Raw genomic sequence first — 217,681 nt, forward strand, 5'->3', positions numbered from 1 at the left:
TCATTTCATTTGTACATTTCAGTTTTGGTTAGTTAGATCTTCTACAGCAAAATGATATGCAATGAAAATTGTGTCTTATCTTTAATTTTTTTCTCCTATCTTCTGACACTCCTACTGTGCATCCTCCTTTCCCATGCAGCTAAAGGACAGAACAAAAGGTGCAGGAGAAAGCCTTGCTCTCAAAGCTGTAACAACACTTATTAACTGTTAAACATGGAATTAATAACTATTTGTAAAGAACCAAACAACATTTTAATATCCTGAAAGTGAGTGAATGGAAAAAAATAATAAATATATCTAAGGATATCCCAGAACCCATAACTAAGGTGGGGTAGATTCTCAGACACGACAGTAGGAGAAACAAAATTAGAAGTTTCAGACACTCCTACTGAAGGATTTAAGAATTACTGAAGCTCTAAAGGAGAGAAAAATTCAGAGCAAATCAGTTGTTTTTGGTAGAGTAAATCTGGATAAGGGACTATACTACTGAAGGCACTGCCCTTTGCAGAGTTCTTCTATCAAAAGTTGTGTCCACAGAGGCCATCATCTATTTGGTAGTGCTTTGGATCTCACTGCTTCTTCAGTAGGACTGTCAGACATGAAAGTGTAGAAGAATGAAAATGCTGTTTTGCCTTTAGCCTCACATAAGTGTGAGCAGAAGAGCAGCCTTACAAATACCGACAAAGATTTCATGAGATCTCTGTGCCCTATAAATAGCCAGTGACCTGGCTGAATGAACTGTAATTCCTGGAGGACCAGATTTGCCTCTGACCTTGTCTGCTTCTGAAACACACATCTTCATTTTGAATATCAATAATTTAGAAACATCATCCCTATAACTGACTGGCAGTACAAAGGGAATCTGAACAGAGAATTTGCCCCCCTTCTGATATGCATATTTGCTTCCCCATAAAGTTCACATCTTTCTTCTTTACTTTGTTTTAGATTCAGACAAAAGAAAGGCAAAACAATAACATGGGGTCTGTGCAAATGGATCTTTTGGAGGAATGAAGGCTGGGATGGGTCTCAGTCCTGAAGGAGACCTTGTCACTGTGAAAGATGCTGAGTTGTGGCTCACTGACAAGGTCCTCAATTCTGAAATTCTTCAGAGGTGATTCAAAGGAAGGGGATAGTTACCAGACTTAATCACCAGGTAAGGAACATGTAAGATTAATGGTGGAAATATTGGGGAAATAAGGAAGAAGACAAACTCTGCCACTTCAAGGCATCTTTTTGTATATTAACAAGAGTAAATCAGACCCTGTCTGCCTAATTCTAGTATACTATTCAAAGTTGCCACATGTACCTTCAGAATATTCAGCCTAAGGACCTAGGATAGATACAGGACTGGAGAGGCATTGAACATGCTTTGCTTTTTGTAGTCCTTTGCTTATCCCTGTTAAGCCTTTGTCCCTGCTAAAGCATGCTAGAAGAACCTTCCTTTGAAATGGTTTATAAAGGGGGAAGTTCCTCTTCAATAGTTTGGTCTATATCTCAAGAACTTAAAGTTATACTTTTAATTTTGCTACCTTGCTAATGTAATAATACAATATCTGGCAATGCTCAGGTGCAGGAAGGGGCAGGAACTTTCCCCCACTCCTGCCAAAAAAACCCTAGGAATTTGGAATTGCTTTGTTGCTGTTGAATGGGTGGAAAAATCTGTGGCTTTCTATGAAGGAAAGGACTTATACCCCCATAGTTTCAGGTCTGATTCTTCCCCCTACTAGGTGTAGAGAGAAGAAAAAGCCCAAAGCGTGATGATCAGATGTTTAATTCACAAAAAGTTGTTTCTCTGATATACTTTCTAGTCTTTTGTGCAAACAGCACAGTCCTCCTGGATAAAAACCTTGTAGCTCTTTTAAGACTTTACATTTTCTTCATCAATTTGCCTGGGATCCATGAAGTTAAAAAATAAATTCTATATAAATTGTATATGAGTTTGAAACACTAGTAATTGTGCTCTTGGATATGCTCGTTACCTTCTTCCTTTTATATTGGTTCCAGGACCAAAGCCTACACCTGTAGTCACACAAAGTGTAAACCTGGAAACTGCAGCACTGAGATGTCAAGCTTCAGATTGTACTTTCCAGGAAATAGGAGCAACTGTGTCTGTGGCTGTCTCCTTGGCAGATTTCTTGTACATCCTATTATCTAGTTCCATTTCTGGTTTTGCTTGTCGCTAAAGAGCTGTTTGTAGGGGCTGGTTCATGATCAGCCTGCTGTTGGGCTGTTCTGGATGCAATTATTCTTTGATTTACCACTGAACATGTGGACTTTGCTCTTTCTTCTGCATTTTAAAATTAGGCCTTTCCGAAGACTTAGTCATCTTTTTCAGATGAAATAAAAGATGTTTTGTTAAGTTTGATTTAAACAAAGTATTCATAAGGAAGCCATCACACATTATAGAGGACATCCCTTGCAAAATGAGGTTTTGTTAACCATAGATGACACTTAAAGCCTCTCCTGAAAAAACCAAAAGGGACTCTATTTTTTAATAAACAGTTTACCCAGACAAAGGCCTGTTACTGCACCTACTGAAGTGAATGGCAAAGCTTCCATTTTCTCCAATGAAACAGGATCAGACCCTAAATGTCTATAAACATTAGCTTTTGAGATGACAACTCAATTTTGTACTGTAACTGAAAAACTTCAAAGCTATCAAAAAATTGTCTCAGATACATAATACACAGAAAACATCATTTTGAATTGTTCCAGAATTTTTTATACTGAACGTGTAACAGAGCAACTATGATACCTTATGACACTTAAAATATGTTAATATTAACCATCTCCGCTTAGAAATTATTAAAATGATTATTTTTGTATGCTGCTTTAAATTAAATTTCTTCATTTATGGCCAAATAAATATTCAAGCCACACTGTATAAACAGTTCGGTATTTGTTAAATTGATAAACCAGTGACAAATACAAATGTATTCCAATGTATATACATCCATCTACTAACCATTTAACACATATAGTCATTAAACACATACATAAATACATATCACTCTTTTCAGACTAAGGTTTGAATGGAAACAGCTATATTCTAAAGCCTTTAATTTTCTAATGATGTAATGTCGTCATCATGTTAGTAGTGGACAAGTGCTCAGGAGCTAATGCACAGAAATTGAATTATTTCCTAATAGATTTTTTTGGGGGTGTATTTTCCATCTCCCACTGGGAAAATTCACTTTGACTATCTGGATACCATTAGGATTCTGTATACACTCTTTATGGATCATGTCAAGCAAGAGAGTGATTTGAGCCCTTAGGCTTTTTAGAGAGAGGGTAATGATGAGGAATATTGCTAGCAGGTTTGTTGTATGTAAATTTTACCCTTCCAAAGAGATACTGTTATGGCTGTAGGTGAAATGTTTGACCTACTATCTGTATTTCATGTCGTGGTTGTGTACTTTCCTCTCCTGTGCTCATTTGCTCTTTTCCTATGCATATAGAGGCTTATTGGTCTGTGAGCATTTGAGAGCAGGATTCTAGTAAGGTATGTTTTAATTTAATAAAATATCTTATAGGCGAGTGGAAGAAGTGTATTTACAAGTCTACTAATGTGGAAAGAACCAGTTCTGTGGGTTTGTTGGACACTCATCTCTGTTTTACAATCCTGCTCTTGGAATGGCTGAGCTGGGGACAAATATCAGTTATGGGATGAAAAACAATCTGAACAGGAATATGCCATTTTCAAAATAGGTAAAAGTTTAAAGGTTAAATGCAAAAGAAACATGAGAATTGAGTTTAGCACTTAAAACCAGAACTTAATTAACATCCCCACTAGCCAGGGAATTCAGCACAGAAATAGGTTCTAACCAACTTATTAAAAATCTGTTTTCCCTCTGTGCGAAATCTTAGCACTTCTTGGATCACAAAAGGTAACCTCGGAATACAGTGTCCTCAATGCCAGATGTGCCACTGCACTTTATGGGCACAAACACAGAAAATATAGTATCAACTAGATTATGAATAATGTCCCTTATGTGAAACTCCATTTTTTTTTTTTTTTTTTTAAAAAAAGGGTCATATTCCATATATTTATTAGTGACACTGAAAATTCTCTTGGTTATCTAAACTTATTCAGTATCACCCCTGTTGTTGGGAGAATCCTGACAGTAATATATATATATAAGCATTAGATAATAATGGCATTCTCTTATATGTTTAAAAAGAAAGACCCCCCCCATGTTAACATATTATGTAATCACAGCTTTTATTTAAGTGCAATATGGATACTTTCCCTGAAAACAGGTAGCTCAAAGCATATTTATAAACTTAACAGATATAGACTGCAAACAAACTAATGAAATGTATAGGTTTTCCAGAAAAAAATCTGAGAAAACAGGATCATTTTAACAAATCAAAATGTAATTACAACATAGCTTCTCTATCATTTGTGGTATTTATTATCCCAAACATCTTAAAAGCACATACATTTGAAAATCTGTATGTATGTTTTTAAATATCCTATGTCACATATTTCTTATGAAAATACCCACTTACAGTTGGCACAGTATGTATACTTTTTACTGATAGTCAAAACAAATTTTATCTTGCATATGGCACAGAAAATTATTCACACACATCACAAAAGACTTCAGTGAGCAATTCATTGGGCAACAGCAATTTAGTTAGGTTTTAGCTATAATAAAATATGCATATAAAAGGCTTGAAATGAATGTTTAGGTATGGAACAATATAATGTTTTGTAGTAGTTAAACACTGCCATCTGTATCTTTGGGCCACAATTAAAAAAACAAGGGTATGACCATTAAAAGTACATATCCTGAGATTTCTTTCTTTGGGGGCACATAAGGTTAAAAAGGAAAAACTGATCTAGGCATAAACCAGGAACACATGTGGCAATGAGAAAAAACAGCAAATGCAGGGCAGTTAGAGAAAAAACTCTTGAGAGAGAGAGAGAGAGAGAGAGAGAGACCGACCCCAAAGTGACATGGTAAGATGAACAGCAAGGTCTACTGGAAAAAGGAGAAACTGACTAGCTTTGCATTTTTGAGTGTGGTAAAATCTACTCAATCATACTAACAAAGTTAAACCTGTAAACTTTCTTCAGAAGTTTAAAAAGTGGCATTTGAGACTGGAGCATCGGTTGCCTATTATAATGCAAAATAGCATGATTTTATTTACAATCAGCATACATTTCCATTCCTGGAAAAAGCAAAGATAGTCTAAAAAGAAATATGCACAACAGGCTTTGCATTTGTGGCATCAGAGTAAAATATCAAATGCTGCATAAGTCCATGACATCAGAGGTAAGAATAATGAAATGTGTGCATTTACAGTCCACTTATTGACAGTCACCAATTAATGTATTAACAGATGGATCTCTTACACAGGATTAAGCAAAACTAATAGTTCTGCTTGACTATTTTAAGAACAAATTCAGCATTTCAGATTAGTTACTTACGTGTAATGTAAGACAATATGTTAAAATCTCATACTGTGTTTTATTCCTTAATTATTTTAGTTTTTATGCACGTGTTATATAGATGGCATACCACAAAAACATTTAAGCAGTTAAGTTACAAAACAAAATATTTGTGTAATTATCTTCAAGTTGTCAAGGTGCACATTCAAAGGGACAGAAAGATAAAGACATATTACAAATCACAAAGCACTGAATTTTCAAGGGTAAAATCATACCAAAATCTTGATAAATTATCATTGATGTTGTAGGAGAGCAGCTGGTCTGGAAGGCCATTAGAGGTGTCCTGTACTGCTAGCACATGGGCCGCTAGGGTGAAGGGTACATCATTGAGGAGCTCTGACATGAAATGATTGTTTTCCAAATGTTGACTTGTCTCATTTCCCACCTCAGCACCCACTACAGTCAAATGTGAACGTTTTTCTGTATTTGGCTAAAGAAAACAAAGGAACAATAATTTAGACAATACAGATTATGAAGTCTAAGCTTCACACTTGAAAACATTATGACCTATTTATAATATGCAGTAGTGGTGTTTGGTTGGAGTAGACTACAATTGAAATTCTTAATGCATAACATGACAATTCCTTGAGTCAAGCTTAGTTTAGCCAAGGCTGTAAGAATTTTTCTGAATGAATAATGGCAGTTTTTCTGGCCACATAATCCTACTATACAATTGTGAACACTGATTGACAAATATACCAGTATATACTTCTAATTTGAAACTGAAATTGCCCAACTGGTTGGGTGTGCCTGTAATTACCACATAAAGTGATAGTGCATGTAACAAGAAAAAACACAGTTTTTGCACAATGTAACCATCGGAGATTATTGAACAAGCACTGCTAAAAAGAAAAATCTGGGCAGTTTACTTCAAAATCCTGCTATGCAAATTAAATAAATTATATAGTCCATTAGATAGGGTACTGGATTAGGGGAGATTTGAGTCCTGACCTGCTGTGTGACATTGGATAAATCACAATCTCTATCCCAAAGGTTCTCAAACTGTGGTCCACGAGCTCCATTCAGGGGGTCCACGGATAGTTCCCTCTAAGGTGCGCACCTGGGAAGCCGCACATGAGAGAATGAAGGGCCACCCACCTAATTAGGGCAGCTGCGCTGCTGTGGCTCCACTAATTAGGTGCCTGGACCCTGGAGAAGAAGCACTTGTAAGGTGAGGTGGTGGCCTTGGGGGGAATAGGGGGTAGGTGAGAGGGGGGAAGTAGGGTGAGAAGAGGGGGTGGGGGGAATTTAGGACATGCGGGGTTGCGGCGGCCAGAGAAAGAGGTGACTTTTCACAGCTCCAGGGCTGGGGCTGCAGGGGAGAGACAGCCTTCATTCCCAGCCCCAGCTCAGGGGCTGCCATGGTGGGGGGAGAGAGGAAGAGACCTCCTCTCTTTCCCAGCCCCAGCCCCAGCTCTGGGGCTGCTGCGGCGGGGGAGAGAGGGGACATCCACCACATTAGACAGGTAAGACTACTGATATTAAAATATTAGTTGTGTGCTTTTATTTGTAAAACAAAAAAAGTTAATTATTATTAAGCTTTTTTTTAATATAGCGCTTTTATCCAAAACACTTTGCAATAGTGAGCTAACAGTATAAACAACATTTGGAAAGATCATTAAGTGGTCCTCTGAGACCCTCAGCAATTTTCAAGTGGTCCGCAAAAAAAAAAAGTTTGAGAACCACTGCTCTATCCTATAGTTTTGCCATATTTAAAACAGACACTAAACCCTCCTTCCTTTGTAAAGCACTTGAGATCTATGGGTAAAAAATACTCTACAGGAGATAAATATTATATTGCTATTTATATCTTTCAAGCACTGTACACACATTTGTTAATAATTCACAGCATCTCTGCGAGGTAAGTGATTACTGTATCTCCATTCTATAAAAGAGCAAACATACATAGAGATGTTAAGTGACTTGTTCAAATCCAGTTAGTGAATAATGGCAGGGCATGGAACAGAACTCAGAAATTCCCGATTCCCAGCCCTGTGTTTACTCCTTTAAACCACTCTCATATACAAGTAAATGCAAATATAGAAAAACCCAAAGAATATTTTTATTACTAAGCTTCCTTAAATCTCTACTGTAAAATTCTACGATCAGCGTGAACATAAATTTTCAAAAAGTTGGACAAGTTTTTAGATGCATGACTCCCATTAACTTTAAAGGGACTCATAAAGCTAAGATGAGCAATGTTAGATTTCTGTGTCAACTGCACATAACTATAGTTCTTGTGGAGAAGCTAAGGGTTGTGGCTGCTTGGCAGGGGATAGTTTGGGATTTTGGTTCCAGGGAAATCATAAGAGGCAGTTGAGTCTTTTGGCATGGGGAAGCGGAGGGGTAGCATTTTCCCCTTGTGGGCAGGACTGGAGATGTCTTGAAAGCAATCTGATAGCAAATAGATGCCTCTCATCTAGTAATGATGGATAAAGAAACACTAGATAACTGTCTACTAAAATGATCTGCAGTGAAAGAGTTAACATTAACATTTACAATTCATTAGGTTTTAGAGTCATCACACTTCTGAGATTAATAAGGAAATGCTGACCTCTCAGAACTACTGTTTCAGAATAAGGAAGGTAGTACTCCATCATTTACATTTGGTTTGCATTTCGAAGGCTTTCTTTACAATGATAAAGGCTAGAAATTTAAAGCTTAGGATCTACTGCACAAAATCCACAATCACAGAATTCATATGACCACTCACCTTGGGTTTGGAAATTTTACAAGATATCTAATATCCAGGTGAACAAACTTAGTAGCCAGAATAGATACAAAAGATGGTGTTCCACTGTCCATAGGCAATGCCCAGGTGAAAAGAGAACCTCCCACCCAGCTGCTGGGATTCACTCTAGGTGGCTACCTTTGAACTCAGATTGTGGTCTCCCTCTTTCATACCAGCCTCTGGTGTCAAAGCTGAAGGCCCTATCTCCTTGAAAAGAAGGAATATTCTCTCTCTTCATATACATTCTAGAGCCTCCTGTCAACAGAATCTGTGTATGGCTGGGTTTCTCCTAGTCTAACAGATCCTCAGCCAGCCCGTTGCAATATGGGTTTTGTGTGTGTCTGCTACTCAACTCTTCCCTCTGCTTTCTAGATCAGTGGTTCTCAAAACTTTTGTACTGGTGACTCTTTTCACACAGCAAGCCTCTGAGTGTGACCCCTCCCCCCCGCAATAAGTTAAAAACACTTTTTTATATATTTAACACCGTTATAAATGCTGGAGTCAAAGCACGATTTGGGGTGGAGACTGACAGCTCGCAATCCCCCATGTAATAACCTCACAACCTCTTGAGGGGTCCCGACCCCCCAGTTTGAGAACCCATGTTCTAGATGCTACAATGGATGTGCTTCTTTTATTCTTCATCCCATCCCCAGCCTCCCTTTCTGAGTTCTGCATTCTTGTGAGTAGCTCCAGTACTTGCTTGCGCAGTTGCTTATAGTTTTGAAAAGGATTAGCAGAATGAAACAGACAGGGTCCTGGTCAGTTTCTTTACTTTTGCCTCAGGGATCTAAGTGACAGCAGTGAAAATGCATAAAAAAAGAGTAACAATTTCAACTCTGCTGAAGGTTTCCAAAGCTGCAAGGAACAGCTGAGACAATGGAGCTGTATATCTGCAAGCTCAGGAAGACATTCTTGCACTGGTTTATACTCCATTCAAGTTTGGATGGTTATCTTTGCAATTATCAAGGCCAGCAACATTTTTTTTTTATAAAAGGAAACTTAGATTATATGGCAGTTCATCTCACAGGGAAAGCTTCCTACTTGCTGAGAGCAAACAGGAAAGTGGATTTCCAAGCTCTGTATGATAAAAGAATTCAAACTGAAATAAAACTATCCTGCCTATATAGACACTTTCTTTTCTGAGAACTTTGATTATCAGAAGGAAGCAGACTAGTTTAACAATTCAGTTTAATTTAGAAAAGGAGCAATAAAAGACCAGGTATCTGTACCTTTAATTTCTAACATCTAAATAAAAAGGCATGTTTATCTTTAAACTGTACCCTGCACAAGCATCACAGTCACTTTATCTCTCCAGATAACTATCCTATTTGAGCTTTTTTAGAGGTGCTGGTATCTGCTTGCACTACATTAGCCTCATGCTGGCAAGCACAGATCTGAGTCAGAGCACAGTAAATGAAGGTTAGGAAAAGGTAGCATTGTAAGAGTTTGGTTATAGGGGGTCTTCAGATAACATTTTTTTCTCACCTTTCTAAGGAAAAATGAGCCCCCCATTTGCTGTCCTGATCCTATGGCCTACATGATAATTAGAAATCACTAGACTCTTACGTTTGTTTGGAAGACTATACTGTTAAGAACACCTGTTTACATCCTAATTGGCCCACAAAGTGGATGAATTCAATTTACAATGCAAATTAGAACATTATGTGCTGAAATTAGTTTAAAATAAGATGAAAATATACAGGCATGTGGTACACAGAAAGACAATTACATATCCCCTCTTCCATGTAATAAATTTCATGCCTGTGAAAGGTGCAAATTGGTAGCACTGGAAATGTTAGTGCAAGATTTAAAAAAAATAAAAAAGAACTGCCAATTTACTTCAACCAGTGGTTGGATTAGGAGGAAAATAAATTGGCAGTATTTTACTCTTAAACCCCATTTCCACCATACTCCCAATCCCCACAATTTTCATTCACCAAATCCACCTTGTCAGGTATTTCCATATTACATAGATATCTATGCTATTTAACTTAACAAGGGGTTGGGTGTAACTCAGGGAGAACAGGGGTTTAAAAAGCCAGCTCATAAGCAACCAAAGGAGTTAGCAAAACAGGGTAGTTTTGCAGGCAAGTTTAGAGAGGGAGTGTGAGAGACAGATACACCTAATAAACATTCTTTAAGCTTAGGCCAGTAATGGTTCCCCTGCCAAAAAACAACAAAACACACACGGAGCAAATATATACAACAAAAACCACTGCAAGAGTATAAATAATGCAGGAAGAAGTCAAGCAGCAGAATAGCAGCTATCCAGTTTATTACACTGAATGCAGCATGTATGTGGTCAGGTAGCATATAAGTGCATTCAGTGCAAGCAGCTCATGGCCCTCAGAGACACTGTATGGGCCCTTCAGACCAGAGAGGCTGAACTAGAGCAGCTAAGGGAGACAGAAATGTACACAAACAAACTTTCTGGGACACAGCAGAGTGGTCCCACCCCCAATCTGACAGCCTCTGTGCTGCTGGGAAGGATGAAAGTCTCAGGGAAGGAGATTGTCAAACTGGAGCAGAGGAAAACAATCCCATAGTTGGGACCCTCCTTCCAGATGATGTCATGGTATCCTCTCACACTAAGGATACCTCTCTGGGGGGACTGGACCCTTGTTATTAGGAAGAGACAGGTGAAAGTAATGGGGGATTTATTACAGAAATACAGATAGTTGGGTTTGTGATGACTGGGAGAACCACGTAATGAATTACCAAATGGGTGCAAAGGTTGCGGACCTCTCAAGACATCTAGACACTTATGAACAGGTTGAGGAAGAGCCAGTTGCCAGTGACATACAGAAAGATAGGAGAGAGGTACTGAAGGCCAAATTTAGGCTGCTAGGTAAGAGACTATACACTAGGACCTCCATGATATTCTCTGAAATGCTTTCAGTTCCACATGCAAGGCCATTTTCACAGGCAGAACTGCAGAGTGTCAACGCACAGATGAGACAAACGTGTTCAGATGAGGAATTTAGGTTTATTCAACACATTCATAAATGACCTGGAAAAAGCTGAGGGGCAAAGTTTGCACAGAATAAAAAACTACTCAAAATAGTTAAGTCCAAAGCAGGCTTCAAAGAGTTACAAAAAGATCTCACAAAACTGGGTAACTGGGCAACAAAATAGCAGACGAACTTCAATACTGATAAATGGAAAATAATGCACATTGGAAAACATAATCCCAACTACTCATACAAAATGATGGTGTCTAAATTAGTTGTTACTACACAAGAAAGAAATCTTGGAGTTACTGTGAATAGTTCTCTGAAAACATCCACTCAATGTGCAGCAACAGTCAAAAAAGCTTACACAATGTTAGGAACCATTAGGAAAGGGACAAATAATAAGACAGAAAATATCATAATGCACTGTTTTCAGAGTAGCAGCCGTGTTAGTCTGTATACGCAAAAAGAAAAGAAGAACTCCTTTTCATAAAGCACTGTGTAAATCCATAGCATCACAAGGTTCCACGTTTAGGGAGTCTCACTGATTCTATGCCATATTTGCTCATTTTAAACATAAAAAAGATGTTTTCCTTTTACCTACCAGTCCTGTACACTCGAGCTGGAATCAGAGCTAAACTGGGTCCTTTCCCTGTAATGCATAATTGCCAATATGAAGATTCAGGAGGTTTGAAGAAACATTTCATTTGTAAACTCAGCAAATCTGTTATGGAATCAATAAGAAAAAATAAAAATGGAACCTTCCCATGTTACTGTGTTTAGTCACTGTAGATTAGAACCACGATTTAAATTACTCTGAATTAAAATGCAAAAAGGTTAGCCATATACAGGTAAGAGAGGCAATGCAAGGAGGAGTGTGAAAGAGTGATGTCATAAAAGGGAAGAGATGCAACACAAAGTACGAGTGTGTGCTGGGAGAAAAGGTGCAGCAAGTGGCAACATAAAGGGAGTTGGAAGAGAATGACCAACACAGAAAAGTCTTCAATATTACACCAAACAAATTCTATTGCACCTCAACTAACATCTGTTTCACAGATGTTTGAACTGAATAACCTTTGGAGTTAGAATAAATCCTCTACTTGGCATTGACATCTGAACACCAGAGTGTACAATGAGGGAATAGGCATATGATCAAACAAACATTCTTCAAGTAAGAGGAATTGTGGCTTAGTTGGGTCAAGAGATTTGGGTTCTGTTTCTAGTTCCGCCACTGATTTGGCCCTCCCCAATTTAGATAAATATTAAATATGAAAGAAGGTGTGATCAGTTTGTTGGTCAAAATGAGAGGCCTGAAATGTTAGATGCCTAAGACACATAGTGGTTAATTTGATTTCTATTTCATTTTCAATTATTTAGGCAATTAAAAAAAATAGAGGCTTGAGACTATTTAGTACCCAGAAATATGCCAGTTTTATATAACGAGTAGCCACCATGTTCTGATAGATCTAACTGGCTGACTCCTGAACAATTTGGGTTCATGTTGTTGTTTAGTATAAGAACAGCCCATCAAGCAATATTAGATCTTTTTGAAATGTAAGTATATTCAGCATTATCTGATCTCTATTTGGTTATATGGATCAAAATTTTGAGAATTTGAGCTGCATGAGGCCAAAAGAAAGGCAGACGATATCGTAAGATTATTTGATAGGTACTGATAGATACTGTTTTAGGATTCATGCCATCATGTCTGGGATTTACACCAAAAACATTATTAAAAATGGCAACATAAATCCATAATATAACAGACACAAAAGTCTCAGTCCTTGCTGCAACTTAGAGGGAGAGACAAAACCATAAGGCAACCCCCCGTGAGGAATGCTAACAATTAAAATTAAGGGCATAAAAAGAAAACAAAATAAATCCATTCCAAATTAAATTTAAAGATCGGCAGCGGCAGATTCACATGGCTATGCTAGATCCATGGTGGTGCACAGAATGGATCTCCATCTTGCACAATCCCTTGCAAGTCCTCCTTCTGCAAGAATCAGAATAGGAGGATTTAGATTTCTTAAATCCCTCAAAAAATGCATTTGCAAATTTGGTTTACCTCATGCTCTACTTCTTTCCATCTCAACTCTATAAACCTTCTATAAAAGTGTATCTTCTTCTGCATGTTGGACTTGACCTCACCATTGCAGTTGTCTTGTTCTCAACTGATGCAAGACTACAACTTGCCAGGATCATCTAAGTATCACCTTGTTGATGACAAAGTCAAACCAACTAATGTTAAGAATACACCACAACTTCTGACACCAAAAACTGTTCAGTTTCCTCTCCTCTGCTGTTTTTAACAGCCACATTTCTGTTCCATATAACAGAGTTGTCATCACTACGACTTTGAACACTCGTATCTTAGTTGTCACACAGACATGCTGCCACCTGAACAAAGGCCTCTGAAGACGCTGAAACAACACCGACACAAGACTGATCCGACATGTGACTTCTTTGAATCTCCAGCTGTCAACCAACTACTCCTCAGACAGATAAAACTATTTACCCATTCAATATCATTGCTATCTACAGGCAGAGTTTGCAGGTCATTTGTTTCTATTTTATAGGAGGCACGCATAGCGTTTTTTCTATCACCTTTGATCTTAAGTGCCATAGGTTCTGCAGTTTTTTGCAGCTCTTCCAGCATTAGGTGAGGTGGGTCAGTAGTCTCTCCAAGTAAGACAATATCATCTGAATACTCAAGATTCTCTAAAGATGAATATTTAAATGTCACACCTCCTACTTTGGCCTCAGTCAGCTTTGTCATCAGAGAGTTTATTAGAACATTAAATAATGTAGGTCAGAGAAAACATCTCTGGCATATTCCCGATTCTACTGAAAACCAGTCTGTAATACAACTGTTGAACCTCTTTGGCACAGTGAGGGAGTTAATAGGTGAGCCTGCACTCTGATCACTCTGACACCAATTAGTTTCCCCAGAGAAAGCTGACTGGGGTAATGAAAGGTAATTAGCTAATCAGGCTGGTGGGCTTGGTGAGCTAATGAGCCAATTAGCCACTCACCTCAAGACTGATGAAAAGACACAGGAAGGAAGTGCCAAGGGGAAAAGTAACAGGGCTAGCTGAGCCCAGTCTCACAGAGGCTTCAGGGAAGAAAAGACCTCTGCTCCTCTCAGGTCCAGAGAAGAAGGCCTAAAGCACACTTGACTGTAAAATAGTACTGTTGCACAGGACTGTAAACGTGTCGATGGAGGGAACTAAAATAAATAGCATGGTGGATACACTACCAATAGATTCAGAGACAGTTTCTGTGATATGCAGGCAGGTGCTACACCTGCACACACCTAAATGTACCATGGAACATTTTCTCCACTAGGCACATTAAGTTCTCAGGCACCCCATACTAGGGGTAGCAGTATCCACAGTGCTGATTGATGCACTGAGTAAAAAGCGGCCATAAAATCCATAAATGCGATGTTACCTTCCTCCTTTTGCTGCTCTAATCATTTTTCAATAACATTCTGTAAGTGACCAGTGCAGAAACCACACTGGTTAGCTCTCAACCCAAAAACGAGACAGTGTTTCACTTGGTTCAGTAGTATAAACATAAACACCTTCCTTGGGACAGATAGCAACATCATTCACCTATAATTTGAGCATGATGAATGGTCTCCTTAAAAAAAAAAAAAAAAAGGATGATGCATCCCTTTTTCCAATCTTCTGGAATGAGACTGGTTTCTCAAACTTAAGACAACGCTCTGAAGATAGTGAATGAAATCTGGATTTCCAATCTAACAATTCTGATGCAATACTGTCAAGACCAGATGCTTTATCCTTTCATAACTGTTTAGAGGAAAGAATGTTTGTGGTCAATGTCACTGGCCTGTTTTCAGAGGTGTTTGTGGGAGGATGTGTGTTGTGTTTTTTCATGTCAGGAGTTTAGGAGGGAAAACTATGACAGCTACAGAGGCAGCAGTGGTAGTGACCCGAAGAATGGAAGAGACACTGAAGATGACTGGATTGTGGAAGCTATGGGATGTACATTATTCTAGAGCGGGTACCTGACAAATGCTTTTCATCCGAATGAGGTGCCACCTGCTAGAACCGATGGAAGAGAAAATCTGAGGTATGGAGATGCAGCTAGAAATTATAGCTGAATTTAGAAGAAGATTTGAGCAGATGGAAGAAAGGAAAGAGGCAACTGAAGGGAAAACCCAAGATTTGCAGATGCATGCTGGATAAGAAAACTGTGAGGGTAAGACTGCTGGATGAAGAAAATGGTCTATGGAAGCATGTGTCTATAAGAACAAGGCAGAGGAAAAGACCCGCTAGTGAAGGAGAAATAGAGCTGAGGAAGAAATTTGCTGAGTTGCAAAACGAAGGAGAGAGGCAGGCAGTAAGAAAAGATGGGAAGGAAAGAAAGAAGAGAAAAGCAGTGAGTCCTACAAGAAGAGGGAAGAAACAATGGAGATAGGTAGAGTTTGGAAATCCAGGAAGATAGAGGATGACTCACAGAAGATTCTAAGTGAGAACAGAAGACAAGAAGACATGCAGCCAGAAAGAACAGGCCCGAGAATTGCATGAACACGAGGAAGAGATAGGTCTACGTAATTGGGAACTCCCTACTTAGAAGAACAGACAAGCTTGTCACCTGATTTGGAGGATAGAAGTGTGTGTTTTCTTCCAGGAGCTAAGATATGCAATGTGGAGCTGATGCTGAAGAGGATCCTAAGGGGAGCAGGAAAGAATCACTGACTGTTAGTCTCTAAGGTGCCACAAGTACTCCTTTTCTGATTAAGAAAAGGAGTACTTGTGGCACCTTAGAGACTAACCAGTTTATTTGAGCATGAGCTTTCGTGAGCTACAGCTCACTTCATCAGATACATACCGTGGAAACTGCAGCAGACTTTATATATACACAGAGAATATGAAACAATACCTCCTCCCACCCCACTGTCCTGCTGGTAATAGCTTATCTAAAGTAATCGTCAGGTTAGGCCATTTCCAGCACAAATCCAGGTTTTCTCACCCTCCACCCCCTCACACAAATTCACTCTCCTGCTGGTGATAGCCCATCCAAAGTGACAACTCTTTACACAATGTGCATGATAATGAAGTTAGGCCATTTCCTGCACAAATCCAGGTTCTCTCACTCCCTCACCCCCCTCCAAAAACCCACCCCCATACACACACAGACTCACTCTCCTGCTGGTAATAGCTCGTCCAAACTGACCACTCTCCAAGTTTAAATCCAAGTTAAACCAGAACATCTGGGGGGGGGGGGGGGAGGAAAAAACAAGAGGAAATAGGCTACCTTGCATAATGACTTAGCCACTCCCAGTCTCTATTTAAGCCTAAATTAATAGTATCCAATTTGCAAATGAATTCCAATTCAGCAGTTTCTCGCTGGAGTCTGGATTTGAAGTTTTTTTGTTTTAAGATAGCGACCTTCATGTCTGTGATTGCGTGACCAGAGAGATTGAAGTGTTCTCCGACTGGTTTATGAATGTTATAATTCTTGACATCTGATTTGTGTCCATTTATTCTTTTACGTAGAGACTGTCCAGTTTGACCAATGTACATGGCAGAGGGGCATTGCTGACACGTGATGGCATAAATCACATTGGTGGATGTGCAGGTGAACGAGCCTCTGATAGTGTGGCTGATGTTATTAGGCCCTGTGATGGTGTCCCCTGAATAGATATGTGGGCACAATTGGCAACGGGCTTTGTTGCAAGGATAAGTTCCTGGGTTAGTGGTTCTGTTGTGTGGTATGTGGTTGTTGGTGAGTATTTGCTTCAGGTTGCGGGGCTGTCTGTAGGCAAGGACTGGCCTGTCTCCCAAGATTTGTGAGAGCGTTGGGTCATCCTTTAGGATAGGTTGTAGATCCTTAATAATGCGTTGGAGGGGTTTTAGTTGGGGGCTGAAGGTGACGGCTAGTGGCGTTCTGTTATTTTCTTTGTTAGGCCTGTCCTGTAGTAGGTAACTTCTGGGAACTCTTCTGGCTCTATCAATCTGTTTCTTTACTTCCGCAGGTGGGTATTGTAGTTGTAAGAAAGCTTGACAGAGATCTTGTAGGTGTTTGTCTCTGTCTGAGGGGTTGGAGCAAATGCGGTTGTATCGCAGAGCTTGGCTGTAGACGATGGATCGTGTGGTGTGGTCAGGGTGAAAGCTGGAGGCATGCAGGTAGGAATAGCGGTCAGTAGGTTTCCGGTATAGGGTGGTGTTTATGTGACCATTGTTTATTAGCACTGTAGTGTCCAGGAAGTGGATCTCTTGTGTGGACTGGACCAGGCTGAGGTTGATGGTGGGAAGGAAATTGTTGAAATCATGGTGGAATTCCTCAAGGGCTTCTTTTCCATGGGTCCAGATGATGAAGATGTCATCAATATAGCGCAAGTAGAGTAGGGGCTTTAGGGGACGAGAGCTGAGGAAGCGTTGTTCTAAATCAGTCATAAAAATGTTGGCATACTGTGGGGCCATGCGGGTACCCATAGCAGTGCCGCTGATCTGAAGGTATACATTGTCCCCAAATGTGAAATAGTTATGGGTAAGGACAAAGTCACAAAGTTCAGCCACCAGGTTAGCCGTGACATTACCGGGGATAGTGTTCCTGACGGCTTGTAGTCCATCTTTGTGTGGAATGTTGGTGTAGAGGGCTTCTACATCCATAGTGGCCAGGATGGTGTTATCAGGAAGATCACCGATGGATTGAAGTTTCCTCAGGAAGTCAGTGGTGTCTCGAAGGTAGCTGGGAGTGCTGGTAGCGTAGGGCCTGAGGAGGGAGTCTACATAGCCAGACAATCCTGCTGTCAGGGTGCCAATGCCTGAAATGACGGGGCGCCCAGGAGTTCCAGGTTTATGGATCTTGGGTAGTAGATAGAATATCCCAGGTCGGGGTTCCAGGGGTGTGTCTGTGCGGATTTGATCTTGTGCTTTTTCAGGAAGTTTCTTGAGCATATGCTGTAGTTGCTTTTGGTAACTCTCAGTGGGATCATAGGGTAATGGCTTGTAGAAACTCGTGTTGGAGAGCTGCCGAGCAGCCTCTTGTTCATATTCCGACCTATTCATGATGACAACAGCACCTCCTTTGTCAGCCTTTTTGATTATGATGTCAGAGTTGTTTCTGAGGCTGTGGATGGCATTGCGTTCCGCATGGCTGAGGTTATGGGGCAAGTGATGCTGCTTTTCCACAATTTCAGCCCGTGCACGTCGGCGGAAGCACTCTATGTAGAAGTCCAGTCTGCTGTTTCGACCTTCAGGAGGAGTCCACCTAGAATCCTTCTTTCTGTAGTGTTGGTAGGGAGACCTCTGTGGATTAGTATGTTGTTCAGAGGTATTTTGGAAATATTCCTTGAGTCGGAGACGTCGAAAATAGGATTCTAGGTCACCACAGAACTGTATCATGTTCATGGGGGTGGAGGGGCAGAAGGAGAGGCCCCGAGATAGAACAGCTGCTTCTGCTGGGCTGAGAGTATAGTTGGATAGGTTAACAATATTGCTAGGTGGGTTGAGGGAACCATTGCTGTGGCCCCTTGTAGCATGTAGTAGTTTAGAAAGTTTAGTGTCCTTTTTCTTTTGTAGAGAAGCAAAGTGTGCGTTGTAAATGGCTTGTCTAGTTTTAGTAAAATCCAGCCACGAGGAAGTTTGTGTGGAAGGTTGGTTTTTTATGAGAGTATCCAGTTCTGAGAGCTCATTCTTAATCTTTCCCTGTTTGCTGTAGAGGATGTTGATCAGGTGATTCCGCAGTTTCTTTGAGAGCGTGTGGCACAAGCTGTCAGCATAGTCTGTGTGGTATGTAGATTGTAATGGATTTTTTACCTTCAGTCCTTTTGGTACGATGTCCATCTGTTTGCATTTGGAAAGGAAGATGATGTCTGTCTGTATCTGTGCAAGTTTTTTCATGCAGTTGATTACTCTGAAACCTTTTCTGATTGTCCTTCGTGTTTCATGCAGAAACAAATGATCCTGCTAGATTCTTGCTGGGAAGCAACAAGGAAGACTACACCAGGCTGGGGAAGATGCCTAAAGAAATGGAGGCTCAGGTGATCTTCAATGGGATTCTCCCTGTCCCTAGAGGAGAGTGAAGATGAGATAAGACTATAATGATCAATTGGTGGCTCTGGCAATGGTGCTATAAGAAGGGCTTTGGGATGTTTGACCACTGGGAGGCATTCACGGACAGAGGACTGGTGGTGGTGGAGCAGCATTGTATACTAATGACAAGGTAGACAAAAAATAAGAAGTAGTGAAATGGATAAAATGGAATCTGTTTGGGGGAGAATGGTAACAGAGGCTCCACTGAGATAGTGCTTGGGGTCTGCTACAGAACCCCAGGATCCTATTTGGATATGGTTACAGACCTCTTTAATATTTTTTAATTAAATAAATACTACTAGCAGGAAATTGTGTGATTATGGGAGACTTTAACTTCCCAGATATAGATTGGAGGATAAATGCTACTAATAATGGTAGGGGGTCCAGATATCCCTGGATCTGATATTCAATAGATTTCTTGATCAAGTAGTCACCAGACTGACAAGAGGTGATACCCAAGACTTGCCTAAATCAGAAATGGCAAGTAGGGAGAACCTCATAGAAGTATTGGTTGCAGAGGACAACTTTGGTTTGATGATCATGAGTTAACCTCAGTTTTAACTAAATGGAAGGATAAACAAAATAAGTTTGCAACTAGGGACCTTGATTTCAAATAGGGAAACTTAAAAAAATTAAGGGAATTAGTTAGAGAAGCGGACTGGATTGAAGAACGCAAGGATCTGAATGTGGGAGAGGCTTGGTATTATTTTAAGCAAAGTTGCAGAAATTATCTGGAGCCCACACCACAAACAAGGGAGGGGAAAAAACACGTAGAGAAGGATTGAAAACCAAACTGGATGAACAAAAATCTCAAAGAGGTTATTAAGAGAAAGCAGAGAGCTAACAAGGAACGGAAGATGGGATGGATCAATAAGGAAAGAGATCTATTCAATGTCAGAAAGCGTAAGGATAAAATGAGAACTGCCTAAAGCCAAGCAGAGTTGGACCTTGCAAAGGAAATTAAAACCAACAGTAAATGGCTCTGTAGCCATATAAATACAAAGAAAACAAGGAAAGAAGAAGTGGGATCCCTAAGTACCGAGGGTAGGATGGAAATTAAAGATAATCTGGGTATGGCCCAACATCTGTACAACTACTTTGCCTCAGTTTTTAATAAGGAATTTGGGTGCAGTGGCAGGGTGGCTAATGGGAACAAGGATATGGAAGTAGAAATTACCACATCTGAGGCGGAAGCCAAACTCGTATACATCTTAAAGGGAACAACCTGGGGGCTTCGGATAATCTCCAAGAATATTAAGGGAACTTTCACATGAAATTGCAAACCAAATAGCAAGGACTTTTAATGAGTCTGTAATCTTGGGGGTTGTACCCTATTCCTGGAGAATTGCAAATATAGTACTGTAATAAAAATAAAGGGAAGGGTAACCACCTTTCTGCATACAGTGCTATAAAATCCCTCCTGGCCACAGACAAAACCCTTTCACCTGTAAAGGGTTAAGAAGCTAAGATAACCTCGCTGGCACCTGACCAAAATGACCAATGAGGAGACAAGATACTTTCGAAGCTGGGCGGGGGGAGGGGGATTCTTTTGCCTTTTCTTTAATTAAAATTATTCTTTTAAGAACCTGATCGATTTTTCATTGTTCTTAAGATCCGAGGGTTTGGGTCTGTGTTCACCTGTACAAATTGGTGAGGATTTTTATCAAACCTTCTCCAGGAAAGTGGGTGTAGGGCTTGGGGGAATATTTTGGGGGAAGACGTCTCCAATGGGCTCTTTCCCTGTTCTTTGTTTAACACGCTTGGCGGTGGCAGCATAGGGTTCAAGGACAAGGCAAAGTTTGTACCTTGGGGAAGTTTTTAACCTAAGCTAGTAAGAATAAGCTTAGGGGGTCTTTCATGCAGGTCCCCACATCTATACTCTACAGTTCAGAGTGGGGAAGGAACCTTGACAAGTACCAATATTTAAGAAAGAAAAAAAAGTGATCCAGGAAACTACAGGCCTGGTACTTTGACCTCAATTATATGCAAGGTCTTAGAACAAATTTTGAAAGAGAATAATTAAAGACAAGGGTAAATGCTAATTGGGATAAAATACAATATAGTTTTAAAAAATGTAGCTCATGCCAGACCAACCCAATCTCTTTCTTTGAGAAGATAGCAGATTTTCTTGAGAAAGGAAATGCACTAGATCTATTCTATCTAGATTTCAGTAAAGTATTTGATACAGTTCTATATAAGAAGTTACTAGTTGAACTGGAAAAGGTAGGAATTAATGCATGAACTGAAAGGTGGGTAAGGAACTGGTTAAAGGGGAGATTTCAAAAAGTCATACTGAAAGGTGAACTCTCAGGGTGGAGGCAGGTTACCAGTGGAGTTCAAGGATCAGTATTGGGACCAATCTTATTTAACATTTTTATTAATGATTTTGGCACAAAAAGTGCTTAACAAAATGTGTTGATGATACAAAGTTGGAAGATATTGCCAATAAGGAGGACCAGAATATAATACAAGAAAATGCGGACATCCTTGAAATCTGGAGTAATAGAAATGGGAAGGAATTTAATAAAGCAAAGTGCAAAGATTATGCATTTAAGGATTAACAACAAGAATTTTTGCTGTAAGCTGGGGATGTACCAGTTGGAAACAAACGAGGAGGAGAAAGACAGAGCTGTACTGATCGACCACGGGATGACTATAAGCTGCTAAATGTGATGCGACTGTGAAAAAGGCTAATGCAATCCTAGGATGCATTAGGGGAGGTGTTTCCAGTAAAGAAAGTTAAGAGAGGGTTACTCACCTGGTGCAGTAACTGAGGTTCTTCGAGATGGTTGTCCCTGTGGGTGCTCCACTTTCGGTGTTCATGCGCCCTGGCACTTGTAATCAGAGATTTGTAGTAGTAGTAGTGCCCAGTTAGGTCGTGCATGCGCTGCCCCCATCTCGCACTGCCTGAGGTGATTACATAGCACCACGTGGCCAACCACCTCTTGGTTCCTTCTCTATCGCAAAGCTCCCAGCAGAAACTCCAAAGTAGGGGGGAGGAGGGAGGGTAGTGGAGCACCTACCGAGACAACCATCTTGAGGAACCTCAGTAACTGCACCTGGTGACAAGTTTCAGAGTAGCAGCCATGTTAGTCTGTGTTCGCAAAAAGAAAAGAAGTACTTGTGGCACCTTAGAGACTAACAAATTTATTTGAGCATGAGTTTTCGTGAGCTACAGCTCACTTCATTGGATGCATCCGATGAAGTGAGCTGTAGCTCACGAAAACTTATGCTCAAATAAATTTGTTAGTTAGTCTCTAAGGTGCCACAAGTACTCCTTTTCTTTTTGCACCAGGTGAGTAACCCTCTCTTCTTCTTTGAGGAGTGTCCCTGTGGGTGCTCCACTTTAGGTGACTGTATAGCAGTGTCCCTCAGTGGAAGGAGGGATCTTTGGAATTGTATTTGTGGCTGATGATAGGATGGTAAATCCAAATATAGCATCTGAGGATTAATGTTGTTCCAATGCATAATGCTGTGTGAATGTGTGGGCTGACGCTCAGATTGCTGCTTTGCAGATGTCCATAATGTGGACATTGTTGAGGAATGCTAACGAGGCAGGCAGGGCTTCAGTGGAGTGTGCATGTAACTTCATGGGTGTTACAGTTCTTGGTGGTGGTAGTAGAAGTGGATGCATCTGGAGATCCATTTTGACAGCCCCTAGAGATGCTTCACCTTATCAGTGTTCTGTGATGGAGATGAATAATTTTGGTGACTTTTGAAAGGCCTTTTGTGGAGTACCGCTTCTCGTTTATTCCCACGGGGCTCTGGGAAGAATGACAGGAGATGGGTGAGTTGGTTCAGGTGGAATGATGATGGAATCTTTGGTCAGAACTTGGGATGTGGTTTCAAGGTAACTTTGTTTTTGAAAAATGGCACGCATGGTGGATGTACCATGACGGCAGCTAGCTCCCCCACCCATCAGGCAGATGTGATGGTGAGAAGAAAGGCTACCTTCATTGAAAGGTAGAGTAATGAGCATGTCACCAATGGTTCAAACAGTGGTCTGATAAGGCTACACTGGTGTAGGGGGTTGTATTTCTGGGTATATGTTACAAAGGCCCTTAAGAAAACGTGTGGCAACTGGTGAGCAAAAATGGATAACTCACCCACCTTATGATGGAACATTGTGATGGCCGCAAGGTATACTCTAATGGAGCTTGTGGAGAAGCCCGATTTCTTGAGTTCTAATACATAGTGCAGTATGCCAGGTAGGGGAGATGAGACAGCTGTGATTTGTTTATTTTGGCAGCATGAACAAATCATCTTCATTTTTGTAAGTTTGTCGTGCAGTTGGTCTTCGACTAATTAACAGACTGTCTTCTACTTCCTGTAAGCAGGTAATTTCAGCTTCTTGGGGCCTGTCAAGGTTCCTCCCCCACTCTGAACTCTAGGGTACAGATGTGGGGACCTGCATGAAAACCTCCTAAGCTTACTTTTACCAGCTTAGGTTAAAACTTCCCCAAGGTACAAATTAATTTTATCCTTTGTCCTTGGAATAACCACTGCCACCACCAAACTCTAACTGGGTTTACTGGGAAACGTAGTTTGGACACGTCTTTCCCCCCAAAACCCTCCCAACCCTTGCACCCCACTTCCTGGGAAAGGTTTGGTAAAAATCCTCACCAATTTGCATAGGTGACCACAGACCCAAACCCTTGGATCTGAGAACAATGAAAAAGCATTCAGTTTTCTTACAAGAAGACTTTTAATAGAAATAGAGTAAATAGGAGTAAAGGAATCACCCCTGTAAAATCAGGATGGGAGGTACCTTACAGGGTCATTAGATTCACAACATAGAGAATCCCTCTAGGCAAAACCTTAAGTTACAAAAAAGACACACAGACAGAAATAGTCATTCTATTCAGCACAATTCTTTTCTCAGCCATTTAAAGAAATCATAATCTAACGCATACCTAGCTAGATTACTTACTAAAAGTTCTAAGACTCCATTCCTGTTCTATCCCCAGCAAAAGCAGCATGCCAACAGACACAGACCCTTTGTTTCTCTCCCTCCTCCCAGCTTTTGAAAGTATCTTGTCTCCTCATTGGTCATTTTGGTCAGGTGCCAGCGAGGTTGCCTTTAGCTTCTTAACCCTTTAGAGGTGAGAGGATTTTTCCTCTGGCCAGGAGGGATTTTAAAGGGGTTTACCCTTCCCTTTACATTTATGACAGGGCCATGGAGAAGCCATGCTTTGAGATGAAGTCTTGTGAGGTTGGGATGCTGAACCTGATCCGCATCTTGTGAGAGGAGATGAGGCAGAAAAGGGAGAGTGCATGGTGGACACACAGACATATTTAGAAGGTAAGGAAACCATGGTTGCTGGGGCCACGTGGGGGTAATTAGGATGACTGGAATTGTCCATTTTGATTTTGTATATCACTTGTGATAGAAGAGGGGTCAGGGGAAGGCATAGAGCAAAGGTGCATCCCATCTGATGAGAAAGGCACTGCCCAACGATTGTGGACCCAATCCTGCTCTGGAATAGAACTGAGGACATTTGGCGTTTTGTGCCACCACAAAAGGTGTTTATGACTGGAAACCCGCACTGATGGAATATATTCCTTGGTACTCGAGGGTCCATTTCCCACTTGTGGTCCTGGGAAAATTTTCTGCTTAATGCATCTGCAGCAGTGTTCTCGCATCCTAGTAAATATGTGGCTGAGGTGTCGATGTTGTGACTGATGCACCAGGTCCAAAGTAGCATAATCTCTGTGCACAGGGAGTGTGAGTGTGACCCCACCCCTTGTTGGTTTAGATAGAACATTCAGGTGACGTTGTCTGTGAGGATCTTTATGGTTTTTGCTTGATCATTGGTAGAAAAGGGGGGCATGCATTGCAAACTAATAGTTGCTCCAGTAGATTTATATGAAGGAGAGACTGCACCCAGGACCAACGGCTCTGGACAGTATGTGTGTTTAAGTATGTCCCCCAACCTAGTAGGGAAGCATCCATAGTTATCATCATTGTTGGAGGGTTCTGTACAAAGGGAACCCCTGTGTCAAATATATGCAGTAGAGAGGAGAGGGTGGGCGATGAACCATGTTGCGTCAACCAGATTGAGAATCTCTTCCACTTGGCCAGGTAGGTAGCTCTGGTGGAGGGCTTTCAGGAAAGCTCCATCGGGTTCAGCCATTGAGCTTCATGCTGTGAGCTGTAGCGACTCGAGGTCCAGGTGCTGGAGATGCCCCTGATCCTGGGTCAGTAAGTCCAGGAACAGCGGCAAGGTGGCTGGGGCTTCCGTGGGCATTTCCAGGAGCAATGTGTACCAGTGCTGGCGAGGTCAGGCTGAAGCTATCACCGAGGCTTGTTCCCTTTGTATTTGGAACAGTACTTGTCAATGAGCGGAATGGACGGAAACATGTATAGGAAATGGCCTCCCCATGGGAGGAGGAACGCATCTGTGATGGAGCCTGGGCTGTGATTCAGGAAGGAACAAAACTGCTGACACTTCTTGTTGCATCGTGTGGCGAACAGGTCTATCTGGGGAAAGCCTCACAGGTGGAAGTTTGAGTTCACGATCCCCTGGTATAAGGACCGCTCATTGCCGTGGAATGACCTGCTGAGATAGTTCGCCAACTCGTTCTGTACCCCGGGGAGGTACAATGCTTTCGGTGCATTGAATGTTCTACGCAGAAGTCCCACAACATGACAGCTTCCTGGCACAGGGGAGTGGAGCGTGCACCCTCCTGTTTGTTGATTTAGAACATCGCCGTGGTGTTGTCTGTCATTACTGACGCACATTTCCCTGTTTTGTGGGTTCAGAAAGTCTGGCATGCTAGGCGCACTGCTCTGAGCTCCCTGACACTGATGTGGAGAGTGAACTGCTCCCGAGATCAGAGGCCTTGAGTTCTGAGATCTCCCAGATGTGCTCCCCAGCCCAGTGCTGACACATCCATCACTAGCGAGAGAGACCGCTGAGGGCTGGTGAAGGGGACTCCTGCACATAGTACATGAGGGTCAAGACACCACTGGAGGGAGTTGAGGACCTGGCGAGGCAGGGTCACAATCCTGTCCAAGCTGTCCTGGACTGGCTGATACACTGATGCTAGCCACGACTGAAGAGGTAGAAATCTGAGTCTGGCATGCTGCACTACATAGGTACAACCGGCCATGTGTCCTAGAAGTTTCAGGCAATTCCTTGCTGTGGTGGTGGTGGTGAACTGCCTGAGACATCAAATGATGTCATGCTTCTGGGAGATATGCCCTGGCCTGGTTAGAGCACCGCCCCTATAAATTCTATCCACTGAACCATGGACAGTGTAGATTTCGCCACAGTCAGGAGAAGGCCCAGTTTGTTGAACTTCGTTCTTATGAAGTCAACTTGTGCCTCCACTTGAACCCTGGAGCGGCCCTTGATGAGCCAGACGTCCAGGTATGGGAATACCTGTATCTGCCGCCTGCACAGGAACGCAGCCATGACTGCCATGCACTTGGTGAACACTCGAGGTGCTGCTGACAGGCCGAACAGGAGGACTGTGAACTGATAGTGGTTGTTGTTCACCACAAACCTGAGGTACCTTCTGTGGGATGGAATGACTGCAATATGAAAATATGTGTCCTTCAAATTAAGGGCGGCATACCAGTTCCTGGATCCAAGGAAGGGATGATGGAGGCCGAAGATCATGCGGAACTTGAGTTTCTTCATGAACTTGTTGAGCTCCCGCAGGTCTAGGATGGGCCTGAGCCTGCCTTTGGCTTTCGGTATTGGGAAACACCAGGAACAGAAGCCCTTGCCCTTCTGCTCCTGAGGAACCTCTTCCATGGCCCCTAGCGATAGAAGCAAGTGCACCTCCTGTACAAGGAGTTGCTCGTGAGAGGGGTCCCTAAAGAGGGATAGGGAAGGGGGGGTGAAAGGGTGGGACAGACCACAGAATTGGATGGAATATTCTGTCTACCGTGTGGAGCACCCTACGGTCCAATGTGATGCAGGACCAAGCAGGGTAGAAAGGGGATAGTCGGGACAAAAAGGTAAGGCGGCGTGGATCCAGTCCTTGCACTGGTATACTGTCCTCGATCGCACCTTCAAAAGGCCTGTTTCGGGCCCAAAGGTGGTTTGGATTGGCCAGAGCCCTTGCCTGAGGATGGGTGTGGCCTCTTCCTGCAGCTCCTATTCTTCCTCCTGGAACTGTCTTGCTGGTTCTGTTGTTGGTAGAACCATGGCAAAGATTGCGGCCTAAATTGTTTCTCCTGCATGGCGAGGATGTGAAGGCCCAAGGACTTGAGGGTATGAAGCCTTTTGTCTGTCTTTTCGGAAAACAGAGTCACACCCTCAAAGGGAAAGTCCTATATTGTCTGTTGGACCTCATAAAGGAGATCAGGAGCCCCTTCTCATGGCCACTCCCATAGCCATCACCCTCACGGCTGGATCAGCTCCATCCAGAGTAGCCTACAGGGAAGCTCGGAAAATGAGCTTACCCTCCTTGACCAAGGCCGACAATGGCCTGCTGATTTGAAATGTGAAGCTGCAACCCACCTGTAGAATAGGCCTTCCTCCCAAAAAGGAGGAGTCTTTTCGCCTCCCTGTTCTTGGGGGATGGTCCCTGGTAGCCTTGCTGCTCACACTGACTGGCAGTGTCCACGAGAAGGGAATCAGGCGGCAGGTGCGAGTACAGATGCTCATAGCCCCTAGATGGCACAAAATAGCATCTTCTGTTGTGCTTAGCTGTGGGGGGCAACGAAGATGGGGTCTGCCATAAAGTTTTGGTCATGTCCGATATGGTCTTGGTAAGTGGCAGGGCAATGAGTGCAGGTCTGGAGGGGGCGAGGATATCCACCACGGGATCTGTGTCCTCCACTACCTTCTGAATACCCAAGCCTTGGGCAACTCGCCACAGCAACTGCTGCAACACCCTGTTGTCTCCGAGGGCTGGGGCTATAGCAGTGCCCGCCAGCGCCTCATCTGGCGAAGAAGAGGAAGAAGCCCCTGAAAAGGGTGGCTGTTCCATTCTGTCAGCACCCAAGGGGTCCTGCGAATTGTGGGGATCCCGGGCTGGTGACAACCCAAACAGTGCCATGCCCCTTGGTGCTAGGACAGATGACCCCCATGCCGGGGCTGTAGGTGGTGCTGCTGGCGCCACTATGGGCACCGGTGTCACTGTCAGTGAGCAGAACTTTGAGCCACTGCTTCCTCTCTTTCAAAGTTCTGGGGTGAAACCTGCAGCAGATTCTGCTTGGCGCAGACCTCACACTTTTTGAACCCCGGGGACCGTGGCATACCACGGCTCCAGGGAGTTGGGGGGGGCAGAACCCCAACACACTCTAAACTAACTGTAAACTACTACTAACTACAGAACTATAAACAAATGACACAGATAGAGGCTCTTGTGAAAGCAAGAGCTATGGGATGTTCCAGCTAACCGTCACTGGCGGTAAGAAGGAACTGAGGGGTAGCGGGTTGGCAGGGCTTTATATTGAATGCCAGGAAGACACAACACCAGGGAGCGCCCTGGCCGACCAACGGATGCTGCTATGGGAAAAATCTTCTGGCTGCCGTGCGCACATGCACACACGCACACCTGATTGGAACTGACATGAACAAGCACTCGAAGAACAGAATTTTCTATTAGATTTTATTGGTGAATTTATCAACAGCATCCAAGTGTGATATATTGGCATCCAGTGGCTATATCTGTTCAAGAGAATACTGTGTATCAAAAAAATGGTGCTTACTTAACCGCATTGTTCCAACCAATGGCCTATGCCAAGTGGCTTTTAGGAAGGTGAATCACCACCACAAGAGAGCAGATCTGTCCACTTGGAATAACTGGAGTTTCACCCACCCTTTCAATCTATTCTTTTATACCTCTATCCCTCCTTCCTAATCTGTGCTGAAGCTACAACATACCACTAACTGTTGCGGCAGGAAAAGCAGAAAATCTTCTCTGAAACTGTAAATCTATTCTATGTCCAGTTATTGGAAAGGGGAGCTAAAGAGTTATGGATCCAGAATTCTCATCTTCATTCCACTGGACAGTAAAAAGTTCTGTATTTGGACTGTACAGAAAAAGAAGGCTGATTATTTGAGAAAAGAACTATGTAAGTAAAAACAATTTCACAATACAGTAAGAGGAAAATCTTTTAGTTAAAATGATTTAAGATGGGGGTGGAGAAAAAATTAATTTAAAAAAAAAAAAATCAACAAATCCTTTAGCAACTGTACCACGTGGAAAGTCAGCCTAAACTAGAGGTTAGAATTTATGGTTTCAAGAAAAGAACAAAATTTCTCCTGAATGACCTAATCTAGATAGCAAATTATAAACTAATGAACAACATCCATTTGGGTCTCTCACTGTGGAATGTGACTATCAGAAATCGCTCATTACACTGACATCACAGACATATTGGTAAAATTTGTAATATCTCTATCAAGCACAAAGATAAAGTTAGAGGAAACAGGAAAAGTGTCTTGGACTTTTCCAAAGTGCTTATAAGCTTGGAGTGATTTACAGACTATGTTGACTCCTTTGAATCAAGGAAAGGCTTCCTCAAGAGATATTTACTGAACAGTCTATGAACTATGGATGAAAATAAGTTTCCAAGGAAAACTAAATATGTTCAGAAAGGACAAAAAGGAGGAAAAAGCAGCTTAGTTATCTTATGGTGACATCAGAAAAACAACCAATTTTCCAGACCTTCTTTAGATATTTTTTCTATTAGAAAAGAAGATTACCTACTATAACGCCATTTTCCTGACAATACTTCTAGTCAGTCTGGAAACCATTAAATAGTTCTCTGAAGAGGGAACATGAATAGAGAGATGCTTTTCTAAATGTTTTAAGCTAGGATTTCATTTAGCAGTTTTAAATCCAAAATACAAGGGTATAGAGCTGTCATGACATCTGTTGGCTGGTTGCAGGCTTAGACACTTCTGAAATTTGATTATCTGAGCACCTTCAAACCTCAATCCTAAAAGGCTATACCTTAAGGATACCACAAAGATACTCCTTAGAGATTAAGTCTGTGTCACATGAGCTAGTATTGAATAGAGACAACTTGCAAGTACCATCTAAGGACTGGAGTTATAGATTCCTTTATTGATTAGCTGTAAGAGATTAACCCCCACACATTGAGGCTTCTACTTTTTCCAATTCAAGACATACAAAATATTTGCTGAAGTGAAAAGCATTAAGAAAACTGCCAGTTATTATTTCTGAGCAAAGCACATGACTCTACTTTCTTGTAATATTTGAAGGCATTGTTCAGATTTTTCACACATTTTCTTTATAGCTCTCAGTTTTCATTTGCTCATAACTTTCCAGAACTAAACTTTAGGGATGAAATTTTCTAAGCTTGATTTCTGTCTGAAGGTGAATATTTTGGATGTTTGAGCAAACATTTCAGCCATTTTGGAATATGACAAAAGGAAAATTAAACTTTTTGAAATCAATGAGAGTTAGGTGTCTAGATGTTTTTGAAATATCTATAGGCACCTAAATACCTTTGAAAATCTGACCTGTAGTCCATTGCCAAGCATAATTTTGTTGGCAACTGAATTCTACAGACCAATACTATGTTGGGGGTAGGGGTGGGGTGGGTTGGTTTTTTGTTTTGTTTTTGCTCTGCTTGTGAAGGAAGGAGTCATAAAACAACATGGCCTGCCATTACTTTATCAAAAATACACATTATTTCAAACTAATCAGGATGTTTATGAGATAGTGTGAGACTACAACGTTTTGATTATTTTACTTGGCACTAATGCATTTATTTTCAAGACTATTACTATAAAATAATACCAGAGGGGAGATATATAAAAGAGAATTTGAGTATGTGTATGTGTTGGGAGATTTTCATCAGTGAGACCAGAGAGTCAATGCTAAAAAGCTACCACAGAAGAGAAAAATCCATTTTAAATAAGAGTAGAAAAACAACCAAAAAAGCTATCCTTTTAAACTGGTATCAGCAATTCTGTAAAGACCAGTGAGTGCTGTGGCAAGCCATATGTAACAAAAAGCTTACATTTGTCTAGATATAGTCTGTATCCTGCTAAATAGAGACCTGATCTTGCAGCCCTTACTCATGTGCATAATCCCACTGGAGTCAATGAGACAGCAAATGTGAGTAAGGATTGGAGGAATTCTCATTGTGTAAACTGAAAAGGGCACATGCTGCTAGTTAATTGCAAGCATACACAGGGCAACTACTTAGATGAAATAAAACAAAGAATGCTCACACATTGCCAAGTCAACCAGGTAGAAACCTGTTCCATTTCCTCCCTACCCTATGTATAGGTAAACGGAGGGAGAATACAGCATACCTGCAACAGACAGACTCCCAGAAGCCAAACTGTAAGATTAACAATCAACAAACATTTTCAATATAAAGACCGTTGTTCACAGGCTTTACAATTTAGACTTAGGAGCCAAAGGAGTACAAATACGGTGATTTTGGAAATAATTAAGGAACACGGGATTAGAATAAATCAGTTGCTCATCCTATAGGTATCTCTCTCAGCCTACTGGTTCTCTAATTTGAAATGTAGGCTACTGAACCATGGAGAGAGAACAGAAGCACCTTTTCCCCTGTGGCACTGACGTTTATTTTATCCAGAAAATATAAATACAATATTTATTAAACATTAAAATATCTTGCTTTCAATTTCTAATAATGTGGTCATTAAAATAAACCAAAAAGTTACTTGAAAATTACTCCCTCATCTAACAAAGAAGTTTCAGAGTAACAGCCGTGTTAGTCTGTATTCGCAAAAAGAAAAGGAGTACTTGTGGCACCTTAGAGACTAACCAATTTATTTGAGCATAAGCTTTCGTGAGCTACAGCTGAAGTGAGCTGTAGCTCACGAAAGCTCATGCTCAAATAAATTGGTTAGTCTCTAAGGTGCCACAAGTACTCCTTTTCTTCTAACAAAGAAGTGTTAAAGTGTGAAAAGTTCCACACAATACAAAGTCCTTTACAACTCTGACTAGACTCAGAACTTTGACGGTGTTCTTATAAGACTTTTTGACAGACTGTAGACTGATACACAGTCATATCAACTTTTTCTTTTTTCCTGGCAGAGCTGCAGAAACAGCATGTTGGCTGGGCTGGGTTTCTGACAGCAATAGACTGCATACAAGAGTAGAAAACTCATACTCCTGGTTTACCAACACCATATGGATGTTTTGGATTGAAACATGTCAAGTTCTCACTGAATTGCCTTTTCCTTCCTAATGCAGTGGAATGAGCAGTGCTGCTTCCTTCTGCTGCCAGTTGAGGGAAAACTGAAGTAAACATTGTGATTCTGTTGTTCAATTTCTGTTTAGGGTTGTCTTTCAGTCACCATTATATGCAGATGTGTCATATTGCAAAGGTCATTGTAACACGATGTTGTATCATGACATCAGGCTGTGATGACAGTAACAGCATGTATGGTATTTCAAGACAGTTGAAACATTTGGAAAGCCTTGCGGGGACTTTCAAGATTCACTCACAAAATCAGGATGGGTAACAACCTGACTGATCTGTAGCAGGACAGTGAGCCAGCACTACTAGGTTGCATCTCAAAGGTGAGGAATACTACAATCCATATTTTGGAGAAAAAAGAAACTACTGATAATGAGGAATTAATTATATTTGGTGATTAATTTAACTGGAAGTTTCCAAAGAGGTGGCAAAAGGAAGAGAAGATTCTGGATCAAATTTGTAGAATTATACATTATTAATTTGGGTTCTCAATAACTACAAATAAGCATGCACGGTAATTTGCATAGTTATATAACTATTTAGATTCATAGTGGGTCATTTGTGCGGATGCACTTGGGAATGAAGTGGGCAAGATATTTTTGAACCTTTGAATGTAATATTCTAAAACTTTTGTTCATCATTTTTAGCACATCTATTCCCCTGTTCAAATTCAGCCTTCACAATACCTGTTTTGTCAGAGAACTGAATACTCTTTGATGACAGCTACCTATCAGGTTAATTATTACTGTGCGTGTTTAATATATACACATAGAAATATGTTGATAGGCACAGTGTACAAGCCAAAACAATAAAAAAAAAACCACACTTGTCTCCTCTAAGTAGTAGTGCAGTCCAATAGTCTCCTATGGCTCAAATCTATCCCGTCATATCAACTTTGGAGCGGTCTCACAGGTCCAGTGGCATAACCACTGGTGAAGTAATTAGTGTCAGTCTCTCTCTGACATACTTCTCTTTTCCTTTTTATACAGTTTTCAATTTATAAATCACCTAACTAGATAAAGGGCGCTCAAGACCCTTCCAGGAAAGAGTCCAAAAGTTTAACACAGTCTGCAGTCAATCAAATGACTGGAAGCAAAGGATAAACAAGTGAATCTTAAATTTTGATATAAATAATAATAATATTTCACATTTATGCAGAACACAAGAGCTTTGCAAAAAGGAGAATTGTCATTATCTTCATTTTATAGATAGGCAAGTCACTTCACCTCACTAAGGACACAGAGCAGGTCAGTGATGAAACCAAAATACAAACACAGATCTCCTGACTGCCAATCCGGTGCCCTCTCTCTTAGACTATGTTGCTTCCCATAAAATACTTAATGGATGGTAGCATGCTTTACATCACTACATAAGGAGCTTCAGAGAAGGGTTGCTAACTGACTGAGGCAACAGTGTAACATGTGTTGTTACTAGTGAAATAAGCAGTCTAACATCCATGTCAGACTGAAAAAAAATAAATGGTTTTACTTTCCCAAGATCAATTCATTGGTCAGTAGATTTTGTTGATCTTCATAATATGAATGTCCCTCTTTCTTGCATAGTTTGATCAACAGTAAAATAGGTAATAAGGCACATATTTAAATTATAATTAAGATTCATAGTTAATACTACATAGGAACAAACATGAGTTCTTACCTCTCAAAGATATAGTAGAAGACTGGCAGCAGAATGATAGACACACGACTGCATTGGTTTACATTCGCCTCATATTTTGAAAGCTATTCTCACAACCATACAAAAAAAAGACAGCGGAACAAATCCTCAGCTGGTGTAAATCAGCAAGGCTTCATTGAAGACAATGTCAATATGCCAATTTACAGCATCTTATGATCAGGCCCTATAATTTTAAAAAGAAAGCTGTGATTCCAATTCACAACATGATACCATCCAAAGAAAAGTACTAGCTCACTGAGCTGCAGCAGGTAGGCCCAATTCAGCCCATTCTAATAGCAGATGACTTCAGCATGTAGTTTGTGGTGAAAGGAATAACCAAAGAATAGACAATTTGGACCAACATTCTGAAGGACTTTGTAGGTCAAGAGAAGCCCTAAAAGTTAATATGGCATATGACTAGCTAGTAGTGTAACCTAGCCAGAAACAGAATTCCATTATATGCTCAATCATGCTTGTACCAGACAGAATCCAAGCACACTACTTTCTACCATCTTAAGTCAATTAATTGTGTTTGTATGGGTAGTAGCAAAGAAGCCATTACAGTTGTCTACAATGGGGCAAACATTGAAGGACATCAGACAGTAGTCCTCAGATGGTAAACAATGTATTTAAACAGAACAGATGTCTATTATTAAAATGTTACAGCACGTCCAGCCTAGGACTTTCATCTTAAAGTTCTAACCATAGAAATAGGCTGTATAATCATCATCATGTTCCCATTATGCCTCTGGTGTTTAGGGCAGCGACGAAGCTCCTCCACTCCTGTCTGATTCTGGCAAGTCTTTCAATGGTTCCCCAGCTGTGCCCCAGGTTTTTCAGCTCAGTTTCAACATCTCTTTGCCATATTGTTTTCAAGTAGCCTTGTTTTCCCTTTCCTTCAGGTGTCCATTTTACTGCTACTCTGGTGATGGAATCAGTTTCCATCCAAAGCACATGGCCAATCCATCTCCAATGCCTCCTGGCAATGATGGTGCTCATATCTCTTGACTGCACTGTGTTAATAGATCTTGGTTTGAGATTGTTCTGGGCCAAAAGATACGGAGGATTTTTCCTGAGGCAGGTTGTATGGAATGAAGATAGTTTGGACATGTCATACTCTCTTATTCCCCAACATTCTGCACTATAAAGTAATGTTGAAAGTACGTAGCACTGATAAATCTTGAGTTTGGTTTTGTACGTTGATGATTTCCAGACTGTATTTAAGCTCCTGAAGATGTTCCTGGCTTTATTGATTTTGTTCTGGATGTCCTGGCTTGTTCCACTGTCCTGGCTGATGGTGCTGCCCAAATATGTGAATGTTTATATATTGGTGAGAACATAATCCTTTATCCATACTTGTATAATAGAGCTTCCAAAAAAGTAGGCTAAGAATTGAATGGCTGAATCTAGACACCTAGATCCTACAGGCAATAGCTCTTGTTTTTGTCATTAACTCATTAAAAAGATAATCCAGACGGCCAAACTTGGATATATCATTTAGGCAATCTGACAGCCCAGTCTCATTGCTAAAAACAAACAGGAGAGAGAATGATAGCACTGTCCAGCTTCTGAGTTTAAGTCAAACAAATGATTAAAAAGTTGACCAGCTCAAGCAAATGTGAAAGTCTATCAACTTAAACAACATTGCTATTACCCCTAAGATCCAAATAAAATGGACGTTAACAACAAAAATATCACTTTGTCCTTTTTGGGTCTCATGACATCCAGCAGAAACTAAATCTGGTGACTAAGCCAGATAAGCAAGCACTGTTTACAGAAGTCTCAGAATCCTGGAAGATCACAGAGCTGAGCTAAATATGTTTTTTATAATACTGTCTTGTTTTGCAGAAGTTTTCCTAGTGATAGCATATGTTCCCAGAAATGTTGCACATTGCATTACCAGCACTTGACACACAAAACTAGACAGACAGATAGTTTTCCACTTGTTCCAGATCAGAGAGGCTTTTTGTCTCTGCCATTTCCATAGTCTGCTGTACCAAATACTCCAAGGAAGTTCCATTGAGCCATACCGTAGTCTTCCACATGAATTGTGGTACCTAGCCATAATTATGATTATAAGTATCTTACAAAGGTAAATAATTAAAAATGTCTAACACAACATAAATTGGATAACTAGGGATTAAGCAATCCCGAGGGAGTCATTCCCTCCCCCCCCCCATAAAAACGTACAAGAAGCTCTCCAGACACAGGGGAATAGCCACTAAGTATTTGAGGGGAGTATGAGGCCCATGAACGTGGAATCACCAGAACAAACAGTATAAAATTAATAAGCAAAATTCCTTTAAATTACAAACCCAACATAGCTTACTTTTAGTAGTTTCTTTTAATACAATTACTGTTACTACAGCTTCTGCCCATTAAATGTGATGACATCTGTTGGGTAAAGAGGGCATATTGGTCATCAATAAGAAGTGCAATATCAAACAAGACATGAGCAGCTTTACAAGATGACAGTGGGGAGATATGAAGAACCAAAGTTATTACTATAAATATCTCTTTTGTTTCTTGTATCAATTTAACCCCAGGGTGTCCTCAACACCACAGACAGAGAGTAATCTTTATAAATCCTAATTCACAACCGTACCATCTGTTAAATAATATTTTATATCACTCTCCACAAGTATATACTAACAGTTGTCAAAGAGGGGCAAACAATATAATTTTACTACCTTTCCCTGCCAATGGAATGGTGAACTACATGAAATTAAAGGAAAATATTACCAAAGCTTCAAAATACTATTAATGTATCTAAATAGTCTAACAACAATGCTGATGCTAGGATGCATTATAATCTTAATTTTAGAATCCTAATGAAAATAGGTTAAGACTGAATATTGACAAATTGTGTAATAAAAATGCAAAAGCTACAAACTGAAGTACTGTGAAAACTGATAAAACCACGGTATTTCCTATCACTGTAATATTGCAACTAAACTAGAAGCTTCATGTTTCAGAAGCAAAGATTATTTTACGGGTTCAGTCCTGAAAAATTCTGAGAACTCTGGCCCTTATCCAAAGCACAGCATTTAGGAATGTGTTCAACTTGAGGTATGTGAATAGTCCCACTGAAGTGACTTCAGTGAGACTACACAGGATGAATTGGAACCAGAGTGCTCAGTACCTTGCAGGGTCATGTCCGTATACTTGAAATTCCTCTGGCTGCATTTTACATAGTGTTATGCCACTTCAGAATAGTGGAGACTGGAAATTGCTGAAATCTAAACAAGTTTCCTTGTGATATGTTGAAAAGGACAGAAAATAGTTATCAAGATGGTTGTTTTTATTTAGCTCTCACTTATGCACTGTGCAATTAAGTTTTATATTAAGTTAAGCAAGAACTATGTAAAGTGCATATCATTTAACTGACATGATTTAGAAATTTGCAGTGTTGCACCATAGTGTTCCCAGGATCTGACAGAGATGTGGCGGTTAGGTAATATCTTTTGTTGGACCAACCTCTGTTAGTGAGAGAAACAAGATCTGAAGGATAGCTCTGTGGAGCTCGAAAGCTTGTCTCTTTCACCAACAGAAGCTGATCCAATAAAAGATATTACCTCACCCAGCTGGTTTCCCTCATGATTTAGAAAGACACACACAGAGAAACAAATCTAGTAATATCTAAGAGGAGAAGGAAAAGCAAAAAAGACAAAATTAATGGAGAATACTCAGAAGGTATTTGCTTCAAGAACCAAACTTTTCATAGTTTCACGTCTGAATAAGCAAGTTACCTATGGAAAACGACATGAAAATTATTTTTGATCACCATTTTCCCTGTTCCCCAGTTAAAAAGCTCACATATTTTAAATTCTAAATCAGATAGTGTTTAAAAATAAAAGCCAGTTTGCAATGAGAAAATAAGGCTTTGATTCCTTTAAAACAACTGAACACTCCTGGTCAATTATGCACAACAAATATTTGATGCCCATTGTAGTTTAACTGACAAATAGCTTTAAATAAATTGCAATATCTTTGCAGGATATTCTTCGAATTCATGTGCTACTATTAATGCACAAGTAAACCAGTTGTGTAATATTGTGTCTCTCACTAACAACACATTAAGTATATAAGATGGCAATCTGCAGTACAAAGTTAAATACAACAATTGTATAGTTTTTAGGGCTGTCAAGTGATTAAAAACAATCACGATTAATCACACGATTAATTGCGCTGTTAAACAGTAACAGAATACCATTTATTTAAATATTTTTGGATGTTTTTTACATTTTCAAATATATTGATTTCAGTTACAACACAGAATACTAAGTGTATAGTGCGGTTTTTATTTATTGTTTATTATAAACATTTGCACTGTAAAAAACAGTATTTTTCAATTTCTCCATTGCAAGTACTGTAATGCAATCTCTTCATCATGAAAGTTGAATTTACAAATGTAGAATTATGTAAAAAACAACAACTTCCATTCAAAAAGAAAACAACGTAAAACTTTAGAGCCTACAAGTTGACTCAGTCCTACTTCAACCAATCGATCAGACAAACAAAGTTGGTTACATTTACTGGAGATGATGTTGCCCACTTCTTGTTTATAATATCACCTGAAAATGAGACTAGACGTTCACATGGCACTGCTGTAACCGGCGTCACAAGATATGTACGTGCCAAATGCCCTAAAGATTCATATGTCCCTTCATGCTTCAACCACCATTCCAGAAGACATGCGTCCATGCTGATGACAGGTGCTGCTCGATAACATCCAGAGCAGTGTGGCCCGACACATGTTCATTTTCATCATCTGAGTCAGATGCCACCAGCAAAAGGTTGATTTTCTTTTTGGTGGTTCGGGTTCTATACTTTCCGCATCTGAGTATTGCTCTTTTAAGATCTCTGAAAGCATGCTCCATACCTCGTCCTCAGATTTTGGATGGCACTTCAGATTCTTAAACCTTGGGTCAAGTGCTGTAGCTACCTTTAGAAATCTCACATTGGTACCTTTTTTGCATTTTGTCAAATCTGCAGTGAAAATTTTCTTAAAACAAACGTGTGCTGGGTCATCATACGAGATTGCTATAACATGAAATATATGGCAGAATGTAGGTAAAACGGCAGGAGACATACAATTCTCCCTCCAAGGAGTTCAGTCACAAATTTAATTCATGCATTATTTTTTTAGTGAGTGTCATCATCATAGAAGCATGTCCTCTAGAATGGTGGCCAAAGCACGAAGGGGATATGAATGTTTAGCATATCTGACATGTAAATACCTTGCAGTGCCAGCTACAAAAGTGCACTGTGAATGCCTGTTCTCACTTTCAGGCGACATTGTAAATAATAAGCAGGCAGCATTATGTCCGGTAAATGTAAACAAACTTGTTTGTCTTCATGATTGGCTGAACAAGAAGTAGGACTGGGTGAACTTGGAAGCTCTAAAGTTTTACAATTGTTTTGTTTTTGAGTGCAGTTATGTAACAAAAAAAAAAAAATCTACATTTGCAAGTTGCACTTTCATGATAAAAAGATTGCACTACAGTATTTGTATGAGGTGAATTGAAAAATACTATTTCTTTTATAATTTTAGAGTGCATATATTTGTAATAAAAATAATAATATAAAGTGAGCATTATACACTTTGCATTCTATATTGTAATTTAAATCAATATATTTGAAAATGTAGAAAAACATCTAAAAGTATTTAATAACTTTCATTTGGTATTCTATTGCTCAACAGTGTGATTAAAACTGAGATTAATCGACAGCCCTAATAGTTTCATTGTGTTTTTTTTTATATCCTTGTGATTTCTCCTTGAATTACAAACGAAAACACAAACACACACACACACACACACACACACATACCCGCAAGACTGGAATCCCAGTTTACTGATATCTAAAATTATCCATCTTCCTTCCATAGGAATTGAAATGTGTGCATTATTCTTGTGTTTGTTTTAGTATATTGAGGTTTTAAAAACTGTTTGGTGAATGGCCAAATACTCAGTTACATGGGTGCAAATATCTGCATGCGCCTAATTTATGGACACCAATTCCATATCTTAATTTGCATGCATGTAGCCAGTTATGATTTAGGCACCCCCAACATGATGTTTCCACGTGACAAACACTTTGAACATCTCTACGCCTTAATATTTAAAAATAAAATAAAAGATTTACTCCCCAAGTAAAATCCAATATTTAATTCTGGAAACTTCTCCCCTTCTTCCTCTGAACACGTAAAACACTTCGAAACAATGCAAGATCAAAAGTACATTTTACATAGTTTATGAAGAGTTATGTTGTCAGCCATTGTCAAACTTCAGGAAGGTCTGTTTTCTCACATCCCAGCCATAATTTACTGAATCTTCTCTAATGGTGACAACATTGTGCATTTGACCTAGAAACTCAGATACTGTGGTGACTGTTGGCACATAAGTTCCACTTAAACCCTGTTTTGAGGGATCCCTGCAAAAAAGATGAATTTCACCTTTAATATGTGTTGTTCCATTTAGGAACTAAAGTGATGCATAGGTCTCGGGCTGCCCTTCTTCACAGGGATGAATTTCATGCTAAAGGTAATTTTCCCAACATCATGCTCAGATGATTTGCATGACTCTGAGATCAGAATAGAGCCCAACAATGAGGTATATAGAGTCCAACCCCTGTCTAGTAGAAATTATGTTAAAAGATAACAGACATTTCAAATACATACAGTTTTGTACGCTGCTTTTCTTTGTCAGTTGTCACAGAGAATCCTAACCTGAGATGGGACCATTCTATTTGGTTTCATTCTGACCATTGACAAGAGCCGGACTATGTTTTCGTTTAAAGACAACTCCCTCTTCCTCCAATGGCCAAACTAAATAAAAATGTGCACTTAAAATACACAGATAAACTATATACATCACAATAGATCATACAGGTAGCATCTGTAGCATAAAGGGAGATGAAGAACATTCCAATGAGCAAATTGCAGAGAGAATAATCAAGCCAGGGGCAGATGTGTACACTCAGGAAGTAAGATTCCATTGTTTTAATAGAGAGGGAGTAAGAATTCATTGAAAGGTGAACTTGTTACTGTTAAGTTTCTCAATTAATTCCAAAACCACCTCTAGTGACACTTCAATCTGTTACAATTCCTCAGATTTGTCACCTACAAAAGACGGCTCAGGTTTGGAATCTCCCTAACATCCTCAGCCGTGAAGACTGAAGCAAAAAATTCATTTAGTTTCTCTGCTATGACTTTATTGTCTTTAAGTGCTCCTTTTGTATCTCGATCGTCCAGGGGCCCCACTGGTTATTTAGAAGGCTTCCTGCTTCTGATGTACTTAAACATTTTGTTATTACCTTTTGAGATTTTGGTTAGCTGTTCTTCAAACTCCTTTTTGGCTTTTCTTATTACATTTTTACATTTAATTTGGCAGTGTTTATGCTCCTTTCTATTTACCTCACTAGGATTTGACTTCCACTTTTTAAAAGATGCCTTTTTATCTCTCTCTGCTTCTTTTACATGGTTAAGTCACGGTGGCTCTTTTTTAGATCTTTTACTGTGTTTTTTAATTTAACCCTCTATTATGGTGTCTTTGAAAAGTGTCCATGCAGCTTGCAGAGATTTCACTCTAGTCACTGTACCTTTTAATTTCTGCTTTACTAACCTCCTCATTTTTGCATAGTTCTCCTTTCTGAAATTAAATGCCACAGTGTTGGGCTGTTGAGGTGTTCTTCCTACCACAAGAATGTTAAATGTTGCTATATTATGGTCACTATTTCCAAGCGGTCCTGTTATAGTTATCTCTTGGACCAGATCCTGCGCTCTACTCAGGACTAGATCGAGAGTTGCCTCTCCCCTTGTGGGTTCCTGTAACAGCTGCTCCAAGAAGCAGTCTTTTAAAGTATCGAGAAATTTTGTCTCTGCATTTCATCCTGAGGTGAAATCCTTGAAATAATTGAAATCCCCCACTATTACTGAGTTCTTTATTTTGATAGCCTCTCTAATCTCCCTTAGCATTTCATTGTCACTATCACTGTTCTGGTCAGACGGTCGATAATAGATCTCTACTGTTATATTCTTATTAGAGCATGGAATTACTATTCATAGAGACTCTATGGAACATGTGGATTCATTTAAGATTTTTATTTCATTTGAGTCTACATTTTCTTTCGCATATAGTGCCACTCTACCCCCATCTCCGCACGACCTGTTCTGTCTTTCCGATAATATTTTGTATCCCGGAATGACTGTGTCCCATTGATTGTCCTCACTCCACCAGGTTTCTGTGAGCCCTATTATATCAATATCCTACTTTAACACAAGGCACTCTAGTTCACCCATCTTATTATTTAGACTTCTAGCATTTGTGTACAAGCACTTTAAAAACTTGTCACTGTTTATTTGTCTTCCCTTTTCTGATGTGTAAAATTCTTTATGTGAATGTTTCTTGTCTGATCTGGCCCATACTTTATCCTCTTCCATCCTCTCCTCCTGACTAAAACCTAGAGATTCTCTATCAATAGACTCTCCTCTAAGAGAGGTCTCTGGCTGATCCACGTGCGCCTCTGCGGCAATCGGCTTTCCCCCATCTCTTAGTTTAATGCCACACAGAAAGCAGAAGGAGAAATAGTTCCAAGGCTAAACTATATAGCTGTTCCTAAACATTTTATATATGATGGTTAAAAGGAAAAAAACCCATTTCATTGTAAAGGAGTACTTGTGGCACCTTAGAGACTAACCAATTTATTTGAGCATAAGCTTTCGTGAGCTACAGCTCACTTCATTGGATGCATACTGTGGAATCATACTGTGGAATCACAGTATGCATCCAATGAAGTGAGCTGTAGCTCACGAAAGCTTATGCTCAAATAAATTGGTTAGTCTCTAAGGTGCCACAAGTACTCCTTTTCTTTTTGCGAATACAGACTAACACGGCTGTTACTCTGAAACCTGCCATTTCATTGTGGTACTGCATATATTTAAAACTATGGGACTATGCAGAGTAGGTTCATGTTTAGAAAAGCATCATTTATTTTTGAGGGGGAAAATTGAAGTGCTTGTGTGCATACCATGTACAACATTTTTGGGGTGCAAATGCATTAACATGACATATGGATAGGTTCATCTTGTTTATCTGTAATTGCTTCTGTTTCAATGCCTAACTTAACTCGTCATAATTCATTACACCACATATTTTCAACTTGTACCATACCATTACCAGAGAGCCATCTTTAAACTTTCCTAAATTGTTCCCTTTCAAAATCAATACTGGAGTGCATGCTGAACAGAATATTACAGTCTTAGCTAGGTCTCCATCTAATTATTAGTAGTAACATCCTTTTCAAGCTGGAAAACAGGTAAGGGCTGACAATTTATGACCAATCACACAGGATACGAGTCTGTTACAGCTCTTCTCTATAGAGCTCATTTGTTCAGCTTAAACTGTAGATGCTCAGGCTTTCGGTAGGGTAAACCCCTTTGAAATTCCTCCTGGCCAGGGGAAAGCTCCTCTCACCTGTAAAGGGTTAAGAAGCTAAAGGTAACCTCGCTGGCACCTGACCAAAATGACCAATGAGGAGACAAGATACTTTCAAAAGCTGGGAGGAGGGAGAGAAACAAAGGGTCTGTGTCTGTCTGTATGCTGTGCTTGGCCAGGGATAGACCAGGAATGGAGTCTTAGAACTTTTAGTAAGTAATCTAGCTAGGTATGTGTTAGATTATGATTTCTTTAAATGGCTGAGAAAAGAATTGTGCTGAATAGAATAACTATTTCTGTCTGTGTATCTTTTTTGTAACTTAAGGTTTTGCCTAGAGGGGTTCTCTATGTTTTTGAATCTAATTACCCTGTAAGATATCTACCATCCTGATTTTACAGGGGGGATTTCTTCATTTCTATTTACTTCTATTTTCTATTAAAAGTCTTCTTGTAAAAAACTGAATGTTTTTTCATTGTTCTCAGATCCAAGGGTTTGGGTCTGTGGTCACCTATGCAAATTGGTGAGGCTTTTTATCCAACATTTCCCAGGAAAGGGGGGGTGCAAGTGTTGGGAGGATTGTTCATTGTTCTTAAGATCCAAGGGTCTGGGTCTGTAGTCACCTAGGCAAATTGGTGAGGCTTTTTACCAAACCTTGTCCAGGAAGTGGGGTGCAGGGTTTTGGGAAGTATTTTGGGGGGAAAGACGCGTCCAAACAGCTCTTCCCCAGTAACCAGTATTAGTTTGGTGGTGGTAGCGGCCATTCCAAGGACCACGGGTGGAATACTTTGTACCTTGGGGAAGTTTTGACCTAAGCTGGTAAAGATAAGCTTAGGAGGTTTTTCATGCAGGTCCCCACATCTGTACCCTAGAGTTCAGAGTAGGGGAGGAACCTTGACAGAGCTCATTTGTTCAGCTTAAACTGTAGATGCTCAGGTTTTCGGTTCTGGGGGTCTCGATTCAATTCTTAATGTGTTAGCTAAAATGACAACTGACACACTTTCATATTCCACAGCTGACAAAGTTAGTGAGAAAGATCTTCTGATTACTTGCCTACATGTGGCTAAGATTTCAAATTTGATTGACAAAAAAAAAAAACCTGTTAGATTTCTCTGCATTCTTCTTGTTCTTGATTACTGTCCTAGAATTTCTCATTTTTATTTTATTATTTTTGCTTATGTAAACCTTACTTGATCTTAAATATTTTGTTTCGTCTTCACTATTGTATAGATTAAATTTCCAGTGCTACCAACAGTCTGAGACAGAGTCAGAACTATTATGACGTAATAATTTATTTCAAATTCAAGTAAAAATCTTCAATACCTAATACCATGTATAATGTCTAATAGGTTTGAAATAAAAAACTGATCATACCAAGCTGTACTAGATTAGTCCTTCGCTAGTGTTGCCTGCTGTTGCTGTCAAGTGTTCACACTGTGACTGGGTTAATAAAATACATGGTGCTCTGGGTCCATCTTCAAGTCAGTACCATATAACCAGCTAGGGCTGGAAAACATCTACACTTGGGCCATTCACTTATAATGCATAATGTCCTGGAGTGTGCTTTGCTGTATATGTGGGTGCGAGTTTGTTTTGTTAAGTTCGTTTTGAAAAACTCACATTCTATCATTGTGGCATTTAGGACAATGAAAATAATATTTGCATCAAGGGCTACATAATGTGAAAGCTTTGTTAAACCTTTACTTGCACTATCATTTGTTGAGGATTTGGTGGTATTTACATAAACTTTTAGATGTACCACTGATGCAAAACATTCTTCTTTTCTTTCTCACTCAACACTTACGTAGTTTAGCACATTGTCAATCTGTCCACTATCTAGCAGGATGATTTATTTTTTAAATCATTTACCTACCATGTGGAGTCGGGACATCGAAACCATTCAAAAAATGGTTGCTTCAGCCTGGTGAAGCTAGGACCCAGATATTCAATGACAGTTACAAAACAGAGATAAAATTTTATTTTATCACACTTTGCTTTTAAAGACTGAGAAATATTTATTCCTTTAAATTTGCCATGCTTAAGAATAAGTTTTTGGACATAAGGACCAGTACTGACTTTCATTGCTGTGAATTCTAGCATAGCACTTTCTAGGATCTGCAAAGCCGCAGACAACAAAAGACCCTCTCATTGAAAAGTAGGAGTCTTCAGTTACAATGGTGAGCTTGCAGGTGGTCATGGTGTGTGTTATCACTTAGTACAGATGGTCTGGAGAAGTTAACATTCAGGCCAGTCTATTGAGTCAGGAGCTCACAGCTTTTCACTCAGTGTTCAGTGCCTTAGCCTCAGTCTCCCGGGCACTGGAGGGTCATGCCAGGGCATCAATTATTTAGGCACTGTCTACTCCTTTTATCCAAAGTCAATTTTTTTTTGGTGCTAGACCTATCTGTACCTCCATTTTAATGGCTTTGTCAATACCGTCTTCTGCAGCTTTTAGGAGGCAACTTGCTATTGCATCCCCTTTTCACATCTTACGCTATCATACCATGGGATCCGGGTGCTCCCAGAATCACCCTCACTGCCATCTGAGACAGACTCTAAGGTTCATTCAGGATCCCTCGCCCTTGTCAGCCATATATTCGCTACTGTTGGTGTGATGCTGTAAAATTCCTAGTGGTTTCACTTTGGACATTTAGTTCAAGGGATGAATCTACCACATCTCTATGGACCAGTAGGCCCTATTGGTCACCAAAGGCTCAACTCCTTCCGGTCAAGAATACCAGATGATATTTCCTTTAAGTGGGTGAAGGGAGACCACCTCTAACCAGATCTCAGTCTTCAAAATGAACGTTGTCATTCTAACAGAAAACACCTTCTCCTTGACCTTCATTTGATTTGGAAGACTGAGAATACTAGAAAGTTTCAGTTAGCTCAAAGTTACAAACCCTCTGGTGTAGGATTAAGGGAGTTCTTGTCAAATTTGTGGATAGGACAATGGCTGCATGTGTGGAAGTCTTCTGAAATAGGGATTTTGGAGAAAAGAGCTTTCCTTTTTAAAGTTATAGGAAGAACTTTCTTCTCTGGTTTTAGAGAAGAGGATGGTGTGGTGCTGTATGGAATCTGGGGGACACTTGAGGATATTATGAATATCAATATTTTAAAATTGTAATGAGTTATGCCAGATAGGCCATGTAAGGTATCTGCAAAAATGTTATAATTTGCCAGATATGATCATCTCATTTATGTGTTTGTATCACCTTTGTATTATGTGTTAAAGATATGTATCTATGTCTGTATTTCAAACTTGTACTATGCTTCTGGGTGACACCCCCAGATAGTTTGGCCATCAGCTCTGCCTACCCTGCTTGCTGGCCCACTGAGGACCATCAACTATACAACTGACCCATTGAGAGAAGGCAGATACACCTTATGACTCAGCAAGGCATGCAGGGGCATGCCTATGGACAGAACTCTAAGGCTTTACAGCCAGCCATATGTTGGACAGCTTGTGTTTGAAACAAAGGAAGCACAGGCCACATGGCAGAAGACTATAAAAGGCAGCTGCATCTTCTCCATTTTGTCTTCAATCCTGCTTCTTACCTCTTGAGGAACTTTGCTACAAACTGAAGCTCTGAAAAAAGGACTGAATGACCCATCCAAGCTGTGGATGTGTTCCAGAGGGACTTTCGAGCCAGCAAACTCACCAGTACTGCTAGGAACCAGATATATGGACTTTGAAGTTTTTGTATGTATGTGACTGCTTTACCATTTAGCATCTCTCTTCTTGTTCTTTCTTTTTTCTTTATAATAAACCTTTAATTTTAGACACTAAAGAATTGGCTGACAATGTTGCATTTTGGGTAAGATCCAAACCTATAGTGACCTGGTAATGTGGCTGATCCTTTGGGATCAGAAGAACATTTTGTATATGTGAACAGAGTTTAAAATAACTTCTCACCGTAGTGGATCTAGGTGCTGACTGGGAGCCAGAGACTGAAATGCAATGGGGGGTAAAGAGGGCTGTGTGATTTCTTTTTTGCTTCTTGATAACCAGTATGGGAGATCAGAAGTGCAGTTGTGACTGGTTGGGGGAGTTTAACTTCAGTGTTACTTCCAAAACTGGTGGGTATCTGCTTTCCCTTTCGCAGCCTGCCCTTGGCATTTCCAGTGAGGGCTGCCCCAGGCACCCCTGGTCACAGATAGTTCAATGGTTTGGGTGTTAGCCTGGAATTTGGGAGACTCAGGTACAATTCCCTACTTTGGCAATTCATGTGTGACCATGATCAAGTCACTTTCTCTGTGCTTCAGTTCTCCATCTGTAAATTGGACTACTACTACTTTACAACTCCTTTGTGAGGATACAAACATTTCAGATTAAGCAGCACTCAGATGCTATGCTAATGCAGGCTATATAAGAACCTTAGATTGATAGAAAGAAAAGGAGTATTTTCCACTGCATGCATACAATGAAGTGAGCTGTAGCTCACGAAAGCTTATGCTCAAATAAATTTGTTAGTCTCTAAGGTGCCACAAGTACTCCTTTTCTTTTTGTGGATACAGACTAACATGGCTGCTACTCTGAAACCTTAGATTGATAGAGAAAGGCTTGAATGCAACAGCGCTATTACAGTTGTGTTTCTCTACCACACTGACTTTTCTTTGACGCTCAGCAGGACCTCAGTTTATTTAGATTAAAAAATTCAATCACATCTATGCCCTTGTCTGCAAAGCCAGACCAAAATCTACTACCTAATATCCTTAGAGATCTCTGGAATAGCAGCAGTTTATTCAATAATCTTCTGCTAAGAAATGTCACCAAAGACACTTAAGGAAATGTAGTCTCTCTTACCTGAACAGGTTGATTGTATGTAGGTCCTGTCTCAGGAAATGAATTTTTATCTTTAGATGCTCTTCTCTGTTCATTAATTGTATCACCTATCAAAGCAAAAAAAGAAATTTATTTTAGTGTAAGGTTTTCTATTTTCCACACAAACTAGTAAATCAATTTCTGGAGTACTAATCTCTAATTATATGATTCACTGTACAAGGGAGATTTAAGTCTACATATGTTATTTCCACATTTATATTTTCCAGCTTGAATTCAAGGAAAAAACCATATACACATGCATTTTGGGAAGCAGTCCACACAATCATAATTGGTGGTGGTCTGTGAGAAAACACATTAAGATGAGACCCAAATTATGAAAAAATCTAGAACCCTTGTTTTATAGTGTTCTGGGAATATTCCAGCAGAGCCATTCTGGAAAAAGCAAAAATGCTGTCAGCCTTTGAGAGGCAGCAGCAAAGTGAGGATCTGGAGCTCAAGCACATCACATACGCAGTTAAAAAGCATGCACCAGACAGTTGTCTTCAAAAAGATGTGGTGGATGCCACAGATGTAGCAGGCAAAATCATAGTAAAATTCTAAAGACCATGAGCTTGAATTGATCTTGAGTAGCAAAAGTACAAATAATAATTTTAACAAACAATATAAAAGAGTGGTGAGCAGATAATTTGGAAAGGTGCAAAAATTATTGTAGTCAGATTATCCCGTATACTCCCAATTATCCAAATAGCATATGAACATAAGAATAGCCATACTGGCTCAGACCAATGGTATATCTAGCCCTGTATCCTGTCTTTCAACAGTGGCAAGAGACAGATGCTTCAGAAGGAATGAACAAAAAAGGCAATTTATCAAGTGATCTATCCCCTGTAGTCAAGTCCCAGCTGCAAGCAGTTAGAGATTTTGGGGACACCCAGAGCATGGGGTTGCGTCCCTGACCATCTGAGCTAATAACCATTGATGGACCTATCCTGAATGAACTTATCTAATTCTTCTTTTTAAACTCAGTTGTACTTTTGGCCTTCACAACATCTCCTGGAAAGGAGTTCCACAGGTTGATTGTGTATTGTGTGAAGTAGTACTTCCTTATATTTGTTTTAAACCTGCTGCCTATTAATTTCATTGGGTGACTCCTGGTTCACGTGTTACATGAACACTTCCTTATTCACTTTTTCCACACCATTCATGATTTTATAATCTGCCATCATTTCCTCCGTTAGTTGTCTCTTTTCCAAGTTGAAAAGTCGCAGTCTTATTATTCTCTCTTCTTTTGGAAACTGTTCCATTCCCCTATTCATTTTTATTGCCCTTCTCTGTGCTGCTTCCAATTATAATATTTCTATTTAGAGATGTGACAACCAGAACTGCTCAAGGTATTTAAGCTGTGGGCATATCAGGGATTTATATAGTGGCATCATGATATTTTCTGTCTTATTTTCTGTCTTATTATCTGTCCCTTTCCTAATGGCTCCTAACGTTGTGTTAATTTTTTGGACTACCACGGCACATTGAGCAGATGTTTTCATAGATTCATAGATACTAAGGTCAGAAGGGACCATTATGATCATCTAGTCTGACCTCCCGCACAACGCAGGCCACAGAATTTCACCCACCCACTCCTGCGAAAAACCTCTCACCTATGAGCTAGTGAAGTCCTCAGATCATGGTTTAAAGGCTTCAAGGAGCAGAGAATCCTCCAGCAAGTGACCCGTGCCCCATGCTACAGAGGAAGGCGAAAAAATTCCAGGGCCTCTTCTAATCTGCCCTGGAGGAAAATTCCTTCCCGACCCCATATATGGCGATCAGCTAAACCCTGAGCATATGGGCAAGATTCACCAGCCAGATACTACAGAAGATTCTTTCCTGGGTAACTCAGATCCCACCCCATCTAACATCCCATCACAGGCCATTAGGCCTATTTATCATGAATATTTAATTACCAAAACCATGTTATCCCATCATAGCATCTCCTCCATAAACTTATCGAGTTTAATCTTAAATCCAGATAGATCTTTTGCCCCCACTGCTTCCCTTGGAAGGCTATTACAAAACTTCACTCCTCTGACCGTCAGAAACCTTTGTCTAATTTCAAGTCTAAACTTCCTGGTGGCCAGTTTATATCCATTAGTTCTTGTGTCCACATTGGTACTGAGCTTAAATAATTCCTCTCCTTCTCCAGTATTAATCCCTTTGATATATTTATAGAGAGCAATCATATCTCCCCTCAACCTTCTTTTAGTTAGGCTAAACAAGCCAAGCTCCTTGAGTCTCCTTTCATAAGACAAGTTTTCCATTCCCCGGATCATCCTAGTAGCCCTTCTCTGTACCTGTTGCAGTTTGAATTCATCCTTCTTAAACATGGGAGACCAGAACTGCACACAGTATTCCAGGTGAGGTCTCACCAGTGCCTTGTATAACGGTACTAAAACCTCCTTATCCCTCCTGGAAATACCTCTCCTTATGCATCCCAAGACCGCATTAGCTTTTTTCACAGCCAAATCACATTGGCGGCTCATAGTCATCCTATGATCAACCAGTAGTCCAAGGTCCTTCTCCTCCTCCGTTACTTCTAATTGATGCGTCCCCAGTTTATAACTAAAATTCTTGTTATTAATCCCTAAATGCACGACCTTACACTTCTCACTATCAAATTTCATCCTATTACTATTACTCCAGTTTACAAGGTCATCCAGATCCTCCTGTAGGATACCCCTGTCCTCCTCTAAATTGGCAATACCTCCCAGCTTTGTATCATCTGCAAACTTTATTAGCACTGTCATAAATGTAAAGGGAAGGGTAAACCCCTTTAAAATCCCTCCTGGCCAGAGGAAAAATCCTCTCACCTGTAAAGGGTTAAGAAGCTAAAGGTAACCTCGCTGGCACCTGACCAAAATGACCAATGAGGAGACAAGATACTTTCAAAAGCTGGGAGGAGGGAGAGAAACAAAGGGTCTGTGTCTGTTGGCATGCTGCTTTTGCTGGGGATAGAACAGGAATGGAGTCTTAGAACTTTTAGTAAGTAATCTAGCTAGGTATGCGTTAGATTATGATTTCTTTAAATGGCTGAGAAAAGAATTGTGCTGAATAGAATGACTATTTCTGTCTGTGTGTCTTTTTTATAACTTAAGGTTTTGCCTAGAGGGATTCTCTATGTTTTGAATCTAATGACCCTGTAAGGTATCTACCATCCTGATTTTACAGGGGTGATTCCTTTACTTCTATCTACTTCTATTTCTATTAAAAGTCTTCTTGTAAGAAAACTGAATGTTTTTTCATTGTTCTCAGATCCAAGGGTTTGGGTCTGTGGTCACCTATGCAAATTGGTGAGGATTTTTACCAAACTTTTCCCAGGAAGTGGGGTGCAAGGGTTGGGAGGATTTTGGGGGGAAAGACGTGTCCAAACTGCGTTTCCCAGTAAACCCAGTTAGAGTTTGGTGGTGGCAGTGGTTATTCCAAGGACAAAGGATAAAATTAATTTGTACCTTGGGGAAGTTTTTAACCTAAGCTGGTAAAAGTAAGCTTAGGAGGTTTTCATGCAGGTCCCCACATCTGTACCCTAGAGTTCAGAGTGGGGGTGGAACCTTGACAAGCGCACTCCCACTTTTTGTGCCAAGGTCAGTAATAAAAAGGTTAAATAAAATTGGTCCCAAAACCGATCCTTGAGGAACTCCACTGGTAACCTCCCTCCAGCCTGACAGTTCACCTTTCAGTAGGACCCGTTGTAGTCTCCCCTTTAACCAATTCCTTATCCACCTTTCAATTTTCATATTGATCCCCATCTTTTCCAATTTAACTAATAATTCCCCATGTGGCACAGTATCAAACGCCTTACTGAAATCTAGGTAAATTAGATCCACTGTTTCCCTTGTCTAAAAAATCTGTTACTTTCTCAAAGAAGGAGATCAGGTTGGTTTGTCACAATCTACCTTTTGTAAAACCATGTTGTATTTTGTCCCATTTACCACTGACCTCAATGTCCTTACTACTTTCTCCTTCAAAATTTTTTCCAAGACCCTGCATACTACAGATGTCAAATTAACAGGCCTATAGTTACCTGGATCACCTTTTTTCCCTTTCTTAAAGATCAGAACTATGTTAGCAATTCTCCAATCATACGGTACAACCCCTGAGTTTACAAACTCATTAAAAATTATTGCTAATCGGCTTGCAACTTTGGGTGCCAATTCCTTTAATATTCTTGGATGAAGATTATCTGGGCCCCCCGATTTAGTCCCATTAAGCTGTTTGAGTTTTGCTTCTACCTCAGATATGGTAATATCTACCTCTATATCCTCATTCCCATTTGTCATGCTACCATTATCCCTAAGATCCTCTTTAGCCTTAAAGACTGAGGCAAAGTATTTGTTTAGATATTGGGCCATATCAGAGCACTATCCGCAATGACTCCAAGATCTATTTGTTGAGTGGTAACAGCTAATTTAGAGCACATCATTTTGTATGTTTAGTTGGGGATGATGTTTTCCCAATGTGCATTACTTTGCATTTATCAACACTGAATTTCATTTGCCATTTTGTTACCCAGTTTGGTGAGATCCCTTTGTAACTCTTTGCGTGTTGGCTAGTTTTTGGGCTTGTTGTTGTTGCTTTTTTTTTTTTTTTATTGGCTCCCGCCCCTGGCCTGCCCCCAGACCCAGCCAATTGGAAAGCTTGAATGGTGATTGGAATTTGGCTCCAGCTGCTACGTCGCTTGCGTGCCTATGCATGGTAATATGCAGGCGGGGCGATTTGACATGCACGTGGACTCCTGTGCTTTGTTAAAAAATAATTTAAAGATCCTGCCTGGCTCCTGTCACCCCACCAGACAGTGCTGGGGCTGGGGGAGGGTGAGTCAGGCCAGCTGCACCAGGAGTGGGGCAGAGGTAGGTAGGGATGGCTGGGGGTAAGGGGTAGAGCAGGTAACAGGACCGCTGGGGAGCAGAGCTGGGCTGAGCTGCGGAGGACTGGAGCCTGGCTTGGGGGCAGCAGAAGTGGCCAGGGATGGTGGGAAATTGGCAGAGGGATGGGGATTAGCTGGAACACATTGTCACAGATCTGTTACCTAAAAAGAATGGCTCAGGTGTGGGAATTTCCCTCACATCCTATTCAGTGAAGACTGATACAGAGAATTCACTTAGCTTCTCTGCAATGGTCTTGTCTTCCTTGAGTAATCCTTTTGCACCTTGACTGTCCAGTGGTCCCACTAATTGTTTGGAAGTCTTCCTGTTTCTGACGTACAGTACTTATATTTTTATTTTTTTTGCTATTAGATTGCGTGTCTTTTGCTAGTTGCTCCTCAAATTCTTATTTGGCTAACTGTATTTTCACATTTGATTTGCCAGAGTTTATGCTCCTTTATGTCTTCCTCAATAGTATTTGACTTCCAATTTTTAAAGGATGTCTTTTTGTCTCTAACCACCTCTTCTACTCATTTTTGGTCCTCTTACTGTTTTTTTTTTAAATTTGGGAGATATACATATAGTTTGAACCTCTGTTATGGCATTTTTAAAATGCAGTTTGCTGGTATTTCACTATTGTGACTGTTCCCTTTAATTTCCGTTTAACTCGTTTCCTCATTTTTGTGTAGTTCTCCTTTTGAAGTTATAAGCTACTGTATGGGTTTCTTTGGTATCCCCTTCCACCCCCCCATTGAAGTTAAACTTAATTAGCTTATGGGTGCTACTTATGGTTACTTATTACTGCACAGAACATTATTTTAACCAGTTGCTCCTCAACTGAATCACTCCCTTCTTCTTCCAGTGCTTTAGCACAGCTCGTTGAATCAAAAGGTCAGGTCTCTCTAAAACTGCTCACTCTGAAGTTCACATTACTAGAGTTAATAACTTCAGCCCAACGGATGGAGAACTGAGGCACCTTATTATCTTGCCACCATATATGCAGTTTTTCTGGATACTGTAAGGTTAAATTACACCTAAATTATTCCTAAACTGAGTACTGAGTTTTATTGTTACGCTGACCTTCTATCCCAACCCTTTAGAATAGGCAACTGAATCATCTGGGTCTGAACTCAAGGTTTTGTTTGTTTATTTTTTCCATCTCATTCTCAGGAGTTTAGGAAAGTTATTTGTCTGTTGGATAATCACCAATATGGAAAAGAAATTTCTAAGACCCTCACTGATATACAGTCTAAGCATTTGTCTAACCTATGATCAATCTTATTGTCAAGGATCAGTCCTCTAGAAGCATTCTCTGGTTCCTGGGCAGTAAGGACTGAGGCATCTGTTGTAGAAATGTGTAAGGTTATCATATGGACTTCCCCACACACCATTAAGTCTCATCAGCTGGACCTTCTGTCTGTGCAGAATACCCCCTTTGGGCAAAAGGCACTACATGCAACACTTTAAGGTAAGCCCTCTTCACCTACCAATTATCTCTACTTTTTTTTTTCCAGAGGGTTGGAGAGAGGGTTACATGATGACTATTTCTCACTGGCAATATTTTTTTTTAAAAAAATAGCACTCAGGGATCCTCCTCACCTTTGATGAAGGGTGACACTGTTTTGGCCTCTCTACTCTCTCATTCTGCTTTGGCAATACAGTATCTCACAGAAGAGAGGAGGGGCTGATATACTGAGCTCATCATCACAAAAACCCTTTGCCTCGATTCCAGGTAAGGAGGAAAAGTTGATGGGAAGAATGGGACTCAATGCTTTACTCTTACTGTCTTCCAGTAGGAGAAATGACAACAACAGAGTATTATCTGTGAACAATATCCCCTTCTATTTACTTTTTAGTTTTACCATTTTGTGATTCCTCATTTTCTCTAATTTAATTTTGTTTTAAATTAGAGTTCTACAGCCCTATCTTAGTTTACAAGGCACAGATGTTCAGCAAAGAATATAGGTTATCATCATACAACTCTGTGTCACCACAAGACAACAATTTCTACAAAATTCAACAGTACAGATTTTTTGCTTTTTATGAAGTCACTTTCTAGGTGATTAATTCAACTGCAAGACAAATCAACTGGTCAACCGGCAAGATTTCTATTCTACAGAAACTACATTTTTGTATATTATCACCAGCTGAGACAGCATGGACTTTGCCAACTCTGCACTAACTGAATTTAATCCTAATGCAGCAGAAAAACTTACTGTTCACATCTTTTGGATCTCTCTCCCCATCTGTGCGAATTGCTGTCTCCCCCAATATACAATGAGTAATTCTCAAAAATTTCATTTTAAAGTTCAACCTAAAACTGAATCCAAAAAACAATGACATATACACATGGAAAGGCTCTCAAAGCCTCGCTGACATCATATTTATGGATGGCAATATCTGTAAACAAATATACAGTTCAGTTTGTGACTGAACTCTGAAAGTGGGAATTCTGAGGCTCACAATCAGGATATTCCTATCAAAAATTAAATCACTACAGTATACATTTTCATACGGATGGGATGGTACTTTCCTAGTACCATCTGATCAGATCAGAATTCTTGTACCATTGAAGATCAGAATTCTTGGTTTCTATCCTTGGTTTCTATCCTTGGTTCTGTTATGAGTCACTTTGTTACCTAGGCCAATCATTTAACCTCTCTCTGCTGTTTTCTGTAAGTGTGCACAAAAATGAGTTACCTATCAAACAATAATGTTCTAAAAATGTTATATTTATAAAGTATTTTGAAATTTTCATATGAAAGGAGCTACATAAGTGTGAATTATTATGAAGTTAGACATAAATTACAATGCATTTTAAAAACACTTTCCTTGCCTGTGTTACAAATTATGAAGTGCCTAGCTTGTTTGTGGATTAGATAGCATCAAAGAAGCAGAAAAATAAGAAAGAGAAAGGAAAAAAAAACAGCAAGAAGGAACAGCAATGCGTTTAAAGAAAAGACAAACTAAGAGAGGAAGGTTTTTTTTTGTAATTAAAAAAAACACACCCACCACACATACCCCCCCCCCCCCAACTAGACAAGAAAACCTAAAGTCGTGGTTCTCAACCTTTTCCAAATCAGGGCCTCCAGGACCCTTCTTTTAGGAGTATGGGAAGGAAAAGATAGTAGCGACCACCTAACACCTGTTTGTGGTTCTGTAGGTTGACCCATGTTCTGAAAAAAAAAAAAAAAAAAAAAAAAAAAGAAGAAAAGAACAAAAGGGAAAAATGGATGTGAGTGTTGTAAACATTGTACAAAACATGGGAAAGAACATGGACTAATGAAACTAAGAAGGGATACAACTTTGGTAAAATCAGCTATCTATTTAGACACCCTAGCCAGGTCTTTTTTAAAGCTCTCACTGACCACTTGTACATTCATCAGACCAACAAGTTGGGGCGGCTTTGCACCACCACAAGAAGATACTTGCACAGAGCTGCATTTGATTTTGTATTAATAGATTAAAAATTACCTATCATACTTTCATGTAGTTGCTTAACTTTTTCCTTTAGACATTTTAAAATTAACAACATAATGATATATCTGGAAGTAGGAGAAGAATTTACAACAGCATAATTCAATCAAACTGAGGGATGAGAATGAAGAATGAATCTTCTAAATAGTTAGGCAATATTTTTATACGAAATAACTGTATAAAAACTCTCTCTCCACAGTAATTATCAACTTTAATTTGAAAAGAACTCTTCTACCCTACAGCTACCTCCCCATACACACCCCACAAAAAAAATAACCCAATAAGCTTTGGAAAAAGTAATTTAAAAACTGATACAATACAGCCTGTAAACCAGGTTTGTTGTCTACATTTCCCAGGCAAGAATTACTAATACTTGTAGATCAAGAGATTTTGTGTCCCTCCTTACCTATAACTTAATACAATCTCTCTCTAAATAGCAGCCTCTTTCAAAATCATAGGATTGCAGTGGTGAATCCAGAGATCTAAGATTCTAATGGAAGGTTTATGTTGCACCCATTGCAGCATTTGCATTCCATCACGACTTTCTTTGTGGGAATATCAAATGTTACTCCCAGGTTTAGAACCCTAAGGAAAAGCAGATTATTTTTGTCTAACACACAGTATTGAACAATAATCTAATTTACTTCTTCCCCCAATAATAATCTCCTGAAAACTCCTGTATGTCCTAAATGGTATACAGTAACATGAAACCATTACACAATGACTACATATGAAAAAAGGAATTCAGAACCAAAGACAATTTTACTAGACAGAGAGAGGGCATAAATAACCTTTCCACAGTACCAATATATATATATATTTCAACAGCTAACAAACACTAGCCTTGGTCTCCACAATAAAATTAACAGTAGTAATACACTTACTAACTTTAGTGACCTGATGTACTTTAATTCTGGTGATGAAAATAGGGGAAAATAGCCAGTTTTTCACACAAATTAAACGTGTGTGTCCAACCTGTCCTCAGAAACAGTTGAAAACAACATCCAAAACCAACAGAATAGCTAATCTCTGGATCAGACGTCTTTCCTGTGTAACCAGCTCCACACAACGAAAGATTAAAGGGCTACATTTTTTTAAAAGAGCAAATTGGTCAATCATGTGGATTAACTGGGATTAGTGTTATTTTCACTAATTTTGTGCTTTAAAATGGTTTAATATTTCTAGGAACTTCACTTTAAGGCCAGTTTTGTAAAGGAGACTCTGAACTAGGGAACTCCTGATTTACTTTCATCTTCTAACAAACAACATGTAAATAAATTTATATCAATTTAATTTTATAATCTAAGAGTTTAAAAAAAAAACATTTAGTAGAATTAGAGAATATTTCTCACTTTGATACATAAGAAACTTGCTAACTGTTGATTCATTCTTTTTATTTTCTTGTTATACTTTGAAATATAACAGTACGACTTCCTTAGAAAAAACTCTGACATTTAAATATTGGGATTTTACGTAAGTCTTCTTAACAGAATCAAGGAAAATTTATAATAATTTCTCTGAAACTAGACCATTACCATAGAGAAGCTATGATTTAGGCAGAAAATCAAGGTGAATGATCATAATCTTTCATTTAGAAGGCTAGTACACTAAAAATCCATGTATTTATGTGAAATACAGGCACCTTTTCAGCTGTGTAAATATAAAACAAAAATACCACAAAATATGAGTTGTATTTATTCATAGCTTTAGCAACACAGAGTTCATACTACAAAACAAATGCATTTATGGATTGTTTGGATACTGCATAAACAGATATAGCAAAGTTACAACCACCAAAAGCTTTATTACTTGCATCATTTGTGGACAAAATGAAAAACTATCATAACTGCAAATCATCAAACACTTATATTACAATGAAATGTAATGACCACAAAGAACCTGAGTAGAGTCAGTTGAAAATTTTCTGATGGAATGCTTTCAGTCAGAAAATGCCAATTCATCAAAATCAAAACATTGCTGGAATGTGCTGATTTCAATTAAACTTATGAGGAAATCTGCCTAATTTCCTGCCAGTTCACCTATCCTACCTTCCCAGACTGACAAGGCTTCCAAGCTCCTAGCTCCTCAGCAGCACGCTTTGCTGGAAAGCCTGAGCATCCAGGCTCCACAATCCTGGGACGCATGGGAGCCTCCAATTTCCTGGCTCCCAGGCTGTTGGGCAGAATGCCTGGCAGGCTATTGGAGAGTCCAAGTTCCTCTACAAAGTACCTGGCGGGCTGAAACTGAGTAGAAGCTCCTAGGGCTTTCAGACTCCTGGCTGTTTCATAGCCCATCTGATGAGCTAGCAGGGAGACAGGGCTCTTGGGCTCCATGGCTCTTCAGCAGACTGGGTTTACGAGGGCTTCTAGTTCACCAGGATCTGCAGCTCCTCAGCAGCCCAAGCGAGGGCTCCCAAACTCCCTGGCAGCCTGCCTGTGGGCAACCACTAGGCAGGCTCCTGGATGCCAGGCTCTGCTCCTCCCCTCTCCAGACTGCGGTGGTCTTAAGATGACTAGCTGGAAGGATGCTATGGAGCTGGGGCTCCCAGATTCTAGGGGCTGCTTGACAGACTGGCTGGCCAGCTTCATAGGCTCCCAGGCTGGCCAGTTCCCTGGCAGCCCATCTGGTGAAATGCCAGTTAGCCAGGACTCCCTGAGCAGCCCAAGGAGGAAGCCAAAAGATTTCTGTTTTGGTTCTCCCTAAAGATGGAAGGTCCAATTAAAAAAAAAAAAAAAAAAAAGAAGACTTTTCATCACAATTTGGTACAAATGTTTTTTCTCCAAAATATGAGCCTTTTCACAGGATAGAAAGATTGTTTCCCTGTCATCTCTAAGGGTATGTCTACACTACGGAATAAGGTCGAATTTATAGAAGTCGGTTTTTTAGAAATCAGTTTTATATATTCGAGTGTGTGTGTCCCCACAGAAAATGCTCTAAGTGCATTAAGTGCATTAACTTGGCGGAGCGCTTCCACAGTACCGAGGCTAGAGTCGATTCCGGAGCGTTGCACTGTGGGTAGCTATCCCACAGTTCCCGCAGTCTCCGCTGCCCATTGGAATTCTGGGTTGAGATCCCAATGCCTGATGGGGCTAAAACATTGTCGCGGGTGGTTCTGGGTACATATCGTCAGGCCCCCGTTCCCTCTCTCCCTCCGTGAAAGCAAGGGCAGACAATCGTTTCGCGCCTTTTTTCCTGAGTTACCTGTGCAGACGCCATACCACGGCAAGCATGGAGCCCGCTCAGGTAACCGTCACCCTATGACTCCTGGGTGCTGGCAGACGCGGTACGGCATTGCTACACAGTAGCAGCAACCCCTTGCCTTGTGGCAGCAGACAGTACAGTACGACTGGTAGCCGTCATCGTCATGTCTGAGGTGCTCCTGGCCACGTCGGCTGGGAGCGCCTGGACAGACATGGGCGCAGGGACTAAATTTGGAGTGACTTGACCAGGTCACTTTAGTCCTTTCTCTTTAGTCCTGCAGTCAGTCCTATTGAACCGTCTTATGGTGAGCAGGCAGGCGATACAGACTGCTAGCAGTCGTACTGTACCATCTTCTGACAGGCAGGCAAGAGATGAGGATTGCTAGCAGTCGTACTGTACCATCTTCTGCCGAGCAGCCATGAGATGTGGATGGCATGCAGTCCTTCTGCACCGTCTGCTGCCAGCCAAAGATGTAAAAGATAGATGGAGTGGATCAAAACAAGAAATAGACCAGATTTGTTTTGTACTCATTTGCTTCCCCCCTCTCCCCTGTCTAGGGGACTCATTCTTCTAGGTCACACTGCAGTCACTCACAGAGAAGGTGCAGCGAGGTAAATCTAGCCATGTATCAATCAGAGGCCAGGCTAACCTTCTTGTTCCAATAAGAACGATAACTTAGGTGCACCATTTCTTATTGGAACCCTCCGTGAAGTCCTGCCTGAAATACTCCTTGATGTAAAGACACCCCCTTTGTTGATTTTAGCTCCCTGAAGCCAACCCTGTAAGCCGTGTCCTCAGTCGCCCCTCCCGGCATCAGAGCAACGGCAAACAATCGGGCATCTGAGAGTGCTGTCCAGAGCAGTCACAATGGAGCACTCTGATGGGGCTAAAACATTGTCGCGGGTGGTTCTGGGTACGTATCGTCAGGCCCCCGTTCCCTCCCTCCCTCCGTGAAAGCAAGGGCAGACAATCGTTTCGCGCCTTTTTTCCTGAGTTACCTGTGCAGACGCCATACCATGGCAAGCATGGAGCCCGCTCAGGTAACTGTCACCCTATGTCTCCTGGGTACTGGCAGACGTGGTACGGCTTTGCTACACAGTAGCAGCCCATTGCCTTCTGGCAGCAGACGGTGCAATACGACTGGTAGTCGTCCTCGTCGTGTCCGAGGTGCTCCTGGCCACGTCGGCTGGGAGCGCCTGGGCAGACATGGGCGCAGGGACTAAATTTGGAGTGACTTGACCAGGTCATTCTCTTTAGTCCTGCAGTCAGTCCTATTGAACCGTCTTATGGTGAGCGGGCAGGCGATACGGACTGCTAGCAGTCGTACTGTACCATCTTCTGACAGGCAGGCAAGAGATGAGGATGGCTAGCAGTCGTACTGTACCATCTTCTGCCGAGCAGCCATGAGATGTGGATGGCATGCAGTCCTTCTGCACCGTCTGCTGCCAGCCAAAGATGTAAAAGATAGATGGAGTGGGTCAAAACAAGAAATAGACCAGATTTGTTTTGTACTCATTTGCCTCCTCCCCTGTCTAGGGGACTCATTCCTCTAGGTCACACTGCAGTCACTCACAGAGAAGGTGCAGCGAGGTAAATCTAGCCATGTATCAATCAGAGGCCAGGCTAACCTCCTTGTTCCAATAAGAACGATAACTTAGGTGCACCATTTCTTATTGGAACCCTCCGTGAAGTCCTGCCTGAAATACTCCTTGATGTAAAGACACCCCCTTTGTTGATTTTAAGCTCCCTGAAGCCAACCCTGTGAGCCGTGTCGTCAGTCGCCCCTCCCTCCGTCAGAGCAACGGCAGACAATCGTTCCGCGCCTTTTTTCTGTGCGGACGCCATACCAAGGCAAGCATGGAGGCCGCTCAGCTCACTTTGGCAATTAGGAGCACATTAAACACCACACGCATTATCCAGCAGTATATGCAGCACCGGAACCTGGCAATACCGGGCGAGGAGGCGACGTCAGCGCGGTCACGTGAGTGATCAGGACATGGACACAGATTTCTCTGAAAGCATGGGCCCTGCCAATGCATGCATCATGGTGATAATGGGGCAGGTTCATGCTGTGGAACGCCGATTCTGGGCTCGGGAAACAAGCACAGACTGGTGGGACCGCATAGTGTTGCAGGTCTGGGACGATTCCCAGTGGCTGCGAAACTTTCGCATGCGTAAGGGCACTTTCATGGAACTTTGTGACTTGCTTTCCCCTGCCCTGAGGCGCATGAATACCAAGATGAGAGCAGCCCTCACAGTTGAGAAGCGAGTGGCGATAGCCCTGTGGAAGCTTGCAATGCCAGACAGCTACCGGTCAGTTGGGAATCAATTTGGAGTGGGCAAATCTACTGTGGGGGCTGCTGTGATGCAAGTAGCCCACGCAATCAAAGAACTGCTGATATCAAGGGTAGTGACCCTGGGAAATGTGCAGGTCATAGTGGATGGCTTTGCTGCAATGGGATTCCCTAACTGTGGTGGGGCCATAGACGGAACCCATACCCCTATCTTGGCACCGGAGCACCAAGCCGCCGAGTACATAAACCGCAAGGAGTACTTTTCGATAGTGCTGCAAGCTCTGGTGGATCACAAGGGACGTTTCACCAACATCAACGTGGGATGGCCGGGAAAGGTGCATGATGCTCGCATCTTCAGGAACTCTGGTCTGTTTCAAAAGCTGCAGGAAGGGACTTTATTCCCAGACCAGAAAATAACCATGGGGGATGTTGAAATGCCTATAGTTATCCTTGGGGACCCAGCCTACCCCTTAATGCCATGGCTCATGAAGCCGTACACAGGCAGCCTGGACAGTAGTCAGGAGCTGTTCAACTACAGGCTGAGCAAGTGCAGAATGGTGGTAGAATGTGCATGTGGACGTTTAAAGGCGCGCTGGCGAAGTTTACTGACTCGCTTAGACCTCAGCAAAACCAATATTCCCACTGTTATTACTGCTTGCTGTGTGCTCCACAATATCTGTGAGAGTAAGGGGGAGACGTTTATGGCGGGGTGGGAGGTTGAGGCAAATCGCCTGGCTGCTGGTTACGCGCAGCCGGACACCAGGGCGGTTAGAAGAGCACAGGAGGGTGTGGTACGCATCAGAGAAGCTTTGAAAACCAGTTTCATGACTGGCCAGGCTACGGTGTGAAAGTTCTGTTTGTTTCTCCTTGATGAAACCCCCCACCCCTTGGTTCACTCTACTTCCCTGTAAGCTAACCACCCGCCCCTCCTCCCTTCAATCACCGCTTGCAGAGGCAATAAAGTCATTGTTGCTTCACATTCATGCATTCTTTATTCATTCATCACACAAATAGGGGGATGACTACCAAGGTAGCCCAGGAGGGGTGGTGGAGGAGGGAAGGAAAATGCCACACAGCACTTTAAGCACAGCACTTTAAAAGTTTACAACTTTAAAATTTATTGAATGACAGCCTTCTTTTTTTTGGGCAATCCTCTGTGGTGGAGTGGCTGGTTGGCCGGAGGCCCACCCACCGCGTTCTTGGGCGTCTGGGTGTGGAGGCTATGGAACTTGGGGAGGAGGGCGGTTGGTTACAGAGGGGCTGCAGTGGCAGTCTGTGCTCCAGCTGCCTTTGCTGCAGCTCAACCATACACTGGAGCATACTGGTTTGGTCCTGCAGCAGCCTCAGCATTGAATCCTGCCTCCTCTCATCACGCTGCCGCCACATTTGAGCTTCAGCCTGTCTTCAGCCCGCCATTTACTCTCTTCAGCCCGCCACTTACTCTCTTCAGCCTGCCACCTCTCCTCCCGGTCATTTTGTGCTTTCCTGCACTCTGACATTATTTGCCTCCACGCATTCGTCTGTGCTCTGTCAGTGTGGGAGGACAGCATGAGCTCGGAGAACATTTCATCGCGAGTGCGTTTTTTTTACTTTCTAAGCTTCACTAGCCTCTGGGAAGGAGAAGATCCTGTGATCATTGAAACACATGCAGCTGGTGGAGAAAAAAAAAAGGGACAGCGGTATTTAAAAAGACACATTTTATAAAACAGTGGCTACACTCTTTCAGGGTAAACCTTGCTGTTAACATTACATACATAGCACATGTGCTTTCGTTACAAGGTCGCATTTTGCCTCCCCCCACCGCGTGACTACCCCCTCAACCTTCCCCCCTCCCTGTGGCTAACAGCGGGGAACATTTCTGTTTAGCCACAGGCAAACAGCCCAGCAGGAATGGGCTCCTCTGAGTGTCCCCTGAAGAAAAGCACTCTATTTCAACCAGGTGACCATGAATTATATCTCACTCTCCTGAGGATAACACAGAGAGATAAAGAACGGATGTTGTTTGAATGCCAGCAAACATACACTGCAATGCTTTGTTCTACAATGATTCCCGAGTACGTGTTACTGGCCTGGAGTGGTAAAGTGTCCTACCATGAAGGACGCAATAAGGCTGCCCTCCCCAGAAACCTTTTGCAAAGGCTTTAGGACTACATCTAGGAGAACCGCAAATGACAGGGCAAAGTAATCCTTTCACATGCTTGCTTTTAAACCATGTATAGTATTTTAAAAGGTACACTCACCAGAGGTCCCTTCTCCGCCTGCTGGGTCCAGGAGGCAGCCTTGGGTGGGTTCGGGGGGTACTGGCTCCAGGTCCAGGGTGAGAAACAGTTCCTGGCTGTCGGGAAAACCGGTTTCTCAGCTTGCTTGCTGTGAGCTGTCTACAACCTCCTCCTCCTCCTCATCTTCTTCGTCCCCAAAACCTGCTTCCGTATTGCCTCCATCTCCATTGAAGGAGTCAAACAACACGGCTGGGGTAGTGGTGGCTGAACCCCCTAAAATGGCATGCAGCTCATCATAGAAGCGGCATGTTTGGGGCTCTGACCCGGAGCGGCCGTTCACCTCTCTGGTTTTCTGGTAGGCTTGCCTCAGCTCCTTCAGTTTCACGCGGCACTGCTTCGGGTCCCTGTTATGGCCTCTGTCCTTCATGCCCTAGGAGATTTTGACAAAGGTTTTGGCATTTTGAAAACTGGAATGGAGTTCTGATAGCACGGATTCCTCTCCCCAAACAGCGATCAGATCCCGTACCTCCCATTCGGTCCATGCTGGAGCTCTTTTGCGATTCTGGGACTCCATCATGGTCACCTGTGCTGATGAGCTCTGCATGGTCACCTGCAGCTTGCCACGCTGGCCAAACAGGAAATGAGATTCAAAAGTTTGCGGTTCTTTTCCTGTCTACCTGGCCGGTGCATCTGAGTTGAGAGTGCTGTCCAGAGCGGTCACAATGGAGCACTCTGGGATAGCTCCCAGAGGCCAATACCATCGAATTGTGTCCACAGTACCCCAAATTCGAGCCGGCAACGTCGATTTAAGCGCTAATCCACTTGTCAGGGGTGGAGTAAGGAAATCGATTTTAAGAGCCCTTTAAGTTGAAATAATATAATTCTATGGTCAAAATGAGAAACTAAGCAATTTTTCAATAATAGTGGCTGTACCACTTTTGTATTTTTATGTCTGATTTTGTAAGCAAGTAGTTTTTAAGTGAGGTGAAACTTGGGGTATGCAAGAAAAATCAGACTCCTGAAAGGGGAATAGTAGTCTGGAAAGGTTGAGTATCAGAGGGGTAGCCGTGTTAGTCTGGATCTGTAAAAGCGGCAAAGAGTCCTGTGGCACCTTATAGACTAATAGACGTATTGGAGGATAAGCTTTCGTGGGTGAATATCCACTTTGTTGGATGCATGGAAAGGTTGAGTGTCTCTGGATTAGAACATCTAGTTTGTAGTGGAGACTTAATATCAAGTAGAAAGACTGTCTGAGAAGATAGTGACATTGCGCCAGATATTCTTCATAGTTGCATGATGATATAATTATGGCAAGATTATGACACATTTTGTACAAGATGGGTCATATAAGGTGTCAAGGTTCCTTCCTCACTCTGAACTCTAGGGTACAGATGTGGGGACCTGCATGAAAAACCCCCTAAGCTTATTTTTACCAGCTTAGGTTAAAACTTCCCCAAGGTACAAACTATTTTACCTTTTGTCCCTGGACCTTATTGCTGCCACCACCAAGTGTCTAACAAATATAACAGGGAAAGAGCCCACTTGGAAACATCTTTCCCCCAAAATTTCTCCCAAGCCCTACATCCCCTTTCCTGGGGAAGGCTTGATAAAAATCCTCACCAATTTGCATAGGTGAACACAGACCCAAAACCTTGGATCTTAAGAGCAATGAAAAAGCAATCGGGCTTTTAATAGAAGAATTTTAATTGAAGAAAAAGGTAAAAGAATCACCTCTGTAAAATCAGGATGGTAAATACCTTATGGGGTAATCAGATTCAAAACACAGAGAATCCCTCTCGGCTAAACCTTAAATTACAAAAGACACAAAAACAGGAATATACATTCCATTCAGCACAACTTATTTTATCAGCCATTTAAACAAAACAGAATCTAACGCATATCTAACTAGATTGCTTACTGATTTTTTACAGGAGTTCTGACCTGCATTCCTGCTCTGGTCCCGGCAAAAGCAACACACAGACAGAGAGAACCCTTTGTTCCCCCCCGCTCCAGCTTTGAAAGTATCTTGTCTCCTCATTGGTCATTTTGGTCAGGTGCCAGCGAGGTTATCTTAGCTTCTTAACCCTTTACAGATGAAAGGGTTTTTCCTCTGGCCAGGAGGGATTTAAAGGTGTTTAACTTTCCCTTTATATTTATGACATAAGGTATCACTGGAAAAGTTATGATTTGCTGAATATGATTATCTTATTTGTGTGCATGTATCATTTTTGTATCTAAAGTTAAGAATATTGACTATATATCTGTATTTCAAATGTAGTTATACCTAGGTCACATCCACTAGGCAAGATGCTTCTAGTCTAGATAGCTGGTTGAGAAGAGCCTATTCAAGGTAATGGGTCATCAGGGGAAACAACGGGCCTTAGAAGAAGCTTATCCCCCACCTGGTGAGCCTTCCTGAGAACGCTCCAGACAGCCTGTAAGTAATGGCTGCTATGACTTAGTAGGGCGTGCAAGGGCATGTGACCAGACCACATGACACTGATCCCCATTTTGGGTACCTGTATTTTTCCACAAACCAGTCTGGAAACCAAGTTTGAAACAAAGGGTTCCTGCCATATGGAAAAGCTCTATAAGGCAGGGAGTGACATCATCTGGGTTCTTCCTTTCCCCACAACTGAACACCTGACAGAAGCTCCGAAAGAAAAGGACTTGGAATGGGGGTGGGGATCCCAAGCTGCAAAGCAAATGCAGCTTGTGCCTTGATACAAGCAGGCTTGCAGATTCTCATCAGTCAGGGTAAGAAACTGCTAATTCATATCCAATCTTTCTAGTATTATAGGCTTAGTTTGCGGTTTTATTTATTTACTAGGTAATCTGTTTTGATCTGTTTATCACTTATAATCATTTAATCTATCTTTTTGTAGTTAATAAACTTTGTTTTATGTTTTAATCTAACCCAGCTGAAGTGTCTGTGGAAAATCTCAGCTTCATTTAACACAAGTTTATTGTGCATATTCTTCTCCACATTGAGGGAGAGGTGAACTGAGTAATAAATTCATACTGGTTGTGGTTTCCATCAGGGCAGGATAGTACAGCTCTGGGGTCCTAGGCTGGGGGTTATTTTGGCTGTAGTCTCTCTACTGTTGGTTCATGCAATGGCTGGTCAGTGTTATATAACTGTAGCTGGGTGTGTCCCTGCATCTGTGAATGCTGGTGGAAGTGTAGGACCAGGAGTGGTCTATAGCTTGTCACAGCAGCACAGTGCTGAGACGGAGTCCAGGCTGGTGAGTCAGACAGCTCAGTGGTACCCCAGTTCCAGCTGGCATCCCGGGGGGAACCCATCATGGCTATAACAGAGCAATCAAAGGCCATAATGTCGAATGACTCTCCCCTACTGGAATAAGGGGTCTTCTACCACTGAAGCCATTGATTTTGAATGACTCTCTACACAGAAGCTGATGGGCAGAAATGGAGACTGGAACTCTCCCAGAGGAAGCACATGGGCAAAAAGGAGACAAGGTTTGTTTTTTAAAGGAAGAGGTGACTACTGCCACATGAAAGAAGACCAAGCTAAAGAAGACAGGAAGGGCTACATAGCATAAGAATGCTGACCAAACTCAGGATTCTCCGGAGGGTTTGAGATCAGACTTGTGGGGGGCATGGGGAGGTGTGTTCATAATTTGCTGTTTTACAAAGATCTGTAACCCTCTAGTGTGCTTCATGGTTAAGAAATTATTTTGCTAAACTTGGGTTCCTTGTTGTCCCCAAAGGGTTTACCAGAGAGCTCCCTGCTAGCTAGACTCTGAGGAAATTATCTAAGCAACTGAGGGATTGGAAGGGGTGTGGTACTAGTTCCAGAGTGTAAGGCAACAAAACTGTGGGAATCCCACTGCCCAAGAAGGATGTCAGACAGGGGATCTGCACTTGGGAGCGTGCCTGAGAGATCCAGAGCTAGGAACAGTAACCAGTCATTACCCAGACGGGCTTAGAAGCATGTGGGATCCAGCTGTTAATGGACACACAATGGACTGGTATCCATCCATCCAAAGATGGTGACTGGACAGGAGGGTGTGAAAACTGCATATATGGCTTACTGACTCTTGGGAAACAGAGAAGAGAGGACAGATTTAAGGGCAGGGAGGGACTTGTTTGGGGTACTCTGTATCTGTCAGGTGGAAGACCTGCAGGGACTCCTGAATGGAACAGGAGCTGGCTAGGGAGAAACCTCAGATGGGAAAAGTTGTGAAGCCGTGGAAGAAGGGCTAAGACAAGACCCTGTGAGGTTGTTTTAGGTTGCTTTGGTTTGTTTTGATTTTTTGTTTATAAGTTAATACAGAAAACCCTGAGAAAAGGAAATGGAATTGTGCAATTGCTTGGAGCACGATTTCACCTTCCTTGCATGGTAGATCAGCCCACTAGCCTATAGTCTTAGTCACAACCAATTGTGTACTGAAAGAATAAACCATAGACGACGAAGCGGGTATTCACCCACAAAAGCTCATGGTCCAATATGTCTGTTAGTCTATAAGATGCCACAGGCCTCTTTGCTGCTTTTACAGATCCAGACTAACATGGCTACCCCTCTGTAGCTACAAGCAGAGTTCTTTCATTTTTAGGTCATAATACATAGACCTCAGAAGAGCACATCTAACAGAGCTGGTATCTGAAGTAGTGAACCATAGAAGAGAACGCAGAGGACAATCTGGCATACCCCCAACTGACATCTGCCATGTGTGATCAGTTTGAAATTATAACCCAGCACTACCAATCCTCCCAATGAGTCCCTCAGCCCAGAGGTCCAATCAGGGAACAGAATTTCTTTCTCATCTCAACCCACATGACTTAGATATGTCTTACTTGTATTAATCTGTGATCAGGCTGTTCTCATCTAAATTCTGCATCTTAATACAGGGGTGAATATCACACTTCCAACCTGCTCTCCACAAAACTGTACATCATTTGTCAGATCTTCTCTCATCTGCCTCAAGTGGTTACTATTCCCACAAACTCTGACACCTATACTAATGGGTAGATAACACTCAGTGGACCAGAAAAGTCATAGTAGTAGGGATACATTAATACCAGTGCTGTGAGTTTACCCTCTTATATTCCTCTGTTCCCAGAAATCTCCCCTAAATCAGTGTCAAAGCCATGTTGGAACTACACTTATGAGGAAGATAAGACAGGACAGTGCTAAAAACAAAAAAAATTCTTTCATAATAGCATGGTAAAGCATGTCCAAGGAACTGGTATCTTCAGGAACTCCTTGAGGGAAATTCTTTCAATTAACCTGGATTCATGGCTGCTAGCAGCAGAAAGAAGAGCAACATGTAGAGGTCAGCAAGAGAACTGAAGTGGCAGAGCTGGTCTAGGAAGAGTGTAACATTCTAACCTAGGGGTTCTCCAACTTCATTGCTCCAGGACCCCCTTCTGACAATAAAAATTACTACACAACACTGGGAGGATTAAAGTCAGGCAGGTGGTGGGGCTTGGGCTTCAGCCCTGGGCTCCAGCCATTCTAAGCCAGCCTGGCAACCTCTTTAAAATGGGGTTGTGACCCACTTTGGGGTCCCGACCCGCAGTTTGAGAACTGCTGTTCTAACCTATAGAGATCAACAGTGGACCCAGCAAATCTGTCATGCATATAAAGATTGCAGAGTTCAGCATGAGGCATACAGCTCCAAGTTCAGAATAGTTATTAGCTTTGACCATAAATTTTTTTTAAAAAACCAAGACAACCCTTTAAAACATCCAGACAGCACTTTCTGGATTGTGATTTGTGATGCGAATCAAGGTATTTCTATTCTTAGCTCAGACAAACATTGCTGTTTGTATCCCAAGTGATTTAAAAAAAAAAAAAAAGAAAAAGAAAAACAGACTTCCAATATTTTTGTAATTACATATTTTGGGGAAATTGAAACATGTTAATCAATTTCCCAAAATACTGGATTATCAAAAACATTTGTAATAAACTGCTGTCCTGAAAAAGTGTTCAAGATAAACAGACCTCTATAAAAATTATTTTACCATCAAAGCACAACATCTGTGACAACAGCAAATGATCACTAGTAAGCTAAATATATAAACTTTTCATGTTACATCTAATTGTTTTAAGAATTTGTTTATATAGTTTTAGTGAATATTCTGCTTTTCAGAAGTAAATTTATTTTAAAGTATTTAAATTTTTTTCACATACTCTCTCAATTATACTACAGCTGTCTTGCACAGCCCAACTGACCACCTTCCATCATGAAAACAAACTGTACCACAAAATCTGAACTTCTTGATTAAAGAGCAAATGTTTTTCTGAGCCGAGCTAAAACTAGTGCAGCTGCTCTATTTCACTAAGCAAGCACCTCTTCTCCATTCAGCTGTGAAGAATGGCACTGACTGTAAATTGTTCTCCCTGATAGGTTCCACAATAAAAACAAACCACAATACTTTCAATTTTTCAAAGCCATTTTTTTAAAAAGTCTGCAGTACACTGGAAACAAGTGTTTTCTTTTGATTCACAGCCTTTTATTTCTACATAAACGTTCCTGTATGCATGCAAAAACAGGTCCCTGCAGGATACTCATAGTGACCGTTTATATTAACTTACCAGATGTACTAGACAGAAACTATACTGGCTAATTTAAAACAGGCTACTATTTAGCAGCTTAGTCTTTGACTAACTGAAAAGTATGATTGTGTTGGCTTATAGGAGAACTCATGAAAATGTTACAATTAGTATGTAGTATCTCACAAATTTTTTTTCTTTTGCAATTTCTTAATTATTCAGTGTTTTGTCCCAAGCATAGGCTCCAATTCTGTAGAGATTTACACATGTGCTTAACTTCACACATTGTAGAGCAGTCCCACAGAAGTCAATGTGCGGATATGTTTAAATCTTTGCAGGACTGGAGCCATATTTAGTAAAATCTGGAATGAATTACTTTTGTATGTATTTTATTTCATATAAAATAATTTCATTATGACCTGTGGCAGCACTGACGTGCAGATGCATTTACTAATAATGCATCAACAGTAGAACAGAAAGGCATGAAACATAAAAAAAGTCACAATCTACTTGAAAAAATTTTTTCTTAAAACTGATTTCTGCCATTTTAGAGGAATAATGGTTCTTATAGTGGATCTTCATTATCCTATTACCACCTTCTTGTGGAGCAAGGCAGGGATAGCTCAGTTGTTTGAGCACTGGCTTGCTAAACCCAGGGTTGTGAGTTCAATCCTTGAGGGGGCCATTTAGGTATCGGGACAAAAATTGGGGATTAGCCCGCCTTTGAGCAGGGTGTTGGACTAGATGACCTCCTGAGGTCCCTTCCAACCCTGATACTCTATGAATGTATTATCAGGAAATCCTTCACAGCCGGATTAATTTCTATATTCTAAGAACAGTATGAATGGCTATAACAAAATTACAACTAAATATGTAATCAGAGAGAAAAAAATAAATAAAAAGGGTAGTAGCGACCAGAAATATTTTTATGTAGCAGAAACACTTTTCATTTTAACATAGTGGAAAGATTTGTTTTTTTTTCTCTGTAAACTAATATCAACTATAACCCAAAATTTAGAGCCTAGTCCTGCAAGCCACTGAATGCCTTCATCTCCCATAACAGTCTGAGAAAGTGTTAAGTTCCTTGCAGGATGATGCCCATTAAAATTAATTATTTTCTCAGTAATCATATCATTAATTTCTCCCCTTCATCTACCATAATAGTGACATTTGAGATGGATGATGAATACCAGGTTGCTTACACATTGCCTTGGAACGTTAAGTGTGCCATTTTTGGAATTAGACCCTTTTTTCCACTTGACTGCCAAAGTTAGTCTTCTTTTTTCATTCTTGATTTTGCACCCCATTACTGACCAGTATGTTTTAAATTTTGAACTACCATAGTCCTTTAAACAGTCTAAAAGTGAGTTCTGAAGGAACTGAAAGATCAGTACTTAGTTTGCTCAGCAAAGTGATTGGGACAGATAATATGTCAAGAAGCAAGATGTAATTCTATGTACAACGTGAAGACCATTTTGAAACCAATACTTTTAATTTAATTTAACATTTCCGGACTCTTCTGCTGAAGCCACCCTATAAACTGACAATAAGCCCAATCCAACTCCCACTGAAGTAAATGAGAGTCTTTTCATTGATTTCAATAGGAGTTGGATCAGGTCTATTGGCACTATGAGATGATAGTGTCAGATCTGAACCACTTTCCATTCTGCTGTAATATTGATACAATCAAATAAAAACATTTATTCTAAATATTTTACTTTCTTACATAAATCTTTATTATCTGCACATAACTCTCTTGGTAACCATTACAGTCAATTGTGTCAAAGTGGTTTGCCATGCACTAGTACAGATTTCCAAACACAGCCTGCCATGTAAGAAGGAATAAGTACCTTAACTTCAAGAGAGCTGCTTCCTCATGTACCATTGGCTAAATTCAGTCCAACAGCTGCATATTTGTTTTTTTCCGTTTATGCAGCTGAATTTACTGAATAATACATTATCCTCTCACCAACATTTGATATCTATTAACTTTAATGTTCATTTGGAAAATATATATCAAAATATTTTGTCAGAGAAAAAGCTATTATGTATACAAAGAAGTCAATTGGAAAACCTCATTATACATGATAATAGGAATTATTTGCTTAATTTCACTTTTAATCTTAAACTGCTTTGATGTAAAAAACCAAAAACGTTAGAATATATAAACTTTCAATTTCTTTTCACCTATATAACTTAAAACCACAAATTTATTTAAATTAGAAAAAAAAAAAAAAAGCAACATTGCTGCCACACTGAAACCTTATACTCAAAGTTTCAACCTCAATCAACTTTTATGGAAAAGTTCTGAACCCCTGAAAAACAGGATTGACAACAGAAGTGCTGACCTCACGTTAATGACATGAATGGTGTCATTAGGTTGCTCTCAAAACTCTCTTACACAAAATTAAGTTCATGTCTTGAGACAGTTGATTTAAAGCTTTCCTTTAAGAAATTCAAAAAACACTTCTACTGGTTTCACCTTTCTTATGCCTCAGAGCAATCTCAGTATAGAATTTTCATGTTAATTACTGTTATTTTGCACAAGTACTTATGTATGGGAAAGTTTACTTCTAGCAACAAGGGTTAACATTTCAGTTTTACATTTACTGGTTTGTATATTTTATTTATATACCTCAAGTACTGGTGAAGAGAAAAAAATGGTTCTCCCCCAGCACATGTAAAACTCTGATATTTTATTTTTTTGAAAAAGAAGAAAAAAAAAATACAGACTCTATACCAGGAATCTGAAGCCAAGAGAGACAACAAAAGAGGAGTTACATGAACCTGTAATTCACCTTTCAAAGTTTAGGTTGTTAGTATTCTTCTGGTAATTTAATGTAAACTTTTATTCTTTCTGTACAAGCTACCTATTTTACCAAGAATGCACTGTATTTTCAGTTCTGTGTATTAAGAAACCAAACATGAATGATCAGTTGGGATGGAAATATTTCTTTCTGCAGAAGTTTCTCAGTGGAGCAGAGGAGCAGCCTCTGCTTGGCTGCTACTTGACAGAGCCTTGACTCCTCCACTCCCCAAATATGCCCGCCAATGCAGCTTCACCGGCTTTCTATAGAAAGTAATCTGTTTCCAGTATATGACTAGTGCAGATTACTTCCTCTCTTTTAGTGGGGTGGAAGAAGGCAAGAGGGAGAAGGAGAGGAGACAGGGGAAGAACAGAGAGCAGATGACAGGATGAGGAGATCGAGCATCTTCTCTGGTTTAATTTTCTACTTTCTGTATTAAGAAAATTTCCTCTGTAAAGTTTAAAAATATTCATGATGCGTGTTCAACTGTATGTCACCCAATGGATGTCTGTGTAGTTGATTTTCCTCTGAGTCCAGTATCTGGTACAGTAGTTTCCAACTCAGAGGTATTCAAGAAATCACCTCTCTTCTACCCCATCATCACATCAATTGGCTTCCAGCATTAGTTTTTTCTCTTTGCCCATGGCACTGAAAATATCTCTGGAAAAATCATATTTGTCAAGTCTCTGTTTAGGTCTCTTCCCAAATTCTTCCTCAAATCATCCCTTATTTTACAAGTCTCTTGATATTCATATTGTCATTGCTTCCCACGTTGGCTACAAGTAGAAATTCTGCTTAATTCTTCAGACTACCATTGGCCATTTTGTCATTTCTCAGTCTGGCATCTGAGAAAAAAAATTTTTTTCCAAATAGTCCAATACACAATTTTACTAGCAAACCACCATTTAAGACCACTTTCAATCACTGATGGCGCTACTGTCCATGTAAACCTTTTCAAGTGTGATAAAACGAGGTCACTTACTTGTAACCGGAAGTTCTTTGAGATGTGTGGTTCCTATCTGTATTCCAAGGAGGATTGTGTGCATGCACCATGCACCCCGAGTCAGAAGTTTTGACAGTAGTACTGTTGGGCAGTCTGTGCATGCGTCCCTGCATTGCCTCGTGGTTTTGCCTGATACGATAAAGGGTGGGGCGGGCTGCTGGTGTCTCCAGTGTCTTCTCCACCACAGACCTATCAGACCCATAGCAGAGGGGTAGGAGAGTGGGTTTGGAATACAGATAGGGACCACACATCTCAAAGAACTTCCAGTTATAGATAAGTAATTTCATTTTCTTCTTCGAATGATGGTCCCTACTGTAATCCACTGAGGGTGATTAACAAGTAGTACCTATGTAGGAGGAGAGTGCAAGGAGAATGACGGGACTGTGGATTGGAAGACTGCTACTCCGAATGAGGCATCTGTCATGGAATCATGCACTAGGGCATAGTGTGAGGAAAAGATGTGTACTGAACTCCACATGGTCACCTTGCATATGTTTGCAAAGGGCACATTGTGGAGTGCAGCTGTGGAGTGGGCCCAAATCCCAACTGGTGGGGATATTCCCGACAATTGGTAGCAGCACATAATGCATCTTGAGACCCATTTAGTGATCTTCTGGGTAGAAATGGCTTGTCCTCTAATTCTCTCTGCTATGGCTATGAATAGTCTGGGAGATTTCTGGAACAGCTTTGTCCGTTCTAGATAGAAGATCTGCAAACATCTAGCGAGTGAAGTCATCATTCCTCATTAGAGCTGTGAGGCTTGGGGAAGGAGGCAGAATGTATGGAGTGAGGTGGAATGGGGAAACCACCTTTAGTAGGAACTTGGGGTACAGCCATAATGAGACTGTGTCTTTATGAAAGGAGGTGAAAGGGGAATTACTCATCATGATTCCCAGTTCACCAATCCTCCTTACTGATGTAATGGCAACGAGGAAAGCAAATTTCATGGAGAGCAGGGACAGAGAGCAGGAGGCTAGAAGTTCAAATGGAGCGTTTATTAATGAGGTGAGAACTAGGCTGAGGTCTCACTGGGGAGTGGTAGGCTGAATGGGTGGGTATTTCCAGAACGGACAGTCAAGGGGTAGGTAAAAATAAAATGGCCTTCCACTGGAGGGTGGAAAGTGCTAATGGCAACTGCATGCACATTGATGGAGTGGAGGGCAAGTCCTGAATTTCTTTAGATAGAGGAAATAGTCTAAGTGCATGGAGGTTGGGGGAGAAGAGTAGTTCATCGGTCTGACTAGTCAACGACTAGAGTGTCACCCTGCAAGTGAGCCTCAAGTCTTCCCTTGAGCAATACTGGGTGTATTTGGTGTTGGTGTGGGGTGTGAAAAGGTCTCTTATTGGGGTCCCTCATTGACCAAAGATGTCCCCGATTACCATGCCATATAACTCATATTCATGGCAGGTTGCAAAGTTCCTGCTGAAAGGATCAGCAATTACATTCTGTTTCCCCAGTAGGTAGGCTGCTGTCAAAAGGATATGATGTGCAATGCACCATTCCCATAGGCATACTGCTTCTGCACACAGGGCTCGGGACCTCACGTCACCTTTTTTTTGTGTGTGTGTAGTAGACCCTGGTTGTATTGTCTGATATGATGAGGACATGATAGCTATGAATGGCTGGGTAGGAACATGCAGCAAGCTCTGCACACTGACCAGAGTTCCAATATGTTTATGTGCATCCTTGTCTCTTGTGGGGTCCAGGTGCCTTGTATCATGTGGTCTCCCATGTGGGTGCCTTAGCTCACAACAGACACTCCATTATGATCCTCACACTCAGCAAGGATAGAAGGAAGATCATCCCTGATCAGATTTGTAATGGGTCTGTCCGCCATTTTAGTGAAGAGAACTTTTGGCGGGATGCTGAGCAAGATGTGTATAGGTTGGTGCATAAAGGAGTAGACTCTTTATAGTCATAGTTGTAGACAATGCAGGTATAGTTGAGTGAAGGGCATGACACATGTGCATGCCGCCATGTGCCTCAAGAGGGAAAGGCAGGTCCTGGCCGAGACCGAAGGGTGTGGCACTCAAAGTTACTGTTTCTCGCAGTGTCTGGAATCTGTCCCATGTCAAATAAGCTTGAGCAGATGCTTTTTTTGGTCTTGCTTTTTAGGGGAAGGGTTGTTTTTTGTTTTTTTTTTAAATAAAGACTTGCTAGCTAGTAAGTCTGCTGTGAAAAGTGACATTTTGTATATTTGTTAATATCACTTTTCACAGCAGACTTACTCAGTTCTGGAAAGCTGTGGGACAAATTAAGCCCTTGAGGAAAGGTGGGTAGGGGGGGCCATAGGGTGATAGGGGGATAGATGGGAGTCAGGGGAGATGGGAGAGGTGAGCCTAGAGCGAGAGCCTGGGGCCCTGGTGCACAAATGGGGACTGGAGGAGGCAGCGAGGGTTGGGGTGATGTGCAGGGGGTGAGTCCGGAGCCTAGATCCCTGCGGCTGGGGGATGGAGTCTGCTGCCGCACGGCCAGAGTCTGTTGCCCACCATCCCAGGGCTTAAGCTTGAAGCCCGAGCCCCAATGTCCCCAGGTAGGTGAGGAACTCATGCTGCCTGCCTGCTCCTACAGCGTTTGTGGCTCCAGGGAACAGAGACCAGCCCCTGCTGGCGGCCCTGGGGGAGGGTTACTCCTCGCCCCCATATCACCACCCAGGAGGCTGTGGCTGCAAGAAAAGCCCCTGGTGGCTGCATTTGAGAAATGCTGCCTTACGGCATTTTTGAGGAGATTCATAGCTATGTTGATGGTAAACTTGTGGGGCCCTGTAGCATTCTGATGGTGGTGCGTGGAAAAACTCTCTTTGGTGCTGGTGTATGAATGCCCAAAGACCTTAATGTGGTTCTGCAGTCCTTCAGGGAGTATAGAAAATCATCCATCTTCTGGCTGAAGACGTGATTCGTCAAAGGGAAGATCCTCAATTGCGTTCTCCACATCCCTTGGGAAACCCCTGAGGAGTGTAACCAGGATTCCCTACTCAGGACAATTCCTGTTGCCATCAAACGCGAAACCATGTCTACTGAATACACTGCAGCTTGAAGCATGGACCTGGAAAGCAGCGTGCCTTGCTTTAAAACTGCCTGGAACTGGTTGCAGTCTTGAAGCGGTAACTGCTGGCGAACTCAGCCATCTATCCATAGTTGATAAAGTCAAAACTTGGCCATCAAGGATAAGTAGTTGGAGATACGGAACTGGAGTGCGGCAAGGAGAAGACCTTTCTGTCCAAGAGGTCCAGTCTCTTGCCCTCCCTATCTGTCGAGCTGGAGTGCAGGTGTTGCTTGGACAGCTCTGATGCCGCCTGGGCGATTAGTGAGTTGGATGGAGGATGAGAGAATAGAAACTCTGACCCCTGGGGGAAGAGAGGGGAGGAACACGCAGAACCTCTTCTTAGCCCCTTTCGGTGTGGATATGCATATGGCCGAGGTGTGCCATTTAGTGCATGTCAGTTGAAAGATGGCATCATTGATTGGGAGCGTCAACCTCCCTGGTACTGATGTGTGTCGGATGTCAAGTAGCTGGTGTTGACACTTCTGTACCTCTTCTAATGGGATCTCAAGAGTGTTGGTTATTCTCTACAGTAGCTCCTGGAACTGGTGATAGTCATCTGGGGGAGAAGAAAGGGTTGATGAGACATCCATATCTGGGAAAGATGATGGAAGCCTCTCCGGATCAGTCAGAGACGGGCTGATGGGTGAATATCTAATGCTATGTCTGAGCATCTACCTGATGAGGATTGTGGGTGGCGACGTGGGGGACTCCTCCTGAACCAAGCAGGACCATTCCAGAAGTGACTACTGTGGCCACAAGCTCCAGTATGACTAAGCCGGTTGATCCTGCTGTTGTTGAGCATGTGTCCAGGGGGCCGGGTACCAGCTCTGCAGGTAAGGCAAGGTGGGGAACTGTCACAGTGCGGTCGGAACCTTGCAGTAGTTGTGCTTCTGGAATGGGAGCAGTGGGCTGTGTTGAACATTCATGTCATCGAAATCAGAGGAATAAGAGACCTCCATGAATGGTGGAGCCACCGGAATGGGGGGTGGCAGGAACACAGAAGGAGAGGGAGCCCTCTGAGTGGGTGAATGGATTGGGGCTCATGGCGACCTCAGTCCTTACAATGCAAACAGCTTGTGGGGACCCAGAGCAATTCTGAATCTCCCTGGGGTCATTGGTATCTGGTTTGCTAGCAGGATTGGTACTGGTAGAAGCATTTGTCTTGGGACTGACTGTTCACAGTACCCTGGTGAAGCCGAAGTAAGCAGAGTACCAGGATCTGTGTTCAGTACTGATGGATCTGGTGATCGGTGCAGCCTTCTCTCACTCTTGTGGGCCTTGGAACATGTAGTTCCTTCGTGGCTGGAACTTTTGGATGGTGCCAAGTCCTTCTTGGACTTGGAGGAAGACTTACTGCCATGCTTATGCGTATGCTTCCTTGGCCCATGGCTAGGCCCTGGTGCAGGGTCCTTAGCATTGGTACTGGCGGAACCTGATGGAGGCTCTGCGGTAGGAGGACAGCTCTTCACTTGCTCAGGCTAATGTACAGGGGGCGGGTTCCCCGGCCAGGATCTGATGCCAGTCCCATGGCATCCTCCGTGAGGTGCTTCTTGAGACGGAGAGCACAGTTTTCTCATCTATGGGTAGGGAGGGGAGGCAGATACTGCACCTAGACATGATGTGGAATTCCCCCAAGCAGTATAAACACTGCTGGTGCTCGTCGCCAATGGAAAACAAGCAAGGGCAGTGTTTGGAAGGAAAACCGCTGAAGCAGAATCCCAAGCCCTTAATCCTATAAAAACAACTTGAAACTAGAAAATTTAGAACAAAACAATACAATCTTAACTATCAACAATTATAAAAACAGGTTTTCTAAAAGATTTGGAAAATGAGTCACCAAGAACAAGAGGATAGTAGAAGCTGCAACTCAAACCATGCGAAAGTGAGAAGGAACTGGAGACACCTGTGGCCAAAACCACAAGGTAATGCAGGGATGCATGTGCGGACCATCCAACTGTACTACTTTCAAAAGCTCCAGGCTCAGGCACATAACTCTCAGTTGAATGCAATAGGGACCACCACTCAAAGAAGAATCCTTTAATTCATGAACAGTAGAAAAATCTATAAACATGTATACATCTATAATCTAGATTTTGATTTAAAGACTCATCTGATCCGAATTCTCTCTCTCTGTAATCAATGACAATTTTTATACAGGAGGAACTATTCTTTTGGAGATTGGACACTTTTGATTTGAGGGGAAGGAAAAGGTTAAGATATCACTCTATACTTTAATATCATAATAGCTGTGTTTTACTCATATCCCTCTCCCCCTGGAGATTTTGAGTACAAGTGAAGAATCATCACCAGGATGTGAATTGAACAAGCTCCCTTTAGCTTTAAGCATTGCACAGTATTAGGAAATAGCCTTTTCAGATTTTTTTTCCGTTTGATAAGAGTTTCCAATTAACTCACATATGAGATCCAGGCACTAGAGCAATATTAGCAAGAAAAGTCAGGTGACATTCCTTAAAGGCTCAGAAAGGAAGCTTATAAAGAGCATTTAAAATGAGGTCAAGATTCAAAAAATAAATTCTTCATGAAATAACTATCAATGAAAGCAATGTATTTTGCTGACTTGCTTCAGACACAGGGAAGAAATTAATACTGAAAATTGGTAAAGCTCAATATACCTACTGGAACACCAAAATGTATCACACACAATAATCAGATGTGGGGTCTGAAGAAATTTTGTCTTGGATGTCACAAGGACACAAAATACTTTTTCTGAAATCTCATCTATTTCAGATTTATAAGGATTTGTTAACAAAGTACAAGGCACGACATGCTGAACTCTAGATGTTAAGTCAGAAATAAGCAGAGCTGGCAGAAAGTATTTCAACAAGATAAAATGTCTTTGGATTCAACTTCCACTGAGATAAAATACCCAGGCTGAGTCAATTGGATACTCTGATGAGCTTTCATATGAAGTAAATCCTGAAGGAATACCTAACCACTGTAAAGCATTCGTTGTTTATGAGGAAAAATTCTGCTTTTCAGGGTCCCATCCTCTCCTTATTGATGCTATATTACAAAATGGTCTCTGTCATAAATATAAAGGGAAGGATAACCACTTTTCTGTATACAGTGCTATAAAATCCCTCCTGGCCAGAGGCAAAGTCCTTTTACCTGTAAAGGGTTAAGAAGCTCAGATAACCTGGCTGGCACCTGACCGAAAATGACCAATGAGGGGACAAGATACTTTCAAATCTGGAGCGGGGGAAAAGACTTTTGTCTGTCTGTGTGATACCTTTGCTGGGAACATATCAAGGATGCAAGCCCTCCAACTCCTGTAAAGTTAGTAAGTAATCTAGCGAGAAAATGTGTTAGGTTTTCTTTGTTTTGGCTTGTGAAATTCGCTGTGCTGGAGGAAATGTGTATTCCTGTTTTTGTGTCTTTTTGAAACTTAAGATTTTGCCTTGAGGGATTCTCTAGGTTTTGAATCTGACTGCCTGTAAGATTATCTTCCATTCTGATCTTACAGAGTTATTCCCTTATCTTTTTTTGTTCTTCTAATAAAGTTCTGTTTTTTAAGAATCTGATTGGGTTTTTTGGGTGTTAAAAATCCAAGGCTGGTCTGTGCTCATCTTGTTTATTCTCAAGCCTCCACAGGAAAGGGGGGGTAAGGGCTTGGGGGAATATTTTGGGGAAATAGGAACTCCAAGTGGTCCTTTCCCTGTTCTTTGTCTAAATCACTTGGTGGTGGCAGCATACTGTTCAAAGACAAGGTGAAGTTTGTGCCTCAGGAAAGTTTTTAACCTAAGATGGTAAAAATAAACTTAGGGGGCTTTCATGCGGGTCTCCACATCTGTACCCTAGGGTTCAGAGTGAGGAAGGAACCCTATAGTCTCATTTTGATTTTTTTTTTAAAAGGGTCCAGAATTAAAATTTATTGTTAAACATGGTTATTTAAAGCATATGGAAGACTTTTTTCTCAATAATCTGCACTTTGCCTTTTACTCTAATTTGAATACATATAATGCTGGCATCGGTTATTTGACAAAGTACAACAGTCTCACAAATTCAAATGTCAGAATATAATTTTCCATTATAAAAATCCCTTATAACTTTACAAAAATATTTCTATGTTGGACCAATTGAGAGAGGACCATAATTTCATGAGGTGATAGTTTGTCTTAACACTACTGAAGCTAATCATAGAATCATAGAATATCAGGGTTGGAAGGGACCTCAGGAGGTCATCTAGTCCAACCCCCTGCTCAAAGCAGGACCAATCCCCAATTAAATCATCCCAGCCAGGGCTTTGTCAAGCCTGACCTTAAAAACTTCTAAGGAAGGAGATTCCACCACCTCCCTAGGCAACGCATTCCAGTGTTTCACCACCCTGTTAGTGAAAAAGTTTTTCCTAATATCCAACCTAAACCTCCCCCACTGCAACTTGAGACCATTACTCCTTGTCCTGTCCTCTTCCACCACTGAGAATAGTCTAGAACCATCATCTCTGGAACCACCTCTCAGGTAGTTGAAAGCAGCTATCAAATTCCCCCTCATTCTTCTCTTCTGCAGACTAAACAATCCCAGTTCCCTCAGCCTCTCCTCATAAGTCATGTGTTCCAGACCCCTAATCATTTTTGTTGCCCTTCGCTGGACTCTTTCCAATTTATCCACATCCTTCTTGTAGTGTGGGGCCCAAAACTGGACACAGTACTCCAGATGAGGCCTCACCAATGTTGAATAGAGGGGGACGATCACGTCCCTCGATCTGCTCGCTATGCCCCTACTTATAATCCCAAAATGCCATTGGCCTTCTTGGCAACAAGGGCACACTGCTGACTCATATCCAGTTTCTCGTCCACTGTCACCCCTAGGTCCTTTTCCGCAGAACTGCTGCTTAGCCATTCGGTCCCTAGTCTGTAGCTGTGCATTGGGTTCTTCTGTCCTAAGTGCAGGACCCTGCACTTATCCTTATTGAACCTCATCAGATTTCTTTTGGCCCAATCCTCCAATTTGTCTAGGTCCCTCTGTATCCTATCCCTGCCCTCCAGCGTATCTACCACTCCTCCCATCATCCGCAAATTTGCTGAGAGTGCAATCCACACCATCCTCCAGATCATTTATGAAGATATTGAACAAAACCGGCCCCAGGACCGACCCCTGGGGCACTCCACTTGATACCGGCTGCCAACTAGACATGGAGCCATTGATCACTACCCGTTGAGCCCGACAATCTAGCCAACTTTCTACCCACCTTATAGTGCATTCATCCAGCCCGTATTTCTTTAACTTGCTGACAAGAATACTGTGGGAGACCGTGTCAAAAGCTTTGCTAAAGTCAAGATACAATACATCCACTGCTTTCCCTTCATCCACAGAACCAGTAATCTCATCATAATGCAATTAGACTAAAGTAATGACAAATATAGTAAAAAGTTCTGCGATAAGATATTGTGTAATTATCTAAATCCCTACCCCCATCCCCTGGTTTGTTATTAACACCAGTGTATTCAGTGTTGCATGGTTGAAGCCCCAAGTTTACAGCCTAAAGCAATAATCAGTTGGAGACTCAGAGAGAGGCAGTGGTGGGGAAACAGAAAGATGGGGTCCAGTGCAGGTTTTTATTGTGAGTCCTCTGCCCCCAAACATTAGTGAGTATAACACTTTTACACAAACATGCCAATTCAACTGTTCAGTACTTAATAATATTTAATTTTCAAAATGTTAGCATGTGAAACAGTATATGACAACATATAATAAAGTTTTCTACTTTTCTATTTGAATCACCTTTTGCATGCCTTTTGTTCTTCCAGTTTTTTTGTTTGTTTTTTTTAAATACGTACCTCAGATGCAGGAAGCCTGCCAAACAGTCATATTCTGGGGAGCCATGTCAACTGGGGAATTAACACCTTTCTCCCATTCCTCTCTATGTGGGAATCAAACCTATCCAATGAGTTCCCCAGACATTTGGGGCATAGAGGGGGTCCAAATGATCAGACTATGTTTCACAACTCTTTGACTTGATGGGCAATCAACCACCCTACAGTTGTTTAAGTGTTCTCAACCAGGCCTAAGGCAGCTTCCATAGTATGTCTTCACATTGTCTTCATCACAGATTGATGCGTTCATGCATAGCTGTTACTTGCAATTCTGTACATTCTTTCGCCAAATTTCTCTGAGTCTTTATTCAGGAGAAAAGACGTGTGGTCACTTCTAATATGCTCTTGACATGGCACCCAGAGCATATAATTTTGGCAGCTCTGCTGCCCTTATTCATTTGTGCCTCCTCAATATACCTCCCTAGTGTTGTACTGCATGCTAAACTAATATGTAGAGGCTGCTGAAAGAGAATGGTTATTTATCATTAACTGGAGTTGTTAGAAAATAGCCTCTGCATATTCATATTTCTCAACACTTTACCCATTACTTCGGAGTCTTTTGTTAAAACTTGTCAAATCAGTGAAAGGCTCAGAAGGGCATGTTGGGCTATTCCCCTTTTATAGCCTCAGACCTCTCCATGAAGGGATGAAGAGAAAGAGTGAAAGGCCCCAATGGATGCTATTCACAAGAAGATCAGGCCACTTGAAGAACCACCAAGCCAGATATGGAAAAAGCAGGGAGGTTTTTGTAGCTCAATATACAAGTATGTTTGTAAACTTATGAAGATGGAATCTTGACCAGGATATGTTCACAGTATTGGAAAGAGCCAAGCATGCGGTCAGTCACTCAACACTTTCATAACAACAAAAATGAGATTGGGGATAAGGCTTGGGGTAATAAGAGAACAAAATTATAACCTTAGTCCATAGAATCACTCTTTAACTGGCTGCAGGATTCCTTTTAACTAGTAAAACAGTTAGTCAGTGAGCCATCTATGTGTAAGTACTCTAAATCCAAAGGAAGTTATGCAAACACCCACACCCTATTTTAAGGTCACCGAACTTCACATTAAAGGACAGCAAATTCTACCAATGTAATTGAAATTGTAATCTCAATTTTTTAAATTCCATGAACATAACATTATTTAACGAAGTAGAGAACATACCATATATAGCACTACTAGAGTCCATTTAGGATATTTTTAATTGGGGACTTTGTCCTATCAATGATGGGGACCAAAAAAAAAAAAAAAGGAATCAACCTTCAGAAAGGTCATACCCCATCACTCCTACCACTTCTCACTAATCAACTGGCTTTTCCTAAAGGCAGTACTACTTGTCTTTGATGATGGGCACTGTTCGTAACCAAACAAGTCATCTCTTGTGGCTGTTAGTTATCTACTTCTCTGATTACTGTCTTCTCAGTTTCCCCTTCATCTGTCTCTCACTTTCTCTACACCATGGCCAGTTTCTATTACATTCTCTCCCACAATGACAATGCTGCTCCCCATGCTGAAGTCTCATTAGTGCTTTATGTCTCCCACTGTTACTCATCTAATAGCAGTAAAATTACCGAGTTCTCCTAGTATAACTCTAGAAATAGAAGCACTGCATGGCATCTCCCTCTCATTTCACATTATACAAAGTTTTTTTCCCCTGGAGTTGCATGGCTTTTACTTTTATTTCTACAAGTTATTTATTTTTGCAAGTTGTGTGTTGTGCAGTCATTCCTAAGTGGAAAACCTTTGAAGTTAAATATACGAGGTCACTCTCTGCGTTACTCATAAATTATCCTTCCTCCCTTCACACAAGAAGAAAAATGTAATGAGTGGACAAAGTATACAACATTACACTCAACTAAACAAAATGTATCCAACTTAATATTCAAGACTCAAGTCACAAAGGTCCTTTTTTTTGGGTATTGGAGGTCAATCATTTTATACTGTATGTATAATATATATAAATGGAGTAGCTTTTCAAAATCACCTAGACATTTAAAACTTAGGTGCTTTTGAAAATCCCACCCTTTAGTTCTTAACCATCTAAAAACTGACAGTTTCCTTAAATAGCTCTACAGCTTTAAAAGTTGATTTCTGACACAGAAATAGACCGTACTGAGAAGTAACTAAGAAATAGAGAAGTACCTTCAAATGCTTGGCTGAAATAGGTTAGGAGATTTTGAAAACAGAAAAAAACATCCATTTTGTTTATGTTCAATGGATTCTGTATTACTTTTCTCAAACTCAAAAACCACACAACTAAAAACAGGTGCATTGCACATGCACACAATGTAATTTAGCTACTATTTCATTTAATAATTTCCTATTTACAAAAGATCTGGTAAAGAGATGTTCCTACTGCTCTCTGCTCATTAATATGGGGGTGGTGGCGGAGAAGGGAGCAGGGAGTTACGCATTTAAGAACTGTGCAATCAAAGCACAGATAACGTACAACAAAATTACATCAGTTCCAAGGACCGAGCCATCTTCTCTGCTGCGGAAGACCTAAAATATAAAACAGTTATCTGCCTTTGGTAACTGCTATTCTTCGAGATGTGTTGCTCATATCCATTCCATTCTAGGTGTGTGGACGCCCACATGCACAGTTGTCGGAGACTTTTGCCTTAGCGGTATCTGTAGGGTCGGCTGTGGCGCTGCTTTGAGTGCCGCGCTCATGCGTCGGTATATCGGGAGCCGCCGGCCCTATGCCCTCTCAGTTCCTTATTGCTGGCAATTCCAACAGAGGGTAGTGGAATGGACATGAGCAACACATCTCGCAGAACAACAGTTATGAAAGGTAGGTAACTGTTTTTTCTTCAAGTGCTTGCTCATGTCGATTCCATTCTATGTGACTCAAAAGCAGTATCCCTGGAGGTTGGTTCAGAGTTCACAGATGTGCAGCTTGTAACACTGCTCTACCGAAGCCAGCGTTGTCTCGGGCTTGCTGGGTAAGCACATAATGAGATGTGAACATATGGATGGACAACCAGGTGGCAGCCCTGCATATATCAGGAATTGGCACATGGCTTAGGAAGGCTGCCACCGAGGTTTGCGCTCTATTTGAGTGGGCAGCTACAATCGCCGGTGGAGGCACCTTCACCTGATCATAGCAGAATCGGATGCAGGCGGTGACGAAAGTCTCTGGGTGGACACTGGATGACCTTTCATCCTCTTTGCTACCACAACAAACAACTGTGTCAACCTGTGAAATGGGTTGGTCCTCTCAACGTAGAAGGCTAGCGCTTTCCTGACACCAAGGGAGTGCAACATATGTTCCTCCTCAGACTTATGAGGTTCTGGGAAGAAGACTGTGAAGAATATGTCCTGTCTCTTGTGAAATTACGAAACCGCCTTAGGCAGGAAAGCTGGATGCAGCTGCAGCTGGACCTCGTCCGTGAAGAACACTGTATAGGGCAGATCCAATGTAAGTGCCCTAATCTCAGAGACCCTTTGGGCAGAAGTTACTGTCACCACGAACACCACCTTCTAGGAGAGCAGAAGAAGGGAACAGCATGCCAAGGGCTTGAAGGGAGCTTTCATGGCCACTCGAGCACCAGATTCAGGTCCCAGGGAGGGACTGGGTCCCGAACTTAGGGGTAGAGCCGCTCCAGACCTTTTAAGAACCGGACCGTCATGTTCTAAGCGACGACCGACCTGCCCTGGAACAGAGGATGAAAGGTTGACATAGCAGCCAAGTGGACCTTAATTTATGAAACTGACAAGCCTGGAGCTTGAGATGCATAAGGTAGTCCATAAGGTAAGCAAGGCCTGTTCAGGTCTAACTTCTTGGGCTGAGGCCCAACACAAGAATCATTTTCATCTGGCCAGGTAGGTCGCTCCAGTGGAGGGCTTTCTATTACTCAGTAGGACATGCTGGACTTGGGCCGAGTACGCCTGCTCATCAGTAGTTAATCATGGAGCAACAAAACTGTGAGTTGCTGCGCTACCAGACTCGGGTGCAGGAGCCTGCCGTGATTCTGCAACAGGAGATCCAGCCACAAGGGCAGCTGCATTGGGGTCGTCACCAACAGGTCCATCAGCATGCTTAACCAGTGCTGGCGAGGCCAAGGCGACACTATCACGATAACCCTGGCCCTGTCCTGCTTGAACTTCATAAGGACTCTGTGAAGCAATGGCACCGGCAGGAAAGCATACATCAGAACCCCCAACTATGGAAGTAGGAAGGCGTCCACAAGGAGCCCTATTGACTCCCCGAAATGAGCAGAACAGGTGACACTTCCTGTTCTGATGAGACACGAACAAGTCTACCTGGGGAGACACCCACCTTCGGAAGATCTTGTTGACCACCTCGGGGTGGAGTGACCATTCATGGTGAGACAAGAAGGCTCTGCTGAGGCGATTTGCCAATACGTTCCTGATTCCAGGGAGGTGCACTGCTGAGAGATGAATGGCATGCTGCACACAGTAGTCCCAGGGCTGGAGGGCTTCCTGGCAGAGGGCTGATGACCTGGCCCCACACTGTTTGTTGATATAAAATATTGTGGCAGTCACAGGCACCAGCTTCCTCCTGCTCAACACCCCACTCTGCCCCCACCCACCCCATCCCGCCTCTTCCCGCACCGCCCAAGGCCCCACCCCACCTTGCCTCTTCCTGCCCAGTTTCACCCCCTTCCCGAAGTGCACCCCATTCCCGCTCCTCACCCTTCCTCTCAGAGCCTCCTGCACACTGCAAAACAGCTGATTGCGGTGGTCAGGAGGCACTGGGAAGGATGGGGAGGAGTTGACTGCCTGGGCCACTGGCAGGCACTGGTGGGGGGAGGGGAGGAGCTGGTTGCCAGTGGGTGCTAAGCACCCGCTAATTTTTTTCCATGGGTTCTCCAGCCCTGGGGCACCCACAGAGTCAGCGCTTATAGTGCCTTGCAAGTGGGACTGAAAAGGTTCACCTGACAGGCCAGATGAACTGCCCTGAGCTCCCTGAGATTTATGTGGAGGGAGCGGTCGACCTCCGACCAGCGGTCTTGTGTACTGAGCTCGCCCAGGTGGGCTCCCCAGCCCAGGTCCAAGGCATTAGACACCAGAGTTAGCGACGGGGGCAGAGCCATGAAGTGGACTCCCTGCAACACCGATGTGGATCCAACCACCACACCAGTGATGACCGGATGTGGTCTGGCACCTTGACTACCAGTTCCAGGTTGTGCCTGTTGGGGATGTAGACCGACGCCAACCACGCCTGCAGTGGCCAGAAGTTAAGCCGGGCATGCCAGACCATGAAAGTACAGGCAGCGATGTGGTCTAGCAACCTTAGGCAAGTGAGGGTGGTCGTGAGCAGGTGGTCCCTTACACAGGAGATTATGTCCGACATGGCTCGGAAGCAGGCCTCATGAAGGAATGCCCTTGCCCGCCTGGAATTGAAGACCACCCCAATGAACTCTATTCGTTGCACTGGTACGAGGGTAGATTTCTTGTCGTTCACTAACAGGCCCAGGTCACAGCATGTAGCATGCACCAGATCAAGGCTTGGCTACCTGTTCCAACGCGTTCCCCCAACCCCCCCAATAGTCTCTTACCTCAGCTTCACTCCACGCATACCCCTACAACCCTCTTTTCTCCTGCCCTGTCCCTCTCCCTTTCCATTTAGCTGATCCCCTCCTTAAAACCACCTTAAAAAAATTCATTGTGGAACTAACATTTGCTGCTGTTTGCTGGCGTCACATTGTGCACTCTGTGTGTTCTTCACCCTCCCTGTGTCGGTGCTGTCTGCTTAGATTGTAAGCTCTTAGGTGAAAGGACTGTGTACTAGTCTATGTTTGTACAGCGCCTAGAACAATGGGGCCCAGCAAGTCTAAGCCAGCCCTGGTGACCCCATTAAAATGCGGTCCCGACCCACAGTTTGAGAATCGCTGCATTAGAAGATTCAAAACTAGAAAGGAAAAAAAAAAAATCAGATGAATGTATTTCTGTCCCCATTCTTCCCCCACACTACCCGTAACAACAGTGATATAGAAGGCATGGATATCCTGTCTTTTGGCTTGATCCTGTTCCCATTCAACTCATTAACTTTAAAGGTGCAAGATCAGGTCCATTGTAGATGCGGAAAGATAATGCAGCACTATGGAGATATATATATCTTCATCCATCCAAAAGACCTTTAGACAAGATGTCTAGAAAGAGCTGAAAGTGCAAAGCCACCCAAGCACAGGCCATTTGTGTTGGCAACGCTACTTTTGACACTAGATAGTTTCTCTTGTTTGTTTGTCTCATGTGTTTCTGATTCTTCCTCCGGGAAAGTAAAAGGCTTTTACCTTTGTTGTTATATTTCACTGTAGCCCTGGTAACTGCTCTACAAGGTGGTAACCATTCACACGAGCCTTTGACTAGCCTACTTGAGTATTTCAATTTGACTCGAGCAAATAGCACACAGCTGTAAACTGAAATGATCTAAAATGTATGTCATGGGGGCGAAAATATGCGTGAAAATGTATGCCTTTTAAAAATCCTATGGAAAAGATTACAGCCACCAAAAACTTAGAAGAAAGGAAGGTGGAAGTGTTCAGTGTCTCCTTGCTTACTAACTATAAAATGGCACAACTGGGACCCTGTGGTTAGTGTGGAACAGAGATATAGGTTGTTCCATGAATATCCAAGACTAGGATTTCATTCTCTACATTATGTGCCATGACATGCATAATTGGACATGTCTTTTTAACCTCCAGGATTGTCCCTTAAAACTGATACTTGTTTTTTAACGTTGCTGTATCTTTTATTACACAAAATTATTAGGATCAAAGTTTAAACACTGATTTTTACATTTAACACTTTCATCCACAAAACTTCAATTTTTGTGAGACAAGAAGGTTGTTCCTTCTTCAAAGAATGTCATAAATATAAAGGGAAGGGTAAACACCTTTAAAATCCCTCCTGGCCAGAGGAAAAACCCTTTCACCTGTAAAGGGTTAAGAAGCTAGGATAACCTCGCTGGCACCTGACCAAAATGACCAATGAGGAGACAAGATACTTTCAAAAGCTGGAGGGAGGGAGAAACAAACTCTGTCTGTCTGTCTGTGTGATGCTTTTGCCGGGAACAGAACAGGAATGGCGTCTTAGAACTTAGTAAGTAATCTAGCTAGATATGCGTTAAATGGCTGATAAAATAGCTGTGCTGAATGGAATGTATATTCCTGTTTTTGCGTCTTTTTGTAACTTAAGGTTTTGCCTAGAGAGATTCTCTAGGTTTTGAATCTGATTACCCTGTAAAGTATTTACCATCCTGATTTTACAGAGGTGATTCTTTTACTTTTTCTTCTATTAAAATTCTTCTTTTAAGAACCTGATTGCTTTTTTCATTGTTCTTAAGATCCAAGGGTTTGGGTCTGTGTTCACCTATGTGAATTGGTGAGCATTTTAATCAAGCCTTCCCCAGGAAAGGGGATGTAGGGTTTGGGGAAGATTTTGTGGGGGAAAGACGTTTCCAAGCGGGCTCTTTCCCGGTTATATATCTGTTAGATGCTTGGTGGTGGCAGCAATAAAGTCCAAGGGAAAAAGGAAAATAATTTTGTACCTTGGGGAAGTTTTAACCTAAGCTGGTAAAAATAATCTTAGGAGGTTTTCATGCAGGTCCCCACATCTGTACCCTAGAGTTCAGAGTGGGGAAGGAACCTTGACATGGTGGTAGAGCGGTAGGATTAACTTAAAATCATTTTGAGATCAATTTGAGATTTTTTGAACCAGAAGCACAGTTTTTAAAAGGAAATATTTTTTTTTCCCCTTTGGGCTGCTGGAAAGCAGATTTTAAGCTGAAAGCAGTTAGAGGGGTTTTTTCCTCTGCTTTGGGGCCAGAGCAGAGACAAAAGGGAATTGTCTTTCGTGAGCTGGAGTTTTCTCTACCTAAAGGCAGGGTAGTTAACCTCCTGCAGGGAAATTCATAAGTCTTCACAGACCTGAAGAAGTTTTTTTTTTTTTACCTAAGAACAACTAGAGGGGTTTTCTGCCTATTTACCTGGAGACAAAGGTGTTAAGTTTTTTTTTTTTTAAGGATTTTTCTGTAAGCTGACAATCACTATCAGAGAACATAGGTATCCGGACAGCACAGCAAAATTTTACAAGCCAAGTTTTTTTTTTGTTTTCTTCCTAACTCTCGGGTGTAAAGCTAGTTAAAAACAGAGAGGTTAGGAGGACAGACTGCACTGTTCAACAGAAGCTGGAATTAGCCAGATTTGAGGCTGAGGAAAGACAAAAGGAACATGAAAGATGGGCATAATTCAGACAGATGGAGATGGATGCACAAGCGGCCAAAGAAAAAGAAATGGAGGCTGCCCACAGGAGACAAATGGAGGTAAGGGACAAAGAACTGGAGGAGAAGGAAAAAGAGAGGAAGCATGCACTGGAGATGGAGAACGCAAAGGCTCAGCAGAATATACCAAAAAACCCTAGCAATCCTTCTCCAGGTACCACTTCCCATCCCAGAAAGTTCCCCACCTACAAAGCAGCTGCTGATACCGAGGCCTTCTTAGAAAACTTCGAAAGGGCCTGCCTTGGGTACAGCATCTCTACAGACCAGTACATGGTAGAGCTGAGGCTGCAGCTCAGTGGACCCTAAGCTGAGGTAGCAGCTGAAATGCCTAAGGAACACATGAACAAGTATGAATTGTTAAAAACCAAGGCAAGAGTCAGAATGGGGCTAACACTCGAGCATTCCCGTCGGCGGTTCAGAGCCCTAATGTGGAAACCAGACGAGTCATTTACCCAACATGCCTACCACATTGTGAAACATTGGGATGCCTGGATATCAGGAGCAAGTGTTAAATCTCCGGAAGATTTGCCCTTCCTAATGCAAATGGAGCAGTTCTTACAGGGTGTTCCTGAGGAAATAGAAAGGTACATCCTAGATGGGAAGCCCAAAACTGTAATCGAGGCGGGGGAGATTGGAGCCAAATGGGTGGAGGTGACAGAAAAGAAAAAAAACTGGTAGCAGTTGGAATGGAAACCAGAAGGGACAACCTCAGACCACACCCTACTACGGGGGGTAGTTGGGGCCTTGAGCTGCCCCCAAAGGAACCCTCCAGAAACCTTATTGTCCTGCCACACCATTCTTCAGCAACCCACCTCACCCCAGTGACCCGTTAGATGGACGATGTTTTAAATGTAATGAGCCGGGGCATGTTGGGGCTCTTGGGGCATGTTCTTGCCCCAAGAACCCCAACTGATTACAGTTCATTGCACCGGAATCACACCAGAGGTCCTCAGGCCCAGATACCTCCCAGATACCCTCGGAGCAGAGGGAAACTGTGAGTGTGGGTGGAAAGAAGGTCACCGCGTGGAGGGACACCGGAGCACAAGTGTCAGCTATCCATGCTTCCTTAGTGGACCCCAATTTAATCGACCCAGAGATCCAAGTGACGATTCAACCCTTCAAGTCCAACTCTTTCAAATTGCCTACAGCCAAGTTGCCTGTCCAGTATAAGGGCTGGTCAGGAACGTGGACTTTTGCAGTCTATGATGAGTATCCCATCCCCATGCTGTTGAGGGAAGACTTGGCCAATCATGTGAAGCTAGCCAAGAGGGTGGGAATGGTCACCCGCAGCCAGGCTAAACAATCCGGAACAGAGCTAGGCATGAAGGCAACTTCTACCAGGACCTGGTCAGAGGTGATGGACCTGGACCCCAGGCCAATGTCTGCAACAGTAGTAGTGGATCCAATCCCAGAGACCCACACAGAGCCAGTCCCAGAACCGGAACCGGCAGAACAACTAGCACCAGACCCCTTGCCAGCACTGAATCCAGTACTTGCAATCCCAACACCAGAGGGCCCCACCAAACCTGAACCAGCAGCAGCCGATAACCCTACACAAGAGGCTCAGCCGGAGCCTGAACCCCAACATAGTGCCCCAGCGGAGAGAGGTTCACAGTCAACGGAAACAGCCCCATCCCCTACATTGCTTCCAGAGGGACCAAGCATAGGTCCACAATCCAATGAGGAACTGATGTCTCCAGCATCCAGGGAACAGTTCCAGGCCGAACAGAAAGCAGATGAAAGCCTCCAGAGAGCTTGGACGGCGGCACGGAGCAACCCACCGCCTCTCAGCTCTTCTAATTGATCAAGGTTTGTTGTAGAAAGTGGACTTTTATACAAGGAAACTCTTTCTGGTGGACACCGGGAAGAATGGCATCCTCAAAGACAGTTGGTAGTTCCAACTAAGTACTGGGTCAAGCTCTTGAGCTTAGCCCACGATCATCCTAGTGGCCATGCTGGGGTGAACAGGACCAAAGACTGTTTGGGGAGGTCATTCCAGTGGGAGGGAACGGGCAAGGATGTTTCTACCTACGTCCGGTCTTGTGAGGTATGGCAAAGAGTGGGAAAACCCCAAGACCAGGTCAAAGTCCCTCTCCAGCCACTCCCCATCACTGAAGTTCCATTTCAGCGAGTAGCTGTGGATATTCTGGGTCCTTTTCCAAAAAAGACACCCAGAGGAAAGCAGTACATACTGACTCATGGATTTTGCCACCCGATGGCCGGAAGCAGTAGCTCTAAGCAACACCAGGGCTGAAAGTGTGTGCCAGGCACTAACAGACATTTTTGCCAGGGTAACTCTGACATCCTCACAGATGCAGGAGCTAATTTCCTGGCAGGAACTATGGAAAGCCTTTGGGCAGCTCATGGGGTAAATCACTTGGCTGCCACTCCTTACTGCCATCAAACAAATGGCATGGAGAAGTTTAATGGAACTTCGGGGGCTCTGATAAGTAAATTCGTAAATAAGCACCCCAATGACTGGGACCTAGTGTTGCAGCAGTTGTTCTTTGCCTACAGAGCTGTACATGTACCACATCCCAATTTAGGGTTTTCCCCATTTGAACTTGTATATGGCCGTGAGGTTAAGGGGCCATTACAGTTGGTGAAGCAGCAATGGGAGGGGTTTACACCTTCTCCAGGAACTAACATTCTGGACTTTGTAACCAACCTACACAACATCCTCCGAACCTCTCTAGCCCTTGCTAAACAAAACCTACAGGATGCTCAAAAAGAGCAAAAAGCCTGGTATGATAAACATGCCAGAGAGAGTTCCTTCAAAGCAGGGGATCAGGTCACGATCTTAAAGGCGCTCCAGGCCCATAAAATGGAAGCGTCGTGGGAAGGGCCATTCACGGTCCAGGAGCGCCTGGGAGCTGTTAATTATCTCATAGCATTCCCCACCTCCAACCGAAAGCCTAAGGTGTACCATATTAATTCTCTAAAGCCCTTTTATTCCAGAGAATTAAAGGTTTGTCAGTTTACAGCCCACGGAGGAGATGATGCTGAGTGGCCTGAAGGCGTCTACTACGAAGGGAAAAGAGGTGAACCTCTCCATGACCCTTGGGCGTATGCAACGACAGCAGATCCAGGTGCTGTGCACTAGCTATGCGCCAACGTTCTCAGCCAACCCAGGACTGACTGAACGGGCATACCACTCCATTGACACAGGTAATGCTCACCCAAATTAGAGCCCAACCTTACCGGGTGTCTCCTCAAACTAAAACTGCTATAGAATGAGAGATCCAGGATATGTTACAGATGGGTGTAATCCGCCCCTCTGGTAGTGCATGGGCATCTCCAGTGGTTCTAGTTCCCAAACCAGATGAGGAGATATGTTTTTGCATGGACTACCGTAAGCTAAATGCTGTAACTCGCCCAGACAACTATCCAATGCACAGATGAACTATTAGAGAAACTGGGACGGGCCCAGTTCATCTCTACCTTGGACTTAACAAAGGGGTACTGGCAGGTACCGCTAGATGAATCTGCCAAGGAAAGGTCAGCCCTCATCACACGTTGGGCTGTATGAATTTAATGTACTCCCTTTCGGGCTGCGGAATACACCCGCCACATTCCAAAGACTTGTAGATGGTCTCCTAGCGGGATTAGGAGAATATGCAGTCTCCTACCTTGACGATGTGGCCATATTTTCGGATTCCTGGGCAGAACACCTGGAACATCTACAAAAACTCTTCGAGCGCATAAGGGAGGCAGGACTAACTGTTAAGGCTAAGAAGTGTCAAATAGGCCTAAACAGAGTGACTTACCTTGGACATCAGGTGGGTCAAAGAACTATCAACCCCCTACAGGCCAAAGTGGAGGCTATCCAAAAGTGGCCTGTCCCAAAGTCAAAGAAACAGGTTCAATCCTTCTTAAGCTTGGCAGGATATTACAGGCCATTTGTACCGCAATACAGCCAAATTGCCACCCCACTGACAGACCTAACCAAAAAGAAACAGCCAAATGCCGTTCAGTGGACCAAAGAGTGTCAGAAGGTCTTTAACCAGCTTAAAGCAACACTCATGTCTGACCCTATACTAAGGGCCCCAGACTTTGACAAACCGTTCCTAGTAACCACAGATGCATCCGAGCATGCTGTAGAAGCAGTTTTAATGCAGGAAGGACCGGATCAAGAATTCCGCCCTGCAGTGTTTCTCAGCAAGAAGCTGTCTGAGAGGGAAAGCAACTGGTCAGTCAGTGAAAAAGAATGTTACGCCATTGTCTACACTCTGGAAAAGCTTCGCCCATATGTTTGGGGACGGCGTTTCCACCTGCAAACTGACCATGCTGCGCTATGGTGGCTTCATACCGCCACGGGAAATAACAAAAAACTTATTCAGTGGAGGTTAGCTCTCCAAGATTTTGATTTCGACATCCAACACATCTCAGGAACTTCTAACAAAGGGGCTGATGCACTCTCCCATGAAAGTTTCCCAGAATCAACTGGTTAAAATAGTCTTTGAGATGTGGAAAATATTGTTAGTCTTTATATACTTGGTAGTATATTTAGAGGTGCATGTGTCTTATTAACTCTGTTTTCTCCTAGAGCTCCAGGAAGAAATAACAGCCAGCGTTTCACCCAATCTGTGATTTGCGGGGCGTGTCATAAATATAAAGAGAAGGGTAAACACCTTTAAAATCCCTCCTGGCCAGAGGAAAAACCCTTTCACCTGTAAAGGGTTAAGAAGCTAGGATAACCTCACTGGCACCTGACCAAAATGACCAATGAGGAGACAAAATGCTTTCAAAGTTGGAGGGAGGGAGAAACAAACTCTCTCTCTGGCTGTCTGTGTGATGCTTTTGCTGGGAACAGAACAGGAATGGCGTCTTAGAACTTAGTAAGTCATCTAGCTAGATATGCGTTAGATTCCGTTTTCTTTAAATGGCTGATAAAATAGCTGTGCTGAATGGAATGTATATACCTGTTTTTGTGTCTTTTTGTAACTTAAGGTTTTGCCTAGAGGGATTCTCTAGGTTTTGAATCTGATTACCCTGTAAAGTATTTACCATCCTGATTTTACAGAGGTGATTCTTTTACTTTTTCTTCTATTAGAATTCTTCTTTTAAGAAGCTGATTGCTTTTTTCATTGTTCTTAAGATCCAAGGGTTTGGGTCTGTGTTCACCTATGCAAATTGGTGAGCATTTTTATCAAGCCTTTCCCAGGAAAGGGGATGTAGGGTTTGGGGAGGATTTTGGGGAAAGACGTTTCCAAGAGGGCTCTTTCCCGGTTATATATCTGTTAGACACTTGGTGGTGGTAGCAATAAAGTCCAAGGGAAAAAGGAAAATAGTTTTGTATTTTGGGGAAGTTTTAACCTAAGCTGGTAAAAATAAGCTTAGGAGGTTTTCATGCAGGTCCCCACATCTGTACCCTTAACACTTTCATCCACAAAACTTCAATTTTTGTGAGAAGAGAAGGCTTCAAAGAGTTTCCAGAAAGATGTGAATCCGGGAACAAACATTCCTGGAGCATCCAAACTAGCATGAACTCAAGTTCACAAATCAGTTAACTCAAGTTAAAAATCTCTAGCATACACATATCCAAAAAGATTGTACTATCACACAGATGGAAAATCTCCCTTGTTTTCTTTTTAAATGAACAGTCTCATATTTTAAAAAAATTAGACATTTTCTAACTACTTTTTTTCTATATATGCAAATATGTATAATATACTCATCTAACCTCATAACAGCCCACATAGAACACTGGCCAAAATGGAATTAATGCATTGTTATTATGCTTCACTAAGTACTTCACTAAGACATGAGATGTGTTTGTAAATGACTCAGTCAGTCAGTTGCAAAGCAGTATAAACCAACAGTCACCTCTACTGTTGTGTAGGTTTTTAATTCATGGATTATACTCCATGAATTGCTTCAGTTTTGTGATTCTTTGTATAGTCTTCACACTGTAGTTGACAGATGATGTTCCTTTGTTAACTACTTTGCTGTTTCCCATTGTGAGAAATTAATTGACTGTTACTATTCAGGTCTTAACAAATAGCATTTCTCCTGTCCTTTGCTAATTATGCTGTGCCTGCGTTTTACATAACATTTCACACTACATTTATTTTTCCACTTTGTAGTTTAGGGCAGCTTATTTGTAAGAATGTGCATTTGTGCTCATATTGTCTTAACCTAACAGAGCAGATACGATTCTGTTGTTTCCAAGCCAATTATTCACATACATTTAACAAGCATACATGCAGTACTGCATGTTGGTATGAAGCATGAAAAATTAAACTCGGCTGACACTTAAATATGCACAACTTTCTAACTTGTTTTCAAGTGTAAAAACAGGTATTTTAATGCGTACTGCATGTGGGGCCCATTAGTGACATAACTGGGACTAACGCCCATGGGATGATATTTTAATTCATGATATTACTTCAACTAGTTTGGTTAAAAACAAGTTCAATATGATAGGGAGAATAAGTACCAAAATTGTGTTACACATAAAATGGTCATTCAATATCATGGCGTGGGGTGCACAATAAAAATAAATCATTTACAGTTGTTAATTTTTCTGTATATATTCAAGTGATCAACTTCAATGTATTTAATAAAAATATATGAATAAGTCTGGAGTGTATTAATTCTACTTATCTTATTCTCTGTTAATCTTTATATTCATTGTACATTTCTTGTTTTATTAAAAATATGGGGCTGGAGATGAGGTATCTGGAATTGCTGAGACTAGGAAAAAAGTTCTTACAAAAAGTGAGAAGGAAGAAAGAGGGATCCAGGCTTGTTTCCATGGTAAAATGCCAGGAAAAGCAGGGAGGAAAGATTATAATTTGTGGAGGAATACACATAACCGGGAGATGTTGGGGATTGGTACTGCTTTGAGCAGGGGGTTGGACTAGATGACCTCCTAAGGTCCCTTCCAACCCTGATATTCTATGGTTCTGTAAGAGAATATGCTGCTAGCTTGTTGAAAGATGAACTGGAGTCTTGTTTTTTGTTGTTGTTTCACCTGGGTGAGGAAAAGGGGGAGGAGGGAAGGAGGAAGCTCTGACTAGAGTCCTGTGTGGGTGGATATACAAAAGGATTTGTTAACCACAGAAAGGCAAATGAGTGCATATTGGAAGTGTAGATAAAAATAATATGAAACTGATTTAAGCCATTTTATTAACACCACACCTACGTTACATTAAACAAAAGCATGAAAACAAAGTAGGACTCCCCCTGCTAATGGACCAGAAAACCAGGAGATGGTTCTGAAGTACAACCTTCCAAACCGGATAAAGATAATAAAGGAGGCAGAGGTGGCCTGATGATTACATAAATGGCATACAGTTAAGGCTGCCACTGCAATTCCATCCAACAGTGTTCCTTTGAGAGGTAGAGGGAAGATATGGCATAGAGTAATATATGAGCATGGTTAAGTCAGAATGCTGGCAAACATGAACACTCAATACCTCCATTTTTATACATATTCAATTAGAAAAAGACAGACTTTGAACTAAAAATTGCACAATGACTATCTGCTTTGAAAATATTTTTAAAAATTCGAAGAATTTTTTTTACAAACTTATATACAAGGGCATTACAAAGCAAACAACCCAGAAGTGGGGGAGACTATGTACAAGCAGGGAAACTGAGGCACAGCAACGTGCTGACACTGGAAAGATAAGAAACCTTTTCTCACACTGAGAACCTGTGAACATGAATTAGAGTCTCTGTTGTAATGTGTATGGAGAAAAGGCAGCATTAGCATTGTGCAATTTAAATTTAAGGCTTTAGTAACTTAATCTTACAAGAAGTGGAAGGTTGGACATATGACAAGGGAAGAGTATAAAAATATTGCTCGGGCATGTAGGAATGAAATCAGGAGGGCCAAATCGCACCTGGAGCTGCAGCTAGCGAGAGATGTCAAGAGTAACAAGAAGGGTTTCTTCAGGTATGTTGGCAACAAGAAGAAAGCCAAGGAAAGTGTGGGCCCCTTACTGAATGAGGGAGGCAACCTAGTGACAGAGGATGTGGAAAAAGCTAATGTACTCAATGCTTTTTTTGCCTCTGTTTTCACTAACAAGGTCAGCTCCCAGACTGCTACGCTGGGCATCACAAAATGGGGAAGAGATGGCCAGCCCTCTGTGGAGATAGAGGTGGTTAGGGACTATTTAGAAAAGCTGGACGTGCACAAGTCCATGGGGCCGGACGAGTTGCATCCGAGAGTGCTGAAGGAATTGGCGGCTGTGATTGCAGAGCCATTGGCCATTATCTTTGAAAACTCGTGGCGAACCGGGGAAGTCCCGGATGACTGGAAAAAGGCTAATGTAGTGCCAATCTTTAAAAAAGGGAAGAAGGAGGATCCTGGGAACTACAGGCCAGTCAGCCTCACCTCAGTCCCTGGAAAAATCATGGAGCAGGTCCTCAAAGAATCAATCTTGAAGTACTTGCATGAGAGGAAAGTGATCAGGAACAGCCAGCATGGATTCACCAAGGGAAGGTCATGCCTGACTAATCTAATCGCCTTTTATCATGAGATTACTGGTTCTGTGGATGAAGGGAAAGCAGTGGATGTATTGTTTCTTGACTTTAGCAAAGCTTTTGACACGGTCTCCCACAGTATTCTTGTCAGCAAGTTAAGGAAGTATGGGCTGGATGAATGCACTATAGGGTGGGTAGAAAGCTGGCTAGATTGTTGGGCTCAACGGGTAGTGATCAATGGCTCCATGTCTAGTTGGCAGCCGGTGTCAAGTGGAGTGCCCCAGGGGTCGGTCCTGGGGCCGGTTTTGTTCAATATCTTCATAAATGATCTGGAGGATGGTGTGGATTGCACTCTCAGCAAATTTGCGGACGATACTAAACTGGGAGGAGTGGTAGATACGCTGGAGGGGAGGGATAGGATACAGAAGGACCTAGACAAATTGGAGGATTGGGCCAAAAGAAATCTGATGAGGTTCAATAAGGATAAGTGCAGGGTCCTGCACTTAGGACGGAAGAATCCAATGCACCGCTACAGACTAGGGACCGAATGGCTAGGCAGCAGTTCTGCGGAAAAGGACCTAGGGGTGACAGTGGACGAGAAGCTGGATATGAGTCAGCAGTGTGCCTTTGTTGCCAAGAAGGCCAATGGCATTTTGGGATGTATAAGTAGGGGCATAGCGAGCAGATCGAGGGACGTGATCGTCCCTCTCTATTCGACATTGGTGAGGCCTCATCTGGAGTACTGTGTCCAGTTTTGGGCCCCACACTACAAGAAGGATGTGGATAAATTGGAGAGAGTCCAGCGAAGGGCAACAAAAATGATTAGGGGTCTAGAACACATGACTTATGAGGAGAGGCTGAGGGAGCTGGGATTGTTTAGCCTGCAGAAGAGAAGAATGAGGGGGGATTTGATAGCTGCTTTCAACTACCTGAAAGGGGGTTCCAAAGAGGATGGCTCTAGACTGTTCTCAATGGTAGCAGATGACAGAACGAGGAGTAATGGTCTCAAGTTGCAGTGGGGGAGGTTTAGATTGGATATTAGGAAAAACTTTTTCACTAGGAGGGTGGTGAAACACTGGAATGCGTTGCCTAGGGAGGTGGTGGAATCTCCTTCCTTAGAGGTTTTTAAGGTCAGGCTTGACAAAGCCCTGGCTGGGATGATTTAACTGGGAATTGGTCCTGCTTCGAGCAGGGGGTTGGACTAGATGACCTTCAGGGGTCCCTTCCAACCCTGATATTCTATGATTCTATGAATCTGAGACTGAAACTGCTTTAATACCTTAAATCACTTTTAAACTTCAGAAAATATTATCTAAAAATCTTCACAATACAGGAACACAAGGGAAGATGCAAGAAGCAGCAGGTTAAATGTCACCTGAAAGGTGTGTGGGGGGGGGGGGGGGACTCAAAATGCTTTTTTGGCTCCTGTTTATCATATAAAAAACAAACATCTCAGAGGGTTTTCGGCCAAGAGGAGCTACTTTTCATTAGCTCAAAAGGTGCTGCTCCCCCTTTGTCCCTTATGTGATGGATGCTAAAATGGCTTTCTTCTTTTGTTTCTGTTTCCTAAAGTCTATTGTCTCTGTTTCAAGAGTCAGAAAGGCTTCATCCCCGACATGATTGTTAAGCGGTTTTCTCCTCCCTCACTGGTTAGCTTGATAGCTGAGTTTACCTTATATGTAAATGTATTTTTCCACTGTTCTCTGAGGTATTACCTGGCTCCATTTACATTGCAGATACAGGAAAACAGGCACAACATTCTTTTGTTTAGGACAAGCTGAGCTTATGCACTGTTTGCAAGATACCCTTTAAGAACATATTTTCAGCACATCTATAATTCTTCATACACCACCTTTACAAAAATCACACAGTATTAATGACTAATGTATTACTAGTTTGCATGTGATACCTTACACGATCCCTTTGAGATACAGATTATGACAGAATGTATTGGGGCAATGAGTGTGACAGGCCTGATGTGAGTTATGGTATGGTGCAGTAGTCCCTCAGTGCCCAGTGGCTGAGGGCACTGAGGGACTCCCTGTCTCACACTAGCACAACCGGGCCCTGACTTGGCTGGCCTCTAGGCATTATCACTATATAAATGTTAAACAATAATAATAGCAAGTATAGCACTGACTACCATGAGCAATCCTGCTGAAGTGAAGGTCGACAAATAGCTTTTATTACAAACAGGGTTAAGGAGAGGGGAAGAGGAATGCAATTATTGTAATAAAGATTTTGCAACACATTTTCTGAATCTATTTGCTACCTTTAGAAAACTACCATTCAGGCAACGGTCCTGCTTAGGGCTCTAATATAACAATGTCCATTGAGAGAAATAATTCAGGTTGTTACTTTTTACCTCTATTTCTCTCTAATGGACTGTTTCCACCACAGACCATGTTCTCTGTTATAAGACACAAAATCCTGAACAGGTGTTTTACTTAAGTAAGGATTTCAGGACTGGGCTGTCAAAGTAATCCAATGTCAATGCTTCTATTGACTACCCAGCAGGAGTACTCATGTAAGGTGTAATCACTCCTACAGTATGCCCCACACTATTGCATTAAACTGTAATTTATTTGGTCTACTTCTGGGAGTAATTTAATATGCCATCAATTCTGTGGATAGTGATAGTGCCATAATTGAAACTATAAAGAAAAATGGTTATGAACTGGGCAAATGTTTACAAAACTGACACAAAATAAACATCAAGATTTATTGTTTGACCTATGCCATGCAAGGACATTGCATATTCAGTTAAGCTTCTGAACAATGCAAGCTACTTAAAAAATTTCTTAAAGCATGCATCTTTCACATATACTGTTTTATATTTCTTAATGAGCTAACAATTTTGTCAGGTTTTCAAAAACAAAAAAGGAAATCACAATAACTGGTTACTAGAGAGAAGCTGGATAAGGTAGTATCTTCTATTAGACCAACTTCTGTTGGTGAGAGAGACAAGCTTTCGAGCTTACACAGATCTCTTATTCAGGTCTAGATATGCGTGTAATAGCCAGAGAGTTACAGATGGTGAGACCTCTGGGGATGCTGTTTTGCTTCTTCCATTTGCGGAGGAAGTAGATGTTGCTGTTAAGTTTTGCTTCCTTTTTCTTTATGTTGTGGAGTTTCCATTTCAGATGGCAAAGTTTGGATCTTCCACTGTTATATGCAGTATTGTTGTAGCTGTGTTGGTCCTAGGATATTAGAGAGACCAGGTGGGTGAAGTAATATCCGAAGAGCTCTTCTTCAGGTCTAGGCTCTGTGTAAGCTCAAAAGTTTGTCTCTGTCATGAGCAGCAATTGGTCCAATAAAAGATAATACCTTATCCATCTTGTGTCTCTAATATCCTAGGAGCAACATGGCTACAACAATGCATACAATACTATAGAAATGGTGTTTAGATAAACACCATTTCTATATATTGAATGGCGATGATGCAAGGGAAATAAAATTGCCTGAAATTATTTTCAGCTGGCACATGGATGTTCCCCCTCGAAAGATTTATGAACAGAGCTTTCTGAAATCTGGAATTTGAATGCAAGACTGGACTGAAGCCCAGAGATTTATACGGATTCATTAAAGTAGCACATTCCATATATGTCACCTCAAAAGACAAAGTTTTATTTAAGGAATGATAATTATTTTCACTTTATATTAAGAAAAAAACCCCTGTCCAGTGCTGTAGACTCACAAATATTAAAGACAGAAGTCCATATAAATTAGCACATCCCACAGTTGTTCTCACTACCATAATCAAATCAAAATTAACCAGGCAGAATATCAATTAAAAAAATAAAGAATGGCCTGCAAAATAAACACACAGCAGCTCTCATCAGGTTTCCCAAAAAGTCCCCTGTTTACACTGCAACATAAATAATACATTAAAAAACTAAAATGAACATATGAGTTACATCCTTAGACAAAGAAAGCATCTTTCCTGGCATTCAAGGAACATTTACATTAATCTGAGTTTTCTTTTACATTCATTTTCTAATCTACAGCAGTTATGCATTTACTTGTAAGAATTAAATTCTTGCTCAGTTTTCTTTACTGTGTGCTTTAATTTATACTTTTAAATAAATGTGCAAGTTAATAAAGAAGAATGGCAACAAAAAGTGTGTTTTAAACAGGTGTGCACAACTCTTACAGATGACTAAGTGGTTTTGGAATTAATTCTGCATCAGAGTTAAAATTATATTATAGTAGAGCAGAAGCCCTGCTAAAGTGAACATTGAGAGAGTCACTTACTCTTTAAAAGAGGACTATTCTAAGCGCTCTAAAATCCACATGCTGACTTGGATTGTCTTGAAATATGCTGTGCCTCATGGGAGCGCAGGGTAGGGATTAGTGGTCCAAATCTGGGCTCATTTGAGCCAGGAGTTCCCAAAAAGCATTTTACAAAATCACTTGGTTCTTCTGACTTTTTTGTGTATACCTGGTGCTCAAACTATGGCTCTAATCCTCCCAAAACCTCCTCAGGTGCTTAGGACTTATATTCGTTACTGCACAGCACCCATTGCCCCTTTGGGGGAAGGGGCATTACACTGCAGAAGTTATTCATGATTATGTTTAGAACTCCATGTGAGCTTTAGCGAAAGAGAATGAAATACGAATGAGCAGTAAGACTAAGGGGTTATTAACAGTCTATATTTCCTGGTTTTCAGAGGTTTGAGAATAGCTGAATTTGACATTCTAGAGGACCATGAGATACCACGGGGCATCCTTAACTCTGCATTAATGAAGTTTTTTTTGTTTTTAATCATAATTAAATGCCCATAGTTGAATTATTAGCAAATTTGTTAAAAAATTAACACTAAACAAGTTATTTAAAAATCTGCACACAAGTTATTGCTAATTATTCACATTCTAAACCACCTTAATCTACCATATAAGTCAAGGAATTGGACTAGAGGACTCAGGAGGATTTTTCAGCCCCCATATTATTTTATGAAGGAATCAAAACTCTCTCCAGATTCACCACCTCACTATTAGTCATTTGTTCAAACTGTGATACTTTTAAAATCTTGCAACAAAGGGGAAGATCTTGCCCTATTCGGTGCATGGACAGATACTTGCACCTGTACAGAACCCTAATGAAGTCAATGGACTCCACATGAACATAGGGATCCATCTGTGCACAGTCTACTGCAGGATCCTGGTTTAAGTTTCCTCTCTAGTTTTGCCTGCTGCTTCTATTGTAGTGGAACATAAGACACTGAAATACAGTCAGACTAGCAAACTAGATCACAATAGCGTTAGCTTTTACTGAGCCACTGTCCTATATCAACTCCATGAAACCAATGCTGCCATTACACACTCAAAACGTAACTCAAACTTCGTTTCCCTCCCCCCCATATATGCATGGTATTTTGCAATTGTGTGTTTTATTAACAGTAATTCTTAAAATTGCTACTACTAAAATGTACAGAAATAGTAAGGTTCAGTTCCAGGTTATAGCAAAACAGGCAACTAATCCCTCAAGTACAGTGTCTGCATATTCTTAATATTTAAATATTCCAGTAGTGATTCTCTGAGCAGTCTTAATTTCTGCTTTCAATGACATCTTAATCTTTGTCATTTCCATTAAATGTAGATTTTATTGGACCTTTTATGGACGTACACAGGAGAACATTAAAAGGATAAGTGAATTAGAGATTATTTTTTAAAAAATTAACTTAATTCTGTTTTACAAATGACAAGATCTATTATACAAATAAAACACATCAGCTAGTAGCACTCATCTCCTTGCAAGTGTAATTCACTATTATTTTTATTACTGCTGAAGCATGACAGTAAGAGTCTGCCAGCTATACTATACTAGGCACAATAAAGTTAGGTTTCGCATTCCATGTGATAAGGCAAATACTAACGAAGATTATATTCCCAACCTCCATTTCAGTTTATCTACAAACATTAGCAGACTTAAAAGGAAGCAACACTAACATAACCTTAACATATGAAATAAAGATAAGCAAAAACAGCAGCAAAAATGACAGTTATGAAAAAGAAACAAAGGTCTAAGGCTCTTATCTCTCTCACGTACCGAATTCATGCACAGGCATGCGTAACAGTGTTTTAGTAACTGCAGAAAAAACCATTCATTAATTACTATTTTTTAGAAAGGTACATCTCCAATCCAACAATGACTGGATTAGTCATCTTAGTCTTGTTAAAACAACCTGCGTGCTAGTTTTTAATATTACTTACACACACATATATATAGGTACATTAGGGCATCTTAACACTTTCCACTATAAGACCCTGTTTTCACTTGCTTATAAAGCTTAGCCAAATTTCAACTGTTGAGGCTGAAATTTTCCATGCCAGGTGTCTGCCTCAGTAGGAGGGTTTTTTTTTTGAAAGTTTCAGTAAAAACATTTCAGCCGCTTCATAAAATGAGATCTAGAGAGATGCACCGTTTTGCACAAGTTAAAAAATACTTACAAAAAGTTCATTGATGAGCTATAGTGACTCCATGTGCTGAAGCAGGGACTTGAAATTACATAAAGGTGTTCTCTTACCATCAGGGAGCTGCCTTTTGTCATCCCCACGAAAACCTGCTCAAATCTGGCCATGTTATAAACTTATGAAAAATCTCAGTTTGCATATGCTCAGTAGAGATTTGTTAGAGGCTGGCAGCATTACTCTCTAAAGAGTCAATTTGCACTGTGCATACTCCATCCTCACAGGTCTGATCACTGACCAGACCGCACATACACCATTCCCACTGACCAACTGAGCATTCTCTATCCCAATGTTGCAAGGTTCGAGCAAGACTTTTCCCACAGTTTCTCATCCTGGCTGCCAGTGGCACAAAGCACCATCACAGAGACCAGGGAGACCGTCTCTTCTGTACTCTCCATTACCCCACTGCTAACAGCCAGGCAACATGGAGGATAAAGAGGAAGCTGCTTGACTGGAATGAAAAGGGGAAAGGATGTATAGCTACCTGAGAACATTCCTCTCCAAAACCTCAAACTGAACCCAGGATTCATGAGTCCCAACATTCTTCTACAGCAAGGGTGGACAAACTACAGCCCGCAGGCCACATCCGGCCCGCCAGATGTTTTAATTCAGCCCTCGAGCTCCTGCTGGGGAGAGGGGTCTGAAAGTTGCCCAGCTCTGGCGCTCCAGATGGGAAGCAGGGTCTGGGGCCACTCTGCGTGGCTCCCAGAAGCAGCAGCATGTCCTCCCCTCCATCTCCTACGCATAGAGACAGCCAGGGGGCTCCGCTCCACACGCTGCCACCACTCCAAGTGCCACACCCACAGCTCCCATTGGCCGGGAATCACAGCCAATGAAAGCTGCAGGGGCAGCACCTGAGGATGGGGCAGCAGGCAACAGAGCCGCCTGGCTCCACAGGAGCCAGAAGGGGAACAAGCTGCTGCTTCCAGGAGCCGGTTGAGGTAAGCCGCCACACAGAGCCTGCACCCCAACCCCCTGCCCCAGCCCGCATCCCCCTCCTGTCCTCAGAACTCCTTAGTTCCAGCCTGGAGCACCCTCCTGCACCCCAAACCCCTCATCCCCAGCACCCCCATCTGGAGCCCTCATCCCCCTGATTTCTGCTCCACCCCGGAGCCCACACCCCCAGCCAGAGCCCTCTCCCACTCCTGCACCCAAACCCCAATTGTGTGAGCATTCATGGCCCTCCATACAATTTCCATACCCAGATGTGGCCCTCAGGCCAAAAAGTTTGCCCACCGTTGTTCTACAGTCTAATATTTGTGAATCCAACTGGCAAAAATGTTTGTTTTTTTCCTCCCCCTGTAGTGGTTGGTCCACAAACAGGATACATTATTACCACCAGTTACTCAATTAGTTCAAATGGCAGAGCGCAATGCTGTGGATCTAAAGGTCCCCAGCCATGCTAATGACTTATGTAGGAATTAGTATGGTTCCACATCATGGAATTGCTGTTTTTTCAGTTTGCTTTTTTAAAAACTTAGCAAATTATATAAAAAATACATTGTGAATATTAAGGTGAAAAGTCAAACACTCTAAAGGTAAGGAAATGCCAGCAGTGAGGTTGCATCTGTGTACATTTACATATTCATTTTTTCCTCTCTCTCTCACACACACACACACACACACACACACACACACGAAAGTTCAGACACAGAACTTTGTCAATGCATACTTTGTGAAAAGTAGTAACCTCATTTGTATAAAACAACTATGGATAAGAAAAATCAGTTTTAAAATTTAAACTGGATTTTTAAATTTAAATTAAATACAAGTTTATCGTTAAAAATAAAAATATTTAAAATTTGAAACCGACAACTTTAAGGCCTAAAATTATAACCTATTAAAATCATTTAATTTAAATAAAAAATAATATTAAGCAGTACACTTTAGCTTCCAGATATTAAAGAAAGTCAAACCGCTGAACTCATTGAAGTCACTAGCTAAGCACCTGAAACCAGAGTGCCCTGAAGTGCTAAAGCAGCTTTTGACAGTAGCAGTCTCTTCTGCAGGTACAGAGAGAATGTGTTCTTCATTTCAGTTTATTCATCTACTTGAGTTGAATGACTAGTTCAAAGTTAAGAAGCCAACTGGAGTTGAAAAACCAGGAAAGCTAATTCTCCTCATCCAGTCTAGGAATACAAATGAGGTGTGAGAAAATCAGATGTGGAGGTTACTCTTTACTCCTGGGGGAATTCTGCGCTACTGCATGTGCACATAATTAATGAGCTGTGCATATTTTAAAATTTTTGCACAGAAAAAAAGCTTCTGCTGAAATGTTGCTGCAGTTCCACATTTTGACCACCAGAGGGTCCTGTGGAGCAAGAACAGCAGCAGCTCCCAGCAGAAAATAACTTCTGAAGTTCTACCTTTTGCCCACCAGAGGACGCTGTGGTGATAGAAAACAGCAGCAGCTCCCAGCCAGCAAGGGAAGAGAATGAGCCTGCCTTCTTCACAGTCCCTGTCAGGCCAGGTCAGGAGACAGGGGCTATGGGGAGATGGACAGTGTGGGGTACTCGGGGGGGGAGGGAAGGGAGTCAGACAGGGGCTCATAAGGGCTAGTGTGGGAGGACAGACGGGGTAGGGGCTGAATGGGAGTGGAGGCACAAGGCCACAGAGAGGAGGGAGGGGCAGGGCCACTTGGTGACTGGGGAGGGAATGCAGAGCTACATTGGGGCAGGGGAGTGGCTGGGTGGGGACACAGAGATACATGTGGACAGGGAGTGCAGGAACATCTGGGACAGGGGCAGATGTGCTTGACTGAATGGGAGAGGCTAGGGGTCAGCCAGGGCCTGCATGGGGGCCTGCATGGGGGAAGCTCCCTAACAACCCCCTGTGTCCCCCTCCAAAAAAAACCCTGTTTTATACTTCCTCCACCCATACCCAACAACCCTCCAAGTTCACACCCAGGCCCCTTCCCAAGAATTATTTCCCATTCCCTTAGCTCATCCGTTACCCCAGACTCCCCCAAGCCTTTACACTGTTTCTGAAGGGCGTGGGAAATATGGTTCTGTAGTGTAGTTTAAATTAATTATTACTCAGAGTTCTGTATTACTATGCCTAGTAAACAGTCTATTTGTCAAAAAACATTTCCTGAATTTTTTTTTGCTGTCTTTATTGTTACAGGTATACTTGCTGACAGGTATTTTGAAATAAATGACCAAAAATAATTGAAACTGGTGTGATGGAAAGGCAGGACATGGAGCAGGTGGCTAACAGTTCAAGGGCAGTCTGATAAGTATTGAAAGAACAAGATTAAGAGCCCAATGCATTGTTGGTTTCACCACCAGTGGGAAAATTCTAGTAAGGACCTTCAGGAATTTAATCATCATTGGATGAGTAAAACCAGCATACCTTCAACTGGAGGATAGAAGGTGCTGACTGCTGCAAGGTGGACCCGCAGCAACCTTATCAAAACACCTGACATCTTGAAGGTGAGGAGGTAGTCTAAAATAAGAGGAATTCCTGTTGAATGTAGGGATAATTTATTCTATACCATCCATGTTAAGAAACATCTCTATTTGGCCAGATAGCATTTTCTGGTGGAGTTCTTTCTGCTCTGAGTGAGAATAGATTTAGCAGCCTCTGAACAGGAATGCTTTGGGTCTAAAGCCCATCCAAATACCAGGCCATGAGATGAAGAGAGCCTAGATTGGGACGTCTGGTCAGGCTGCTCTCTAGATTTAGTGACTCAAGAAAGGGTTGTATGCTGATGAAGGGTCAGGTTGGCATTCACAGAAAAACTGAAAACCAAAGTCACCTGGGCAGGATGAGACTGACCTGACCTCTGTTGTTCTGAGTCATACATAGAACTTATGGTATCAGTGGGATGGGAGGACTAGCAAGCCTGAAGTAATGTGTCGAGGGCAGCAGAAGGGCATCACCACTGGAGTCCCGGCCCAGAGATACTCTAGAGAAGGACAAGGGAAACATCTTGTTCATCTGGGAAGTGAACTGGTCCCAGGATGTTGTTCACCATTGGCTGAAGCTCTTGTTCAGGACAGAATTGGGTGTCTCGCATCTGTGGAAAAGTGTCTGTTAAGACTGTCTACCAAAGAGTTCTGAACACCTGGTAGGTATGTTGCTGAGAGTGCTGTGTGTTTCTCATGCACCAGTTCCATAAGCTGACTGGTACTGCAGAGAAAGGATTTTGCTCCACCCTGTTTATTTATGGAGAAAACAGACATCGGTTTTATCTAGATATGCAGTGATGTTGTGGTTGTGTCAGTCCTAGGATATGAGAGAGACAAGGTGGGTGAGACAAGACCTTTCACTGGACTAACTTCTGTAGGCGTGACAGAAGATTTCAAGCTTACACAGAGCTCTTCTTCAGGTCTGTGTAAGCTCGAAATTTTCTCTCACACCAACAGAAGTTGGTCCAAAAAAAATATTACCTCTCGCACCATGTGTCTCTAGTATCTGGAAATCGCAGGACTGAATGCATGAAAGGAATGCATTGCTGGCTAAATGGACTGCTCAATTCTAGCAGGCTGATATGCATCCTTGCCTCCCAAGGAGTCCAAGCGCTTTGTGTGGTGTGATTGTCTATGTTGGCTCTCCATCCTAAGAGGGATGCATCCATGATAACAATTGTGTCAGGTGTGGGTGTAAAAGAAAGACTCTCACATGCACTTGTTCTGGGTTCATCCCCCAAAACAAGAGAAGCTGTAACCTTGGTGGGAATTGTTACCCTGGTATTCATGTTTTCTCTGCCTGGTGAGTAAACACCAGAACCAGGCCTGTAGACAGAGGAGGAGCATGGTAAATAGCATTATGTAAGTAGGGGAGGCCATGCAGACTAGTAGGGAAAGACAGACTGGTCTGAGGGTGACTTGTTCAGAGCATGGAATCTTTCCATAGGGAAGTAAAGCCCTTGCTGTGGTTGAGTCTAAAGTCACTCTGATTAGTCTATGCTCTGTGGTCACTGGGAGCTGTGGGTGGCCGTGCCTGTGGATGGTCAATGTAAACAAACTGTCTCGTGGCCCGCCAGCGGATTACCCTGTCTGGCATAAATCAGTGGTGGGCAACCTGTGGCCCATGAGACAATGCAGAATTCTGATTTTCAAATAAAGAAATTAAGTTGATATAAATTGAGGATTGGTCTCTATCCTCTGTTTTTCTTGGGAACTAAGAAACGTGAGGAGTAGAAACCTTCCCCTTGATGTTGAGATGGCACATGCTCTATAGCCCCTCACTGAAGAGTGTCCACCTCCTGATGGAGAACTCCTTGTGACTTGATCATGTAGCCAGAGTGAATGATCTCGAGCACCCACTTGTCTATTATTATTGCCCCCCCCCAGTTGTGAGTGAAGTGAATGAGGCAGACACCAAAAGTTTAGGGGATAATGTAAGATGGCATCACTAGAGGAACACAGTTCTGCAATATCCTATCAAAAGGAACACAGTGAAACCAAGACTTGTTCTTAAAGAGGAACAGTTACAGCAATTGTCATGAAGCAATGTCAGTGGCATCAACTGCAGCCTAAAGAGATGTTTTAGCTACCAATTTGCCTTCGATAAAGACTTGGAATCAGGTGCTGTCCCTCTGAGGGAGCTTGTTCTTAAAGTCCAAGAATGTGAATCAACTGGTGAAATCATACTTTGCTAACAAAGCCTAGTAGTTGGCAATTCAAAACTGACAGTTGGTAGATAAAAAGATATCTTCTTCCCTATGAAGTCCAGCTGTTTAGTACCATTATCAGTGGGTGTTGCCATCGAATGCTGAAACCTAGGACTTCCCAGTGGCTGCCTGCACCATCAGAGAAGTGTATGCTGGATGTGTCAACAGAAACTCCACTCCCTTCGCTGGTAAAAAATAATGCTTATCAGCCCTTTTTGGGGATGCAGGGAGTAGGCCAAACTACCCTGCTTGGTTCCATAATGGCCTCATTCACAGGAAGGACCACCCAACCTGGACCAGAAGGTTGCAGAATGTTCAGGAGCCTAGTCTGACTATCCTGTACCTCCCTGAGTTGGATCTGGAACTCAGTCACCACCCTCTTCAGGAGCTCTTGATACTTCCTGTAGTCATCAGGTTGGGAAGGTGAAGGTGGGGCAACCACCTCATCTGGTGAGGAGGATACATCCATTGGTCCCAGCAGGCCTGGCTCAATTTCTTTTCCCTCATACTTCGATGGAGCTAGTTGGTGTCTGCTAGGAGAGGGTAGGTGGCATTCATGCACAGATCCAGGGTGTCCCAAGTAAGGATCCCATACAATGCCAGTATGAAGGTAGAGGGGAACACGATGGCACTGGGTACCATCGGTTCCCCGGATAGTCATAATAACAGACAACAGACCTTCAGGTGCCTCTGCCTGGGCTGATAACTTTGTGATGGTTATCAGGTAACGTTCTATCTGGAGTCTCTAAATTGGCAGTAGAGAAGGTAGGCTCCCATTCAACCATCAGAGCTGTCGGTACCATAGAACAAATGCTCCAGCTAGATGAAATAGGGGAATACTCCCTCCTATTCAAGGAGGTTTCTTTCTCTGAAATCATGATGTCTCAGTAGGGTTGGACCAAAAATGAGTCTGTGGAAAAGGTACTTGGGGAGATGTAAACTTTCTGTCTTCCCCAGAGCTCAGGGTGTTCCCATGGTCACGACTGATGGTGGTCTTCGGACCACAGGTTGAGAACCACTGTTCTAATAAATAAGAAATGCATCATTCATCTTTTACTAACATGAAAAAAAAAGGTAAAAATTAAGTATCTCAATAAATGTAAGTTAAGCTACATAATTGTTTAAATGAATGTGTATAGATCTAGTGTATTCTCCTGGTTAGTAAGGAGAAACACCAAATTAAACAAAGGCTATAATTAGTTCCAAATCAGCATGTTTTGATGGTTACCAACCAATGAAAAAAAATTAGAAAAAATAGCTAAAGTACAAATGCAAAACAATTAACAATGATTATTTAAATAATGGTTTTCTGCTTGAGGATTTAAATCATGATAGGTTTAAGCTTGACAAAGCCCTGGCTGGGATGATTTAGTTGGGGATTGGTCCTGCTTTGAGCAGGGGGTCGGACTAGATGACCTCCTGAGATCCCTTCCAACCCTGATATTCTATGATTCTATGATTAAAATCAGTTATTTAAATTTCTTTGATTTAAAATCAATCCCGCTGATCTCACCACTGCCTAAAGTAATGTCCTCCTATGTAACCTAGATTATTAATAAAACTAATTGGAAATTTTCAAAAATTTTGAAATTGTGATGAAAAATAGTAGTGTTTCCCATGGAAGTTTTTTGACCAAGAAATGTACATTATCTCTAAATTTTCCATTCTACTACATTTGAAAACAAAAAAATATAACACACACATTTGAGATTAACAATTAAGAGTCAGATAAGGCTGCATTTTACTAAAAATACTTGTGACTAAAAATCATGGACAGGTCACAGGCAGTGAACAAAAATTCAGGGCCCATGACTTGTCCATGACCTGCACTATATACCCTTGACTAAACCTTTGGTGCTCTGAGGCAGGGGGCAGCCTGGTGGCGTGGTGGGTGTCTTGGGGGAAGGGAGGACAGAGCCTCCCGCTGCTGCTGGGATGGAAGTGGGGGCACAGTGTCCTGAGACTCCTGCTGCTGCTGGGTGGTGTAGCAGCCCACGACCACCACTGCTGCTGGGGAAGCTGTCGAGCGGGGGAAGGAGGTGAAGTGACCCGAGACTGCCCCAGCAGCATCCCATGCAACTGACCCAGGAGCTGCCTGAGCCACTCAGGCAGCCACCAGGTCAGCCGCCCGGGCTGCTGCAGAAGTCATGGAATCCGTGACAGACTCACAGCCTTATCACATATGCTAGCATTTATGTACAACTACAAACCATGAAGAAACTGTTAACAATAAACTTACAAAGGTGACAACAGCAGAAAGTTATAATCTCATTACAGCTGAGGCATATCTACTTATTCATATATTCTGCATAAGCCTTACAGTCATCTTGTGAAAACTTCCCAGTCCTGGCACAAAAATCTATTTGGTTATAGAACTGTTGGTCTAATAAGTGGGTTTTTTCTTATCTTTTCAAACACCATTAAACTATAAATGTTTTTGTATATCAGAGATTAATACTGGTGCAAGAATTTTTTGTTTTATTTTCCTTTCTTGGTCACCATTTTCCAAGCAGAAGGTTACCACCTTCTGAGTAGATGTTTGCTCTATCTGACATCAGTTGATGCAAGTCCAGATCCCAAGTGTCTGCTTCTCAGGAGGCACCTTCTCAACTGGCACGCTTCATGACAATAATGTTAATCTAGTAAGAAGTATCCATCCAGACCAACCCAAACTAAGTTTACTGCATCTTTAGGTCTTGAACCTACCAAGCACAAAAGGGATGAATTTGAAAAGTAGTTGAGAGCCACATTGTGTTCAGACATTTATCAATATGGAAAAACATAAGTTCCAAATTGATTGAAGTTTAAATCTGCAGAATAGTTGTAAAAGTGTAAGAGATCAGGTTGTAAGACAGCAACATTCTGAAGTTAAAAGCTAGGGGATGATCAATCAAGTATTTTGTCACTCTTCTTCCTGTATTCAGCTCCAAAAAGCTTATACGATATTTCATAGTAAGGAAATCTTTGGAGAAAGTGGATGAAATCTGAAAAAAATTTTCACTTGAATCTATATAAAATATTTGAAGTCTGATTCTGTTAAATTGGTTAAAAATTTAATTAATTGCTACTAAAAAGATAATGCCATAGATGCCTCCACAGTAACCATGATCCAAATTTGAATGAGTTCCTAATCAAAGAGCATTATCCAAGAATGACTAGTGAAACAGTGTCAGAAACAGATTTTAATAAAGCAAATTACTCTCAGGGTCTTTGTTTTTCAGGAGTAGCTGAACACAAAAATGACAACTAAAAAGATCAAAAGCAGGACCCTTTGCTACCTAAACATGCTTACAACATGACATCACTGAGAATGAAGTGCATTCTGGGATGTAGCCTCAATATTTGAGTATTACAGCACACATCAGAGAATACCATTAAATACCTGGCTTATGAAGCAGGTCTACACATTTCAAAGAAAACTGCATCAATTTAAAGAACAAACAACTAAATAAAGAAAGACTGAAGCAGAGCATTTAAACAATAAGGGTCTGGCCCTCAGTATCAGTGGAGTGGTTTAAAAAAAATAAATAAAAAAATTATAGACCACATTTGACCAAACACATGCTGTACTCTAAAATACAAGAGTACAGAATGTAAATGCTTTGGATAATGACATGGAGAGTATACTTTCAAAGTTTGTGGACGATACCAAATTGGTAGGGTTGCAAACAAACAGTTTGGAGGACAGGTTTAAAATTCAAAATGATTCTGACAAACTGGTGAAGTGGTCTGAAATAAACACAGTGAAATTCAAGAAGGACAATGCAAAGTACTACACTTAGGAAAGAATAATCAATTGCACAAATACAAAATGGGAGACAACTGCATAGAAAGGAGTACTACAGAAAAAAACCCCACCACCCAAACCTATATTAGCAGGAGTATTGTAAACAAGACACGAGAGGTAATTTTATCACTCTCCTCAGCACTGAAAGCCTCAACGGGAGTAGTGTGTCCAGTGCTGGGCACCACACTTTGGGAAAGTGGGACAAATTGGAGAAAGTCCAGAGGAGAGCAACAGATATAATTATAGAAAATATGATCTATGAGGAAAGATTGAAAAAATTGGGTATGTTTAGTGTCAAGAAGAGAAGGCTGAGGAGGGACATGATAAAAGTCTTGAAGTATGTAAAAGGTTGCTATCAATTATTCTCCTTATCCACCGAGGGCAGGACAAGAAGTAATTGCGCTTAAAATTGCAGCAAGGAAGATTTACGTTACACATTAGGAAAAACTTCCTAACTGTAAGGGTAATTAAAGCACTGTAACAAATTACCTAGGAAAGCAGTGGAATCTCTGTCATTGGAGGTTTTTAAGAACAGGTTAGACGAACATCTAGATCAGTCGTTTTCAAAAACTTTCTTTTCCTGGGGATCTGGTTTAAAAAAAAAATTGTTGATGCCTATGACCCAATGGACCTGGGGATGAGGGGTTTGGGGTGTGGGAGAGGCTCAGGGCTGGGGCAGAGGATTGCAGTGCAGGGGTGACGGCTGGGAATGCAGGGTTCAGGGTCTGGGAGGGAGCTCTGGGCTGGGGTGTGGGAGGGGGTCAGGGCTCTGGGTTGGGGCTGGGGATGAGGTGTTTGGGGTGCAGGAAGGGGTTCCAGGTTTTGGGGGGCTCAGGACTAGGGCAGAGGATTGGGGTGCTGACTTATTTCTGGTGGCTCCCGGTCAGCGACGCAGCCCTGTGCGGAGGCAGGCTTCCCACCTGTCCTGGCAGCATGAACCGCACTGTGCCCCGACCAGCAGCAGGTCTGGCTCCTAGGCGGAGGCACGCAAGCGGCTCTGCCTGGCTCTCGCTTGCAGGCAGCGGGCCCCCACCAGCTCCCATTGGCTGGGAACCAGCCAATGGTAGCATGGAGCTGGTGCTCAGGGCGGGGGTAGCATGTGGAGCTCCGTGCCCCCCCTACCCAGAAGCCAGACCCGCTGCTGGCTGCTTCCAGGGTACGGTGTGGTGTCAGAACAGGTAGGCACTAGCCTGCCTTAGCTGGGCAGCACCGCCAATGTGAATTTTAACATCACCGTCAGCAGTGCTGACCGGAGCGACCCAGTGCCTTACACACCGCAACCCAGTACTGGGTCGCGACCCGAACTTTGAAAAACACTGATCTAGATAATACTTAGTCCTGCCTCAGTACAAGGGACTAGACTAGATCAGTGGTTCTCAATGGGGGTACTCAGGAGGTCTTCCAGGGGGTATATCAACTCATTTAGTTATTTGTCTAGTTTTACAAATAGACTATGTAAAAAGCAGTAGCGAAGTCAGTACAAACTAATGACTTGTTTATACTGCCCTATATACTATACTCTGAAATGTAAGTACAAGGTTTATATTCCAATTGATTTATTTTATAATTAAAGGTAAAGATGAGAGAGTAAGCAGTTTTTCAGTAATATTGTGCTATGATACTTTGGTATTTTTATGTCTGATTTTGTAAGCAAGTGAGGTGAAACTAGGGATATGAAAGACAAATCAGACTCTTGAAATGAATATAGTAGTCTGGAAAGGTTGAGAGGCACTGGACTAGTTGACCTACTGAGGTCCCTTCCAATCCTACATTTCTATGATTCTGCAGTATACAGGTTAGGTTTCAATTACTGTTAATTCAAGGTCTTAAATATGTATTGTACAATATCTTCACTACAGTATGCCCACGCCATTTGTCTGAAAGAAAATATTTGTTTAGCAAGAGATGAAAAAATAAGAAATATCTTTCAGGATCTCCCACATGCCCAATCAAATTTCAGTAAGCCTTCTCCAGCCACAGCCAGACACATTCACTGATAAAGTCAAATATACAAAAATCTGAAACCTACCCAACCCACCAAATTTAACCACCAAGAATGGAATTAAAAAAAAATAATAATTATATATAGTATTTTTAAGCTAACAGCTATAGCCCTAAATATTATTGAACTTCAGAATATCTCAATTTTCTAAACTAGTAGATTTCTCCACTCACATAAACTCTAGTTAGCCTGTCATGTTTTGTTTTATTTTTTAAATAGGGCAGGCGAGGGAAGAAAACTGACCAAATTTCTGGACTGACACCAGCTGTCTATTTTCAGCATGTAATAACTTACATATTAGGATCAAAATGGATGCAGCCAAAGCCCTAATGTCAATAACTTTTAAAGTGTCCTCATTACAATACAGCAATAAAAACCTCTCATCCTTTTACAGACTATGATAGTAATAGAAAAATGTATTGGTGCAAACCTGAAAATTTTCATTTTGGTAACGAGGGCCACAGATCCATTGCAGCTTGGGAGCAGAACTAGACCTGTCAGCCCTGGGGGCTAGGGAATGTCCTGCCTCCTGAAGTTGCCTCCAGGTGAGAGCTTCTATTCTAAGGATAATTCCAAACTATTTTCTTAATTACAGATTGTATTATGGATTTTTAAAGGAAAAAAAAACAAAAACAACCCCACCAATTTCTCCTATTGCAGAGCATGGTAAAATCCATCTACTGCCAAGACAAGTCTTTGGATGTTAATTTTTGCTTCTATTATGGATGAACCAGAGACCTCATTACTCAAAGAAAAGAAATTTTCATGGAAAACATGGATAAATTTGCCAATTCTTGTTAATGCTAAACCCAACAAATCCATTTACAATGGGATTTTTGTAGCAATGTGCCTCCAGGGTGTGAAACAGAGATTACCTAGGACAGATATAGCTCTCTCCTATCATGCTTTAGCACAGATTGAATCTGAGCAAACTACAGCACACAGAATTTAAGTCCCATGCCATAACTATCCAGGAAATGTTTTAAAACACAATTCCAACTGTTTCTATCATCTTTTGTCTTTCTACTGAAGAAACAAAGCTTGAAAGTTTCAGCACATTGGCTAAGTGGTTCTGGAGACTTTAATCTTTCATTTCTACAGGGAAAGGTGTTAATCTAGATCAGGTGGAGCAGGCACACAGGTGGAGGGGGGAGAGAAAGCTTGCAGTGCCACTAACCATGGTACACCTGTTCCATATATAGAGGCTGTGTGATATTCTGAGATGTAATTGGATTCATGGTCTGGTGTGGCAATCCAGTATTATTCTTGGGAGACAGCACCTCTCTAGATACCATTTTCATCCTGCATATAGCAGGAATATACAAATAATGCTGCTCCCAATCAGATAGTACTCCGCCTATAATCACATGGAAAAGGAGAAGCAGGAATATTAATCTAATGACAGGAATACCATGACAAGAGCCTTCAATACAAAGTAGTTTGGAGAAGAAAAAGGGATCTACACAAGTTCAAAGTTATATAAACTAACATGTGTTGCCCACACACAAGAAAAATTAAAACACTGACATACCAATAATGCTCAACATGCTCAACTGACCCACGTGTTCATATTTAAGAAAATTTTATTCCAAGCAACAGGGAAAGAATGGTAAAATGAACTGATGACAGACATGATGTGTTCTATTCAGTGTATTTCTTAACCTCTTCCCCAAAAATAAACTTCATGCTTGCTTCTTAATACACAAAAACTTCTTTAAAAACAAAACATACCACATGAGAAACATTTTTTAGGGAAATGTAAAAATAAGAATCAGAAGAAGGCTATTCAGGGAGAAAAGTTATAAAAACATCAAAAAGAGAACATCCATATTCTATATGACTATATTTTTCTTTTCTTTAAAAGTTTTTCTTCTTTTAGAAGTAGTATGAGTTATAAGGAGTCTGGTGGCACAGACTAACCCGGCTACCCCGTGATGGTATGAGTTATGCATCACTGCATCCTACCCCTCTAAGATTTACTTTTTACTGAGTACCAGAATTATTCATCTTGTAAAAGTGTGTAAAATGCACCGATTAACTAGATGTGACCTTCAAGTACCACATCATCTATATGGAGCTTTTATCCAATAGTTCACCTGAGTTACATGCTTAATGAATTATGGTATTGCAAAATTCTTTTTAGTTCACATCTGATCAACTTCTACTAAAATGAAAAAAATAAATAAGGGTGATAATTTTAAATATCCCACACATTAAATGCAGAAACCTTATATCTTGTGTGTTCACTATTGAGGATGCTTAAATTTCATATCACCCTAAATATCTGTGAATTTAATAAATCTGATTTATCTTGGACAAGAGGGACATTTATTTCTTCGGTACAATGCCTGAGCCACTACAGCCACTGGCAGTACTTTGGATTTGTTGCATAGAATATAAAGTTTACTTTTCACTACATCCTATAATATTTGTGTCACCTGTACTGACCCATTCCCAATAGCCAGTTAGAGGCCACAATTAAGGTTGTGTTGTGGAGATGGTATGCAGTGTAACTTTGCATTTCCTGGTTTTAAGTTTAGCCACTCACCACATGCTTTGTTGTTTTTAAGTGCCCTTCCAGAAAGGCTGGTCATCAAAAAATAATGTAGATTAGAAAGTTCAGAATACAAGGAAGTCAAAAGGTATTTTCCTGAATTATCTGGAATGGTTCAGTCACACTAAATTCAATACTATGGTTTTTGGTTTTCATTTTAAGCATTGAGATGCATATTGCAGTGTACAGAATAGATTTAATCAACTTTGAATTCAGAGTAATGCAGAAATTAAACACATACAAGCTGTTTTCTCCCAACAATTTCTTCACTTATGTTGAGGAGTTTACTTTGAGAAGGGAAGTTTTATCAAAATCTGACCTTGAAATTGTTTCAATTATCAACAACCATATATATTTGCAGAATATGTCCCTGCACAAAAAAAAGTGTCCAAAAGATTAAACTCAGATATTTTAAAGCAAAATTTTCACACTGTATTCAATTGGTATAGCTTAAAATATACTACCAAAACCAAGGCAAACTCATAGCAACATAAAAATGATAAATTAAACTGAAATTTTGCTTTGACTTTTAATTAAGCCAAAACTATAGTCACAGCAGAATATTTTTGCAGAGGGATTTAGAAAGTCTAAGAATTTACCCAGATTTATTGTTTCCTTTAAAATCTGAGATATTACCATGAAGGAAATGTAAAGAGGTGACTGCAGATTAGGTAACCTGTAAGTTATCTTTTGCTTTGATGCACGACTACACAATATTCTTCTCTCTCTAAACACAGAGACCCAAAAACTAGCATAAATTTACAGCAGCCTAATCACGGCTCTGATTTAAGTAGGAGACTAGTTCAGTGCACAGACAGTCCAGAAACATGAAGCAATATAAATTGCTGTGAACATATCTAGGCACTCAACTTCTGTCCCCAGTGCTATCCCAGCCACCCCACCGAGTTCCTTGGCACCAGACTACAAAAGTATAAATATAATAAAATAAATAATAATAAAATCAGAATCTGTCTCCAAGAAATAAAAATTCAAAAAGCACAAAACTTTGTTAATATGGAATTAAGGTTGCTAAACTCCTAGAAGGAGTAAAGACGACTGCAGGATTCATAGCTATCTCCTATAAATGGAATTTGCCTGCATTACATAAATACACAACTTGTCTTAGGTACCAAACCCAGGCTGCTTTTATACAAGAAAGCAGCATTAGCCAAGGGTGCTTTTGCTCTCATCCATGCTTGGTTTTTTATGACAAAGCCTTTCTAATTAGATGAGAATCTGTCAAGTTATCCTTGTCATCTTCACACGTCTACAATTCAGCATTAGCACCATTTCTCAGAGGGACTGAGAGTCTCAGGGTCTACTCTGAGTTTCAGTTTATTTCTGGGTGCAATATATAAGAGCCATATGAGGAGAGATTAATAAGACTGGGATTTTTCATCTTTGAAAAGAGACGACTAAGGAGGGGGATATGAATGAGGTTAAAATCATGACTGGTGTGGAGAAAGTAAATAAGGAAGTGTTATTTACTCCTTCACACAAGAACTACGGGTCACCAAATGAAATTAATAGGCAACATGTTTAAAACAAATAAAAGGAAGTATTTTTTTCACACAACATACAGTCAACCTGTGGAACACCAAGACTATAACAGGGTTTAAAAAAAAAGAACTAGGTAAGTTCATGGAGGATAGGTCCATCAATGGCTATTAGCCAGGACGGGCAAGGATAGTGTCCCTAGTCTCTGTTTGCCATAAACTGGGAATGGGCGACAAGGGATGGATCTCTGGGTGATTACCTGTTCTGGTCATTCCCTCTGGGACACCTGGCATTGGCCCCACTGTCAGAAGACAGGATACTGGGCTAGATGGACCTTTGGTCTGACCCAGTATGGCCGTTCTTAAGTTTCTGAGAACCTCTATCATATTATTCAGGTGCCTGCTTGATTAATTCTAATGGTTCTGTTCAATTTCCTGGGTTCATAGTGGATACTCTCTGTTCCTGTTTTCTCTAGAAGTGGCCCATTGCTATCTGTATCCCAGGTCTTCTTTCTCTATGTAGTCCCTTTACCCTTAAATTCTTCTTTGTTTATTTGTAATTTCTTCAATCACCATAGTTACTGACTACTTTTTTAGCACTATGACACTGTCTATTCTTGATTTCCCCCCTGCCCCCTTTAAATCTTACAGTTGCTGATAGTGACTCCAGGAAATAGAAAGGACCGAAGAGATCCAGAGTAAAGAGAGAGCTTGCTTTCTGTGTATCCTCAGTGTGAGGATTCATTTTAGTACTTTGAATGTATTGAGTATCTCTTCCACTTAGGTTAGGAAGTACTGTGATATATTTCTTAAAGAAGTCATGCTTCCAATTAAGGATTTCTCTGTGCATTTTACATCCATTGACTTTAGCCTCAAAATGAGAGCTCTAGTTCTGAAAATCTACATTGATGCCCATTAAAATAGCTAACACTAAATTCTGCCACAACTTGTGCTGGTATAAGACAAGTATTCCAGCAGTCCTGACAACCACCTATGAAGACAGAGTTAAGTAGAACCGGAAAGAAAAGTGATTTGATGTTCAAAGACACAGCAGTGGGAGTCAGCTCTGGCACATTTCATGGGTGCCTTCAGACAAGTCAGTTAATCTGTGATTCAATTTCCTTATTTGTAAAATAGATAGAACACTTACCTACCTCACATGGCTGATATAAGGTGTCTTTTGAGGCTAAAGTCAATGGATGTAAAATGCACAGAGAAATCCTTAATTGGAAGCATGACTTCTTTAAGAAATATATCACAGTACTTCCTAACCTAAGTGGAAGAGATACTCAATGCATTCAAAGTACTGAAAATGAATCCTCACACTGAGGATACACAGAAAGCAAGCTCTCTCTTTACTCTGGATCTCTTCGGTCCTTTCTATTTCCTGGAGTCACTATCAGCAACTGTATATATCACAGTCACTAGAGTCAAGCAGTTTGAAGAGCAATGGTTTCTTGCTCTAGACTAGACATTTAAAAAAAGTGTGTATATAATGTACACCTGAAAGAAACATTCACTTCAGTCAGTTTGGGCATGCTTAATAACTTGTTTAATGGACAAAAGGAATCTGGAGACGAGTTCTGTAGAAAAATTCTTTCAATTCCAGAAAGAGGAACAAATGTGCATTTTTAAAAAATTGCACTTTTCCCTCCCTCTCTTTTAAACTACATAGATTTATATGTAAAATGTAGGTAGGACATGGAGAGAATAAAGCGCCCGCCCCACCCCCACCCCCCAAAAAAAAAAAAAAAAGCACCAACAAAACCCTGTTACATGTGGTAGGTTTATGGTAGACTTACCAAGACAATACTTGAACTCTGGAGTTAAAGTCACTTGACTGTTTTGTTGCTGAAGCTTCTGACAATACTAAGATGACATTTTAATAAACTTTCAAGTATTCATGATTTGTAGCAATCTTAAAAACCCAGAATTAAGATGTGCCTTCCAATGTTATCCTTCTTTGTAATAAAAAAAGGACCCAGATCCTTTCCTATGAAGCAGTGTTATCAATGATAGCAGCCCCCTCTAGGACTGGTATGTGCCAATTGTCACAGAGGGAGCATGAGACTAAAACAACTTTTGTCTATGTCCCTCAGAACTAATGGCTCCCCTCTCCAACACACACTTCTCAGCAGCAAAACAGGGATTTTTTTAAAAAAAGATATTTAGAATCCGTTGAATAGTCAAAAATAAGTTTAAAAGAAAATATTATCCTCAACCATTTTTCATGATGTTTTTTTCTTGAAGGAAATTTATCCATTTAGGAAGTGTAAAACTAATGCAAAAGACCACAAAAGAAAATTTAGTACTATTGACGAAAAATCTATTCTATGAAAAAAGTGTCATGTTGCTACCTAAACTTAACATTGCATCAAGTACTGATTAGATATACTGTATTATCAGCAAGATTACTGGATCTACAAAATATGTGGTTCATAGGACAGTAAACCAAGACTAGGATTTTATGAAGCAAATAAAAATCAGTGTTTTCAACTGAAGACAGAGGCAACACATAACTGTTGACTGAGGCTGGGGGGACAATTTAAAGGCTGGGGGGTGATATGTGACTGCCCCACACATCACCTCTGGATCAAAGTGGTTGCTAAATGGAAGACAGGGAAAGCCCTGCTGCAGCGTGAGGGGAGCAGTTTCCCCTGGGTAGACCCCCTGCTATAGGAGTGGGAGAGCAGCCTCTGCCCTAGGAACAGGCACGTGGCATTCACCCCACAGCAGTCTGCAAAGTGCTGGGACTCTGGCAGGAGAGAAGGAGAAGCAGCCCCATGTATTGAGGGGGTAGGGGCTCAGCCCACAGCCAGCCATCCTGTTGCTTCCTCCCTCCCAGTCCTGCATGGGCATACAATGAGTGCTGCTGCCAGGGGGAACCGCTACCTTTTTGCTTCTGGGCATCCCAGTGAGAGGTGGCCCAAGGCCTTGCCCATGCCCAGTGCCTTTGGGGCAGAGTCTGCAATGGCCCTCTGGATAGGTCCCCTTGGAACATTTAACCGTTGCTAAATGGTAGGCAAATCGGGGGGGGGGGGGGGAGAAGGAGAGACAAGAACCCACGTGGATCCCCCTCAACGCATCACCTCTGACTGAAGATACCACTTCCTTTAAAAAAAAGCATGATTTAATCTATTACGTTACTCAATTTGTAAATAGTTTTATTTCTTAGGTTGAATGTACCTCACCTAATGATGGGATTAGCAGAACTGTTTTCATGAACTGTAGCAACACCCCTCACATCCTTAAAAACATTTTTTCTGATGAAAAGGCATGTACCAGCTTATTCCAATATTTTTAAAATTATATGACAGAAAGCAGCAGGCATTAGCTATGCTAATGCATCAGTAAATCAAAACTTCCTCATTCCCACCTTGTTCCTCCCCCTCAAAACATCTCAGTAAGGAGACACCTACGAAGGTGCCACAAGTACTCCTCCATTTTTTTGCTGATACATACTAACACAGCTACCTGAAGTTAAGGTTGTGTTCCAAAATGGGGTATAGATTCACTTTCAGAAAGAAACAAGTTTTCAGTTGGTATGAAATTTTACCCAAGGTTAGCTTTTATGTCTTTTGAATTTTCTGTGTTGTTTTTGTTCAGTTTCTCATTAAAGTTTTAATATATCTTTGAACTTGGGTTCAAACTGAAGTTCTTCTTTGGCAGTCCTATTTTTATTGTTGACCAATATCTCTTAAATGCATTGTCTATCTGCATAAAACGCGGGGGGGCGGGGGGGGTGAATCCTGAGAAGATTTGATGCAGTGGGAAGAGGTTTTAAAACATTGATACAAGGTAATTTTTTTAGCCATTTTTCATGTTATAACTGAAAGTTCATGCATTGTGCATACAAGCCAGTTTGATCGGGGCTAAGCTCACGAAAGTTTGTTTGGTTGATACAGGTCACATGTGCATAAGATCTTCTCCATCAAGTGCAATGCTACCAGGGTATTTATTATTTGTATTGCAGTAGAGTTTAGGAGCCACAGTCACAGGCACTACTGTTCTAGGCATTATATAGAGACAAACAAAAAAGTCCCCACCCCAAAGTGTGTTCTATCCTACAACGGAGAAGGACTCATACACCATTACAGATGGATAAAATAATCTCCATTAGCAGCTATTCTTCTATGCCCAGAGGTCCACCCCTTTATGTAATTCCCATCCCAATTAAGAACTAAAATCCTTAAGGAAAATGAATACACAAGGTTTCTGATAATAGGGTTACCTCCACCCCTACCCACAAACATGTACACATCTGACACTGCCCCACAAAAGCAAGAAAATGTAAGTTATGCCCTTTGCTAGTACTTAGCCTCTATTCTTCCACCCACAAGCACACCTTTCCATTACAACTAAGGAAAATCACAAACTACAACCTTAACTGAGGGATGCCAGCCTTACATCACCCCTTTTAACCATCTTCTACATACAATCTTACTCCCCCTACACAAACAACAATTATACCATACATCCTTCAACTACTAAATTCGGCGAGTGAAAGGGACACTCTAGAAAGGGGTGCGTTTAGAACACAAGATGGGCAGAGTTAAGTTTATAATGAGTGTTCTATGGTACCAGGTGATACTCCTGAAGATGGAGTATAAGAAGGTACCTATTGATAGGCGGCTAAACTTTCAAATTTTTTGTTTTGGTATGCTTGGGGAAGTGTGTAGTCTTTGTATCGACCACTGCTTTCATACAAAGTTGGTGTATTCATTCAATTTTCCTTTCCCTGCCATTCCTTTTCCAGAAGACAAAATCTTTAGTAATAGCTGGCAAGCTTACTTGCTAAAAGACACATAAAACCATAAAGTGCTACATGGTGGTCATTTCACAAAATGGTAGATAAAGGATACAGTATACATCTCCCTTAGCCAGACTAGGTCAATACATTTCCCAGAACGAGTGAATATTTATCCTCTATTGGAAGAAAGGGGTTGAGTAAGAGACTGATTTTAGAACTGACTTCAGTATTTTGGAGTGCTGTTGTTAGGAGCCCAAGAAGGTAGAAATAATATCAGTTAAACTGAAACAATACTAAAGTGTGCAAGGGGAGACCAGAAAGGTCACATCTTTGACAACCACTAGGAATGTACTATATTAGCAATGGAACAAATATCACCGAAGAGAATGACTGACTGGATAGCACATCTTCCCTGTTGGTGCTTTTTCTTCAAGCTTAGATGGAAAGATTTTGGCTGGTATGCAAGGAAAATCATTACTGCAAACAAGGCTGGCTGTTCAAAATAACACATTTTACAGATTAGAAAAAAGTAAGCCCAATATTTTATATAAAAGGCATTAGGGATTTTGGGTGCCCGGACTCCTGAAATGAGCCTGATTTTTCGAAGGTGGTTGCTCAGCATGTCGTCCCCCCCGCCCAAAAAAAACAAAACAAAACAAAAACACAGGCTTCTTTTAGGTATATAGCTATGTCAGGGTTCCTTCCCCCACTCTGAACTCTAGGGTACAGATGTGGGGACCTGCATGAAAGACCCCCTAAGCTTATTCTTACCAGCGTAGGTTAAAAACTTCCCCAAGGTACAAACTTTGTTTAAAACGCTTGATGGTGGCAGCATACTGTTCAAGGACAAGGCAAAGAACAGGGAAAGAGACCACTTGGAGATGTCTTCCCCCAAAATATCCCCCCAAGCCCTACACCCCCTCTCCTGGGGAAGGCTTGATAATAATCCTTACCAATCTGTACAGGTGAACACAGACCCAAACCCTTGGATCTTAAGAACCATGAAAAATCAATCAGGTTCTTAAAAGAAGAATTTTAATTAAAGAAAAAGTAAAAGAATCCTCTCTATAAAATCAGGATGGAAAATACTTTACAGGTTATTCAGATTCAAAACACAATCCCCCTCTGGGCAAAACCTTAAAGTTACAGAAAACAGGAATAAACCTCCCTCTTAACAGAGGGAAAATTCACATAAAACAAAAGAAACTAATCCGTCTTGCCTGGCTTCCCTATACTGGTTGCAATATTGGAGACTTAGATTAGGATGGGTTGGAGAAGATGGATTTCTGTCTGGCCTCTCTCAGTCCCAGGAGAGAACTACTACGTAAACAAAGAGCACAAACCACAACCCTTCCCCTCCCCAAGATTTGAAAGTATCTGTCTCCTTATTGGTCCTTTGGGTCAGGTGCCAGCCAGGTTAGCCGAGCTTCTTAACCCTTTAAAGGTAACAGGATGTTGCCTCTGGCCGGGAGTGATTTTATAGCACTGTATACAGAAAGGTGATTACCCCTCCCTTTATATTTATGACAAGCTACATGGGGCAATCAAGGCTCTGGCAGGAGGCAATGAAGAAAGGTTCTGGCCAGGAGGAGCTGCCAGAGCCTGTCTCCACTGCCTCCTCTCAGCTAGAGACTTTCCCAACTGCCATAGTCTTTCACCATAGTCCTTCCTGTGGTGGGGAAAGGCTCCAGTAGTGAGCAGGCAGCCAGAGACTAAAAATAACAGTGGGAGCTCCCATATAGGTGTGGAGGGCACTTTACTCAACCTGCCCAAGCAGTGTCTCACCATCTACATTGTTATTTATATGCACGCTAGCTGGGCTTAGTGTCTGCACTCTACACGCCACCATTAAATGTACACTTATCCTAAATGTTATGAATGATACTCTGACATAATGCTATACAATAGCTGAGCTGAATGCTAATAAGTTTAGCATTAGTGAATCACAGAATGTTACTTACACCTTCATGGTCATTTTCTTCAAGAATATACAACATGTTTTTAGAGTATGAATAATTAAATCAAAGATTCATTTTATACAGGACAAGTGGGCTCATGGTATTTTAGGCCAAAATACACTTATTCTATAATCAAAACAAGTCTACATAGTGCCACTGAGATTCAGTGGACCACACATTTAATGGAAAAAAATATTACAGACCATATTTATCCCTTCTCCACCCATGCCCCACCCCGAAAATATAAACAAAAAAAAAAAACATATAAAAACCATTACACTTTCATTAGTCTAAATTCTGCTAGTCTCATTTTCACTGTAAATAAACAGGACTACTTCTTACATCCTTTCTATAATGCTTTGAGATGCACTGATAAGTGCTACATATGAGCTACACGATATTACTTGGGGAGTAAGATACTATTGAACGTGAGCAAGGCTAGCAGAATATAGCTGCTGAGAGACCATTTAAACACTATAAGCAGAAGTGAAAAAAAAACAATCAGAACTAAGAAATAAAAACACATAAAGTGTATTCTGCAACATTGATTGTTATACTTGTCATTATGACCAAGGAATTCTTTATCATTTATTTTTGAATAGTTATCAAAACAGTTTTTCCAACGTGTTTTACTTTCATCACTCCTTATTTACAAGACTTAGTAGAGCAATGTCAAATACTCCCATGCTCAAGTGTGGGCATGTCAACTAAGCAATGTTTAGAGTTTTCATGTTGGAGAATTTCTATATTGAAACATCCATAAAGATGCATTCTGTAATAACTCAGTTCTGGAAAATGTTTGTAGCATCTACAATGCTTAAATATTCTGAACAACATGTTAAAATGTTTATTACACTGGACGGACGGACCAAGGAGACTTTTCAAAAGGGACAGTGAAAGGAAAGTGCACACGTTTGCCTGAAAGTCCTAAAACAACTTATTCTCTTGGGTTCCAACATGTTACATTACATTCTTCTGAAATTAAAATCACAAGCAGTTAAAAATAGGAGTCCTGGTTGTTACAGTTAATATTCTGGTATCTTTTTTTAAACAATTAGGATTAAGGGCTAACGGCTACATCTAGTCCACCCAGCACTATAAACAACAGCTGTTCTTTACAATGTATTGTTTATATTATGTTAAAATCAATAGGAGCTACTACAGACATGTCAAATGAACTTGATTATGCACATTAACATTTTAAAGCTAAAAAAACAATTATGAAGCATACGTGCTACAAGGTATGTTGCAATATGACCTGACAGATCAAACCCTAGAAAGTAAGAGGCAGGGGGACTAGAAAAATATTACTTAGTCATGTATATTAATGAGCTAAAAAGCTTTTAGGGTTTGAATTTTGACTGCGGAGGATTTTTTTTTTTCCTTCTTTTAAATGCCACCCTAAAGATATACAAGAAATTTTCCTAGTGTGCAGTCCACAGCCAATGAAGTGGTATGTTCTGATCACAGACATTAAAAAAGTCAAACACATCCATGTTACACTGAAATGTAGATCTCCATTTCCCATGCTGTATCAAATCTAGAAAGAAAAAACAGTACTTATATACTGCTTTTAAGAAATATACCTGCTTATACTGCAAAACATAATGAATTTCTGTTGTTCTGTAACCTAATTCCTTTAATCTACATAAGAGATGCTGACCAAGTTCACTCAACCAAAAAAACAACTGGCTTTAAGAGTACAATCAACACATGCTTTTCAACAGTATTAATATAGCATGAAGCTTGTGCTCCCAATTATTCATATTGTTGCATTCTGTTATTTTCTGCTATAAAAATATGCAAATTCATTCCTTTGTGTTATGTAGGTCTCATGACCCTCAACAGATCTCTCTTGAAAGGAATTACAAGCCAACATCTAGATAATAACTATTAACTTTTCAGATTTCATTTTTTACTATTAAAGTGCCACTGCAGTGATAAATTTAATGTTACAAAATGTTTGAAATTATGATTAAAACCTAAAGTCTAATAAAAATGGTATACTATAATTACTGTACTGTACTCCACTGATTTTTTACAGCAGCAGCAGAATGCAAGGAAAAACCACCACCTAGTGATACAAGTGCAAACTGCAGTTTGTTTTTGTGTGAAACAAGTACCCAAGAGGATTACTTTGACTTCATTACTGAATGAAGAGGTAGCCATTACCTCCTTATGTGATTAGAAATACAGAGGAGACCATTGTTATTTTCTTGGGCCTGTTCCCTCCTCCTTGCTCAGTAAACTTGGACTGTAGTATTAGACACATAACAGGACTAGTAGCTTAGTATCGTGAATTACACATCAAGAGATTAAAAAACTTCTATTGTCAAAAATTTTGACCAGACTTTGCACGGGCACAGGCTTTTACTTAATGGTGTACTATTCAGATAGTGCTTTTTATTTTGTAGACTACATCACTCATCTTATTATAAAACAATTTTATGGAGATAAAGTAGCCGTTTGCTTTTTTGGGGAGGGCAGTGGTAGAAACAAGAAACACACAATGGATGTTGCAGCTTCTTTATGGGGAAAGTCACAAGGGACTTTGGATGAGAGAAGCACATGCCCAACTGTCATCCTGCCTAGTGTGTTTAATATATTTTTTTTCTTAAAATACAATAAACCAGTACCGCTAACGCTTGCTTATTAGCACCATTCAGAGCTCCTTCAAGGGAGAAAATATTGTCAATATTGACATGGTTCTTCTGCACATATTTTAGCAAGTCCCAGAAGACAAGCAACAGCATCAAGAGCTAACACTCATCTCACCACACCATTGATCTTCCAAGTAAAAACAAAGTTGCACTAATAAATCCAATTGTGCAAATATTGTGAAATGATCAGTTATGCTGTTGTACTAGAACTATTACTAGAATAGAAGTAATTTTTTTTGGACTTTTACTTTTCAGAATACATTTGTTTGAACAAAAGGGTATTTAAAACTCATGTATTTTCTTCTCATCGGCAAATTCTGATCAAAACAAACACAATATCTGGGAAATAGCGTCCCATTACATATTGGTGGTTTCAACCAAACACTACAGAATAGTTTACAAAACTTTTTAAACAAAATCTACTTCCATCACTTTCCAATTGCCTTCATTGTTTTGGGTCTTTAATGTTGCAAGGCATATATTACACGGCTAGCTTTGTATAAATCTTGATTTCAGAGACGGCATGGAAGTCATGAAAATGCCCCCAAACTGTGATCTTCTCTTAAAAAAAAAAAAAAACAAACAAACCAACACTATTTAAAAATGTCTACAAAAGTCTTTAATGCAAAAGATTACCTTAGCTTACAGTGCTGTTTCCACATTTTTGTGGAAGAGTAGACTGCTGCGTGCATGCAACACAACTCAACTACAAAACACAATGAATTTTACAGCTAAATTTAGTCTACTAAACTCATTCTGTCCTGGGAGTATATTAACCTGTAAAATTCATTCCATGAAAACTCTGTGAAATTCAATGCTTTACCCGTTACACTATTATGAATCTTATAAAAATTTAATATTAAAAAATCAATCATGATTTACACCAGGACCTAATTATTCTCTATTTTTAAAGGAAAGCTACACAGCCCCACTAATTCCAATTTGTAGTGTATCCAGTTCTTCCTTTCACTGCACACAATACCTCAGGCACTTGTAGATCTAGAATACTCTGTAGAAAAATAAAGGTGAGGAAAAAATGCTTAGCTTTTTCTAAGGACAAAGTCAATATTTTCTGGACAGAAAACTGACTCATGTTGTATTTTTTCCTTCATATGGAAGAACTTCAGTGGATTCAAGAGATTTTAAAATGTTTTCTGCAACAAAACTGAATATTTAGTTTTTTTGAGAATTGCAATCTGCTGTACACCATTGTAGACAAACCAGTTGCTGTATGCTAGAATATCAATGACTAAAGTGAACTACATTTGACCTTTAACATAGGAATTACCATAGTGAATCAGATTCACGGTTAAGGCTATGATTTAGTTACAGAGATCACAGCAGTCATGGATTTCGTGACTTTACCAAACCTCAGTGAACCTCTTCCACTTCAGCTGTCAGCAGCTGAAGTGGGGGCTGGCGGCAGGATTGTGTGCCCCCACGCTGCTGCAACTGGGGCTGGAATCAGGACTCTGCAGCCCCTGCCCTGTGGTTTTCAGGGGGTGGGGAGGGACTGCAGCCAGGCTGTGCACCCCTGTCCCGCAGCTGTGGCCAGCTCTAGAACGGGGGCCATGTGCCCTGTGGCTGCTCTCCCTGCTGTGCCCCAGCCCCGCAGCTTCCGCTGGAGGCTGCAGCCAGGGCTGTGCGCCCCCTCTTGGCAGCAGCCAGGGCTTAGCAGGCTGCAGCTGGGGCTGCACACCCCCGTCCTGCAGCTGCGGACAGCTCCGGAGCACGGGGCTGTGCGCCCCCCTGTGGCTGCGCCCCCCGTGGCCATACCCACTGCTGGAGCTGGGGCTGTGTCCACAGCCATGGCGGGGGTCTTGGCTTGTCAGTTCCCCCCAAACCCATGGGACTCCATTCCTGCCCCCTATTTAGCCCTACCCCCAGTTACTTTTAGCAAAATCACCGATAGGTACGGGGTCTGTATATTTTTGTTTATTGCCCATGACCTATCCGTGACTTTACCTTGACAAAAATCTTAGCCTTACTCATGGTCCACCCAGCCCAGTATCCTGCACAAGATACAACCACAGTTGGCAGATGTGGGATAATGTGTTACACCCTTTGTCCCAAACAAAGATCTCATCCCTAACAGAGATTGGCTTAAAGCCTAAAAACAGGAAGTTCTCTCTTCCAAGATTTGGAAACATTCACTATTATAACTCTGGATATTCTTGTTATTCAATACATATCTAATCCCCCTTTGGATCTTGGTAAATTCTTGGCCTTACCATGCTGCAGAAATTAATTCCACGTTCCTGATTATGCATTATATGAAAAAGAATGTCCTTTATTAGTTTTGAATTTGCCACCATTCTGTTTAATCTAATATTCCCTTGTTCTTGTGTTATGAAACAGGGAGAATAGAACTACTGGTATAAAACAGCTTCCAAACATTTATTTTATCACTTACCACTCTTTACTGTGAGCCTTCAGTGTTCATTTAACAATTTTATTGTGAGAGATCACCACAATATAGAAGTATATATGCAAGGGTGGTGTTCTTAGCACAAGACAACATGCAGCAATATACTTTTTTTTTTTAAATTCCACAGACACATGGTCAGAATAGACTTCTCACTCTCTTTCTCCAGAGATAGCCACAAGCCAATTGTGTTTTTGTGATGCATACAGCAATGGGCCTCACGGGAAGGAGTGTTGAGGACTTCTTTAACTTGCTAGCTAACAAATCTCACATCCACAACTACCTGTGGAAGGTGCTTACCTCTAGAGAGGTAATCTAATGGGCAAAACTGAGAGATGGAAACTCTCAATTATTACCCAACAAGAAGTCTAATTATATCCATGTGTATACATTCACCCACAATTTTTTTTAACTTTGTTTGGCCTTTAGGAAAGCATGGTGAGAGGAGAGGACAGGAGAGGAGAGGAGGAGGAATAGGAACAGGAATAAGGGAAGGGGGTGGGGTTTATTTGGTGATTCCCAATAACTGGTTTTCCCTGAACCCAATCAGCATGATGAAAGCGTATGCTATGTTGGCACTCATTCCTTTGTAGCACCGACTAGAAACCTGCACTCACCTATTTTTTCTGGGGCACTCTTCATCTTCTGTAAAAATCCCTTATCAGGGCAATTGAACCTCAGCAAAAGCCCTGCAGATGAGAGCCAAACTCAGCTCTGAGACTCAGAACAGAATTAGAGACAGAGCCAAAGCGTTAGTCTAAAAATTTGAAATCAAGTTTGGAATTTCCCTCAGAAAAGCTATGCAACAGAGAAGACTGGGTGAGCCACTCGCCACTATGGAAGCAGAGAAGACTGGAGGGGAACTTCAGAAGGTGGGGCATTCCCTTGCAGCCAGCAACTGACAAGTCTGTTTCTGTCTCCAACTCGCAAACAGACTAAGTATCTGTTGCAACAGATCTGTGGACCTTAGCACAAAGAAGAATTAATAATTTCCTCTATAAATTTGTGTACTGGGATGACCCTTTCCTTATAAAGCCCCATTCAGAAGTACTGTATGAGGATGACTGAGTTTTCACCATCTACAGAATTTAGCTGAAGACTTATGGCGACAGAAAGCCTCCTGACCACAGTATCACATTTGCCCTGGGGCTCTTCCTCCTTTTTCCCCAGTACTGAAAGAACTATCCTTCCTCCATTGGCTAAGGAGTTGGAAAGAGACTCCATTTCTTGAGTTATTTACACTTGTATACCTTCATTAAAATCCAGATTGCACTGATAAACAATAAAATAATAATAATAAATAATAATAATAATAATAATAAAAAAAGACACCAGGTGTTAAGGTTCTGTAAACTCTGAAGTACTTTACTATCAAATCTGGAAAAAAAAAAAAATTAAGAAAAAAACCCCACCAAATTAAAACCACAGAGGTAGCTAAAATTTTTTAAACTGCTGCTGCTCGGGATAAATGGAGACAGCACTGCTAACGACTTCCTAAAGAAGGCAGTCCTTCCTGAGACACATTCCCCTGAATTTGAGAGTTTTGTAACTGCTTCTGTCTATAAGGGAATGATACCTTCCACTGTCAGCACTACTGGACATTCCTTTACAAGGGAAAGGAATAATTATATGGCAATCTATTTTGAAGTAATTTGCAAGGTTAACAACTGTGTTTGTTTAAAACAAAACAAAAATTACAGTCACCACCAGGATTTGTGTGATACGCAAGATACTTCTGCCTACAACTCTTCAAGCCTGGCATTCCAGCATTGGCTCTGGGACTGCCTCAAATGATATAGTCATTACTTCTGAAGTGCTTTTCACAAGCTTTTGAAGAGATTTTTTTTTTTTTTTTTAAAATGCAGGTGCCAGAGTTAATAGATTTAGCTACCAAAACTGGAGTTCGTGGATACAGGGCTGTAGCAGCTCAAGTAAGCTTACTGAGAGGCAACTGTTAAACAGAACATTACAAAAGTAAAAATTAAATCCTTGAAATCAGACCTGCCCTAATAACTTGTAAGTAGTTGGGGCACCTATTGGTATGCAGGAAAACAGTTGTTCTGGAAGCTACTACTTAAGACTTCTGTTAAAAAATTTCTTCTGTTATGAAATTTCCTAATTGTTCCAGTGATAAGACCCATTACCTTCACAGTGAACCTCTCTGAAAAGGTTAGCATCAGCACAAATGGAAGAAACTCTTAAATACATCCACAGTAACAAATACTGAGAATTAGTAGGAAAAAAGTCAGCCTCAAATAGAGAGGTGGAAGACCTCTGGCAAGAACAAATCAGTAAATCAGGATAATGAGGGCATCAGAATATTTATAATGACAGATTTACACGAGGATGGAATTACTTGCAATAAGAAATAAAAAATCATTTGCAATACAAGGGTAATAAAAATCTTGATTTTCTTCACATTTCATCCCTCTGACACGACCATGAAAGACTTGATTAAAAAAAAATAGTTTGACAAATTCATAGATTAAAATGAGCAGAATTCCATTTTATTTCTGGAAAAGTCTCATTTATAACAACTGACATTTTAGGAAACTAAATCATTACTAACCGCTTAAATTTTCACCGAAGTACTCAAGTGCCAGATTCTGAGAGAGAAGACCTACATTTCATATGTGACTGTAAATAACATATGTAACATGCAGGCATTTCCGAGTTAATATCTGGAAAACTTTGGTAGCAACTGAGTTTATAACAAATAAGTGCTTAAGAAGAGTAATTCTCCCTTTTGATCGGCAAAGAAGGTGTTGAAGTTATTCATGTTTTTCAGCAACAGAGTGTTCTTATTTTTCCTCTTTCATCGGACAACCAGCTAAGAGCTTTAGTATTTAGCTTAAAGTACCCATGTTTCTCTTTATCACGATATATTAAATGAAAGCAACAACTACAAGCTTGTTTAAAAGAAACAGAATTGTGTGCACATGTTCAGCGTTTTGACTTATTTCATATCCATCATGGACCAATTTCTGTTCCTCATTCTGTTCTCATGTAAAAATTAAACCTTACCAAATTGACAGAAGTAATATTGTTAACACACTTTAATGTAATACTATTTTATAGTATCACTTACCCACAAGAACAAATCCATCTGCTTCTATTTCTGGTAATGGCACCTTCTTAGAGTCCTGGCTTTTTCGGAAAAAGTTGAACATATCTTCTTTTCTCCAAGCCTCTCTCTAACAGGAAAACATTGTTAAATAAGTATGAAGCAACACAATTTAGCTTAGAAAAATTACCAAAAAGATAGTACATTATATATATTAACTCTGAAAATGTATCTCTAGATTTAAAAAAATCAGATTTCCTTGTGTCAAATGGATTGAAATACTTTGTTGAGAAAGTCAACACTACAGATAGAGGTACAAAATTATTCACCTTCCCTCACTAATAACTCTCAGTCCAAACAGACAATTTTTCTGCAAGTTTCCATGTTTGGTTCTCCATGTTCTACTTTTCCTTCATAAAGTTGAAGGAAATCCCTTTGGCTGTTTTTGGTGCACGTTTTCACATTCTCTCACGCCCATTTTGCCAATGAAAAATTGCTATGCCCTCCCTAACTCACCAGACCCAGACAGAGTTAATCCAAAACTAGCTGAACTTTGAAATTTGAAATACAGCAGGTATTTAATCCTCACTAAGTATACTTGTCACCAAGTTGGAACAAATTTTGCTGCAAGTTAACCAATGGCCCAATCCCATAGAAACTTACACATATTACTTCATTCGCACAGATATCTCTATTGAAGTCAACTGAATTACCGTCATGAATGTTACACGTGTTTGCACAACTGGGCCCCAAGTTATGAATTTTTGAAAACATACACTAGGTATTCACAATACAAAGTTTCAGTTTTTCAGAGCTTATATTCCTAGAGAACAGTAAAGTACTGGTGTACCTTTTCCAGCAGCTTCTAAATATAATTTTCAAATATGGTGAATAGCAGATGACTGGTAATTCTTAGTTAGGCTAGTGTACATTTTGCTAAGAAACTAAGCAGGCAAGCCTAGCATGGTTATTGTCTCACCAAAAGAAAACATATAGACTAACCATTCTTGGCCAGTTTGTCCCATTTAAAACAAGCCAGTTAGACATGCTAGTAGTGGAATAAATGATTTGCACAGCAACAGGTGATACCCAAATTACCATCCAAGCTTTGCAATTTCCAACCAGTACAATCTCAGCAATTTTGAATAGCCACTATATTCATATACAGAACTGAATCCTGGACAGCTCTTCACATCTCTATTCATTATAATGTACCCTTTGGTCATCTCATCAACTTTTATCTAACTAATACATTGCCTGAAGCTTAATGTGCTATGAAAACACTATCAAAAATGATTTCATGACACAGAACAAAAGGTTCATGAGGGGAAAAAATACCCCTCACTTTTCCAAAGTTTTCAACCCAAACTAGAAGTCATCTCAGGATGACATTCATTTGAACAATGTCCACAAGCTCTCCCTCCTTATCATTCCAATTTACTTTATTCTGAGGAACAGCCTGGTTTAGGAGATTTCTTTGATAAAAGAAGAAGAAAAAAAAGTGACCTTTTCTGCCGTCCAAATATTTAAAATGTTCTCTCGCATCTTTTGTGAAAAGAAGCGTAGATGCAATCTGTCTTTCTTGATTTCATTTTTAATCAAGCTACCAGCTAACAAAACAAAAAAGGATATATACAGTATCAATTCAAATGCTGTCTACATGACTAATAAACAGCATACACTTACAGCACAGAACCGTTGAAATCAAGTTATATGTATAATTTATTCCATGTTCAGAAGTAGGAATCCAATAAAAATGTGTTTTTTTTCCCCTCCTGGAAGGTGGGATTCCAATAAAACTATGAACTCCCCCACCACCCATGATAAGCAGCAATTTTGGTGCATTTATTATAGAAGGACACTGTGTAATGGAAAGCAAGAGACTGCAAGTTCCACCAGCCTTTGCAAAATGACTGCACCACACTTTATGCAAACAGCTAATAAAAATTGCAGCGTAATTAAACTACATCCAGGTGTCTCCTGAGCTTCTTCCAATATAGCTGGGCAATTAAGTTCAATGGCTGTGAATCACCATCTAGTATGTCTTCAACAGTTACAATAGTAAATCTAAACAGATTTCCCCTTTAGTATATTTTCTTAATTTTATGGAAAAACACAAAATTAAGAGTTTATTAACATGTGGCTTCAATTCTCCATTTATTGTAAGAAGTTGTGTGCAAAACTATTAAAGCATAGTCCCTTGACATGCAAGACATATTTGGGACCCCAAAAGCTTTTATGTACATGTTCAAGTTATTTTGTGGTCCACTGAAAAGGTGTTGCATTATCTACTTTGCTTTTCCTTTCTGCCTAAATTGCTCTACTTTCCATTGAATACAGTATCGCCATTTTTCAAACTTACAATAAAACAAACAGTCTGTAAAGAAGTTGGATTGATTAGGTTCTTTTTCTCTAATCCCATGTATATAGGTTTTCATTCTATTTCTTTAGATAAAGTTAAATTTGAGAACATCTTTGGAAAAGAACATACAGTGGTGGAACAAGTGAAAGTTTAGTTGGGGGGGACTACCAAAACAAGTGTTTGAAGGAAATATTGAGTTAATTATTTTTAGGTGTTCTTTCCAACTTCTGCAACATTTTTCAGTAGCATTAGCAAAGTCTGTATGCTCTGGCTAGTTTCCTAGATGATTTATTGAACAAGTGCTAGTTATTCACCATATATGAACTGCCTAATTCTGCTGTTATTGAATTATTAACCAAATATATGTATTCATGTTCGAATATTGGTGATATAGCAGAATTTTCTAAAGCTTTCACAATCCATTGTTAACTTTGAACATTCAACAGCTGATCTTCCTAGTGATCTGCCACACATCATCCATCTCCTCACTGATTATCCTGCATTATGAAGACCCTCCATCATTTCTTTACATAATTTTCTCAAGGCTATTTCCATGTCTATGCCTAATGTGACCAGAGTAAATAAGTTTGCATCAGTTGATTTCCAACATAAATGGTCTGCTTCTCTCCAATAATATTTCTAACACAGGCATTTGTCTTTTCTTCCATCAGGAGATACGCAAGTCTTCATCAGCACCACATTTCAAATGCTTCAATTTTCTTCTTGTCAGTAACATCAACTTCCCACCATACACATTCATAAATCTCTATGGAAAAAATATTAGGTATTTCACCAGTTGTACCTTTGTACTTTAAGATGCCAAGGTTTTTCCATAAATGAGGCCATGGCTGAGCAAACCACCCTATCCTTCTTCCAATTTCTTTGGAACAGCTGCCTTGTTCGGCTATATATGATCCCAGATAACTAAATTCATCTACAACTGGTCCATTAATCATGATTTCAACTTGAGTCCTCTTTTTGTTGCATGTACATTGACACAACTATTTTGTTTCAGTCCAGTTGTATTCAGTTGGGAATAGTCCATATTCCTCACTAACTGGTTTTTACAGATCCCAACATTTGTTGCATTGCATCAGGGGTTGTAGCAAAGAGTATTGTGTTGTCAGCATATCTGAGCTTGGTTAAGTGATGTTCACCAATGGAAATCCCAGCTCCTTCCATTTTGTCAAAACTTCCCAAGGCTTGTCTCAGAATAAATTCTGCATATAGGTTAGAGAGGCTTGGGCCAAAATTTGTCTCACACATCGTGCAGCAATGGAAAACCACTTACTGTCACCTACTATTCACATTCTGGTCTGTTGGCAGAGACTGCAGTGAATTCAATAGAATGCCTTGGAATCCTTGCCAGCCAGAATCCTACAAAGATAGTCATGTTGAATGGTATCAAATGCTTTTGATTAGTCAATGAAACAAAGGATTAATGGCTGACTGTACTCTACATTTTTAGGTGATATGACAGATATTCGTGATCTGTCATGTGTGCCTTAGTTCTGCTTTTGTTTAATGCGATCCTGGATTAAGAAGAGCAGAACTTTGCTCATGTGCATCATGGGGATAGTCACTCAACTATCGTACTCTTACATCTCCCTGTGTTGGAAATGGCAGAAAAATTCCCTCCACCCAGTCCTCAGCCAATTTCTAGTCATCCATAATTACAAATTTTCCACACAAGATCAGTATTGGTGTTCCTCAATCACTTAACAATACTGTGTGCACGTCCCTGGTGTGCACCGTGTGCTGTCCCTGGTGCTTTCCAAGCTTCATTTTCATAATAGCAAGCACCACTCTCACAGGTTTGATGACTCCAGCTTTGTACTCTCTTCTGTTGTACTCTATTATGAGTGGCTTTTGTGAAGCTTACTGATTAGAGTGTTAATTTCTCCAGCTCCGTTCAACATCATTCTCAGTGAGGACTCAAGATCTTTTATTATGTTTGCTTGCAGGGAAAACCTTTTAGCAAAAACTCTTACCACTGTGAGCATAACTTTTTTTATGATTACTCTCTTTACAGTTCTCAAGGGTCATCCACTTTGCCCTTATATATTCACTCATCTCATCCAGTCTGCCTTTGAATCTGTCTGATCAGTTTCTTATAGCCTCTCCTACGTTCTTCCATCTTCAAACCATTCTCTTTCCTTCTGCACTGTCTTCCTGCCAGGTCAAACATCTTTTCAGTTAACCATGGTGTGTGGTCCAATGCTGACTTTTCAGAACATGTACTCTGGTGGTTTCAAGCATAAGTTTTCATTTTATTCCAAAATTCGTTGAGGTTGTTCTCTTCTTTCACTGTGCCAATGCCTCAAACGCATTCTCAACAGAAGTTATATAATTGTAGTTGATTCTGGACAAATCTAAAGGCAGTGGACCTGTCAAATGCCACATCTTTTTAAGTTTTAGTTTTTTGTGTTTGTGGGTCAGATGATCAGCTGCTAGCCTCAATCTGCATGCCTCAATCTGCACTCAGTAAAGTCTTTGTACACTTGTACTGTATCTCCAGAGTTACTGTATCATTACAGAGTCTATTTGATTTTCTGTCACACTGTCAGGTGACTGCCATGCACATAAATATCTAAGATGTTGGGTGAAGATGGTCTTTAACCAGGTGATCAGAGCAGCAGAATTCAACTAAAGGCCTCCATCTCTCTCATTTTGTCAGCCCAAATCATTGTTTTCGGTTATTTCTGAATTATTAGATGTAACCATAATACAGATCATGAAACATTTTACATAAAGCATAATCATTCACTTTCTGGAATACTGCTGCCAGCTTGGTAAAATATAGCCTTGAATTGTAAACTATAGGCAAGTATATAGATATATATATAGGTTTATAGGTAAGTGGCTGGGGCCACTCCGGCTGGCCTGCCCAGGGCGGGGGGTTAGTGGTTGAGGTGGATTAACTGGTAAGACTAATGCTTACTGTTTAACCATTTAATATTTTACATATCTATTGAATCCCTGACCATCTTGGCTAATAGCCATTGACATGCCATCCTCTATGAACTGAAATATTTCTTGAACCCAGTTATACTTTTGGTCTTCACAACATTCCCTAGCAACAAGTTGCACAGGTTGACTATGCCTTGTGTGAAGAAGTACTTCCTGAAGTTTGATTTAAACCTCCTGCCTGTTCATTTCAGTGGGCGACTCCTGATTCTTGTGTTATGTGAAAGGGTAAATAACACTTCCTCATTCCCTTTCTCCACACCATTCATGATTTTATATAGGGTATCAAATCCCCCAATAATTATCTCTTCCAAGCTGAACAATCCCAGTCTTTTTAAATCTCTCCTCATATGGAAGCTGATCATACCCCCTAATCATTTTTGTTGCCATTCACTATATTTTTTTTTTTTAAATGAGACAACAAGAACTTTTGCATGCAATATTCAAGATGTGGGTGTACTATGGATTTATATAGTAGCATTATGGTATTTACTGCCTTGTTGTTATCTACCCTCTTCTTAATGGCTCCTAACATTCAATTAGCTTTTTTGATTGCCGGTCCACACTGAGCAGATGTTTTCAGAGAACAATGATTCCAAGATCTCTTTCTTGAGCGGTAATAGCTAATTTAGATCCCATATTTTGTATGTATAGTTGGGATTATGTTTTCCAGTGTGCATTACTCTGCATTTATCAACGCTGAATTTCATCGGCCATTTTGTTGCCCAGTCACCCAGTTTGGTGAGTAACGCTTTGCGGTCTGCTTTGGAATTAACTATCTTCAGTAATTCTGTATTGTCTGAAACCTCTGCCACCTCACTGTTTACCCCTCTTTTTCAGATAATTTATGAATATGTTGAACAGCACTGGCCCCAGTAAAGATCTTTGGGAGACCCCAGCTATTTACTTCTCTCCATTCAGCAAACTGACCACTTATTCCTATGTTTTGTTTCCTGTCTTTTAACCAGTTACTGATCCATGAAAGAACCTTCCCTCTTAACCAAAGTAAGTAGTCATAGGATAAGAGTCTTTGGTGCAGGTCCTTGTCAAAGGCTTTCTGAAAGTCCAAGTACACTAAGAACAACAAAAATACGGTGACGGGGTGTGCCTAACCCACAGTGGTTCCGAAGGGGTTAACCATGCTCTGTCAGCCAAGGAAGCCACATCCCCTCGCCCCTGCTGGACATGCTCCAGCTCCAACAAAAGCAGATGTGTGTTGCAAGCTTTTAGAAGGAGACTGCTAGAGCTCCAGGACCCAGAAGCCAGCTGCGCTGAGGCTCCAACAGACCACCCCAGCTGACCGCCAACAACGACGGAGGAGAGACAGTGGAGGTTACGAGACTCCCAGCCTTGGAAAGAAAGGTAGGAAGTGACCCAGGGAGCAGGACCGAGATACCGGGTGACTGAGACTGGTTGTGAAAGCACCAGTTCCCTAGGGCCCTGATGCCCGGAGGGGCAAACTATGCAGTAGCACTGCTGTACTGACATTAACCACTTGGCCGTGCCGCCCTGCACCAAAGGGAGACTGCACAGATTCTGGCCACTGGACTGCAGTGCTTTGGGGGCTAGGGAAGCTGTGGCGACAAAGGAGGCAAGCCACGAGGGATGCTAAGTCTCCACTTTGATAACCCTACAACCTGATGCCCTGCGTACCTGTGCTGCATTTGTATCTTGCGACAAATACCTTAAAAGAACAAGTAGTTTGAATTTGGGAAGAGACATGGAACTAGTGTAGGGATGGAGAACATGGACAAAGAAAAACAACTTTGTCTGTAGCATATCTGATAGATTGGAGAGTAGGTAGCTAGAGGCTGGAAATGCAGAAATTACAGTAGTCCAAGTAAGAAAGAATCACTGTATGAAATCAGAAATTTGGCACATGGAGATGGGTACAAATGCAGCAGAGTATAGAAGTGTCATAGAAAACAGAAGACCAAATAAGGACAAGATCTGATGAGAGCCTGGATTTGAGGAAATGACAGGTTCACAGACAAATAAGATCGTAAGTCTGAGTGCTGGAAAGGATAGTCAAGGGAGAGTTTAGCAAAGATATGTCAGTGTGATATGAAAGACGCAGTCATGGACAGACAAGAAAACGTCAGGGATAGAAAGGCAGATCCCAACAAAGATGGGAGAGCAAAGAAGCGGATGAAGATACTTTAGGAGCACAGACACACAAAGGGATGGGGGACCAAAGCCCCTTGGGAGCACCAACAGAAAGTGGCAGTCAACAAGCTCAGAGATGAGCAAGAAAAGAACACTCAAAGTCTCAAGTAAGAGAAGAACTCAATGAGAATTGGATGGTTGATGGTGTCAGAGGCAGAAAGAAATGCTGACTAGAATTAACATGGAACAAGGATCCTTAGCAACTACAAGGACAACTTCAGTGATGGTGGAAGGTTGACTACAGTGGGAGAAAAGTCAGTCAAGGTGAAGGGGCAGGCCCAATTTTGCACACTGGGCAATGAAGGGGAAAAGAGACCTGGCACTGGGTGTCCCCAATGGGTGAGACAGCAGGAAAAGCCAATTGCACCCACAGACCCTGAGAATAGCAGCCACACTCCTTGGGTAAAAGAGACCCAAGCACTGTAGAAAGCCACTTTTAGAGTACAGTATGGGGAGCAGCTCACAGAGCTGGCCTTTGCAGGTCCATACTGACCATTGATTTCCCCTCTTAAATTAGAAAACCTCAAAATGTAAAAGAAAAAAGCAGTTTATGTTTTTAAAGTGGTTAGCCCTTATCCTTTAAAATAATATCTTCAAAGAATGAACCAACTTATCTCCATCAGTAGGGAGTAAAGTTTGTCTCTGAAGATCTAATTCCACCTTCTGTCTTATCCACCAACAGCCTTTATCAATTCACACTTCCAAATCCAGGTGAGGCACTACACTCCAGACAGAAAGCGCTCTCAACAGTGGGAGCTTTGGTGCCTTGGGCGCTCAGGCCACACTTGTTTAGGTGCCTGAACTTTCACCCCCTTGTGACATTACACCACTGGAGTCAAATTTACTGCACCGCTGTGAAGAAAGAACAGTAAGAGCCCTGCCCAACAGGGGGCTCTGGCAAAGAAACCGCAAATGTCTGGTAAGCACCATATGAACCCTAGGTTCAAAGGCTTCCTTCTGGCTGGATATAAAGGCTATATCTACACTAGAAGTGCTACATCGACGCAGCTGCAGCGACGTCCAGGGGTTCTCAAACTTCATTGCACCATGACCCCCTTATGACAAATGTACTACATGACCCCAGGAGGGGGGGCTGAAGCCTGAGCCCACCCAAATCCCACCACCCTAGATGTGGGGGCCAAAGCCTGACCCCACCACCCCAGGCAGGAGGCTCAAAGCTGAAGCCCAAGGGCTTCAGCCCCAGGCAGAGGGCCTTTAACCTGAGCCACACCACCCAGGGCTGAAGCCCTCAGGCTCCAGCAAGTCTAAGCCAGCCCTGGCAACCACATTAAAACTGGGTCCCAACCCACAGTTTGAGAACTGCTGATTTAAGGCATGTCTACACTTACCAGGGATCAACACTGTAGCAATCTGTGCAGCGGGGATTGCAGAGCACTCTCTGGTCAACTCCAGTATTCTGCCCAAACGAGAGGAGTAAGATAAGTTGATGGGAAATGCAGCACAGTGTAGACACCACAGTCAGTCAACCTAAGGTGCAGTAGCATAACTTAGGTTGACTTACTGCAGTAGTGTAGACAAGACCTTAACTCCAGCCCCCATAAGTGGCAGGAGCTAGGTTGGAGAGAGAAGCTCTCCCATCAACATGGCACTGTCTACACCAGCGCTTAGGTTGGTATAACTTACATGGCTCGGAGGGGGTCTTATTCACACCTCCGAGCGACTTAAGTTATACTGAAATAATTTCAAGTGAAAACATCCACTCAATGTGCAGCACCAGTCAAAAAAGCAAAGAGAATGCTGGAAATAATTAAGAAAGGGATAGATAATAAGACAGAAAATATCACATTGTCTCTATACAAATCCATGGTATCTTCACATCTTGAATACTGCGTGCAGTTCTAGTCACCCCATCTCATAAAAAGATATATTGGAGTCGGAAAAGGTACAGAAGAGCAACTAAAATGATTAGGTGTATGGAACAGCTTCCATATGAAAAGAGATTACAGAAACTGGGATTTTCAGCTTGGAAAAGAAACAACTAAGGGGGGATATGATATGATAAAGGTCTATAAAATCATGACAGGTGTGGAGAAAGTAAATAAGGAAGTGTAATTTACTCCTCCTCATAACACAAGAACTAGGGGCCACCAAACGAAATCAATAGGCAGCAGGTTTAAAACAAACTAAAGGAAGTATTTTTCAACACAACACTCAGTCAACATGTGGAACTCCTTGCCAGAGGGTGTTGTGAAGGTCAAGACTATAACAAGGTTAAAAAAAAAAAAAACACTAGATGAATTCATGGAGGATAGATGCATCAATGGCTATTAGCCAGGATGGAGCAGGAGGAGACGAGACCAGTCACTCCCTAGCACCTCTGCGCACTCAGCACTCCAGGGTGAGGGGCAGGGGCAGGGGCAGGGGCAGGGGCGACCCCCCCTCAGCCCCACTCCGCTCACTCACCGCGTTCCCGCCTCAGACGCGCTCCCGAACCGAACCACGGCACCGCCTGACGCTACCACAGGCGCCTTCGCTTCCGGGTTCAATCTCCGAGCAGCCCCCACCTGACCCTCACACCCAACAAAAAGGCCACAAGCGCCCTCCGATTCGTACGCAGTGAGAAGCGTCGTTTGCTCACGTCACCAGGGCGTCGGTACCGGATTTTGTCCCGTTCGATTGGCGGCTTGAGAGGAAGCCCCGCCCCGATGTCGCCCCTGTTGCCAGGGCGATTGCCGGGCTCGGAGAGCGGAAGTGTTGGTTTCCCGCCGCTCAAGGGGAGCTGTGGCCGGTGGGGCAGAGCGCGGCGCGGGCCTCGGGACCGCTCCACATGGGGGACGTGCACGAGGGGCCGCGGCCCCGCATCGCCACCAGCCACTTAGCGCAGCACCTCGGGCAGCCGGTTTGCTTCGTGGGCCGAGTGGAGAAGGTAGCGGGACCCCCTGCCCCCGCCGCTAGCCGCTCTCTGCCCGGGTCCTCTGACTCCTCAGGCCGGAGGGTTTGGAGCCCGCTGCCTCCCTGCGAGTCCCCGGGGTCCAGGCTCTGAGGAGCTATCGGCCGCTGCTGGACTCTGCTCGAGGGCAGTATGAGGCTCCGGGCTGCGCGGCTCCCCTCCAGCGCAGGTTCGGCTTCGCTGGGCGGGAGGGGGCGCCTATGGGTCCCCTCACAGCCCTTGCTAGGGACCCACACCCCAGAGCCAGGCAGCACCGGGCCTGGCCCGGGGTGTCGCAGACCCAGCGCCCGGTGTAGCTCCGTGCCGCATCTCCGCCCCCGGGGACCCCGCACGGCAGCACTAGCCGCGCGGCCTCCCCCGCGCTAGCGCTGTGCTCTGCACCGCTTACCCGCCCGCTGCTGTGGCTCCTCTCCCTGCTGGCTGCGCCGCTTTACCGTGGGTAGGGGGACAGCAGCGAATTCGGATCTAGTGTGTCTTTAAAAATGAATGGCAGGTAGTTCAAATTGTATCTGCCTAGTGCTACGATATTTACACAGTCCCATGCTGTTGCATCTGTCAAGTATACCCAAATAGGAATAACAATGTCAGTATTTCTCTGTTCTCCTGCTCTCTCTCCAAGAATGAGTCTCTACTTGTGGCTCCACTGAATGCATCCGATGAAGTGAGCTGTAGCTCACGGAAGCTTATGCTCAAATAAACTTGTTAGTCTCCGTGGTGCCACAAGTACTCCTTGTGGCTTGTTTGCTTTCAGTGTTATGCTAAGCTTGATCTTGACATAATTTTTTACTTGGAGAACTATGGTGGTAAGCTGGGTGTTTTTACCAACATAGTTTTGCCAGTCAGCGCCCTAGCATAGACATTTAAACCAATGTAAAGTATTTTATACTAGTGTAGCTTGGTTTGCTTCACCAAACTGTGATAAGGTGGAAGTACTACCACTGGTATAAATGCATCTACGCTGGGGGTGAGAGTTGCCACTTTAACTATGCCATAATAATTAAAGTGCGAAAACGTCTAAATTTAGACAAGGTTTTATTGAGGGAGGTTGTGGAGGGAGAAACAATCCCTTGGGTAAAGAGGGTCAGACTCCTGGAGGGCTTTGAATATCCAGACTGGACTTTTAACTGGAGATAGAGAGCTAGTCTTGGGACTGGAGCCAGGTGATGTATTCCTAGCTAGGCAGACAGGCTACTGCATTTTTGTACCAGTCAGATTTAGCATTTGGCTTCATTCGTAGGTATAATTTACAGTAACCAAGGCTGGAAGTCATGAATGCTGGTCTCAAAAAGACAAGGCACAATCTTCTGGCCAGTCACAGATGAAAGTTAGTATTTTTTGCTGCTCTAGCTATTTGGGTATCCAAATGCATGGAGCCGTTCAAAGGACCCCATGCTGTAGACCAACTTAATAATCAAGGACCTTTGATAATGGGAGTATTTATTGAAGAGATAGTAGAAAGAAGTATTTCAGAACCAATCAGCATCAAATTGGTTTAGCCTGGGTTCATGTTTAGCCAGCTGCTCTTCATCTGGAGACTGACTTGGTCTAAGCATTGAGAGAACTGGAAGGAGATGCTGTTTTTAAGTTTGATGTAAATGAGATGTCAACTTGAGCATAGTCTGCATACTGTTGGCACTTCAGCCTGCATTGTCGCCTTAGCTCGTCCAAAGGCTTCATATAAAATCAAACAATGTGGAGGAGAAGTTGCTATTGGCAATTCTTCAGATTTAACTCTGAAAGGAAAGACTTGAGCCATTTCAGGGAATTTCTGGTCTATCCCCAACCCCTGTAAGTTTTTGGAGTCAAGCAGAAGTATCTGGTGATCAACCATATGAAGTGGCCCAAAGATGTCAAACATGACGAGTATGAATGTGCTTCCTTTGAATATGGACACAAGAAGTCCTCCACCCGTGCAACAAGTGCTGTGTCTGTTGTATGCCCTGCTTTGAAGCCTGACAGGTTCAGGATGCTGACAGCTAGTGTTTGAAACTGTTTTTTCCCCAGCTTCTAAATTTTCTTGTTTAGAAAAGGGATGTTGTATGCTGGAGGATAGTTCATGACTGAAGGTTTCTTTAGCATAAGTCAAATATTGCATGTTTGAGAATAGGTGAAACATTTGCTTCATCAAAGGAAGTTTTAAAATCTGTAAGTGTGGTCTTATATAGAGGGTGGATTTGATTTAAATCGAATTGATTTAAATCACTAGTCAGGAAGACAGAGTGGTGGCTGTGTTAATCTGTATCAGCAAAAACAACGAGGAGTCCTTGTGGCACCTGAGAAACTAACAAATTTATTTGGGCATAAGCTTTCGTGGGCTTGGTGCCACAAGGACTCCTTGGTTTTGTTTTAGTCAGGAAGACTATTTAATCATGGATTTCTACACAAAAGTGCATTCTTGGTGGTTGTTATAACATAATACATATTCTTCACAACTCAGATAAATGTAGGTTTCATTTTTAGAAGGTACGCACGATACATTTTTAAAGTGATTTATTTTGAAAACTTTTCAGATTAGTTTTACAGCTATATCAAAAAATGAATGATTGTTTGGCTATTTCATTTACTGAAGGTAATTGAAGCAGATAGTTCACCTCCCAATGACTTCATAAATATCTCCAATTCAACAGGTTAAATCATTAATATTTGGAGGATTTTCTTGCCATCCTGTATTAGGAGGAGAACATCACCAGACAAACATTTAAATTGTTTTATTTAACTAAAACAACAACGTTATGTATTCTGGATTTTTTTCTTCAACAGCAAACATATTTTAGCAAAACAAGCATATGAATTTTTGAATTTAGTTAAACATTCAAGTTTCTTAAAATCAGGTTTGTTTTTGTTAAAATTGTTTAACTAAAATAGTTAAATGAAATATTTAAAAAACAAAAATTGAATCAACTGTGTCAGCCAGGTCAACATGAAAAACTTAAAACATTGCTTTTTATCCACCCTGCTTAGATATCCTTTACTCCATCCAGAAAGGGTAGGGGTCAGTCACAAATGAATGACCTGATTGCCATGAAAACTTCCATGACTACACCATAACCCGTTGCTAACTTTTGTTGTCTTACTGGAAGATGTAGTTGCTTATTAAAATGACACTCTTCCCCTGGTGCTGTGTGAAACCTGTCTATAAAGAAGCAATGAAAGAACTTCAGTGCACAGGGGAAGGGGAAGGGGGGGGAATACTTTAATATTTTTAGTTGTAGTAATGTTAGGGGCTGTCATCTGTGTTTAGTTTTTTTTGTTTTGTTTTTTAAATCAAATAGTCTGTGACTTTTTAAGAAAAAAGAAAAGGAGTACTTGTGGCACCTTAGAGACTAACCAATTTATTTGAGCATGAGCTTTCGTGAGCTACAGCTCACTTCATCGGATGCATACCGTGGAAACTGCAGCAGACTTTATATACACACAGAGATCATAAAACAATACCTCCTCCCACCCCACTGTCCTGCTGGTAATAGCTTATCTGAAACCTGACTTTTTAAGGTTAGTGGAGGCACTCAGCAGCTGATAAAAGTTGAACATCAGGCTGTGTCTGAAGTTCTCAGTGGCACTCTCTCCACTCTGGTATTTATTACCTTGTTGGTTGGATAGAACCCAGGTGTGCTGACCTTCAGAGCACGATCCTTGTATTGTGCTTTTAAAACATAAGGCATGTTCCATACAGAAACAAAGACCTAAGAATGGATAGCTTATGTTTCAACATGAGTTGGGGGTTTTTCTTAAAGTTAGAAAATTTGAGCGCTACTAGTGGTTTTCAATGAATATATAAGATGAAAAATGAAAAATTTCCAATTCTTAATTAGCATTTAAAAGGTCACTTTTTTAGCAAAGACAATAAAAATTTAGTACTGCTAGATGGCCTTATTATAACAATTTTGTAAATAAAGCAAAAACATCTTACATTTCTTCCATATGTAGCAAACAGTTTGTTGTTAATGTATCTAAAGCTGTTCTATCAGTCATCATTTTGATTTTGTTTAAAAGGGTTTTACAGAGCCTAACTGACTTTTTTTTTAAAAAGTTTAGTGACTACCATACTTTTAAAAATAACGTTCTGTTATGGTTGCAACACAAGTGCTGTACTTTAAGAAATGAGGCTATGTCTACACTACAAGCTAGTTGTGATTCCTCTCCCCATGTACACATACTTGCATTAGCTCTCATTATGCTAGCGCGAGTATAAATGGCAGTGTAGCCACAGTAGCACTGGTTGCAGTAGCAGAAGCATGGCTGAGCTGTGCCGAGTACAAACCTGCCTGAAACCGTTGGGTATGTACTCAGCACAACTCAGCTATGCCTCTGCTGTCATTACTCATATTACCATGGCTACACTGCTGTTTATGCTTGTGCTAGCTTGATGAGAATTAGCATGAGTACGTATACACAATCGGGGAATCACACCCTAATTCAGTGGCTCTCAAACTAGAGCTGAAGCTTGTTCAGGGAAAGCCCCTGGCGGACCGGGCCGGTTTGTTTACTTGCCACGTCCTCAGGTTTGGCCGATTGCGGCTCCCACTGGCTGCAGTTTGCAGCTCCAGGCCAGTGGGGGCTGCAGGAAGGGCAGCCAGCACATCCCTCGGCCTGTGCCGCTTCCCACAGCCCCCATTGGCCTGGAGTGGCAAACTGTGGCCAGTGGGAGCCGCAATCGGCCGAACCTGCGGAAGCGAAAGGTAAACAAACCGACCCGGCCTGCCAGGGGCTTTCCCTGGACAGGCAGCGGCCCTAGTTTGAGAACCGCTGCCCTAACTCATAGTGTAGATATAGCCTGAAAGTAGCTAAAAATCAGTGATGCTTTTTAGTTGGCCATTCTGACAGAAAGGAAAAAAAAGTAAACTGGTGGTAAAAAAAGAATTTTGATTTTAAAAATATTTTTAAGCTGACATGGGGAATAATTAAATTTACACACTTTTACTGTTCTTGAATGTGATATGTACAGTACAGAATCCAGTTATAATTTAGAAGAAATTTGCTTTGATAGTTTGAAGATATGTACTTAAAGACTTAATAATCTTTTTGTAGATTCACCCATCTGGGAAACTTTTCATCCTTTCGGATGGAGAAGGAAAAAATACAACTGTTGAACTGAGCGAGCCTGTAAGTTTAAGTGTCGTTTTGGAAGTTAGTTACCATTACCTGTCCTAACTTTTTTTCTTTCCCCCCGATCATGTACTGAAAGGGCAATAAATGCCTAGAGGGAGCTGAGGCCTGCTCCTTTTTGGAAACCATTCGCTTGAGAGTGATGACTGCTGGCTGGGAGCCCAGCTCTGAAGGCAGAGCTGCCACCAGCAGCAGCACAGAAATAAGGATGGCATGGTATGGTATTGCCACTCTTACTTTTGCACAGCTGCCTGCAGAGCTGGGCCCTCAGTCAGCAGCTGCCACTCTCTGACCACCCAGCTCTGAAGGCAGCACAGAAGTAAGGATGGCAATACAGTGCCGCCCCCCACCACACACACACAATAACCTTGCAACATTTCCCCAACTCCCTTTTGGTTCAGGATCCCCAATTTGAGAAATGTTGCTCTCCCCATGAAATCTGGTCTTGTGTGCTTTTTACCCTATACTATACAGATTTCATGGTCCATCACATGTTTTTCATGGCCACGAATTTGGTAGGGCCATATGTTTTATATAAACACTCTCATATATTACCTTTGACAGATTCAATTATTCCCTAGTGTACTAGAACTCCCTTGTTCTAACATATATAAAGAGAGGCCCCTAAGGTAATCTATCCTTCTGGAAAGAAAGTCCTGTTTTCATTGGCAGGTTGGAAATAAATTCTAGATGTTCAGAAACAATGAAATGGCTTAAGAAAGCACTTACCTTTTGGATTGACAATTTTTATGATTATTTTCGTTTTTATTTTTTTTAATCGTCATTACCTGGGCTGAAGCTACTAATTTTTAGGTGCCTAAACATAGGGTCTACATTGTGACTCCTGCACCTATGGCTGAAACACGTGAAGAGCACTCCTTTCACAGTCTGGGCAAAAGCCTGTCGCAACTGTAGCAGCGCACTCGGAGTACAAAAACTCTTCTCCTGCTGCACCTGTGGTAAGCATGGCACCTACGTGCCCCTTGCACCAGCCTGCAGTATGAGCCAGATATACTGAAAAGGATACAACCCCCCCCCCCCCCCCCAAGATTCCTATGGGTTGCTGCTAATCTGTGTGTTCCAGACAATACTAAATCCTTTCTTGGTTATAAAGCTGTAGATCTTTTAAATAACGAATTAGGTTGTAGACTCATTTTTCAGTAGTACTGTATTGTGTGAAATGGAACAGACAAATTATAGTAACAAACATTGTCTCCTAAACTGTAGCTGTGTGTGTAACTAGTGACATGCAGAAAATAGTAAACCCTAATCTGGTGACTATTTATTTAATTTCTATGTGTTCACTAGTTAGATGAAGAGCTCTCTGGTGTCATTGAAGTAGTGGGAAGAGTTACAAATCAGGCAACCATCATGTGCATGTCATATGTCCAGTTCAGAGAAGATAAAAGCGCTTTTGGTAAGTAAAAGATAAGCCTTACAAATAATGTACATAACTTTAGATTATAAACATTTCCTCAGTGAAGGAAGGGGCATGTCTGCTAATACTTTCTCATAAGTCAGGTCCGTCTGGGAGTTGCCAGTATGATGAGTGGAGCTCTTTCTACACGTTCACAAGCTGCTTCCAGAAATCTCTGCTACTGATATAGAGGCTTCCATGCAGTGCCAGAACTTTGTTCCAGAGTTAGTGACCATAATGCAATTATGAGGAAAGATCATACCAAAATGCAGTACTGTGGTATTGAACTTTGGGTGCAGAAAGGAAGTTAAAGAAAGCTACTTAGAAAGAACCTAAACAAGAAAGTTGCTAAAAAGCCCTAAAAGTCCTTAGACATGGAGGCTACATAAGTAACCTGTCTTAATTACAGAACCTTGAACAGAAAAGAAAGCAGAAAGATAAAAATACAGTAATGTTAATATCCCTATGCAAGAGTTGGTTCAAGCCAAAAGGAGTATTCTTATGTAGATCATTTGTACTGCTCCTGTCATTGGTTTCTGAGCACAGAGCACACCTGCTATGTGTACACAGAGTACTATCTCTCAATCCTCCATTCATTGGATAGTGTTTTGATGGTGTGGGGAAATGAGGCTGAAGGACAAAAGAATTTACAAAGATTATTTCTTAATTATAAAACACCTAGATACTTATGACATAAGTCTAAACCTGCATGGCTTCCAGAAAGAGAATGTCTCCAGTTGGTTGATAAAGGGAAATCAATAGACTTGTATTTGTTGGTTTTTATTTTTGTTTTTTGAAAGCCTTTGGTAAAGTCCTTCACAAGAGGCTAGTCAAGAAACTGTAGTCAGATAATGAGATTTCTTTCTCATGGATTAGAAATTTGAGAGATAGCAGGAATATATGGTTCATGTGTTGGTCTGTATCATTGGACTTGGAAGGAGCCTAAGAAAGCCCCCACCCGGTATTGGGTTTGGTGACAGTAAATAAATGACTTGATAGAAGGGTGAATATTGAGGTAGCAAAATTTATGGATAACATAGGAAGACTAGAGGATTGTGAATAACATTAGAAGAATTACATTTGGTCACACATCCCCAACTCTCTAGAGAAATAGATCAGGCAGAGAGAGGGCAACAGAAATGACAAGGATTTCCCAAGAGAAGAGGGCTTTTAAAAAGAAAAACAAAAAACATAATTTTGAGGAGACCCAAGAAGCAATATGAGGCAGGTAAATAGATGTTGTAGAGAAAGTGGATAAACAATAGCACCCACTTTAATACAAGGTTCTGAAGGTTAGCAAGAAGAATACAATATTCTTCCAAACCATGGAGTACCAGCATAGTTGCTAAGGAATTACCTTTTGGTTCCCCATCATTTAACTACTAACATGCACTCTGGACTACAACCTCTTCTAAATACTTGTTTTCACCTGTCAAAGGAAATTATAGCTAAAGAGACCTAAAAATTGAGACTCAGCTGAACGATGAGGAAGAACTTCCTCAAACTCCATAATGTGAAAGTAGAGAATACTGGGCTAGTTAGCATTTTAATACATTTGTCACAGTGTCTTAATATTTTCTGTCCCTCTTCCAGATCTTGCGCTTTACAATGAAGCACTGAAAATTATCCATGAATTTCCTGAGTACTTCCCATTTGGTGTTACAAGGAATGATTGATACTTCTTGGCACACACCTTCCAACTTCAGAGTAAACAATAACTGCATGGTGTAATCTTATTGTTGAGCAAGGAGGCTGAAATTATTTCTAGTGGAGGTGCTCAAGAGATGTCTGTTAGCCAACTGTAATTTGAACTGGACACCGTGGCAAGGTACTACTGACTATTTCGTACTTGCGTCTTTACTAACAATCCTAAGTGCAGCCAATGAAAAAAACGCAGTTTTGTTGGAATTGAGATCTTTTCAGTAAAATATTTTGACTGTTTTTGAGGCATTTTATATATATGTAATATTTGTGTATCCAGAGGAATGTTTTAGTAAGCAAATTGGTTTGTTTTTAAAAGAAAATCAAATGTTTAAGTTTCTGTATGCTTCCCCCCCATACCGCATGTATCAGGTGTTCTGTACAATACTTAGCAGGAAATGTCTATTTAAAATTAAGACATTCTATGGCCTGTACCTTTAAACTTAGATTATGTAAGATTGGATTTGAGTTCTTAAGTCTTGGAAAGTCACTTTCCTTAGCTTGGCAATAAAGCCTCAAACCTGACTTGAATTAAATGCTAAGACTTGTCTATTTTTAACAACGATTTATTTAGTTATCACTAAGAAATGATGTTCAGCTGCTGCCTCATGTAATTTTTAATTTAACTCTCCAACACAAACCAGTCAGAGCACTTATAAGATACCTAATAACTGTGGTGATGATTTTTAAAATAGTGTTGTCTTTGCTAATTTCCAAAGGAGTTGACCATATCACACAACCTACCACAGCCTGCACTCTTGTTGGCAATCTAATCACAAGCATCAAGGACTGAAAAGATATGAGACTGTATTATTTTAATTGCTAAAGGTGGCCCTGAGACTAACATTGGTAGGAAAAGTTTGCACTGCCACTACCTATATGTTATATATGTTTTGTGAATCAACAGGAGTCTTCAGAGCTTTTAAGTTAGCATGCTTTCAGGAACAAAGTCTCAAAGGGAAAAAATCTGACACTTCGTGTAGTCTGCTCCCGAATTCATTGCTTCAGAGACTTCTTGTTTTGGTTAACAAACCTTATTAAAGTGTGTCTGTGATTAATAAGATTTTGTATGCAACCTTTACTAATTTTTTAGTGTTCTATACAGACTAAAATTTGCCAATTTTTATGGCTACTTCCCACCTGCAAGAGGTATGTTTAAACATTTGCAGTATTTTCATTTTAGGTAGTGAGGAAAAAAATTTGTTTTCAAAGACAGCTGCTGCTTCTTCAGGGGCTAGTCACTCAATTTGAATCTTTAAACCATCTAGTAATCATTAGAAGCTGTGCTGTTAATTTTAATTAAAATTATGTATCTGGAGAGAGTAGCTCACTGAGATAAGACTGAACACTCTCTTCACCTGTAGACTACTAGTTCAAATCCAGTGCAAATCAGCAATCAAAGTTCCTGCCATCTGAGAGTTCTTAAGTCCCCTGTGAGAAATGAATCATCCTGGTTCAGTTGTTACCCAGGGTTTTCAGAACCCACAGCAAAAGTAACTTTACTGTTTCACTCCATAAGGTGTCAAGTATAAATCATTGGGAACACAGCAATTCCATCTGATGAAAGATTAATGCAAGTAAGCATGCTCTAAAACTGCAGTTTATTAGCTTTAAGCACACACAGACATGAGCAATAGGTTTAGAACATCCTAAATATTTAACTAAAATCTGGAATGGTATTGGGTAATTAAAGAGCAGGTTCACAGTGGCCAGTTGTTCACCTACCAGGGAGAAAAGGTGTCAGGAAAAATCTCTTAAAATGGCTTCAGAGGACTGCTCCAGAATACACTTAGTCTTTTATAACTAACTTCTAAAAACACATAAGTCATAGTAACACCTACTAAATTATCAAAAGTTAGGAAAAGTGATTACGTAACAAACATTCCTAACAATCTTATAATAATACTTCTATATCAAAGGCGCCAAAATTCAAGGTTCTCCATCCACTTACTTTTTGTCTCAATTGTCGACTTTTTGTCTCCCCTCCTCCCATTCTGCTTGGCAGAAACTGGCAGCTATTTTTGACTTGGCCTTCAACAGCTTGTTTACTCAAATTAATCCTTAACTATGTGGTGTTCTATTTTATTAAGCCATGGTAGCTGAATGTGCATAATATGGTTGAAATTAGCTTGATCACATTCTGGGGTACACCCCCCCCAGCCTCAAATCCAGGGTAACACAATCCCTAGTGGACAAGGGCCAACCTCAAACTACTTCAGTTAATACAATTGGAGAGACTCTTAGCAGAGAGATCAAGGAATGAATGGACTAGGGATGTAAATAACATGTAAAAACAATAACCGTGTAACAATTAAAATTCTCTCAGTTAAACGTTTAACTAGGGAACTAGGAGTGTGCTGCAGCACCCCCACATTTTAGGTGGGGCTCTGCTGCCGGCCCTGCACCCGACATCCTGGGGTCCCAGCTGCCGGCCCAGGGGTTTTGCGCAGGGCGGCAGCCTTGATCCCGGGCAGAGTTTAATCATTAATAGAAACAGATAAGCATCAAGCTTCTCCGTTAATTGGTTAAACTTTTACATCCCTAGAATGAACAGTAAACTTTTCAATCCCTGAGATAGTTCTTCTAGGTCAGCCACCTAGGGCAATGCAGAAAAGCTGGCTCTGCCACTCTCATTGCTGTAGCTCTTTAGCGTCCAGCAACTTTTTGTCAACCACTTTCAAGAGTGCAAAGGAAATCTCTGATATTCTTGCCTTCACTACTGTATTTGTTTCTGTGGGCATCTGAGAGACCTGTTTCTTATATTATCGGCAAAGCTTGGGAGCGGATCTTTGTTATGTGTATACTGTGCTACAGCAATAGATAAAGACATCTGAACAGATAATGCAAAAGTCTGATCTTTCAGTACAGTTTACATGAGAACAGGTATGCAGAACTAAAATACTGAACAAAGTAAATGGCACCTGCCACTGCTATATGATGACCGCATTTCATACACAATACAGGAAACCACTGTTGCCTTGGCTACTGTAGTTAGTACAGAAATACACTTTCCTGAGTGCTGGGTGTGGCTGCATGCCTCAGCCATGGAACTAAATCTTCCTTAGGATACCAAATCGCAACTTGTACATTACTTGGATTGGTTTGTCATACATTTTAGCCAACAGCAGGGAAAAGTAAACATTACAGTTGAGGTATGTGGATAATGTTCTCTTCAGCATTATGATCAAATACTTTAGTGGCTCAAAATATTTTTATAGATTCAAATAGTTTGTTACTAAATGCAATTAATATTTTAGGGATTATGACCACCACTAATCTAGTAGTGAGATCACCGTTTTTGGGAGAGGACTGACACCTTGAACATTAGATAACTGATACGGAGCCTTTCACTGCAAAATCGTTTTTGTTTTGAATCATGCCTAGGTCAGATAAACATGTTTATTTGTTTTAGATGAAATATTTGGTCTTAATCTAGTTTCTAGAAGAAAAATTTGATATACAAAATTAATTGCAACTGTTGCTAATAACTGGACCTTATGGCACGATTTTCAGATGCCAAGAATTGAGCATGGAGAATCACCTGCCCTCTTGCCTCTTCATGTACACTTCCTTGATTATTGGAGAGCATTATCCAGGGGAGGAAAAATTGGTTGAAAAAATTCCTTCTTGACTCTTAAATGGTCATCTCATTCCCTGAATTTTAAGATTTACTTTTATCCTGTTTTGTATAGCTATAAACTTTAGCAGTAGTTCATCCTTTCTGCCAAAAAAAAACAAAAACAAAAAAAAAACACCACAACCTTAAAGTTAATAGAATCAACCTCATGCAGAGTTTTTATCCCAACAAGGGAGAAGTTCTAGAGTTGTCCATTAGGGATTTGGCTGCTTTTGTTGATTTTTACATGGAAGGTACTCTACAGTGACTATATAAGTAGCAGTCTCAAACTGCTGAAGTGGATAGTAATCAATCATATTTAATAGTTACTTTACATCTTCCTTTCCAAGGTACTGTACACACATTCATATTCACACCTGATGCTGTTGTAACCCTCATCCTTCATCTTGTTGTATTGTCTCAAATTAAAGTATAATTTTTGGGGGTCTGCCACTGTGCTTTATTGGCCCTGTAAAGCGTCTTGCATATTTAAGTAACAAATATCATTGAGATAGTTAAATATGATATAGCCACTATATGTATGGATAAATGGAGGCACAGAAGCTAAGATTACATAAAATCACAATGAATCAATGAGATAAGGTAGGCAAGATAAGCTTTTATTAGTCCAATAAAAGCTATTACCTCAAATATCTTGTCTTTCATATTCTAGGACCAACATGGCCACAACAACACTGTAAACAACAATGAATCAGCAACAGATTTAGGAAAAGTCACTGAGTTCTGAATCCTAGTTTCCTGCTTTAACCATTAGAGACACCACTAGTTCTTTTTTATAATCCAGGCAGCTAGTATCTCAGCAACTTTCAGTTGCAGTGAATATCATGTGCTGAAGACTATAAATTGTGTATAGAGAAGTACTTTGAGATTTAAGTTTACTGATTTTTAATTTCACTGACTGCCCCTTCTACTTATAATATGTGGAGGGGTTAAAAAAGAGACTTACCTGTTTTTCCTATACCCTTTGTGATTTTAAGTACTTCAACCAAGCACCTTTGGTTTACTTCTTTCCAGACTAAGTAACCCTACTCCCACTCTACTGTCTCACCATATTTTCTTAGTTCCCCTTCTCTGTACCTCTTCTTAGCTTTGCCCTTCCCTCACTGAGCAATGAAAACAAAACTAGCATTCCACTGCATAGAATTTATTTAATTAGAAGTGTCAGATACCTTTTCTCGTTCTCTCATGTTCTTTGGCATTTCAGTAATGATTTAAAATCACAATAAATGGAGGAACTAGTAGCAATCCCATGGAATGATGAAATAAGCCACATGCAGCACAGAATATAAAACGCCCACCCTAAATTCCAGCCCTGAGCAACGTCTCTCTCTTCAACAGAAATTGGCCCAATAAAAGATATTACTTCATCCCTCGTCTCTGTGGTACTCAGTGTAGGCAGATTTTTTTTTAAACTATGCCTATTTAATGTCATGGTCCTAGACTGGCACTACATACTGTGACTTTGTAGTGCTTTTATTTTTTTTTTTAAAAGGACCTGTCAATGCCTTATTAAAATGCTAACCACTTCTAGTTCAGACTCACCATGGAAAAATCAATTTCAGTAATGATACTAATGTCTTCTATAATCTATTGAAGCCTCTATCATTTGGAACATTAAAAAAGTATGAATGATTAATGAGCTGAGCATCCATCATTTAGATGAATGTGTTCATTTTTTTGATAGGGTGGTGCAGGTGAGCATTGTTCACTGAAATGAAAAAAATACCATTTCTCAAATTTCATGCATAAAAACATACAGAACTTCAAGTTTCTTTGAAGATACAATTATCACCCTTCTCTTACAATTTAGCTAGTAGACATTCTGCAGGTATTCCAGTTGCTAACGTGTCCTGTTGCATTTAGAAAACATGTATTTCTACTTTGTTAAACTTGCATGATAGTTTAAAGAATACAGGATGTGTATTATACTGCTTCCTAATTCTTCTCAAGTTCCTTTGTATATTTTGTGCCAAAGTTCCTCCCCTACCTTGGTGGGTCTTGCGCTTATTGGTGGATTTGCTCACCTTGGAGCTTCACGGCAGCCCTCAGCTTGTCCGTTTTTCTGAACCCACAGTCCAGGTCAACTCCTCCTGGGTCTGACCAGGAGTTGGGGGGAACCCAGGCCCACCCTCTACTCCGGGTTCCAACCCAGGGCCCTGTGGAATGCAGCTGCCTAGAGTGCCTCCTAGAACACTGTGCAACAGCTACAACTCCCTGGGCTACTTCCCCATGGCCTCCTCCCAACACCTTCTTTATCCTAACCATAGGACCTTCCTCCTGGTGTCTGATAATGCTTGTATACCTCAGTCCTCCAACAGTCTGTGTTCTCACTCTCAGCTCCTAGTGCCTCTTGCTCCCAGCTCCTCACACGCACACTACAAACTGAAGTGAGCTCCTTTTTAAAACCCAGGTGCCCTGATTAGCCTGCCTTAATTGATTCTAGCAGCTTCTTGATTAGCTGCAGGTGTTCTAAGCAGCCTGTCTTAATGGTCTCCAGAAGGTTCCTGATTGTTCCAGTACCTTCCCTGTTACCTTACCCAGGGAAAAGGGACCTACTTAGCCTGGGGCTAATATCTGCCTTCTATTATTCTCCTATAGCCATCTGGCCCAACCCTGTCAAAGTGTTATTTACTCCTTCTCATTACACAAGAACTGGGGTCACCAAATGAAATTAATAGGCAGCAGGTTTAAAACCAACAAAAGGAAGTATTTTTTGACACAGCGCATAGTGAACCTGTGGAACTCATTCCAGAGGATGGTGTGAAGGCCAAGACTATAACAGGGTTCAAAAAAAGAACTAGATAAATTCACGGAGGATAGGTTCAGCAATGGCTATTACCAGGATGGGCAGGGATGGTGTCCTTAGCCTCTGTTTGCCAGAAGCTGGGAATGGGTGGCAGGGGATGGATCATTTAATGATTACCGGTTCTGCTCATTCCCTCTTAAGCACCTGGCATTGTCCGCTGTTGGAAGACAGGATACTGGGCTAGATGGACCTTTGGTCCAACCAGTAGGGCCACTCTTATGTTCTTAATGGTGGATTATATGCCACCATTAACCTGGCTCACCCCACCCCACCCCACCCTACCCTATCAGGAAATGCAAACAGTAAACATGCCTTGCAAATGAATTTACACATTTTTGCTAGGGCATTCCTGTTTCTAAAAATAATTACATAGCCATGGCTGTAAGTGTGCTACTCTGTAACCACTCAACAGTTTAACAAGCTACCTGCAAACAGTTAACTATATAAGGATGGGGGAGGTGGAAATGTGTTCCATTTACTAATTTAGTCCATTTCATGTAAAGGTCACCTGGGGCTAATATATCTGCCTTCTGTTACTCTCCTGTAGCCATCTAGCCCAGCCCTGTCACAATTTGTATTCAGACAAATTTATGACAAAGTTAAAGTTTAGTACATAACTAATATAGGGTAAAGTACATTACAAAGATGACATAATATCCCCAACCAAGCATTATGAACCCAGAAAATTCAGACTTGAAGTTAAACAAAGAAAATCTAAACACATTCAGGTATGGACATGTACAGTTCCAGCACCCAAATAACCTTAACTCAGACCTGCTAATCTGAAGAGAAGATTAGATGCTTGGAAAACAGATCAAAGAGACCATTGGTGCTGAGGTTATTCCAAACAGATTTTTAGTGCAAACCTTAACTATAGAGCTGTAATTGGTGCCTTCATAGTAAATGCATAGAATGTGAAATGGATGTTTTCCTAACTCTATTTTAAACTTTTGAGGCATATTCCAAAGATCTTGTCTCAAGTAATGAAGCCATAAATAAAAATGGATAATTCCAAACATGAAGTGTGTTTCCTGCCATGAAGTGTGACTGGTGAAAGGGAATCCATATCCATAGACTCTCATCAGGAAAATACGGAACACCCCCTTTAAGTCTGCTTCGAAGGTGACCATTACAATTCTGCCTAACTTGAGCAACCGTGCTCATTTAGACACTTGGTGTGTTATGTGATCTGGTATGTTATGTCAATCCTATAGCCTGAACCTGATCAACTGACGCCTCAAGCAGATTGGTAACAGAAATCAGTCACATGGAAGCATGTGGTAAGGATTTTACCTTGAAACAGGTCTAGTTTTAAGTTTTAACTACTAGACAGCCTTTTATCTTTATTTCTCTTGTAGCCATTTCTGACTTTAAACACCTTATACTTGTACTCACTCAAAATCTACCTCTTCGTAGTTCAGTAGTTTTGATTTATTTTTAAATCAAAACTAATCCAGAGTTCACTGGTTAAACTAAACTGGTAAACTCCAGATGTTAGAGGTCCGTTGCCCCTGTAAGAGGTCAATATTCAAGTTTTCTATTTTAACTGAACTGCCCAGGAGCGGGATGGACAGTGCAGCAAACATGTTTTTGGGAAAATCTGGGATTGTGTATATGTTGGCCCTCCCTCCAAATAGTAAGCAAGGCTGGTGGAAGCCAGCGTGTGACTAGAGCATTGCTGACAGGCTGCTGAGGTCAGAGCTGCTGGGCCAGGGCTCCAGCTATACACCAACCCTCAGGGTGTGACCTGCATGCTGTTAGGCTGCTTGTGAGTGGCCCAGGTTGGGAGCTACAACGGCAAAGCATTGTGAGGAACCCAGGGTTACAGGGCAGGTGGTGACAACCTCTCACTGGTCTGGATTGCACCCTGGAATGTGACAACAATCTCAACACCATCTCCAATATAAGAGATTTTAAATTATGCTACCAGTACTTGATCCCCACATATCCTTTGGAGGTTGTTCAGCACTCTTTTTGCACAACTAGAGTGCAGTGGCAACGGACAAATGGGTATTAGATATCCAATCTGACTATGCAATAGAATATTTTCCTACCTCCTTCAAAACTATTCTTTTTCAGGGACCATTCTCCTGAGAGGATTCTCAGGCAGGAGGTGGAGTCCTCCTTTCAGCAAAGAGGAATAGAGCATGTTCCTCTCCAACATCAGGGAACAGGCTTTTTACTCAGTGTACTTCCTCGTACCCAAAAAGAAGGATGGTTGGAAACCCACTCTCGCTCTCCACAATTTCAAATGCTTTATTTGCCAGCTGAAATTTTGCATGTTCACATTGACATCAATAATTCCCAGGATTACCGCACTCTATATGAACGATGCATACCTTCACATGGACATTCATGCTGTCCACAGGTATTTGCTCAGATTCATGGTGGGCCCCAACCACTTCCAATTCAGAGTGCTCCCATTAGGCCATGCCACCCCCCTCAGGAACTTCCTGATAAGAACAGCTCGATCATTCAGTGGCCCCACTGGTTGTTTAGCAACCTTCCTGCTTCTTATGTACTTAAAAAAAATTTGCTATTATTTTTTGAGTCTTGAAGAACAACTAGCCAAATTCTTTTTTGGTCTTCTGAATTATATCTTTATACTTCATTGGCCAGAGTTTATGCTCCTTTTTATTTTCCTCACTACAGGTTAAGTTCCACTTTTTAAAGGATGCTTTTTTGCCTCTCACTGCTTCTTTTACTTAGTAAGAGGACCAAAAAAGTGCCCCTGTGGCTATGTTTATCTATGTTATCCTAGCTTATCTACCACAGGGCTGGTTTAGCACCATCAGTGACATGATTGTTATGTGTAACCTGGTCTCTCAAACACCAGTCAAGACTTGTCTTTCCCTTCTGGGTCATGTGGTTTCATGCACTTATGTTACCCCATTCACCAGATTCAGCTTACATTGCCTACAGGCATGGCTCCAAATAGTGTATTTATCAACCAAACACATCATGAATATCATACTGACAGTTTCTTCCAGAGGAAGATCATCTCTAATGTGGTAGAAGGATCTCCATCAAGTATGTACGTGCACTCCCTTCCTATTCCCACACTGGACAAAAATTATTACAGCTGCCTCCCACGCACTTGGACACCCCAAGAGGACAGGATGCACATCAAATCTTCTGGAATTTCAAGCAGTCTGAGAAGCTTGCAAGGCCTTTCAGCAATTTATCTGATTTTGTCAAACAATAAAAGTACCATCTTTTTCATCAACAAACAAGGAAGGTCCAGACCCCACTGTGTGTAGAAGCAGTCACCCTATGGAATTAGTGAATCAGGAATCGAATCACCACCTTGTCGGTAGTTTACCTTCCAGGAACTCAGAATGTGTTTACAGACACCCTCAGCAGGCATTTCAGCATCAATCACAAGTGGGAGCTGTATGATTTGGCAGTGAACAGTATGTTCTCTCAGTGGGGACCCCCCCATCTAGGAGCTGTTTGCTTCCAAAACAAAAACAGGAAATGCAATATCTACTGTTCCAGAGGAGCTCCGACTCTATAAATTTCAGGGCAATGCTCTTCTCCCCTGGTCAGGACATCTGACGTATGCCTTTCCTCCTCTACTAGTCCTGTCTTGCATCCTACAGAAAATTTGACAGGACAAGGCAGAAGTCATTCTCCTTACCTCCAACTGGCCCAGAGAATTTTGGTTTACAAATCTTCTAATCAACATCCAGTCCTTTCCTGATATCTTAACTCGGGAGAATGGAAGGAGCAAACATCCCAACCCTGAAGCACTTCATCTCATGGCTTGGTTTTTGATGGGTGTTTACCCAAGAACACTCCTGCTCTTAAGCCGTACCAGCCATCTTTAACAGCAAAAAAAAAAGAGGTCATTAAGAAATGCTGTTCAACCAAGTGGAAGTGTTTTTCCATGTAGGCTCAACTGAAACATGTAACTTCTGAGTCAGCAAATATTTCCCTTATTCTGGACTATCTTCTTTCTCTCTCTCAAAATGGCTGAGCTCTCTCAGTTGTTTGAATCCACCTGCTGCCATCTACTGTAAGATGGTTAGTCAGTTTTCACTCACCCATTGACTGACAGATTCTTGAAATCTGAGTCTAATCAGAACCTTCCTACTAGCAAGGAAGCCTACCCCTCACTGGGACATAAACCTTGTACTTTCAATACTCTTTAAGCCTTCCTTTAAACACCTAGCCATATGTTCCCTGTGTCACTTACTGATAAAAGTCGAATTCCTTGTGGCCATCACCTCAGCCAGAAGGACAGGTGAGTTTGGAGCCCTAATGGTGGATTTGCCATGCACTATATTCTATAAAGACAGTCTCATTTTCAGAGTTCCACTTGAGTCAATCCACTTACCTGTTTTTGATGAAACCACGTTGATCTTAAGAGATGAGGAGACTTAGTTCCCTCAACATGTGACGAGCCTTGGTTCTTCACCTACGAAGGAGTGGTTAGGCAAGGTTCTGTGGCCTGCGATGTGTATGAGGTCAGACTAGATGATCATGATGGTCCCTTTCAGCCTTAATGTGTATGAGGACAAAACCAATCAGAAAATCTCTGAGACTATTTCTCTCCAGAGCCGAATTCCAAGGTCAAGCTGCATCTTCCCAGAAGATCTGTAAATGGATCTCAGTCTGTATCCTACTCTACCACCAGCTGTCATATCTTCCTCCCCTTTATGGGATAAAGTCTCATTCTACAAGAACACAAATGACATCAGTGGCATCTCTTTAGGAAGTTCCTCTACTTGACATTTGCAAGGCAGATATGTGGTGTTCCATCACAGTATTCTCTAATACAGGACACCTCCACTGATGTATCTTTTAGGACAGCAGTCCTTCAGAAGGCTCTGCAATCTGCATCCTTGCATCCTCCTCCTATTTGAATACTGCTTGTCAGTCAGTCACACACAAATACATGTGGGGACTAGCACTCAAAGAAGAATAAGTTACTTACCTTATAGTAACTGGAGGGTTTTCCAGATGTATGGTCCCTATCTGTATTCCACTGCCTGCCCTCCTTCCCCTCTGCTTTGCATTGTTCCTGGATTTGCAGTAGAGAAGGAACTAGAGGTAGTCAGTCTGCTCTGCCCTTTATGCCCTTGGTATGGGGCATGAGAGCAAGGGCACAAGCCCAGACCAACAGACACTGCTTGCAAGAATTCTCCAACTCCAGGTGCATGGAGCACTTGCACACCTACAGCCTCCAGCTATCTATCTCAGTTCCATGGTTCTCAGAAATTAAAGCAGAAGAAGTCAGGTAAAAGGCTGAACATTCATCTGTTTTAATTCTCTCTCTCTCAATTGCAACCTGTGGAGCTCCAACTTTTTGGTGGCTTCACTTTCACTCACTTTCCTGTCCCTACTTCCCTTACCCGAAATAAGCAAACAAAAAATTACAAACCAGTAACCACTTTGTCTATTCTCCAACCAACACACTTAAAACTCACTTAAATCACCACTAGCGATCACAGTCCCAGTCCTTCCAACCCTGCCCTAAGAATTGGGGCTCTGTTGATCAGGAAGGTAGCCGCGAGCCAGTTTAAACCCAGACTATTTATCCAAAAACACTTGCTTTGTCTGAATCCAGTCTGAACTAGTATATGCCTACCTCTCCAGGAGGGTGGTTGCTCTGGGGATGTTACAAACTGAGTGAATTTGCCTAATCACCTCCTGCTGTTCTCCTATTTACCCTTCCCATAGAAATAATCTTCAATTCCACAACAACATATACAACTGCATTTTTAATACAAGGGACCCTGAATGTATTAATTTAATTCAACAACATTCATTAATAAACAAATTTATTAACTATAAAAGGCAGATTATAAAGGATAACAAACAGAACAGATTACTGAGCAAATAAAACAAATACTAAGCTTCAGATCTTAGAGACTGGTTTTAAGAAGTAATTTCTCACCCTAAATGTTATTTTAGGCAAGTTGTAGAATTTGTGTAGCTAAGAGTTCCAGTTATTTCTTCTTCATAAAGTGTCAGTCGCCCCTACTGTACTGGGAGGAGGTTCTGGAAGAAGGGAGAGGAACAGCCTGCTGATGTTTAATCCTCCCAGCTCTAGCTCACCCAAAAAGCAGAGGGAGGATCTAGTTTTTACTTTTCAACTTAGAACTTGTAATTAGCACCCAGGATTGATAGAGCACCAGTAAGGAATGGCATTTTTGTAGGAAAGTTTTATTGCTTAATATTAACAGTTTGGTGTCTACCTAAAGTGAGTTATCACATACTCAGTTTTGTAACATGTCCTTCACTGTACATATATACATTATAGCCTCCGTTGTCTTGTCAAACCATCATTTAGGCCTTGTGGTTTCTGCCAACTGTTTAAAAAACTTATTCATGTGGAGTCAATGGGACTATTTATGAGACTAAAGTTAAGTAGGTGCAAGTGTTTGCAGGTCAGGGACCTGTTTTATTTCTGTGAAGGGACTATTTAAGGCACTCTAAAAAGACAATGAATTCTGTATTTATCTTCAAAGGATGAAACACTACTACTACTACTGTCAAAACTGTCAGCCAAAAACACATTTGCTATCCACAGCTTTGACATTTAGAGCCTAGAGATGAAACTTACTTGTCAATCAAATCTGTTATAAATCGATGTGACACCAGTTCATGGGTAAAATGTATTTAACTGACAATTCAGGTGTGCAGAATTTAGGAATATATGCCTGTTGTAAATTATATATACCAGCCACACACCATTCAGAAGCATTCCAGGCAAACCCGTTTGCAGATTCAAAACCTTGTCTGCTATTTTTAAAAGCCATTTTATACTACCTGTTTAGATTTTGTTAGTGTCCACTTATAAAACATTAAAGATGTGTGTGTTCAATGTTTATATACATAAAAAGGAGGCCTGGAAAGAAAATGACAGAAACAGGTGGTTAGGTAATAGCAGCAATCTTTCATAAAGTGCTCTACCATTTATATTTCCAAAATCATATGAGAAATACAAACAAGTAATCAGACACTGCTGTTTCCAACCTCAGGAAGAATAACTACTGAAGCTGTAACCACAGCAAAACATCTGGTAGAACAGCAGCCTTGTTATAGTTATGCACAATTAGCTGAAGGTATATGGCTGTGGGAGAGAAGAGGCCTAGACAGAGCACACGGTATTGGCTGGCACTTGGAGCTATAGCCAGCATTGAGGCCACTCTAAAGTATACCAGGGATAGGAATGGCCACCCAGATTTGGCATTGCAAACTGTTTCTTTGCAACTCCCCTCCCCGGCTCCTGTATTTAGTGTCTTTTTCTGAGGATTGAGGCAAAGATTTTTCCCTCCCTATTTGAGTATCATTGTTGTCACAGACTCCACACAAATTGCAATCCCATCTCATGTTAATTATAGGAATTTCTAGTGAGATATAAATATTCCCATTTGGTATCAAATGGATATGAATCCAGTATAGAAACCTAAATAAACCAAAAATATTGAAAAAACAACATTTCATTAACAGAAATTGCATGTGCATTTATTCTTTACTGTACTTCTACCTTCATGGACTGTGGCATCAGTAGAATGCTAAGAGACCATGAAAATAAAAACCACAAAGAAGCAATTCAGGTTAAAGCAGCAAATCAGACAAACTACAACTTTATTATTTTAAAACCAGCACAGGAGAAAACAGTGATAATGGATTAACAAGTTTAAAATGTTGAAGACATTACACTTCTCGTGTTATACTGAAAGGAGTGTTAAAATATAATGTATATGCCTGAAAGCTTGAGCACGGACTACATGTGCTTATGCTGTATCAGAATATACAAACATTCTTAACTCTCAGGATTTAAAGACATGAAGAAAATCAAAGTAAGCTTCTAATTTCATGAGAATAGGATCTGACAATTCAAAATGAGAACACCTTTACATGAGGGAAAGATGACAATAAGTAGTCATGCTGTTGTACATACTGAATATTGGGGGGCGGGGGGAAGAATTCAAAATAAAAAATTCTTGACATTCGAAAAAAATCCAGATTCCTGTGAAACTGAAACCTAAATATTACATTGCCTGCACTATATCATTAGAATAATACCTTATGCATTAAATTCAAAATTACATTTATTAAATGGCATATTTCAGATTGGCAGAAACCCCTGACAACATCAAAACAAAGCGTGCAAAATATAAATGGGTAGCTAGAAATAAATATTTCCTGCTAATAAGACAAAAACTTTTCCTCTTCCAAGTAAGCCTTTGTACAAATAATCAAATATCAAGTACCTTTTACAATTTAGTTTAAAAATAAGACTACCAATTAGGTAACAATTTTAGGGTAGGGTAAAGTAATAAATGTATTAAAACATTAATTGGTTTAATCAGGAAAAAAAACCACTGTCGCTGGTGATGCATCATATACATAATTTACATTTGGCTTCTACTTTATTGCCAATACAGTGGAATGCTGGTAACTAGTAGTATCTTACAGTATGTTCTATTTTTTAAAGACCAATTTTTCACAATACTGGCAATAAGATAGCATTTATTGCTAGTGTTCCATCTTCTAACATTTGGGGTTTTGAGTGACAATACATAAGTGTTAAGTATCAATTTTTATTCACCAGTTAAAAAAAAAAAAAACCACACACACAGACACACACACCAAATAAACTGATGTCTATTGTCACATACCTTAAAGCAGTTTCTTCTAAATGTGTGAATTTTGTTGCTTATAAAAATTAAGGACAAACACTCACTAGAGCCAAGTATAGTGTGGCCAAATGACACTCAGTGCTCCACTAAGGAATTTTATTCTTGACTAGCAACAGGTTATGAAACTGCTCTTGACCAGAAACTTTAAAAACTGTGCAATTTTATGAGGAGGGCCAATGTCCACGGGTAATCTGTAGCATAATTAGAATTGGTGCATTTCACATTTCACAAGAGCAGGTAAACACTGAATATTCAAAATCTTCAGGTTATCTGAAATTTAAACTGGTCCAGTAATCATAAATTTGAATTGAATCTGATTAATTTTTACAAAATGAGAGTTTTGATAATATTTTGCATGCACACAGAGTCCTTCATTAAAAATGAATCAGGATTTATTTGTATTCTGTTTTGAAGTGGATATTCCGCTTTTTATGAAATAATTCTTCAAAACTGTTTCTTGTTAGGAAAAAACTTGAATGAAAGATTTTACATTCAAAACAGCAAGATATGTAGCTGAACTTGCACTGAAATAGTCTTAGTATTAACAAAATTAATACAGAAAAAAGTTACATGAATGCAACTTTTCCTTCAAGAAAAATCCATAGGGGGAAATTAAATGTTTTAATAGCTGGACTCTTGATACTTTTCTTTGAAATTCTTTCCTTTGCATATAATGAGCAGTGATGAATGAAGATAGAAAGCTACAGCATAACTCAGGATTTTCTCAACAACAGTCTTCAATTATCTATGTTGAAAGCCCAGAACTCATACTAAAACCAGCATGCAACACTGGCTCATCTTGGATGGCAGATTCAAGGATTGTTCAATGTTACTCTGAAAAAAATCTTCTTGAAGGGTGCTTTGAATTTCAACAAAGCCTGTGGAAGTATTTCTAAAAGGATCTGCTTCAACCCACTAATTATAGTCCACATGGCACACTTAAAAGGCTCATTCCAGCAACGCCTGGCTCTGTGAAGCACATCTAAACTATTTCACACACCAAAATTGCTCGAACACAAGGATTTATTTTTCCCACTATGGGTGAGTCATGAGTTACTTGTTCTGAGGTATGTATTTAGGCTGTGAAGGACATCTGTTAGCTCCACATTTTGAAACTCGGTTGTTTTATGGCTGAACAGTCTCTGCTGGGATGAGATTCCCTGTAGTATCCAGCTGCATACATTTACATGAACACGCAGAAACTGGACACTCAGTATGGTCTCTGGATGAGAAAGGAAACTGGGAATTATAACACTGTAAAAGGAACAGCTTTGTAATCTCAGTCCTGTATGTCCCAAAATGTAAATCTGTGCAGCAACATGACCAAAGAGAAATCAATAGCTGAACATAATTTGAAAATAGTAATAAAGCATATAGGATAAATCAGCAATAAGTTATCTGAAAGCAGAAGATCAGCCCTTTTAACTATATGAAAATATAGGCAGAAAGGACATAGAAGCTCAGAAAGTAAGTTTCACACTGTCAACTTGAAGTAGATAAAATTAAAATGACACTCTCTCTTGTTCTGTCTACATCTTTGAAAATGCTCTCTCATATGTAAAATTGTGACATTCAAAGTTTAAATTCAAGACAGGGAGTTTAATATAGTGTGACAAATTGGGCTCAAATATCCCCAGCAGTAGGCACCAACTGCAGGAGGCATAACATGACATCTAGAGAGAAGAGACCCTAATTTAATAAATCCTACAGTTTAATGGGATAAAAAGCTACTTACTGTGCATGACACAGAATAGTTAATGGGCAACATGCTACATCTTGCAATAAATCATGAGGCAACCTAGAAACTAAGCTATGCTGCTAAACTGTCAGAATACAACTCCAATGAACCTGACATTTGACACCTGTCCTCACAACATAATGTGAGAAAATAGAAAGGAATATGTTTTCAACACAGTACATCAAAATTTAAAAAACACAGACAAGACAAAAAAACCTCAGGACTGTCAAAGTGAAATCACTATTTACATTTGTGAAATTAACACACTGTCCTAGATCCAAAGCAATACTGACCCCCAGTACCATGATAAACAGCAGCCTTTTGTCCAATTGGCAAGTTCACCACTCTGTCAGACTGCTTCCATGGGCAGCCTGCTTCCCTTTCTGTTGGAACACCCCTAACAATGGTTGTCCCCCACAGGAATTCTCCATTTCTGTCCTGACATAGGGATTAAAGATCTCCCCTACATCTTTCCAAATAAAACCATCAAGCAGTACCAGTATGCCAAAACAGTCAAGGAAAAGAGAAAGTTTGTTCATGTTTACAGCGGTTTCTAGGTAGGGCATGGCTTTCAGCACAATGGCAGAGGGGTTAATTGGATGACTGGCCATTACTGGTTATATAAATGTCTTGTAATCACACACAACTGTCTTGAATCTCAAGCAAATGCTCAGACTCTCTACTGTGGGATGATAGCAGAAATTTGGCTCTGCTGACATACATTCCATGCAAAAGCTAGCATTAATGCAGTATTAATACTTGGAGATGAAGGATTCAAAAATCAGGAGATGCAGAGTTAAAGCTGAAATCTCAAACTCAAGCTTGGTTCACTTGTGCATATGCCTTAAATTATATTTTATGTAATACCAGACAAGTAAATACAATATATAATAAAGACTACAGCCAAGGAAGTATATGTCTGATATGGCACATTAGACATAATTTATGTGAGAGCCTACATGTTTAATTGTGTCAGTTTACCTGAACCAGCTGAGCATGTGTCCAGCATGACCACCATGCCTGCAGTTATGGCACCATGTAAACCAGTTGTTGAACTGGGCTAATTTCTTGTCCTTGCTAAGATCCACCTTTTCATCTGACTTTGATACTCCTATGGATAGGTAAGAACTTTCAGTCAGTCAATATCTGTGCTATATTGGAGTATTAAAGAACTTAAAATTCAAATTAGGAGCTTGATTTGGAACCAGAAATAAACTGATAACTTTTTCTTAATTTATCACCCCAAAATAAATGAAAAATTAGAATAATTTATTAAATAACTATCTTGAAAGCTTTAGCATTTTTCTTCAATATGGTATTTCTCATTTAAGCACAAATATTTTAAAATATTAGTGTTACCATGTGTGTATTTGACATGACTTTTTGGTACCCCCAAAGCTACTGAGATCTTATGAAACCTACCGAGAAGCCAGAAGATATGAGAGTATTTGCAATACATTTCTATTTTGAGATTTTATAACAATCACTTCTACCCCTAATAGAGGTAATTAACATTTTCACCTGTTTATTAATTTTGCTAATATAACAGGAAGAATAGAACAAGCAATAGAATTATTTTGCTAAGCTACTGTTTTAGCTCTTACTGTCTCAGTAATTTCTTGCCTATTAATAGCTTCATTTCACACTATTTCTTTTGCAATAACTGCTACATTTTCTAATGTTAGCTATTTCATTGTTTCAGAGTAACAGCCGTGTTAGTCTGTATTCGCAAAAAGAAAAGGAGTACTTGTGGCACCTTAGAGACTAACCAATTTATTTGAGCATAAGCTTTTGTGAGCTACAGCTCACTTTATCGGCGATGAAGTACTCCTTTTCTTTTTGCTATTTCATTGTGAGGATTTCTTTTCTGCTTTGGAAGTGTGTTACTCCAGAACCTCATAGTAACATATCAATTAGCTATAAATGGAAACAATTGCAATAAAGAAATCTTAAGATAAGCTGGTGAAACAGTTGGAAAAGATGTGTGTATATATGACAACACAATACTATACTCCATGTCTGTAATATCACAATACTGAACTATAAGCATTGTTAGTGAGAGAGAGCTTTAACACAATTTGTATAGAATTTAACCAGTAAGACTCAAGGATGTTACAGCTATGAAATAAACCTCATGACAGCACAGCTGAGGACATATTAGTTGGCTAGTTAGCAATAAAATTTTTGCAACAGATATTATACATATGGGGGAGCATCACAGGGTGGCTGGCCCTTATGGGGAGTCAGAACCCAGTCTATCCATGACAGGCTTCTTTAAGGAGAATGAGCCCATCTGTAAGCAATTAACTGCCATGGGGGTGTGGTTGGCGACTAACTAATGGGCCCCTGAACCTGACAGGAGGCTACCAGAGCTCAGTTGGAGAAGGGTGCTCTTGGAGAGAGGAGCTCCCAGAGACTAGCAGGAGAGCTGCTTGCCTGCTAACCTCTCTAAGGTGAGAAGTGAAAGGACTGAGTAAAGAGGGGCCAGCTGGGGAGAAGCTAGACTGAACTCTAACCCAGTTCCAGAACAACAGTGGGGAATTCCTGACCAAAGGAGAAAAGGAGTACCTGTGGCACCTTAGAGACTAACAAATTTGAGCATAAGTTTTTGTGAGCTACAGCTTACTTCATCAGATGCATTCAGTGGAAAATACAGTGGGGAGATTTATATACACTGAGAACATGAAACAATGGGCGTTACCATACACACTGTAACAAAAGCGATCAGGTAAGGTGAGCTATTACCGGGGGGGGACACACCTTTTGTAGTGATAATCAAGGTGGGCCATTTCCAGCAGTTGACAAGAATGTCTGAGGAACAGATGGGGGAGGGAAATAGTTTTACTTTGTGTAATGACACATCCACTCCCAGTCTTTATTCAAGCCTAAGTTAATTGTGTCCAGTTTGCAAATTAATTCTAATTCAGCAGTCTTTCAGAGTCTGTTTTTGAAGTTTTTTTGTTGAAGAATTGCCACTTTTAGGTCTGTAATTGAGTGAACAAAGAGATTGAAGTGTTCTCCAACTGATTTTTGAATGTTATAATTCTTGACGTCTGATTTGTGTCCATTTATTCTTTTACGTAGAGACTGTCCAGTTTGGCCAATGTACCTGGCAGAGGGGCATTGCTGGCACATGATGGCATATATCACATTGGTAGATGTGCAGGTGAATGAGCCTCACTACACGATCCACTGTCTACAGCCAAGCTCTACGATACAAACGCATTTGCTCCAACCCCTCAGACAGAGACAAACACCTACAAGGTCTCTATCAAGCGTTCTTACAACTACAATACCCACCTGCTGAAGTGAAGAAACAGACTGACAGAGTCAGAAGAGTACCCAGAAGTTACCTACTACAGAACAAAGAAAACAACAGAACGCCACTAGCCATCACCTTCAGCTCCCAACTAAAACCTCTCCAACGCATCATCAAGGATCTACAACCTATCCTGAAGGATGACCCATCACTCTCACAGATCTTGGGAGACAGGCCAGTCCTTGCTTACAGACAGCCCCCCCAACCTGAAGCAAATACTCACCAGCAACTACACACCACACAACAGAACCACTAACCCAGAAACCTATCCTTGCAACAAAGCCCATTGCCAACCGTGTCCACATATCTATTCAGGGGACACCATCATAGGGCCTAATCACATCAGCCACACTATCAGAGGCTCGTTCATCTGCACATCTATCAATGTGATATGCCATCATGTGCCAGCAACGCCCCTCTGCCATGTACATTGGCCAAACTGGACAGTCTCTACATGAAAGACTAAATGGACACAAATCCCCCTCCTCTGCCCCCCAGTAATAGCTCACCTTACCTGATCACTCTCATTACAGTGTGTATGGTAACACCCATTGTGTCATGTTCTCTGTGTATATAAATCTCCCCACTGTATTTTCCACTGAATGCATCCGATGAAGTGAGCTGTAGCTCACGAAAGCTTATGCTCAAATAAATTGGTTAGTCTAAGGTGACATAAGTTCTCCTTTTCTTTTTGTGGATACAGACGAACACGGCTGCTACTCTGAAACCTGACCTAAGGAGAATGAACCTGTTTTGAAATACAACCCAGCAACAGGAGAGCTGTGGACTCTTGATTTAAAGGAGAGAGCCATTTGAGCTACAACTCTGCTCCAGGAAGAGTGGCTGTTGACCCCTGAACTTGGGAAAAGACATTTGTCATAATTAACCACAGCACCAGAAGTAGGGGTGGACTTGAGGGACTAACAATGAGGTTTTTGTACTCTGTGTTAAAAAAAAAGTTAACGAGCCCCCACAAGCTGGGATCGGGTGTATCTTGTTCTCACTACCAGCGAGAGACTGCAAGCACCAAGAGGGAGTTGCAGGGTCAAAAGGGGACATGATCAAGGACACATCGCTGTCATAGGGAAGAGGAAAAGTTTTATTATAATTACATTTTAGAAATGTAAAGTGCTTTTTAAATTTTAATTTCAAGGCATGAATTAATCTTATTCACGTTTCATGTTGCAGTAAAATGGAAACAGTTGGCTAAACTTTCTAAGGTACACGTAATAAGTCTCCACACTTAAAGTAAGAAGTGCATATTCTTAGATATATTTAATAGCTTTAACTGGCAGCCATTGCCTTTGTTTCTCACCCTACAGTTATTTGTCAACAAGTAATTTACAACTTTAGTAAATGGTATTATTGTATTATTTTACCTACTTTTTGTTTATAGCATGAAATTCTTAGCAATTCTATAGCATATTTCCATCTTGAGATCACTTTACAAACATCAAATTAATCCCAACAATCCTGTTAAGTACGTAACTAAGTTTTATTCTCATTTTACTGAAGCAGAGAGGTCAAGTCACTTGCCCAAAATTCATAAAGGAAAACGGTAGAGTCAGGATTAGAAATCAGGAATTCTTAGTTCTTCCCTGTCCTGTGTTCTGACTACTAAACTCACACTTCTCCCATGTGTGACTAGACTCCAGAAGACTGAACTCTTGAGCCATAGGATACATACATCTTCTTGGGCAGTAGTAGCAAGAGAAGAACACTGGGCTACAATGCAGAAAGTACCTCATCTACTTGGGAGAGCCTACTCTCTAGCAGTGAGAGGGTAACCTCCATGTTTACTGAGGGAGTTGGTACCTTACAGGCAAAAGGTCAGGAACAACTCATTTCCATACTGTCAGACATCAAACAACTGTAATCAGGGATCTCATCATTGAACTGGGTGGGATTTGCACCAGTGAATCTTTCACTCAATGAGAGAAGTTTTTCAAAATAATTGTAAGACTAGAAAGTTACAAATGCAATGTCATTAAACAGGAGCCACTAATCATGTGCCTTTAAATAGTACTGCATTTTAACATTAAAAAGGAGTTTCTTAAAATTGTGCCATACCAGGGCAGCTGGAAACTGGAGTCCCCATATTTATTAGGCAAAGTGCACAGCGAGGAAGGGGTTTCCGACAACCAGGACAGCTTGTAACCTTTGACTTGGTTGGTGAGCCACTTACTCCATATTGACTAAAACCTCGGCCCTGATGAGGAATGGCTGAACAGCTATAAGAGATTGATTTCCCACAGAAATTGCAACTCACAAATACCTACAAAAAACACAGACAAGAGCCAAAATTAATAATAGGAATGAGATACTTGCAATAGGGTAAACCAATAATCCAGTTATATTCATGAATTGAGATGTTTTTGCTTTGCTGATTTAAGATAAAAAGCAAAAATCTCATCCAAAATAGACAGTTTGCAACCAGCTACAGAATAAAAAAAAACCCCACAAAAAACACCTTAAGTCAATAACAGCAACCTATTTATTTGCGTTTGTAAAATATACATAGGAGTGCCTATCTGAGGTTCTAACCAGAACACGAAGGTAAACAGATACAAAGTTTAGAATCTTTAGAGATACAAGGCTGTAGGACTCTACAGGACGCTATTTTAAGGAAAAACTGATTCTTGTGTCTTTAGCTATCTAAGGTATTTTATATCTTACACACCAAAAAAAACCAAAAAACAACCAGGGCACATTTTAATCAATATTTGTCACCGTATCAGTCAGTATTTTCTTACAGTGAACGGGACAAGTGTAGAGCTCAATGGGCTGCTGCAGTTTGAATTATTCTTTTTAGCAGAGGATGAAGGAACCTGCTTTCACCATAGAAAGTGCTGGAAATCAAAGTTGTTGGAAGGCATCTTTCTACTCTACTTATAAAAATAAACACCTGCTTAAAAAAAAACAAGACAAACACTGAACAAAAACGAGCTTATTTTAATGAAAGACTTGACAGCTTATTTCCACTGTTTCATAAGGGGAAACTGGATTTTTTTCAGTACTATTTTCCATCATCTAACAATCAAGATTGCAGCTTTTTGTCAGACCACCACCACCCTGCCTGCCCTAGGTATATTTAACAGGCTCTTGCAGCAACATTTTCAGCATGGCCTTAAACCAGGCCTTCCTTTCTGCAGGTGGAGGCCAAGATGTAGCTAACAATGAGTACATGCCTCATTTCTCTGTGCGTGTGTGACAGACCGACAATATCCTGAACAAATCTTATGAATTACGTTAAAACCTTATCAAATACTAATTGAATACTTTGGGGGTACATTGCATTAAAAAGGCAATTGTGTATGTGTTATTGTAACAGTATGTACCCTCTCTCGTAGGGATTCTAATGCAACTCCTCCGTTGTCAGCCCTTTGAAGCTACCCTCTAGAGAGGCGTACACACACACACACACACACACACACACACACAGAGTTCACACTCGATTTTCCAGGGACCAACAGAAAGACAGGAATTTTAGATAAACAGCCTGGTTTTAAAAGGCCTCAGAACCTTCTTCCCCAGCAAATGGACAGGATCCCTGGGTCCAAGAAGGTCCCAAATCCTTTAGAAAAGGTTGGAAGGACTGGGCCTACTGAAGGCACATAAGGCTGTGCTAGATCTGAGTGGATGCTGTGATGAACGCGGGAAAGGAAAACCGATGGATGAGGTGCTGAAGGACTAACTTTTTACCTTATTAAATGCTCACAAAAATATAGTTCATGTTTACCTGTGCTAAAGGTTTTGAACTGGGATCCAGCTTACTCCTATGGATGTCAAATTCTGCTCGTTTATGCCAGAACCTCCAAGCATCCAACAAATTCCTGTAGTTCTCAATCCAGTATTGAACCTTCTCATCCTTAAGTACGTCGGACGGAGAACCCTAAAGCATGAAATAAACCACCAACATACACAATACCAGGGATTTAAATATCATTTTTAAACGTACCCGTTCAAACTATTCAAATTATATTGGTTAACCATTTAATCATTAACACGATGGGAGACAGGGTCTGGGGCTGCCACTAATTTGTTTTAAGCACTAACTGCAATATATTGACAGAAAGACTAATACTTATCAGTTAACTGTTAAATATTTTACATCTCTGCACAATACAACTTATTTCTTCAGAGGGTTTCATATGATGTGGTAAAAGATATCTGAAGCAATACAATGTATTATGACTAAAGGAAACATTCAAAATTATCTATAAAATAAAAATTCAGCAAAAATGAACTATAATGCAATACTACACTTTAGTACTATTCAGAAACCCATGTATCTTATAAACGTACCAAGCTTTGTTGCAAGCATGATATGCATATTGTCCAAGTATTCAATATTTTAATTCATAGATTATGATTAACAACAAAGTTTTATTGTTTACATTTCTACATAGTGCTTTGCAGGTGCATAGCACTTTACACAAACATGAGCCCCACTCAAAAAAGCTTGCAATTTAAGCAAATAAGATGGACAGGACACGGAGGTATAACATCAGGATGGGGAGGAGCATGTAAAAACAAGTGTGTGAAAAAGCTGTGCTTTCACACAGTTGCTATAGTGACATGGCACACAATGTTGGGTGGGTTTTTTTTAACTAGTATTTTCATTGTGTGTATTATACAAAGGAGGGAACATGGGAAAAGGCAAAATTGAGGAGAGATCTGAAGGGGAGAGGGAGCCAGCATGTGTACCGGATCAGGATGGATAAAAATTTAGAACACAGCAAAGCAGAAGGGGTGTAATGATATGATAGGATACATTCAGTCACATACACTTTTCAAGCTCTGCACCAGTGTATCAGATACTTACCCTAAGCTTAAGTCTTCTTATCAGGTTGAAAAGACTTGCACTCTGATATCCCGTAACAACCCAGACCCACAGGGCTTTAAAAGTAGACCAGACATCAGAAGACTAAACTCACTATCCAAAAGGTAAGTATGAAAAAGTCAATGGTGGTGGTGACAGCAACTCTGCCAACACAATCCAGAAGCAAAGACATGGTAAGAATCCAACTTCCTCTGCCACCAGTTCTGGTACATTTACCAGAGCAACATCCCTGGATCCTGCTTGGGAGCTCAGTCAGTATCAGACCATAGCTAGGTGTGCCCAGCCCAGCTAGTGGAAGGGGAAAGGAGTATTCCATGTCTTGCCTCAGAAAGAGCAATGAGAACCTCTGCTTCTAAGGTGCCAAATGAAACACTGAAAGTAAAGTAGATAGACTGTACATGATGTATCATCTCATTTTTTAATACATGCTACGAAGCACTTTTCAGTTCGCTATATAAGATATATTACTATAGTGCTGAAGAATAATGGAGTAACCTGAAATTATTTCAGGAGAGAAATACTAACCTGGAGCATACAATAGCTTGCTGTCTGGACATCCCCGGTTCTATCAACATAACTTTCCATTAAGTCCACGCCATCTTTTGTCAGTCCTGTCAGCAGAATTCCTTCCAAGTTCCCAGCATCTTTCAATTCATTTGTCAGCTTTTCAATGAATCTATTCAGCTACAAAAATAAAGGATTTCCACCTTCATTTTCTGCTCATGACCTTTTAATGTGACCAATTTAGCACATGCCAACACTTCAACTTTTTTATTAAATTTTCTCCTTAAGAGAGATTATTTCAACTAAAGAGGTATCTGCTGGAATTTATGCAGAAAAATGAGTGTAAAATACAGAAACATACACTTCATTGCATCAAAGTCAAAATCCTGGCAAACGTACTCAAGTTTCCTCACATGGTGGGAAAACAAAAGCTGAGCCACTGTTTCAGTAATTTAAAAATACCCTTTCCTACTGTCAAACAACCTATTTGATTTTTCTTGACTTCAGAGCATGTGTTGTACTGGTAGAACAGCAAACACTTCATTCCAGATTTAGTTAAGTTTTAGAGATTAACACACACTCTTTGAAAGAGCTTCTTCACAGTTAGACAACAATTTAAGGAGCATTTAAACAGCAAAGAAACATTTTGTGTAGCTTAATCAGATTAGTTTGTTACAGGCATGTAAAAGTGTTTAACCAACATTTCCCTTGAAAACAGATTGAACAAATTCAAATGCCTAGATAAGATCACTAATTGAAGGATGCTTATTTTTTGTTTGCTAACCTGACCACGTATGTTTATGTGAGCCAGACAAAGAAGAAAGGGCAACCAAGAGACAGATTGTAAAAACTTCCTCTATGCTGTTTGGTCCTGATCCAGCCACTGACACCATGCAAGCAGAACTCTGTGTCAGCATGAAGCTCCACTGAAGTAAATGGGCAATCACCTATGCAGAATCAGTTGTGGAATAAGAGCCTATAATTATAAGGCTGCTAGTAAAGATATTTGTTATAATCCCTGATATAGAATATTAGCATATCTAAATTTATATACAAATTTCATAGTATTTCAGAATTATGCTGTCCAACATCTGCTCATCTTCAAGTATTTCTAATAGGATACATATACTGTTAATACCATACAACTATTAACATAGTAACATGCTATAAAATAGTGAAAGTATTAATATTGACCCTAATTATCACAACTGGAAATCAGACTGAAGATATAATCCGATAATTTATTCCTTTTTATTTTCAGGAAAGGAACACATTGTATCATTACTTCCATTATTCACACTTCAGAATTTTCTATAAAAAGGGTCTGATTAAAAATACAGGATGGCATATCAGCTTAATGCGAATATTCAAATACACACTCACCTGTGCATCATTGAGGAATTTACAAGCAAATGCCACTCTGTCTCGTACTGCTACCTTATTCTCATACTGTGGGGAAAGATAGACATATATGGTAAAACAAGCTCAAATTTCCAAATCACTCATTGCTTCTAAACAGAACACTAGACTTACTGTATAACTAATACCATGAATTTCATTATGCACATGAATAAGAGGTGTCCTCATATTGTGATGTTAAGTGCCAGGTGCCTTTTTATGCTTAGACTTAGTCACAAAACCATTACCAGGGCAATCTACCACAATGGCAAGAGAGTCAGACCCAATAAGTTGCACTTCAGTCTAGGGAAAGCTGGCAAGTCACAGTGCTGGTCCATAGTGCTTCCAGCACGTATAGTGGAGAATACAAGGAGAAGGCTGGAAAACATGCGCTAGTGAGAGAAGATAGATAGGAGGGGATGGTGAAGTGAAGAGGAAAAGTAGACAGTGATATTAAAATGTCTTTCTTGAAAAAAATCATATTAAAGACATTAAAATAACCTCAATAATTCTGTTATTTATTATTGGTATTATAGTAGCACAACAGACCTCAAATGAGACTAGTGCCCATTGTATTGGACACTGAACAAACAGGGTAAGAGACTCTCTGCCCCAAAGAACTTACAGTCTATTTAAACAAGATAGATCTCTTTCTAGCTGTTGGCTTAGGGGTACAAACATTCAATTATCTTACAGCTCCTCTAATCTTTCACCATACAGACCAAAAACCTAAAGTTAGAACTCTTAACAGTTACAGATTAACCTATAAGCATTCTGTGGAACACCAAACAGTTAAACCAAGTTTATCTCCTAGACAGGTTCAGAGAACAATTACGAAGGTATCAATTCTAGCCACACAATCAGAAGATAACCATACAATTGCTTTCTACAGTCACACATTACAAGTAGGGCTGTCGATTAATCGCAGTTAACTCATGCGATAAACTCAAAAAAAATGAATCCTGCTCTATTTTATCTGCCATATATTTCATATTATAGTAGTCTCGGATGATGACTCAGCACATGTTCATTTTAAGAACACTTCCTTAAGAACACTAAGAACAAAACACAAAGAAGGAACCAATGTGAGATTTCTAAAGATAGCTACAGCATTTGACCCAAGGTTTAAGAATCTTAAGTCCCTTCTAAAATCTGAGAGGGAAGAGGTGTGGAGCATGCTTTCAAAAGTCATAAAAGAAACACTCCGATGCGGAAACTACAGAACGTGAATCACCAAAAAATAAAAATAAATAAATAAATCGGCCTTCTGCTGGTGGCATCTGACTCCAATGATGAAAATGAACTTGCACATCGGTCTGCACTGCTTTGGATTGTTATCAAGCAGAACTCATCATCAGCATGTACTCTGGAATGGTGGTTGAAGCATGAAGGGACATATTAATATTTTAGCGCATCTGGCATTTAAAAAATCTTGCAACGCCAGCCGCAATAATGCCATAAGAATGCCTTCTCACTTTCAGGTGACACTGTGAACAAGAAGGGGCAGCACTATCTCCTGCAAACTTGTTTGTCTGAACGATTGGCTGAACAAGAAGTAGGACTGAGTGGACTTTATTTTATTTTTGAATGTAGTTATTTTGTACATAATTCTACATTTGTAATTTCAACGTTCATGATAGAGATTGCACTGAAAAATACTATTTTGTTTTTACAGCACAAATATATTTAATCAAAAATATAAAGTGAGCACTGTACACTTTGTATTGTTGTAACTGAAATCAATACATTTGAAAATGTAGAAAACATCCCAAAATATTTAAACAGTATTCTATTATTAACAGTGAGATTGCAATTAATTTTTTGAATTGCTTGACAGCCCTAATTATAATGTAAAATTGTAACACAGAAATACAGAATACAGCTTTCTTTTTAATACATTTGACAAACTAACGTCTGTCAAGGCAATTCTATTTGCTTTCTGCTTTTTTTCTTCTGTTACTAAGCTCTGGCCACAATCAAATCATTCTCTTTGAGCTTCATTCTAATGGAGTATCTACGCTCAGTTGCTTCTTTTAAAAATCCTGCTTTCACTCTTAGGTCCTGAGATTTTCAGGACAGCAAAGAGAATATCTTTCATTGGAAATCCCAACCTGTCTTTTTTTTTTTTTTTCCCCAATAAAAAGGTAAACTGGGAAAAAACTCAAGACTCTTTAATTTCAAGTATACCTTTTATTTAAAAAAATTACCATTTATTATCCTTCCCTTTATCTGTACAGTATAGGGCAAAAGCACACAAAAGACCAGATTTTATGGGAGGAGACCAGATTTCATGATCCGTGATGCATTTTTCATGGCCGTGAATTGGGTAGGGCGCTATGCATAGGATTACCCTATTCTACTATGCCAGCTGTTTTAAGACATTTTGATTTGTTTTTCCAGAAGATTGACTACCTTACTTATGCTTTCTTTTAAATATTTAAAAACATCCATTTTCTAGCAAATTTTAAAAAACAACAAAGACGACAATTGAGTGAATTGGAATGCTCACTTCAGGAAAAACACGGAGGAAATTTGATGAATTTATTCCTCTTCTCTACTTTCCCTTCCTCCCCCCTTTTGCCATCTTCTCACTCATTTGCTTTCCTACCTCGTTAAGTATTTTCTTAACATTGTCTTTTAGTGTTTGAAAGAGACGATCCCAACTATAATTTTAAAGGGTTATTCATGTAGTTTTGTATAGTTTTACAACGAGTTTACGATTACAGAAAAAACCTAAACGAACTCTCATCATAGTAAAACTTAAAAGAACTGACATTTTTAGCTAGAATTTTATTCCATCTTTTATAGATTATTCATGAATATTTTATGATTTTTTAAAGGAAATATTCACGAGAAAACGACAAGCATCAGGAGGAAGTAAACAATAATAAATTCTAGTTTGAATTAAATTCAAAGAATTCATGTATAGGCCTCTGTATATATTCATTTAAAAGGAAGTTTAGTGTGGCAAAAATTTGCTTACCAGAACTCCATCATACGAACCAGATTCACTTGTCAGAAAAGCAAACATGGCACACAAGTAGGGGTTGTTTAGTTGTAATCTTAGAGTGCTGCACATTTCTCTCCAAAGGGAGTTCTTCTCATCTGTATATCCTGATAAAGCCATTGCTACTACGTTGAGGTTCAGATCACCTGATTAACAAAAACCACCAAGTTTAGGGATAAAAATTTAGAAGAACTTGTCCAATAAGAACTTTACAATAATCTGAAATAGCCCACATATGCCGACATTCAGACATGCTTTCCTCGCTCCCTGCATCACTAAACATTAAAAACTAATGAAAAGCAATCTATTTACGTAATATAAAACTGAAACACCTCTATAAAAGATTGGTCTTGGTATTTGACCAGATATCAGCATTTCTAGGGTTCTAGTGGGTATATTTTGTACAGGGCATGAGATCATCCCTTGCTCTTTTGAGAGACTAAAACCAATGATGCATTAAAGAAGGGAGTGACAGATTAGAACTTGTTAAAAACTAACATGGGGCCCAATCCAACCCTCCTGAATTAAGTGGTTGTTGTATCAAGGGTGGGTGTGTTCCCTTGCTGCCATTAATGCCCTGATTGGGTTTCTATGGAAGGGAAAACTGATCTAGTAATATTAAGGCAAAATATCCACAACCAAAAAAAAATAAATAAATAAAAAAAATAAAAATTAGAAGGTACAAAATACCTTTTTCAGAAGAAGCTCCTTTATTTAGGATCTGTATTGCTCGCCGTATGTCCAAGTTGAAAAGTGCAACAGCAGCAGCTCTCTCCCAGTCTCCTTCTTGTTCCAAAGAATTTAGAAAGGGTTCCACATCTAAATCAGTTCCCTTCTTTATCCACCCACAGAGCTGCAAGGCCAAAGACCTCTCCTCACTTAGATACTGAATAATATCTGCCTGCCTATCGGACCCACTCCTGCTATGCCTCAGATTCTCTGTTGTTCCTAAGAGGGAAGACAATTTAAATCATTTGACAGACAGAATTTGCAACATTTTAATTTCAAGCTTCATTGAAAACAAAGTTAGTTTTACAGAAGAACATTTACTAAGCTTTTGTTTTAGCATTAGTATAGCATAGAATTTGTTGTAAATACATGGCTTCTTAGCATGTACATCAAACTGATATTTATTTCCAATCAAGTCTTCTTACCAACACAACATTCTGGAAACTTCATTGCTCCTATGAACTTTGTAACAAAATTTTCAGATTTAAAAAAGCAAAAATTAAGCTTAAAAAGGAATGAGGTGACAGAACAGTACATGCTTCTGTTATTACTAGTATTCTAGGGTTCATTATTTCTCTCAGCAACCAAACACATTCCAGGTGCCTCCCAGAATAAAGAGACAAGATTCTTCTTCAAGGGGCTTAGCCACACCTTCTAAAAGCTCCTTGAAGCAAGACTGAGATAAGTGAAACATCTTTTTATTCAGCTAAGCAAGCACATGGCATGTAGATAAGAGGGCGATTTATTTTTTTTATACACACACACACACACACACACACACACACCTACCTCTCTTTCACACACATGGAGGACTTACTCAGTATTTTTGTTTACATCACTGATTATATATGACATATACAAAGAAGCATCCAGCACAAAGTCTATATGGCTGCTGCTGCATTCTTATACAGAAAAAAAAACTATATTGTCCAATGGTTACAGAAAAAGAATTAATCATTTTCAAGCTTTTATATAACATCAGGATAAGCAACGTTTAAAATACATCAAGACCTTTCAAATAAGTTGAAACCCATTTTGCGCTACATTAACAGACTTTCAAAGCAAACCAGAAATTCTGGGTGCTATTGGAGGAAAAATTATGTTTAGTTTAAAATTATTTATCCAAGAGCCAATTAGAAACTAATGTTTACTTGTGCTTCTGCATCATCTTTCTGCATATTCATTTTTTCCATTTAATTGAACGTGCGTTCTAACAAGTTAACAATTTTGTACGTGACAAAAACCATACTGGCCTCCACTAAGTTTTTGTAAACACGCTACAGTATAATCATCATCAAAGTAGTAATGTTCTTACCCAAAGATGACTTCACAATTGATTTAATGCCTGCATAAACTAAGGACCCTTTGTTTCCTGTAAGCTTCTGATCCATATCTTCAGTATATTGCTTCATAAGTATTCACACGTATAGGAAATATGAAAAAAAAGTCTTAATGTTTAATTACAGGAGAAAGACCCCATTCTGTCAAATGTGCTTCTATTCAACTAGTCTTACGTACCAGCCTCTCCACAATAGGACGCTCACCCACAGATCACCACACTAATAGAACATTGTAAGCAAAATGAACTACTAATTTTTCATAAATTAACATGATATAAAGAAAATGGTACCATGTACTGCTGTCAAAGATTTCCTTACTTGCTAATTTGTTTATGCGTTTGCTAGCACCAGCTCACTCACTAGGGTTCTGAATAGCAGTCCCCACTAAAATGAAGGGCAGGTACAGTCTACATAAGCAACAATCTAAAAGGGACTCAACTTGGGGAAAGGGTGAAAAGAGAAAGGTCAAGTCTCTTCAACAAGAAACTTAATGGATTCTCCCCTTAAGTGCCTACCCAACATCCAAAAGTGTCAGGAGACCTCAACATTTAGGGCTTTTCTATACATGAAATTATTGCTGAATAAGTCCATGTGTAGACACTCCTATCCCAAAAGTGCCTTGTTCCCATTTATCTTAACCAACTCTGAAAGTGGATGTAGCTAAACAGAAAGAAGAAATATTCTGGAAGAGCTGTTCCTGAATAACTATATGTCTAGACAAGTCCATAGCCTGTAAATATTAGGACTTATCTACATGGGGAAATTTACAGGTATAATTATAATGGTATAACTATGCTGGTAAATTTTCCCATGTAGACAAGCCCTTAGTGAAAGTGTGCAGAGAGCAAAAGGTGGACTGCTTTTTACAGTTTGTCCACAGATGTGTTTTGCTTTTCACCCAAATGGTAGCCAGGGATATAGCATGAAATGGACCAAGTTTTCACTAAGCAAGGGGGAGTGGGGGTACTTCTACATTCTGACATATTTAACTCTGCCTCCAGGTTTGTAAATGTGACTGGGCCATAAATCAGGAAAAGTATATAAATGTCTAAATGGTTTGGAACTATTCAGGTAGATTTTTGGAGTCCTATGCAATCATGCCTAAAAACAAATTTTTAACACTTACATACTTTTAATCTTTAAAGTTCTTTACAAAGATTAGTTCCTACTTTTCAGGCTGTATTGTAAGGAGATCTTTCACTTGCAACAATGAAAGATTTCCTAAATACATTTAAAAAAAAAACACAGACCACCTTTAATGTAAACACTACCCTGATCTTGCAAATGGATACCTCTGTAAGTGTATTTTGAAATGTCTTGGTGAGAAGAAGGCCATAAACAGACGTCTGGAAAGAAAAATACTAGGATATGTTTTTTCCTCCATTATTTTTTCCCCTGGGATTTGGAAAAGTAGAATTTCAACTCCTATGTTTAATATTCAGAAAGTATTTGCAATATCTTGCGCTATTTACATTATAAGCCCTTCACACTTTGAATATGAAATATACATGGTCTACATAGAGACAGATCTGTATATAAGGTGCTTTACAACTTTTCTTATTTTACATTGCTTTACATTTTAAAGGATATAGTGCAGAGTGTACCAAAGTGACTTCAGCTGAGAATCTTCATTTCCAGCTAGAAGATGGTTTCTCCAGACCTGCTCAGTATCAAGGCCATACCTGGATAGAGCCCTGAGACGCATTTTGGTTGCTATGTCTTTTTCAAAGGAACTAGCCTTTCCTTCCTCTGTGCATTCGTACAAGTGTCGGCCACAAGCCCACATAAGAGATGTAACTGGACTCCATGCCAGAGAAATCCTTTCAAAAACTGTGAAGTCAGACATAGTTCTGTTGGGAGTCACAACTACCATTCGATTTTGACTCGTGGGATGCCATGCAAAGGAAGCAATATAATTTTCACATGGCTGCACACTTCGTTCAATTATTGTAGGTTCAGTTTCATCTCCAATAGGTGTGGGAGTATGCTGCATATCATACAATCTAATAATATTACTATCCCTAGTTAAAGTAGCTAGCAGTCCAGTTCTTGTTGGACACCAAGCTACTTTTGTTAGGGGCTTTGGTTGCTCTGTCAGAGTCAAAACAGGTTTTTCAAATTTTCTGAGATCCCATATGGCAACCTGACCTTCATAGAAGGAAGCCACACGATCATGAAAGTATGGGTCTACAGTCACTCCCTGAACCGCCTTGGTATTTACAAACATTTTTTGGCTTGTATTTCTAAGGTCAAAGATAGCCAAGTTTCGGTGCATTCCAGCTAAAAGAAGTTTCTGGTCCCGTGGAAGCCAGCAAAGAGAAAGACAAGCATCATTCTGTCCTAATTCATAAAGCGGCTTCGTCACTACCAGTCCAGCTTCAGTATCTCCAGCTGAAAGTCTCACTTTCTCTGTGGCAACTGCACTCTCTGTGGTGTATTTGCTACTTATATCCCAGATCAATACTGAAAAGTCAGCCCGATGTTTATCTAGGCCAGCAGCAAGCCAATTGCTGTCCAATGGATTCCACGCTAAGGTATTACATTGCCGTGCATGTTTTGGAACAAATTCTTTTCCTATCAACTCTTTGGACTTTGAGTTGTGATCCTGGCCCAGACTGGTAAGGACAACTCGACCGTTTGCTTGTCCAACGGCTAGGAGACATTCAGGATCATATTTAGGATACCAGGCCACACATTTCATGTATGGCGTATCTGAATTTATTGACAATAATGTAGCTGTAGTTTCTTCTGATAATCGCAAAGATCCTGCTTTGAGTTCTGAACTCACAGCAGACTCAATGTGATAGAGGCTCAGTTCTGAGTCACATACAACAAACCTATCAACATGGTGTGGAGCCCAGAGAATATCAGGTTTGGAGCCACTCATGTTTGCAACTACAAATCAATCCAAGTGATTTAAAATTTCTGTAGGAAGACTCAGGTGATGTCCATTCATAGGGAAACTGTTAAGAAAGGAATTGTAATGGTTTTAGTGAACACAGATTTAGACAACTAAAGAATGAATATAAAACTCATCTTTAAATTAAAACTAGGACAAGGTCTTGAGTTATTTCCAAGGCAAACATTCAAAACACCTATACTTAAGCTGAGATTGGAACCTTGGGGCAATGGGAGAGAACTTTACACTCTCAACCCTCTGTCTGTTATTGATATATCTACTGAGAAAAAATATCCAGCTAGCCTTCTTTGAACTGACAACAGGATTTCCCATGTATACGAACCCTCTCTGAATATTACTCCTTTATTACACTACCATGAGCACTGAGGTATCACAGCACCACACAATCTCAGACTAAAGTTCATCTCATGTAGCAATACAAAAAACTCTGTCAAAGCACCGATGTCTTCTCTGTGGCAAGAAAGGGAGAATGCCATGCCAAGCCAACTTGCAAAAATGTAATGTCTCATTAAAAACACTTAAAAGAAACCAACTCATATACAGGCTATAGTATTAGGAGCACATACACATATTATGATATTGCCAAGGGCACTTACAAAACTCTCAAGCAGCTAATTTATTTCCGTTTTGCCGATTAATGTTTTGCAATACAAAGAGATTCAGTGCGGTTTTTCACACAGAACTGGACTTCATCAAACATTAATTCCCACCTACTATTACTCGGCTACAAAGAACGTGACTGGGAGGATTTTTTTTTGTCGCTTTTCCTCCTCAGAAACACTCGCTCTGTGTATCACTTTGAAGAAATCTACCTTCTCCCCTGAGCAAAGTGCGCGCTTCTGGAAACCCACCCTGTGGCGCGCTGCGGGGAAGGCTCAGCCCCACTCCGCTCACTCACCGCGTTCCCGCCTCAGACGCGCTCCCGAACCGAACCACGGCACCGCCTGACGCTACCACAGGTGCCTTCGCTTCCGGGTTCGGTCTCTAAGCCGCCCCCATAGAGGCCACAAGCGCCCTCCAATTCGTACGCAGTGAGAAGCGCCGTTTGCCTACGTCACCAGGGCGTCGGTACCAGATTTTGTCCCGTTCGATTGGCGGCTTGAGAGGAAGCCCCGCCTCGATGTCTCCCCTGTTGCCAGGGCGACTGCTGGGCTCGTCGGAGAGCGGAAGTGTTGGTTTCCCGCCGCTCAAGGGGAGCTGTGGCCGGTGGGGCAGAGCGCGGCGCGGGCCTCGGGACCGCTCCACATGGGGGACGTGCACGAGGGGCCGCGGCCCCGCATCGCCACCAGCCACTTAGCGCAGCACCTCGGGCAGCCGGTTTGCTTCGTGGGCCGAGGGGAGGAGGTAGCGGGACCCCCTGCCCCCGCCGCTAGCCGCTCCCTCACACAGCCCCCTCTTTTGCATTCCAGTCTCTGGCTCCCAGTCAGCACCTAGTCCAGTAAAGTGAGAAGTTACTTAAAACTCCAGTCGCTAAACACAATGTTCTTCTCTGACCCCTAAGGGGCCAGCCACGTGACCAGATCGCTACTTGTCCGGATCAAAATACCGCACCGCCAGCCAGTCCTTTAGTTTCTAAAATCAAAGATTTATTTTAAAAGAAAAGAAAACGAGAGGAGAGGTGTTATATTGGCAAAACAATCAGATACATACATATGACTTCAGAGTTCATGTCAGGTTGTTCGCAGCACTGGTGAGTTTGCTGTCTTGTAAAGTCTGTCTGGAACACGTGGAAAGCTTAGATGGGTCTATCAGTCCTTTGTTCAGAGCTTCAGTTTGGAAAGAAGTTTCTCCAGAGGAAAGAAGCAGGACTGAAGATGAAATGGAGGTGATGCAACTGCCTTTTTAGATTACCTGACTCTGCCATGTAAATTGTACATTCCTTGTCCCAAACGCAAGCTCACAGCACATGGGCATGGAAAATTATTTGGAGTCCCCTTGTAACAAGAAGATTTGCTTTTAATTTAAACCCTTTATTCTGATATTAAAGTTGTGACCTGCCCTATGGACCTTCCAGAGAAAAGCCGCTGACCAAGGCCAACTAACTTTCCCCTTGAAGGACGTGGATACAGCCCTCTGATCAAGAATAGGCAGGAAGCAGTAAATTCATCAACAACAAAAAGTATTTAGAAGTGAAGGATTACAATAAAAGAGGAGAGAGAGGCAAAAATCAAACAGTAAAGGTTACAGATACAATGTAAAGGAAGCGGCACAAGAAATAAAGACAGTACTACAAGGACAATTTTAACTATCACATACAACAGTATAACAATACGATTATTCAGTTAACACCATACTTTATAACAATGTATCAATTTAAATACATAGAACACTATATTAATTAACACTTAATACTTTAGCCTGCTAATTACTGCCTTTATATAGTTTTAGCTCATTAACTATTAATGTATTATTGTAATTCAGCCAATCAGTTTTTAAGGATTTGCATATTCTGTTTTATGTCGTGTACTGAGGTGACTTTCCACCTCAGCCAGCTTCCAGATATTAGCATATGTTAATAATTAATTAGTGTATGTTAATTAGTCACTTGTATAGAAAGCTACTCCCCTGTCCCATATACTTCTATGGGCTCAATGCATTTCAATGGGGGTTTTCAACTGACCTTTAGATGAACTCTAGCCATTTTCTATCTGGAGGTCCCATTGGTTTCTATGAGCTACAGTGTATTTCTGTGGAATTTTGCTGAGTCATTCCCCAGGGGAAGTGATGTAATCCCTTGTCTAGATTGCATCATCCCTATTCCTTTCTATGAGCTCCCATGTATTACTATGGGATTTTCTACTATATTACATAATCCTATGGCTGCCATTACTGTATTTTCTAATTTAAACTGTTAGTAATTTTTATTTCATTAAAGCCCTATTCTTAAAACTAATTACTGTTTTAAGTATATCAAAGGGTCCTGACACCATCACCACTCCTTTTATGTTCATTTAAGCAATTTTTATAGTTTCAGCAAATTTAAACCCCTTCCAAGGTTTTTCTGCAGATTTTCCCCATTCAGAGCTCAATAAGGTATTCTGGGCAACTGAGGCAAAATTCTCTCATCACACCTTGTACATAGGCATGTCCCTATATGTTATGCTGACTCACAGGTGTAGCCCCTGGCTTTTTTCAGTGGGCTCATTGTACAGCTGATTGTCCTTGATGGGCCATCAAGCAGCCTGGGTAGTGCTGATGCCAATCTGTCTGACGGTATCACCCAGATACACAAGTTTGAGATATCAATACACCACATGTATTTATAACTCATGATACAAAAATGATACATATATATAAACAAGCTTATTATATTTAGCAATATCATACCTTTTCCACTGATACCTTACATGGCATATCTGGTATAAGGTTCCTTGAATTTTGTAATATTGGTATCAAGAATATTATAAATGGTCACCCGTATTCCATACAGCATCACAGATTCAATAGTCCCAGTATTTCTCTGTGCTCCCCACTTTCTTTGCAAGAATGAGTCTCTTCCCTACCACGCAGTGATTTCACTATACGGTGTGCATGCCACCTGAACTTCCCCATCCCAACTAGGTCTAATTGTTTTAAAAAATTTCTAGTTGGAAAAAAAATCCATTTAGTTCTTGGTTGGAAATTTTAATTAAAATTGAAACGTTAATGCATATTTTAAAAGCATATATATGATAAAATACTTGTATCTGAAAAAGCATAGTAGTTTTGAAAAGTCTGAACAAAGTCTAGCTTCTTCACACAGCTGCATTTGTTAGCACAACGGCGCATTCAATTTAGCGATGTTGGTTGGCCTAATTTTCAAATTATGATTTATAAACAACAGTAAATCATCAAATTCAAAAGCTAATGTTTATTGGTAGTTTTTAATGTTTAAAATGTGGGGCTGAGAGTTAGCACCAAATCGCCTTGCCAATGAAAACATATGAAACTTGCTTACGGCAACTGGGCAGCCCTAGTAAGTTTCGCTCCTCTTCTTTATGTGAAAGTTTATACATATATAGAAGTAATTAATATAATTTCTCATTCTTGGAACAACTTGATTTAGTATGTTTTAGTGAGTTTGCTCCAGAATGCTGGCTTTGTGACTGGAACACTTATATAAATATATGTTTCCTAGTACGCCAAGATTTTAAAAATGCATTATTTGCCAAGGTTGTTATCTTGCATCGTCACTATCTCAAGAGGTCATTCTCTCAGGGAGTTTCTGTACTAAACATTTGTATTGTATTATATTATAATTGTTTCAAGTCAATTTAAATTGAATTAATTTTTAATTTTTTAAATATTTTTGGTTTTAGAAATCTAAAATTTCTGCGTTTGGGTTTAATTTGCATTATCCTATCAAAACATTTAATTTATTCATATCTGTTTTATATGTTGCAGGTCAAAATGAAAAGACAAAAACCAACAGTTTTTCCACTCAAAGGCCTCAAAAGACAACCAAGATGAAGAACATACCAAGAACTAAGAATATGCCAACATGTTATCTGAAGGTTCTAGTGGTGTATCTACATCTGAACAGCCCGAAGCACGAATACAGCTATCTACTAAAGAAACAGTGTCTCCACAATCTAAAGGCAGTTCTTGATGTTTGTCAGTCAAACTTTTCCCATTTATTGAAGTTACAAAAGATGGTTACTGGGTGTACCTCTTGCAAAAAAGAAGGAAAGCTTCCCACTGTTACAGTTGGTAAAACTGGAGGAGCTTGGTTTGCCAAACTGATCAGCAAAGCCAATGCTGACAAACTATGTGGAAAGGCTGCAAAACACCAAGCCTCTGGAGTGCACTGACATGCAGGAAGCCTTATAAACAACATGGCTGTCGTATCATACTTTCTGTTTAACCAAAAGATACCACACACTACAAACTGGAGGCTAATATTAAGTTCATTGTCACTTGTTAGCCCTGAAGTTGGACACTGGTTCCAAACAAGACTAGCAAATGCTCGCTATCTTTCTGCAAGAAACTCAACTGACTGGTTAGAAGCATGTGATGCAACAATGAAAGACTCAGCAGTTGAAAAAGTGAAGCACTCTCTCACCACATTCAGAAAATGTACATACCTGGCTGATGAATGCACCAATGCAAATGGGCGTCAAGCATTAAATCATTGCGTATGTTATCTTGATGACAGTGGTAGGCCAGTAGATGCGTTTCTAGATGTTCAGATTATAGAAGACACATTGGCTGCATCTGTGACAACCCACATCTTAGAAGAATTAAATGCTTGTAAATTGGACCCCAAACAGATGACATACATTTGATGGAGCTGCAAACTTATCTGGAAGACATGGAGAATAAGCTTTGCTCAGAGAAAAGTGTAACGCTAGTCTCTCCTATACACACTGCAAAGGACATCTACTCCAACTCACACTAGTACGAGCTGCAGAATCTTCAAAAGACATTTAAAAAGCCATACATTTAGTGTCTTTGCTACAGACTTTTTTCAAGAAGAGTCCAAAAAGACTGAACATCGTGGAAAAAATAGATGATACTCTGGAACTGAAGTTTAAATTAATCCAATCTGCGAAAAACCCCTGGCTTTCTCATGAGCAATCCTTGACTGTTGTCTTAAAATTACTGCAACCATTATTGCTGGCTTTGGAAAGCATCTACCAAGATGGAATGGATCTAAGTAGTAAGGTTGGTGGACTATTTTTACTACTACGTTCAGAGAAGACAATTACCATTCTCTCTCTTGTAAGTCTACTGTTGAAACCACGTGGTCATTAAACAATGTCATCCAGGCATCCGCTATACAGTAGTAGATCTTTGTCCAGCAATACAAGCTACACTTGAATCAATCAGAGAGATATCAATTAAAAATGTACTCGAATATGCAAAGACTCCAGTCCAAAGTTGACCAATGAAGGCACTTACATTGAATCCTTAAGTGAAGATGACAAAGAAATGTTTGTTAAGCCAGCTGAAAAAGTACACAGACTTAATTCTTACAAATCTACAACAGCAACTTCTGGATTCTACTCAGTCTCTGTGTAGCATTTACAGATGCCTATCTTATAAAACATGGACAGCTGAGTGGAGTGAGGCACTACCAGCAATGGGGCTGTGATGTGATCAGAACAGAATAGAGAATTTGAACCCACAGTGGAATGTCATACGACTAATGAATGAAGATTTGATTTCAACTTTTTCTTTTTTAATATCACTAGTGGCTCACCCTGATCTTTCTGCCCTCCCAGTTTAACAGTACTGGGCTGTCACATTCCAAGAAAGAGGACGCCCAGTCTAATGCTTCCCTTGACTGCAAGCGGATAACCAGGCTCACTTTTGCGTGAACAGTAGCATAGAACTGAGGGTGCATCATGAACAGGAGGTGGCACTATAAAATCCTGCAATCACTAATGATTTACCATCACACCATTCTGGCAGTGGTATCGGGGAACAGGGTTGTGCAAGCCATGTCTTAAATGCCGTATTTTTCAGCCTGCAACTGCATGACTTGCTCCTGCAATAGCTGGTTCTCCAAGGTCAGCTGGACAATATGGGCCTGTGACCGGTTCGGTCACAGAGACCCCCTTGGGACTGTCACCTGACGTGCTGGAATTACCTCTGAGCCCATTTTCCACTGCCAACTTAGGACTCCAGAACCCTGCCTTGTTGAGCCAGACATACTAGTCTGCTGCAACACAGACCCAGGTCTGGTCCACATCCCCAAAGCGGCAGACTTTAACCAAAAACTGCTCAGCAAGTCACTTATCTCCAGCATCCAGACACCCAGTTCCCAGTGGGATCCAAACACCAAATAAATCCATTTTACTCGGTATAAAGCTTATACAGGGTAAAATCATAAATTGTCCGCCCTCTATAGCACTGATAGAGAGATATGCGCTGCTGTTTGTTCCCACAGGTGTTAATCACTTACTCTGGGTTAATTAATAAACAAAAGTGATTTTATTAAGTATAAAAAGTAGGATTTAAGTGGTTTCAAGTAATAACAGACCGAACAAAGTAAGTTACCAAGCAAAATAAAACAAAACACGCAAGTCTAAGCCTAATATAATTAAGAAACTGAATACTGGAAAATCTCACCCTCAGAGATGTTCCAATAATCTTCTTTCACAGACTAGACTCCTTCCTAGTCTGGGCCCAATCCTTTCCCCGGTACAGTTCTCATTAGTTCCAGCTCAGGTGGTAACTAGGGGATTTCTCGTGACTGGCAGCCCCTTTGTTCTGTCTGCCCCTCCCTCCCGCCCTTTTATGGCTTCGGCACAAGGAGGAAATCTTTTGTCTCTCTGGGTCCCCACCCCTCCTTCTAAATGGAAAAGCACCAGGTTTAAGATGGATTCAGGTACCAGGTGACATGGTCAGATGTCCTGTGAGACCCCAAGCCTCCATTCTTTCCAGCCTGACTCACATAAACACAGGAAGGCTTACAAGTAAACAGAGCCATTTACAACCAATTGGCCTGGTTAATGGGAGCCATCAAGATTCTAAACCACCATTAATGGCCGACACTTTGCATAGTTATAATAGGACTTCAGAGTAATACTTCATATTTCTAGCTTCATATACAAGAATGGTACATTCATAAAGATAGGATGAACACACTCAGTAGATTTCAGAGTAGCAGCCGTGTTAGTCTGTATCCACAAAAAGAACAGGAGTACTTGTGGCACCTTAGAGACTAACAAATTTATTAGAGCATAAGCTTTCGTGGATTACTGAGTGGCCAGAGAGGTTGAAGTGTTCTCCTACCCGTTTTTGAATGTTATGATTCCTTATGTCAGATTTCTGTCCATTTATTCTTTTGCATAGAGACTGTCCGGTTTGGCCAATGTACATGGCAGACGGGCACTGCTGGCACATGATGGCATATATCACATTTGTAGATGTGCAGGTGAACGAGCCCCTGATGGCATGGCTAATGTGATTAGGTCCTATGATGGTGTCACTTGAATAAATATGTGGACAGAGTTGGCATCAGGCTTTGTTGCAAGGATAGGTTCCTGGGTTAGTGTTTTTGTTGTGTGGTGTGTGGTTGCTGGAGAGTATTTGCTTCAGGTTGGGGGGCTGTCTGTAAGTGAGGAATGGTCTGTCTCCCAAGATCTCTGAGAGTGAGGGATCATTTTTCAGGATAGGTTGTAAATCTTTGATGATGCGTTACTGAGTGGCCAGAGATGTTGAAGTGTTCTCTTACTGGTTTTTGAATGTTATGATTCCTGATGTCAGTAGATTGTAAGCTTTGTAATAAGAAAAGGAGTACTTGTGGCACCTTAGAGACTAACCAGTTTATTTGAGCATAAGCTTTCCTGAGTTACAGCTCACTTCATCAGATGCATCGGATGCAGTGAGATGAAACTTTAAATCAGCCTGCTGTAATGGACTGAGCTCTCAAATTAATTTTCAGACTAATTTGTGCATCTGAATTTGTGCATCTGAATAAAAAAAACAAAGTTTTGCATGTGTGGTGGTGAGTTATGACTTTCATTAGATTAATAAAAAAGAAATTTTGTGAGAACGAGTTCTTGAAAGGCACTTAAATAGCTGACCTGATAATCAAATGATATACACTCTAAGCCCACAAGATGGAGCCACAATCTCCTCCTTTTGCAAGACTGAATAAGAAAGTATTTTTCTATTAAGGAGTTTGATCAAGCAGTACTAGATATTGGAGAAAGTATCAGCAAAATATAATTTGACATAAAATTCAGAATGTCTTAAAACTGACATGAAAATATCAAGTTCCCCAGTTCTTAATCTAAAAGGGAATTTTGCAGTTAAGGAGGAGAGCTTTTAGAGACTGTAATTTTAAAGTTGTCTAGAAGTTTCCCCCAGGGCCTATAAGGTGGAACAGAGCAATTAGTATAAACAAATAATATGGATGAAGTTGCTTAAATAAATCCCTCTTGGTTTATATCATTTTATATTTAAAACTACATTCTAAAGCTAACGTGCTTCAGGAAGCCAAAAAAAGAAAAGCAGAACAAATTTTATATACGCTTTCAGTAATTCTCAGAATGTGACCTGAGAAGAAGCCTTAGTTGTGTCCAAGAAATCATAATATCTTTCCAGTATAAGAACTAGAGGTCCAACATACATTGACAATAGCTTAAATTGCACACTTGATTCCAAGAACAGTGCATTGAAAAATAGCAAATCTAGGTTTAAAAAGGCATAAAGAAGGATTCAGTTGCCATTTAGTGAGAAACTACAATAAGTCATAAGGATACATTTTCAAGGAAGGATCTTAGCCTAGTCTTACTGAGGTCACTCGGAGTTTAACCATCAACTTAGTTGGGAGCAAAATTGGGCCCTGAATAAGTGATCAGCAATTTCAGTTTAATCTGTCAGACAGATCTGTATGTGACAGAGCTACATAATCTTATCTGCTTTGTGAAATCAAGGAAAAAGGAATCCTGAAGTGAGTCATTTGTGCCAAAATATAAAAATAAAAGCCACTGGTTAGTGGACAAATAGTATCTAGGTATCCAATTACTTAAATCCTTAGAGCTTTCTTAATAGGCAGAATAATGGATCTTACCACTAAAGATTTACCAATGAAGATTTTGGTTGAAATACTAAACCAGAATAACAGCATCAGGGTAGCTTACTAGAAGTTAGAAATGGAATAGGGAAGAAAGGAGGGCAGTACATTACAGATATCTAATCCACATATGAGTTAGCTGGGACAAAAAGAGGGTTCTGAGGGAAGAGGGGTTTGGGGAGAGTTACAAGCAGTATATGATATGTTATCACATAACCTATATCTGCAATAATGTAATTCAAGTGTACATTCACCCAAACATAGAATATGGGTATGTCTACACCATGAAATTAGGTCAAATTTATAGAAGTCAGTTTTGTAGAAAGCGTTTTTATACAGTCGATTGTGTGTGTCCCCACACAAATGCTCAAAGTAGTTGGCAGAGTGCGTCCACAGTACCGAGGCAACTGTCGACTTCCGGAGCGTTGCACTGTGGGTAGCAATCCCACAGTTCCCGCAGTCTCCACCGCCCATTTGAATTCTGGGTAGAAATCCCAGTGCCTGATGGGGCTAAAACATTTTCACGGGTGGTTCTGGGTACATATCTTCATGCCCCCCTTCCCTCTCTCCTTCCGTGAAAGCAAGGGCAGACAATCGTTTTGTGCCTTTTTTCTTGAGTTACCTTTGCAGACGCCATACCACGGCAAGCATGGAGCCCGCTCAGCTAACCGTCACCGTATGTCTCCTGGGTGCTGGCAGACGCAGTACTGCATTGCTACACAGCAGCAGTTTATTGCCATTTGGCAGCAGACAGTGCAGTATGACTGGTAGCGGTCGTCGACGAAGTCCTGGGTGTTCTTTTAACTGACCTCGATGAGGACGGGGCACCTGGGCAAACATGGGAGTGACTCAGCCAGGTCATTTCCCTTTTAAGTTTCGTCTCATGGCAATTGAGTCCTACCGGCAGTGCACTGTCTTTTAATCAGCAGCCAGCAGAAGATGATGGCCAGCAGTCATACTGCACCGTCTTCTGCCGAGCACCCAGGAGATGATGATGGCTAGCGGTCGTACTGCACAGTCTGCTGCCAGCAGGATGTATAAAGATAGATGAAGTGGCTAAAAACAAGAAATAGACCAGATTTGTTTTGTATTCATTTTCTCCTCCCTCCCTCCGTGAAAACAACGGCCTAGTAAACCCAGTTTTGAGTTCTATCTTTGAGGTTTTGAGTTCTATCCTTGAGGGGGCCATTCAGTTTCTCGCAAAGCCACCCCCTTTGTTGATTTTAATTCCCTGTAAGCCAACCCTGTAAGCTATGTCGTCAGTCGCCCCTCCCTCCGTCAGGGCAATGGCAGACAATCGTTCCAAGCCTTTTTTCTGTGCAGACGCCATACCACAGCAAGCATGGAGCCCGCTCCGATCACTTTGGCAATTAGGAGCACGTTAAACACCACACGCATTATCCAGCAGTATATGCAGCACCAGAACCTGGCAAAGTGAAACCGGGTGAGTAGGCGACGGCAGCGCGGTGACAAGAGTGATGAGGACATGGACACAGACTTCTCTCAAATGTGGGCATCATGGTGCTAATGGGGCAGGTTCATGCAGTGGAACGCCGATTCTGGGCTCAGGAAACAAGCACAGACGGGTGGGACTGCATAGTGTTGCGGGTCTGGGACAATTCCCAGTGGCTGCGAAACTTTCGCATGCGTAAGGGCACTTTCATGAAACTTTGTGACTTGCTTTCCCCTGCTCTGAGGCACAAGAATATCAAGATGAGAGCAGCCCTCACAGTTGAGAAGTGAGTGGCAATAGCCCAGTGGAAGTTTGCAACGCCAGACAGCTACCGGTCAGTCGGGAATCAATTTGGAGTGGGCAAATCTACTGTGGGGGCTGCTGTGATGCAAGTAGCCAACACAATCAAAGATCTGCTGATATCAAGGGTAGTGACCCTGGGAAATGTGCAGGTCATAGTGGATGGCTTTGCTGCAATGGGATTCCCTAACTCTGGTGCGGCCATAGACGGAACCCATATCTCTATCTTGGCACCGGAGCACTAAGCCGGCGAGTACATAAACTACAAGGGGTACTTTTCAATAGTGCTGCAATCACTGGTGGATCACAAGGGACATTTCACCAACATCAGCGTGGGATGGCTGGGAAAGGTACATGACGCTCGCATCTTCAGGAACTCTGGTCTGTTTCAAAAGCTGCAGGAAGGGACTTTATTCCCAGGCCAGAAAATAACTGTTGGGAATGTTGAAATGCCTATAGTTATCCTTGGGGATAAGTATAAAGCCCCTACCCCTTAATGCCATACACAGGCAGCCTGGACAGTAGTCAAGAGCTGTTCAACTACAGGCTGAGCAAATGCAGAATGGTGGTAGAATGTGCATTTGGACGTTTAAAAGCGCGCTGGTACAGTTTACTGACTCGGTTAGACCTCAGCGAAACCAATATTCCCACTGTTATTACTGCTTGCTGTGCACTCCACAATATCTGCAAGAGTAAGAGGGAGACGTTTATGGCGGGTTGGGAGGTTAAGGCAAATCGCCTGGCTGCTGGTTTCGCACAGCCAGACAACAGGGCGGTTAGAAGAGCACAGGAGGGTGCGGTGCGCATCAGAGAAGCTTTGAAAACCAGTTTCATGACTGGCCAGGCTACGATGTGAAAGTTCTGTTTGTTTCTCCTTGATGAGACCCCCCACCCCTTGGTCCACTCTACTTCCCTGTAAGCTAACCACCCTCCCCTCCTCCCTTTGATCACCGCTTGCAGAGGCAATAAAGTCATTGTTGCTTCACATTCATGCATTCTTTATTAATTCATCACACAAATAGGGGGATAACTATCAAGGTAGCCCAGGAGGGGTGGTGGAGGAGAGAAGCACCAGGAGGGGTGGTGGAGGAGGGAAAGACAAGGCCACACAGCACTTTAAAAGTTTAAAACTTTAAAACTTATTGAATATCAGCCTTCTGTTGCTTGGGCAATCATCTGGGGTTGAGTGGCTGGGTGGCCGGAGGCCCCCCACACCACGTTTTTGGGTGTCTGGGTGAGGAGGCTATGGAACTTGGGGAGGAGGACGGTTGGTTACACAGGGGCTGTAGTGGCAGTCTGTGCTCCTGCTGCCTTTTCTGCAGCTCAACCATACACTGGAGCATATTAGTTTGATCCTCCAGCAGCCTCAGCATTGAATCCTGCCTCCTCTCATCACACTGCCGCCACCTTTCAGCTTCAGCCCTCTCTTCAGCCCGCCACTTACTCTCTTCAGCCCGCCACCTCTCCTCCCGGTCATTTTGTGCTTTCCTGCACTCTGACATTGTCTGCCTCCATGCATTCATCTGTGCTCTGTCAGTGTGGGAGGACAGCATGAGCTCAGAGAACATTTCATTGCGAGTGCTTTCTTTTCGCCTTCTAATCTTCGCTAGCCTCTGGGAAGGAGAAGATCCTGTGATCCTTGAAACGCATGCAGCTGGTGGAGAAAAAAAAGGGACAGTGGTATTTAAAAAGACACATTTTAGAGAACAATGGGTACACTCTTTCACGGGAAACCTGGCTGTCAACATTACATACATAGCACATGTGCTTTCATTCCAAGGTCTCATTTTGCCTCCTCCCAGCGCGTGGCTAGCCCCTTCCCCTCCCCCTCCCCCTCCCCTTGGCTAACAGCAGGGAACATTTCTGTTCAGCCACAGGCAAACAGCCCAGCAGGAACCGGCACCTCCGAATGTCCCCTTAAGAAAAAAACCCTATTTCAAGCAGGTGACCATGAATGATATCACTCTCCTGAGGATAACACAGAGAGATAAAGAACGGATGTTGTTTGAATGCCAGCAAACATACACTGCAATGCTTTGTTCTTCAATGATTCCCAAGTACGTGCTACTGGCCTGGAGTGGTAAAGTGTTCTACCATGGTGGATGGAATAAGGCTGCCCTCCCCAGAAACCTTTTGCAAAGGTTTGCAAAGAATGTAGGTATATGTTTATCATTTAGCTAGTAATAGAGGTATACAAGAAAGAATCTGTGTAAGGGCCCTCTCTCACTGTGATGTATACCTCTATTACTAGCTAAATGATAAACATATACCTACATTCTTAGAGTATAGGCCTTCACAGACAGGCCTGAATATCTACATCCTAACAGACAGGTGCAGGGTTAAATCGATTTAACGCTGCTAAATTTGACCTCAACTCCTAATGTAGACCAGGGCTATGAAAAACAAAGCAACAAATAATGTGAGAAGTAAAGGGAAATAAATGCTGTGGTCTACACTACGAGTTTAGGTCAAATTTAGCAGAGTTAGATCGATTTAACCTTGCACCCGTCCACACGACGAAGCCGTTTTTGTCGACTTAAAGGGCTCTTAAAAGCAATTTCTGTACTCCTCCCCAACGAGGGGATTAGTGCTGAAATCGCCATTGCCTGGTCGAATCTGGGGTAGTGTGGATGCAATCGACAGTATTGGCCTCTGGGAGCTAGCCCAGAGTGCTCCATTGTGACTGCTCTCGACAGCACTTTGAACTCAGATGCACTAGCCAGGTACACAGGAAAAGCCCCAGGAACTTTTGAATTTCATTTCCTGTTTGGCCAGCGTGGCAAACTCAGCAGCACTCAGCAGCACAGGTGACCATGCAGTCCCCCCAGGATGTTTCCTATCATCTCCATCCCTGAGGTTATTGCAGATTAGAAGGCGAAAAAACCGCACTCGCGATGACATGTTTTCCAAGCTCATGCAGTCCTCCCGCACTGATAGGGCACAGCTTAATGCATGGAGGCATTCAGTGGCAGAGGCCAGGAAAGAATTGCTGTGTTTGCTTAACAGCCAAAGTTAACTTGTTAGCGATCCTTCCCGAGCCAGGTCACTGTGTCACATGCATTCTGTGCTGTGTCAGCCTCGGGCGCGGGCATGACCGCTTTGTGAGCAGGAAGGCCATAGATATAGACATTGCATTAGGTAGCTTCTGTAGCTAGAGAAAACATTCCTGTGCATTCAGCAAAGTCCTTGGCAAAAAGAGAGAAGCCCTGTGACACACCAAACTATTAATACACAACCACATGTTACATAAAGTATAATGGGGACCACGCGAGGGATACATTCAAGTTGGGTTTCTGTAGTGTAATGGTTATCACGTTCACCTAACACATGAAAGGTTCCTGGTTTGAAACTGGGCGGAAACAGGTCCCTTTTCTGACTCCCCTCCTGCATTTTTAGTCTTAGAACAGACCGCGCTGTGAAATTTTAGTTTGAATTATATCAATTATGAATTAAATAATATGGAAGCTCTCTCTAAGTTATAGTCCCGGGTTCCTTACCCTTTCAGCTGCTCTGATAAATTAACTTTTTTATGAGGGGCAGGGGAAAATTTTCATGAAGCCTTTTATAGGAACTAAATGCTATTTAGGACTCTGAAATTATGTTAACGTGGCCCATAGAGTGCAATCCTTCGTTCTGGATTTGTCATTCCACAAGTTGAACTACTCCTTACTACTGTCCAGGCTTCATGAGCCATGGGAGCAAGGGGCAGGCTTGGGTAGGTGCGACCGAGCCTCCAGCTCGCATCATATTCCAGGCAGGACTGAATCTCCATGAGACGAAACTTAAAGAAGAGAATGACCTGGAGTCACTCGCATTTGGTGCTTTAAGAGGAGGATAGCCATGTGTGTTCAGGTGCCCCGATCGACCTCACCGAGGTCTGCCAGGAGCACCCAGGAGATGTACAACGGCTATCAGTCCTACTGCACCGTCTGCCGCGAAGGCAAGAAGCTGCTGCTGTGGAGCAATGCAGTACCGCGTCTGCCAGCAACACCAAGGAGACGTATGGTGATGGTGAGCTCAACAGGCTCAATGCTTGCTGTGGTATGGCAAGCATGGCAGCTGGCTGAGCGGGGCCAGTGGCCAGGACCCTGGCTGGCAGGAGCCGGCGGACAGAGCCCCAGACTGGCAGCGGTCTGAGCGGTCTGGGGCTCTGTCCGCTGGCCCCGCTCAGCCCACTGCCTGCCTGGAGTTCTAATCATTCAGGTAGGCAGCGGGCTGAGCGCGGCCGGCAGACGGAACCCCAGAAAAAAGGCGTGAAACGATTGTCTGCCGTTACTTTCACAGAGGGAGGGAGGGGGCCCGATGACGTGTTCCCAAAACCACCGACGACAAAGTTTTTGCCCCATCAGGCATTGGGAGCTTAACCCAGAATTCCAATGGGCAGCGGAGACTGCGGGAACTGTGGGATAGCTACCTACAGTGCACCGCTCTGTAAGTCAATGCTAGCCACAGTAGTGAGGATGCAGTCCGCCGACTTAATGCGCTTAGTGTGGACATACACAATCGACTGTATAAAATCGAATTCTAAAAATCGACTACTATAAAATCAATCTAATTTCATAGTGTAGACATACCCTAGAGACTAACTTTTCATACCAAGAGGTTACATTATGCATTTGATACAGGAGAAGCAGCACATGGTACAGGTATAACCAGCTGGTCACTGTGGATGACAGAAACTTAGTGGGATCATACACTCTGAGCATGCAGGAGCCCTAGCTAGATGAACTAAAATGAATATTTGATGTGGTGCAGACAGCTATTGCAAACATGGTTGCTACACTTAATAGCTTAGTAAACAGAATTAATAATATTAAAGCCAGATCTTAAAACTGGAGATGGACACTCTTCACATCAGATTTGATTTTTTTTTTTAAATGCAAAGACCTGATCAGGCTGAGTGGCTGAAGAAAATAAAGTACTGAACTGTAAAGCTCTCATCCTTAAAAATCAGTGTCTATAATATATAGCTCCTTGGAGTAGCAAATTGAGAGGAAAGGCAATACTGGAATTATTCTTATAGAATGGTTTCACAAAATACAAAGATGACACATATATGGGGAACAGATTTACAGACTTCCCAGCCACAGATACACAAATACAATCAATGCTGACATCATTGTTGCCAGAATATCAAATATTCATGAAAGGTGCCAGATTTTACAAGCATACTGATAACTGGAGGACATTATGTCCAAGAATTGTAAATTTTAATATTCCCTGAGCTTTGTGTGGTTAAGGCTCAGATCTGTGTGCCCGAAATGAGCTAAAAACTATTGGAGTTGGCTGAAAAATCATTAAATCAACTCTCTTTTGACTCTACTAGCAGTGAAGATAACTCTTGAACACAATCAAAAGTATACAGTGATTTTCTCTATGAGGGTTGAGTTGATTGAATGGATATGCTACTACATGTGTGTAGATCTAGGCACAAATAGGAACACACACATAAGAAGAAATATATGTTAATAGTGAAGGTCAGGGGCCGGCAATCTTTCAAAGAAGAAGAGCAATTGTTTTGTTTTTGTCTTTGACCAAAATATTTCGAGAGCCGCATCACATGCAAGCTACTTGTAAAGTTAGAATTTATCAACTAATAATAATTGAACATATTAAAATAATTACTACTCACCAATATTTTTAATGCGGCTTCTGGAGTTTGAATATGAATATGCCCCGGGCTGGGGCAGGGGATTGGGGTGCAGGAGGGGGCGTGGGCTCTGGGAGGGAGTTTGAGTGCAGGAGTAGGTTCTGACCTGGGGTAGGGGTTGGGGTGTGGGGGTGTGTGCGAGGTGCAGGCTCTTGCTGGGAGGCACTTACCATAGGCAGCTCCCGGCCGGTGGTGCAGTAGGGCTCTGGGCCCAAGCTGCTCCCAGAAGCAGCTGGCTGCTGGCACGTCTCTGTGCGCTCCTGGTGGGGGTGGAGGCGGCTCCGTGTGCTGCCTCCGCCCCCCTCACCATTGTCACAACTCCCATTGGCCAGGAACCAGCCATTAGGAGCTGCAGGGGTGGTGCTTGCGGGCGCTGGTAGCACACGGAGACCTGTTGCCACCTTCCCCCCAAGGGGTGCGCAGAGACATGCCGGCAGTCAGCTGCTTTCGGGAGCAGCGTGGGGCCAGAGCCCTGGTGCGCCACTGGCCAAGAGCCACAAGGGGGCAACCAAAGAGCCACATGCAGCTCAGGAGCAGCCAGTTGCTAAACCCTGGTGTAGGTGATATATATGCTACTTAGTTATATGAATTGTACCTCAATCATCACTAATGTCATCACTATCCCAACAGATGTTGGATGCTGGCCTCTATTAGTATTACTATGTAGTATTAATTACAATGTAATATTAATCTTTAGAACAGAAAAAGTAGAAAGAAAGAGGAAGAAACAAAGTATAAAGAAGAGGAGATAGCACTGCAAGATTAGGTGGCCATGCTACATATAAAGTAGAAAAGTCCATTGTACGCATTCATTATTGGCAGCAGGAAAATCATTTAGACCATATAAATCAGAGATAGATAAAAGTTTATCCCAGCCTGCTCTCTGCCAATGCAGGATTGTTACCTATAATACATTTTTAACGTTGAGTAGTTTTAAATGGTTCAGGTGATGGGACTTACACTGTTTTCCTCGTGAGACTATTCCACAACTTGATAGATTTGGACTTTTTGGCTACTATATCACCTAGCAAACCGTGGTGTCTGGAACAGTCTGTTTGCCACATTTTAAAAGACTTTTAAATTGCAGCTGGAGTTATTGGAGACTGACTTATGAATGCAATGGGCTGGATGTAGTTTCTAAGTATGGTACCATTCTGTGATCCATCTTGATTTTTTTTGTTAAATGTTTTCTTGTTCTGATTCTCACCTAATTAAATTCAGTGTAGTTAATTAAAAAGGCATGGCTGGCTTCCTTGGACCTCGAAACATAACACAGACTCATGTAATTTGTGGTCCACTTTTTCCCATACTGGTTGATGTCTTTTAGCATAACTGGTTTTGAGGTTTTTCCCTCTCACTAAATACATGTGTTTTGGATTATTTCCCCTGATATATTTTTCTATGTTAAATCTCATTTTGTTATTTTCTGCCCTATTCCTATCTCTCTAGGTCAGAGGAGGGCAAACTACGGCCCACAGGCTGGATCTAGCCCATCAGGGCTTTCAATCCGGCCCACGGGATTGCCAGCCCCGTGGCACAATGGGGCTAAGGCAGGCTCCCTGCCTCTCTTGGCCCCATGCCACTCAAGGAAGCGGCCAGCACCATGTCCCTGCAGCCCCTTGGAGAGTGGAGGCAGAGGGCTCCGTGCACTGCCCTCACTTGCAGGCACCACCCTCCACAGCTCCCATTGGCCGGGAACAGGGAACCGCGGCCAATGGGAGCTTCGGGGGCAGTAGACAAGCAGGCGAGGGCAGTACACAACAGAGGTCATAAAGAACATTCGCTAATGATGTCATAGAGTGAAAGTAAGCACCACTACACATTTCATAGCAAATAACCAGGGGTTTGGCCCTATGGTTAATAACATACATAATTCCTCCCAAAATATCCCACATCAAAGTTTATATTAAACATTCATGAAATGAACTTTAGCTATGCAAAGGCTTCAAGTTAGCCTGTCCCTTGATTATTGTTTAAACACGGGAGGAAAAAATGTAAGCACATTTGAGGCTCCCCATCCAGTCCAATTGCTGTACGGTCCTCTTAAAGGGAACCAGAACTGGGGCAGTGAGATAGGATTATCTACACTACATTACAGAGATGGTAGCATGTCAAACATGCTGCAGTTCATGCTGCCAAGAAAGTCAAACACAATCATGAGTAATAGTTTAACATTTAGAAAAAGCCCCAAGTGGTAAGATGTATAGATTCATCTTTGTTCTTTGGGTTAAATCCTCATCTTTCATCTTTGATACTACTAGGGAGGCTATGTGGTTGACTGGAAAAGCCCCAAGTAATTTGTATCCTTTCTTTGCACAGTTTTTTCTACTGAAGAATACTGAACAATCTGAACTCTAGAAATGGTGTTACTCTAATAAAAGGATTGATTTGCTCCCCTCCCCACTTACAGTATTTTTCTTTATTTCAAGCACAATGTAACACTTTTGTCCATAGTAGGTAAGGCTGTATGTTTGTCACACCCATTACTTTTATTACCAAAAAAATGGGACTTTTAGAGTTTTTCAGGAAAAAATCATAGTTTCTCAATGTCTTATCTTGGTCAGCCTGCCACTGAGCAAGACTCCTCAATGATTTTTTACAGAGTTTGTTCTGTATATGTTGAGTGCATTGAGTAGAAATAGTTAAGTGGATTTAAACTATCAGTTAAATATTTTTTAATTTTTTATACTTTTTTTATTATTCAGTAAAGTATATGTAAAGTATACTAGTATTATACTAATATACTAGTATAATAAAGGTTTCAGAGTAGCAGCCATGTTAGTCTGTATTCGCAAAAAGAAAAGGAGTACTTGTGGCACCTTAGAGACTAACCAATTTATTTGAGCATAAGCTTTCGTGAGCTACAGCATCCGATGAAGTGAGCTGTAGCTCACGAAAGCTTATGCTCAAATAAATTGGTTAGTCTCTAAGGTGCCACAAGTACTCCTTTTCTTTTTAGTATAAAAGTTTTTCATGAGAAACAACTTAATATTATTTTAAAATATGCCACAATTTCTATCTTTTTATCTAAAATTATTACTTTATCTTTTTTCGCCATGACAATTTTCCATTTTTGTTGTGGCAAATAACCAGTCTTAATAATGGAAGTGTAGGAAATTTTTTATCGGGTGACTAGGATGTTACCAGGGGTGAAAGTAAAATTGAATTCTTACCAGTACGGGGGCCAGCTCCGGCCCCCACAGAAGGGGCAGGGCTGGGAATCAGTGTCCCTCAGCCTGCCCATCCGCGCTGCCTGTCCCGCACTGCCTGGGGCTCTGGCGGCTATTTAAAGGGCCTGGAGCTCCGGCCGCTGTAGCAGCAGCAGCCGGAGCTCCAGGCCCTTTTAAATTGCCAGCCTGGGGTTGCTGCTTCTTTTGCCCCCCCTCCCCTGTTGGCAGCCCGGGAGGTGGGGAGTGGGGGCAAAAGGAGCAACGATGTTCAAGCACTGCTGCGGCGGTACTTTAAGCAGGGTTCTTTGCCACGGCAGCGCTTTAACGTTGCTGCCATTTTTGCGCCCCCCGGCGGTGGCCCTGCTGCTAGGGACCTGGCAGGGCCACCGACAGGGGGTGCAAAAGCAGCAGCAACTTTGAAGTGCTGCTGCGGAATTGCTTTAAAGTAAGGTGGTACAGGCTGGTACTGGCGGCCACTCTTTACCGGTATGCCGTATCGGCCCATACCGCCTCATTTTTACCCCTGGATGTTACTGGCAATCAGTTTGTGTATTATATTGTAGCATTCCAGCAGCATTCTAGGCGCCTAAAAATTGAAGCAGAGTATTATTGTGAAAGGCATCAAGCTTACTTGCCTTACATCCTTTGGAACGCTTTCTGTTTTAAGGTTGTTACACAAAGCAGTTATGTGTTCTCCAGGTCAATAACCATCACTAGAAGGACATTATAACATTCTGCAAGTGCTCGCATAATCTCTTCTGTGCTGCAGGTATATGACACATACTGTTCACAGAAGCACAGTATTCATTCAGACTCAGCCAAATAAACCAACCACATCCAGAAGTCTCAAGACCTAAAAGGACAGGAAAGTTCTATGTAGATTTTTTTTTGTATTCACTCCCTTTTCTTTTTCTTTTGTCTCTTTCAGATGCCCTTCTCCTAGAAAGCTAAGAAGCCGGAATCCTCTGGAGAGAATCCATACCCATACTCAATTCCATAGCCTTTTAAAGTATCCTGTAAATGGATTAACAATGGTCCAAATTCTTACCTTCAGTACCCATACACTGTTCCTACTGAAGTCAATGGGAGCAATGCATATCTGAAACTCAGTATGTTTGAATATACCTTAATTCTTTATCTGACCATAAGTTTAGTTATACTGGGCCTGTCATGGGGCAGGCTCAACTGGGGCACCCTCTTGCATCAAGCCATGGCACAACAGGAGCACCTGCCTCAGTTTCCCCTCAGTCCAGCTATAAAAAGAGCAGAGTGTCTCACTGTCCAATTCAAAGTCCAACCTCTGGCCAAAATTTACAGACCCAAGCACAGAGGAGCCGCAAGACCTGACAGAGGCCTTCTTCCCCGATGACCAGGATGACCCTCTACAGAGCCAGGTACGCCAAGAAGGGGAGCTGGGAAGTAGCGCAGGGTAGCCGACCCCTGTATGGCTGCAAAGCTGACAGCAAGTGAGTCAGCGTGTTGCGGTCAGGATCCCCGCTGACCTAGTAGCAGACCGTTCTGCCACTGCTAGGGCCCTGGGCCAGGACACAGTGGAGTGGACACTGTGTCCCCCCTGCCACCCGAATCCGTGGGTGGAAGTCTCCCCTTCTCTTAGGCAAGAAGCCTGTGCTTGTCGGCCCTCCGCCAGAGCTAGGAGGCTCAACTATTTGCTGCTCAGTCTGAGTGCAGGCCTGAGCCCTCAGCAGGGGCGGCTCTACCAATTTTGCCGCCCCAAGTAGTCGCCACCGAATTGCCGTCGCCGCTAGAGTGGCGGAGCTGCTGCCAAATTGCTGCTGCGCCCAGACGGAAGAGTGGTGGAGGCGCCGCGCCCGGAAAAGCAGCAGAGCTGCCGCCGAATTGCCGCCACAGGACACGGACTGCCGCCCCATTCTCAATGCCACCCCAAGCACCTACGTGGAAAGCTGGTGCCTGGAGCCAGCCCTGGCCCTCAGACTCTCTACTGCCCTGCCCTGAGCAATGGCCTGGGCTAATTGACTCTTTGCGGCCTGCCCTGACCAGGGGCTGGGGCTCCGTAACGGTGTTTGTCGTTCAGCCCTGATTACAGACCCGAGCTCACATCTCCCGTTGCCCCGCTGATTCCCCATGTCAGGCGACCCCTGGAGACGTAGTGGGGTGGATTGGCTGCCCACAGACCCGGAGCGGGAGGAGCCACTCCCCCAATGGACTACATTGCTGGAATACTGTGTCCAGTTCTGGTGTCTACAGTTTAAAAAGGATGTTGAAATAATGGAGAGGGCTCAGGAATAAGCTACCAGAAGGATCTGAGGTTTAGAAAACATACTTTAAAAAGAAAAGGAGGACTTGTGGCACCTTAGAGACTAACCAATTTATTTGAGCATGAGCTTTCGTGAGCTACAGCTCACTTCGTCGGATGCATACTGTGGAAACTGCAGAAGACATTATATATACACAGAGACCATGAAACAATACCTCCTCCCACCCCACTCTCCTGCTGGTAATAGCTTATCTAAAGTGATCATCAAGTTGGGCCATTTCCAGCACAAATCCAGGTTTTCTCACCCTCCACCCCCCCACACACAAACTCACTCTCCTGCAGGTAATAGCCCATCCAAAGTGACCACTCTCTTTAAAATGTGTATGATAATCAAGGTGGGCCATTTCCAGCACAAATCCAGGTTTTCTCACCCTCCGCCCCCAACCCCCCAAAAACTCACTCTCCTGCTGGTAATAGCCCATTCAAAGTGACTACTCTCTTTAAAATGTGTATGATAATCAAGGTGGGCCATTTCCAGCACAAATCCAGGTTTTCTCACCCCCCCCCCCCACCTCCCTCCTAAAACCACACACACAAACTCACTCTCCTGCTGGTAATAGCTCATCCAAAGCGACCACTCTCCCTACAATGTGCATGATAATGAAGGTGGGCCTTTTCCAGCACAAATACAGGTTTCTTCAGGATAGGCTGTAGATCCTTAATAATGCGTTGGAGGGGTTTTAGTTGGGGGCTGAAGGTGACGGCTAGTGGCGTTCTGTTATTTTCTTTGTTAGTCCTGTGCTGTAGTAGGTGACTTCTGGGAACTCTTCTGGCTCTATCAATCTGTTTCTTCACTTCCGCAGGTGGGTATTGTAGTTGTAAGAATGCTTGACAGAGATCTTGTAGGTGTTTGTATCTGTCTGAGGGGTTGGAGCAAATGCGGTTGTATCGCAGAGCTTGGCTGTAGACGATGGATCGTGTGGTGTGGTCAGGGTGAAAGCTGGAGGCATGTAGGTGGGAACAGCGGTCAGTAGGTTTCCGGTATAGGGTGGTGTTTATGTGACCATTGTTTATTAGCACTGTAGTGTCCAGGAAGTGGATCTCTTGTGTGGACTGGACCAGGCTGAGGTTGATGGTGGGATGGAAATTGTTGAAATCATGGTGGAATTCCTCAAGAGCTTCTTTTCCATGGGTCCAGATGATGAAGATGTCATCAATATAGCGCAAGTAGAGTAGGGGCGTTAGGGGACGAGAGCTGAGGAAGCATTGTTCTAAGTCAGCCATAAAAATGTTGGCATACTGTGGGGCCATGCGGGTACCCATAGCAGTGCTGCTGATCTGAAGGTATACATTGTCCCCAAATGTAAAATAGTTATGGGTAAGGACAAAGTCACAAAGTTCAGCCACCAGGTTAGCCGTGACATTATCGGGGATAGTGTTCTTGACGGCTTGTAGTCCATCTTTGTGTGGAATGTTGGTGTAGAGGGCTTCTACATCCATAGTGGCCAAGATGGTGTTATCAGGAAGATCACCGATGGACTGTAGTTTCCTCAGGAAGTCAGTGGTGTCTCGAAGGTAGCTGGGAGTGCTGGTAGCGTAGGGCCTGAGAAGGGAGTCTACATAGCCAGACAATCCTGCTGTCAGGGTGCCAATGCCTGAGATGATGGGGCGCCCAGGATTTCCAGGTTTATGGATCTTGGGTAGTAGATAGAATATCCCAGGTCGGGGTTCCAGGGGTGTGTCTGTGCGGATTTGATCTTGTACTTTTTCAGGAAGTTTCTTGAGCAAATGCTGTAGTTGCTTTTGGTAACTCTCAGTGGGATCATAGGGTAATGGCTTGTAGAAAGTGGTGTTGGAGAGCAGCCGAGCAGCCTCTTGTTCATATTCCGACCTATTCATGATGACAACAGCACCTCCTTTGTCAGCCTTTTTGATTATGATGTCAGAGTTGTTTCTGAGGCTGTGGATGGCATTGTGTTCTGCACGGCTGAGGTTATGGGGCAAGTGATGCTGCTTTTCCACAATTTCAGCCCGTGCACGTCGGCGGAAACAGTCTATGTAGAAGTCCAGTCTGCTGTTTCGACCTTCAGGAGGAGTCCACCTAGAATCCTTCTTTTTGTAATGTTGGTAGGGAGGCCTCTGTGGATTAGTATGTTGTTCAGAGGTATTTTGGAAATATTCCTTGAGTCGGAGACGTCGAAAATAGGATTCTAGGTCACCACAGAACTGTATAAGAAAACCTGGATTTGTGCTGGAAATGGCCCACCTTGATTATCATACACATTTTAAAGAGAGTGGTCACTTTGGATGGGCTATTACCTGCAGGAGAGTGAGTTTGTGTGTGGGGGGGTGGAGGGTGAGAAAACCTGGATTTGTGCTGGAAATGGCCCAACTTGATGATCACTTTAGATAAGCTATTACCAGCAGGAGAGTGGGGTGGGAGGAGGTATTGTTTCATGGTCTCTGTGTATATATAATGTCTTCTGCAGTTTCCACAGTATGCATCCGACGAAGTGAGCTGTAGCTCACGAAAGCTCATGCTCAAATAAATTGGTTAGTCTCTAAGGTGCCACAAGTACTCCTTTTCTTTTTGCGAATACAGACTAACACGGCTGTTACTCTGAAAACATACTTTGCAATGAGAGACTTTGGGAGCGCAGTCTGTTTAGTTTATAAAAGAGAAGGCACTCCTATTGTGGACCCTCTCCCCTCACTAAGAAGGGAGAAAGTGTTGCATCATAGGAGATGTAGTCCAGGCTGAGAGCCCAGCCCATATAGGAGAATAAGAGCACAAGGTATCTAAACTAAAAATCTCATGAGGCTTTGAATCAAAACATTTCAGTTTTTGGATGAAAAGTTGAAAAAAGTTTCACTGAAAAGTTCAAATTTTCTGTAGAAAAAAAGAAGAGATTTTTCTGAACAGCTCTATTGTTAAGTACCTGGCCAGGGAGAAATGCTAGAAATAGAGGGTTCTTTAATCTAGCAGATAAATACATAACAAGATACAATAGCTGCAAGTTGAAGCTTGAAAATTTGTAACTGGAAATAATGTGCACATTTTTCAATGAGAGTAATTAACCATGGAACAGGTTAAAGGGATACGGTAAATTCTCTGCCGCTTGGAATCATTAACTGTATGTCTTTCCAAAACTTTCACCCACAAGTTATGGGACTCTGCAGAAAATACCGGTGAAACTCCATAACTTGTTTGTACAGGAGGTCATGCTAATTAATCAGAATGATATCTTCTAGCCTTAAAAGCTATGCATCTGTAATATCTCTCTTCCTCGGTTGTTTTTTATTTAATACTAGAATTGTCTATTTTTTCTCTGTAACATAATATTGGATACAATTTTTATGCAAGATATTATGGAACATAAAATTTTATTGTTTTGGGGCTCTATTCTACCTGGTACTTACAACAGGTGCTTTTCCATACATCAGCAAAGAGGAGGGGAGAGACATAGCAGAAAAAGACATACAGTTACAGATACAGATAACTGACCATTATTATTACAGGTAATTGATCATTAGTATTTCTATATAAAACTTCAATTATGGAAAACAAAAAACACTCAAACTGTTCTTCAAATAACTTGTAAGGCATTAACATGTTCATAGGACTGTGTCCCTTTAAACTCCCACTCAGATCTGTAATGCTGGCTGAATGCCTGGCCACTCTGGATTCAGTTTTGACAAACAAAACATGAATAAAGGATCATGAAAGATCCAGATGCAAGGTAACCCTTACTTACAACCGGACAGACTATTTATTTACAAATTGCCTTATTTTATTAAACAGAAATGTATTTTTCAGTCACATTTATGTACAGTTTTTTTAATACCCGACTTGCTGTTTGCATGATTTATAAGGTAAGTCATAAACAGTTTAGAACACTTTTATCACATTAAAACAAAATCATCTAAGACCTGAACAGAAACTGTGTAAAACTGATTGTGAAGCTTACTTGCTTATTATAATTCTAGTCATTCTGTTATCGTTTTGTTTTCTGCATTTTCCCTTTTATCTTCTCAGAAGAGTACATTAATGATTTTAAATGTGTAGGTACTGAATGGAGTTAAAAACAATATTTAACGAGGACTTTTATTATACAATTATGTACTAGCAAGTAATCTTTAGTGTTAATGATGTTTAACATGAATTGCTCTAAATTGTAGACATTTTTTGTAATTCAGGTTTAATAGCTATCAGTGCACTATGGAAATTAGTTACACTGACTGAAGGAAATTTTTTAATGATATATTCAGTTTACCATCATATATCATAGATACGATCCCATAATGGTATTTTTATAAACAGCTTTATATCCATCCTTTTAGAAAGAAGTGATCAAATATTAAGTTGTAGAATTTCACTGGTAAACTATTGCCTTTATAAAAAAAAAGAGAATTATATAGTGGACTTTTAACATCTTTTTAATATATCTGTGTGTAAAAGTGCAATTTAAAGACATGAAAAAGAAGTTCCTGTGTATTGTTAAGCAAGTGGACTTGTGGATTTGCAGAAGCAAACACATAATCAATGTTTTCTGTAATGTTTCTGTTATTATCATTTAAATGGGATGATAATTATATATTAACTGAGGTCCCTACTACCCATCTCAGTTGGATGTCCAAATGAAAGTTAAAGATAGCAGTGAATATTTTTACAAAGAGTAGGGAACATTTTGTTTGTCCTATCCCACAAGTTTTTTCTCAGTAAAACAGAATATAATGTCCAAAGATGTGTGAGCTATAGCTGACACTGCAGTGG

At 41.1% G+C, this 217,681-nt stretch overlaps 3 protein-coding genes across 7 annotated transcripts; 1 reads left to right on the forward strand and 2 right to left on the reverse strand.

The window, feature by feature from the left end:
* Positions 1-4,205: 4,205 nt before the first annotated feature.
* UMAD1 (UBAP1-MVB12-associated (UMA) domain containing 1) lies at positions 4,206-147,122 on the reverse strand. 2 transcript variants are annotated; one of them, XM_077808055.1, is made up of 5 exons: positions 146,982-147,122; positions 145,907-145,974; positions 137,087-137,192; positions 48,303-48,388; positions 4,206-5,888 (listed from the first exon to the last, which is right to left on the reverse strand). In XM_077808055.1, the coding sequence occupies exons 3-5, from the start codon at positions 137,166-137,168 to the stop codon at positions 5,631-5,633; spliced, it is 426 nt and encodes a 141-aa protein (XP_077664181.1). In that variant the 5' UTR covers positions 137,169-137,192; positions 145,907-145,974; positions 146,982-147,122; the 3' UTR covers positions 4,206-5,630. The 2 variants fall into 2 exon arrangements, with proteins under 2 accessions (XP_077664181.1, XP_077664182.1); XM_077808056.1 differs by lacking the exon at positions 145,907-145,974.
* Positions 147,123-147,256: 134 nt separating this feature from the next.
* Positions 147,257-177,227, forward strand: RPA3 (replication protein A3). Of its 2 annotated transcripts, XR_013344921.1 has the most exons (5): positions 147,257-147,444; positions 152,497-152,571; positions 153,883-153,991; positions 155,585-155,819; positions 176,553-177,227. XR_013344921.1 is itself a non-coding variant. In XM_077808061.1 (4 exons), the coding sequence occupies exons 1-4, from the start codon at positions 147,346-147,348 to the stop codon at positions 155,665-155,667; spliced, it is 366 nt and encodes a 121-aa protein (XP_077664187.1). In that variant the 5' UTR covers positions 147,257-147,345; the 3' UTR covers positions 155,668-156,228. The 2 variants fall into 2 exon arrangements, 1 of the variants encoding a protein (XP_077664187.1); XM_077808061.1 differs by lacking the exon at positions 176,553-177,227 and having other exon boundaries at positions 155,585-156,228.
* Positions 169,718-192,015, reverse strand: MIOS (meiosis regulator for oocyte development). Of its 3 annotated transcripts, none has more exons than XM_077808058.1 (11): positions 191,442-192,010; positions 189,261-190,633; positions 187,646-187,744; positions 186,292-186,549; positions 185,578-185,747; positions 182,580-182,645; positions 181,218-181,376; positions 179,589-179,741; positions 177,920-178,124; positions 173,512-173,641; positions 169,718-172,014 (listed from the first exon to the last, which is right to left on the reverse strand). In XM_077808058.1, exons 2-11 carry the CDS (start codon positions 190,555-190,557, stop codon positions 171,918-171,920), a joined length of 2,634 nt encoding a protein of 877 aa, XP_077664184.1. In that variant the 5' UTR covers positions 190,558-190,633; positions 191,442-192,010; the 3' UTR covers positions 169,718-171,917. The 3 variants fall into 3 exon arrangements, with proteins under 3 accessions (XP_077664184.1, XP_077664183.1, XP_077664185.1); XM_077808057.1 differs by having other exon boundaries at positions 191,489-192,009; XM_077808059.1 differs by lacking the exons at positions 169,718-172,014; positions 173,512-173,641; positions 177,920-178,124 and adding an exon at positions 178,131-178,698 and having other exon boundaries at positions 191,489-192,015.
* Positions 192,016-217,681: the final 25,666 nt, after the last annotated feature.

Source organism: Eretmochelys imbricata, chromosome 2 (genome assembly GCF_965152235.1).
Source record: "Eretmochelys imbricata isolate rEreImb1 chromosome 2, rEreImb1.hap1, whole genome shotgun sequence".
Taxonomy (NCBI): Eukaryota; Metazoa; Chordata; order Testudines; family Cheloniidae; genus Eretmochelys; species Eretmochelys imbricata.

Bases quoted from the DNA above. Each gene is read 5' to 3' on its own strand.
- RPA3 (XM_077808061.1), top strand. From the start codon at position 147,346: ATGGGGGACGTGCACGAGGGGCCGCGGCCCCGCATCGCCACCAGCCAC. The intron at 147,445-152,496 runs GTAGCGGGACCC...ATCTTTTTGTAG, and splicing joins TCGTGGGCCGAGTGGAGAAG to ATTCACCCATCTGGGAAACT. The intron at 152,572-153,882 runs GTAAGTTTAAGT...TGTGTTCACTAG, and splicing joins CTGTTGAACTGAGCGAGCCT to TTAGATGAAGAGCTCTCTGG.
- UMAD1 (XM_077808056.1), bottom strand. From the start codon at position 137,168: ATGTTCAACTTTTTCCGAAAAAGCCAGGACTCTAAGAAGGTGCCATTA. The intron at 48,389-137,086 runs GTAAGTGATACT...TTGCTTTGATAG, and splicing joins AGATGGATTTGTTCTTGTGG to GTGATACAATTAATGAACAG. The intron at 5,889-48,302 runs GTAAGAGAGACT...TGTTTTCTTTAG, and splicing joins CATACAATCAACCTGTTCAG to CCAAATACAGAAAAACGTTC.
- MIOS (XM_077808058.1), bottom strand. From the start codon at position 190,557: ATGAGTGGCTCCAAACCTGATATTCTCTGGGCTCCACACCATGTTGAT. The intron at 186,550-187,645 runs GTAAGAACATTA...CTTCCCTCTTAG, and splicing joins AATTGTGAAGTCATCTTTGG to GAACAACAGAGAATCTGAGG. The intron at 182,646-185,577 runs GTAAGCAAATTT...CTTTCCCCACAG, and splicing joins GTTCGTATGATGGAGTTCTG to TATGAGAATAAGGTAGCAGT.